The 269,195-nt window shown below is 34.8% G+C and overlaps 1 protein-coding gene across 1 annotated transcript; it reads left to right on the top strand.

Moving 5' to 3' along the window:
* Nucleotides 1-59,824: 59,824 nt before the first annotated feature.
* On the top strand, nucleotides 59,825-251,882 carry AGMO (alkylglycerol monooxygenase). Its single transcript, XM_042977212.1, has 13 exons — nucleotides 59,825-60,023; nucleotides 61,896-62,026; nucleotides 73,047-73,198; nucleotides 180,693-180,796; nucleotides 195,385-195,480; nucleotides 215,275-215,341; nucleotides 218,205-218,270; nucleotides 218,362-218,441; nucleotides 221,652-221,786; nucleotides 223,719-223,835; nucleotides 233,229-233,311; nucleotides 243,845-243,950; nucleotides 251,706-251,882. The coding sequence occupies exons 1-13, from the start codon at nucleotides 59,901-59,903 to the stop codon at nucleotides 251,880-251,882; spliced, it is 1,437 nt and encodes a 478-aa protein (XP_042833146.1). The 5' UTR covers nucleotides 59,825-59,900.
* The last annotated feature ends 17,313 nt before the right edge of the window (nucleotides 251,883-269,195 follow it).

Below are 269,195 nucleotides of genomic sequence, written 5' to 3'. Positions count from 1 at the left end.
GGAGAAAAGATAGTATTATTCACTGTTATGAGGTAAAGGGAACAGTCCTACATTTTGAAACTTACATATAATAGATATGAATCCAGTGATTGTTTCTACGTCAAAATATCCAGAGTTTTTGATATGAAAATCAGCTAAATATGCTAATCCAAATTCTTACGGACATTACCAATGTAAGAATATTTAGGATTATATTAATGTATTTTGTTTCATGCATGATTACACATACATTGGATACCTAAGTTTTACTGATAACTTTATAATACTGTTTTTTATTTGTTCTATATTGTAACATAAAATATTTGGAAATCTCCAGTAACTCCCTCTCCCCACTAATTAATTGAAAATAGAAATAGAGAAACGTCATCAGTAAAAATTTCCAAAACTTTATTTAATTTTATTTTCTTTAGAATGATGAGACTGACAAAATAGATTTGATTAATCTCAATTTACTTAGTCTAGCATGGTATGTATAAAGTACTGAAGAAATTTAAAAACTTAGACTGTTGGCATCAAATTTTTCCCTTTGTGTAATAAATGTAATCACCGCAGTTAGCAGTATTTCTGAATTAACTTTGGGGGGAAAAGACCATTCAGATTGACACTTTCCAGGCATGAAGCAAACACTCTTCTGTCAATCACTTGAGTCAATACAAAGTGTGTTTGTACTGATGACATCTACTTGGGTGGACTGACTTTCTTATTTTAAGATTTAAATTCAAAACATCTTGACAAATTGGAGAAGTGGGAAGATATAAATCGAATTGAGTTCAATAGGGACAAAGTGGAGATTAATTCATTTTGGCAGAAAAATAATTTCCAGAAATAAGAGGAAAAGACTCCTTAGGAGTAGCTAAAGAGAGAACTAAGGGTTGTGGCCAAATAGAAAGATACAAGAATTATACTTTCGTATGACAAATGAAGTAGGAAAAAGTGACTCTGAATATCTATGGCAGTTAGGAAATGTGAGGCATTTGTGTTGTGGACTCTTGGAGAGTTGAAAGCTATTCTAAAATGTGTGAAATTTGACTCCAGAAACCATGAAGAATCACCAGGCAGGACAGACCACTGGCTGACCGAAAGGGGGCATCATTTTATTCATAATAATTTAAATGATCACCAAATAAGATGCTGGAACATGTTAGCACAATGACAACATATGGACAAATAAGCAAGCAGTCTAGATTAATTTTAATTAAAACTTGCTATCTTTTCGGAGTATTTTTGTATGCTTCTATCTTAAAAGTTGTACATAGGTTTGCTGGATAATACCTCAACATCATTCTAGAATTAAAATCTTCTGAGGAAATTTAAGATATTCTTATGTATTATCAAGTTTAAATACCCCAGAAATAGCAAAATCTGAAAGAACTCTACTTGTTTTTATTCTACACTGGGATCCTGGCTTGCCAGGGTATGTTTTCCCATAATGCCCATTACATGTAATTCTGTCTCAGAACTTGTAGCTCTGTGGAAATTTATAATAGCATGAAAATACCTTTCTCTGAAAATAGTATAGAATCATGGTTAGAGCAATTTTTCCAGCAGGATTCAGAGAGATGAACACTACAAAATTTTTCCAAAAGCTGATCCACAAATTTTTAACTCATTATTGAATGACCCCAATTACCCCTTACTTCCCATATTTATCTAGGGTTGTCAGTCTATATTTTCCTTTTCAGAGACCTAAGACCTGAGTTTCCTTTCCTTTTTTTTTTTTTTTAAGAACTAAATGCTCTTAAAATAACCCCAACCACAGTTTTAATACACTCTTGAGTGATTACATAAAATAAATGTTGTAATTACTTGTAAAATTCAATAAAGGCTCTTCTTAGGATAATATGATGAGATTAAAGGGCAGACACAAAAATTAAATTATAAAAATAAAGATTTTATGTTTTTTTAAATTTTTAAATTTTTTAAAATTTACATCCAAGTTAGCATATAGTGCAACAATGATTTCAGGAATATATTCCAGTTATTCATCCCCTATGTATAATACCCAGTACTCATCCCAACAAGTGTCTACTTTAATGCCTCTTACCCATTTAACCCATCCCCCTCACACAACCCCTCTAGCAACCCTCTGTTTGCTCTCATATTTAAGAGTCTCTTCTGTTTTGTCCGCCTCCATGTTTTTCTATTATTTTTGCTTCCCTTTTCTTATGTTCATCTGTATTGTATCTTAAAGTCCTCATGTGAGTGAAGTCATATGTTATTTGTCTTTCTGTGACTAATTTCACTTAGCATAATACCCTCCAGTTCCATCCACATAGTTGCAAATGGCAAGATTTCATTCTTTTTGATTGCCGAGTAATACTCCATTGTATATATTTACCTCTTCTTTATCCATTCATCCGTTGATGGACATTTGAGCTCTTTTCATACTTTGACTATTGTCAATAGCACTACTATAAACATTGGGGTACATGTGTCCCTTCGAAACAGCACACCTGTATCCCTTGGATAAATACCTATACTGAAGTTGCTGGATCATAGGGTAGTTCTATTTTTAATTTTTTGAGGAACCTCCATACTGTTTTCCAGAGTGGCTACACTAGTTTGCATGCCCACCAGCAGTGCACAAGAGATCCTCTTTCTCCTCATCCTCGTGAACATCTGTTGTTGCCTGAGTTGTTAATGTTAGCCATTCTGATAGGTGTGAGGTGGTATCTCATTGTGGTTTGATTTGTATTTCCCTGATGATGAGTGATGTTGAGAATTTTCTCATGTGTCTGTTAGCCATTTGGATGTATGGTTTGGAGAAGTGTCTATTCATGTCTTTTGCCCATTTCTTCACTGGTCTATTTGCTTTTGGGGTGTTGAGTTTGATAAGTTCTTTCTAGGTTTTCAATACTAAACCTTTATCTGATAGGTCTTTGGAAATATCTTTTCCCATTCCATTGGTTGACTTTTAGGTTAGCTGATTATTTCCTTGGTTGTGCAGAAGAGTTTTATTTTGATGAGGTCCCAATAGTTAATTTTTGCTTTGGGTTCCCTTGCCTCTGGAGACTTGTTGAGTAAGAAGTTGCTACAGCCGAAGTCAAAGAGGTTTTTGCCTGCTTTCTCCTCTAGGATTTTCATGCCTTCCTATCTTACATTTAGGTCTTATATCCATTTTGAGTTTATTTTTGTGTGTGGTGTAAGAAAGTGGTCCAGGTTCATTCTTCTGCATGTTGCTGTCCAGTTTTCCCAGCACCACTTGCTGAAGAGATTGTCTTTATTCCATTTGGATAGTCTTTCCTGATTTGTCAAAGATTAGTTGGCCATATGTTTGTGGGTCCATTTCTGGGTTCTCCATTCTGTTCTATCGATCTGAGTGTCTGTTTTTGTGCCAGTACCATACTGTCTTGATGATTACAGCTTAGTAATTCATCTTGAAATCCACGATTGTGATGCCTCCAGCATTGGTTTTCTTTTTCAGGATTGCTTTGGCTATTTGGGGTATTTTCTGATTCCATACAAATTTTAGGATTGTTTGTTGTAGCTCTGTGAAGAATTCTGGTGTTATTTTGATAGGGAATGGGTTAAATATGTAGATTTATTTGGGTAGTGTTGACATTTTAAAAATATTTTTTTCTTCCAATCCAGGAGCATGGAATATTTTTTCCATTTTTTAATGTCTTCTTCCATTTCTTTCATAACCTTTCTATAATTTTCAGTGTATAGATTTTTCTCCTCTTTGGTTAGGTGTATTCCTAGGTTATTTTATGGTTTTTGGTGCAATCGTAAATGGGATCGATTCCTTGATTTCTCTTTCTGTTGCTTCATTATTGGTGTATAGGAATGAAACCGATCTCTGTGTATTGATTTTATATACTGCGACTTTGCTGAATTCATGAATCAGTTCTAGCAGCTCTTTGGTGGAATCTTTTGGGTTTTCTATATAAAGTATCATGTCATCTGCGAAGAATGAAAGTTTGACTTCCTTCCGGCTCATTTGGATGCTTTTTATTCCTTTGTGTTGTCTGATTGATGAGGCTAAGACTTCCAAAACTATTGAATAACAGTGGCGAGAGTGTACATCACTGTCATGTTTCTGACCTCAGGGGAAAGCTCTCAGTTTTTCACCATTGAGGATGATATTAGCGGTGGGTCTTTATATATGGCTTTTATGATCTTGAGGTATTAGCCTTCTATCCCTACTGTCTTGAGGGTGTTTATAAAGAAAGTATGCTGTATTTTTTTCAAATGCTTTCTCTGCATCTATTGAGAGGATCATGTGTTTTTTGTCCTTTCTTTTATTGATGTAATGTATCACATTGATTGTTTTTGTGGATATTGAACCAGCCCTGCATCCCAGGTATAAATTCCACTTGCTCGTGGTAAATAACTCTTTTTAGTGTTACTGGATCCAGTTGGCTAGTATCTTGTTGAGGATTTTTGCATCCACGTTCATCAGGGAAATCGGTCTGTAGTTCTCCTTTTTAGTTGGGTCTTTGGTTTTGGAATTGAGGTAATTCTGGCTTCATAGAATGGTTTGGAAGTTTTCCTTTCATTTCTACTTTTAAAAACAGCTTCAAAAGAATACGTGTTAACTCTTCTTTAAATGTTTGGTAGAATTCCCTTGGAAAGACATCTGGCTCTGGACTCTTGATTTTTGGGAGATTATTGATTACTAATTATATTTATTTACCAATTATGGGTCTGTTCAAATTTTCTATTTCTTCTTGTTTTGGTTTTAGTAGTTTATGTGTTTCTAGGAGTTTGTCCATTTCTTCCAGATTGCCCATTTCATTGGTGTATAATTGCTCATAATATTATTCTCTTATTACTGTGTATTTCTGCTGTGTTGGTTGTGATCGCTCCTCTTTCATTCTTGATTTTATTTACTTGGATCCTTCCCTTTTTCTTTTTGATCAAACTGGCTAGGGGTTTATCAATTTTGTTAATTCTTTCAAAGAACCAGCTCCTGGTTTTATTGATCTGTTGTACTGTTTTTTGTTTGTTTGTTTGTTTGTTTTGATTCAATTTCATTGATCTCTAATCTTTATTATTTCCTGTCCTCTGCTAGTTTTGGGTTTTATTTGCTTTACTTTTTAAAGCTCTTTAAGGTGTAAGGTTAGGGTGTGTATCTGAGACCTTTCTTCCTTCTTTAAGAAGGCCTGGATTGCTATATACTTCTCTCTTATGACTGCCTTTGCTGCATCCCAGAGCAGCAAAGTGGTGTTATCATTTTCATTGGCTTCCATGTACTTTTTAACTTCCTCTTTAACTTCTTGATTAGCCCATTCATTATTTAGTAGGATGTTCTTTAGTCTCCAAATATTTGTTATGTATCCATTTTTTTTCTTGTGGTTGATTTTGAGTTTCATAGCATTGTGGTCTGAAAATATGCACCATATGATCTCAATTTTTTTGTACTTGTTGGGGGCTGATTTGTATCCTAGTATGTGATCTATTCTGGAGAACGTTCCATGTGCACTATAGAAGAATGTGTATCCTGCTGCTTTAGGATGAAATGTTCTGAATATATCTGTTAAGTCCATCCGGTTCAGTGTGTCATTCAAAGCCATTTTTTCCTTGTTGATTTTCTGTTTAGATGATATTTCTGTTGCTGTAAGTGGGATGTTGAAATCCCCTACTGTTATGCTAATATTATCAATGAGTTTCTTTATGTTTATGATTAACTGACTTATATATTTGGGTGTTCTACATTTGGAGCATAAATGTTCACAATTGTTAGATTGTTTTGGTGAATAGACCCCTTAATTATGATATAATGCCCTTCTTCATTTCTTGCTACAGTCTTTATTTTAAAATCTAGATTATCCGATATAAGTATGGCTACTCTGGCTTTCTTTTGGCATCCATTAGCATAATAGATGGATCTTCATCCCCTTATTTACAACCTGAAGGTGTCTTTAGGTCTCAAATGGGTCTGTTGTAAAGAGCATATAGATGGATTTTGTTTTCTTTCCCATCTGTTACCCTATGTCTTGATTGGAGCATTTAGTCTATTGACATTTAGAGTGAGCGTTTCCAGTGAGTGCTGAAGGATATGAACTCATTGGCATTATATTGCCTATAGAGTTTCTGGTGGTATTCTCTGCTCCTTTCTAGTCTTTGTTGCTTTTAGTCTTTCTGGTTTTGTTTGTTTTTGTTTTTGTTTCTGTTTTTGTTTTCTCCCTTCAGAGAGTCCCCCTTAAAATTTCTTTCAGGGCTCATTTAGTGGTCATGAACTCCTTTAGTTTTTGTTTGTATGGGAAACTTTTTATCTCTCCTTTTATTTTGAATGACAGCCTTGCTGGATACAGAATTCTTGGCTGCATATTTTTCTGATTCAGCACATTGAATATATCCTGCTGCTCCTTTCTGGCCTGCCAAATTTCTGTGGATAGGTTTGCTGTGAACCTGATCTGTCTTCTCTTGTAGGTTAGGGACTTTTTTCTCTTGCTGCTTTCATGATTCTTTCCTTGCCTGAGTATTTTGTGAATATGACTATGATATGCCTTGTTGATGGTCGGTTTTTGTTGAATCTGATGGGCGTCCTCTGTGCTTCCTGGATTTTGATGTCTGTGTCTTTCCCCAGGTTAGGAAAGTTTCCCACCATGATTTGCTCACAAAATCCTTCTATCCCTCTTTCTCTCTCTTCATCTTCTGGGACCCATATGTTGATGTTATTCCTTTGTAATGATTCACTGAGTTCTCTAATTCTTATGTCATGCTCTTTTGACTTAGTCTACCTCTTTTAATTCTGCTATATTATTCTTCATAAGTTTGTCCTCTATATCACTGTTTTGCTGTTCTGCTTCATCCTTCTTTACTGCCATGGCATATATTTGAGATTGCAGCTCAGTTATAGCATTTTAATTTCATCATGACAAGGTTTTACTTCTTTTATCTCTGCAGAAAGGGATTCTATGCTATTTTCAACTCAAGCTAGTATTTTTAATATCATGATTCTAAATTCTGGTTCAGACATCTTGCTTCTATCTGTGTTGATTGAGTCCCTGGCTGTCACTTCTTCCTGTTCTTTCCTTTTGGGGTTAATTCCTTCATTTCATCATTTTGAAGGAAGAAAAGGAATAAAGTAAAAAACTAAATAAAATAAAAATTTAAAACAACACAAAAAATAAAATAAATGATGCTAGAACCTTGGTGTGTTTTGGTCTGGTTGTTGAAAGGAGCTTGACAGAATAGAGAAAAAAAGGAAAGAAAAGAAAAGGGAAAAAAGGACAAAAAAAAGGGAAACGTTTAAAAATTTGAAAAAAATGATTATGATAAGATAGAATAAAATGAAATGATGAAAGTAAAATAGAATTTTAAAATTAACAAAAAAGTAAAAAGTATAGTTAAAAATGAATAAAAATCTTTTTTTATAAAAACGGAAAATAAAAATAATTTTTTTCTCTTTCTGTATTCAAGAATAAGAAAAGAAAGAAAATCGAATAGATGGAGCAGCAAACAGTGAAATATGATTGAATTTATATCTAATTTCCCTTAGAAGTCAAACTATGAAGCACTTTATAGTCCATAAATTAATCAGGCAGAGAGACTTGTGTTCCTCAAGAGCAGGGCCCAGTTGGGCGGGGCTTAGTGTAATGTCTCTGTTCTCCACTAGATGGCGCTGCTTAGCTTACTGGGGTGGATCATGGCGAGTGTAGGTGTGTGCGTGTACGCATGGGACGGGTGAAAATGGCGTCAGCCAGTCTCTAGTATCAGAAGTTTGTGCTTTCACCCCGCGACCAGCAATCAAGCACCCCTCCTTTGTCTCCGGCTTCCATCCACTCTCCGCTTATACACTGTCAGTGACCAAGCCGTCAGGCTGCCCGGCAGCATCTCCTCCTGAGTTTTATCTCAGATGGGGCTGTGTTTCCCAATCCCTCACTTTTGAGGGACTGTGGCTTTGACCCGCTCAGACCCTCTGGGGGAGGGTCTCCCCAAGAAAAGGCCAGGTGCCCGCCTGCCTGCAGGTACATTTGTGAGACTGTGCTGCTGCGGATGCCCAGAGACTGCGCGCTGGTGTCAGCTCGCCCCAGAAAAAGTTTGCACAATCTTGTAGCAGCAGTTTTTCGGGGATTCTGGTAAATCGCAACACTTCTGGCACCAGGCTTCACCCTTAACATCCTTGTTCCAGCGCCAGCGAATGTAGCCATTCTCCGGGGTCCACCGGGACCTTTGCTGTGAGGAGGCCACATAGCCTCCCAGCAGGGTATCCACCTCTCCCCATGTGGCCCAAGGACCCCTCGGACCGCGCTCTCTGCTGAGGATTCGTCCTTCCCACCAGAGCACCACCAGGTATAGAGCTGTGAAGTTTCAGACTCTGTGCTCCCCTGCTTATAGTATCTTAACAGAATTTAAACCCTCTCCTTTCTCCCTTTTTTGTCCATTCCCTTGTGGCTGTTTCCACTCCTCTTTCTCTCCAGCTACTTTCGGTGGGGGGTGCTTTTCCCATACTCTTCCCTTCCCCCCCCCCCCCGCCCCCGCTTCCCCATCTCTGTCCTCTCTCCTCAGGTAAAAATAAAATAGCTCCCTGCCCCACACAGCTTCTCTCTCCTCCAGTTCATTTCTCTGTGCCGTGTACCTGCCAAGTTCTGTGGTTCATGTTGTGCAGATTGTTGTGTTAATCCTCAGATCAGTTTTCTAGGTGTGCAAAATGGTTTGGTAATGATCTGGCTGCATTTCAGGGAGGAGAACAGCATTTCCATGCTGTTCAGCCATCTTGGCCCCTCCCTTTATGTTTTTAATGCTACTGGTTTCCTAACCTTTAAAAAATTACTAGCATAATTGTAATGACAAATGCTAATTTTCTTCTTAGGGAAGTTTAGAGGAAACTATGTAACTAAAATAAAATCAGTAACAAGACAGTAGAGTATCAAGTTAGTGATTAGAAATATTTACTGTAATATGTTTTCACCTTGATTTCTAAATATACTTAGGCTGGTGATTTTTAAGAATATGTCATTTATTCCATAACCTATTTTCTAATAAAATGTCATTAAGATAAATCAGTTAAATATTGGAGTGAGTGATATTTAGATTACAATGCAGTGTTTAAACTATCAAACACAAATACTCAATTGGTATAGTTCTTTGAACCATTTGGGTGATACTGTAATTATATTTTCTTGGAACCTCCTTTTGTTTTGTTTTCAGCAAAATGCAATCTATTTATAAAAGTTTATGACTATTTAGAACTTAACATTTAGTTTGATATTCTAAACTTTTCGAATCTTAAGCACATTAGGAATCTGCAACATTGATCTGCAAAAAACTAAGAAAGGGTTTTAAGAGTGCGCTTTTTTGTTATGTTTTATATTCCCTACCTAAAGTTGAGCAGAATATTGAAGAACAGTCCTTCTCCATGGGTACTTCGTTTCTGCTTTCAGTTCTTGCAAAATAATGCTAGAGGTAGTAGACAAAGGAATAAAACAGCTCCAGAAAAAAATATTGCTATAGCAAACCCTGAAAACCTATAAAAAATGTGTTTTGGGACTTAAACATGGCTTTTCTTTAAGTGATTCTCTATTATCATATATTTTTTACAATATTCTTGACATTTAAAATGGTTAAATATTTTAAGGGTACATTTCAGAGGTAAAGGTGTTTTCTTTTGTATCTCATTTTTCTCCTTAATAGCTAGGTTTTATTCAAATCCAGCTTGAAACCAGAGTCAAGAAAACAATAAAGAAAAAAATTGTTTTTTAAAGCTTATTTATAAATTTTGAGGGACAGAGAGACATGTATGCACGTGCTTGAGCAGGGGAGGGCCAGAGAACTAATCCTAAGCAGGTTCCAGGTTTAGCACAGAGCCCCACATAGGGCCCCATATCACTACCATGAGATCATGACCTGAGCCAAAATCAAGAATCAGACACTAAACTGACTGAGACACCCAGACCCCCCACCAGCCACCCAAAATTTTTCATTGCATCATATTGTATTGAACCAACTCAGTAAATCCCCATTTAATGTTTGCTTTTATTAAGGATGGTTTCCAGAAAAAAATTCCAAAACCCAGTGTATTTGCAAATAGAAATTATTATCACATCCACTTCATATAAGATGTGATACAGTGATTTGAGTATATAGTAATATCAAGCTTGGGCTGTACTGTATATTTCTGCCATTTATGAACAAAATTAACTACTATAAAAATGTTTTTGATTCAAATGAAAAATCACATGGTTTAGGAATAATTTGGTTATCCTAAAGTTATTTAAACATATATTGTGTTTCTTCATATGTGTAAGTGATATTGATAGTTGAAAACATTAAATATTATTTTATTTTTTGTATTTACTACAAATGTTATTTTTTTAAATTTATTACAAATGTTAATTTTGAAAATCTATCACTACTTGTCCAGTTTTTTTGCTGCAATGTCACACTTACATTATACATTTAAAATCAAACTACTAATCCCTGTAAATTATTTGCATGGCTTTCTCTTTCTTTTTTTTTTTTTTTAATTTATTTTTGAGAGACAGAGAGAGACAGACAGACCATGAGCAGCGGAGGGGCAGAGCGAGAATGAGGCATAGAGTTCAAGCAGGCTCCAGACTCTGAGCCGTCAGCACAGAGCAAGATGCGGGGCTTGAACTCGCAAGCCAAGAGATCATGACTGAGCTGAAGTCGGATGCTTAACCTGACTGAGCTACCCAGGTGTCCCCATAAAAGCATTTTAAAAATGAGTCTGGTAAAGCTGCTCTTGGAGAATCTTTAAGAGAGGAAGCACTTGACAAGGACTGGCTGACATTTATGAGCCACACTTTCTGTATTTTCAACTATCATTTTATTTCTGCCAGCAGATTTTCAAGGTACTGTGGCAAAACCAGTAATGATTCTAATCATTTACACTCCATATTTGGATATTTATTTTGATCACCAATTACTGTTTTATTGCTGTTTCCTTGAAATTATATATATTTTAGAAGTGTGTTAGAGTATTACATGGAATTTTATTAGATTATATAGAAACTTTCCAGTAAGTCATTCTTTTAGAAATTTGAGTACACCTATCATTTTCTCTGTCATTCTTGCTAATCAATAATCCAATTATAAAATATATTTTTAAAGTGACTTTTAAAGAAGTTCAAATAATTTTGATTAACATGTTCAAAGTTAAAGAAAGTTCATCTGCAATTAAAAAAATAATAATTTCATGAACAAAGCCATATGAAACAGTGACTCTTTGTCAAACAGCATTTGACATTCTAGGTGGTTCCCTAGGCAGGGGCACAGAAGAATTGGTCTTGTATTGAAGCTACTTAAACCATGTGGGGAAACCTGACTCATGAAAACAGCTGTCCTTGTTTCCATTCTTCTGCTGTAATTCATTAATTAATTGATTAATCTGCTGGAATTGATTAATTAATTGATTAATTCTCCACACTGCAGCCAAAGTCATTCTTTTAAAATGCAAATCAGATTAATAAGTGGTTCATGGTGACTTTGCAAATGTAAAATTTCAACTGAAAGCTGTAGTCCATAATGAAACACTTGTAGACATTTTAAAAAAGTAAATCAGATCATGTCCCTCCTTTACACAAAACACTCCAGGGGCTGAGAATAAACACTAAAACCTTTACCTGGGCCTCGAGGTAGTCAGATCTGACCACAAATTGGTGACTCACTTGTCTGCCAGCACTTCCTCTGCATGGCCTCAGCTCCAATCAGTCTTACTTCCTGCCTACCCTTGTCTACCCTGAGTATTCTTTCATTTCAGTCTTGCATTCCCTAGTTCCTTGCCTGGAATACTTTTCCATCACGTATATCTTGAACTTATTCCCTCATCCCTTTTAAGTCTCTACTTCCTCCTAGACAATCCTTGATCTTCTTAAATAAAATAGCACCACTTGTCACATTCTACCCCTTTAAGTCATATTGTTTTTCCTGTTAGTTTTAGGTAAATATCTGTTTAGTTCCTCCCATTATTGATTTCAGCCTTCATGAGAGCAAGAACTTCGCTGTGTTCATTGCCATGTCTCTAGCATCTTAAACAGTCCCTAGAAGCTCCACCACCAGCCTATATCTTGGATTTTTATGAATTAGAAAAGGTCACTTCTGCCTCAAATTATTAGAATGCCAACACCTGGTGATGATAATGATCATTGTAAAACGACATAGTAATTATGATGTGAATGTCATCCCCTGGAGTTGTGCAATGCATGATTTGCACAATTATAAACACCGATTCTGCTCTTGACATGTTGTTGTAATCAATAAATATTTGTTGAATTAATGCATGAATGAAATGACATGATCTTTTCAAAGAAATACCTGTAAATCTAAATTAGTTGTAAAATGTAGCTCTGGAACATTTTTTTAATGGCCATTATATGGGTGTCACAAGATAAAAAAAATTTGGTTACAGCCTTTGAAATTGCACTAAAAATATATCAAGTTGGATGAGACTAAATAGAAAAGTTAAGGAGAATAGGCTTTAACAGATGTTCACTTATGGTTTGAGAGAAAAGGGAAATTTTTCCTTTTGCTCAGATGTCAGTCTTGAAATTCTCACAATTTTTGCAGACAGTTTGGCTGGTTTCCAAACATTCATCGTTGCTTGTCTGGTATGAGGAATGCCATCTGTGCAGTATGGAAGTCCTTTTTCAAGAGTGGATTGCTAATTATGCTCTGGGCAGGTGCTGTTAAAGTAAAATCAGGTGTCAAGCTTACCATGGTCTAAAATGACTACATTTTGCTGAAAAAAAAAAAAAAGGCATAATTATGTAAAATGGAATTTAAGCATGGCAGGTAAGCGTTCCATTTTGGGGGTGTTGCAAAGTTCAGATTGCACAGCAAAACTTTAAGATTTTCAAACTACTTCTATCAACAATGGAATAAAGCTTTACCTTAAGTCAGGGACATAGGCTACATCAAAGTTCTATATTTCCTACTAAAATATCTTCCCAATTGTATTTTCTTTTCTGAAACGTCCATGAAGGAAGAACAGTGAGATGAAAAATGTAACCACCAATTCCAAAGTACATAAATTAATTTTTGCAAAATTATGTTTAACTACTACTAAATGGAACCCGTTCTATTATCAGAGTAAATAGACCTCATTGGAGTTGTTTAGCTCCCTCCAGAGTCAAACGACCAATTTATTTCCTTTATATCTTTATATATATATATATCAATTCAAAGGAAGTATTGCAGGCCCTCATAGTTTTACCACTGATTTTTGATAACACTCATTTGATATGGTGCTAACTCATATAAAGCAAGATAGAAAAACTTCTCAATTTTTAAAGAGTATAGACATGTCTACTACAATAAAAAGTCTTCATTATCATTATAAGAATCTAGATTTGTTGTTGCTTATTGTGTGTGACCTACTGCTATTTGCAATATAATTAATACATTATATTGTTTAAGCCTTACAGCAGCTCTTTTAGAGTCCAGTATTGCCCTAGGCTACAGGTGAGATAATTTTGTTCAGTAAATGTAAGTGTCTTGTCTAAACTCACATGCCACTGACAGAACCGGGGCTCATAAGCAAGTCTTTTGCACCCTAAAGCCTGTGTTTTAACTATTTCAAAAACAGCCTCTTCCCAAAACAAGTATATTAGGTAGAAGGATTTCCTTTATTAGCACATCTAATCTCAAAAGAAATGCAATTAGCATAGTAAAATATCATAATTTACATACTGCTTGGTCTCAGTTAGTACTTCAGCCACAATAGTCAAGGCAAACGGAGCCACAAACAGGAAGTTTAAAACCTTCTTCTTCATGAATTTCATGGACCTGTTAAAGCCAAGGAACTAAATGCAAGAAGCTTATTCTTTTTTTTTTTTTTAATTTTTTTTTTTCAACTTTTTTTTTTTTTTTTTTGGGGGGGACAGAGAGAGACAGAGCATGAACGGGGAAGGGGCAGAGAGAGAGGGAGACACAGAATCGGAAACAGGCTCCAGGCTCCGAGCCATCAGCCCAGAGCCTGACGCGGGGCTCGAACTCACAGACCGCGAGATCGTGACCTGGCTGAAGTCGAACGCTTAACCGACTGCGCCACCCAGGCGCCCCTAAGAAGCTTATTCTTATAAATTATTCAGTTGCTCAGTTAACTTGTTTCTCATCCCACAGTGGATTAGAATTATCAAATCAGACGTGCCAAGCACAGGGCTATGCACAGAACTGGAAGCTTAAATATCAAAGGACAATATGAAAAAATAATAAAAAGTAATTTGGAGCTGTTAAAAGATACACTGAGGCATATTAAGAATTATAGGGATTTGTTTGAGCAAGAAGGGATTCAAATGGGGCATTGCCCAACTGGAAGTAGTTAGGAGCACTCCACTTACAGGAGCTAGGGGGAGACATTTTTATAGAGAAAAGAAGGAAACAAAGGAAGGAAATTATTGAGTAGTTACAGATTAAAGCCTAGTTGGCGCTTTGTGAATGGATGGATTTAGGATTTTGATTTTGCAAACCCGGAGGCATTTATGGATAGGCCTAGGTTTTTGTGTGCTTACTTATGCAGGCCACCATAGCATTAGAGCCCCATCAGTTTAATGGCCTCTAGATGTTTAATTAATTTAACATAGCTAATTGCCTTTGCATTAAAAAATCTGTATTATAGTATGATTTGGTTAAGAAGTGTTAAAAACAAGACTTAGGCCCCAAATGAAGTCACTTATGCTAAGCCCTCTGTCACCAAACTGAGACTTAATTACAGTTTCAGTTCTCTCAGAAATGAAATCTAAAACCAGTCAAGAAGGAATCGCCAGATGGGCCTAAGTTAGGTCATCTGCCTGATAGATCCCTGCCATCCCCTGAAGGAAAGTAATGTTGCAATAACCAACCTACTTTTCGTCCCCCTATCACTTTCTTGTTCCGGCTCCCTTCTGTCTATAAAAGTCTTTCTTTTTATATGGCTCCTCAGAGTTCTTTTCTATCTGCTTGATTGAATGTTGCCAAATTTGAGTTGAATTTGATCAAGTAAACTCTTAAGTTTTTTAATGTGCTCAGCTTATTTTTTAATAGCTCCACAGTCAGAGGAGGGAACCTAAGGAGACCCCCTCGGGCTTCTAGGAACGGTGAGCAGCTAGACACAGGTAGCTGTTGGGCCCCTTGAGCTTGATGCTTTTCTCTCAGCCTCAAGGTTGTGGGTAGGTCTCTCTCAGATCCTGCCTCTCCACATTTTGCATTATGTGCTTTCAGACTTCAAGTATTTCTTTTTTCTGGACTGGGTCCAGAAACTGGCCATAGTCAATCTGGGTTCCACTTAGAAACTGCCCCAGGTGTAGCGTCAAACTAAGTCCAACTTAAGCTGGAATTGAAGCTTTAGGTAAGTAAAATTTTGTTTTAAATTTTTGTTTTAACAAAGGTAATCTTGAATTAAGGTGTCCACAGCAGAGAACTTTTCACCTAGATATACTTATCCATTTATAAGGTACCCTTAGAGAAAAAGGGGTCTTAGCCAAGCACCCAGTATATAGAGTAGAGGGGAAATTGCTTTTCCTTCTCTACAGTTTTTAGTGACCAGGATGAGATCCACTGAGACACCCAACTTGCTCCAGAGCCTGCAGAGGGCATCCTGGGAAAACTGTAGAAGTCAGCAAACGATAAGAATTCTTGTCAAAGTCACTTCTCCCAAATCTCTGTCTATGGTGCCAGGTCAAGAGAGAAAGAAAATTTTACATTGCTCCTTTCAGACTGGCAGCTAAAAAAACCATTTGTAAGAATTAGATCTTTGAATTGTGGCTTGTGCATTTTGCTTTCGGGAAACACTTGGTTGTCAGTCCTTTCTCTGCCTTCTTGTTTGTCTCATTTGGTGTCCTAAGAACTTGACTTATCTTGCTGCCTGATTAGCACATGTGGACTTGTGTGTGTGTATGCAGATCACCCAACAGGGTAGTGGCACTCAAAATATAGCCAGAGAGGATTTTGGGTTGTACTCCATTTGTGGCTAGGGTCCTACTAGCTGCTGCCACCTGGGGAGCAATTGTCTAAGTCAGTCTGTCTTTCTTTCTTTCTTTCTTTCTTTCTTTCTTTCTTTCTTTCTTTCTTTCTTTCTTTCTTTTTTGTGGCTATCTTTGGGAATGGCTCTGGATATTGGAAGCATCATTTGCACCTCTTTGGGGATGCCTCTTGTGTCTGTCAAATTTTTCAATACTGACAGGAATATTAGTGTTTGTCTCAGCCGAAACCTGACAAAATATTTGGAAGAATTTTTTAATGTGGCTCTATGGTCCGAAGTTGGCCAAATTGGAGCTGATATTCAGAAAATGATAGAAACTTTTTTTTTTTCAGTTCTCCCCTAAACATCAATGAAACTATGCACACAGTGAAAAAAACAAAACATTTTGAAGCCTTTGTGGTAGGATTTACTAAAACAAAGACACAGAGTTCTAAATCCAGAATATAGGAGTCTTTTAATATCCATCTTAGTTGAAGGTCTTTTCCCTGAGATAAAAGCTTGCAGGTATTATGAAAGATCTGATTTTAGATGATAACAAAAGCCCTTCGTGGAGAAACTTGCATCCTTTCTCTATGCCTTTGAGGTGCCGTCTCCTCTAGGAAGCCAGAGCCATAAGATCTCTCTTTGTGTCCATCTGTGTGTTTATGTGCATATGTCTATGTATGTATGTAATAAACATGTGTTTTTTTTTCCTACCTCCGGATGGTATTGCCAAATGTAATTTGTAAAAATCTTTATTTCATTGGAATAAAGAAAGTAATTGAGAATACTCTTGGGGCGCCTTGGGTGGCTCAGTTGGTTAAGCATCCAACTTCAGCTCAGGTTTGTGATCCATGATCTCGCAGTTTGTGAGTTCGAGTCTGCATTGGGCTCTGTGCTGATAGCTCAGAACCTGAAGCCTGCTTCAGATTCTGTGTCTCCCTCTCTCTGTTCTTCCCTCACTCATCTTTCTCTCTCTCTCTCTCTCTGTCTCTCCCTCTCCCTCTTTCTCAAAAAATAAACATTAAAAAATTAAAAAAAATACTCTCAGAAGTGTAGAAACACTAAGCCAAATAGTTTTCAAGTTCACATGATCCAGGATTATCTTCAGTAAACAAATACTAGTTTAAGTTTGTTATTTTAATTAAAACAAGCATATTTTTAGAACCATCATTATTAAGAGACACTTGGATGGCTCAGTCAGTTGAGTGTCTCACTCTTGATTTTGGCTCAGGTCATGGTCTCACAGTTGTGAGATTGAGCCCTTAGGCTCTATATTGGGCATGGAGTCTGCCTAAGATTCTCTCTCTCTCTCTCTCTCTCTCTCTCTCTCTGTCCCTACTCTGCTGGTCTCTCTCTCTGTCTGTCTCTCTCTCTCAAAAAAAAGAACTATCAATATTAAACGTAATGCAGGCATACAACATTTATTCTCTTTAAGTTTTTTTTTTTTTAACGTTTATTTATTTTTGAGACAGAGAGAGACAAAGCTTGAATGGGGGAGGGGCAGAGAGAGAGGGAGACACAGAATCGGAAGCAGGCTCCAGGCTCTGAGCCATCAGCCCAGAGCCTGACGCGGGGCTCGAACTCACGGACCAGGAGATTGTGACCCAGGCTGAAGTCAGACGCTTAACCGACTGAGCCACCCAGGCGCCCCAATTCTCTTTAAGTTTATTGCAAGTCAAGTAAGCTCACCTTATCTCCCTTGCAGAATTTCTCAGCAAGAAAGGGAACTTAGGATAATGGTTAGTATTTAATATCTTCATAAAATTTTCATGTGTAATCTAAACATAGTGTTAAGAACAAGTAAGTTAAGTGGATATAATTAAGATAAAAGTTTATTAATGAGCCTTTTGATAATAATTATGTTTTATGGTATGTGTACTTAAAAATAGTTTCCAGAACTTTCTTGCTAACTTGAAACCTTGCAGTTATACTGAGATAAGTTAAATGATGAATATTCATTGAATATCTAGATCATTTCCAAAAAAGATAAAATGTTGAAACATTAATTACTGAATGCAGGTTTATACACTTTGGACTTCCTTTTACTAAGGAACTAAAGACACATGGGTCTCCTAATAAACCCATGTTTTGTGCCACATTGAAAAATTTACTATGAAGAAGGATATACTTCTAGAAATTATGAAATGTATTTATAAAATCCCCAGAATGTTAGCATACCAGACAATCCACAGTTGCTTACTTCTTAGTTTTCATTAGGAATTATGTTTCTAAGGGTTAAAATTCTAATCAGTATATATAAGTAAAGCTATTTAGAAATAATAAGTGTGAAAGGAAACAACTGTGAATAAAAAGTAGATAAGGAGAGGGGCTTCTGGGTGGCTCAGTCGGTTAAGCGGCCAACTTTGGCTCAGGTCATGATCTCGCGGTACGTGAGTTTGAGCCCCACGTCGGGCTCTGTGCTGACAGCTCACAGCCTGGAGCCTGTTTCCGATTCTGTGTCTCCCTCTCTCTGACCCTCCCCCATTCATGCTGTCTCTGTCTCAAAAATAAATAAACGTTAAAAAAAATTTAAAAAAAAGTAGATAAGGAGAATAAAATGACTGGTTCTTCCAGAAAGACAAAAAGGAAAAAAAAAATTAGGACAAAAACTGAATGGATATATAAAAAGTTATAGAAGGTTTGTGGAAAAGGAATCTTAGGAAAGAAAATTTATGTTTGGTCAAGCTGGCTAAGATTGGAATGGACTTATTTAAGGTTTTAAAAAATGAGTTTTAATATCAAAAGTATGCCAGTGTAATACTAGAATTTGGTTTTCTCTCAGTTAAAAGAACAACATTTTCTTAGATTATTGGCTGGCCCTTGATAAGAAATTGTAAACAAAGATTTTTCTTTATTTTTTAAATAATCTGGGCAGTAAAGGTTTTGTGTTTTATCAAAACAATTTACTATGTTTCCCATTGTTTTTTATCATGCTTTCAATTACTTAAAAAAAAAAGAAAAAAAGCCCAGTCTTTTCCATATTTAAAGAGCTAAGTTTCATTCACAACCATGTAATCTTCTGTATTTGTCTTTCACATCTCCTATTGTCATTTTGGTTAAATAGAAAGTTAAGTATTATTTCATAATATTTTCAAATACCTTTATATGTAATTTAAAAATTTAATAGCAAAATGAAACTGTTGTATAGATGTATATTTATAGTGAGTGATTCAGTAGCAAACAAACCATAATACATTTTAACTAACATCACCATTAAAATATGTAACTCAACAAATGTATGTAGGATAAAAAACATTGGATTTTACCAACATTCATTCATGAATGATTTCTTTTATGATAGCACAGGGCTATTTTCTTGTCTAGACTCTGTCATGTGATTGTCTAGAGACTCTAGTTTAATGACTTATTTTGTGTGTTCCTTGCCTTATAACTGAATATTTAAATCAATTTATATTATCTACTTTTGCTCACTGATAAATAATAGGTTTTTAAATTTTTTTTAGTTTCTTCTAGAAGTTTGGGTCAAATACAGTACCCCAGGTTCCTGCTTTTACAGGTTCAATTGATTCCGATTGCCAACAGATTTACCAAGGCTTCTGAGTGTATGATTTAGGAGCATTGCTGCTTGTGACGTTAGAGCAAGTTGTTGCAGGGACTACTTACAGTTATCCAAGCCTTTTAATGCTTTGGATAAGCCTTTAAAAAGGCTAATTCGATTTATAATTTAATTTATCATTCTTCTGTATCCAAGGAGGTAATACAGTGCCTGAAACCTGTGTCAAAGTTCTAAGCTTTTGTCTAGACCTACGTAGTTATAAAACAGTTTCCCCTAGGAGAGTGTTAATAGTTATTTTCCACATTTTTAGATGCCCTCCTCCTCCCCACATTTTTATCATCCACATCACATGACAGGAGACTGGAAAGAACATTTTCAAGAGAGACAGATTCAATCAGTCTCTACTGAAATCCTCACCCTTTGTCTGGGAACCCTGCCCAATCTCCTTATAAACATTTGGCAATTTGTGACATTTTACATATATGAAGAGAAGATTTCATGTCCCAGTAAATTTCAACACCATATATAATCTCTATCCTTATGTATCCAATAGAGGAAAAGAAAAAAAAAAATCTAAGAAAACAAGACCAGATCTGAGAGAAGGAAACGGAGCACTGTAGTATTGTAAGTGCAGAATGGCAGATGCTAAAGTATTGGCTAATCCCAGCACGGCTAGTATTACAGATTCCCCACGGTAATGAGGGACTCCGGGAGGCCTACGACGTAGAATGTAGCAAACCTTATGAATATATAGAATATAAAGGAATATAATCATGGACTCATTTGCTGTCAATAGCAAAAAATGTTATTTCTTCCTTTGCCTTTTATTAGACTTTTTTTAAAAATCTTTGTGTTTTGAATTCTCTTAAAGACCCTTAGGAATAAAGGACCTACATTATTATTCGATTTTATTTTTCATTTTGGTGACTCTTCCATTCAGAATTCATTTTGGCTAAAAATCTTTCTGCAGCAAGGCAGTGTATAAAAATCGAAATACAAATATGCCAGTTGAGTAGCATTTTCTCATTTTTAGGCTCAATAGTAAATTATGAAATTTTATGCACTTTCATCCTGGTATTCTATTCTGAAACAGTTCCCTGAACTTGATGTTGTGACTGCATCTAAACTTCACTCTGCCTCATCCTTGTGAAATCTGGATGGATGAAAAGGTGTGAGGTATGTTTTCCAAATGTCAATATCGGTGTATATATTCTCTGACCCAGAGAGTCTGGTGAGACTGAAGGAACCAGAATCTGCTGAAAATCATAAGACAGTTGTTAACAAATCCTTGATGTTGGAGCATTGAATGAAATTGGAGGGAAACAGGGAGATTGGCCCTGTTTACTTATCTTCCTAAGTATTTAAATTGCTCTATTTCAAAACTATCACTTTGAGTTCTAACCTTTGGGAGCACCTTTTTTTTTTCTAGGATATTACCATATTATATACCACTCAAATTTTTTCTTCCTGAAACAGGAAATAAGAGATGGAAATACAATTTTTTTTCATATGTATGGGAAACATGGCAAGAGAGGGAGAGGATTAGAATAAAGACAGATGATGAAAATTATTAAGATATACCTTGTAATTTTGCCTTAGTGGCTGAATAAGACCAATAAAAGTGTTTTATAAACACATAATTCCACCTGACATATTTTTAGTTTATTTAGCATAATTTCTTATTTTTCAATAGTGGCTTTCCACTAAAAATTCATAATATGCCTTACTCTGCCTTTAATACTAGGTTTCCTTTTCCTGGGGAAGTATTTGCTTTCCATTTCTCCTTCTATCTGGTGTTTATATGTCAGTTGCTACTACCTTACTATCAATGGGTTGCCTTTTGTTGTTGGTAGTAGCTCTTTTTCTAAAATGTCTATAAATCCAGTTCCTGAAAATTGTGTATGATGTTAAGTATTTTTAGTCCTTTCCGGAAAATACTCGTGCAGAAATTGCCAACTAAAATTGTATCTCTTTCACAAAGTGACATTTCACAACGTAGTCATATATAATTATGATGGCCCTATATTATGATTCTTTTATGTAATTCAAAATACAATCCAATGTACATTTCCCATTAATTGGTTTTATATAAGACACTTAAAAGATTAATTTTACCAATCTAGGATATACCAACATGGTTGTTTATGCTACCCGTCTCAAATGTCTCAATGAATTTTTGTAGGAAAATGATTTCCTCTTCTTTCTAATTAAATTGCCATATATAAGATATTAATGTATCAGGGTGGCTTTTCTGCAGCGGCACCAGACATTGGAGCATGCTCTACTGTTTCCGTGTGGTACATCCATATCTTTAAACCTTGGGTTATGCTTTTGCTCCCTTGCTAACATTTTACTCCTATATCACAGTGGGGTTTGTTTGTTTGTTTTTGTACCTTTCAGGAACACCTTCCTGGCAGAATTCATTCCTTCTTTTGCTTGACCTCCCTTTCCTATCAGTGTTTTGCTAGACTACGTCTGGTCTTGGTTGCGATTCTCACTCAGGGTCTGGTGATCTTCACGGGTTTTGTTCCTAATTAAGGAGCTAGCTTTCTGAAAGAAGGCCATGTGTATGGGCTAAAATCTAAGTAGGTAGGCTGAGATTTGGGAACAGTTGTTTTTGCTTGACTTCTACTCTTTTCACCACTTTTCTGAAAATGGATACATTTCAATTAGAAAAAAAAATTGGCTTTTCTACCAAAACCAAAGTGTAAACTTTTCCCCTTATGAAATGCCTTATAAACGCTGTTCTTATTCATTCTTCAGTGTATTCAACATAAACACTATTTTTAGATCTTTGCCATACTTTGTTTATTGCATTGAATGAAATAATATATTTATAAGGTATATGTTTGTATTAAATGTGAAAAATGAATGTTTTACTTTAGATAATCTGTTTCTAAGCGAATTAATTATTTTAGCCAATTGTTTGCTTCCTTATATGGTTCAGGACTGATTCATAAACCAGTTTTTCTCAGTGGAAAGAGCAAAAAGTACTTGGAAAGGGATTTTTATGTAAATATGCTGAGACAGAAAAAAGAGAAAATAACAGAACTTAGTGTGTTCAGATAAATATAAATTAGATAAAATCATACAAACAATTGAAAATATAAATTTTGGGTTATATTCAGTTTTCAAATATTGTTAAAACTTTGTGTAAGTGAGATAGAAATTTTAAAAAAGAATTGACTGTGAGTTTTATTAATACTGCTTCAAATGTGTAAAGTTATGCTTCCATTTCACTCTTAAAAATTTGTTTTTCCTTTAAGTACTTAGAAGAATTCATTACCAAACTGACTATTTGTGCATTTTAGACTTTCATGGGATAGCTGTTTCAGATGAACTTTAACAGGTGGCATTCACATCATGCATATTCAGGCTTCCCAGTGATGGCAAATGCAAAGAGTCAGGTCCAGACATATAAAAAATATTGTTTTCCTAGACACTTTTCCTGTAATAGGACACATCTCCACCTGGAACAAATCCACACATACTTCAAAGTGTAATAAATCCCATCCAAACTTATTAGCTCTTTCATTTCCTAGACTTACTTCTCCTGTGTTATGTCCTCCTCAAATTATACCACTGCATGTTATAATTCTTAGTCAAAATTGCCTCTTCCTTCTGACTCCTTCCCTACCTTCACACTCACATTGTTGGTAGATGATTCGGTTAACCCCACTGTAATCTTTGCTCTGCCATTCCACTTCTGCTACCTTATGTTTCTTCTTATTACCTTGACAGAGACATTCATTATTGTTAGACATCTGGGTGATTTTTGCTTCCTCCAGAAAGAATTCAAGTTTGTTTCTGGCCTTCTTTTAGGGTAGGAGCACATAACCTTAATCCAGTTAGGAATGAGATATTTGTAGCTGAGTTTATCCATTTGAGGCTGATCTATTTCTAATTCATCCCTATTGCAGGGTGTGAATCTCTGAGCCTCTCTTCATTATTGGAAACAGAACTCTGATTTCTTCCCCCATATTCCACACCTACTTTTAGCCTCTTCAGTTTATAGAGAGTTTGCTGAGCTTCTGATCCTGTCAGTTACTCATTCAGCTCATCTAGCCTTTGAGCTAATGCTTAGACTCAGCAAATGGTTTAATATTAAAGAACCAGTAAATACCAGAATTATTCATGTTCACTTTCCTCCTCCTAAGGACTGAGGCTGATCAAGTCCTACCTTTCTCACTCTCTAATGTCTTCAAACTTAAAAGAAAATTTTTAATGTAAGTGCACATAACATAGAATTTACTCTTTTTAAAGTGAACAATACAGGGTCATTTAGTACATTCATAAAATTGTGCAGCTACTCCTTCTACCTTGTTCCCAAATATTTTATAATCCCCACAGAAAATCCTATAACCATAAAGCAATTACTTTCCATTACTGCTCTCACCCTCCAGCTCCTGAAAACCATCACTTTTCTGTCTCTTTCAATTTACCTATTCTGGGTATTTCATATGAATGGAATCGTATAATATGCAAACTTTTGGTCTGGCTTCTTTCACTTAATATGTTTCCAAGAGTCATTTATGTTGTAGTATGTACTCATACTTCATTTTTTTGGCTGGATACTATTCCATTGTATGTATAGATCCATTTTGTTGATCTAGTCATCTATTGATAGACATTTGGGCTGTTTTGACCTTTTGGCTATTGCAAATAGTGTTGCTTTGAACATATATGTCCAAGTATTTGTTAAGTACCTGTTTTCAGTTCTTTGGGGTATATACATAGAAGTGGAATTGCTGGGTCATGTGGTAATTCTATGTTTAACTTTTTGAAGAATTATCAAGGTGTTTTTTACAGTAGCTTTACAATTTTACATCCTTACAGCAATACATGAGGATTCTGATTTCTCTACATCCTTGCTAATAGTTATTATATGCTGTTTTGTTTTTATTGTTTTTTTTTCAAATAGTAGCCATTCTAATGGGTGTGAAGTAATATCTCCCTCTGGTTTTGATTTGCATTTCTCTGATGACTAATTTTGTGCTACTTTTCATGTGATTCTTAGTCATTTGTGTATCTTATTTGGAGAAACAGCTCTTCAAGTCTTTGACCTCTTTAAATTGGGCAGTTTGACTTTTTGTTGTTGAGTTGTAAGAGTTCTTTGTGTATTCTGGATATTCTACACTTCTAGTATAATAGGATTTGCAAATATTTTATTACATTCTGTAAGTCACCTTTTCATTTCTTTGCAGTGTCCTTTGATGAATGAAAGTTTTCAATTTTGATAAAGTCCAATTTACCTCTTGTTTTTCTCCTTTGGTCATGCTTTTGGTGTCATATCTAAGAATCCACTGCCAAATTCAAGGTCATGAAGAAACAATCTTATGTTTTCCTCTAAGAGTCTTAAGGTTTTAGTTCATATGTTTAGGTTGTTAGTTCATTTTGAGTTATTTTTTAAATATGCTGTAAGGTAGGGATTCAACTATTCTTTTATATGTAGATATCTGGTTATTTCAACACAGTTTTTTTTTATAGTTTCAAAGTTTATTAAATTTCAGTTAGTTAACATATAATGTAATATTAGTTTCAGGAGTAGAATTTAATGATTCATCACTTACATCAGCACAGTTTTTGAAAAGACAGTTCTTTTCCTATTGAAAGATCTTGGCAGTCTTGTCAAAAATCATTCAGATACAGATGCATGGGTTTATTTCTGGACTCTCAATTATCTTCCATTGGTCTAGATTTCTAGCCTATGTCAGTACTACACTGTTTTGATTACTGTAGCTTTGTAGTAAGTGTTACTAATTGGAATATAGGTTCTCCAACTTTTCTCCTTGTTTTTCTCTATTGTTTTAGGTCTTCAGGGTCTTTGTAATTCCATATGAATTTAATATGAATAATGATATATTTGTAGACCACTTTGAGTAGTTTTGCAATCTTAATAATATTGTCTTCTAATTCATGAACATGGGATGTGTTACTCTATATTTCGGGTTTTTTTATTATTTTTTCAGAAATATCTTTTCAGAAATACAGTTTTCTCAAATAGAGTTGTTTTGAATAAACTTTATTACTTTAGAGCAGGTTTAAGGTCACCATAAAACTGAGAAGAAAGTACAAAGAGTTCCCATACAGGGCATGCCTCTCCCCCCTCACCCCACCTTAAAATCCCCACTATTAACATTGGCCACCATAGTGGTACATTTGTTACAATGGATGAGTTTAAATTGTCATATTATTACCATTTAAAGTCCATAACTTACATTAAGGCCCACTTTTGGTGGTGTACATTCTGTGGGTTTTGACAAATATATAATGATCTATATCCATTTTTATAGTATCATACAGAGTATTCTCACTGCCGCTGTGTTCTGCCCATTCGTCCCTTTTTCTCCCCAAATCCCTGGCAACTACTGATCTTTTTATTACCTCCATAGTTTTCTCCATTTTGCCTTTACCAGAATGTCACATAGTTGAAATCATACAGTTTGTAGCCTTTTAATACTGCCTTCTTTCACTTGGTAATATGTGTTTAAGTTTCTTCCATGTCTTTTCATGAATCACAATTGATTTACTTGTTCTCCTTTTAAAGGACATAGGACATAAATGTGATAGGCTGTTTTTTTTAAAAATTAAAACCTTCTGCTCTTCAAAAGACACTGTTAACAGAATGAAAATGCAAGCCAAAGATGGAGAGAAAATATTTGCAAAACACCTATCTGATGAAGGACTTGTATCCAAAATATACAAATAAATCATACAATTCAATAATAAGAAAACAAACAACTGAATTAAATATGGATAGAAGACCTGAACAGATACCTAACCAACAAGATATACAGATGACAAATAAGCATATGAAAAGATGCTCAACATAATTTGTCATTAGGAAATTGAAAATTGTGACAGTGAGATACTACTATCAGATATTGTATACACTTATTAGAATGACTAAAATCCAAAAACACTCACAATAAATGTTGACAAGAATACGGAGAAACAGGAATTGTCGCTTATTGCTTGTAAAATGCAAAATTATCAATAACCATTTTGAAAGGTTGTTTGTCAATTTCTTAAAAATCTTAACATAGCCTTACTGTATGACCCTGCAGTCATGCTCCTACATATTTATCCAATTGAGTTGAAAATTTATGTCTACACAAAAAGCTGCATATAAATGTTTATAGCAGCTTTATTCATAGTTGCTAAAACTTAGAAGTAACTATGGTGTTCTTCAATAGCTGAATGAATAAATAGTGGCTCATCCATATAGTATGTTATTCAGTGACAAAAAAAATTAGCTATCAAGACACACACAAAAAGAAATGGAGGAAACTTAAATTCATATTAGTAAGTGAAAGAAGCCTATCTAAAAAGACTATATACTGTAAGATTCCAACCATACTATATCCTCCAAAAGGCAAAACCATAGATGCAGCAAAATGATCAGGGGTTGCCACAAGAAGGGGGGAGGAAGGAGGGGTGCATCACTATAGTAAAAGAATGGGGTTTGTAGGGCTATGAAGCTATTTTCTATGATGCTGTAATTAATGGTGGATTTATAACATTACATGTTTTTAAAACTAGAGCTATAGAACACAAAGTGAATTTTAATATAAACTTTGGATATGTTAACTAAACATAAATGAATACTAAATAAAATAAAGCCAGATATAATTTCACATTAGTACTAATCAATATTCATAGAATTTTGTTTTCAATTATTTTGTGCATTTAATTAAGCCCTATTTCTAATCTAATATTTGTACCTTTCTCCTGTGTTTGTTTACCAATGTCCCACTAATCACCAATCTCATGCTCTATCTCAATTTTTATTTTCCTCTGACACTCTGTAACTGTAAATATAGTGCAGCAATTTGGGCACCATTATTTGCTTTAAATTATATGAAAGTGCTCTAGTTTTCCACTTATCTCTCCAATATATTCCCCATGGTCTCTGCTTGGTCCCTGCCCACATAAATGGAGCCCTGCCCTTATCTCATGCTCATTTTCTCTATCACAAAAGTCACTTTTGTGACTTTATTTGACAATTCTATGTAGTTGAATGTTCATCATTGTCTTATATTTAAATTACTGACTTGGATATTTGAAAACTTGCTATAAAATTCTTCCTATGTGATCTTTCACCTCAAAATTCAGCGTATTTAAAATTAACATTTAAAAATGATGAATTTGTCATCATTTTCCAAAATGGTTACCTTCTAATTCCACTGAAATGTGCTCTCATTGTTGTAAGAACTTGGGTTTGAATTGTTAGAGTAATTATTTCAAATTCCCTTTTTCCCCACAGCTAAACTCCCATTGTTTTAGCTCTTTTATCCATTTCTTTCATCTGATTCCCATCATCTCTACCAGGTTCTGACCACCTCATAACTGAGGCCATTGCTAAAGCCTGCTAATTGTCACTCTGCTTCTACCATTTATTCCTTCCAACCCATCTGTCAAATTCTGGTGAATTGATTATCTGTTAATACCATTTTCACACATCAGTTTTGCTTCAAAAACACAAAATTCATTTGTCATAGGCTGGCATTCATAGTCTTTTATAACTCAACACTTAGATACCTCTTCAGATTTAGCTCTCAGTACACAAATGCACCAGCCCCACACAGCAAAACAGAACTATTGATTTGTTCACAGAACTTGCCTATAGGAGTTTAAGGTACACATTCCCGTTTAATGTATTTTGTTCCCATTCTTACTTTCACCCAAATGTCAGCATCCCACTCATATCTTACCTTTTATCTGCTCACTTTTCTCAATTTCTATAGCTTTTATGATTTTACTCTTACATTTTACTGTGGATCATCTTTTTATGTCCTTTCCCCACAACACGATTGCAAGTTCTTGTCTGGGATGGTGGGGGTTTATTGTTCCCAGCCCAGATAATGGCTATAATTTATATCCTGGGGTTCAGTGTTTTCTACATTGAATGGTAAACTTGAAGCCAGAAAAAGTCAATAAGGGAAAATACCACGAAAGAGTTTTCTCTTCTGAAGGAAATGTGGAATGTTTTGACATTTGTTTATTCAAAAATGCTTATTGATATCTTACTCTTTGTAAGAACCAGGACTAAGTCTCAAGATACCGACAATGAAGAAAACACTTTGAAGCTTTTATTAATTAATATTCTAGGCATACTGCATTATGCATTTTCAATTTCCTGGGACCTATGCCTTAAAAAAAATATCAGGCATATGCTTTGTAAATATTTGCATGGTTGGGGGCCGGATCCTAGTACCTTAAAACAGAAAGAACATTCATTAGGGAAAAAAAAAATACTTAAACCAGAGCCATATGTGTCCTTCCCTTTGTGGCCATATTATGCCAAGGAGATAGGTCTTTAACTCTGTTTTATACATCAACACAAAGAAGTTTTTTCCAGGCAGACCACAGGCTATGCCAAATTGGCCACAGTGAAATCTAGAGAACAGGTCTTCCTATGTTACAAATTTATAAGCCATGAGGATAGAAGTCATCCAATTATCTCCATTTTCGGAGGTCATAATGTCAATATTTCTTTCTGCTTTTTCTAACTTATTTTGAAATAAGTTTGCACTTTTTGGTGATTAATGAATTATAATTATGATTAATGAATGATACTAAAAATAATGAATTATGTATAAATCATACTCCATTGTTTCAGTTCATCTGAAATTTCTTGGGATTTTTACATTTGCATCAACCAGAAACTGGTTATGCAACAGAGTACAGTACTTCTTTTCAGCAAGACTTAGAAAAAACATACCCTTTAGGTTTTTGTTGAAAATTAGAAATTTGTTAATTTTGGATTTTTTATATCACTACCTGCACCCTGGTAATTTAATAAAGATTGCAAAAGTTCAGAATGAATTCCTTCTAAATCCTCTAAATTCATTCTAAATTAAGGTTGATTGGCAACCTTAATAATTACATGGGATCATTAAATCCAAAGATGGTAATATCAGCCTCTGCTAATAATCACTAGAACCACAGTTATATCAAACATAACTACAGAAGTAGGGAGAAAAAGAAGAAAAAAAAACACATCAAAGAATAGACAGAACATACAGAAAATATATATCAATATGACAGACTTAAATCTATATGAGTAATTACAGTAATGTTCTCTGTAGCACACTTATCAGGAAGCATTTGTCAGCTCTAATGTAACAGCAAAGCCAAATAGCAGTGTATGCCTATAGTAAATACACTTAAAATATAAAGATGCAAATAAATTAAAAGTAAATGGGTAGAAAAAGATATCCAATGCTAGCATTAACCAAAAGAAATCTGGAATGGTTATATTAATATTAGGCAAAGTAGATTTCAGAGCCAAAATATCACTAACCACTTCTGAAGAAAGCGATCTCTTAATGGTAAAGAGTCTACATTAAGATGGCATAGAAATTCTAAATATTTATCACCTAATAATAGAGTGCCAACATACATGAAGGAAAAACTTAATCGAATTATAAGGAAGTAAAGAAATCCACAATTATAGTCATAAATTGCAATACCAGCCCTCTCAAAAATGAACATGTAGCAATCAGTAAGGATATAAAACTTAAATACTGTCAACTAATTTAGTTTAGCATTTATACAACATTTCATGAAAAACAGAATATACTTCTTTTAAATTTTTTCTAGTGCATAGGGAAACTTTAGATTGAAGATCTTTGGAGCTATAAAACAAGTCTCAATAAATGTAAAAGGTTTCAAGTCTTACAAAATGCATCCTTTGAATACAATGGAACTAAATTAGAAGTCAGTAATAGATCTCTAGAAAACACTCAAGTATTTGGAAAATAAATAACACACAACAACAACCATATATCAAAGAATAAATCATAAAAGTAATAAATATTTTAAACTAAATTAAAACAGAAACATGACATCAAAATTTATCTTTATTCTTAGACGATTTTTTCATACATATATATGGAATATCTGTGTCTACAAAATGCCTACTAGAACTAATCAGTGAGTTTAGCAAGGTTATGGGGTGCAAAACTAAGACTAATTGTATTTTTATATGCTAGCAACAGCATTTAGAAACAAAGTAAAAAAGGAATACCATTTATAATAGCATGAAAAATTATAACAAAATTTATGCAACAACTATATGCAAAAGGCTCTAATACACAGTGTGAAAAAAAGTCTAAATAAGTAGAACAATGTATCAAATTCATAGATCAGAAGGCAGAAGATTTTTATGATGGCAATCCTATCCAAATTGATAGGATCCATATAATATCAATTCAAATCTTTTTAGTTTTTTATAGAAATTGACATACAAATTCTAAAATTCATAATGAAATTCAAATAATCTAGCATAGTAAAGTACGTTTGAATAAGAAGAACAAAGTTTGAGAATTAATACTACCTGATTTCAATGCTTACTATAAGTCTACAATAATCAAGAAAATATGTTGTAAAATTAGAAAAGTACATTAGTGGAACAGAATACAGGATCAGAAATAGTTTCACACATCTATGGACAACTGGTGTTTAACAAAGAAGACTATGTTTTCACCACTGACAAGACTTTATTTTCTCTACTGCATTGTTTTTGCTTTAAGACAAGTATAGTCTTCACAGTATATCATGCTGCAACAATTGGTTATCCAAATACAAAAGAAAAATGAACTTTGATCCATACCTTGTATGATAAGCAGAAATAACTTAAAACATTTCATAAACCTAATGTAAAACCTAAAACTATAAAACTTGTAGAACATGGGAGAAAATATTTGTTTCCATGGGTTAGACAAAGATTTTAAGTAAGATTTTTCTAAATATAATACCAAAAGCACAACACCTAAAAATGTTGATAAGCTGGACTTCTATTTTTCAAGAGACACTATTAAGAGAATATAAAGACAAGACAAAGACTGGGATAAAATAAATTCAAATCACATTTTGATAAACTACTCATCTCAAAATATGTACTAAACTCTCAAAACTCAATAAAAAACAAAACAGGAACAGCTATACTAAAATAAAACAACTCAGTAGCAAGATGGACAAAAGATTTGAACAGACAACTCACCAAACAAGTTACACAGGTGGGAAATAAGCACATGAAACCATATTCAACATTAATATTCATCAAGAAAATGTGAAATAAGACCACAATGTGCTATCACTACACACCTATTTTAAAGGGCTAAAGTTAAGAAGACTGACTATATTAAATATTGCAAAAGATAGGGACTCATACTCTTGTACACTGTTGGTAGAGTTTTAACTTAGTACACTTTGGAAAACGTTTTGGCTGTGCTTAAAAAATGAAATACACACTTACCATATGATCCATACGTTCTGCTCCTAGGTATTTTCTCAGGAGAAATTGAAGATGTGTACGTGAATGTTCACGGGAATGTTCACAGCAGCTTTACTAGTTATAGTAAAAAACTGCAAAATACTCAATGTCCATCAACAGATGAATGTATTAACAAATTGTAGAATATCCACATAATGGATTTTTTCAACAATAAAAGTGGGTAAACTTGGTGCATGCAACAGGTTGGATGACTCACAAATGCAGAGTGAAAAAAGCCAAAAGGAAAGAATATAGTTCCTACTTTATTATTCCATTCAAAGAACATTTTAGATAATGCTTAAAATTATGTTGATCCACATTGCACTTTGAATGAGTCACTTGTCTATGCATGATTTTGTAATGACATGCATTAGTTAGTTATTGGAAAATATCTGTCACAGAATTACATTGTCAAGCTGATGGCCTATAAAAAATTTCTAAGATGATAATTTCCATTTGGAAGCTAGAATTACTGTTGAAGTAGCTGGCTTACTTAGTTCAGTTTCTTGAAAATGTTTCTAGGTACTAAAACTTGAATAACTATAATTTGACCACTATTCTTTTATGTCGAAAGATTTCCAGGAAAAAAATTGTAGTTAGGTTCACAAATCAATCATAAAAGTGATTTTTCGTGAGACATCCACTATATTTCATTATGCTACAGAGGTGTATTGTGAGCATTCCCATCTTGTCACATGGAATATTATAAAGATATGCACTCCAAGATTCAGATGAATAAAATTAACATTTTTAACTGCTTCATAAAGAACGTTTTCAGTGTAACTGTTTTTTTTTTCTTGTTGTTTTGCATTGCCACTTTATGCCGCTGAAGAATACAGTGACTCCTACCTAGTACAATTTATTTTATTTTATTTTTTTTTATTTTACACCCAAATTAGTTAGCATATAGTGCAACAATGATTTCAGTTAGCATATAGTGCAGTCAATGATTTATGAGTCTCTTCTGTCTCGTCCCCCTCCCTGTTTTTCTATTATTTTTGTTCCCTTCCATTATGTTCATCTGTTTTGTCTCTAAAAGTCTTCATATGAGTGAAGTTATATAGTATTTGTCTTTCTCTGACTAATTACACTTAGCATAATACCCTCCAGTTCCCTCCACGTAGTTTCAAAAGTCAAGATTTCATTCTTTTAGATTGCTGAGTAATACTACATTGTGTGTGTGTGTGTGCGTGCATGTGTTTGTGTGTGTATGTGTGTGTGTGTGTGTATTACATCTTCTTTATCCATTCACCCACTGATGGACATTGGGCTCTTTCCATACTTTGGCTAATGTTGATAGCACTGGTGTAAACATTGGGGTGCATGTGTCCCTTCAAAACACCTGTACAAAACAATACACCTGTATCCCTTGGATAAATACCTAGTAGTGAAATTGCTGGGTTGTAGGGTAGTTCCCTTTTTAGTTTTTTGAGGAAACTCCATACTGTTTTCCAGAGTGGCTGTGCCAGCTTGCATTCCCACCAACAATGCAAAAGAGATCCTCTTTCTCCACATCCTCGCCAACACCTGTTGTTGCCTGAATTGTTAATGTTAGCCATTCTGACAAGTGTGAGGTGGTATCTCATTGTAGTTTTGATTTGTATTTCCCTGATGATGAGTGATGTTGAGTGTTTTTTCATGTGTCAGTTGGCCATCTGGATGTCTTCTTTGGAGAAGTGTCTATTCATGTCTTTTGCCCATTTCTTCACTGGACTATTTGTTTTTTGGGTGTTGAGTTTGAGAAGTTCTTTTTAGATTTTGGATACTAACCATTTATCTAATATGTCATTTGCCAATATCTTCTCCCATTCTGTCGGTTGCCTTTTAGTTTTGCTGCTTGTTTCCTTTGCTGTGCAGAAGAGTTTTATTTTGATGAGGTCCCAGTAGTTCATTTTTACTTTTGTTTCCCTTGCCTCCTGAGATGTGTTGAGTAAGAAGTTGTTGTGGCCAAGATCAAAGAAGTTTTTGCCTGCTTTCTCCTTGGGGATTTTGATGGCTTCCTATCTTACATTGAGGTCTTTCATTCATTTTGAGTTTATTTTTGTGCATGGTGTAATAAAGTGGTCCAGGTTCATTCCTCTGCATGTCACTGTCCAGTTTTCCCAGCACCACTTGCTGAAGAGACTGTCCATATTCCATTGGATATTTTTTCCTGCTTTGTCAAAGATTAGTTGGCCATACCTTCATGGGTCCATTTCTGGGCTCTGTATTCTGTTTCATTGATCTGAGTGTCTGTTTTTGTGCCAGTACCATACTGTCTTGATTACAGCTCTGTAGTGTAGCTTGAAGTTCAGAATTGTGATGTCTCCTGCTTTGTGTTTTTTTTTTTTTTCAACATCGCTTTGGCTATTTGGGGTCTTTTCTGGTTCCATACAAATTTTAGGAATGTTTGTTGTAGCTCTGTGAAGAATGCTGGTGTTATTTTGTTAGGGGCTGCATTGAATATGTAGATTGCTTTGGGTATTATCGACATTTTAACAATATTTGTTCTTCCTATCCAGGAGCATGGAATCTTTTTCCATTTTTGTGTGTGTGTCTTTTTCAATTTCTTTCATAAGCTTTCTAAAGTTTTCAGTGTAAAGACTTTTCACCTCTTTGGTTAGATTTATTCCTAGGTATTTTATGATTTTTGTTGAAAGTGTAAATGGGATCGATTCCTTGATTTCTCTTTCTGTTGCTTCATTGTTGGTATATAGGAATGCAGCAGATTTCTGTGTGTTGATTTTATATGCTGCAAATTTCCTGAATTCATGAATCAGTTCTAGCAGTTTTTTGGTGGAATCTTTAGGGTTTTCCATATAGAGTATCATGTCATCTTCAAAGAGTGAAAGTTTGACCTCCTCCTGGCTGATTTGGATGCCTTTTATTTCTTTGTGTTGTGTGATTGCAGAAGCTAAGACTTCCAATACTATGTTGAATAACAGTGGTGAGAGTGGACATCCCTGTCTTGTTCCTGACCTTAGGGGGAAAGCTCTCAGTTTTTCCCCATTGAGGATGATATTAGCGTTGGGTCACTTGTATATGGCTTTTATGATCTCGAGGTATGATCCTTCTATCCCTACTTTCTTGAGGGTTTTTATCAAGAAAGGATGCTGTATTTTGTCAAATGCTTTCTCTGCATCTGTTGAGAGGATCATATGATTCTTGTCCTTTCTTTTATTGATGTGATGGATCACATTATTTTTTTTGTGGATATTGAACCAGCCCTGCATCCCACGTATAAATCCCACTTGGTTGTGGTGAATAATTTTTTAATGTATTGTTGGATCCAGTTGGCTAATATATCTTGTTGAGGATTTTTGCATCCATGTTCATCAGGGAAATTGGTCTATAGTTCTCCTTTTTAGTGTGGTCTCTGGTTTTGGAATCAAGGTAATGCTGGCTTCATAGAATGAGTTTGGACGTTTTCCTTCCATTTCTATTTTTTGGAACAGCTTCAAGAGAACAGATATTAATTCTTCCTTAAATTTTTGGTAGAATTCCCCTGGAAAGCCATCTGGCCCTTGACTCTTGGTTTTTTGGAGTTTTTTGATTACTAATTTGATTTCCTTACTGGTTATAGGTCTGTTAAAATTTTCTATTTCTTCCTGTTTCAGTTTAGGTAGTGTATATGTTTCTAGGACTTTGTCCATTTCTTCCAGACTGCCCATGTAATTGGCATATAATTGCTCATAATATTCTCTTATTATTGTTTTTATTTCTGCTGTGTTGGTTGTGATGTCTCCTCTTTCATTCTTGATTTTATTTATTTAGGTCCTTTCCTTTTTCTTTTTGATCAAACTGGCTAGGGGTTTATCAATTTTGTTAATTCTTTCAAAGAACCAGCTTCTGGTTTCATTGATCTGTTCTGTTTTTTTTTTTTTTTAATTTCAATAGCATTAATTTCTTCTCTAGTCTTTATTATTCCCTGTCTTCTGCTGGTTTTGGATTTTATTTTCTGTTCTTTTTCCATATCTTTAAGGGATAAGGTTAGGTTGTGTATCTGAGATATTTCTTTCTTTTTTAGGAAGGTCTGGATTGCTACATACATACTTTCCTCTCATGACTGCCTTTGCTGCAGTCTGCAGATTTTGGGTTGTGGTGTTATCATTTTCATTGGCTTCCATGTACTTTTTAATTTCCTCTTTAACTTCTTGATTAGCCCATTCATTCTTTAGTAGGATGTTCTTTAGTCTCCAAGTATTTGTTATCTTTCTAAATTTTTTCTTGTGGTTGATTTCAAGTTTCATAGCTTTGTGGTCTGAAAATATGCATGATATGATCTCGACCTTTTTGTACCTGTTGAGGGATGATTTGTGTCCCAGTATGTGGTCTATTCTGAAGAACGTTCCATGTGTACTGGAGAAAAATGTATATTCTGCTGCTTTAGGATGAAATGTTCTGAATGTATCTGTTAAGTCCATCTGGCCCAGGGTGTCATTCAAAGCCATAGTTCCCTTGTTGATTTTTTGATTAGATGATCTGTCCATTGCTATGAGTGGGGGGTTGAAGTCCCCCACTATTATGGTGTTACTATCAATGGGTTTCTTTATGTTTGTGATTAATTGATTTATATATTCGGGTGCTTTCACATTTGGCGCATAAATGTTTATAATTGTTGGGTCTTCTTGGCGGATAGACCCCTTGATTATGATATAATGCCCTTCTGCATCTCTGGATACAGTTTTTATTTTGAAGTCTAGATTGTCTGATATAAGCATGGTTACTCTGGCTTTCTTTTATTGACCATTAGCATGATAGATGGTTCTCCATCCCCTTACTTTCAATCTGAAGATGTCTTTAGGTCTAAAGTGGGTGTCTTGTAAACAGTATATATATGGATCTTGTTTTCTTATCCATTCTGTTACCCTATGTCTTTTGATTTGAGCATTGAGTCCATTGATGTTTAGAGTGAGTACTGAAAGATATGAATTTATTGCCATTATGTTGCTTGCAGAGTTGGAGTTTCTGGTGGTGTTCTCTGATCCTTTCTAATCTTTGTTCCTTTTGGTATGTATGTATGTATGTATGTATGTATTTTCATTTTTTTCTCCCCTCAGATAATCCCCCTTAAAATTTCTTATAGGGCTAGTTTAGTGGTCACAAACTCCTTTAAATTTTGTTTGTTTGGGAAGATTTTTATCTCTCCTTTTATTTTGAATGACAACCTTGCTGGATAAAAAATCATTGGCTGAATATTTTTCTGATTCAGCACATTGAATATATCTTGCCACTCATTTCTGGTCTGCCAAATTTCTGTGGATAGGTCTGCTGCAAACCTGATCTGTCCTCCCTAGTAGGTTAAGGACTTTTTTTCCCTTGCTGCTTTCATGATTCTCTCCTTGCTTGAGTATTTTGTGAATTTGACTATGATATGCCTTGTTGATGGTCAGTTTTTGTGAATCTAATGGGAGTTCTCTGTGCTTCCTGGATTTTGATGTCTGTATCTTTCCCCAGGTTAGGAGAGTTTTCCGCTATGATTTGATCACATAACTCTTCTGCCCCTATTTCTCTCTCTTCCTCTTCTGGGACCCCCTATGATTCTGATGTTGTTTCTTTTTAATGAGTCACTGATTTCTCTAATTCTTAAATCGTGCTCTTTTGCCTTAATTTCCCTCTTTTTTTCTGCTTCATTATTCTCCATAAATTTTTCCTTTATATCGTCGATTCTCTGTTCTGCCTCATCCATCTTTGCTGCCGCGGCATCCATTCGTGATTACAGCTCAGTTACAACATTTTTAATTTCATTCTGGCTATTTTTTACTTCTTTTATCTCCACAGAAAGGGATTCTAATCTATTTTCAACTCCAGCTAGTATTCTTATTATCGTGATTCTAAATTCTGATTCAGATATCTTCCTTGTATCTGTGTTGGTTAAGTCCCTGGCTGTGGTTTCTTCCTGCTCTTTCTTTTGGGGTGAATTCCTTCATTTCATCATTTTTAAAGGAGCAAAGGAATTAATGAGGTAGAAAAAATTAAAATTAAAAAAATTAAAATATAAAAAATTAAAATAAAAAACTACACACACACACACACACACACACACACACACAAAATCAAGTAAATGATGCTAGATCCTAGGTGTGTTTTGGTCTGGGTGCTGAAAGTGGCTTGATAGATTAGAGAAAAAAGGGGGAAAAAAGAAAAAAAGGAAATTGTTTGAAAATTTGAAAAAATGAATACACTAAAGCAGACTAAAATGAAATGATGGAAGTAAAATAGAATTTGAAAAAATTTACACAAAAGTAAAGTATATAGTAGAAAAAATTAAAGAAAAAATATGTTTTATAAAAATTAAAAATAAAATGAATTTTTTCTCTTTCTGTATTCAAGAAAAAGAAACAAAAAAGAGAAAAAAGAAAAAAAGGAAATAATCTGAAAATTTGAAAAAGTGAATACACTGAAGTAGACTAAAATAAAATGATGGAAGTAAAATAGAATTTGAAAAAAATTTACACAAAAGTAAAAAATATAGTAAAAAAATTAAAAATATTTTTAATAAAAATTGAAAATAAAAATGATTTTTTTCTCTTTCTGCTGAATTCTGTGGTTCAGATTGTGCAAATTGTTGTGTTAATCCTCAGAGCAGTTTTCTAGGTGTGTAGGATGGTTTAGTGTTGGCCTGGCTGTATTTCATGGATGGGAGACACACAAAAAACTTCCATGCTGTTCTGCCATCTTGGCTCCCTCTCAAGAAAGATATTTCTTACGTGAAGACAAGGCAAAGGGAATACTTTTTTATCCACAGGCGAGTCACCACAAGGAGGAAACTGGCTGCTCAACCGAAGTCCCGAGTGGGCACGTCCCTACCTAGCATAATTTTTGCCAGCAGTTTTACCCACCATTGTTTTGCACACAGTGAAAAAGACAAATCATGCCTCAGAGCTACTGTGATATAGTTCTGACTTTTCAGCTCCTGAAAAGGTCTTTAAGAATCACGAGGTTTTGCAGACCACATTTTGAAAAATGTTGAAAATGATTTCATAGACTAAAGATAGAAAAAAAAATTGAGGTCCTATAAAGACTTTGTTTTTTGTATAAGAAACAAACAAACAAAAAGAACAATTAAAAACACCTGGGAGGAAAAAAAAAGGAAAGGAGTAAATTATGTTCTAATATGAAGCAAACTAAAATGTGGAAAGATTTTAAACAGTTGAGAGAGTGTCACAACTGTTTGATATGTGTATGATACTGTATGCCAATAACATTTTTCTTTCGGAGTCCAAAGTTTCTGACATTGGAACATATGCAAAGGAAATATAATTCTTATATATTTTTTAGCCAGGAGTGAATAATACTTATATAGTTGTACAATTCAGATCTTGTTTATTTATTTCCAACCCTTAGAATAGACAAATCATGTGGTACTTGGTTGGGATTACAAACTCGATTCATGTTTTAACACTGTGTGAGAGAAGAGCTCACCAAGGACGGGATGTGTCGACAGAAGTACATTGGCAGGAAAGGTGGAGGCAAGATCAAGGCTGCTAAAAATTAAGAGGCAAGAGATACAATTGAACAAGGAACACAGATTTAAATAAATTACTTAAAGTTACAGTTGCAATGCAGTATAAGCCTACAAATGGTGGCATTTAAAGGAGAAGACTCTGAAGGAGTTTGATGGCATGAATAAACTAAATCTTCAGCTTTCAGGGGAGTTGATCAATAATTAACTGTTGAAACTGATAAATCAATATTAGAGTAGAATAGTCATGAAAGTAGCCTCTAACAGATTTAAAATTATACAGAGTAGAATTCTGTTTCTAGGAAAATTGGACTGAACTAAGGAGGAAGAATAATGCTTTTATTTTTTTAAATGTTTATTTTCTTTATTTTGAGAGAAGGAAAGAGAGAGAGGGAGGGGCAGAGAGAGAAAGGAGAGCGAGAACCCCAAGCAGGCTCCGCATTATCTCTGCAGAGCAGACATGGGGCTTGATTCCACAAACGGTGAGATCATGGCTTGAGCTGAAATCAAGAGTTGGACGCTTAACCAAATGAGCCACCCAGGCACCCCAGAATAATGCTTTTCAATATCATGTCATCTGTAGTGTTTTCTTCAAATAAAAGCATTGATTAAATAAATAATTATATAGATAATGTCTATGTTATACATTAATGTGTGCTTGATATGTAGTCATGTAAATTCTTTACATTTAAAATATATTTTTATGGTATAGAAATATAATTACAAAGTATATGATTATTAAATTAGTTAAAGTAAATAAGTAAATAAATACCTTACTTGTGGTTTAATTCCTATGGGTTGCTCATCCCTCACAATGAAACATGAAAGTTTGATCTTGAATTTATAGGCTTTGTTTATTCTCTATATTTTAATGCATAATACAGTATCTAGCATATGGTAGGTGCTCAGTAAGTACTGAGTAAGTGTATAGATGCCATGATATTGTGGTAGTCCCAAAGAATACTGTGTTTTGTACTTTAAATAATTTCATCTGATACAACTTAACTTTTCCTCACCTACTGTTCTAGGTAATTCTAGTGTAAAATAAGACTCTAGTCTGGTGGTAAGTCTGTAGAAGGATTAGAATTAGAGAAGAATTAGAAGGGAGTAAAACAATGTTTTTTGAGTTCCAATTCTTAGCCTCATGTATCATTTTCTTTAATCTTTACCACATCCATACGTATGAATTATGATAGCAAGACAAATTGCAGTTATCTTGCCTCCCCTGCTTGACCAGTGCTGGACAGATGGAAGAATCTCAATAAACAGTCATTGAAGAAATTCATTGGAAGTTAAAATTATGTTAGTGAGAAATAGAGGAAGCAAAGCATCAGAAAGGTTAAGCAACTTTTTTAGAGTTAACACTGGAACTAGTATATTGTTCGAAATGTTCATGTGGCCAAGCACGAAACCTGCGGATCCATGTTATGTCCTAGTCTGGCACTAGAAACAGACTGCCAACTCTGTGTGATAGTTCAATATTGTGGGTTTTGCTTTTTAAATTATCTAGTTTTATTTGCTTTCAAGGAAAAGACTTTGTGTCTGATCCTTAAATGATCGTTTAGCATGAGAATGACGATGTCAGTTCCACCAGTGATTAACAGGCTAATTCCTAGTAGCTACTTTCCTAGACTCCACTACAGTTTTATGGGTGGAAAGCTATTGGCATTGAGTACCTGATTTTCCCATAAAGAAACTTCCAGGAAATTGAGGTACAAGTGATAGTAGCTATTATATTTAACATTCTTACAATGTCTATGAATCTGACTGCCTAAATTTTATCATGTAGCATGTTAAGGAATGAGATTAAATTAAGCCTTGATTTATTATTGACTTAGAAGCTTTACCAAGCAACTGAGTTCAGTCATGATGTCCTAATCCAGACATATTCCATTTTCTGTTAAATATGTCCATGCCATTTTTTAAAAAAGTAAAACACAAAAACCAAGAGAAAAACCACACCTAACCTATGGATGCTGGCCAAAATGCAGCTTTTGATTTGGCATTCTCTGTACCAAGAGTCTGTGTTGTACTCAGTAACCAGACTAATAATAAATGTCACATAAATCCCTAAAAATAGACCACTGCCAGTTTTGATATAGTCTGCAAATGGTTGGAAAAACAATATTAGTCAGTCTTTCAAGGATGTTCTCTTTTTTGTTAGCTTGTTTTAATATTCCAAGATAATGTTAGATGATAGAAATAAATTGCATTGGCTCAGTTCTGAAAAGCATTTCAAACCCAATAAGTGGCTGCTGATTTCACATTGTTCTGTCTAGCTTCTTTCCGACTTATACTGTATGAGTTGTGTTTAGTTCAGGTCCAGTATTTAGAAAGTCAAACCAAAAGCATGTGGGTATTTTCTGGTTTGAAGTGTGTGTGGGTCAGGAATAACCTAGAGAAGAAAGAAAAAGTCCGCGTTTAAAGTAGGTTAAGTTGCTGATGCCACTCAAGTCTAATGGATCATTAAGTCTTATAGATATTTCAATAATTACCACCAAATAGAATGTAAAAGGTATTTAACTTTTTAAATGTTTATTTATTTTTGAGAGAGAGAGAGAGACAGACAGACAGACAGACAGACTCTGAGAGGGGGAGGAGCAGAGAGAGGAGACCCAGAATCTGAAGCAGGCTCCAGTCTCGAGCTGTCAGCACAGAGCCTGATGTCGGGCTGGAACTCACGAACCGCGAGATCATGAATTGAGCTGAGGTCAGATGCTAAACCGACTGAGCCACCCAGGCACCCCAAAAGTAAAAGGTATTTAACGTAAAGCATTCTGAAGTTAGTATGTAGGAAAATTTTGATTTTTTTTTTACTTTGCAACTTACATTTTAAAATATTCCTACTGTTTGAATCATACTTCATTATTTCATTGTTCACACCCTCCTCAGCTGTTCAGTAAACTACATTCTTCCTCCTCCTTGTTGCCCTTTTTTACATTTTTGCTAAGGCACAGAACATATCATAGCCCAAGGATGGGCTCACATGATTGTCATTAACACAAGTGCAGTCTTCTCAGAGTTAGACCCTTTATCTTTGTCATCTTTAATGCAGAATGATAGTCAAAAAAACCCAAGTTGTGTTTACCTTCAGCATAATTATCTTTGACTTTGGTTACTTTTCAAATTATAAATATGACCTTGAATAATTTAGGTATTTTTTCTGATAACCAATTCTCTCATTTGTAAAGTGGGATAATATATGTCTCATAAGATGAAGATTAAATAAAATAATACAGTATTAGTCAAACTTTAGTCATGTGAGTATCAGTTTTGAAAATTTTTTGTTAGATCAATTATTTATTAAATGTCATTAATGTCACTTAAAAATTAATATGATTTTTAAAGAAGAAACCTTATATTATAAATATAAATGAATACTCAGTAATATTTTCTATAATGAGTAATTTAAAAACTAATAACAAAAATAACTGTCATTAAATATTTAACATTTAACAAAAATAAGGGCTTAAATACAAATAGTAAAAATTTATTTATAAAATGCATGACTGAGAAAATTTCCTTAATGAGTAAAGGAAAACTATTAAAAATCAGTTGGCAATGAGCTTAGTGAACTCAGCCTTGGACTCAATATTACTTTCTGTAGGATGAATATGAGGTTCTTCATCTGTAAGAGATTTCACTGTTTTTTCACTCTTTGATATCATTTAGCATAGGAATACCAAATGACGGGCACCTGGGTGGTTCACTCTGTTTAGTATCTGACTCTTAGTTTCTGCTCAGGTCATGATCTCAGAATTAATGAGATCCCGAGTCAGTCTCTGTACTGACAGCCAGAACCTGCTTAGGATTCTCTCTCTCCCTCTCTCTCTGCCCGTCTGCCACTTATGCGCCTGCTCTGTCTCTTTCTCACTTGAAATAAATAAACAGGGGCGCCTGGGTGGCTTGGTCGGTTAAGCGTCAGACTTCGGCTCAGGTCATGATCTCACGGTCCGTGAGTTCGAGCCCCGCGTCGGGCTCTGTGCTGACCGCTCAGAGCCTGGAGCCTGTTTCAGATTCTGTGTCTCCTTCTCTCTCTGCCCCTCCCCTGTTCATGCTCTGTCTCTCTCTGTCTCAAAAATAAAGAAATGTTAAAAAAAATTGAAATAAATAAACAAACTTCAAAAGGAATACCAAACAATATGTATATGCAGCAGGCACAAATATTGTATCATGACTCAGGTTGTCATTTAAAATATTAATAGAGGTGGAGAGGCTTACTGTCGATGTAGGTGAGGCACAATGTTTATTCTTTTACCTCAAGATATGTTTCTTTATAAGAAAGACACCACCTATCTATTTGAAGACTTTCAGAAAGATTCAGTGTTTTAGAGGTAAAGTATTAAGTACCCAAATTGACAAATATGCTTTCTGAGAAGCAGGACATCTAAGAAAATTCAAAAATTTTTTCCAAGGAATATTACAAATAAATTTAAGAAAACGATACTTAAATAGACTGATAGTTTAAGCAAAGATGTCAAATCTTTCTTATCTTAAAAGAATATCAAAAAAGGCAGATTGAGGACAGAAAAAGACTAGTACAAATCATGTATTAATGAATTTTATCATTCTTTGTTGATGTGTAATTATATAGAGTGCCATATTACTTTCAGGTGTAAAATGATTTAACAATTCTTTACAATACTCAGAGCTAATCAAGGTAAGTGTACTAATCACCTTTATGTATTTCACCCATCCTGCCCCCTACCTCCCCTCTAGCAAACACTAGCTTTGTCTCTTTTTTTATTTGTTCATTTTTGTTTTTTGAATTATCCATATGAGTGAAATCGTTTGGTATTTGTCTTTCTCTGCCTGACTTTTTTTTAACGTTTATTTATTTTTGAGAGAGAGAGAAAGGGAGTGAGAGAGCAAGCACGTGTGAGCAGAGGAGGGGCAGAGAGAGAGGGGGACAGAGGATCCTAAGCAGGCTTTGTGTTGACAGCAGAAAGCCTGATGTGGGGCTTGAACCATGAACTGTGAGATCATGACCTAGGCCAAAGTCAGACTCTCAACCGACTGGGCCAGCAGGCACCCCTGTCTGACTTATTTCACTTAGCTTTATACCCTATAGGTCCAACCATGTTGCTGCACATTGCAAGATCTCATACTTTTTTAATGGCTGAGTAACATTCCATTGTGTATATATGCCACATCATCCTTATCCTTTCTTCTGTTGATGGACCCTTGGGTGCTTCCATATGTTGGATATTGTAAATAATGCTGCAATAAACATAGAAGTGCCCGTATCTTTTCAAATTAGTGCTTTCCTTTCTTTAGGTTAATACCCAGTAGTGAAAAGACTTAATCATATAGTAATTTTTAATTTTTAATGAATTTTTTGGAGGAACTCCATACTGTTTCCATAGTAGCTGTACCATTCAGCATTGGGTTGCATTCCCATCAGCAGTGGGTTCCCTTTTCTCCATATCCTTGGCAACACTTGTTATTTATTGTCTTTTATATTCTAGCTATTCTGACCAGTGTGAGGTGAAATCTCATTGTGGTTTTGATTTGCATTTCCCTGATGATGAGTAATGTTGAACATCTTTTCATGTGTCTGCTGGTCATTTGTATGTCTTCTTTGGAAAAATGTCTATTTAGATCCTCTGCCCATTTTAAATAGATTATTATTTTGGGGGGGTATGGAGTTGTTTATGTTTTTTACACATTTTGGATATTAACCACTTTCTGTATATATCATTTGCAATTATCTTCTTCCATTCAGTAGGATGCCTTATTTTGTTGATGATTTTCTTTCCTGTGCAAAAGCAGTTTAATTTTGCTTTTGTTTCCCTTGCTGAGGAAGGATATCTAGAAAAATGTTTCCACAGCTGATGTCAAAGAAAGTAGTGCCTATGTTTTCTTTTAGGAATTTTATGATTTCAGGTGTCATATTTAGGTCTTTAATCCCTTTTGAGTGTGTCTTTGATTATGGTGTAAGAAAGTGGTTCAGTTTCATTCTTTGTCAGGTAGTTATCCAAATTTCCCAACACCGTGTGTTGAAGAGACTTTTGCCCATTGTATAGTCTTGCCTCTTTTGTCATAGATTAACGATGTAATTGTAGGTTTATTTCTGGTCTCTATTCTGTTTCATTGATCTATGTGTCTATTTATGTGCCAGTACCATACTGTTTTGATTACTACATCTTTGTAGTATATCTTGGAATCTGGGCTTGAGATGCCTCCAGCTTTGTTCTTTTTTCTCAAGATTGCTTTGACTATTTGGGGACTTTGTAGTTCCATACAAATTTTAGGATTAGTTTTTCCAGTTCTGTGAAAAATGCTGTTGGTATTTTGGCAGAGACTGCATTAAATCTGTAGATTGCTTTGGGTAATCTAAACTTTTTAACAATATTTGTTTTTCCAACCCATGAGCATGGAATATCTTTGTATTTATTTGTGTTATCTTCAGTTTCTTTCTTCAGTGTTTTATAGTATTTGGGGTATAACTCCTTAGTTAAATTTATTCCTAGGTATTTTATTGTTTTTGGTGTGTTATAAATAGGAAGACTTTCTTAATTTCTCTTTCCGCTACTTCATTATTAGTATATACAAATGCATCTGATTTTTATGTATTATTTTTTTTATCCTGCAACTTTACTGAATTCATTTATCAGTTCTAGTAGTTTTTAGTAAGTCTTTAGAGTTATTAATGTATTAATTAATTAAAAAAAATAAAAAGTCCAGCATTGCTGTGTACCTTTAGGAGATTCTGCTGCATTTGGAACTAATTTGGAACCAGAACTTACCAGCTATGCTCCCTTTGCTGTTGGGCTGAGAGGCCTTTACCCTAATGCAGGAATCATCTAGGTTCCTAATCCACTCCCTGCTATGAATGCACAAAGTAGGACATTGCACAGTCCTAGAGATAAGAATGGATGCCAAAAATTATGTCATAGTATGATAATAAGATCTGTGAGGTTAGATAACCCCATGAAATGGTGTATTTCAAACATTCTCTCTCTCTCTCTCTCTCTCTCTCTCTCAATCTGTCATGAATGAAAAGCTGATATGCTAAACCCTTTAGTTGAAAATAGACATCTACCTGGCCAGTGTCAGGAGAAGAATCGACAAGACTTGAAGATTGAAGTGATGGGAGAGTGGGAGGGGTCGTGATATATCTAAACTCTATAGAAACATCTATACTCGAAAAAGTAGCAAGTTTCACAGAGGTAAGGACATAGGAAAGATTCACAGCTTTAATGATGGTGATAAGAGTAATGGGGCAGTAATAAACAACAATGAGCTCATTATTGACATGTCACATTCTAAATATGTATACAGTATTCAAGTGAGATATCTAAGAGTCAGTTTGTATTCAAAGAAGACAAGTCTAAGGAGGGAATATTAGAATATCCATGAAGAGTGACAGGGATCTAAGGCTACTAAGAGGCCATGGAAAGTATTTCAGGAAGAAGCAAAAATAAGCCTAAAAGTGCGGAGGCGCATTTGATATACTAATGGAAAAACCACAAGGAATACAATGAAAGAGGTGGAGGCATGCAGCAAGGTTGTTGCTGAGATAACCTCAAGCTAGTTCATGTTGTATACTCAAATCCAGGTAAGCTGCATGTGGGAATTTGTTGTGACTTTGTTCCAAAAGCAATGAAAGGGAATGTAAAATTTCAAAGTGAAAAATGATTGATATCATTAACATACTAAAAAGATTCTTCTAATTGTTGTGGAGGTGGTGTATTCAAAGTGTGTTGGAGACAAAGCATCCAGGGTAGAAGGTAATTATCGCCGTGCGGGAGAGTCATAAAGGAGGCTTGATGGATGAGAACAGTAGCAAAGGAAAGGAGTCAGATTTGGAGGTATGGTTTTCAATTTTTTTTTAGACTGCAATTTAAATTTAAACAAAAATAAAATTTCAGCTGGTACTACATGTGTGTCATTGAGTGGTATTTTTGTAACTGTAACAAAATTTCATGAAATTATACTTAATTATATAACTGGTAAGAAATGTTGACATTTGGAAATATTTTAATTATCTTTGAAATTATCTTTCAAAAATTCTATTTGTGACCCACTGTCTGATTTCACACCTCACAAGTAGATTGTGATACTACAGTGGTTTACTAGTAGAACCTACAGGAATTGATGTTAAACTGAATGTGCAAAGAAAGAAGTAGAAGCATCAAGGCAAACTCCCAGCTATAGGCTGTGGAGTGAAATTTGACAGAAACTACTGAATATTCCCTGGAAACCCAATGTGGCATTTGTGACATTTACCGTGTTATATAATGAACCTCTGGATTAGTGTATCTGTTTTAAATACAAACACATGTGCTGAGAACATGTATGTGCACGTATTTGCAAGGGTAGGTAATTTCCTTCCTCCGCAGGTACATTTCTAGGAGTTAAAGGCATAGACCATAAGGTAAGTGGATTTTTAAATGTTTAAAGAACCTGTCTGACAGCTTTCCGTCATGATTTGTATCACTTTCCATTCCCATCAGTAGTTAATGAGGGTCTCATTCCTTCCACATCCTCATACTCAATATCACCAGTTTGTTTTTAAGGTTGTCCATTCTAATAGATGTGTAGTGGTTTTAATTTGCATTTCCCTAGTGACTAATGACATTGATTATTTAGGTGCTGATTTGCCATCTGAATCATCTTTTGTGAAGTGTCTATTCAAATCTCTTTTTAAAGTAGGTTGCTTTTGAGTTTTCAGTTAATTGTTGATCCTGGATCCAAGTCTTTTGTTAAATATAAGGTTTGTAAAAAAAAATGTTCTCAGTCTGTGGTCATCTTTTCCTTTTCTTAACAGTGGCTTTTGAAGAATAGAAATTTTATTTTATTTATTTTAAGTGCTTATTTATTTTTGAGAGAGAGAGACAGAGAGAGAAAGAGAGACAGAGTGAGAGCAGGGGACAGGCAGAGAGAGAGGGAAACACAGAATCAGAAGCAGGCTCCAGGCTCTCAACTGTCAGCTCAGAGCCCAACGCAGGCTCCAACTTACAAACATCGAGATCATGACCTGAACTGAAGTCGGATGCTCGACTCACAGAGCCATCCAAGTGCCCCGAGGAGTAGAAATTTTAAATTTCAGTGTAGTTCTGAGGGAGTGGAGAAGGTATAGAAAGTATGTGGCTTTGGATATATTTGTGTGAGGTGTCTTGTCCTTTATTTTGAAAAATCTCTATCACTTAGGAGGTTTGTTGTTGTTTTTTTCCCCATGAATGAAAAAAAGCAGCAATCAGATCATGAGGCAAACAATTCATTCCTCTGAAGAGATCAGTTAATGTTCCAGTAGTGGCAGTAAAATTGAACAGGTATCTTTTGAATAATTCTGATTTCAACTGGGACACAAGGATTCTTTACTAGTTAAAGCAACATCACAGTGACTCATTATAGTTCAAACAAATTCTGGTAGTGTGGTGGAGTCATCTAGCTTTAAGGGCAAAGTTGTACATTCGAGTTACATCAGCAAGTTGGGACTGTCCTTTTCTAACAAGAATCTCCTCCCCAGAGGAAGAATCTTGAGCTTCCTGGAGAAGGAGGGCATGGGAGACTATACGGAAGCATGTGTAATCAACTGTTTTTTTCTAATGCCATAATAGACCTTTATTTGCTATACCTCAAACTGAGGATTCAGATATCCCCATTAGATATTTAAGGTACAAAACAGCAATGTCCTTATATAAAACACAGAATACGTTTAATCCCCTTCCACTAAGAAAAAGTCTGAAGTAAAAGTCAACTGTGATTCAAAAGTATTGATATCTGTTTATTTGGGGAGGTAAAGATTGAGATAAAAATTAAATACAATGAAAATGTATCTAATTTGGATTTGGATCTTGAATTGGCTCCTAAATATCTTTAGTTTTTTCCATTGGCATCACCAGTAGCCTGGTCCCAGTGGATACTAGCTCTTCTTAATTACACTATGTGCTTTTGTGAGGATAATAAAAATTTACAGGTGCCTCCTGAGATACGCCTGGCAAAATGAGGCATTATCTAACTAGAGAATTGCTCTTTTTAGTCATTAAATAATCTATTAACTTTTAAATAATCTATCAACTTTTCTTTACCTCATGACAAGAAGAAATTAAAACATCTTACACCAATACACTCAATACAGCTTAAATGAACAGAGTAAAATAGGTGATAAAAATTAAACAAAGAAAATACAGACAGGAATCAAGATGGATCCAGTGGTGAGTTTCGTATGCTGCCACTTGAGTCCTATACACTTGCTAGATTTATGCCATAAATTTGGCACTAAGCTTCATATTAAACCATCTGAAGTGGGAAACATGATTAGTTAGGTGATTCATGGCATCCATAAAATTAAATAGCACTAGTGCTGTTCAGGAGAAACACATTATTCTTGGTACTGAAACTAGGGAGAAATTCCTAACCACACGTCCTAGAGAATGATAAGACCTGGATTTATGTCCACGATGAATTGCTTCAACTCTGCTTCATAAAAGAAGGTTCACTGGCCCTTTCATCAGCAGGCAGCAGTGCCTATGATGGATATTTAAGTAAAGGACTTTGTCTGATCTGCTGGTGTTATTAGAAACACACTTTTGTCGATAGTGGAGAACATGAACTAATCTTGCCTTTTTATTTTCAAGCACATACAAGTCTTTCATAGTGACTGTTCTCTCAGATTATGTGCAGTAATCACCATTATCAGAGATAGGTGTCGCTTCTTTCCCTAAAAGAGAAACAGTCATACAGAGACCCTGATTTAGATAGCGATCCCCAAACCATGTACCATGTGATATACCTTCTATAAGATATTCGCAAGTGGGAGAATAACAGGAATTCTGCAGTAAATGATAATTGAGAAACTGCAAGTCAAGCAAATTAAAATAAATTTATTTGCTGCTGGACTTGTCAGAACCTTTAAAATATTTTATTACATACAAGATTAATCTCCAAGTGGCGTATGCATTATTTTGTATTTTCCAAAAGAAATTCTTCTCTTCGCGGAGAACCTCATGAGCTATTTCAAGAAATACTCTTGAGATCTTCCACATTCTTTTATTCTGCACTGTGCATTTGGGTTAATTCCAACACTGACTCAAAATCAATCCTGTAAAGGACGAGTTACATCCATTCTGACACTGATATGTGTACAGCACTTTGAGTTGCTCTTTTGGCACTGACTACTGTTAAAATAACAATGAGATGTATTAGCTTGATGGGATTTTTAAGAAATAACTTCTGAAATACTATTTGTTTTTTATGCTATGAACTCAAGTGTATGCCATAAATTTCTTTAAAGATCATGTTCTACCTGATCTTTGCCTTCTAAGTCGTGGAAAGGACTTTGGCCAAAAGTAATAAAATCTGATCTAAGAAAATAGAGAGATTGATTTAAGTTTCATATGGTGCCATTTTCTAATGAAAAGTATTAATACAAAGGATTTAAAGACTCTTAGAGACAATATTAAAATTTTGGCAACAAATAGCTATATTCTTTAAAACAATTGTCTTTGAAATATATAAGAATAAAAATAATGATCTTTGTGTTATGACAGTAATATTCTCCACAAACTATGCCACCATTTAGATCTGATGAAGAATATGCCACCATTTAGATTATGAAGAATAAAAATAAGCCTACATATACCAAGGGCTAGAAAGCCTGCAGAGTAACTGGAATTCTCATACTGGTTGGGATGCTAAATTAGTGCATACACTTTGGAAAACAGTTTGGCAGTTTCTTAAAATAGATGTTTTCTGTATATTGTATCTTAAAATTGGAATAGGCTAGACCATTTCAATTACTTCTATAATGAGATTATGCATAGTGACGTGAAAAGTATGTTTTATGTTTTATGTATTTGAACTACAAAAAATTTTGTCATGCAAAGAAAATCAAAATAACAAAAATGGTTTTCGAATTAAAATGAGTATTGTTTATGCATACAGACATGATTGAAGAGTCTATATATGGAAATCATTTTCATGTTTGGCCTGTAGCTATTCTATTCTTGTCAGCACTTCTTTCTATTCATAGATAATTCTCCTTACTTTGAGCCTTCAACTCCAGATTTATATATCCAACTGCTGGACCCATCTCCACATAGATGACTACAGACATCTCATATCATGTTTAAAGTGAAATTCCTCTTTTTGTTTGTTGTAATAAGTAACAACTCTTCTTCCGTTGGCTTAAACCAGACTTTTGAAACTGTGCATGTTTCCTCATCCAGTCTGTTAGTAAGCCTTTCAGATTTACCATCAAAATGTATGTTGAATGTTTTCACTTCTCACTACATCCACTGAAACCATCCTGGTCAAAGTCACCGACATGCAGCACCTGGACTGTGTCAGTCACTTCTGTACTGGCCTCTACTTGTCCCCTCCCCCTCTAAAAGCTATTCTTCACAAGGAAATCAGGCTGATGGCTTTAATCCCTATATCAGTTTATGGATGCTTCTGTTTAAAACTCTCCAGTGCTTTTTTGTGTACAGTAGGACACCATTAGCCTCAAATAATAATAACTGAAACACCAAACACATTCTGAGTTTAAACTTTGCTTATATCATGTTCTAATTGATGGATACCTCTCCAAGTAGTGATTCAGAGACCACACCATCTTCAATTTTTAGGCTTTGTCATTCATCATGAGGCTTCCAAATTGTAAAAAAGTGGACCTAAAGTTACACATAGAGTATGGACTCGTTTATGTAAAATAATGTCTCTGAAGAAGCCTTAAACATCGATGTACATTAAAATATTAATGAGGCATGGGGCACCTGGGTGACTCAGTGGCTAAACGTCCATCTCTTGGTTTCATCTCAGGTCATGATTTCATGGTTCATGAGATTAAGTGCCTTGTCGAGCTCCATGCTGAGCATGGATCCTGCTTGGGATTCTCTCTCTCTTCTCTCTCTCTCTGCTCCTGCCCCCACTCACTCATGTGCTCTCTCTATCAAAATAAATAAATAAATAAATAAATAAATAAATAAATAAATATTTTAGAAATATATATTAATTAGACACTAATCTGATAGGTGGGATTTTGATGACTTTTTTCCTTAAGTATGTTCAGCATTTTTCTTCATTTCTATAGTGAACATACATTGTTTTTATAATCTCAGAAAAATAAACTTTTAAAGATGGTAATGTTAAAGAAGTTTTCCAGTCTAATTCCCAGAAATTGTCTCAAGAGCTTAAAGAGAATGGTATATGGAGAAGTGTTATGGACTGAATTATGAGTCCCCCCAATTCATATATTAAAGCCCTGACCCCTGATATGACTGTTTGGTGATGTCCCTTTATAGAGATAACTAAGGTTAAATGCAGTCATAAGGGTAGGGTCCTAATCTGATATGACTGGTGTCCTTATAGGAAAAAGAGAAACAACAGGAATGCCTGCAAGGGTCGCTTTCTTGCATCCACCTTGAGATTCACCTTGATGTGTTATTCTTAACACTTAGTAGAAAGATGACTACAGTGAACAACTTCTCCAACACACTTTTTCAGAAGCAGAGTTTTATCCCTCTGCTGTATTGGATAAACCCTGTAATCTGCAGGTTGTCAGGACTGCTGGTGAGAAATGTGACAGGTTGTCAGGACTGGCCCACTCTAATTGGAGTCATTTTGGCCTTTAGGATCCATGACAGCTGAGGAGGATGGGATCATCTGGGGTGGAAGGGAGTATAGACTTTCTCACAAAACAGAAAACCCAGAGGCTGAGAAGTCTTTTTGTAAACAAATTCTCATTTTCCCCAATTGTCAAATAGTCTAAAATCACAAGGCAAATTTTCTGACTGGAAGCTCTCCATAATAGACCATCAATCCTCCCCAGCCTCAATAAATAGAAATTACAGAAAGAATATCTTAAATGGCCTTTTTGTATGACTAGAGTAGAGAAGGCCAAAGAGTGAGAACCAAGGTAAGCAAAGCTGGCCAAAAATACATCAGTTCCAAGCCACTAAAAAGTTTGCAGAGATGGGTGGAGACCACATTCACAGCCCCTCCTCCATGTCCTTAGGTTGAACCGATAAGATAAACCTAAACTCAGAAGTGCTACAAATACCTAAGGGTGTATTACAAAGGTTATCTACATCTTCTGAGGATGAGAGGAAGCATTAGAAGACCTGTATCCATTCAAGGTTAAATAGGGATGAGGGCAGGGAAGGAGATTGCCAAAAGTAGATGAAAGACTTCCTTTTGAGTATGATTCCCTAGGAAATTAAGGATAATTTTAGGCAGAACTGTTTTATGCACATAAAGAAGTTAAATAGGAAGTAAATTTGAAGAGAAGTGAGATTATATAAGAAATAGACACAACAAGGGAACTAAGAGAGTTAAGGAAAGAGTTTAAGAAAACAAATAATGTCATTGTAGATTTTAAAGTAGAAGCAGAAGGAAGAAAGAGGCAGTGAAAAAAAAAATGTCACAAGTATGGTTTGAGCAAATCAGAGAGCACTAGAAAACCAAAGATGAGGATGCCCAGAGATAATATATACATATGGAAGACAAATGGGATGTGATAAAGAGATAAATCACATTTTTGGAAAAGTATAAAAAATAAATGGAACAGAAATAGCAGTCAAAATAGCAAAAAATTTCCTTGAAGTAAAGGAAGACTTGAAATTTGAGGTGTAAGAGGTTTACTTCTTCAAGATATTCTTACACAAGAAGAAATAACACACCAGAATTATTTAACTTCAAGGGTACAAAAATATTCTACAAGCATCCAAGAGGCAGAAATGGGTAAGTTAAGGGGGAAAAAAAGTCACATTGAACTCAGACTTAACATTAGTCTGAAATGTTAAATGCTAAAAGAAAATGTAGAAATATATATATTCTCTCACACCCCTTCTTACAATGAGCATCCCATCAATTTTTTTAACTGATTTATAATTTCATAAACATTGAAACTAAGTACAATTTGCAGAAGAGACAACAACAAAGACTTTCTATAATTACTAAAGACGGTCATGTCTTGTGTTAGAAGTTTATTGCTTCTCATCTCCAAATTCACACTTCGTTGTCTGATTGTGAGAATGGATCTGAGTCTTTTAAATATTTTTTCATGCTAGCTGAGATGATGTTAAGCTCTGTCAGAAGCAGGCCCTGGACAGTCATTGTTGAAGGCGTAATGCTGTGGGCACATTAGGCAGACTGTGCAGGGTCTTAGCCCGAGGGTCAACTACTGAACATGGTCCTCTCAAGGACCTCCTCCAGCATGATTTCCCATGAGCTTCTCAGTCCAGCCCTGAGGGTGGTGGCTGCTCCTTACTTCTGCTACTCCTCTAGTTTTTAGAGTTCCCCAATTTTTATTAGGCACTGCTCATTACTCCAGTTCTCTTTTATAGCTGATAATTCTTTTTTATTTTCTTATCTGTTTATGTGAAGTATAATTAATATACAGTGTTATGTTAGTCAAAGGTGTATAATATAGTGATTCAGTAATTTTATACGTTACTTTGTGCTCATCACGAAAAATGTACTCTCAAGCCCCTTTATTTGTTTTATCTCACCAACCATCTCCCCTCTTACAACCACCAGCTTGTTCTCTGTATTAGAGTCTGTTTGTTTTGTCTTTTTCTTCTGTTTCTTTGGTTTTGTTTCTTAAATTCCACATATTAGTGAAATAATATGGTATTTGTCTTTGTCTGACTTACTTCACTTATCTTTATGCCCTCTTGGCACATCCATGCTGTTGCAAATGACAAGATCTCATTCTTTTTTATGTCTGAGTAGTGTTCCATTGTGTGTGTATACCATATCTTTATCCATTCATTTATGGATGGACATTTGGGTTGCTTCAATATTTTGGCTGTTGTAAATAGGGCTGCAGTAAACATAGGGGTGAATATATCTTTTCAAATTAGTTTTTTCATTTTCTTTGGGCAAATATCTAGTAGTAGAATTACCAGGTTATATGGTAACTCTATTTTTAATTTTTTGAGGACACTCCACACTGTTTTCCATAGTGACTGTGCCAATTTTCATTCCACCAAGAGTGTACAAGATTCCCTTTTTCACCACATCCTCAGCAACTCTTGTTATTTCTTATCTTTTTGATTTCAGCCATTCTGACAGGTGTGAGGTGGTATCTCATTAGGTTTTGACTTCCATTTTCCTGATGATTGGTGATATTGAGCATCTTTTCATGTGTCTGTTGGTGATCTATATGTCTTCCTTGGAAAAAATGTTCAAGTTCTCTGACCATTTTCAATGGAATTATTTGTATTTCTTGGTGTTGAATTGTACAAATATATAATATTAACCCCTTATCGTATATATAATTTCCAAGTATCATCTCCCATTTAGTAAGTCACCTTGTCATTTTGTTGATTTCCTTCACTCTGAAAAAGCTTTTTATTCTGAAGTAGTCCCAATAGTTTATTTTTGCTTCTGTTTCCCTTGCTTGAGGAGACATATCTAGAAAAGCATTTCTATTGTTAAAACTGACAATTATTAATATTAAATTTTCCCTGTTCACATTACTGTGATTTCTCTTTCCTAACTGGACAGTTATCAGTATCACTTAGAAGTTCCAAATCAGTTTTGTTTTTTTTTTAAATGTCTGTTCAATACAAAAAACTTCTGATGTCTTTTCGTTCAGATTTATTTGCAAATGAGAACACTAGTGGGGCCAGTTTTCATGTCTTGTATTCTCATGGGATGCTTATCCCTGGTACCAGGCTCTTCCTAAGCATTTCCCCTTTAATTAAGTAAAAGGAGGGACTGCCAGCAGGGCCCCATTGACTAAGAGGCTTTGGATAGAAACCTGACAGAAAAGCACCTAGAACTATTTCAGGTTTCCTTTTTCTGGTTCTAGTATAGAGTTCAACTATCTATTCTATACATCTTGTTTCCGATGATTTTGTATTTAGCCAAGGTGTTCTTCACATATATAAGTGAGAAAAAAATTACGTTAAGATATACAATTATATAACCTTCTGGAAAAAAGGAGAGGGAAAACTTTGCTACCTGTGTCAGTACAAAAAAAAAAAAAATCAAGAATGAAGAGGATGGGGTGCCTGGCTGGCTCAGTCGGTAGAGCATATTACTCTTGAACTTGGTTGGGGTTGTGGATTTGAGTCCCACATTGAGGGGACAGATTATGTAAAAATAAATCTTAAAAAAAAAATGGAGAGGATAAGAAATACAAGGATTGGTAGTTAGCACTGGCATCACTTAAATACAAAACTAGGTTTAAATGATTGTCGTGTGTATTGAGTATGATGTCAGTTCTTCCAAATCAATCCATGAATTTAATGAAGTTCCACATAAAATGCCAATAGAATTTTTTCAAGTTTAGTTTAAATAGATCCATTTGAATAAATAGTGAAAAATAGTTTAAAATTTTTGAAAAATAAAATTCACAAGTGAAAAGTTGTTCCACAAGTTACCAAAATTTATTACAATATGACAGTAATCAAGGCAACATGATACCAGTAGAGAATAGGCACATACATTGGGTGGAGAGCATGGAAACATTGCAGATATGTAGAATAGTGTGGAAGAACTGGAAAATCCTGTGAAAATTCTAGAAGAAGACATAGAAGGTTGTTTTTGTAGAGTTCTGGTGAGAAAAACATAAACAAGACTCAAAAGCAGAAGTAATAAAATAAAAATAAATAAATAACATAAAGTTACAATTACTGTATGACAACGTGTGTAACAAAGTTAAAATAAAAATAAAAACTGAGAGAACATTTGCCACATACATGAGCAAAACACAAATATATAGAGAATACAAATAGCCTATAAATAAATACAGAAAGATAATATAAAATCATGGGCAATATATATTTAAAAATAAATCACACATGAAGAAAAATAAATGACTAATAAATGTATTGCAAAGATTTTCAAAATCACTAGGGAAATGCAAATTAAAACAAGATGTCATTTTCCCCAATTGGGTTAAAACTATAAAAGATTGATAGTATCCGGTCGTAGCAAGAGTCAAACACAGTTTTGGAGGTGAATTTGGCAGCAACTATCAAAGCATAAATTTTACATACCCTTCGACAACATAATTCCACTGCTAGGAATCTATTTGACACAAAAATGTACACAAGTAGACAAGATATTTATACCATGATGTCCATTGATGCATTAAATTTATTAGCTAAAACTGGAACCCTGCATTTAACTGCACAGCAGTGGAGAAACAGTTAAGTAAGTTATGATGGTGTGCTCATCCTTGGTTGGCTTTTCCCTCAGATGCATTCCCTCCCCTTCTGCTTCCCTACTGTGTATCTCCAGGGACTAGGCCCTGCAGACTTCTTTTCCTAGGCTTTTCTTTTAACTGGTTCCCACTCACTGAGGCCAATGAAAAGTAGTGCTTGGAGTTTGGTTGGCTGGAAGGAGCCAGTAGCCAGCATACATTTTTCTAATTCCTCTTTGCTTTGGGTATTGTTTTTTGGGTTTGCTCCATGGTGGACCATCATATTAGGCCCATCGTGGTTCAAACCTCCCAAGGGTGACTGAGTCTCTGAGCAGTATCAACACACCCACCTTTTTTTTGTCCCTGTAGATTAGAGATGCTAGTGACTTCCTATTGATCTTAATCTCTAGATTGCTTCTGTGCTCCTATTTGACTTTTCACTTCTTCCGTCATTTCTGTAACTAATTCTTTGTATTCATGTTCTGCTATTTTAAATACTTAAAATAATATTGTATTTTTGTATTCCTGCTTGGAATATAGGCAAATACACACACATATATCTCTGCAGTCAGTAAAACAAAACAAAACAAAACAAAACAAAACAATACAAAACAATCCTGTCTAACCAGGTACGAGTGGAACAATGTTCCAGATAAGTTGTTGACTCCAGGAAGGAAAGCTGCTATCTCTTATGTTTAATATGGTCCATTACATAAAGTCAAACAATATGCATATGTTTGAACGCACTTACATCATGAAAATAATAATGGTGACTACAACTAAATTTTTGTAGGAAACCACAAATATGGCAAAATATCCACTGAAAGAAATTGTATTTATGAAGCTGAAGAGAAGTTATGTGTGTGTGTGTTGAGGGGAAGGAGTGGTGCTAATTTTTACTTGTTAAACAGTTGTGTTTGGAGTTTTTGCCCCATACTGCATTACATTTGTAATTTCAGCAATGTTCAAAGCAGGTAATAAAGTACTGCTTCGGATGATCAGTTTTATTAAACATGTATGTGTATTCATTTGTAATGGGATATATACATGTATTCATTTGTAATGGGACTGTCTGAAAGCAGTCACTTCTGCAGTATTTTTAAAGTACTAATTTGTTCCAACAGGGTATTGATACTATTAGGGAATAATTGGAACTGTTCATCCAAACCTATGCGTGATTTTGTCTGTGAGAAATGCCAGGCGAATATTAAATGTTGCACCCAACTGAACTGAAAGGCTTCAAAATACACAACACGCACACATATTCACACATCTTAAGCAACTACCATCATCTTCACTTCACCTCTACGTTATGAGCCACAGTACCCGTATCTGTTTTTATAACCTTCTGTCTCATTTCAGATAAGTCTCCTTCAATTCTCCACAATAACTCAAGTTCTGCCCCTTTCCGATGCCCACTTCCACAAACAAATGTCAGGTCTTTTTCAAGATGAAGTGCCATCAGGTCGTCTTCTTCTTCTTCTTCTTCTTCTTCTTCTTCTTCTTTTTCTTCTTCTCCTTATGGATCATTACAGAGTTTTTGAGTATTGCACCCTAATCCTATTTCTCTCATAAGCCTCATAGTTTTTATTGGACAACTTTGCATATTATACTGATATTTAGCAACATGTATATCACAAAACAGCAGAATTGACTATTCATACACCAAAAAGTTAATAGTGTCTCTGGGTATTAATTTATTTATTGTCTATCTGTAGTTCCCAATTTTTTCCTGAAACAATCATGCATTGATAATTTAATAAAATGTACATAATCATGTTTAAAAGATGAGTTGGTAGCTAATGAGTGATCACTGCCATTCTAGGTAAAGAGCTGAAGTTATTCAGGAAACATCCACTCATTCACTGGTGACCAATTGACAAGGTGTCCTTTCATCTCCCTGGAAGGCAAAACCAACTTATGCTCCTCCTGCAAAACACAGATAAGGTCTTGCAGCAACATCTTGTCAGCTTCCTCAGAGAGGCCCCATAAGAAGAATACAGATGTGATTAGCCAAGGTTCCATTAAATGTGGGAGATCATGTAATAAGCCAAATGTCCCTAAATAGGTTTGCAAACATTCAGAAGTTAACACCATACAAATCCAGAAGCGTATAGGCAATAGCCAGTGTGATATATTCAGTACTTATAGACTTTGAAACTTGGTCTTACTGAGATTACAACACACTGCCCTTTCAGGAAACAGGAATCCGTGGAGAGACAACAAACTGAATACCATGTGAATTAATACACAAAACAAAACAAAACAAAAAAAATTTTCTTTTGTGATTTGAATCTTGAATCACCACCTACTTTTTCAGCAGGAACCTGTTAGCACTTTTTTCTTCTCCTTTCTAAGCACTTGTCTTTGTTTTGTTTGTTTGTCTCCTTTTCATTTTTAAATGTTTAGTTACTCCACCTACAGTCAAACTCCTCTGTTTATCTTTGATTTGGGTCTGATTACTCCCCTTTCCCTCCCTCACATGTCCTGCACCCAGTGAACTCTGAACTCCTTCTTGATCTCTGTGTTTTCCTGTCTCCCTACACAGAATCTGCTGTTGGCTATGTTCTCCACGGAGCTTTGTTTCTAGCTGTTCTCTGACAAAGGGCTTGTTCTGTGCAGCACAGCTCGTCCTCTTTGTCCAGCCTCTGGCTTCAACCACTGAATCACAAATATTCTCCAGCTGGGAATCAAGCAAGGGCAGACATGAACCCAGAAGCCCAACAGGATGTTTCAGTTTCCCAGGGAGTTCGCATGATGTTTTACATGATGAAGCCCAATGAAACGTCATTCCAAACACTGGAAGAGGTACCCGATTATGTAAAACAGGTGAGACTATCTGGTAAGAGGCTACAGTAACTTTTTTCTTAATGAGAAGTAAGTTCAACACATCCTGGGGTTTTGTTCACTTTCATTCTTCAAATTGTTAAATTCTAAAAAAATAATTCAGTTTCATAAAGGCACGGAGCAAAATTAGAATTTCTACTTGAATGTAATACCTATAGCCAGTTTTTCCTATTAACCTCCTCTCCTCGGATATGTCACGGCAGAATATGATAAAACTTTATGAAGTTTTCCTGGACACAGTGGTGTTACAAATTTAGCTGTCAGAAGCTCAGAGCTCAGTGGTTATATGACATCAGTAAACTTTGTAACAATTTTGGTTTTAAAGGGCAAACCACCTCCCAGGAAACTATTTCCTCTTTAATTTGGTAGAGTAGTTCTGCAGAATGGATATAGAGCTGACTGAGTCCAACTCTGACTTCCTAAGTTTGAACTTGAACCAAGTTTTCTTTGAAATTCTGAAGTGTTCAGAGGCACTTTTTACTTCTGGTTCCTGGCTATGATTGGAAGTGGAAATATCCAGAATTAGAACTTGAATACCTAAGTTCCCCACCCTGTCAAAGTTGTTCCTATAACACTTACTAGTTCAGACCAGAAATAAGGGGAAAAAAATGACATCAGAGAATATGTTCTTGGGAGTTCAGTTTAGAAACTTCAGAATTCATGATCAGCTTCCAAGTGAGTGAAACCCATAACTTTTTCAGGATTTGATATTATTCCTTCTTTCTGAGTTTTTTAAGACGAAAAATGTGGTACTCACATCTTCATAAATCATTTTTTTTGTATTATAATACCAAGCTTAGTTTAATATTTGTTATCCATGGTAGAGCCTAAAAATACCTATTACAACACAAAAATATATTTGAATGAATAAAACTTGAATTGTATTTATTTTTTTAACGTTTATTTTTGAGACAGAGAGAGACAGAGCATGAACGGGGGAGGGGCAGAGAGAGAGGGGACACAGAATCGGAAGCAGGCTCCAGGCTCTGAGCCATCAGCCCAGAGCCCCACGCGGGACTCGAACTCACGGACCGCGAGATCGTGACCTGAGCCAAAGTCGGACGCTCAACCGACTGAGCCACCCAGGCACCCCTTGAATTGTATTTTAAATACACATTTTAGGGGCGCCTCTGTGGCTCAGTCGGTTGAACGTCCGACTTCAGCTCAGGTCCTGATCCCACTATCCATGAATTTGAGCCCCGCATCGGGCTCTGTGGTGACAGCTCAGAGCCTGGAACCTGCTTTGGATTCTCTGTCTCCTTCTCTCTCTGCACCTCCCCTGCTCCCATTGTGTTCGTCTCTCTCTCAAAAGTAAATAAACATTAAAAAATTTTAAAAATTAAAAATAAATACACATTTTAAATGATCAAATCCTCTCAAATACTCAAAAGAAAATTCTTTGTTCCTACAGTCTCAATTTTGTCATTCCTATAATTCTGATATAAAAAAAAACTAGCAATATGTGCATCCTAAGTAAAGCCTTTAAAAGAAGGCCCATCTTATAGATAATAGACTTCTGATTATTGTACTTATTTTAAAATGTATTTTTTTAGATCTAACTTGAAACCCATCCCTCCTAATCTTATTATTTTTTGGCAGAATTATCATGACTACATTGATGGTTATATTTCATTTACAAACTGGATGATAGATTTTGAGCACCTGTTTAGTATATGTCCGAAATAATCAGATTTCTTTGCCTATTGGGAGGAAATGATCCTCTAGCATAGGTTTATGCCTTCTCCTACGAGATGTCACTCTGGGCCTCCTACTTCTGGAATGACTAATCAGGAAATGTGGAAAAATTTCATACCGAGCACAATAGCATCTTTTTTTGTGCCATTTCCTTTCCAGGCAACTCCATTTTTCATTTCCTTAATGCTTCTTGAACTGGTTGTCAGCTGGATTCTCAAAGGGAAGGCACCAGGTCGTTTGGATGATGCATTAACATCAATATCAGCCGGCATTCTTTCTCGGCTTCCAAGGTGAGTTGGTTGGCCATATAGAGTGAATAAACTGAAATTCTCTAAATAAGATGGAAAAGGAACCCATTGTATGGGAGTTTGTCTGTTTTCACATATATCCCCAAAGAATTCAGTTACTGTCATTATTTAAATGTATTATATTTTGTTCACCGGAGATCTGTTTTTATATTCATTTTAAAAGATATTGTTCTAAATATTATTTATCTTGATTACTGAGGTTTTTTTTTGCCCCCCCCCCTTAAATTTTGTGCACAAAGTGTTTCACCTAGTCCCAGTCCTGAGTTATGGTCTAGTTCTCTACTGGAAAATTAATTTGCCTCTGGCAAGTTCACATGCTCTAGCAATCTGGGATATAGACACCCCCTACTAAAGGTTGCACAAAGCTTTGTATTACTACATGATCTCCTAAGTGGCCTCTGGTCCTGTTTCTAGTGCTACCTCATTTTCAGCCAAACATTTCCATGATGTGGATCTGGTGAAAATTCTTCATAGGTTCCATATTGCCTAAGGATAATGTCTGAATTTTTTTCCTGATCTATTGAAGCCTTTGTCCATCTATCCTTGCTTTTGCTTTCTTCATTCTCCTTCCCTCTTTCCAATATTTGTTCCTTCCATCCTTCATCATTTGCCATCGCCCAGATGTCACACATGCTTCCCTCTGCTTGGAAAGCCATTCATATGGCTAACTCTAATTCATTTCTTATGTCTAAACATAGACTTTTCTTGAAGAGTCACACTGTTCAGAAAATCTTCCCTTTCTTCCTAAGCCTGCTTTAGACACCACTTCACTATGGCCTCATGTGTCCTTGTGCTTACCCCAGATTAGAATTGTCACATGGTATTATGCTCACCTGTTTTCTTCCCAGCCCTTCCTGATAACTTGCATGCATCTTGAGAGCAAGAAGGATCTTTATTCATAATTTTAACTCCTCTGCCTGGAATGTTATCAGGTACATGCTAGATTTTTTTTTAGTTTAATATATTTTTTAAAGTTTATTAATTTATTTTGAGAGACAGAGAGAGAGTGATGTGTGCATGCAAGCAGGGAGGGGTAGAGAGAGGGGGGGAGGGTGAATCCCAAGCAGACTCTGCACTGTCAGTACAGAGCTAAACGCAGGACCTGCACTCACGAAACCCTGAGATCCTGACCAAGAGTTAGATGCTTAACAACTGAGCCACCTAGGTATCCCCCAAGGTGGATTTTTTAAAATGAAAATGCAAAGATATTCAAGAAAAGGTAGAATAATTTCATGTAATTGTAAAAATTGTTTAGATAACAATGAACCTAAAAGTAAAATTTCTTTCATAAGTGTTACTATGGAAAAGTAGGCTAATGGGTATAAAATAATCATCATTATCATAATCATCATAATAATGTCTGAAAAACTACTCTTATGTGTGCACGTTGTTGTCAGAGGAAAATATCTCAAGTTCTTTGTAGTTAATTCCCAGAATACGCTAAATAAGAGTTTACCATTATACATAATTTCCTCTATCTTCTGTCTCCCTTGAACAAAACTGAACAAGAAATACATTCAACATACTCAAAGGACATGTAGATTTGATTATTGAAAACAAGCCAGTTGTTTACTGTAGTTCATTCTGAAGAAGTTAAGTGTATGAGTTCATGGAAATGCAACAACTAATGAACTTTAAGAATAACTTGATAACTGAGAGGTACCCTGAAGGTACAATTGGGGATCACATATTTTGTTGAGTTGGAACGAATTTATTAAGAGCTCAGGGAGACATCAGGGAGCTGTATGAACGCGTCAGCATTAGTTTTACTTTTTCACATTTGGCTGTGGCCACAAGTGGAATTAGATTATTCTTTTATCATAACATGATAACCACTAGAAATATATACTGCATAAATCTGCTCAGCAACACTGAGGATTAGGGTATGGAATTTTAACAGGATACACAAGTATCATATATATATATGTATATATGATATAGATTTTTTATCTATAAAGGATGAGGGAGATGGGGAGGAGAGAGAGGCAGACAGGGAGAGAAAGAAAGAGAGAAGATGAGAGAGGGAGAGAACGGGAGAGAGAGAGTGAGAAGGACCAAAACAATGCAGTCCTTCCAGGATGGAACACACAGTTCTTTTCCTTCACATCCCACTCCCCACAGCACTCCTTAAGCTAACACTAGTTCTTTGCCCTGGTGCCCTTTGAAAGAAAGGTGAAATGCTGTGAACTTGAATGTGGAGCATATTTTTCCATAATTGTATTTTGAAAAGGAATGGCAAATTGGTTGTTGTTGTTGTTGTTCCTGTAGGTTTGAACAGCAATTCTAAATTATGAAATTGTGGATAATTTTGTAAGTTTTTCAAGGACTTTATTTTTCATAACTTTCTACTTACAACATTTCAGCAAAGCAGATTATTTGAAAAAGAAATGTAAAAATATTTTCATGTATTTTGTTCCTATTACACACACACACACACACACACACACACACACACACAAGCAGAGAAGAAAAGCTGATCCACAGGATCCACTCCACTCAATCCCCTTTCGGCAAAAGACAAGAAGGGGGATTTAACAGAAACTCTTAAAACAATATTTCAGCATCAAGGGGAATCCTCGTGCAAATCATTAACAGCTGAAGGTTAGATTAACACGGCATTGATTATATCCTCTCCAAGGGACTAATTTCATTTTCTACACCAGCAACAGGGGCTTGCCACATCCTTAAAATACCTTATTGTGAAAAAAATGGTAGTATGCCATTCGTTAATCTGCTTGTAGGTAATTACATGTTGGATAATAATTCCAAGTAGGCATGTGGCCTCTGACAAAAGGTTGTGGAAATCAAAGTGAAACCATGAACATGTTTTTCCACTTTGCCATTCATGTAATGGAAATGCTGTTTGCAGACTTTGAGGAAAAACAACGTTTGTTTGAGGATGTCAATTTCATTATTACATAAAATTCAAAGTATCTTGAAGGTAGTAGCATACTTAACATATTGATAGAAAAGATACATGCTGTGTCTTTCAAATATTTATGTAAGGGAAAATATTAATCATAGGCAAGATTATATCTTGTTTATAAGCCTGTCAGACAGACCATGATGTGCAATAAAAGTCCATCTGTCCTAAGAACCAGATTCTGGGCAGACCTGCATCTGTTTTGTTCTTCTGGAATCTAGTAGGCAGACTCTTCCTCATTAGAATCTAGTTCTGAAGTTATAGACAGATAATTTGTATTTATCATAATTAAATGCAGGGTAGCATATGTAGATAATCTGCCTTTCTATCAATGACTTGCATATGTGACTATAAAGATTAAACTTAACAAAATAATTACTAAATCTATTTTTAAAAAAAGCTATCTAAAACTTGTGAAATATCCTGCTACTGACCTAAATGCTAATGAGTGAAAAATAATCACATCTCTTTTTTTTTTTCCTGCTTATTTGAGCAGAACTCAATTTCCAATTCTTCATTAGAAAACCAGGACCTCAATTTGTTACTTCCTTCCAATGTTTCTGCTTCCATAAATTGCATCCTCCCCGGAGAAATTTTATTCCCGATATAAATATCTACAGTATGTTTGTTTTTAATGGGTTCATTTAGTTTGTTGAAACAGCAGATTATAAATCAAATTGCAATAGGTTGGAGGATAATTTAAGTAGGTAAATTTTCAAATAAGTTGGGGACACTCCACTTTTAATACATATGGGTCATTGCCAGTTTTTACTATGGAGCTAGCTCCACAATATTCAACCATACATATGCACAGTTTTACTGGCCATGACTGCCATGGAATTTTCCATTCCTGACAAGAAAGTTTCAATTCATTAAAAAAAAAAAAAAAATCATGAGGAGGAAATTAAACTTCTTTAAAATACTTTGACTCCTTGGGGTGGGATTGGAGAATAAAGGAAAATTGTGTACTGGGTTTTTATATTAGACTATAGTATCAGAAGCAATATTGCCTTTGGCGACATCAGACTTCTAACAAATAAGTGCCTGTCATTTTGGATAAGGACTTTAATAAGCATTTACTCATTACCCAGAATAAGAAATAAATGCATATATGTAATGTTAATAGTGCTATTTTGTTATTAATATTAATGTATCTTATCAACCTTGAAAATTATTAAAAAAAAACACTTTGGGTGAAGAAAATACATTTTTAAAATGTGTTGGTTTGTTAATTATATTTGCTAGAGAAAATGCCTCGTTTCCTCTTAACTTTTACCTCAAACTTTATGAACAGAATTTGCCTTTGTTATTAATTGTGGAACTTCAGAGACTGCTATTAGACTAACCTTCCCTAATGATGCAAGCAAGCTTCCTTTTACTTATTCAGTAGAGAAATTGAATTACTTCAAGTAGTTTACTTCTTGCAAAGTAAAGAATGTAGCAAATTTGCTTCTTCCAAATTTACTATACTGTGCTTATAAAAGTCTATGGTTTTGTTGTTGTAGAAAGAGATGAAATGACTGCTTCATAAATGTAATTTCACTTCAGAGTAAGAACTAGCAGTACAAATTTTATCTGTCTTTAGGAGGCAGAGGTTGTATTATGTATTCTGTTAATACTGAGCAAAAGTCAATGTTCCACTAGATGGAGCAAAAGGGGCAGTAGCTTTACAGATAGGGAAAGGTCCTGGCTTAGGTTTAAGAGATTTTGAAATAAATAAACAATAATTATTTTTGGAAAAAATATATATAGTCTAAATATATTTGTTTCTAACTTCCTGAAGCTTGTAAAGATATGTAGAATGATCTCACTCAAATGTTAGTTTATTTTCTGATTTACAAGACAAAATTACTAGAAACAAAAAATACCTTATTGATTTCTTTCAATTTTGCATTACCTGGCCAAATCAGACCTTACACACAGCTCTGATGGCAATAATGAACTAGTATAAATTGGCAGGTGTCTGTAAGGCCTGAGTACAAAATTTCACTTACTCTGAAACCCGTTTATGAAATTTTAAGTTTATAATAAGATCATTACATCAAATTTCATTTGCTTGAGCGATGATTAGAGCATGGGAGTATTTGAAAGTTAGATAATTTTAGGGTCCATTGATCCAAATTTTCGCATATCTTAAATTAGCTCTGAGATAGTGACGGGTGGACAACATGCTCAACATTACCTTTCTGCTTTTGATGATGGGTACTCTCGAATTGAGATCACTTTGAGAACTGCACAGCTTTGTAATTTGCAATCCTTAGTTAATATTAATTCCAATGTGTTGACTTTTTTTTAATCTCAATATTTTAAATTAATTTCATCCTTTAAAAAATTCAGGATCAGTCCTGGGATAGCAATTTCGTAACTTGCTGGATTTTACAGCAACTAAACATTGACAGGGCAAATTTCTAGTTTTAAGAGAAATGTTGCATAAACATTAACTTTCTTTTACTAAAGGCATACCTCGGATGCAAGAGAAAATAACTATTTGGGGAGAAATTGTGAAGAAAAAAGACTGAGAGGAAAGCCCCTGTAAATGCAGGTTGTTGATTAGAGGATTCTAATGCCTTCTTGTATTTAGACTATTTACTTCATCTTGCATTCAAACTTACTGAGTAAAAGGAATCTCCTATTTGGTTATGCAAAGCCCCTGTGGTACCCCCAGATTTCATCTCCACTTGATAAAGTAAGTTCACTACATTCATACATGTTACATATGTCTCTTCCCACAGGATGGAGTTTAGAGAGTTGCTTTGAATTCCACAGTGCAGAGTCATACGCTGGGGGTCAGGCCTGGGAGAGGACTGAGGAGTTGGGAAGAAAAAGAGGAAGGAGCTTTGGTTTATGATTCAAGGTCTGGTGGGAACATTTTTGAAAATGTAGGTGCTATTTCCTGCAATCAAGGGCTTTCCAGAGCTTGGTAATCATTTCCCAGCTGTATCCCTTTGCTGAATTGTTTTTAGTTGTGGGCACTCCATTGCTGTTTTTCCCCATCTATGATGGAAGAGGATCATATTCATCTTGCTGATAGAAAGCAGGGAATTTAACTCCCATAGCTTCTCCCCACTTTGCCTTTGCTTTGGGAAAGGTTTGGCTTCTTGCTAAAGTGTGAAAAAAAAAAAAAGTATTGACTGTAGAATGTCAGGCATATTTCAGCTCGATTTGTGTCAACCCTAATAAGTAAGTTGACAGAGTAATAAATTGGGTGTCTGCTCAAGACCTGGCACCTGTACAGGAAATAAAGAAGTATTTCAATTATAGGCAGGTTCTCTTTGTTTTGCAAGTGGAAGTTTTCCAGGGACCCTCTTTCTTGTATTGAAATTTTAGTATCTTCAAAGCCTATTTCAATTGTCTGTGGAACTGACTAGGGAGATAGCACCTTTAAAAAAAAAAAAAAAAAGAAGATTCTGGATAGATGGGACATTGATGAGGCAGGTAATTTTGATTGCCCTGTTCACCAGTGTGTCCTCCCAATCTCCTATTGTACCTGGCACCTAGTAGATTCTCAAATTTATTGAATGATTTGTTGAATCCTATCCTCCACCTTGATAAATATTGTGTATTAGTTTGTTATGATTTCAACATGGCTCAAGCAAAGTTGCTTTGATCTAAGGAATGAATTTCTTTACATTGAGGAAGCCTTGTCAGGACAATGCCATCATAATGTGCTACTAAATGCTTTTGATAGGAACATATGATGTAATGGATGTTTAAAGTTTAAAAAGCAAGACTTTGTGAGGACTTAAAGAAAATTGTTCAAGCTACTTGCAAATTGGCAAAGCTGCTCTTTGCTGACCTACATAGCTCACTTAAGACCCTGGGACAATACCTCCTGCCATGACAAGGCTGCTTCTTGCTGGCAGTGGTGAAAACAGTGTGGCAGCCCCATGAAAGAAATCATCTTGCCCACCAACACTCGTGCCTTTGCTCTGCCAGCATTGTGCTCTAGCAACAAGGGCCTTTCAACTTGTGCTGACAGCTACACATCAGCTCTTGGTGACTAAGCTAACTCTTCTGATAACCAACCCATAGAAATGCATACCTTCACTAAATCTGGGCTTCATTTCTTCCATCTCCCCTTTGCCTAAAACAAGAGTGTAATTAATCTACCATTGGTTTGGAGTTTTTATTTCTTTATCGGCTTATTAAGAGGCATGATCCTATATGCCACTGGCTTGTGAAATATTGTTATTATAAATTATAAATCCCACAGTAAACCTGCCTTAAATAAATGATTAGTCTCTGAGCATAATTTGCCATGAACAATGTAATAAATAACCTGGGTAACAAATTGGAAGACAAGTTTTATATATTGAGATTTTGGATTCCTCAGAGTTTCAGAACAGTGTGGGAGTCCCTGGCCCATGGCCTATTCTCTCATGATGGATGACAAACACTTGTATGTGACCATCCCAGAATGCTTGTCCCAGCTCTGTCTGCATATCTAGAAAAAGTCACTCTGGATTACCTTGTCATGTCTAGTAGTCTACACCTCTGCATAGGTTGGCCTTCTGGAGGACCCGACCAGGAAAAAGGCCCATGAAGGTCCTGCAAGTAGTCTCAGAGCTTTTCTGATTGGGATTCTGAAATATGCAAGACATGGCTGGGTGTGACAGGAGTTCTGCATAGGCAGTTCCCTTGGATCAAGAACTCACCCTCAGGGACAAAACTGCTCTTTCTAGCCATATAATTAATTGTTAGAGGAGGTTATTGGGAGGATGTTTCACTGGATGACTCTTGAGCTAGACTAAGGCAATCAGAGTCTCCTTACCATCTCCCTGTCCTTGGAATATATAATCTGCTACTATTGTCATACTAGCAGCTGTTTTAAGGATGAAACCTTTGAAGAATAAGGTGTTGAGACCATTTGGACTGAATACGTGACTGAACCCTGTTAAGACCTCTATAAGCTCTTAAATACTGAGAACAAACTGAGGGTTCATGGGGCATGGGGGAGAGGGGGAAGTGGGTGATGGGCATTGAGGAGGGCACTTGTTGGGATGAGCACTGGGAGTTGTATGGAAACCAATTTGACAATAAATTATATTAAAAAAGAAAGAGATGCAGGGGTGCCTGGGTGGCTCAATCAAGTAAGCGTCCGACTTTGGCTCAGGTCATGATCTCATGGTTAGTGAGTTCAAGCCCCGCATTGGGTTTTCTGCTGTCAGCACAGAGCCCGCTTCGGATCCTCCACACCCTGTCTCTGCCCACCCCCCTGCTCACACTCCCTTTCTTTCTCTCTCTCAAAAATAAACAAACATTAAAAAAAGAAAGAGCTCTATATAAACTTTTAAGATTTTAGCAGGCAGGAATAGAGATCTGCTGATATTGAGGCTGGCCAAAGCCTTCTATGTAAGTTTCTTGGCTTTTGAAAACTACCACCCACTGGGACATCTGGGTGGTTCAGTCTATTGCATGTCATGATCTCATGGTTCCTGAGTTCAAGCCCCACATCTGGCTCACGGTTATCAGCGCAGAGCCTTCTTGGAACCCTCTGTCCCCCTCTCTGTGCCCCTCCCCGGGTTCTTTGCTCTTTGAAAAAATAATTTTTTTTAAACTTAAAAAATAAAAAAAAGAAACCTACCACCCACCAATATAGGGTGATTTGCCACTTTTTTGATTTCTCCTAACTCTTCACATACAGGGGACAATTAAAGAACTAACAATAATCTCAAATTGAAAAAAATGGGTTTTAAGATCTGATAATGTATAGTCATTTCAAAAATGTAGGCTTTTGGGACATGTGGGTGGCTGAGTCCCTTAAGCGGCCAAATATTGATTTTGGCTCAGGTCATGATCTCTTGGTTGTGGGATCAAGCCCTATGTCAGGCTCTGAGCTGATAGCATGGATCCTGCTTGGGATTCTCTGTTTCCCATTCTCTGCCCCCCTCCCTCCCTCTCTTTAAAAAAAAAAAAAAGTTTGTAAAAAATGTAGGCATTTGACATTTCTTTTCATTATTTATATTAATGCTGTTGTGAAGTGACCTAATGTTCTATGTTACAGATTAACTAATAATTTGAAGTATTCAACAGGAGACAATTTTAAAGTTATTAAATCATAGTTATAATCCTATCATAATTAAAGTCAAAAGTAGATTAAACTTAAAGGCCCATATCTTCAAAAGACTCAGTTACATGCTAATTCATAGATGCTCACTGTGTAGAGGGAAATACTATTAAAATGGTGAATTTAATAATATACTAATTTGAGCTGCTTCTTCAGCTTTTATTTAAAATTAGAATGTTTAACAATTTCTTCATCTGTTTATAGTTTATAAGTGAATTTTTATTAGAGTGATCAATTCATTTTACATATTAATAATAAATATAAAAGAAAAAGTCACTTCAACCAAATTTATAGAAGTGATACAGGAAAGATTATCTTTAGTCTAAACTTAAATTTGATTACAGACAATTTCAAGAGAAAATGCTACACTTAATTAAATTGAAGTATATTATATATTTTTTGGAACGTTCTTGGTAAGAATTTATAGAAGCTTGGTAGCATAGGTGGCAAACCATATTCCAGTGTCTGGGTTTTTTAAAAAAAGTTGTTTCTTTTAACTAGATTTTTAAAAAAAATTTTAGTAGCTTTCCAGTTGACCTACCGTGTCATGTTAGTTTTAGTTGTGTAATATAGTGATTCTATAGTTTTATACATTATGCAGTACTCACCATGATGAATGCAGTTACTATCTGTTGTAAGCAAAGTTTTACAATATTATTGACTATATTCCCTATGCTGTAGCTTCATCCCTGCAAGTTATTTATTTTATAACTAGAAGTTTCACCCTTCCCCCTCCCACCCCCCCCCCCCCTGCTGCTGGCAACCACTAGTTTGTTTTCTGTATTTATTAATCCTTTTTTGTTTTTGTTTCTTTTTTTTTTATTTTGTTTTTTGGATTCCACATATAAATGGAATCATGTAGCATTTCTCTTTCTCTGTATAACTTATTTCATTAAGCATCATACCCTCTAGGTCCATCTGTGTTGGCATAAATGGCAAGATCTCAGATGACACTGTAATATCCTATTGTATGTATTTACCACGTCTCCTTTATCCTTTCATCTATTGATGGACACTTGGATTGTTTCCTTATCTCAGCTATTGAAAATAATGCTGTAATAAACAAAGGGGTACTTATATCTTTTCAGGTTAGTGTTTTCATTTTCTTTGGTAAGTACCTAGCAGTAGGTGTACTAGATCGTATGGCATTTCTATTTTCAATTTTTTGAGGAAACTCCATACTGTTTTTTACAGTGGCTGCACCAATTTATATTCTCACCAACAGTGCATGAGGGTTCACTTTCTCTGTATCCTCACCAATACCTGTTATCTCTTGTCTTTTTGATACTAGCTTTCTGACTGGTGTAATGTGACATCTCATGGTAGTATCTAAGTTTTTATACATTATTTCTAGGGAAAGATTATTCTCTTACATCTTTAGAGTTATAGTTTATATTACTACAAGAATTATTGAAATTCTTTGAGAATCCAATTTGTGATCCTAAGTATAACATCTAATAACATAAGAGTATGTGTATAAGTCTGTGTGCAAAAGAGAGAAGAAGGGAATTAAGAGAAATAGACAGTAGTTAGCCAGAAGCAACTTTGATCTAAGGCAGTAGGCATTTCTGCAGTCCCCTTTAAACTTTATACCTTTTAAACTTCCTTTAAAAAGCACCCTTCTTGTGCTCTTCATTAAGATTTGGAAATGACAGTCACAGAAAATAAGTTGTAGTTTTGTCATATTTATGTTGTATGGTTTCTATGAAAGTATTTTAAGAGACAAAAAAAAAAAAGAAGAAAAAAGGAATGGCATCCTAAATTCCATGAAATCGAGAGTGCAAATAGCTGGCATCCATGATAACTGTGAAACAAAAGGAAATATCTCATGGAACATTTTGATACGAAGGAAATTGAGCCTTTTAAAAGGTCTGATAGAACTGTGAGAAAAAAAGAAGAGAGAAAGACTTTTATTTTTATATATGAATACATTAATTTTTAAATGTTACCTAAAATGTTTTATAATTTTACATTTAAAAGTGGTATAATCATTGTAAATTTTATTTTTCCAGTTTGTTTTCCAGAAGCATCGAACTGACCACATACATTTATATCTGGGAGAACTACAGGCTCATCATTTTGCCTTGGGATTCTCCATGGACTTGGTATTTAACTTTCTTAGGAGTTGATTTTGGCTACTACTGGTTCCATCGCATGGCCCATGGTAAGTTGCAAATCAAGGTTTTATTGATAATTTAGGGATAATTTATGCTGAACTGTGTTGGGCACATAGCAGGTATACAATAAATATTGAATGAATGAATAAGTGAAAAACATGGTTTGTCTTAAAGTATATAAAGATTGATGATGAAAGTTTAGTTTGAGATTTAAATGGAAAAAATCTGAATTTTTTTTAAAAGGTGAAATTATTAGAGTTACATTTTTCACACCTCTTGTACCTAACTTGCAAAAAAACTGTTGAGAATGTGATGGCTGTAGCATTACTTTTTAATATACCACCTTACATTTTTCTTATTATGACATGCTTGGTAGAGTCTAGAGACTCTTACACACAGTATCAGACTTCATGTCACAATTATCAATGGTCATTCAGAAAAGCTCTGAAACAGCATGGAATCCTGGGTAATGTGTGCTGTCATACATAAGAGTGATTCAAGTTCTTGGCAGTAATTCCTCACTGCAAATGAAAATGCAATCATCTAGGCACTAACCATAATGCATTTCAGTATTACCACAGTTTTGTAAAATTTCTTATCTAATACAAAGCCCTCTTACCACACTGGCCCACTGAATTTGGTTTTTGGGATTACTGGCTGAACTTTCCAAACAATGTTTTGTTATGGAAAGGGAAATGGAAGGACAGGAAACAGTCTTAAACTCTGTAGGACTAAGTAGAGGTTGGAGAATGATTGTAGAGCTAAGGTGAGCAAATAGTCTTTAAGGAGGAAGAAGGCATGCAAACGTATTTCTGAAGGGAAATGGGGGAATGTGCTAATTTTGAAAACCTACTGAAGAGTAGAACTGAGGATTTCAGTGGGTGGTTGGGTTGAGTGTGTGGGGAGGAAGGAAGGAAGGGGAAGAAACCTGGAATAATAATAAAAATTAATTGGGGGATGGCAAGAAGAGGCCTGAGATCAGGGTGAATAACCAAGCAATGTGTGTAGGAGGATGGTGACCAAATATCCTTCCCAAGCAAGGATGAGGAAATAGGAGTGACATAGATTAGCATTATGTTTAAGGCACGAAATTTTAAATGCAGCATTATTTTTGTTAGGTACATTAACCATGCGTAAACAGTGAAACTATAAAGAATGTTAATTCATTAAAACAATTTGAAAGGAACAAATAAACTAGAAAAAATTATTTATTTTGTGTGTGATAACCTTTGTCTTTGAAAATAATATGTCAGTGCCTGACATCATTTCCTTGTGTATAAAGCAAGAGGATACTCCCAAATTGAACATGACTAGGAATAAAATATGGTCATGTAGTAATCTTTGTATTTTATTTCAAAATAGTAGTTTTCTCCCTAAAATAAACCCATTGGCAATCTTCCTCATTTTCTATGCAGCAAATGGGTAATGCAGAAAGCATTTATATTGTATTGTTTAATTTCAGGAGCCTTCTAATATCACACTGTCCTGTACAGATGTGTTTGTTTGGGAAATCTGCAAATTCGCTTAATCTTTAAAAGCCCATTATAACAGGAAGCAAAGAACCAACAAAATATTACCAAATATAAAACTTCTAAAAATATGTTGATGTTAAGTGCTCCAGTTAAGGAAGAGCAATAAAGTAAAATAATATATTAAATACACAGAATCGAGGCTGTGTAAAGTATGCTTCCCATTAGAAAATTTTGAACCAAATCCAGTGGAAGCAGGCATTAAAAAAAAAAATCTAAAAACCTTCTGGAAAAACACTCACCACCTTCAGGCTATGAAGTCTAATCATAAGTTCAAAGATCTTTGACTTGTGATGGAAAGCTCATAGGAAAAAAAAATAAATTAGTAGTTGAAAGTGTCAACCTTCAGTATGGTAGTCAAATTTTAAATTTTTGTGATAATAATGTAAAATATTAAATGGAATTTTAGAAATCTAGAAGTACACAGGAGTAAGAAAAACTTTTAATATCAAATTTCTTGAGACTCTTCGGTTACTGAACCAACGTTAGTTAATTAGTCAAGTTTATTTAACTGAGAAGTTTGAACAGTTCTAAAATCCTAATGTTGTCCTAAAATATAATAAGGAAAATACCCTCTTTTCCTACTTAATGTGTTACTTTCCTTTCACTACTTGCAGTTAAATAATAAAATAAAAACACATTCCACATTTGTTGATATGTTAAATGCTATGAGTTTTGAAGAAACAATATATACTTTTTGTTTTTACATATACTTAAATTATTTCTTTAGTAACCCAAATTGCTGCTAGGTTTTTTGCTGTCATTTTCTTGTTGTTATTTGTTTGGTTTGCATCCATGTAGAATTTTCTCACATTAAAGTTACGGAAGGAGTTTATTCTCAAAAACTTGATTTTGATCTCTATTCCTGTACAAAAGAACAGGAGGATATTTGAGTCTATTGTGTTATTTATATTTCATTCCCTTTTCCTCTGGGATCATTAGAAATTCATTGCTAATTATTGTCAACTTACAGAAAAACAAGAGTAACACAGTAATTTCTATAGAATGCCTTGACATCTTTTTTTTTTTTCCATGAAATTTATTGTCAAATTGGTTTCCATACAACACCCAGTGCTCATCCCAAAAGGTGCCCTCCTCAATACCCATCACCCACCCTCCCCTCCCTCCCACCCCCCATCAACCCTCAGTTTGTTCTCAGTTTTTAACAGTCTCTTATGCTTTGGCTCTCTCCCACTCTAACCTCTTTTTTTTTTTTTTTTCCTTCCCCTCCCCCATGGGTTTCTGTTACGTTTCTCAGGATCCACATAAGAGTGAAACCATATGGTATCTGTCTTTCTCTGTATGGCTTATTTCACTTAGCATCACACTCTCCAGTTCCATCCACGTTGCTACAAAAGGCCATATTTCATTCTTTCTCATTGCCATGTAGTATTCCATTGTGTATATAAACCACAATTTCTTTATCCATTCATCAGTTGATGGACATTTAGGCTCTTTCCATAATTTGGCTATTGTGGAGAGTGCTGCTATAAACATTGGGGTACAAGTGCCCCTATGGAATGCCTTGACATCTTAAGAAGGAAATGTAAAAAGACAAAATGAAATTCATCTCAAATTTAAAGTAGCTTCTGGCATGCTTAGTCTCCAATACAAAAGGATGCATTATTTTTTCCTTGAATTTCCTATGAGTTATGCTAAACATGTAAGAAATCGGGTGAAGATTTTTAAGGGAACATTAAAATCATTACAGTGTAAATGATTACTATTTAGTAAGAGTAAGAATGAGTGTTCCAGAGTGCTGGTAGTAGATTTTATCTCATCTTGGGTGATAGTTGCAAGAGTGTATGTGTTTGTAAGAAATATGTTGAGTTGTGTACTTAAAGTTTACATACATTATTCTTCAAAAAAAGTTAATGAGTAATGCCACCTATATGATTTGTTAGTGAATAGCTTGAAGTCAGAATGATACAAAAGGTAACCCAATTTAGAAAATAAGAACCAAGAAATTATCACTTGTAACTATAAGCATAAACATGTGACATTACACAGATTTTATCTGTATCAGTTTCCACAACCATGGATGGCGGAAAAACAAGAAACCAGTTATTAATTTTATTGCCCCTCTTCTCCAAATCCTTCTTTGGTATCGTTTGTGTTACCAGAGGTAGACCCTACAGATATTTGCAAGCTTACTTGGTATTAGACTTTGTCAGTTTAAAAGATTGGACGGATACTCCAGGGCCAGAATAGAAGGGGCTTTGCTTCCAGTTTTCAGAGTGCTCTTTTCCATGAGGTACTTAGCAGATGGGTGCCCAGGGAACCTGGTAGTAACCATGGTTTAGCTGTAGCCTATACCTTTTGGTAAGATCCTCTGTCTTCCAAAGGACCACATCAGAGGATTGCCTGTAACACACACCCTCTGGGGGCTGTGTGCTCTAGGAAGTTCCTCTGTTCCCACCAGAGCTCCTGAAGTAGCCATAGCTTCTCCAAAGATGTCTGACTCAGACTTGTTGGAGGATGGGAGGGGGTTTTCTAAATTCATACATGCCTGCATTTTTTACTCTCCCTCAGGTGCTTAGGCAATAGTTTTGTTCCCTAGTTGCTACTTCTGTACCACTGAACTACTCCTCGTTTACCATTTAGTAGCTAACTGCTTTTTTATTAGTTAATAGTTCTTTACATTAGTTTTTTCTTACTCAAATTACTGGTGTGTTTTTTCCTCCTGATTAGACTCTGACTGATAAAGCCAGCTTCCCTACATAGTATATAAGGTTGTAAATTGAAGCTTATCCTGACTCTACCTTTAATATTCTATGCTGTGGCACTGATTACACATTTAGGCTATAATACAGTTTAGTTCATTTCTGAAATAAAGAAGTTCATCTGTAAAATTGTTATAATAAGACTTTATACAATCCCCTCAAACTCCAACTCTTTTACTCAACAAGTAAATTAGTTCACTGTCTATTTATCTCTTTCTGTAGTTAAAAAGGGTGGGTGATCATGATTTTTGTGTAATTATTTAGTCATTCCTACAATTTTATTATGATTAAGTGGGCCTCTCTATATGACTTATTAAATTTCACTTGTTTTCATTCTTTTCTGACTTCTAACAGGGGTTGAATTTAGACCATTTTAATTTCCATCACTGTTTAAATAAAAATAAGCAAGTGTTCATTGCTTAGAAATTATTTTATTTTGTGGTAGTACCAAGTTTGTGGTCTCTATTGAAGAATAAGTGACCTCAATTTGGCTACATTTGTGTTTCTTTTTTTAAAAAGACCAGAATAGAGGTGGCAGGATAGCTCAGTCAGTTAAGCATCCAACTTTGATTCAGATCATGATCTCACGGTTCGTGAGTTCAAGCCCTGTATTGGGCTCTTTGCTGACAGGCTGGAGCCTGGAGCCTGCTTGGGATTCTGTGTCTCCCTCTATCTCTGCCCATTCCCCGCTTACACTCTGTCTCTCAAAAATGAATAAACATTAAAATTTTGTTTTAAATAATAAAAATAAAAATACCAGAATATACCTACTTTTGGTAGCTCTTTGCTGTATGTTTCACTATATTTTTTTAAAATTTTTTTATTTTTTAAAATTTACATCCAAATTAGTTAGCATATAGTGCAACAATGATTTCAGGAGTAGATTCCTTAGTGCCCCTTACCCATTTATCCCTTCCCCCCCCTCCCACAACCCCTCTAGTAACCTTCAGTTGGTTCTCCATATTTATGAGTCTCTTCTGTTTTGTCCCCCTCCCTGTTTTTCTATTAGTTTTGTTTCCCTTCCCTTATGTTCATCTGTTTTGTCTCTTAAAGTCCTCATATGAGTGAAGTCATATGATATTTGTCTTTCTGTGACTAATTTCACTTAGCATAATACCTTCCAGTTCCATCCACGTAGTTGCAAATGGCAAGATATCATTCTTTTTGATTGCCGAGTAATACTCCATTGTATGTATATATACCACATCTTCTTTATCCATTCATCCCTCGATGGACATTTGGGCTCTTTCCATTACTTTAGCTATTGTGGATAGTGCTGCTATAAACATGGGGGTGCATGTGTCCCTTCAAAACAGCACACCTGTATCCCATGGATAAATGCCTAGTAGTGCAATTGCTGGGTTGTAGGGTAGTTCCCTTTTTAGTTTTTTGAGAAACCTCCATACTGTTTTCCAGAGTGGCTGCACCAGCTTGCATTCCCACCAACAATGCAAAAGAGATCCTCTTTCTCTGCATCCTGTTGTTGCCTGAGTTGTTCATGTTAGCCATTCTGACAGGTGTGAGGTGATATCTCATTGTAGTTTTGATTTGTATTTCCCGGATGATGAGTGATGTTGAGCTTTTTTTCATGTGTCAGTTGGCTATCTGGATGTCTTCTTTGGAGAAGTGTCTATTCGTGTATTTTGCCCATTTCTTCTCTGGGTTATTTGTTTCTTGGGTGTTGAGTTTGATAAGTTCTTTTTAGATTTTGGATACTAATCCTTCATCTGATATTTTGTTTGCCAATATCTTCTCCCATTCTGTTTGTTGCCTTTTAGTTTTGCTGCTTGTTTCCTTTGCTGTGCAGAAGAGTTTTATTTTGATGAGGTCCCAATAGTTCATTTTTACTTTTGTTTCCCTTGCCTCCTGAGATGTGTTGAGTAAGAAGTTGCTGTGGCCAAGATCAAAGAGGTTTTTGCCTGTTTTCTCCTCGAGGATTTTGATGGCTTCCTGTCTTACACTGAGGTCTTTCATCCATTTTGAGTTTATTCTTGTGTATGGTGTAAGAAAGTGGTCCAGGTTCATTCTTTTGCATGTCGCTCTCCAGTTTTCCCAGCACCACTTGCTGAAGAGACTGTCTTTATTCCATTGGATATACTTTTCTGCTTTTTCAAAGATTAGTTGGCCATATGTTTGTGGGTCCATTTCTGGGTTTTCTATTCTGTTCCATTGATCCATTCTTGAGCCATATGTTTCACTATATTTTTATAATATACTGTGATTTTATTCTCATTGGATCAGTGAGGGTGAAGTCCAGCCTGTTTTTGCCTAAGTTGCAGCCCTTCCTCTCACCTCTTTCTGTCATTTCTTCCTTTCTCTCAATCCTTGGAGTAGTGATCATTCAGAACATCAGTGAAGGGAGTTTTGCCAGTTTCTCAGTATTACTTTCTACTAAAAAAACATGTCATCTGTATCAACCGTTTTCCTCTGAGTTCATTTTAATGACAGAAGCAACACTACGTCTGATGGTAAACACTTGTCCATAGGAGTACTTAAAATGAACTGAAAGATTACCATTATTGCCCCTCAGAAAAACCCATCTGAGGGAACTTTCCTCTTAGAAAGAGCTTATTTTTATCATGGGTAGTTGTGGTCATGCTCAAGGCTACAAGTTGAATTTCGTTTAGTGTAGTTAGATTCAAGATGTAGGTATTATATGAAAAGCACAACTGAAACAAATATTTGAGCCATCATCCAGGTGTTGAAAGTATGGATGCACTGAGATATCAAACAGGCAAATCATATGCTTGATGATAAAGGGTAAGAGTTTCAGGAATCTCCATCAGCCTATTTTTGAATGTTGATACTAAAGTGTGGAAATATTTCCAGGAAATATTTCCAGGAATAGTTGGGAGCATTTGAGGATGGCTCTGGTAATATTTTCCAGGGATTAAAAAAGCTGTGAAATGAGCAATCAAAATGAAACTGGAAGGCAAAGAAGGATTAAAGATTAATTTATGAGCCTTAGTCAGCTTGTGACTGCTTAAGACATGTGCCTTATTTTTCCTTTAGTGCTAGGACTTAGTACACTTGCCTGTCACATAACAGACAGAGCACTGGAATTTGTTTCAAGAAATCTAGTTGTATAACTATTTGTGCAACTATTTACCACACACATAACCTTAGGATTAACCTCTCTGAAATAGATTTTATTGGCATTATTAATCTCTAAGTTTTGTGGAGTTTGAATTAAAAATGCTTTAAAAGTGCATGAACCAAGTGAAAATGAATGAGTGAATTAATTAATTAATTAATATGCCAACACTAAGAACGCATGATGGAGGCTTATGTGAAGATTTAGGGGTGATTAAAATGGGCAGAAAAGAGACAAACTTAAGTTAGGGTAACCTTTAGGATTGAACTGAAATGATACTCCGTTTAATATGATGTGGGAAAAGCATATTTTTTCCCAAGTAATTTTGTTCAAAAGGAGAATTTGGAGAAGTCTTTTACCAAATGCATATGATACATTAGCAAACAAAACATTTGATCCCAGCCATTCTAGACCATAAGAAGCCAAATCAACTGCAATTCTATCCTCTTTCATTTATTAAACAATTGTAATTGTGACTGAATTTATTGTTACCATATGAAAATAGCACTATGAAAAAAATTATGAAGAGAAAAAACTAAGTGAAGATGTCTGGAAATATTATCAACTAACTTAGAGACTTTTTTTTACCATTATAAACTATTTGTACATTAATTTTTTCAATAAATATTTAATGATCACCTATTCTGTATTAACCCTATACCAGGTACCAGAGATAGTGTTGTTAATAACAGATCTGGTCACTGATTGTTCATTCTACTATGGATGATAGGTATTAATAATTACTTAATAATTATAATAGGTGAAGTACAATGATGATTATAGCACAAACACAGAAAATGACAAAAGAAATTGTCCTCGTTGTTACTTACTCTTAAATTTGCACATTTCTGAATGCACTGATCAATTTTTCTCAAAGCAGCGTGCATTAAAAAAATGAGATTCTGTTTAAAATGCATAATCCTCATGATGATGATAGTAATAGTATTAATAGCAATACCAATCATTAAAAGTCAACTATTATTGAAAGCCATTAGAGAATGTTTAAAAAGCATAGATTGTGGAATCAGGTTGCCTGAGTTCAATTCCTAGTATTTCCACTTATTAACTGAGATTTGGAGCAGGTTAATCTGTTCTAATTTCTTCATCTCTTAAATGTGAATAATACTATACACATGATAGGGTTTTTTTTTTATGTTTATTTAGTTTTGAGAGAAAGAGACAGAGCATAGGAGTGGAAGAGGGCAGAGAGAGGGAGACACAGAAACTGAAGCAGGCTCCAGGCTCTGAGCTGTCAGCAAAGAGCCTGATGCAGGCTCAAACTCATGAGCTGCAAGATCATGACCTGAGCCAAAGTGGGAAGCTTAATCAACTGAACCACCTAGGTGCTCCCATGATAGGATTTTATAAAGTTTAAATGGGGAAAATGACTTGTACATTGTTAATGTTAAGTGTTACTATTATTATTGATTAATCTTTATTACATTGCTAGGTACTTGACTAGGTGCTTTACATTATAAAGCAGCATATTATATTGTTCAATTCCCAGAACAGCCCTATGAAGTAGGCATTCAGTTGTTCATCAGATATTAGATGAGAACCTATATTCTAGTAATTTCTAGTTTCTAGGAATATAGTAGTGAACAAATAAATGCCACTGTCTTTATGAAGTTTGCATGTTAATAGGGAAGGAAATCCAGATGTAAAACATATGTAATACAATGCCAGGTAGTGAGGAGTGCTGTGGGATAGAGGGTGATGAATACAGGAATCAAGTAAGACATCTCTTGGGATTCATAGAGGTGATAGGTGGCATTTTAGTAGAAATTTAAATGAGCCGAAGAAGGCATCCTTGGGATATCTGAGGAAAGAGCTTTCTACACAAAAAACCTGTTAATGCAAAGTACCTAAGGAGGGAATCAGCTAGGCATACTTGAGGAATAGTAAGAAACCATCTGTGGAGAATACCGTTAGGGAACTGGAAGAAAGAGAATGAGGATGACAGGATTCTGGTCATACAGGATCCTCTAGACTGGCAATAATAAAACTGATAAATTAAACCTTAGCAACACTCCCCAGTTTACCCTGCAGCCTATTTATTATGGGTGTAACATGAAGCCAGGAAGATTTTTAGGAGAGGAGTGACATTTATTTATTATTTAACAAATACTCATTGAATACCTACTGTATGCTTTAACTTTTATTGGCATATATAGTACTCAAAATCCAAAACATTTTTATGAAAGTTACTAATATAATATCAGGATGTGATATGTGCAGTAAAATTAATAAAGCAGTTTTGGAAAAATAGAAAAGTACCAGATAGGTTTGGGCATCACAATTTTACATAGAATTCCCCAGAATATTTGTCTGATAATGTGACTTTTAAGCCCAGACCTAAGGCTTTTTAAGAGAATGAGTCATATGCTTCTGGGGAAAAGGAATACCAGGCAGAGAGGATATAGTAAGTTCAAAGGCTCTGAGACAGAGGATACATGGCACATTTGAGGAAATGCAAGGAGGATCATTCTGGCTGGAGCTACAAGGGGAAAGGATTAAAGTTGCACTAGATGAGGGGTATCATAAATGTGAGGCAGTTTGGGCATACCGTGCAAGAACTCAAACTATTATAAGAACGTTGACTTTAAAATAAAGACTGTAACAAGAGACAAAGGACACTGTATAATCATAAAGTAAAGAATCCAACAATTTAACAACTGTAAATATTTATGCACCCAACATGTGAAAGCACCCCAAAACATAAAGCATCTAATAACAAATGTAAAGGAAATAATCGATAGTAATATGATAATAATAGGGGACTTTAACACACCACTTACATAAGTGGATAGATTATCCAAACAGAAAATCAACAAGGAAACAGTGGCTTTGAATGACACATTAGACCAGATGGATCTAACAGATACAGTCAGGCCATTCCATCCTAAAACAGCAGAATACACATTCTTTTTAAGCATGCTTGGAACATTCTTCAGAATAGGTCACATGTTAGGCTACAAAACAAGTCTCAACAAGTTCAAAAAAATTGAAGTCATACCATAAATCTTTTCCAACCACAATGTTATGAAACTAGAAATCAACCACAAGAAAAAGTCTGGAAAAAACACAAATACATGAGGTTCAATAACATGCTACTAAACAATGAATGGATCAACCAAGAAATCAAAGAGCAAATAAAAAACTACATGGAGACAATTGAAAATGAAAACGCAATGGTGCAAAATCTTTTGCATGCAGCAGAGACTATTCTAAGAAGTTTACAGCAATACGGGCCTCCCTCAAGAAGCAAAAAATCCTCAGATAAACAACCTAACCTTACACCTAAAGGAGCTAGAAAAAGAACAAACAAAACTCAAATACAGTAGAAGGAAGGAAATAAATAATAAATGTTAGAACAGAAATAAACAAAATAGAAAACAAAACAAAAATACCCAGAACAATGGAACAGATCACTGGAACCAGGAACTCATTCTTTGAAAAGATCAACAAAATTGATAAACATTTAGCCGGACTCAAAGAGAGAGAGAGAGAGAGAGAGAGAGAGAGAGAGAGAGAGAGGAAACTCAAATAAACAAGACCAGAGATGAAGGAGAAAAAATAAAAACCAACCCCACAGAAATACAAAGGATTATAAGAGAATATTATGAAAAATTATATGCCAACAAGTTGGACAACCTAAAAGAAATAGATAAATTCCTAGAAACATATAAACTCCCAAAACTGAATAAGGAAGAAATTGAAAATTTGAACAAACCCATTAGCAGCAATAACATGGAATCAATAATCAAAAAACTCCCAAAAAACAAATATCCAGGACCAGATGGCTTCACAGGTGAATTAGACCAAACATATAAAGAAGAGTTAATACCTATTCTCCTCAAACTATTTCAAAAAATAGAAGAGGAAGGGAAGCTTCCAAATTCATACTGGGAGACCAGTATCGCCTTGATACAAAACTCAGATAAAGACAATACAAAAAAAGAGTACTACAGGCCAATATCTCTACTGAACATATGTGCAAAAATCCTCAACAAAATATTAGCAAACAAATCCACTAATATATTAAAATATCATTCACCATGACAAAGTGGGATTTATTCCTGGGATTGCAAGGTGGTTCTACATGCACAAATCAATGAACATGATATATCACATCAACAAGAGAAAGGATAAAAAACATGATCATTTCAATAGACTGAGAAAAAACATTTGATAAAGTACAACACCTATTCATGATAAAAGTCCTCAAAGTAGGTTTAGTCCCTCTAAACTAGGTTTAGAGGGAACGTATCTCAGCAGAATAAAGGCCATATATGAAAAATCTACAGCTAATAGCCTACCTAGTGGTGAAAAACTGATAGCTTTTCCTCTAAGGTTAGGAAAAAGACAAGGACATCCACTGTCACCACTTTTATTCAACATAGTACTAGAAGTCCTAGCCACAGCCATCAGACAAGAAAGAGAAATAAAAGGCATCCAAATTATATGGAAGAGGTAAACCTTTCACTAGTTTCAGATGACTTGATACTATATATAGAAAACCATAAAGACTCCACTAAAAAAAAAATAGAACTGATAAATGAATTTAGGGAAGTTGCAGGATACCAAATAAATATATGGAAATCCTTTTCATTTCTATACACTAATAATAAAGTGGCAGAAAGAAAAATTAAGAAAACAATCACATTAATAATTGTACCAAAAATAATTTAAAAACTAGGAGTAAATATAACCAAGGAGGTGAAAGACCTGGACTCTGATTTTTCTGCTTCAAGTAGTAAGAAAAACCAACAGAAAATTTCCTCACAACTCTAAAGGCTAGAAGTCTGAGTTCAAGAGGTAAGCAGGGTTGGTTTATTCTGAGGCCTCTCTTTTTGGTTTATAGGTGGCTATCTTGTGGACCCTGTGTTTTTGTATCATCTGCCCTTGGTAGGTGTTTGTGTACTAATCTCCTTTATAAAGATATCAGTCATACTGGGTGAGGACCCACCCTAATAATCTCCTTTGAACTTAATTACCTCTTTAAAAACTCTATCTTTGGGGCACCTGGGTGGCTTAGTACGTTAAGCTTTGGGATTCTGGATTTCAGCTCAGGTCATGGTCTCATGGTTGTGAGATCTAGCCCTGAGTTGGGCTCCATGTTGGGCGTGGGACCTGCTTAAGATTCTCTTTCTCCCTATTCCTCTGCCCTCCCCCTGCCCCCTCCTCCTCCCCCCCCCACCCCATCTCTCAAAATAACAAAAAACCCTAAGCTTCAAAAGTAGTCACATTCTGACGTACTGGGGTTAGGAGTTCAACATATAAATTTTGGGAGGACACAATTCAGTCCACTAATAATAAACTAGCTGAGTGAGAAAACAATAATGCTCTCATTTCATGAATATACAGAGAGCAGCTTCATTGGCTTGAGGAAGAGGCAGTGTTTACTCAGGGGAAAAAAGGACACATTTAGAGTTAAAGACACCTGATTCTAATCCACTTAATTTTCCTCGTTTGTGAAATGGGAATAATAATCTCTTCATTTTGATGTGGTGATCAAGCTTGAATAAACAATTAATTGTGATACATCATAGAGCCACACTACATACTAAAAATCTTACACTAATTTTGAAGATCGTATTTAAAGTACTCTAGATATTTTTACTGTTTTGCTAAAACTTTCTAAAATATTACAATATATTTTCCATGTTTTTAGAAATTATAAATTATGTACAGAAGTCAAAATAGTTTAAAATGTATGATTTTTGGAGTTTGATTAATTTCCTAAGTTATTTTTCTACTATTTGTTCAAAACCAAATGGGTTTCTCATTTTAACCTCACTTTGTAACAAAAGTTTTTGTTATGCAGTTTTTGGAATTTTTAATTTTTTTATTCTGAAGGTACAAAGAGAGAGACTGCTATAAGAATTGATGAAACATTCATATAAAAATTAATAATTTATCTTTCTTATTCCAAAACATTTGTAAGAAAAAAATATTGTAGGAAAAAGCACAGAGGAGCAAAAGATGGAAAATGAAATGTGCACCTAAACCCATCCCCCAGAGATAGCTTCTATAAGTACAGTGTAATGGAAGGGAACCTGGAATCGAATTGCCAGGGTTAAGACCCTAGTTTACCATTTTCTGCATAATATTGAACAAGTTATGCCTCCTCTTTGTTTTTCCTTATTTGAAGTATTCAAATAGCAAAAGCATAATCCACGTTAGATCATTATGAAGTATAAATGAATTATGATTGAGAAAACAGTACAGAGCCTGACACATAATAAGTAAAAAAGAAAAAGAAAAACATTAACTGTTATATTGTCTGGTCTCTTTGTTTATATAATGTATTATATGCAATCTAACAATATGAAAATTATTATGTTTTCCTTAAATGATAATTTATATACATTAGTTGTTAGAATAATTACCTTTGTCAAAATGCAGTATTAAATTTTCTTATCCTTATACAAACATTTTTTTCTCATTGTTACTTGGAGATAGCAATAGAACTTCATAAAGGATCTTGTAAAGATTTACTATACAGCTATATCATTGGGCATATGTACAAGTGTATTATATGATATAAACTACAGCTAGAGAGCTCTGATTATATGAAACATACCTTGTGGATTTCTATTTATTACATTTTAATGAAATTGTCTTTATGCTTAATAAGATACATACATAGGAAAAAAGAAGATCTTAGGTCTCAACACAGATATATAGACAAGGGAAAACACTGAAAGACTGTGTTTTAGGCATGCAATCATTTAAACAAGATATTAATGATCTTTTTAAAGATTTGTCAACTATAATAAATAAAATTAAAATGAGCTTTTCTTTTAAAATTGTTTCCTTTTTTTTAACGTTTATTTTTGACAGAGAGAGACAGAGCATGCATGGAGGAGGGGCAGAGAGAGAGGGAGACAGAGAAACTGAAGCAGGCTCCAGGCTCTGAGCTGTCAGCACAGAGCCTGACCCAGCGCTTGAACCCACAGACCACAAGTTCATGACCTGAGCCAAAGTTGGACACTTAACCGACTGAGCCACCCAGGCGCCCCTAAAATTGTTTCTTTATCTGTCACCTTGGATGGCTCAGTCGGTTAAGGGTCCAACTTCAGCTCAAGTCATGATCTCGCAGTTCACAAGTTTGAGCCCCGTGTCGGGCTCTGTGCTGACAGCTCAGAGCCTAGAGCCTGCTTCAGATTCTGTGTCTCCCTCTCTATCTGCCCCTCCCTGTTCATGCTCTGTCTTCCTCTTTCTCTCAAAAGATGAATAAACATTAAAAAATGTTTCTTTATCAATTAAAACTTGAATACATATAATTTGAATTTGTTTTTGGTAGGTCAGGCTTATCCACATTCCTTTTTCCTTCAAACTTCAGTTTTCTTATATTACACTTTTTGAAAAGAGTGAAATTTTTGGAAGAAACAAAATTCATTAGGACTTGTACATTTTGTCTACATTTTAAAGTTTCTTTTGTTGCTCTCTGAGCTTAAATATTGATTTGTCAATATGTTTTCCAACTTAGAGATTGCAATCTCTTTTCCAGCAACTAGAAAGTAAAATGTGAAAAAAAATCACTAAAACAGATTTGTTCTGTATTCTTTCACACTAGTAGGTAATTTGACCATCCTTTTTCTTAAATTTTGAGGGCTCATACTTCGTAGAATGCTTTACAAAATGTAATTTTGTGTCATAGGTATTTTTAAATCATGTGTATTTTTTTGTCTCTCCAAATTCACAAATCTTGATAATACAAAAAGACCCACAACTGTATATTTTCACAATAGGTTGTGCAGTATTATTATTTATTTATTTATTTATTTATTTATTTTTTAATATATGAAATTTATTGTCAAATTGGTTTCCATACAACACCCAGTGCTCATCCCAAAAGGTACCCTCCTCAATACCCATCACCCACCCTCCCCTCCCTCCCACCCCCCATCAACCCTCAGTTTGTTCTCAGTTTTTAAGTCTCTTATGCTTTGGCTCTCTCCCACTCTAACCTCTTTCTTTTTTTTTTTTCATTCCCCTCCCCCATGGGTTTCTGTTAAGTTTCTCAGGATCCACATAAGAGTGAAACCATATGGTATCTGTCTTTCTCTGTATGGCTTATTTCACTTAGCATCACACTCTCCAGTTCCATCCACGTTGCTACAAAAGGCCATATTTCATTCTTTCTCATTGCCACGTAGTATTCCATTGTGTATATAAACCACAATTTCTTTATCCATTCATCAGTTGATGGACATTTAGGCTCTTTCCATAATTTGGCTATTGTTGAGAGTGCTGCTATAAACATTGGGGTACAAGTGCCCCTATGCATCAGTACTCCTGTATCCCTTGGGTAAATTCCTAGCAGTGCTAGTGCTGGGTCATAGGGTAGGTCTATTTTTAATTTTCTGAGGAACCTCCACACTGCTTTCCAGAGCGGCTGCACCAATTTGCATTCCCACCAACAGTGCAAGAGGGTTCCCGTTTCTCCACATCCTCTCCAGCATCTATAGTCTCCTGATTTGTTCATTTTGGCCACTCTGACTGGCGTGAAGTGATATCTGAGTGTGGTTTTGATTTGTATTTCCCTGATAAGGAGCGACGTTGAACATCTTTTCATGTGCCTGTTGGCCATCCGGATGTCTTCTTTAGGGTGTCTATTCATGTTTTCTGCCCATTTCTTCACTGGGTTATTTGTTTTTCGGGTGTGGAGTTTGGTGAGCTCTTTATAGATTTTGGATACTAGCCCTTTGTCTGATATGTCATTTGCAAATATCTTTTCCCATTCCGTTGGTTGCCTTTTAGTTTTGTTGGTTGTTTCCTTTGCTGTGCAGAAGCTTTTTATCTTCATAAGGTCCCAGTAATTCACTTTTGCTTTTAATTCCCTTGCCTTTGGGGATGTGTCGAGTAAGAGATTGCTACGGCTGAGGTCAGAGAGGTCTTTTCCTGCTTTCTCCTCGAAGGTTTTGATGGTTTCCTGTCTCACATTCAGGTCCTTTATCCATTTTGAGCTTATTTTTGTGAATGGTGTGAGAAAGTGGTCTAGTTTCAACCTTCTGCATGTTGCTGTCCAGTTCTCCCAGCACCATTTGTTAAAGAGACTGTCTTTTTTCCATTGGATGTTCTTTCCTGCTTTGTCAAAGATGAGTTGGCCATACGTTTGTGGGTCTAGTTCTGGGGTTTCTATTCTATTCCATTGGTCTATGTGTCTGTTTTTTTGCCAATACCATGCTGTCTTGATGATGACAGCTTTGTAGTAGAGGCTAAAGTCTGGGATTGTGATGCCTCCTGCTTTGGTCTTCTTCTTCAAAATTACTTTGGCTATTCGGGGCCTTCTGTGGTTCCATATGAATTTTAGGATTGCTTGTTCTAGTTTCGAGAAGAATGCTGGTGCAATTTTGATTGGGATTGCATTGAATGTGTAGATAGCTTTGGGTAGTATTGACATTTTGACAGTATTTATTCTTCCAGTCCATGAGCAGGGAATGTCTTTCCATTTCTTTATATCTTCTTCAATTACCTTCATAAGCTTTCTATAGTTTTCAGCATACAGATCTTTTACATCTTTGGTTAGATTTATTCCTAGGTATTTTATGCTTCTTGGTGCAATTGTGAATGGGATCAGTTTCTTTATTTGTCTTTCTGTTGCTTCATTGTTAGTGTATAAGAATGCAACTGATTTCTGTACATTGATTTTGTATCCTGCAACTTTGCTGAATTCATGTATCAGTTCTAGCAGACTTTTGGTGGAGTCTATCGGATTTTCCATGTATAATATCATGTCATCTGCAAAAAGCGAAAGCTTGACTTCATCTTTGCCGATTTTGATGTCTCTGATTTCCTTTTGGTGTCTGATTGCTGATGCTAGAACTTCCAGCACTATGTTAAACAACAGCGGTGAGAGTGGGCATCCCTGTTGTGTTCCTGATCTCAGGGAAAAAGCTCTCAGTTTTTCCCCGTTGAGGATGATGTTAGCTGTGGGCTTTTCATAAATGGCTTTTATGATCTTTAAGTATGTTCCTTCTATCCCGACTTTCTCAAGGGTTTTTATTAAGAAAGGGTGCTGGATTTTGTCAAAGGCCTTTTCTGCATCGATTGACAGAATCATATGGTTCTTCTCTTTTTTTTTTGTTAATGTGATGTATCACGTTGATTGACTTGCGAATGTTGAACCAGCCCTGCATCCCAGGAATGAATTCCACTTGATCATGGTGAATAATTCTTTTTATATGCTGTTGAATTCTATTTGCTAGTATCTTATTGAGAATTTTTGCATCCATATTCATCAGGGATATTGGCCTGTAGTTCTCTTTTTTTACTTGGTCTCCGTCTGGTTTAGGAATCAAAGTAATACTGGCTTCATAGAATGAGTCTGGAAGTTTTCCTTCCCTTTCTATTTCTTGGAATAGCTTGAGAAGGATAGGTATTATCTCTGCTTTAAACGTCTGGTAGAACTCCCCTGGGAAGCTATCTGGTCCTGGACTCTTATTTGTTGGGAGATTTTTGATAACCGATTCAATTTCTTCGCTGGTTATGCGTCTGTTCAAGCTTTCTGTTTCCTTCTGATTGAGTTTTGGAAGCATGTGGGTGTTTAGGAATTTGTCCATTTCTTCCAGGTTGTCCAATTTGTTGGCATATAAGTTTTCATAGTATTCCCTGATAATTGTTTGTATCTCTGAGGGATTGGTTGTAATCATTCCATTTTCATTCATGATTTTATCTATTTGGGTCATCTCCCTTTTCTTTTTGAGAAGCCTGGCTAGAGGTTTGTCAATTTTGTTTATTTTTTCAAAAAACCAACTCTTGGTTTCGTTGATCTGCTCTACAGTTTTTTTTTAGATTCTATATTGTTTATTTCTCCTCTGATCTTTATGATTTCTCTTCTTCTGCTGGGTTTAGGCTGCCTTTGCTGTTCTGCTTCTATTTCCTTTAGGTGTGCTGTTAGATTTTGTATTTGGGATTTTTCTAGTTTCTTGAGATAGACCTGGATTGCAATGTATTTTCCTCTCAGGACTGCCTTTGCTGCATCCCAAAGCATTTGGATTGTTGTATTTTGATTTTCGTTTGTTTCCATATATTTTTAAATTTCTTCTCTAATTGCCTGGTTGACCCACTCATTCGTTAGTCGGGTGTTCTTTAACCTCCATGCTTTTGGAGGTTTTCCAGACTTTTTCCTGTGGTTGATTTCAAGCTTCATAGCATTGTGGTCTGAAAGTATGCATGGTATAATTTCAATTCTTGTAACCTTATGAAGGGCTGTTTTGTGACCCAGTATGTGATCTATCTTGGAGAATGTTCCATGTGCACTCGAGAAGAAAGTATATTCTGTTGCTTTGGGATGCAGAGTTCTAAATATATCTGTCAAGTCCATCTGATCCAATGTATCATTCAGGGCCCTTGTTTCTTTATTGACCGTGTGTCTAGATGATCTATCCATTTCTGTAAGTGGGGTGTTAAAGTCCCCTGCAATGACCACATTCTTATCAATAAGGTTGCTTATGTTTATGAGTAACTGTTTTATATATTTGGGGGCTCCGGTATTCGGCGCATATACATTTATAATTGTTAGCTCTTCCTGATGGATAGACCCTGTAATTCTTATATAATACCCTTCTTCATCTCTTGTTACAGCCTTTAATTTAAAGTCTAGTTTGTCTGATATAAGTATGGCTACTCCAGCTTTCTTTTGGCTTCCAGTAGCATGATAAATAGTTCTCCATCCCCTCACTCTCAATCTAAAGGTGTCCTCAGATCTAAAATGAGTCCCTTGTAGACAGCAAATAGATGGGTCTTGTTTTTTTATCCATTCTGATACCCTATGTCTTTTGGTTGGCGCATTTAATCCATTTACATTCAATGTTATTATAGAAAGATACAGGTTTAGAGTCATTGTGAAGTCTGTATGTTTTATGCTTGTAGTGATGTCTCTGGTACTTTGTCTCACAGGATCCCTCTTAGGATCTCTTGTAGGGCTGGTTTAGTGGTGACAAATTCCTTCAGTTTTTGTTTGTTTGGGAAGACCTTTATCTCTCCTTCTATTCTAAATGACAGACTTGCTGGATAAAGGATTCTCGGCTGCATATTTTTTCTGTTTAGCACACTGAAGATATCGTGCCAAGCCTTTCTGGCCTGCCAAGTTTCAAAAGAGAGATCAGCCACGAGTCTTATAGGTCTCCCTTTATATGTGAGGGCACGTTTATCCCTTGCTGCTTTCAGAATTTTCTCTTTATCCTTGTATTTTGCCAGTTTCACTATGATATGTTGTGCAGAAGATCGATTCAAGTTACGTCTGAAGGGAGTTCTCTGTGCCTCTTGGATTTCAATGCCTTTTTTCTTCCCCAGTTCAGGGAAGTTCTCAGCTATAATTTCTTCAAGTACCCCTTCAGCACCTTTCCCCCTCTCTTCCTCCTCTGGGATACCAATTATGCGTAGATTATTTCTTTTTAGTGTATCACTTAGTTCTCTAATTTTCCCCTCATACTCCTGGATTTTTTTATCTCTCTTTCTCTCAGCTTCCTCTTTTTCCATAACTTTATCTTCTAGTTCACCTATTCTCTCCTCTGCCTCTTCAATCCGAGCTGTCGTCGTTTCCATTTTGTTTTGCATTTCGTTTAAAGCGCTTTTCAGCTCCTCGTGACTGTTCCTTAGTCCCTTGATCTCTGTAGCAAGAGATTCTCTGCTGTCCTCTATACTGTTTTCAAGCCCAGCGATTAATTTTATGACTATTATTCTAAATTCACTTTCTGTTATATTATTTAAATCCTTTTTGATCAGTTCATTAGCTGTTGTTATTTCCTGGAGATTCTTCTGAGGGGAATTCTTCCGTTTGGTCATTTTGGATAGTCCCTGGAGTGGTGAGGACCTGCAGGGCACTTCCCCTGTGCTGTGGTGTATAACTGGAGTTGGTGGGCGGGGCCGCAGTCCGACCTGATGTCTGCCCCCAGCCCACTGCTGGGGCCACAGTCAGACTGGTGTGTGCCTTCTCTTCCCCTCTCCTAGGGGCGGGATTCACTGTGGGGTGGCGTGGCCAGTCTGGGCTACTTGCACAGTGCCAGGCTTGTGGTGCTGGGGATCTGGCGTATTAGCTGGGGTGGGTAGGCAAGGTGCACGGGGGCAGGAGGGGCAGGCTTAGCTCGCTTCTCCTTAGGTGATCTACTTCAGGAGGGGCCCTGTGGCAGCGGGAGGAAGTCAGATCCGCTGCCGGAGGTTTGGCTCCACAGAAGCACAGAGTTGGGTGTTTGCCTGGAGGAGCGAGCAAGTTCCCTGGCAGGAACTGGTTCCCTTTGGGATTTTGGCTGGGCGATGGGTGAGGGAGATGGTGCTGGCGAGCGCCTTTGTTCCCCACCAAACTGAGCTCTGTCATCCCGGGGCTCAGCAGGTCTCCCTCCCTTTGTCCTCCAGCCTTCCCGCTTTCTGAGCAGAGCTGTTAACTTATGACCTCCCAAACGCTAAGTCGCTCTTGCTGTCCGAAGACACTCCGTCCGGCCCCTGGGCTTTTGCCAGCCAGACTTGGGGGCTCTGCTTGGCCGGCAGGCTGCCCCTCCGCCCCGGCTCCCTCCCACCAGTCCATGTAGCGTGCACCGCCTCGCCGCCCTTCCTACCCTCTTCCGTGGGCCTCTCGTCTGCGCTTGGCTCCAGAGACTCTGTTCTGCTAATCCTCTGGCGGTTTTCTGGGTTATTTAGGCAGGTGTAGGTGGAATCTAAGTGATCAGCAGGACGTGTGGTGAGCCCAGTGTCCTCCTACGCCGCCATCTTCCCTCTCCTCAGTATTATTTTTTAAAACATGTTCATTGCTTGCTCTGTGCTTTGGAAGTATTTGAAGCATCAAAGAGGATACGTGCTCTAATGTGAAGTGCTTATACTGTGAGTGAAACAAATAGATGAGCCCCAGAAAAACACCAGCTATACAAGTGTCAGTTCAGTCAGTACTTATTTCATAAGTACTAGATTTCATTAGCAGTGATTTCTGTGTTTTTAGAAATATAGGAAGATATGTAATTATGCACAATTTTGATGGGCTGTACCACAGTGATAGTATTGCTTAGGGAAAAAAAACTGATTCTAAGTAAGGACATAGTGACCTGCACATAAAACATAAAGCTAAATGAATAGAAAGTAGAAAACAAAGAATGTAAATGAGTTTGAATAGAAAATATTTCAGTGGAGGCAGTCATATATAAATCATATCTATAGCCAAGATCTGTACTTAAAATTTTGCTAAAATGGAATATGGCATACAGCCTCACTGCGCCCCCTGCCTGCCACAACCTTGTGTCGGATTCAGTATACTTCTCTCTTTAAAAACAAAGGAATAGTGCAACTAATCATCTAAATAACACTAGATAATAATTAACTAGGCATATTAAGTTACCATAATAGCTTGGGTTTTTGACAAATATTAGTGGAAAACTGGGATATGAAAAGGAGATACATAATTTCCAATGTCAAGAAAAGAGATTGATTAATATTTTGAGAATGGAGGTAAATAAGAATATTTCAATGTAATGAAATACATAACCACAACATAACAGGAACTCAGTGGAGTAGCAGTAGATATTACTTGGATATTAACATTAATCACCATCTTTTCAGTGATCCTGAACACATACTTCACTGTATAACACATCAAAAATTTCAACAGGAAGAACTAGCAAATATCATTCTGAAGGGTTTTGTTAAAAGTTTGTGAGGGGCGCCTGGGTGGCTCAGTCGGTTAAGCGGCCGACTTCAGCTCAGGTCACGATCTCACGGTTCGTGAGTTCGAGCCCCCCGTCGGGCTCTGGGCTGATGGCTCAGAGCCTGGAGCCTGCTTCCGATGCTGTGTCTCCCTCTCTCTCTGCCCCTCCCCCATTCATGCTCTGTCTCTCTCTGTCTCAAAAATAAATAAACATTAAAAAAAACATCAAAAAAAAAAGTTTGTGGGTAAAGGATGAGTACTAAATGTTACTAAAATTTAAATGAAATGTAATTTGACTAAAATTTAAATGTAAGGAGGTTGTTTTATAGGTGACAAGAAGTCTTCTTGCCACTTCCTTTTTTTTTTTTTTTAAGTCTACTTTATTTTGAGAGAGAGAGTGAGAGAGAGCACAAGCTGGGGAGGGGCAGAGAGAGGGAGAGAGAGAATCCCAGCAGGCTCCAGGCTGTCAGTGCAGAGCCTAAAGCCAGGCTGGATCTCACGAACCATGACATCATGACCAGAGCTGAAATCAAGAGCTGGTTGTTTAACCAACCGAGCAACCTAGGAGCCCCTGCCATTTTCAAATCCTACAGGACTCCAGATTCTTCACTGGAATTAGATCTAGTAAAATATTTATGAACATACTGAGGCCAAAGAAGTACAACAACTTTTTGTCCTAGGAGGCAATGAAAACCTCTCATTTTATGAAATAATGTTAACAGTGAATAACATTTACTGAGTTCTCTCAGTGTTCCTCTTACATATTTTTATTTAATTAAAAAAAATAGGAGATGATTTTGATCACAACGCTTTCACTAAAGGGGAAACTAAAACAAAGAGTGTCCAGTTATCGGAGTTAATGTGTCAGAACATGAATATTTTGACCTGAGGCCATTGATCTCAGAGTCTGTGGGCTTTGTCATTTCTTTAGCCACTTAATAAAATTAAAATTTTTCATTAAATACAACATATACTAATATCAAAATATATCAAATCTACCTCTTTTAGATTGTGTTGACATATATAAGTCCTCAAATATATTGATAGGAAGGCAAATTTAAATTTTGTGACTTGGTTGTTGAGGTGTCAAAAATTTTACTGAAAATAAGGATTAAGCTGTATTAGGATAAGATAGAGCGGGGCTCGCCTTTTCTCTCCCCATGCAGTGTTATATTCATATTGCAGTCCTCCAGCCTAGACAGTGTTTGTGAGCTGATTGACTTATGCTATGATGCTTTTTGTCACTGTATATCAGAATCACCTTGGAAGCTTTAAAAAAATTAATACCTAGATTATAAACAGAACCTCTTACATCAGAATCTCTAGGAGTGGGGCCTGGGCTTAGTTGTACTTTTTGTTGTTGATGTTGTTTTCAGCCATCCAGTCATTTTATTTTTATTTTTATTTATTTATTTTTATTTTAGAGAGGGGGAGAGGGAGAGAGGGAGAGAGAGAGTATGCTCCTCTCAGCACGGAGAGTGTACTCCACGCTCAGCACGGAGCCCGGCAGGGGGCTAGATCCCATGACCCTGGGATCACAACCTGAGCCAAGATCAAGAGTCAGAGGCCCAACTGAATGAGACACCCAGGTACCCCAACTCAGTCATTTTAATGGGTAGCCCCAATTCTCATTGAAGATATGAGAGGGAACAGGAAACATGCTAGCCCTTGTGAAGATGAATTGACAATAATATGTATTTAAATATTACTAAATAGAATTGTATACATGTATAGTTGAATAATTACCATGTATGTTGAAATGTAATTCTACCCCCAGATACTTCACCATGAATCATCCATTATAAGAAAATTTTAAAAAATAACATTATTATCACTAAGAAATTAAACAATAAATCCATCACATTGTCTAATATTCAATCAGTTCATTTTTAATCCCCCAATTATGCCAGAATATTTTTAATGAAATTTTTATGAAATCAAATCAATATTTACCAAATAGTTTTAGTGTCTTTTTATGTGCCTTTTAAGTTGCAACTGTCACCCTATTTTTTAATGCCATTTATATCTGAATTGTCTAGGCCAGTTGTATTGTAAATTGATCTACATTCTAGATTTATCTATTTTCTCCCAGAATTGCTTACCTATACTGTCTGACCTCTCAGCTATCTGCAAATTGAATGTTATATTTAGACTCCAGATCAATTAGACTCAGGATAAATATTTTTGGCAAGAATAGATTAGGATCTGCATAAGGCAGGTGGCTACACCATTAAGTATGATAATGAAAGATTGTGTGCGCTTTTGCCAAAACCCTTAAAGGAACATTTTCCCCTTAATAAGAAATCCATATATAAATAAATTTATATATGTATATATTTATATGTAAATATCGATATAGAAATCTATAAATAAATCATATCTACATAAATAATAAAGAGATTTCTATATATATCACATATGTGTGCATTCCTGTGAAATAAACACACAACAAATTTCTAGAAAAAAAATTGCATATCCAAACTGATTCAGTAACATAAGGAAAATACAAATTTTCCTGTTGACCATTAAGAATTCATTCAGTTGTCAAAAATTAGCAGTTTTTGTATGTAATTTACAGTTAATCTATCTATACTTGGGCACAAGTCTGTTCTATCCTCACCAAATCTTTCATATTATGATTATAGCTTCCAGTTTTGAAAATTGCCAGAATTACTATTACTATTATGGGGGTTGCAAAATGATGATTTAAAAAATTGTCCTCTTTTTTTTGCAACCATTAGCTGGCAATTTTCTTGTCTTATATGTGGACAGACCTAGCATATATAGTACATATGATTTCATATCGATATCTCAAATTCAATTTTAATATTTTAGCATTTTGCTTTTAACTTTCATATTTGTATCAATATTCTTTTATACTGAAAATCTTGACTTGTAATAATACTAATGCGTTTACTTATTTGCTTTGTTGTATAGTAGACAGTAAATGTTTTATAATAAAAATATCAAACTAAAAATCCACCGGTAGAAGTTTAAGATTTGTTTTCAGTTTTGTTTTTTCTTTAAAGTATATTCTATTATGAATGTAATCAGAGACCTATTCAAAAATTACTTAAAATAATCATTTTCAATGGTTATGGTAACAATTTGGTATATAGTTAATTTTTTCCTTTTATGTTCAGTTGTTTATATTTACTTTTATTTTCATGGTTAGATACATAAAACAATTCAAAAGCATAAGACTGTACACTCAGAAATATTCCCATCCCTCTTACTTATTGAGATCACACTATATAGTTAACCATTTTTATAACTTGTCTTTATTCTTCCTGTGCGTTTTAGTAAAACGCCCATTCCCCACCCATCCCCCCCCATGCACATAAACATACACAAACATAAATAAACATTTAAAACATTTATAAGTACTTTAAAATATAAAATAATCAGGTACATGCATACAGTTATACAGTTATAGACATAATTAAGTATAACTCATACATAACAGTACACATACACACCATTAAATTTCTTAATCACAAATGTCACATGTATTTTATTGCTCTTTTGTTAATAGATGTATTAAATTCTTTTTTTTTAAATTTTTTTTAACGTTTATTTATTTTTGAGACAGAGAGACACAGAGCATGAACGAGGGAGGATCAGAGAGAGAGGGAGACACAGAATCTGAAACAGGCTCCAGGCTCTGAGCCATCAGCACAGAGCCTGACGCGGGGCTTGAACTCACGAACTGTGAGATCATGACCTGAGCCGAAGTCAGATGCTTAACCGACTGAGCCACCCAGGCGCCCCTAGATGTATTAAATTCTTGCACTGTGATTATAACATTTTAAATTATTCTTGTGATTCTGTCGATTGAGGCTGAGCGATTTGGTGTACACACATTCAGAATCATTATTTATCCGGGATGACTTGAAAATTTTAACATTATGAAGTATGAGATCCTTATCTTTTTGAAAGTACAGATATTCCTCTTTGGTGCTCAAGCTCCTTTTCTATATTCAAATTGTATTTACTTTGTCAAAAAAAAAAGACATTTGCTTAATAATTGTGTGGTGGCTATTTTTTCATATGAAGACTTTGTTCTTTATTCTATGGAAGCAAATGTTAATGGAGCAAATGCCTGTTATCCTCCCATGCTCCTTTCTCCAGAGCCAGAAGGAATTCAGACTGCTTATTTTTATACTTACTGGTATCTTGGGGAAAAAGGTAAAGAGGAGTTTATAAAACCTGGACAAAAGAAGGATGTAACTTTTTCAGTTCTCCCAAGGGCTGAATCTTGGCTGAAATAACTGACAGTTTTTGGACATACAGAAGGAAATGATGAGTTGGGCTAAATGTCCAGATGTGTGCTCAACAGATGTATAAAGTTACATTTGAAAAGGCAAGGAATGCAATACCTATATCTTTAGAGAGGAAGTTGTAAATAGTAAACATATAACTCAGCTATCAACTGTAGTCTGATTTTTAAAGATTTTCAGAGTAACAAATACTTTTTCATCTCTTTAAAGATTTATTTAGCAGTGCTTAAAAAAGTCCTTATATATATAAACTCAGTTTTAAAAGATCATAAATTGAATTAAAGCAAATGGAGACTTAGAATACAATTCTTGCTTTATCATCTTTAATATATGGTTGAAAATTTTTGATGAATTTATTTTTACCATAAAATGTAAATAAGCTTTTTAAAAAAATCTTTACTCATCTCTGCCTGGGAATTTCTTGTTACTTCTTAGTATTAAACATCTTTATAAACACCTTGCAAATATTCTATTGCTGCAGGCTAAGGAAGACTGTGGAAGAAAAATAGCACAATTACTCCATGTTATTTAAATCCCAAAACAGTGCCATTTTTTTGTGGTTTATTTCTCAATTCTCTTAAGAACCAAGATGAATAATGTCTTAAAATATCAAGCAAGAAAAGTGGAGTATTTTCTACATGAGAGAGCTATTGTAGCACTACACTGGAATGTTCCAGTATAGGGCAGATACTGCCCCCACTCAAATATTCATTCATATACATCAAAATATTCTTTTATGTTCTACATGGCTACCATGCCTTGCATGCTTTTTAGAAGCCAAAACATACATCCATGGGAATGACAAGAAAGCACATTCTAATTTGGGAATTTGAAAGGCCTCTGGGACTTAAAGTTGACACTTCTTTGGCTGAGCTCCAACATGCAACTTAACTGGGGAGAAGAAAGAAACCATTTGGGTTCTGTGTTTCCCTAGATCTCATGTAATTCTGGAGGAAAAAAAAATGATGTCCAAGGTAAAAGTATGATAACTTGCTCAGATAAAAAGATATTAATTCAAAATGAATTAAGTAGGCAATCTTTAATAATGAGAAAGTTGTTGGTGGAAATTCACTGAAGAGTTAGACTAGTTGGACCATTAGTTGGCTACCTTGCTGTAGTCTCAGGATCCTCAGCCTACAGAAGGTGACTCTTCATACTGGAAGAGAAACTCAACAGAATTTCCTCTTCATCCTTTGAAAATGCAGCCAAGGGAGGAGCTGCTTCTCTAGGGTTTAACCTCCTCCTATTACAGGCAGGTGGTGGGGCGATACAGTGAGGGGGAAACTGCGGAAAGAGTCCAACCCTGGATAAGATGTTCAGGCATCAGGGGATTCACTGACATCTCCTGTCTCACAGAACAGCCCCCCAATCTAACAAATATATTGCTTCTCTTAGTTGTGTTTGAGTGCAGAGATGACAGTGACAGAGTGAGCAAGCTGCTAAAAAGTTGATCTACTTCTGAAAAAAGTGTCTACATTTCAATCAATACCTCCAAAGGCCATAAGGTAGAGGTGGTTAATTTAGTTATCCTTGTAAATTATACCACTACAACTGTTTTTCTTCCATCACTGACATCAAGTAGCTATGCATGTGGCGGGTTTTATTGGTCAAGATACAAAAGCATTTTCATGTATTCATAAGCTTTTTTAAGACATTCACTTAGTTTCTTTCCTAATCTTTAGATACCTTTAATTTTCAGATAGGCAGTTTCATCAAGAGGATAAGATGAGAGATTTTAAAGTCAGATGGACCTGATTTCAAATTCTGACTCAATCATCTATTAATTATTGTGACCTTGTACAAATTACTTAATTTCTCTGAGTCTCAATTTCTTATTTTTTTAAAAAAATTTTTTAAATAAATAAAAAAAATTAATGTTTATTTTTGAGAGAGAGAGACAGAGTGTGAGCGAGGAGGGGCAGATAGAAAGGGAGACAGAAACCGAAGCAGACTCCGGGCTCTGAGCTGTCAGACAGAGCCAGACACAGGGCTCAAACCCACGGACTGTGAAATCGTGACCTGAGCTGAAGTCGATGCTTAATCGAATGAGCCACCCAGGTGCCCCTCAATGTATTAATTTTTAAAATAAACATTAATAGTACGTACCTCTCAAAGTGTTGTGAGGTTAAATGAAATAATTACGTATTTAATGGCTGACACATAGTACATACCATAGCTGTGATCATTGCTTTAATTATTATTACTTATACAGAGAAGCAGAATGTGGTGACCATTTCAGGAATTCCAGAATTCCACACTATAAAAATTAGTGCTCATTGATTAAGATTCTTTGTCTCACTGACACCATACAGGTTCAGAATTTTTTTCAACAGAGTACTCTAAATGACCACTTCTAAGGCTAGAACTTATATTCTATCACTTTATAACAATTCAAGAAGATGAAAGAAGGGCTCTGGTCTTACTCATCTTTGAAATGGCAACATCAAGTACTAATTGGTATATTCTATATGTTTGCAAGTACTTTGTGAGTTGGTATTCTATACGAGTACTGATAATTATACTACTTTGCATTTCTGTTTTGTCTTTGTTTAAAGATTAAAATAATACTTTTCCCTTACATCTATTAGTCTTGAATTGTTGGGTTTAAGATATCATGTAAATCAAATAATACATAAGTATTTTAAAAGTAATTTAAGAAATGGTATTTTCATTACAATAAAAATAATTAAATATATTTTTACTTCTGAATAATTAGTCCAGAGAAGCAGGGCATGTATATTTAATGAGTCACAAGTTTATGAGTTCCATTTTGGGCATGTTAAAGTTAAGATACCTATTACACCCTCAAGTGGAAATGTCAGGGAGGAGATTTTATAGAAGATTGACATTCAGGGAAGAGGCCAGGCTGGAGATACAGATGAGCACATCTTTAGCATATTGATGGTATTTAAAACTATGAGAGACATTGAGATGCAAAGGAATGAGTCTTGAGAAAGAACAATCTCTAAAAGCTGAGTCTTGTAGTGGTCTTTTTTTTTTTTTTTTAATTTGAAGATTCTAGAAGGAAGCAGCAAAGTATACTAGAAAAGCAACAGACAATTCATGTTGTGTGGGGGTCCTAAAAGAAAGTGAAGAAAGTTTCTCAAGGAAAAACTCATGATGAACTCTGCCAAATACTACTGAGAGATTCCTGCATTAGAAAGAGTAGGCCAGGTGACTGGGATAAACGTTCCTTCCGAGGGCAGCTAAAACTTCTGGATGAGTATACAAGCTGTCTTAATGTTTTCAAAGAGATGTCCAAATAGTGAAGGATCACTACACCAAATCTTGAAGACAGTGAGGACACAAAATTAAGGTAGCATCCCAATCCACTTTTATTGTGTGGGCATCTGGTAATCCTGAAGAAAGTGAGAAAATGAGTGATGATTTTGGTTATCTTTGGGACCAAGAGGGTAGAAGTTAAGCTCAGACCTCAAAAAGTCAGGGTCAAACCGATACAAACCAACTTTGTCGTTCACACACCACCAGAATGTGGGGAAATTGTCTTGATTCAGGGAAATAGAAGAAATAAAGAAATGTGAAAATAAAATTAATCCCTAAGAGTTTATAAATCACACACTAGCTCAAAGAGATAATTATAGCCAAAATGTGCATGGCCAAGTTTGTCCAAGACATTTTAAGTAAATATAGTTTAAAGCAGTAATCTAGTCACCTGACAATTAATGCCTCTGGAAAAATAGTGATGCTTGTCTATGCCTCAATTATGTTTTCAACAGCAATGACCAGCACACATCCAAGAAAATCAGACACACAAAGAAATAGTAATTATATTTAACAACTAGCAAAAACAACAGACAAATGAGACTTCATTACAGAGATTTTGGACATCTGTAGTATCATACACAGATTTTAGCAATTATGCTTAATATATTTAAAGAAATAAAAGAAAATCTTGCAAATAAATACACATATTAGGAATATAATTTTAAGTTGCATTGAAAATTTGCAAAATAATAATTTGCAGAAATGAAAAATAGAAAAGTTGAAATTAAAAACTGAGTACTTAGATTTGATAGCAGATTGCATAAAGCAGCAGAGAAAATTACTCAATAGTAGATCAAAAGAAACTACACAGAATGAAGGCTAGGGGGAAGAAAAGGATGAAAATTAATGAAGAAAGGATAGATAACCCAGAACAGAGCAAAGGAGTGAAGTTTCATGTATGTTGAAGAATACTATTTCTTCAAGACTCTTTAGTGCCTGGAGCGAATCTTAGCATTACTCCCAAATTTTCTGAACAAATGAAAGCATTATTGAAGTAGAAAAAGCCTTAGAAAATATTGTCTGAGGACATTGGCCTATAAACCACTGACCCAGTATAATCTTATTAAATGGATAGACAAACTTCTAGTTTACATATTTCTCAGGTGAAAAATAGCAAACATTATCATAAGTAATTTATAATGAGAGAGACTGATGCCTCTTTTATTTTATTTTATTTTTTTCTTTTTTTTAAATTTGATTTTTAACATACAGTGCAAGACTGGTTTCAGTAGTAGAATTCAGTGATTCATCACTTACATACAATACCCAGTGATCATCACAGCAAGTGCGCTCTTCATTACGCAACAGCCATCTAGCCCATCTCCCACCCATCTCCCTCCATCAGCCTTCAGTTTGTTGTTTATTGTTAAGAGTCTCTTGTGGTTTGTTTCCCACTCTTCTCTTTCCCCTCTTCCCATTTGCTCATTTGATTTTTTTTTAATGTTTGTTTATTTTTGAGAGAGAGGCAGAGCATGAGAGGGGGAGGGTCAGAAAGAGAGGGAGACACAGAATCCAAAGGAGGCTCCATGATCTGAGCTGTCAGAACACAGCCCAATGTGGGACTCAAATTCATGGGCCACAATATCATGACCTGAGCAGAAGTCGGAAGCTTAACCAACTGAGCCACCCAGGCGCGCCTCTGGTTTTCTTTCTTAAATTCCACATGTGAATGAAATAATATGGTATTTGTCTTTCTCTGACTGATTCATTTCATTTATCATAATACATTCTAGCTCCATCCACATTGTTGCAAATGGCAAGATTTCATTCTTTTTGATGGCTGAGAAATATTCCATTGGATGGATGGATGGATGGATGGATAGATGATACATACATACATACATACATACATACATACCACCTCTTCTTTATCCATTCATCAGTCAGGGGACATTTGGGCTCTTTCCATAATTTGTCTGTTGTTGATAATGCTGCTATACACATTACAGTGCATGTACCTCTTCAAATCTGTATTTTTGTATTCTTTGGGTAAATACCTAATAGTGCAATTGCTGGATCATAGGATAGTTCTTAGTTTTTTGAGGAACCTCCATACTGTTCTTCAGAGTGGCTGCACCAGTTTGTATTCTCACCCACAGTGCAAGAGGGTTCCCCTTTCTTCACATCCTTGCCAATACCTGTTGTTTCTTGTGTTGTTGATTTTAGCCATTCTGACAGGTGTGAGGCACCTGTGGTTTTGATTTGGATTCCCTAGTGATGAGTGATGTTGAGCATCTTTTCATATGTCTGTTAGCCATTTGGATGTCTTCTTTGGAAAGGTGTCTGTTCATGTCTTCTGCCCATTTCTTCACTGGATTATTTGGTTTTTGGGTGTTGAGTTTGATAAGTTCTTTGTACATTTTGGATACTAACCCTTTATCTGATGTCATTTGCAAATATTTTCCCCCATTCTGTGTGCTGCCTTTTAGTTTTGTTGACTATTTTCTTTGGCTAATTTTATTTTAGAAGATAGCATAAGAGTATTTCAAAGAGCATTAACTGCTGTGTTTTTTCATGTGCAACATTCTGATAGATGACACAAACTACAACAGAATAAGTTCCATTTAACTTATTTAACCTATTTTATATGTTCAATTCCTTTTCTTAATCAGCAGTATCTATTTGCCCTTAAGTAAATTACTTATTCTTTCAAATCCCCCTTTTCCTTATCCAAAAATCAGAAATGATAAAACTGTCTCCTTTTACCTTATTAGATAATCCTGAGGCTCAACAAATGAGGTGATTAATGTCAGACTGTCAAGGGCTGTGCGATTATAAGTACTGGTTCCATGCAGAACTGAAACTCTTTCATAAGAAAGGTTGTTATGTCAATTTTTAGCATTATAGATTAAGTTTCCTTTTGTTATTCCTCTCTGCTCTTAAAAGAAGCTGATGTATCTGGGAAGTACATATTGAGACATATATTTATGTTAAATTTTCAAGCATTATTTACATGACATAAGGAAATAGAAATATGCCAAAAATGTGATCAATTTTTGTTTGCTCTTCCATTACAAAAACAAACATTACTGTACTAAGTCAAGTCTAGTATGGGAGGGGGCTGAGAAGTGTAAAGAATCTACTATTGCATGAGATGTTCACTGGCTGTCTTGTGTTGGCCTTCTTGGTGGTGGGCTTTCCTTGGCCTTTGTATCTCTTCCCTTGGGGACAGGGTTGCATTCAGTCTTGTTTCCCTATTCTTTATCTCTTCATCCAGTTTTAGTTCCCTATGTATGTTAACACTCACTTCCTAATGGGATGTGTTAGCAGGACAAAAGAGGATTTTTACTGCAAGAAGCAGCTGCCTTAAATGCATTTCAATAGTTACACCATTTTTTAAAAATAAAAATAGATAAATAAATAACTACTATAATATCTTCCAAAGAGGAGGTTACTCTACCTCATCTACAGATGGCAGCTTGGATTCTTGATTCATTATAGCTGAATGTAAATTAGTGCTTTTACTGCTTCCCAGATAATGCAAGAAACACAGAATACTTCCATTAAGCCTTCTCCTATCTTTTTTCACTTTTGTCAGGTGTTTTAATTCTACGTGTATCAATGCAATAAGACAATTAGTATTATTTTAAATAGTTTTCATATAGATTTACTCACTTTTTACCTTCCCCAAGGATTTTCTTTCCTTCCTGCATTATTGTGTGCTCATCTGGGTTAAGTCTCTTTCAGTGAAACTTTTCACACAGACCTGTAGGTAATGAATTCTTCTAACTTTTATTTGTTTGAAAATGTCTTTATTTCCATTTAATTTTATTATGAATTTTTAAGAATGATAAAAATAAGCATCTAGGACCCACCCTCCACCCCAACGACCATCACCTACAACTGACTGACCCTGTCCCTTTCATACCCACAAAATTAGTGTGAAGCAAGACCCAGGCATTGTATCATTGCATTCATTTGATCTGCTAATAATTTAGTATAATATCTAAAGAACATGCTTTCCCCCCCCCCCTTTTTTTTTTATATTTCCCGGGCCAATGCCACATATAAAAAATGGTTTAAAAGAATTGGTTAATATCACAGGCTATCTCTTCAGTCTTCAAACTTCACATCTTCTTATAAATGTGATAACATTTTTGTAGCTTAGTTTTTCATAAAGACGCAATGAAGTTCTTACCTTGCAGAAGTTACTTTGTTAAATCTCATTTAACTGTAAGCTCCACTTCTTATCTCTCTTTTTCTTTTCTTTCTTTCTTTCTTTTTTTTTTCCTTGCAATTTATTTGTCGAAGGCATTGGGCTTCTCTTTCCCACATATATGCCTGTCTGCGTTGGCTGATTGCATCCCAGTGGTATAGATTACCATATTCCTTTGTCTTTGTAATTCCTGTGAATTATTGGTAGAATCTAAAGGCTGGATAAGATTCAAGTTTGGTTTTAGGAACAAGATCGTTTTATAAGTGGTATTGTTTTCCATTGTCAGGAGGAGCATACTGTTGTGTTTTTTTTCTCTTTTCTTGTGTGAGGTTAGCACTGATAATCATGCAATCAGTCCTTATATCAATGTTTCCCCATTCATTAAGGTTTTCTGAAGTTCTTCAGTAGATTCCTCTGGGAACAATATTTCTTGACTTTTTGCATGCTGATAACAGTGTGTCCTTGGCTTTCATACTTGGAAATCACATAATATCCTGGGCTCACATTTTCTTTCTTTGAGTGTCTTAAATATGTTTTTCCTTTCCTTTTTCTTTGTTTTTTTTTCTTTAAATAAGACATCATTTTAATAAACTGAACAGAAACTTGATTTCCTTTCCTTTCCTTTGACCTGGTCAAATCTCTGGTATGTGAGACCATGGTCCTTTTACTCATTTTATGGGAAATTAGTTTTCCTTAAATTTAGGTGGAAGGGGTTGCTACAATAGCTGTCTCAACTTCATAGCACTCTCTCTTTCTTTTTATTAAATGTTAGTATATGCTTATTATATGTTATGTTTTTATATAATATATTAACATTACATATTACATATAATTATATATGATATGTGTATATATTATATAATTTTGTACTTTCTGAGATGTCCTGGCTTTATTTTCTTCTCCCACTTTTATCTGAATTTTTCATTTCCTATGCTCTTACAGCAGTTTCCTATATCTACAAAGGTATTGGAGATAATATGCAGAGGAAGGAAGGGCACCTGGGTGGCTCAGTTGGTTAAGCGTCCAACTTCAGCTCAGGTCATGAACTTGCGGTTTCTGAGTTTGACACCTGTGTCGGGCTTTGTGCTGACAGCTCAGAGCCTAGAGCCTGCTTCAGATTCTGTACCTCCCTCTTTCTCTGTTCCTCTCCTACTCCTGTTCTTTTTCTCTCTCAAAAATAAAAAGATTTTCAAAAAATTAAAAAATACGCAGATGAAGGAAACTATTTCAGGTATGATATTCGTACTAAATATCACTTGAGAAACTTCTCTTTAGTTTTTTATTTGTTCCACAAACAAAGATTCAGGAGCAGATAGTTAATTAAGTTTCAGAACAAACACAGGAGGAAACACACCACCTGGTATTATCTGTAATCCCCTAGCAACTCTCGGGGGATAACGCATATGTTTTTCAGTCGTGTGGCCACTGGGGACAGTAGTGTCATAAACACATGACCACAGAACGCCAGTGCAAGACTGGTTACCAGCACAGACTCTAGAAAATGACTTCTGGCATTAGAATTCCAGCTCTGTCACTTAGAATCTACACTTGGGCAAGTTTCTGAACCTCTTCATGACTCCGTTCCCTCATTTGTACAAAGAAAGTAACAGTAATTACCTGTATCACTTATATGAAGCTCCTGGCACCTAGTAAATGTTCAAGTACTAAAACTTCACTCATTTCTTCTTTAGAGGTTTTGAGGTAAATTCAAGTCATTGAACTCAAAACGGTTTTACAAGTAAATTTATTAATTTGACTTTTTAATTTAAGAAAAATCAGATAAACCTCAGTTAAAAATGAAAATGAATATTCCTTCTAGGCAGTTTAGATCTTTACAAGATTAAAATTGTGTTTTCCTGTTCTTTTCTAAATTTGCCATAGTGGTAGTCTAGACTTTGGCAACTTGCCAAGTATGTAGGTGGATACTTCATTTTAAAATGCTGAATTTTGTATCATGCTGAAGTTATTAAGCTTTAAAAAGTCATCAGACAGCTCATCTGATAGTCATTTTTATTTTACTTTTCTATTTTAAAAACAGAAATAAAGAGTCTATTTGGAGTTCTTAGACTCTCTTTGTTATTATCTAACCAAGAAATATATTTCCAAAAATTATGAAGAGATGGGAATGATGCAAAATATTTTAAAGTTACAACTTCATGGGGATTTAACATTAGTTAATTTTTACAGAAGTAGCTATATTCTATTTATACGAACTCCTCCTCATCCCCAGGAACAAAAATTCAAGACCTCTTACAACTCTGTAGCACAAGTAGCTGCCTGATTCCTGTTTTTGTTTATTTTAGTACCATAAGAAGCTAATTTGAAGGAAGAATTACATGGTCCTGGGGTTGATTCAGGCGATATAGAAATAACATCTGCCCACTTGGGTGAAATGGCAGAGAGTAGTTTTAGCTATAGCCTTGGGTAAGCACAGATACCTACAAATTCTGCTAAATTGTTGATTGCATTTCAATCAGACAAAACACATGTTAGCTTTATATTATCTTATATGAATGCCAGGTCTGTATCTTCCTCTAGCTTGATTGCGTGGCCTATTCTCTCCACTGCTCATAAATCCTAATGACCTTGAGAAGAACAAAAAGAAAAGTAAACAGCCCTTTCTCCAGTTATTTTAAATAACACTTACTCTCTGAGCATAATGAAGGATTCTATTCACTGTTATCTTCATTATGACATGACACACTGTAGCAGTTTAGCAGCAGGGGGTTTGATGTGAAGCATGGATAACCAACAGATACAGCTCTGTGCCCATTGGGGATCATACTTGGGGAACCGAATTAGTGTCTTATATAATAATCTTGAAATTAGAATTGGCATTATAAAATTGAGGACTTGGAACACACAATAATCCTAGAAAAGCCACTTCAGAGAAGAAGGAACGCTTACTAATGCTAAACACTCAGTAATTTTTTTAATAGATGAATACTGAACTGAGTATTTTGCATTTTTTAAGGTAATTTTGAAAATGCTTGTATCTCCAGTTCCAGGTTGGGGACTTTTTTCTGGGACCTATGACAGGATGTTTTCTCTTAGCCTTTTTTTTTTTTTCCATTTTAACTAAAAAAGGAAAATCTTTCTTGCCAGATTTTTTTCACCCTAAGTAATAAAATTGTATCTAAGAATGTAGTTGTTAGAAAGTACTGTTATCTATTTAAAACTTACGGAAACACTTAATTTTTAAGGCAACATTAACTAGGGTTGAATTATGGAGCGATTCTTCCGGAAGTTCATGTCAGAGGAATGTTATTGCCAAATAAATCCACTATGATCAGTTGAGCGACAGTGAATAGGAAAAGCACTTAAAATAATTGGACACTCAGGGGTACCTTTCCAAAGTCTGTTGTGACATGTTAGCTGTGTCACTCCCATTAAAATCAGTGGGGGTTTTGAGGTTGAAATTCATCTTTACAGATTAAAGCCTTCCTTCTTACACGTGGCACTGTAGAAACCATCAGAAAAGCCCAGGGTAGAACATATCATATGTTTCTTGGAAAGTAGTAATACTAATTTTTCCCTCTCGCATTCATCATTATAAACTTTCTAAATTTTAATGCATTCAACTGATTATGGAAGGAGAAGATATGATATTTACATTAGAATTTAAGCATTAAAAGCATCATTTTTACAGTTTATGTGCTGGGTCAGAAAATAACTATTGCCTTTTAAAATGTTTTCTTATATTCCTCCCAGAAACTTATCCTTTTTAGATCCCCACTCCCTCTGCTGGTATTCAGATAGATGCCTAAATTTCTTCTAGAAAGAAAAGACGGCTTTTACACAAACTGTGTAAATTGCCTCTATGATTGCTTTGGGGGAGGAAAACAGAAGGAAAGCATGATTTTTCAGACTACAAAGAGCCAGTCTCCCTTTGTAATGTGGGAAATAAAAGTATGCTTATTTTATTTATTAATAAGGAAAATGTAATTAGTTTTTAAAAAGTTTTTTGACATGGGGACAAGAAATGTGATTCATCTGCTATCGCTGATTTTAGAGAAATTTTTGTGATGTTGTCAGACTGCTAATCACTGTTTACATTTCTTGCTTGCCCTGATTCATGTATAAATCAAAAACGTTTTCTTCTAATTGCAAGTCTATTTCACTGATATTCAGATACAACATTTGAGTGACATAATTCTTGAAAAATATATTAACTATTAAATCTGTAAATATTAGATAGAATAAATGAGTCTGGCTTCAAATCCCTGCTCTGTCACTTAACAATTATGTGCTAAGGGTAATTTAACTTCTTTTATCTTACTTTCTTCATCTGTAAAGTCATGATGATAAAACTTCCTTTCAAGGTCATATGAGCAGTAAATGACCCAGTGGATGTCAAGCACCAGCAATTTGTTTGTCAATGGTCTCCTTCCCAGATTAACAAATACACCTTCCAACCTGCCTCAAAGAACTGAATGAAAAAGTAATTGAGAAAATAAATGAGTGACTCAGAAGTAGGAGGTCATTGTGCCTGTGATTTGTCTGGGTTTCTGAATCAGTGCCTCAATTCCAAAAGTAACAGCAGCAATGGTGGGTATAAGACACTGGTGTGGATAGGAAAAGGAAGGCCTGTGAGGCAAGTTACTCTTGTTATCATCATTTTATGTCCCTACGTTTAAGCCTCTATTACCAGCACAGAGTCAGAAATCTAACACATGGTAGAATTTCAATTTGAACACATATCTTCAGGCGTCAAATTTAGTGTTCTTTTTTTCTATCGCGCTTACCTTGTCCTGCCCAGTAGTGACTAAATGAAAAAAGAAAATGATGTCCTCTGTTTCTCCCAATATATTAGCTTGATTTGCTGTCCACATTTTTGTTTCTACCTGCCTAACATCGACTTATCTGGACCATTGTTTTTCATCTTACTTGCCAAACCAAAGTCTTCCTTTCTGCAGTTCATCATTTATTCGTTAGAATAATTTGCCATGGCATTTCCTAGGGTGGCCCTTACAGAATCCAGGAGAAGAGATGAGAGGGAACTTTATGAGGAGGCAACACAGGATGTAAATGTTAGCCAGACCCTTGAAACCATCAGTGACTCTCTGGAGAACTGACCCTGTGAGCTGAGGACCACTGCTTTGATAATTTTAAGAGGTCCATTGTTTATTATAAATTGTCTTTCTCTCCAGGGTGACAGCAGAAGTATATATAATTATAAATTGCTTCCCAGCATCCTGCTTCTGGCATTCACCCATGCTGCCAGAATGTGAGTCGGGGTTGAGGGTGGGTAGTAGTGAAAGAATGTTTAGAGATGAAGGAGGAGGGGTAAGGGCTGGATACAGACTCTTCTAGTCTGAAACTGTGCAAAAGATCAGGGAATGTTGGCGAGGTGAGAAAAAATAAACTTGGTCATCTAACACAGAATGTCAATTCTAAAACACTTAAGAGATCATTTGGTTTAAAAATCCTCATTTGGCAGTTGAGAAAATGAATGCCCAGAGAAGATAAGTAGATTAATCTGTCACCCAAATTCTGATAAATGCTTAGATTTGCGAACTTCACAAACTTGAAATATCCTACTGCCTCTGATTTGTTCTTTCTTCCCATTTTATACTTGCTGGGTAGTGTTCACAAAATTTATTTTAAATGCAAAGTTTAATTACAATAGTAACCAAATATAGGTTTAATTAACCCTCCCCCACCCCCCAACCCCCTTACAGGGAAAGAAAGCTTTCTGAAACCAGTTAGGTTCTTCTGTAGTTCATTTTGATGTATTCCCTTGAGATTATTTACTCTTGGATTATTGCATTTTAACAGACTCCACTTTTCACAGAGTTTTCCTGTCTTTTCTTCTCTTATGCTTTCTACTTTGTCCAATTACACTCACCCTCCTACCAAACACAGAATTACTGTCTTAAGTCTATTCTTGATTTTAAAAACTCAGATGTTACCAATACCTTCTCCCCATGCCAATAAGTCTGCCACTAAATGCTCACAGGACTGAGTGTCACTGTGTGTGTCATGATTTCATCTCACATCTTGCTCTGTGGGATACAGTAATGGAGTTCTTGTTTATTAATTTAATTAGACCTAAAATCCATCATTAACATAACTGAGTTATTAGTCACAGAATTTCATTATTATTATTAATTTTATTTTATGGAAAATTTGATATATATGCAAAAATGGAAGGATACTATAATAAATACCATTACCAATAAACTCATTCCCAAGTTTCAAAATTACCAACATTCTGCCATTGTTACCTCACCCATCATAAGCACATGCTTTTTGCCTGAAATATTGTGAAACCAATCTGAAACATTGTATTTCAACTGTGAATATTTATTTGCAATTGCAACACTTTTATTTTAACATAATGACAATGCTGTCATCGCATGACAATTTATAATAATTCCTTCATAGCATCTAGTGAACACTTTGGTTTTTAACAGTTGATTGTTTGAATTAGAATCTAAACAAGGTCAAATAGTAGATTTGCATCAGATGTCTTATAATCTTCTAAAATCCATCTAACAATCCCCTCTTTTTCTTTTCACTTATCTGTTGAAAAGACTGTTATCTGTTAATCTGAAGACTTGCCCATATTTAATTCTCTTAATGACATTTAACTTTTATTTTCCATCACTGTAATATTTCATAAGGCCATGATTAGATCTAGAGAATTGATTAGGTTCAGGTTCGGCAGAGTGAGAAGGAAAAAGATATTTCCAAGGTAGTGCTATATGCGCTTACATTAACATATCATGTCTGGTATCACGTAGACACATCTATTATGAAGGTCCATCCCAACTGTCTATCTAGTGATTATAGCACCTAGTGACAGATCTTTCTTAATTCATGATCTTATCCACGGTGAAAAATGGCAATTTTCCAAGTATATTCTTTCTCCTGCATTTAATATTTATAAAGAAAAATCTCCCCTCACTGTATATTCAATTAGTTAATCAGCTACTTAGTTAGTTCAGGAAAGGCAGGGTAAAGGCTTGTTTCATTTCTGTTAATTTTCAAAATAATGCATTGATATCTTAGCAAAGATGATCTATGAGTATATTGTGCTTTTGGAATATCATAATAAGATCTTGGCTTTATGAGTTTTCAAAAATGTATTTGCTGTGTTAAATCGTCTAGCTTCATCATTTGTTTTCATATTTGAATATCCCTATGACCTTTTGATGTGAGCTTATTAGTCTGGCAACCTTTTTGTTTTTAGGCAAGATAAGCTGTCCTAGTTTCATCATGTACATTTTCTAACCCAAACCTGGAATTAGGTATTAGCTATTTCTTTAAAAAGTTCTGATTAATTTTAGGAAATGGTATATAGGTATCATACACAGTCCAGGTGCTAGGATATTCATTGCTAGAAGAGTGTCATTGCTTAGGGACCATTTTAGTGGACAGAACTATGAAATACTTTTTTCTTTAAAAAAAGAAATATGGGGAATGGTAAAAAGTTTATGGGATTACCTTGTCCTATACTTTCCATTTTCTATGAGTTTGGTATATTATTAAAATAAAAAGTAACACACATATACAAATATATAAACTTATACTTGCAAATAAAAATAAATGTAGCATTTTTACTTCTTGGATTATGTTTTTTAAAATATGTTTTATTTATAATGAAAATTTTGATTCTTAATGACATTAAAGTAATTACTTACCTACTATATTCTCTGTAGAAACAAAGTAATTTAATCTTTAGCAGTTTTAAACTACTTTGTGGCTCTTTTTTGTCCTTTGGATATGTCCTACTGGGAATAGACTCTAAAAATATTTTGTTTAGAATAACTAGAAATAAGGCTTTTTTGATATTCCATTCACAGGAAATTCAGTTCATTATTGTTAATTATTTTCAATTTCTAAGCTTTGTTTTTTTAAATTTTCAACATGTTTCTTACTTAGATAAAACATTTGCATCTAAAATCAAAACTATAAGGCATATATTCTGAGGGAATTTGCGTGCATACACCCCATGTTTACCTTCTCCATGTACCTAAGCATTTTTATTGATTCTTATTTCAAAAGTCAGTTGCTCCTTTTTGGGAAAAATTGTGCATGTGTGTATACACACAATATATATATGTGCACATGTAATCATAATCTCTTCCCTTTTTCTTCATAAAAATTGTGTACAATAGATATAATTTTGTAAAGTTTTTCATTTAATAGTGTATCGTGGAGATCAGTTTGAAGAAGCTTATGGAGATTTGATTTGTTCAATTATAGTTGCATAATACATTGTGGTGTGTATCATGGTTTATTCAGGCAGTTCACTATTGTTGGACATTTGGATTATCTCAGTCTTTGGCAACAATAAATAGCCTTGTCCATATATTCTTTGTTATTTTTTGGCAGTATATATCTAAGATAGTTTTTTTAAAGGGACCACAAAGGGAAAAAGAATATGTGTGTTTGATGGTTATTGCAAAATTCCATTACAGTGTCGTTGATTCATTCTGTATACTCATCTGCCTCGTCTGAGAACACCAGTTCTCCACAGCTTCTCCAAAAAGAGTGCATTGTCAAACTTCTAAATATTAGTCCATCTGGTAGGTGGAAATAGTATTTAAGTGTAATTTTAATGGCATAGAAACCTATTTGGAGCAGCTCTTGTTGATAGAATAAGCAATTCTGTATACTGTGACTTTTTTTTTTTTTAAGCACATGTACTTGCCAGCCTTCACTTTATGTTTGCAACACAGAGGACACAGGACACACATAAAGGGAGATCCTGGAGTAAACTCTGTTATAGAAAAGAGCTGCAGTGGAATAGAAGCCTCGTTTACATTGTTTTCAAACTTACCACTAGATTAGAAAAAAGGGTCCAACTGTGTTACACTGAAGTTTTTATTGATCACTTCCTAAGTGATCACTGAATAATAATCCTTTTTGAGAAGATCTAAGAACCATGACTTAAAGCTTTTGTGTTACTCATATTTATGCACAAGAATAGGACAATGTTTGTGACTCTGTGTACTGTCATGTTTTGTACTCTAAACACTTCATGAGTCATATAACTTCATATCTTCTTTGAGGATGATGTGACTTTTTTATCAACCAGATTTTTTATTTAGTTATCAAATAAAACTTTACCATTTAGATAACTGTGGCAAAAGAGTTTGAAATTTATAAACAGTGCTGGGAAAATATACAGTAGATGTCTTCAAAAAGTACATTTCTCACTGTTTCTCATTTATATTCCAAAAACACAATGAAATAAGAACCAGACACCCTTTACATGTTTGTACCCCTGATTAAATTAGACACTTGTGGTAAATCAAAATGTATTTTCTAAGTGAAGGAATAGGAAGCCAAATTGTTATTTGGGCTGGAAGTCTTCTAGAGGAAAAAATATAAGCACATTGTTTTGATTTGGTCAATGCATCAGTAAGTTTAATTTTCCAATTGACTGGAGAGATGCTGTAATACCTTATACAAACATGATTTGTAACCTTCTAACCTCTTTTATTCTGAGCACACAAAATTAAACTATTTTTCATCTGTAACAAACTGCAGAAACATAAGCATGGAAAAGTCATTCTTTGCTTCCTCTATGTATACAAGTGACTTAAACAATATAAATAAGCAGAATAATGTCTCCAAAAATAGGCATTCATCAGTTTTCTGATGCAAAAATTAGTTACACTCAAAACCATTGAATACCCTTTTTTGTTAATATACAAAGTAAATTATCACTATTACATTTTTCCACCAGAGAAAAACTTGTGCAAGGAAGAAGTTATAACAACTTATTTTTTGACTGCTAAGAAATCTTAGCTATTTTTTTTAAATGACCTTTTCTGGACAGTATATATATATATATACATATATATATATATATATATGTATATATACACATATATATAGATATATATATGTATACATATATATATACATACACACACATGTATTTGTAACAGTAGGAAAAATTAACATTTAGATGGCCAAATTAATAGTCTCTATAAGCTTTTAATATATTATGTTTAATTAGCATGATCTAATTCACTGAGGGTAACCAAGTACGTTTTCTACCTAGACTAAGTGTGTGTGGTGGAGGGGAAAACAGCATACATAGTATAACTCGAAGCATCTTCTTACCACCAAGTATTTCTCCTACCAAATATGATATGGTATCCAGAAAAAAAATTGTTTTGAAACGTGTTCCCTTTGATTAAGGCACTGGTCTTTAAATATACTATTTATCAAAATCTCTTTGTAAAGTTTCTAAAGATGGCTGCTCATGTGCCACCAGTTCCCTCTGTAAGAATCTCCTAGAGATGGATCCAAAACCTAAGAATATTTTTTTGTTTGTCTTAAATGCTGACTCTGATAGACTTTAAATTTGGGGTAGCACTTAGTTAAGTAACTATAATCTTTATATTCCTCTGTTAAATTGAATTTGCCCCATGGTTGGAAGCAGAATATATTGGGATTCACAAGTAAGATGAGTCACAAGACAGTGTTATTATGACTGGGGCAAAGATGTTTTTATTGCAATTCTTCTGGCTTCTCTGTATTATTATAAGTGTTCTGTGTCTTCATGATTTCTCTCCATTATCAAGACGTGGTTTTAAAAAGAATCTAATAGTTGTGAGCTTTAGAGTTATTATAACTCAATGTGTGTGTGTGCTCCCACTATTTGGAATTGCCAAAGGAATGGATGTCTAATGGTTAAATAAGGATACATTTTCTGAGGCTTTCCTTTCATGAGATATGAGGCCTTATTTCACTTGTCAAAACCAGTTCAGAGATTCTTTACATCTTGGTAATATTTATACCTGCATTTATAGAGTCCTTTAATATTTTAAATGAACTTACTTAACTCTGTTTTTATTTGATGTTAAAAACAAATCCATGTAAAATAGAATAGTTGTACAAACAAAGACTCAAAGATGTAAAGAGAGTTGGAAGACAATACAAACAAGCAGTTACAGTTTGAGGCTTTGAAGTCTGACAGGTCATGGTTCAAATCTTGCTATGTCATGCAACCATGAGCAAGATACTTAACTTTTCTGATTCACCTTTTCTCATCCCTAAAATAGGAATAATAGGGTTGTGGTGAGGAATAAATGTGTTAAAATTATTTTACTAAACAACTCTGTACTCAATAAACAGGGGCTATTTGCCAAATAAGCAGGATTACTAAGGTTCTCTGACATAGAGTTTGTTATCCTTTCCTCTTGAGTACAGGTTAGATACTTTCTCTCAGGTTCATTCCAGATATTACAGCTAGCAAAGAGCTGGGCAAAAATGGAATATAACAGAGATAAGGTTTGAGAGTAGAGAAATAGATAGGTTTATGGCTAGGGACATTATGCAGGACAGAAGGCCTTAAAGAAATCCTAGTGAGGTTTGGGGTAACTGGGAACATGATAAAAGAGAGTGACTGTAAATAATGAATATTACACAAAGGCCAAGGTAACTGAAATGTGTCTTGCTAAGTTCATTGAATTCTCAAGCTACTACTGATTTTGAAGTGGGATTAAAAAAATATTTAACAAATATTTTATTAAGCATATTTTCAGTCAACTGAAAAAATTGAAAGAATTTCAGTGAACATCCACATAACCTTTCAGCCACCACCTAGTTCCTACAATTGACTTCGTGTTACAATTTGCTTGATCACATATCCACCCATTTGTTCATCCTTCTCACTGCAATTGCATTAGGCATAATACCAGCATTTTCACTGGTTTCTTGAGCCTCTATTCCTGCAAGGCAACAGGAAGATTGAGTAGGGTGACATCAGACCTAACAGTGGGTTCCATTATAGGACAAACTCCTTGATCTTAGGACACCCATGTCTTTTTTTTCTAATTAATTAATTAATTGATTAATTAATTTTTATATTTATCTTGAGAGAGAGAGAGCATGAGCAGGATAGGGACAGAGAGACAAGGGAGTGAGAAAATCCCAAGCAGGCTCCACATGGATAGCTAGCGCAGAGTCCAATGCGGGGCTCGAACTCACGAACCATGAGATCATGGCCTGAGCCAAAACCAAAAGCCAGAGACTCTACCAACTGAGCCACCCAGGTGCCCCACACCCATGTCTTTTATAAAAGACAGTAAACATTCTTTTCCTTTGCTCTTAAGAGAATCTCTATCTGAAACATGTTAATTTGTCATTTTGTTGACTTTGACTCTCAATATGTCCTATAAGGCTGATGTGCAAAGCCAATCATTTCTCCAGTGGTAGCACTGAGGAAATGCTGATCAGGCATATCTCAGTTTTTCTTTGTCAAATGTTTTTCTCACTGCCCATGTTATTACCCTCTTGAGATAGCAGTATGATCACATGGGAGCTGAAGTCCTTCCACTCACCCTTAGGATGAGTGTAATGATATTTGCATTGTTGCCTGGGCTGTGCAAGACAATATCTAATAGTATTGATTCTTCAGTGCGTTTTTAGTGCATTGTGGATATCATGGACTGAATGTTGTTGCTCCGCCCCAAATTTATATGCTGAAACTCTAAGACCTAATGTGATAGTATTTTGAGGTGGAACCTTTGGGAGGTAATTAGATTTATATTAAGTCTCAAGGGTAGGGAACTTATCATGGGATTAAAGTCTGTAAGAGGTAGAGAGGGACCCTTCTCTTTCTCCTCCTCCATGTACATGCACCCAGGAAAAACCATGTGAGCACAAAGTGAGAAGAAAGCTGTCTACAAGCAAGGAAGAAGGTCTTCATGAATCTCTGAATCTGCCAGGACCTTGATCTTGGACTTCCCAGCCTCTGGGATTATGAGAAATAAATCTCTCTTGTTTAAGATGCCCAGTCTATGGTACTTTCTTATAGCATCCCAAGCCGACTAGATGCATTTAAAAGTAGAAGCATGGGAAGCTATGAGCTATAGGAAGTTCAAATCAAAACCATTTTCCCCCTCAGTGGCTGTTGTGAGGCCTACAAAAATCCACTCTTCCATTTAAAGAGAAATGCTGTAAGATCTTGTTTGCTAAGACATCTTGGGCTTCAAATAATTCTAAGCAAACAAAATTTTGATGACATAAGGCCAAAGTTATCAGAAACATATGGGCTACGTTATCTCTAAAATACGTTAGAGCGTAAACATGAAGGAGAAGGGGTAGTACTTGGAAGAGTGCCAAATCCTATTGGTACTGCCAAACCTAAGTAAGTCTGAGAAGAAGAGGGGCATTTGCAAATCTAGGTGGGTAACCAGAACCTTCTGAGTCCTGGAATTTAAGGTGATAGTCTTAAAAGTCTCAAGCACAGGCCCCCTGTTCATCCAACTTGCCAATATTGGTTAATAGACTTGTAAGAATGACTGTATCAGTAGGACAGTGTTTTCAGGACACTATTTGATCTGGCTAGTTGTGGCTGTAAGTCTATGCCTGTATAAAACGCAGCTCTTAAGATCTTTTACGTAATACTTAAGAGGATATTCCTGGATTAGGCTTTTTCTATAAACGAGCTACTCATTTATCTTAATTATCAAGAGTAATGAGGAAAAAGGCAGCCTTTTCTCTGCTCAAACCCTGAACCACAGCGAGTGGTTTCTTGGTCATGGCCCTTGGTCCAGGAGCATGTCTGCTAGGTGGACTGTGAACAGCTTCCTTGGGCACTGGTGCAAACGTTCACTACAGCTGTCTCAGCCGACACAAGATAATTAGTATAAACACACTACAACATCATTTCATGTATTTATACTATAATTGCACATTTTAATTTCAGTCATTAAACATATTTAGAGTGCATTGATTTTAAAATGAAGTAATTACTTTAATTGTACGGCATGAATGTAATCAACCATTAATGCACTAGATCTAGTACTAAATTCAGTTTTAGTACATGCTTCAGACTGTGAATAGCTGTGCTCAAATATCTTGAACTTATGTTTTAATTTTGATACACTTCTATTTTCAAATAAAACCTAGTTGAGGAGTACCTCCTGAAAACCCTATCCTCCTTGTCTTAAGTTATCAGGAAATATCTACTTAGTCTCCATTATGCGTGATATACTGGGCCAGATTCTGAAGGTATATAGTGCTGTGGGACTTATTCATTGAACTTAAGAGCTTTAGTGCAGTGTTGAAGAGGAAATAAGAAATATACATTACAAATTAATATCTGAAAAATCACGTCCTGATCTTGATCATTGTACTGGGATTATGTAAGTAAATATTTCCTTAGGAAATACACAGGAAAGGATTTAGGAATAAAGGCACCTGAGGCCTCCAAGTTACTAACAAATGGTCAAAAAATATTCTCTAATGTGTGTGTGTGTGTGTGTGTGTGTGTGTATAGAAGAGAGAGAGAGAAAAAGGGAATAATAAAAAAAAATGGGACAAAATGCAAAAAATATGGTGAATTTGGATAAGATTTATATGGGAGTTCCATGTACTTTGTCTGCATTTTTAAGGAAGCTTGAAGTTACATAGAACCAAAAGTAAATAAAACTCTGATATAAACCTGTATTAGAACAATTCAGCAATATCTTAAGCTAGATCCTTCAGATGTTTATACAAGAAATCTAAAACAAAATTTTCACTCTTAAGCATCTATCTTAGGAAGGGGCGCCTGGGTGGCTCAGTGGGTTAAGCATCTGACTCTTGATCTCAGCTCAGGTCATGATCTCACAGTTCGTGAGATGGAGCCCCACGTCATGCTCTGCATTGACAGTGCTGAGCCTCCTTGAGATTCTCTCTTTACCATCCCCTGCTTGTGCATGCACACTCTCGCTCTAAATAAATAAATAAATAAATAAATAATATATATTTTTAAAAAGAATCTGTCCTAGAAAAATAATTGGAAAATTATTTATTGCAGCATTGCCTATAATAGCAAGCACTTCTAAAACATCCTAAATAACTCATAATAAGTGATGGGGCACCTGGGTGGCTAAATCGGTTAAATGACCAACTTCAGCTCAGGTCATAATCTTATGGATTGTGGGTTTGAGGCCCACATCAGGCTCTGTGCTGACAGCTCAGAGCCTGGAGCCTGCTGCAGATTCTGTGTCTCCTTCTCTCTCTTCCCCTCCTCTGCTCGTGCTCTCCCTCTCTCTCTCAAAAATAAATAAACGTTAACAAAAAATTTTTTAAAAGAAAAGAAAGTGATGAGGTCAAAAATTTCAAACTTAAAAAGACATAGCAAACTAAAATTTAAGATATAGAAAGTAAAGGTGCTGGCAAAACAAAACCAAAACAAAACCAAAGCAAGAACAGAAGGAAAACTTACAAAAGGACCAGGACAAAGGCAAGTTGTGGCAGCAATCTCTTCTTCTTACCTCCTTTCCTCCCTCCCTTTCTTTCTCCCTCCCTCCCTCCCTTCCTTCCTTCACCTATGAATTCAACATGAATTTATTGCATGCCTACTAAGTCCCAAGCACTTTATAAGTATTGGGCAAATAATGATGAAGTAAGTATAGAAAATCCCTGCCTTTAGTGAACTTATGGTTTAGTTAAAAACAATAAGGACAACAACAAAAGGAGAAGGTTATGAAGATTGTTTAATTTTATAAAACTTTGAATATGAAAGAATATAAAGAATCCCAGAAGTATTCATGTTTAAACAAATTCAGGCAGGATGGGGGACTAAAAATGAAGGACTGTTCTTCAATGCAACTTCATGTGTATTGAAGTTTTACCATGTGAATATATTCTGTTTTTGTAAAAAGAAAAAAAATAATTTTGCTTTTCATAAGTCCAACATCTACTACTTTATGGAAGAATAAGAAATAATGTAATCAAGTCAAGATAACCTCTGTTCTTCATTTTGTGAAGGTATTTCCCTTCCTTAATAAAGGAATCTGAAGAAGTCATTTACTGAGACATTTAGACATTTATTCTAGAACAGAAATTCTCAAACTTTCTTGGCTTATGATGCTTAGTGTCTCAGTGCTTTCTCATAACATCCCTAGGCTAGGAGAAATATCCATCAGTTCTGTTTATTAGGCAGTTCGGTCAAGTCAACTTAAAAGTATTTATGTCCTAACAGCTTAGTATCTATTTGAAAAAATAAGACATATAAATTGAAAACATTTATTTCATTCTTAAACAACCACAATTACTTCCTAATGGGCTATTGTGCGGGTTGCGCACTGCACAGTTGCTCAAATCTGGAAATCAGATTGTATACCAGTACTCTCATTTCTTCTCCTGCATTGAATTAACCATGGTGTTTTATGAAACCCCCACTTCACAAGGACAGGATGTCAGAGAAATAAACGTAGAGCTTTGTAATGTTGGAATTAGGAACGCTGAGCTAGTAATTTGTGTAGTATTAGACATCAGGTATAGCTGCGAAGGACACTGGGGATACCTAAAGACACAATTTGGGAACCGAAAATTCTAGATTTTGTTTCTGGCTTCCACCAAACTTCTGTGGAAAATCCAGTCATTTCCATCACTAGCAAGTGAATTCAGTCATAGTAATAGTGGTGACAGGTAGGCAGTAGAGTAATGGTAGTCGTAATATTGAGCCTCGGAAGGACCTGCTATATGATTTGCAGTAAGTTGCATTTATCTGCATTTAGTAGCCCAGCAGAAGGACCTGGCAGGGACTAGAGTGTAAAACAAGGACTACACTTCTTTGACAGTCGGGTTCTGGCTGTATATTAAGCAAGTCACTTCAGTTCACAGTTTCAGTTTCCTTGAAACGAAAAACACATCTTGCTCCATTTGCAATCTTAGAATGAAAACAAATAAGATGTCATATTTGAAATCACTTAAAAACACAGGAAATGCTCCATAAGTATATTTTAATACTGCCATCACTGTTGCTATTGCCACTTTGTAAAGTCTTGGTGGGATGAAGCCTTTAGTCCAGAATTGTGCTGCCAGTATTTCTAGCTTTGGTCTAACCAGAGTAAATAGTGTGAAGCCAGGACAGTGTCTCTCCTTCTCCCAAGTAGTTGAAAGGTAATGGACTTCAGTCTCTCCTATTTTAGGATTTAGAAAATGGCTAGTTAGTCCTGTGTGAAGGTCTATATATTGTCTATTTACTACAAATATATAAAAAATAATTACCCTGAGAAAAGTCTTTTGTCTGCATCTTATAGATTTCCTTTGGTATGTCCTGTGAGCCTCAAAAATACAGAAGTGTAAATTTTGTATGAACTAATCAATGCCACATCTTTAAAATGTGTTATATGATAATCTATTTTGTTTTTGGGATATCATCCTGGGCATTGCCGTATGTAGCCTTAGGACATGGTACTTTAGTTTTTGTTACCAGTATGATGAGGTGACTTAAATGTGTTCATATTGTTAAAGTTTTTGGAACATTCTATGTAGTGTTTACTTTGTAGTATGGCACACAATAAGTACTATATTTAAGTGTTTAATAAATATAAAGATAGAATAAATACCAGTATGAGATTAATTCAGCAATTTGTGTTAAGATCATCATGGGGTCAACACTGTTCCTAAGCACTGCTTATCTCCTACTTCCCTCTATAGTTTTATATATATATATATATATATATATATATATATACACACACACACACATATATATATACAAAAATATATATACATATATGTATACACACAAATATATATACACATACATATGTATGTATATACAAATATATATATACATATGTATGTGTGTATATATATATATATATGTACAAATGACTTTGAATAATTATTGCTTGCTCACATGTTTGTTCCCCACTAAACCACAGGTGCTGGTTGGTAGGGATGTTTTATCCATCATCCCTGTATTTTCATACAGGCATCAAACATACAGGCATTGTTTGACATATCTTTGTTGATTAATGGACTGAGAAATTAATAAAGCGGCAAATAAATGCAATACCCCCTAATTATAAGATTGAGCAGATTAGAATCCTCAGAATTATAGATGATAAACCATTAGGACTCTCTTCTATGCCTTCACCTAACAAAATCCTAATGGTAAATGATATTCTTACCAAAATATTGATTCTTGAGCTAGGCTATATTGATGACCAATTTCACCTGTATAGCTGGTTACTTAATGACCTCAAGCATTTTATAATATTCAATTTTTAAATTATAAGACTTTTTTAAAACACGGGTTTCTGATGAGCTCAAGGTTTATGGTAGACAATAGGTATTCTGTATTTCCCCCTGTAACTTATTTTGTATGTGAAATGGTGAGTTATTTTTTTTTTATTTTCTTGTATTGATTTCCTTCTTCACTTGATTTAAATTCCTTATGGCCTCTGCATTTAGAATTGTCTATTACTAAAATGTTCCTTGCAGATTGTTCAGTTTATGGTGCACAATATTACTTTCTCATTGGTAATTGCACTGCAGATTATTATATGAAAAAAGATCCATTCTTTTCTTGAGGCATAAAACCAAGTTCCTGTCTGTATTGCGGATGTTAAAAATCCCAAGACACCTAAGGAAGAAGAGTGGGAGTATTAACTCTAGAAAAAAAACCTTTGGCCAAATACCCATGAAAAGCCTCTCTCATCACAGCACAGGGGACTAAGATTGTTAAGAATGATCTTTATGAGAGAACTACTTTATGCAATTACAATAAAATATTGAGCATTTCTTTGGATTTTATGCACATTCCTTTCCAAAAGGAAATCCCAAAACATTTTGTAAAACCTTACAAATTTATATGACCAGAAAATAAAATTAATGATTTAAATAAATTATCAAAATTTCAGGAACAATAATTTAGTTCATTCATAAAATATCCTAAAGTCTAAATTGGTAAAAGGAGAATAAAATTATGTAATGTTTACAACTCAGGAGTCTGTTTTTATATCAATCTGATATTTTTAAATAGCTTTGGGAAGACTCCTAAAAGCAGAACAAATATTACATTTTAATAACTTATAGATAGGTGTTCTCAAATTAGACCTTTTTTCAATTCAGAGTTTTGTAGTATTTTAATTGATCTCCATTGTGTTTTGGAGTTATTTACTCATGATTCTGTTGGAATATGTTTACCTTTGTTGCAAATTATTCTCCTTAAAATTCACTATCTTAACCTCAAAATGCAAACCCTATCAACCTTTTGAAGTGTACAGACACATTGACCGATTCGTTACCTTAGATGACATCAGGTTGACAGACCACAGGAGTCTGGGCTACTGTGCCCAGTAGAATTGATGACGGTGCTCATTGCAACTAGGGGCTTTGAGTGTGCACTCGTTGTTAAGATAAACACAAAATGTTAGTGCCAAGAGAATTGGCCCAACAGAGCTGTAGATGGATGTTATTATTTTTATGAAGAAGGCCTCTGGTGATAAAACAGGGTTGACCTTGTTAGTGGGAGCTCCATAAATCTTTCCTGGCTGAAGGTTTCTGGCCGTGCAGGTTGGAGGGTGGACAAAAGAATCAAAAGATCCAGGATGTACTGAACATGTGAGGATTGCCTATGGGACTTTGCAATAATACAACAATAGCCAAGACTGCAAGGCACAGCCTCAGTTCCTGCTTGCTTTCAACTGCTTCTAATAACAGTTTTAATTTGAGAGTCGTCTTTTTCTACAGCATTAAAGAAAATTCTTAAAGTTATACCAATTTTTATCATTATTTAGGGTTTTCTTTAACCAATAAAAGTTTCCTCATGATTTTACAAATCTTGTAATAAATATTGATTACTTTATTGTTATGGCCATTATGAAAGTAATGTTTTTCAGTTATTTATGTTGAATATGTTCAAGGGCCTCTCCTACTCAAAAACAATCATTAAAAATTAGAGACCACACTTTTTATAGCAGAGTTCACAATTTCACAATGTGAGGACATAATACATAGTATGTAATTTGTTGGAATCTTTTTATTAGTTATTACAAATTAAAAGAAGGATAAATTGTTTATGTTTCATTTTCCAAACTATTCTATTTGAATAGAAATCTTTATCTTTAATAAAACCACTCAACACGTAGTTTATCAAATATTGTCATTTTTTCTATTGATTTTTTTAAATAACAAGTTATTAGTGCAAATTATATTTCTATTGTTTACATATAGTATAAAGGTGACAATAGAATGTTTCTGTTTATCTATTGTTGGGCACAATTAGGTCAAAGATATTGTCTTTCTGGTAGTTCTAAACTGTCTTGCGAGAATTTATGATTCTTTAAATGATCTTTAAATATGTACTAAGTACCTACTAATTGTTCAACACTATTAGGCGCTTTGTGACTTAAATGAAATATGTGATATGAAACTTAATGATTTTCTACGGTTAGATCAAAGCCCAATATTTTCCCATGATTTGCCACATAGATGATAAAACAAGGTCTATGTTATATGACCAGTGCTAATGTCAAGAATTGGCCTATTTAAAATTTATTGAGTCTGATTGCTTCAAGTCATTTTCAAATATTACCATGAAGATAGAGAGTATGACACAGGTCAACTGTCCCCTAATATGTTTCCCTGGAAAAGCAAAACAAAACAAAGCAAAATTCTTCTTTTGCAATATGGTTTCTGGCTCTCAGTACACATTGTAATGATCAAAGCGTCAAAACTATTTTTTTTTAAATAATTTCCCTGGGAAACTACAATTCCAAAGCACATTTTTAATAACCAAAGCTAAAGAGATTCACTAGGAATATAATATTCAAAAACTACATTCTGTTTTTTGTTAAGCTAAAGATCAGGTTGAATAGCTTTTGAAAAGTTTGGGAAAATATGTTGCACATTTCAATAAACTTAATGGCTTTTATACCTTGCTCTCTGCTTCTGGGCCAGTAATAAAAGATGCCATTTCCTTTCCTTTTTAGAAACAGAGCTTCATTCTAAATAGATGTAGGGAAAAATTATACATGCATCACTGAAGAGAGAAACTACGGAAGACTTAACTCTGAATTCTTGTTTACTTTTTTTAAGATTTTTAATTTGTTAGGTCATTCCCAGAAGCTGAAGTACCATTTCCTGTGTCTGTTCTAATCATATTGTAGGTGAAAATATAATTTAGTTGTTACTGACATTCCAAGAATTTCTAAATGTTTTCAAATATTTTTAAGGGCTCTAAATATTGCTTTCGAAAGCCATGCCCTTTTACCTACCTTTTGCTCAAAATGTCTGACATCATTTGTCAAAAGAGCATGAATGTAAAATAAAAATGTGTTTATGAAACATGTTTAAATAAAATAGTGAATTTTCTAATTGGTTTTCATAGTTTTCAGGGCAAGAATGGACTCGTATTTAGGAAGTTAGCAATTTAAATATATTTTAATTTTTAATTTTAAAAATTTTTTAATGTTTATTTATATTTGAGAGAGAGAGAGAGATAATGTGCGAGCAGGGGAGGGGCAGAGAGAGAGAGACAGAGACAGAATCTGAAGCAGCCTCCAGGCTCTGAGCTGTCAACACAGAGCCTGACGTGGGGCTTCAGCTCAGGAGCAGTGAGATCATGACCTCGGCCGAAGTCGGGATCCTTAACCGACTGAGCCACCCAAGGGCCCCCATATTTTTGAAAATAATCATCTAAGTAAATTGAGAGCATGCTGTATAAACAGAATTGTGGTCCAGTTGATCAGATACCAAAATTATTATGAAAGCAAAATTATAACCTTCATCTTTATCAATTGAAGTATGTTATTTAATTTTATCTAATATATTCACTTATCCCCTAAATTAAATTTGCTAGCACAAAAGAATATAACATGCTTCAGTCACTAAGCTTATGACTCTATCTGGCTTTTAACCTGCTTATCTGTGTATCCATTCCATGACTAGTCTCTAACTCCTATTATAATTTACATTTTCAGTCTCTAACTCCTATTATACTTTACATTTTCAGTCATTCTGTTTTGTTCCACACTTCTATTTTTCCATTTTAATTATTTCTTACATTTTATTTTGAACTTTTCTTAAAACCAGGTTGAAGCCTAAAGTACAGCTTTTACTTAAAATCTTTGTAAAAAAATTTTCATCCACCATTATTTTTTTTAATTTTAATTTTAATTTTTTTAACGTTTATTTATTTTTGAGGCAGAGAGAGACAGAGCATGAATGAGGGAGGGTCAGAGCGAGAGGGAGACAAAGAATCTGAAACAGGCTCCAGGCTCTGAGCAGTCAGCACAGAGCCCGACGCGGGGCTCGAACTCACAGACCGCGAGATCGTGACCTGAGCCGAAGTCAGACGCTTAACTGACTGAGCCACCCAGGCGCCCCATCCACCATTATTTTAAATATAATAAGTTAGAGTCAATTTTGGAATAAGTAATTCCATGTCTGTGTCATTAATTATTTTTCTTCATCTATTTAAAGGTTGAATGGGATTTGATAGGTCTTTTGTAGAGGATGGGAGGGATAGGGGAGGTGCCACCTTTTGTTGGTGGTTCTTGTTTTTGTCTCATTTGCATATTTTTTGTGAAACATAAACAAGTTACTTACAGCAAAATAATTTTGCCCATTTTCCCCCAGTGAGTAAGAAGCTTCCCTATAAAGAACATATTTAGTCAAAATAATCATAATTTTTTGAAATAAAATACAAAGAAATATTATTACATTTTTTCAGAAATCCTAAGTGAACATTGTTAGTTTTATTTGCCATGATAATAAAATCACTATTGCAGTGCAGGGTGTATTGTGACTGGGGTCCTATAATTTAACTTAAGTTTCCTTAAATTATTTGCAGTACTATTTCTTTTCAACTACCACAGTTTGTCAGTCTGTCTATATTTAGCTTTTCCTTTTTACAAAACTTGTTTTTTCTCTTTATGTATTAGGATGGTTTACAAAAGATCAGGAATCATTTTAACATTTTGTTCTGACAAGCAAAATCTCCATTTGTTCATGTTTACTAGGTGTTGTCACTTTCTCAGGCTTGTTTATTTCAATTCATTAGAAAGTATTTTTCACAAGACCAAGGTCATAGGGTTGAGCTTCACAGAGGCCACATCACTTCCTAGAAACAATATTCTGCCTCCTGAATCCAAATTATACCCCAGGCTTTATGGAGATTTTGTGTTGATGTGGTCCTAGAGACCACTGAGCTTAGGTACCATAAGCTAGATACCAAACAGCACTCTTGCACCCCATGTCTGCTTGCAAACATCTAATAGTAATCCCTCTGTACACATGAAGGGCACTTTTTGCTTTCTACAAATGACTTAGCAAGAATCCAGTACGTGGTTTGTATTGTATAGTAGAAAAAGCAGTTGATTGCAATCGTCTCTTCTGAATGTAAATCCAGAACTGCCCCTGACAAGCATTCCTCAGCCCCCAAAACACAGAAATTGTACAAATGTAGTCAAATGGAATAGAACTTCACTTAATAAGACTACCAAAAAAATGTCTCTGTAACTAAATTATTAGCCTTAGCATATTTCAGACCCAAGAGCCCCAGATAAGTCTATGTATAAAAAAGAAACTGATACAGAGGAATAAAGCACATTTCCTTGAGAAGATAACCTTGTTTGTAAGCAAAGAATTACTCCTCCTTGATTATAATAGTGAGAAGAGGTAATTCAGTCCTGGTAATGATCACAAGGGCACCGTGTGAAGAGGGTGAAGCCTGTAATCCGTCATCTACGTTTTCTTCCAAGGCTGCCATCAATCTCCATCAGGCCCCAACTTCTTGCATACCCCCCACCAAATTGGGAGAAATGTCTCTGTTATGCTTTAAGAAATGAGTTACAATGTGCATTTGTTAATACTGAACAGAGTTCCCTGACCACCAAAGTCCACACCACCCCGGAGACCTCAGCTGAACATGGGAAAATTGATGAAGACTGCTCATGGGCTCATGACCACAGATACAAGTAATCTGGGGTTCTTGGTTTTGTTTCTATATTCTGAGCCAACACTTTGACTATTACTCTTCTCTCTCTTTTTTTTTAAACAACTTTTCTCTCATTTTCTCATACTTAAATACAAAACATCTTTTATATCGCTATTTTTCATGCTTCTCAGGCTTATCTTACTTTATCTTATATCCGCAGCTCACTTGATTTGACTTGCCAATTTTTACAACTTCTTATTCACCCTGTGTATATTTCATTCAGGTGTAAATCTAGCTGAGCTGAAATCATAAGACCTTTTAAATAGGTCAGTCTTCAATAACATTTTTAAGTATGTGATATTATTTCTTTTCTCCAGCTCTGAGAAATCTCATTTTTTTTTACAATGGACACTGCCCTATCATTTTCCTTGTTTATAATTTCATTTTCATGATTTGGTAGAACAGAAATGCTAACCCCAACATAGAGATGAGAAATGTCTCTGCTTTTTCTAGTATATGAAAGTGTTTAAATTTGTCACTCTTTCTTTCTCACTGGTTGGAAGTAGTCATCCAAGAAAACATCCGGGAGTAGATATTTAGTTTAGGACAGTTTCTCATTTAATTTATTTAGGAAATAAACCCTATACAAATTTTCTAATTATTGTTTACTTTTTTGTAATTTTTTTATAGGTACTTACCTGATTTACCTAAATTTTCAAATATTTTGGCATGAAATTATTTATAATGTCATTCTATTAAGTTTTTTAAAGTCTGTTGGATTTATAATGATATCTATATTTTATTTCCTATATAGGCAATGCATGCCTTCCTTATATTTTTCTTGATCAGTCTTACTGGTGGTATATCAGCGTTTTTGGTTCTTTCAAAGAAACATCTTTTACTTTAGTTGAGTGTCTCTCTTGTACATCTGTTTTCTGTTTCTTTTATTTTTGCTCTTTTATTATTTCCTTCATTATCTTTCCTTTGGATTTAGTTTTATTTTCTAACTTTTTAATATTCATATTTATATAATTTATTTTCCAAACTTCTTTTTTAGTATGTGTACTAAGACTATAAACTACCCTCAAAGCACAGCTTTATATGCATCCCACAATTTGTGATATATCATGTTTTCATTATCATTTAATTTGTTGTGATTTCTTCTTGCATCACTGTGTTATTTACAAATGTATCACTTCATTTCCAAACATGTAGGAATTTTCTAGTTATATTTTTCTTACTGATTGCTAGCTTAATTGCATTATGTTCACAGAACATATTCTGAAGTATTTCAATATATTGAAATTTATTAAACTTGATTATGGTCCAGCACTTAGCCCAAAAATTATGACAGAAACATTTGCCAAAAATTGTATTCTGTAAACCACACAATGAACAAATTTGACCTAATTTATACATCCTTATTAGCTTTTTTAATCTACTTATCAGCCATTGAGAAGTATCTTAGGCTTCCTAAGAATGTGGATTTATCTATTTATCCTTTAGTTCTATCATATTCTTTTTGCTTAAAACTTTTGAAGGTATGTTATTAGGTATATATAATTAATACTCTTATAGTTTTCTTTCAGATTGATATGTTTTTCATTAAGAAATATTCCTCTTCATTGTTAGAGATGTTTTGTGCCTTTCTAGAATGAAACTGTCTAGCTCTTCTTCACGTTAAACTATGATGTTTTTGGCAGAGATTCAAGGACTGGGTGGTAACTCCCAACACTTATGTCACTCTCCAAGTGTTCCCAAAGTCCTTTCCTAATGACAAGATTCCACTGCACTTTTCCAGAGCCCATTATTAGGAACTGGGGATAGGATTCATGCAATAAAATGTTTTTTATTAAGAATCATTATCTCTTACATTTTTCTATTTTGTTGTCTTTTATATGTCACCATTTCCCTTTAAAGCAGTGAGGAGAGACTGCTGTAATTTAGAAATAATATTTTTGACCCCACAGTCCTATAATTATGTGGTAATAAATACTAGTTCTATAGCTCTTTCATTTCATTTTCACACCTAAAAACCTATAGCTGTGAGTGTTTCTTACTCATTACTCAGTCCTCATGGCCAACACACACTTAATTCTCACTTATTTTAACCTTAGGTGGTGCTTCAACCAATCATCATCACTTTCCTGTGGCAATAACAGGCGACTTTCCAGAAATTTTCTGTATATAATAGCAAAGACAGACAACTGTGAACCATAAATCCAAACTATAAAATTTTCTTATGAGATGGGAGGAATGGGAGGGCAGATAAAGAAAAATCCATCCCAGAATGTCTTACACTTTGATGCTAAAGATGTCAGCTAATTTTGATAAGTGTTTGAATTAGTATGGAACCAGAAGGAGAATTCCAGCCAAAATTAGGGCAATTTAGAAACTAATCTAATCTTACCCTGCCTGTGATATGCTGTTACTGATTTTCCTCTTAGTGGTAGGAAATGCTACAAGTCCTTTTTCCATGAAGTTATATGATTTTATCCTTATCTATCTTGCTTTTAGTACTCTCCCTTCCTCTGCCCTACCATGGCATCAACTACATGCTGGGGGCTGCTCAACCCCCATTTCTACTCCATCCTCTATTTTAAACTTTAGGAAATTAGAGTCAAACTGACACAAAACATCGTTACCTTTCTCATAGAACTTCAAACTGAAGTTGAGAGGTATGTTAGGTTTCCTATAAAATGGGGATTTATCTATTTATCCCACATGACTGAAGCCCCCATACTTTAATGTGGAAAACTGAGTAATCCTTTAATACATGCACCCACAATTTATAATCACTTTCTAATTACTATTTGAGACTAATATTTCTATCTCAGAAATAACTAGTGACTCAAATCCTTCTGTGTCTGTGTTATTTCGGACTCACCATCTTCCCAAATTATGGCAACTGTTTGATTTGGTCACCCTGCTATCTCCCCTTGTCTTACTCATTTACCTCAACACACTAGAGTAATTTTCCAAAATAAACTCGTTCATGTCGCCTTTTTGCTAAAAATCATCTACAGACTCTTGGTTGTCAGTATATAGTTTAAAATCCTTACCAAGGACATATTCCTTATAATCTGACTGCACTTTACAGTACCAGCCCTATTTCTAAATCTCTCATTGCCAATTATACCATATATATATATATATATATGCACACACATATGTATGTATGTATATATTTTATATATATATATATATATATATATATATATATATATATATTATATATATATATTTTTTTCCCAACCATCTATTTATATGCTTGACTCCCTTACAGGGGGGAAACACCCTGGGTAGGCCTTCAGTATAGATGGAATGCAGGATTGCATGATGCATGAGAAGGAAATTCAATGTTTATTTACAGGATTCTTACTAAATTATGTTTGCAAGTGTTAACCCAAACCACCACAGCTTCTTATTTTCATCCTATGGAAGATGCTGGGAAAAAAAAAAAAAAAAGATCATACTCTCTTTCAAATTTAAAGCGTCTGAATTAGGGCAATATTTAAATCACCTGAAACTGTAGTTATGGGATACAGTGGAAAAACGTTGGATCAGGAGTCTGGAGATCTTAGTTCCACTATGAAATTCAGGAAAGTCACCTCATTTCTCAGTGACTAATTCCTTTCAGGTCTTATTTCTTGGGTCTTGTCAACTGTAGAATTCTTTGGACATAGACTGATCTTCACATCACCTATGTTTGTGTTAGATTCATTGTATCTTTCTGCACTCTCATTGGCTTCTTCCCTTTTTGGGCTCAGCCTCATCTTACTTTTGTTACTGTAAACTCTGCTATCACAAACATAAAAGGGCTTCTTATTTTGAGATGGCCCCTCTTTTTCATACTAATGACATATTGTTTTAATGTCTATCATTTCTGCACAGTAAATAATTAAGTGAAATCTTGCATCTTTTCTTTGTGCAGATTTTTATATTGATTCTAATGAAAATGATGCATGAACAATTATGTGTCTAGCTTCGTCAGCCTCAAAGCTGTATCACTCGCAGGTGCAATGTTTATTAGCTCATTTGTCTGACATAACACGATATAAAGTTACTGTGCAAGATTACGTTTCCAGTACCTATCCCAGATGATGAATGGCATGATAGATTAGGGTTCTAGGGCACCAAATTTAGGATAAAGCTGGTTATCTGGAGTGTATTTTTTTCATAAACCAAATCATTAACTTGAAGATAAAAGACACAGTCTTGATGAAGTCAAAATAATTGCTTAAGATCTGATCTGAGGTGATCTGAACAGCCTTTACTTTAATGTAAATAACAGACTCTCTGGCTGGCCCTGGAGTGAGAACAGGAACACGATCAGTGATGACAATACATGACATGGCTGGTGTCTGAGGTTCCCATCATTATGTGTGGTGTCCTGTTCAGTTCAGCAAATTCCACAGGATTTTGCACCCCATTGACTGTACTAGTGACAAGATCTGATATCTGTCAGCAGACAGGAAAGTCACAACCGTGTTGTGTGCATGTGCTGCATTCACTCTCCTGGTTTTTGTAAAGTATTGGCTGGTTTGCTTCAGTGATCGCTTTACAGTCTGACCCACAGTGAGATTGGGAAGGAAAAGCAGTTAAACATGTCTCCTATATTTCCAGTATATTTTCAGTGATACTTGAGAGATATGGTCCTTCTTTTCCAAGAATCATCCTTGGAGATTACCAAATCATATCTTCTCATTTTGTGGACAAGGGAATTAAAGGCTGGTGGAATTAAATGACATGCTCAAGGTTATTTGTCAAATTAGGGAATGTGTTAGGTACATGAATTCAACTTTTCCTTATTCCTGGTCAAGGAATTTCCCACTCTTCCATGCTTATTTTCCAATTCAGACTGGAGCTATATTATATCGTTAAGTATGACTAAACCATTGGTGCAAACAGACTTTATTTTTCTGTACCCAAGAACGGATGGTAGCTGGTCAAATATAGAGCATTTCTCTGGAGACTATATGTCTCTTTAATATGCACTGGGGAAAGGCACAAAGGTTCACCTTCTCATATTTTGGATTTCCTGCAAATAAGAAAAGTGTTTGGTTGCAGGGTGACTGAAAATAAAACAAATGTCCAGCATAGAAGTCTTTCTGAAATTTGGCTATAAGAACCACCAAGCATTATATGATTATTTATTTTTCTCTTATGTCTTAATTTACATTCTCATAATGATTCTCAAGTATTATAATGGAACAACAGCATCAAAACTCCTATTGGTGATATTGGGGAATCAGATTTAGTGTTCTGAGCTGAGTCTGACTTGTATTCAGGTTTTACACTACAGCTGTCAGGGAAGGAGGTCTCAGCAGTCTGTGGTTTTATGCTCTAGCATAAGCCTCTCTAACTCTGCACACAATTGAAAATGTTTAGGTCATGAAGCACCTTTCAATAAAGTTTGGAACATTTGCTCTACATGGACGAGTCCATACACTCAGACAGTAAAGTTTTCCTGGCTTATTCATAAAGTATTATTATCTCTATAATATGCAGCTAAACAGCAACAAGAAATAGACAAGTGTATTTTAGGACTGAATCATGCCTTAGAAGTGTAGAGAATCTCCTTTTCTCTGCTGGCCTTCTTGCCCTAACCTGAGGGCAGCAACATCAATTAGAACTGTTTTAACAGTTTAAAGGTATGTAGATGAATAATTTCAAACTTTGAAGTGTTACACAGAAATTTTAGAGAAACAAAGCTTTAGGTCATCATCTATAAAAACATGTCTTTACATTCCATTCATGATAATTCCTACCTTTCACCACAGTTACGAGCACAGGCTTCAGGTTAAAATTCTGATTAAATAAATGTATATTATTTTTAAAAAGATAGTGACAGTGGAAGAATGGGTAAACAATGTAAAACAATTACTTTAAAATCTGTAACTGTAGGCATAGTTGCCTTTTCACTCTTTAGACTTTTGACTTAAAAATAGAAAATTGACTGAATCATTCTATTGCTTTCCTGTATGAGAAAGCCTATCTCATAGCAATGATTCTGCAGAGATACAACATTAGAAACAAATGGAAGCATTACTTTTGAGTGTGTGGAGTATCAGGACGATACTTTCGTTTGTGAGAATGAATCAATTTGGAGTGCCAAATTTGTTACCAAATTTGGAATCAAAAAAGATAAAGAACTTATTTTTTACTGGCTCACTGAGCATTGGGGAATGGTTTGTACTTGGTGTTTTAGATATAAGCTACATAAAAATATTAGGTAGCCCACCCACAAGAATTGCCTTATTTTTTTTCTTTCAAAGTTTGTAAACTAAACAAACAAACAAACAAAAACCTTTTTTTTATTCTTCTGGAAAATATATAATATTTTCATGTTTCCCTGCCCCATGCTCTCATTCTTTTACATTCATTGTATGCTGCTTTCCTAAACATAGTTGCACCTGGAAACATGGTAGGTTTATACAAGACCCAGTGAATGTATATGTGACAGTTATTTGATGAAGACATATCCATTGTCTATGGGGCAAATTCTATAATCCAATTCAGTTACCTGTTTCACTGGTATCCAGTTACTGAAATTAAGATAAACTTTCTTATTTATATACTGCTAGATGTTGTCTTTTTTCTTTAGTGCTTTATTTCAAAGTTTCATTCTTTCCTTCAATCTGAGGGTATCAATTTTGTTTAGCACATTTAGCAGTTTTGAGAACTTGTCTTTTTTTTTTTTTAATAAAAAGGCATTTTCTGGAATGAATGTTTATTGACAGAATAATGATTTTCCTGCTCAGTGAAAAATAAAATCACTCCCAGATTATTAGGGTGGGAGGGTGTCCTCTGTGTAGGTATCCCTTCAGGTAAGAAGTAGATCATAGGCGTTAAGTGGTAGTCTCTAGACTCTGAATGTAGGAGTTCAAATTCCAGCTCAACCGGTAAGGTACTTTAACTGTCCCTACTTCCATTCCCTCATCCATAATATTGAGTCGGTGACTATAAAGTTAGCTTTGAAAAGCTATTTTAAGAATTAAATTCCATGACATGTAAAGTACTTCAAAGGGTACAAATTCCACCCATTTTGTTTTATACGTGTTTCACAATATTTGGAGATGTGTTTCAAATGTTTTAAAGTCCAACAGACACAACTTTATCAGCAACTTTCAAAGCTTGATAAAAGGAAAAAGGGTTCTTTGGCTATTTCACACTTTACCTAGTCTTGGAGACAGAAAGACCTCTTCACAAAAGAGAAAGAAGGGGGCATCTGGGTGGCTCAGTCAGTTAAGCGTCCGACTTCAGCTCAGGTCATGAGCTTGTTTTTCATGGGTTCGAGCCCTGCATCGGGGTCTGTGCTGACAGCTTGGAGCCTGGAACCTGCGTCAGATTCCAGGTCTCCTTCTCTCTCTGCCCCTTCCCCACGTGTGCTCTCTCTCTCAAAAATAAATAAACTTCAAAAAAAATTTAAAAAAAAAAGAGAGAGAAAAGAAGGATAAAACCACCACTGCTACAAATCCAGGTTTGTATGTTTCCCAATTGTGAAGAGACTATAATTTGAAGTAGAGAGCTATAGAGATAATAACTGACTTTATACCCAGGGGAAGATGAAGGCAAGACAGCAGTGTCCCTTATCCATGTCTTGATCCCCTTAGAATTTCTTGTCAAGTAAACACACGTTGGTGTATAAAGAAGCGTTCCATGGAAAGAATATCTTCAGGGACCGAATTTTTCATGGATGTTGTAGTTTACTACTTTCAGTAAAATGTCAAGAATGATATAATCCATATGTGGATTAATGTAACCTCACAAAAATCTTTGAAATCCGAGATGCTGTTTTGGAAAACTGTTACCTTGGTTTCCACAATTCTTTCTTCCTATCATCTGCTTATTCAAACAGCAATTATTTTTGATAGTTGAGGTCATCCTTCATTCCTTAAGGATAAAGGCAAACCCAAAGTGAAATTAGATTTCTACTTCAAAATGTATTACCACTTTGCACGTACTTGTATCAATAAACTTCTACTTCACGTGACACTCTTTTGTTTACTCGCCCAAAAGTTTTGCATGAGTCCAGTTTGAATCACAGTCAATTTTTCACTTACCTTGGTTATTAAACACTAGTTCATCGCTAATGCTCTATTATGTGATGATGATTTGGAAGCATTTCTTCCGCAGTGTTTGAAAATTTAGGCACCCATGAAAAATGCAACCATTTTAATTACTACTCATTTAAGTCCTCTTTAAATTCTGCTCCTTGAATCATTTTACTTTTTATGTTTTTACCCCTTACTTGTGTCTAGCTGAGTTATATTAGAAATTCTAAATAAGGTAGAAAGGCATTATTAGATTTACATTTAATAAATCTAAATTCTTTCTTGGTCAGTGTAGTATAATTGTAGATTTACAGATTCTCGATATTTTACATTGAAGGAAATTGGGTTTGGCTACGTTAATGAAATACCTAACAAACGGAAAGAGTTCACTGTGAAGCTGTAAAGATAGGTTGGTAGATTTCCTGTTGCTTAGTCTCCTATTCATGTTTATTCTAAATGTACGGTCACACGTGACTTTTAGGTCTACCCTTAATCATATTGAGTGTGCCTAATTATTTTATGAAAGAATTCATTCATAAAAAGATGAAATATTTTGATTTGACAATATATTTTTACAGCGTGAAAACATTCATGTTTTTTGACATATGCGAAGGCAAGGCCGATATCACCATGACAAAGTCCCTTTAAATGTGTCAAGAAATATAGTCACATTTGAATTATTAAAGCATCAAACAAATACATTTTTCAGAATAAAAATATTTTTAATACAATCCTGACATCGGGTTCTCACTGTGATTTTACAACAGGACTGTGTGACCTTTCTCAAGTCAGCACTATATTTTACTTTGTTGTGTATAAAATTGAATGATTGGGGCACCTGCATGGCTCAGCTGGTTGAGCATCCAACTCTTGATTTCAGCTCATATCTCATAGTTCATCAGATCAAGCCCTGCGTTGGGGATAACAGCACAGAACCTATTTGGGATTCTCTCTCTCCCTCTCTCTCTGCGTCTCCCCTGCTTGCTCTCTCTCTCTCTCTCTCTCCCAAAAATAAATAAATAAACATTTTTTTAAAAAATAAAATAAGGGGTGCTTGGATGGTTCAGTCAGTTAAGCATCCAACTTCGGCTAAGGTCATGATCTTGTGGTTCATGTGTTTGAGCCCTATCAGAGCCTGCTGGTATCTGTCTTCCTCTCTCTGTCCCTCCCCCCACCCCCGACCTGTCTCACTCTCTCTAAAAAATAAATAAACGTTAAAAAATAATAAAATAAATAAAATAAAGTTGAGGGTTTAGACTGGGTGACATCTAACATTTCTTTCATTTCTAAAATATTATGATTTTAGACTGTTTCAGTGTGTTAGAAAGGACCACCCATATTTAGTTCTGTATGTTCATTTCACAGAGGGAAAATGGGTTACAATAATTTGCTAATTGCATACATCTGAATTTAGGCACAGATCCTTCCTGTTAGGAAACACATTTCCATTCAGCTTTTTGAAAATGTTTTTGGGTTTTGGGACGTATACTAAATTATTCTTCATAATGAATTAATGAGAAAGTTGACCATAGTATGAGATTTTTTGACACTATGATCATTGTTGACATTAATGTGTTTTCTCTGAGCCAGAACTTCACCCCAAAAGGCTGACGATGGCTTACAGCACTGACTAGCAGTGTTAGGGTATTTGAGATTTACTTAAGTTTAGAGATTTGAGTGGTCATAATCCTTAACCTCAAAGAGCTGAAAATCTTGTGCAAGCTGCTAAAATTCAATCCATCTTTCAAAAACTTTTCATCAAAACTTGTAGACTCCAGCATTTTGAATAACTAGATCGCTCAGAATTAGGCTCTTATTTATTGTTAGAATTCTTCGTACTACAAAATTACTTGTTTTTATATTCTAGCCTCTGGGCAGCCAAGTCACCCTGCTAATCAGTCTATACTTCCAGAACTTCCAAAAGTGCAAACTGAACTGCTTCTTTTCCTCCTCAGAGATTTGCTGTCCCATTTGTTTTTAGGCTTTTTGAAAGAAAAAAAAAAATCTTGGCTTTACATAAGAGCTGCGCCTTGTGAAAGTTTTGGAAATTTTAAATTGCAGTCAAGATCCCCACTTGCAGGTGAAACATTATCTGGTCATCTTGTCATTAGTGCTGACAGTTTTGGCTGAGGTTGAAGTTAAGAAAAATGCTGGAATGAACCTGGAAATAGTCATATGTTCCTCATCCATCACCTCATTAATCACAAAGTTAACATTGTCTCTGAAACAATGCTGCTTTATTGTGGGGTAATCCTCATTTATACTTAGAGCTACTAAACAATATTCAAAAGTCCAGATTCTTCTCCATGCCCTGCCAAGTATGGCAGAGAAATGACAATCATGACATTATTCATTGATAATTAAAGCAGAAAGACGGATCCTGGACAATGATCTCATTCTTATAGTTATACAGAATGGAATATGCTCGTAAGAGGTTCCATGTAGACCCATAAATATTATTTTGCCTTTTATTTTTTTTTACTATTTGCATCACGGTTTATTGCTAGCTATACAGTGAAGTCAGAAAATATTAAATTTAAAGCTCTGTACTTTCAGTGTATTATCTCTGTTTACTAATGGCCATGACATTTAATATCTCATGTCTAGCTTGCAAAGTTGTGAGATCATACCAGTGTGTGATATCAATACAAAGAATTATGAAGGAAATGGAGAAATGATAATGATGACAATTGGGTACAATTCTGATTTATGTGCACACTATTCTAGAGGTATAAATAAACCACTTAGGGAAATGTGTTCATCATAATGTGTTGGAGTTGCAATATATCATTAAATCCAGAGAGAAAATTTATCTCCATGAGTACTTAATTTTTACTCACAGGCAGCCAGTTGTCCCAGAGGGCCCTAGTTATTTTTTTAAATATATAATTTAGGTCTAAGATTATGGATATATTTAATTATTCATAAAAAGTATACATGACATACTATAGAGAAAAAAGAAATGTGTTGTTATACATTCACTCCCCACAAAGAAATATTTGTATCTATGGACATTTTAAAAAAGGGTGTGAAATTTGGCTCGTTTTTTTCAAGCTCTTTAAGCATATGAGAGTAAATGTTTATATTCCTGTAGTTTGCTGTCCTTGAGAATTAAAAAAAAGAAAACAATTATGAAAAAAAAATAGCAAAGTCTTTAAGTGACCTAAGATCATATACAGTTTAATTTTGGAATTACTTGGGTTTGAGAAGAAAAGCTCCACTTAGATCACATGAGACTATTCTGGACTTTTTCCATCTTTAATTTACTATGACTTTACATTGAGATTCAATTTGTGAAAGTCAATCTATTAAGATTCTAATTATTGATACCCATATTTGTAAAATTTTAGAAATAGGTTGAATCTACTATTTCCTTTTGTTTAAAAAAATAAGAAACACATGTAATAAGTAAAATGAAAAAAAATGTTGAAAAAAATGAACTTGTAATACTGTAATATGACTATGTTGACTATACAATACAAAGAATTGTAGACTATTAATGTTGTCTTCCCCTCAATTTCAATTTTCTTTCTATTTACTGTTCAGAGATGTTCCATATAGGTTCTGTTTCCAAAGCTCTACAAGAACTCTTCTTATGAACATTAAATGTAATCCCCTAACAATTAAATAAATTAGCATATTTCCAGACCTTATTTTATTTTACCTTTTTACATGTTATTCCATCTTTCTTGAATGTCTGCCTTCTATTTCATGATACCTCTTCTGATTCTCTACATCTTCACCATCCTTTCTCGGTCATTCACCCATTCCTCTTTTTTAGTTTAGACCTTAACTATGGTTTCCACTAGGTGTTTGTGGAAAACCAATAAATCAGTTATTCCCAAATGAGATCATCTGTTCTTTTGGTTTTCTCTAGATACCCTTTCAAGTATGGTGGACATGGCAGTCGTCCAGATCCTCACCTGACCTTTCTCTTCTAAAATCCAGGTTTCTATTTCCAACTGTATCTACTAGGTATTTCTTCCTGGATACCCCCTGGTTTGTTCAAAATTAACCTGTGTTAAGATGAAATTCTATCCCATCCTGGCTCTCCTCATGTGTTCTGTAATTCCTTTAATGATACCACTCTCTCAAAGCTATCTCGTAAGCATCTAATAATGAGCATTGACTCTTTTCACTAATTCCCTTTCACATTCATCCAGTCACAAAATCCTGTCAATTTACTACTATGATGATCTTGAGTTTCCCCATTCCTTTTCATTCCTACTGCCCTATTCAGAGTCCATTTCTTGCCATAAACATGAGGAGCTCAGTTCAAGGGTACATAATCAGTAAGTGTCTCAGAAGGTGACCAAACTCCTGTGAGTCTCTGACTCTTAATTATTTAGTCAGATAATGAATAGTGTAATCCATTCATTTATTTTGTTAAAATTAGTTTTGTGTTGCTGTTGTCTTTACATATGCCTTTACTTGATTAATAATTGAGTTAGACATTATAGATAAAATTTTAACTGTCCTCAGCTATCATAAATGAAGATAATGTGATATCAATTTATTATTTTACCATAAGTTTAATCTCCCTAGTTTTTTACAAGAAAATTTAACTACACGTTCATATATGAGATTTTCAAACCAGTCTTCATATAGATACAGCCAAAATCATAAGATATTAAAGTAGCTAATTAAAGGGGACTCGTAAAAGTTCTCATTGAGATGCAATGGAGAATAAAGTTGAAAGAAAACGTAATTTTGCACAACTATAGCCCTGTTACTGCCAAGAGTACTTTCCAGAAACACAGAGAAGTTCCAGAGCTTTTGTGAGACTTGGGTCTAGGTCATCATGATTTTATGTTGTGGTAATTTATCAAAACAATCGAGTTATTATTCCTCATATTGTTACATGCAAAGAAAACCTGTAAGTTCCTACTTGAAAAGTTTAAGTATGTTCTGTATTTACATTTACATAAATTGAGAAGAAAAAGAAAGCAGAAAGCAGCCTGTAATGCAAATGGAATTCTTAATTTATTCAGGTATTGTGATATTTTATTGATTTAAAATTTGATATTGGATATATCAACAAAGCAGCATTTTAGTGATTTTTTTTCCTCAATTCACAGTAAAAGTACTGAGATATTAGAAAAAAAAATTGTATATTAAAACCACTCACCTCTATCCATTTAACACAATCCACAAACCTGTATAAGCTTCAGGTAATATTTGACAAGCAAATCAAATATCTCCTGTCGATAAGAATTCACATAAATAGTTACACATATACATATATTATTTATATAAGATGTATATAATTATATCTACATATGTAGTATGTAAATATATATAGGTATATGCTCAAAGATAATATGAGTTTACCCTTCTGAGAAACTTTCTTATCAAGTGTAGAATAAAATAACACACACATATATAAATTATACATATATATAATTTGTATACATAAACACAAATCAAATATTGAATGCATATGTATAAATGTTATGTGTGTTTAATATGTATGTCATGCATGTACACATTATTATACAATTGACAACACTACACATTTTCCCTACAGTGAAATTGTTAGGCTATATAGGAAATTTCAAAAATGAATAAGTTTGCCTTTGAATATTCATAAAAATAATTCTTACATGGAAAATACATCCTTGGAGTGATCATTTTGATACTGATGTCTGTCATCATTCAGGGCAACAATAAAAATAAAAATAGAAGTATCCTTGTATAGCATCACCACTGACAAGAATATTTACAAAGGGTTTAACAGTTAACAGTATTTTTACCATCACCATTTTGGATTAATGACTCTAGCCAGTACTTAAGTTCAGATTCTTCTTGATGAGTTAACCCTAAAGTATATGAGAATTTAATGAATTGCCCACTTTGTTCAGTCAGGAAGCGGGAGGAGAGCTGTTGTGAGCAGATCTGTTAGAACATCTTGTTAAGTGAGGCAGAGAAAGAATTACAAGTGAGAAACAGTCTAGTAGATCTGCTGAGGTCAAAGGAGAAGCTGAGTTTGTGTGGGAGGTGATGGGGCTCTGCAGGGGTCAGAGGTGGGACACATCCTTTACCTAGCATCTCAGGGTCATACTGTAGCGAACGATGAACATTTTCCTAGAATAGGGACACATAAAATCTCCTAAAAAATTAAATATCTTTATCTTCAATTATGTTTTCTTAAAATTATAAAATTATGAATAAGACTTAGTGAATTCAAATATAGATTTATTTAACAAATCCCACACTGTCTCAGAAATAATATCCAAAACTACAGATACCTGTCATTTAATATGGTGCAAATACCTTGTGTAAAATTCTGGATTCTCTATTTGCCTGGAAGAGCCATTACAGACACAGTGTTGGGGTGTAAATATTTTCAGGAATCCTGCTATTATTAAATTTCCATGCACTGTTGTGAAGTTTTATTCCTTTTGTATATATGTAAAATGTTTTTTTTTTTAATTCTGTTTTTTGTTGTTTTGTTTTGTCTGCTTGGAAAGGGAAGAGCACTTACAGTGCCTTCAATTAAATCAAGTTTATTTAAGAAACACCTATGGTCAAACAAGTAAAAATACTGTAACTATTTATATCATCAGGACAGATGCTGTAGCTGCCATGAATTAAGCCTAATGTGTCTGGCCAAGTTTGTCTCCAACACAATTCCCATGCTTTTAGGCCTTTAACATTCCCTAAATGTACCTTTTGCTGCTCACTGTGTTCCACATGTCCACATGAAATTGTGGAGCCATAGTAAATCCAATCCATCTATTAGGCAAGTAGGAATACAACATTTCATTGTTGTCTGGATCATGCTTTCCATGTAAAATCCCCCGAGAGACTATTACATTGAATAGGATTTATATTCATCCACCTTTTGTTATATGTTTTTTTTTTTTTTTAGTAGGACTATAAACTGTATTGTCCATATTTGAAAATATAACAGTATTTAAGAATCAACAGATCTGGAGTGCCTGGGTGGCTCAGTGAGTTGAGCATCCGACTTCAGCTCAGGTCACGATCTCACGGTTTGTGGGTTCCAGCCCCACATTGGACTCTGTGCTGACAGCTCAAAGCCTGGAGCCTCCTTCAGATTCTGTGTCTCCCTCTCTCTCTGCTCCTCCCCCCACTCTCGCTCTGTCTCTCTCTCTCTCAAAAATAAATAGACTTTAAAAATATTTTAAATTAGAAAAAAAAAAGAATCAACAGATTCATGCCATTAAATACAATTGTATACCTCTACTTTGTACATATCTTGCCAGATCATTAATGATCATTGTCTTCCTTTCCGTTTCCTAGTTAATTTTATCTACCACTATTTACATATTAAAGACAGATTAGTCCATTTCGCAGATTAAAAATTGCATCACAGAGAGTTCAGTAGCAGAGCAGGAATTTAAAGTCAAGCAGTTTAGTTGTAAAGTCTGCATTCTTAAATTATTCTATAGCCTCTCTATTTTTACTACTTTGGGTAATTTCCTTAAACTCTCTCAGTCTTTCTTCATCTATAAAATGGGACTACGTGGGGACACCTGGCTGGTTCAATCAGTTAAGTGTTCGACTTCGGCTCTGGGCATGATCTCGTGGTTCATGAGTTTGAGCCCCGTGTCAGGCTCTGTGCTTACAACTCAGAGCCTGGAGCCTGCTTCACATACTGTGTGTCCCTCTCTCTTTGCCCCTCCCCTACTCATGCTCCCTCTCTCTGTCTCTGTCTCTGTCTCTGTCTCTCTCACTCAAAAATAATAAAAGAAAATTAAAAATAAGAAAAGAAGAGAAAGGAAAGGAAAAGAAAAGAAAAGCGAGAAAGAAAATGGGACTACTCCTGATACCTAGTTCAGAGACTTGTGATGATTGGATGTTATAATAGCTGTAATATGCTTAGAGCAGTACTTGCCTTGAGTGTTAACTATTGTTTTTTCCATATGATTTTCCCTTCTGACCTTTTATTTCTTCAGAAGCACTATGCCTTTGCCCTAATCAGAACTTTGCATGTAAGGTGGAGCTCTCCCCAACCCCCCACCCCCAGCCCCGCCATCTCCAATCAGTCTATGTACTGATAATGTCAGTTCAAAGGTAGCTTTCTCAGGGGACCTTTGCTGACCCTCACACTAGGTGAGCACTCCTATCCCTCTGCCTTGGCTCCATAGGAAATAGAGCCTGAGGCAAAAACATATGCTTTTTCACTTTGGCTGGACATTTTCCCAGGAAGTACAATCCTAGGGAAGTGGGAGTGAGGAAAATGAAAGCCAGGCATTAAAGAAAGAGATAGTAAATGCTAAGGAGTACATTGCTCAGCTGGCCCCAGTTTCTTGACAAGCTAATTGCTCCTTCCCCCACTGCAACTTCCAAGAGCTCTGATAAGCTCCCTGAGCTGTCCATCAGGGTTAGGAAGGGAAAAGAATTTATTCTGCTGGCTCTTGTTTCCCATTAGTCAAAGGTGCTCCACGAGGCTTCAACTCCTCCACACTTTCGTGCGCATGTCTGGATGCCAAGTGGATCTGCCACGGCTGTTGCTTTAAAGGCAACATCAAATTCACATGGTGGAAGATCAGAGGTATTTTGCAAAACCTGGAGGTAAGACACAGTTCATCCATGCCCTTGAGTCACATGACAACTGAAACGGCCACCAGCGCTGTCCCTGATTGTGTTAGGGCCCTATAGGTGTTTGGCAGTAGCCGCGGTTTGGCCTCAGGAATTCGGGAAGAGCACAGATAGGATATCACAGAATATAAAGAAAGCCCTGTGTGGAAACTGAGTGAGGAGGTACAAAATTCAAGCCACTATGCCCTATTGTCCACTTTTATAAATTCATGTCTCTGAATTTACAGTGTTTATCATAGTTTAAAATTGCGTATTTATTTAGGAGATTATTTACATTAATTATTGTCTCCTCCAATAAACTGAAAGAGTCCTTAAGAGTAAGAACGTTGCAAAAGTTTCAGATTACCTAGATTTGAATCCTGACCCCACTAATTACTAAATCTGTGTTTTTGGGCAAATCACTTCACTTCTTTGTGCCCCATTTCTGCACTTGTACATCAGGATAAAGATGGAAGTGCTACAAATATTAAAAGAGACAAGATCAATAACTGTTGGCTCTTGTCATAACCATCATCATTATCATTGCACCTGCAGTAATTAGCACAGTGCCTACAGAATAGGGTCTGGAATAATAGAGCATGAGATCAGAGAGGACTGACATGCAGTCTTTTCCACTCCCTGTTGTACCTCCAACTCATAAAGGAAAATTATAGCCAGACTGGGTGTTTCTGTATGTTCAGTTTCATTAGGTAAATGAGAGAATAAATGCCAATGAGTCTGTTCCATTTGTGTTCTTGCAAGTGTATCTTATACTGACTTAGAGGTTTTACGGTAGTCCAGAGTAATTTTTACAACAAACCATTAATTTTTCATTATAGTTGTTTTGCTTGCACTCTAGGATACATCCTTAAGTAAAAAAGATAAAACAATATTGGCAGCATAGATTAGCTCCCAAATATGTGAGACTGAGTAGTTCCTGTGCTAAAAATGAATGCTTTGGAGCAAATTATAAAGATTAGTGTTACTAAGTCCCCTCTTTGAATTAAAAAGATGGAAAACTTTTGTCTGTCTTGAATAGATACTTAGACAAATTGAAGTGTGGTATTTTCCAACATTAATTTATGCCTCAATAACATCAAATTACTGCTATTTAATCTAGTACTAAGCCATGTAGTTAAGTTTTTTAGATAAACCATTGTGCCCTTTATTGATTATGACTTTTCCACGAGCATTTAAATCATGGTGAGAGGCTTACATTTCACACATAGATTCTTTTCTGTCATGCTGTTGAGCACTTCATCACCAAATGATGGGTACTCACAAAAAAAGGCCCCTGACTGAATCAAATTGAATATTGCCAAGAACCTGACAAAGGATCCAGTCCAAAAAGATAGTGTAACTACAGGTCTTGGAAATGGTTTTTGATAGTGCCATTTTTTAGCTGGGAAATCTTTGCACGTTTATTTTATTCTTTGAAACGCAACTTACTCTTCTGTAAAATAAGGTCACCGCCATTAATCCCGTGGTGATATTTTGACTTTTAAATGAAATAAAATATTTTACCCACGTGACATCAGATCCAACATACCAACCTCTAATTAATATGAGAATATTTATGTCCTTATTCTGATTTAATATCCAAAGCAGAGTTTTTTTGTTTGTTTCTGTAAAGCAGTGGTGAAAACAGAAGGGAAAGACACCTCAAGAACAGGGAGCAGTATAGGTTAGGTTCGTCCTAGTGGGCCCATGCCTAGTAGATTTGGCTCACGAAGGCCTGTACTCAACCCATCAAAATGAGAGATTTGAAGTGAATGGATTAAAAAAGATATCGTACAAATACACAATGGAATACTATTCAGCCATGAGAATGGAAGATATCCTCCAGTTTATGACAACATGGTTGGACCTTGAGAAAATTAAGGTAAGCAAAATAAAACAAAGAAAGACAAGTACTGTCTGATATCACTGATAGGTAGAATCCAAACAAGTTCAACCTGTAAAATAGAGAAAGAAATGATGGTTACCAGGGGATGGAGATTGGTGAGGGGAGTAAGAGTGATAATAGACTTGTAATAAGGGTAGAAACTTGTAATGAGAAGTAAATAAGCCACAGAGATCTAATGCACAGTATAATGAATAAGGAAATTAATATTGTATTATAATTATGTAATGGATAAATATTGCTACATTAACAATGGTATTACAATATGTAAACATCAAAGAAGCATGCTGTACACTTTAACTTATACAAAGTTACCTGTTAAATTTATTCCCCAAGAAACTCAAAAGTTAAGACAGTTTTTCACAATACAACAAAAGGCAATGTTTCCTGAGCTACTTTATCTAATTATATATAAAAAAAGACATGACGTGGGGTACCTGGGTGGCTCAATCAGTTAGGCGTCTGACTTTGGCCCAGGTCAGGATCTCAAGGTTAGTGAGTTTGAGCCCTGTGTTGGGCTCTGTGCTGACAGCTCAGAACTCGAAGCCTGCTTTGGATTCTGTGTCTCCCTCTCTCTCTGCCCCTCCCTAGCTTATGCTTGCTCTCTCTCTCTCTCTCTCCCTCTCTCTCTCTGTCAGAAATAAATAAACTTAAAAAAAAAATAAAAAGACATGACGATGTGGATTCAGTGATGTGGAAAACAGTCCTTTGACTTCTGGTCTGTGCTTGAAATTTGCAACAAACATAGGGCACTACTTCTTGCCAAAGTTGCCTCATTTTATGATAGTGATTACAAAATGTTGAGTTGTTTTTTTTTGTTGTTTTTTTGTTTTGTTTTGTTTTTGTTTTTCCTATTTAGGTGCTTTTGTCCTAGGGATCAACAAGTTCCATAGTTAATTCTTTTAGGTTAGTCTTTAGTATTTGTTCTTTTGTAATCATACGTGATGACTCTCTTTTTTATTATTATTCTTTTCAAATTTATTTATTTTAAGAGAGAGAGAGAGAGAGAGGGAAAGAGAGAGGGAGGGACAGAGAGAGAATCCCAAACAGGCTCTGTACTGTCAATGCAGAGCCTGACTTCGGGCATGAGATCATGACCTGAGCCAAAATAAAGAATTGGATGCTTAATTGCCAGAGCCACCCAGGCATCCCATTTGGTGATTCTTTTTCAAGAAAAAAGTCTGTGATTATAAATACGACTCAATGCACAATACTTACAATTAGTCTCTTGTCTACAATCAGTACCACCGTCTGATAAAGATACAATCAATACCACCATCTGAGACCACCATGAATCTCACTTTCATTTTCTAGGTCCATTTCTCTGAATGATTTTATATTTGAAGACATTCACCTTACATTAATCAACACTTTTTGAGACTTTGTTGGCCAGTATATTTCATGGGTTGTTGAGGAAGTACAGTAATAGAGAAACTACCAGAGGAATTAAGTAATTCACAAACATTGGTATGACTTACCTGCTTAAAAAAATTTTACAAGGATTTTTTTTTAATTTCCTGAAGTACCATGTCACATGCAGCACATTAGATATTAATTTGGCCTAAAAGGATTAGCCGAAGTCTATATTTTAAGCTGTAGAATTATTTTAATATTTAAAAGACCATCAGTGGCCAAGTTCATAATTTATTTATGGCAAGTGACCAAGTAGGTCTGGCTAAGATTACATGTTTTTATGGAGGGAGGAGCAGAAAGCCTCTGGTAAACTCCAGTTTCCATTCCAGTTCAGTCACAACAATGTACAAATATGAACTCTAATGGGTCTACGTTTATCTCAGTTTTGCTTGAAGAACCTATGAAAAAGGCCTTCAGTAAGTGACTAGGATTGTATCTTTTCTTCTTCAAGAAACAAGCAGAAAGGTTAAGGAATCCCCTTTGCTATTATTGGAGCATATTTTTGAAAGAAATTGGTCAACAGTTTTCTCATGGCTCATTATGCCAAATTGTGCTCTAAAATTCAGTCAGCTCTGCTGAAATACTCTGTGGATGATTTTTTAATCTTGCATCAAAGAGTTCATCCAGACTTAGAACTAAATACATGCAAATGCAACTTCAAGGCATTTCTTCCATTGTTACAGCCACAATTATTTGAAATGGTCATACTGTTCCTATACCTGAACATTCAAAGTATGGTTTCTCCATTACTTTAACATTTCTGTATCCTTTAGACAAATGCAATTATTCTTGTTTTCCCCAATGTTTCTTTAGTTTGTGTCTTAACTGCTCAGTTTTTTTCTTCTCATCTAGAATATCTTCCTTCCCTCTCTTCTTGAACCTATTATGTATTCAAGAAATGCTTATTAATGCTTGTTTTCAAAATAAATAGAGTTAAAATAAAATTATAGAATCCTAAGGACAACCCAATTTATTATTATTATTATTGTGTGTGTGTGTGTATGTGTGTGTTGCCAGTAGGAGTAGTGTAGAAGGTAGGTAGTGGAGAGACAGCTCTGTTCTTTGCCTTCAAGCAAGTATAAGTGAGGTGAATACAGTTCAATTTACTGGACTACATTAGGAAAAAGAGATAAGTAAATATAAAGTAGGAGTGTGTCATTTGCTAGTAGTGAACAAATTTCTTCTATGTTCTCATTGCTTCTAAGATGCCTCCTATTTGGGTCATGTCCATTCCTTCTACTTAGAAAAAAAAAGAGTGCCCCTACTTGCAATCTAGTCTTTTGTACTTATTCTCTTTGTATATTTTAAACAGTCCCTGTATACTGTTAAATAATTTCATCCCTAACAGGCACACCAAAATTGTATCCGGCAATTCAGAAGTAAAGGACAATGCAATGTTCTTCCTTTTTATATCTTATTCCAATTATCTAACTCATAGTAGTCTGACACTCCAGATGTTTACATCCAGTTAATTTCTTTCACATCCTGTAGTAAAACTCTGTGAAAGTGGACCTTTTCAGGGAATCTGACAGCCTATCATCCTGCAATTTATGCCTGCTGCATTCTACCCTCTAGGAAATTTGGCTCAGTGAGTGTTAGAAGATGCCTTTGGAGGAGATAGAATTAAGTACAGTTTGTAAAGTAATTCATTTTTTTTCTTTTCTCCCTATTTTGCATGTACTCCTTTATAAATCACTATCATTCTGTTACATTGATTGGATATGTAAAATGTTCATATAGATCGCTTTGGCCAATCACATGATACAGCTTAATTTCTCCTTGTACCTGTGATAGAGTTCTAGAATGAGAAATGTATAGTATTTAGCAGTTAGGGAACCACAAAGTAAGATAATGTTGGTAAAAATCTATAGTTCCTGTATGGTCATGCAATTCACGTAACTGTGATTTAGCTATGCCTGTTAATTTTTATGTTTAGTGTCCAGTAGTCAATACATACCATTCTGCTAAAAGAAGTAGGGTTTTGTTTAAGTTATCGCTTTGTATATTTTAGCACTTAATCGGGTATTTTAATTTGTAGAACTTTCCCAATGATAGTGTACCATAGAAAGAAAAACATCTATGACATTAATAGGATTGATTTTCCAGCAGACTAATAATCTTGAAGGTTTACCTTTGATGGAACAATTGTATAAAACATTTGTTTCATTTTTACAGTCTTGAAACCTCCCATCTTTTTCAGAACATCAAATAAATTAGAAAAGAATAATTTCATTTGACAAAAATTTTATAATACATCAATGTCGACTAATATTTATTGAGTTTACGTAGCTCAATAAATAGTGAAAAGAATAATTTAGGGTACTGGGAATATGTGCAATGAAATTAGCTTTCTGATATTCTCTAAAACTTACCTTACTTAGAAATTCTATGTTGATGTCGGTGATAAAATTGATCTACGGTATCATACATATTTTGTGTCTTGTTTTTGCATTAGAAAACTTTTTACCTTTTCCAAGTAGGATTCTTTTGAGTCCAACTTAATATCACTCAGCCTTAAGTTTGTGGACCTGTGGTCATTTGCAGAACTATTGAGAATTATTTGAAACATTTGTGGTGCATAAATAAGGGAAAGGTCTTATTTCATTTTTTTCAATGTTTGTAATATTTGTCTATCATGACATTGAATCTCTAGTCCTTTTGCCAAATATAACCGCAAAACAATATTCTTATTTTCCTGGGAGTACTGGGAATTTGTACCACACTTCTTCAAGTAAATACATGTGTAAATATCTGAGTTTCTCAGCCCCCCAAAGACTCTGGTTTTCCTTTCTTGGCAAAGGAAGTGAATTCTAAGATCCTGAATCATTTACTGAGTATGCTTTCCTTCTCTTATCCCAGAAGTCTGATCAACAAAGTGCCAAAAGACATGCTCATTCTAGAGAGACCAGCAGCCCAGGTCTCTCTGCAGGATGATTTGATGAATGTTAATGAAAACCCCTACCGCTCAGATATAGACAAGTTAGAGCTCCAGTAAAATAGGCCCTCCGTGGCTATCCTAATATCGAAGTAAATCACCACGTCCTATAGCTTTTTACTGAAGCTCATTGTGCTTGACCTTGAGTATAACCCATTATGGTTGTTATTACTATCTAGAGGTGGTAAAGATGAAGTTGTAACACTGAGAGGAAATATGAGTAATGCTGTTCCTCTACAACCTTTATTTAACACGTATTCCAAGAACACAGGAAGTGGCAATCAAGATATTTTTTTTTTTTAATTTTTTTTTCCAACTTTTTTTTTTTTTTTTTTTTTTTTTTTTTTGGGGACAGAGAGAGACAGAGCATGAACGGGGGAGGGGCAGAGAGAGAGGGAGACACAGAATTGGAAACAGGCTCCGAGCCATCAGCCCAGAGCCTGACGCGGGGCTCGAACTCACGGACCGCGAGATCGTGACCTGGCTGAAGTCGGACGCTTAACCGACTGCGCCACCCAGGCGCCCCTAGATATTTTTTTAAAAATGGGGTTAAAATGGGATATTTATTGTTACCTTCAGATAAAAAGTTTTGAAGAAACCCTATGATGATCTCAAAAGTATATACCACTGTAATAATGAGACTGTAAATGGGGTAGCAGAAAATTCCAATTACTTCGAAGCAATGACTTTTTCTTTGATGGCCTATGCTTTAGCTGGACATATCCCCTGATCTCTGGGTACTTAAACAACCTTCATTTCCATTGTTCAATAATAGGCCTTGTAGAGCAGGGACCACCCCTATCTTCTTCAACACTCGTTGTATAACACAATAGGCCTACAATATTACACACCAATATATCACAATCTATATTTAATTGTAATGTCAATTACCTTAACTTTCTCACTCAGTTTAATTTCCAGTTCAGAAATTATAGTTTCTTTTTATTCCCTATTTTATCTAAAATATTTTCTTATAGAACTTGTTTTTGTTCCAAATTTCTCCAGTTTCCTGGAGAAAAGTTCCTAGTTATGTATGTTTGTTACTTTTTCACTAATACCTTATTTTTAAATCGTGTCAATGTGAGTTGAAAATCTTATGTTTAAATTGGCATAAAGCCTAGGTCAATATTTAATTTCTTAGAACTTACTAAATAATTCATTAAAATTGAAAGTCTTTTTTTAAAGCTATTTACATCATAAACATTAATTAATATAGTAAGTATAATTGAACACAATCTAATTTAAATAAGATAACAAATTTTCCACAATCATTGTGACTGTACTTTTCAGAGGCTCTTCATAAAGAAAACTGGAGAAAGTGTGGTTGTAGCTATTGTCTATGAAAAAAATTAAAAACAGGGACTGGCATCTAAGGCTGACAAAGTTTCATTAAAGGAAATAGTGAAATTGGATAAATAGTTACTTTAAAACCTTATATAATACTTTTGCTCACTGTTGTATCCCCAAGGCTACAAAGTACCTGAAAATCTTGCTATGCTCACAGTGAGCACTTAGTAGGTATTTATTTGTGAACAAATAAACAAAAAAACAAATAAACAAATAAACAAACAAATAAATGAGTTAAATAATGAGTGAAAATTCTTAACAAATGCTAATCACTAATCACAGTTTCAAATTCAATATTGGCCATGCCGTAGAGATCACCCTATCCATCTGATAGACTCTGGAATGACAGAAGAGGCCGCCTTGCTTTTTAACAGTAATTGTTACAGGCTGCCATGTCAAGGAGATTGACATATAGGCATCTTTACTCTTCTTACTGATATTTTTCTGATCTAAGCTGAGGAAAATTATACATTTTTTAAAAATATAACTTTGTTTAGAACCATTATAAAATCTATGAACACAAGTTACTAATTTCATGCCTGGGGAGTATGATTTTTTTTTTTTTTTAATGACTGACAGTCACATTTTTTTAAAAAAAAAGCAAGATGAAACCTAAATTTTACCCATCCCTTAAAAGTTGAAAAAGGATTATTTTAGGATTCAGAAGAGTTCATTCCGGGACCTTTTATGATATCTATGCCTCCCTGGGGAGAGGGCAGGAAATGAGAGCATTCCTTACATGACCACTCTTCCCTTCCTCTCAGTATCCTGAGGCCATGCACAGGGCCTCTGACATCTGAGAACTCCCTCGAACCCCTCCCCACAAGCACCTTTTCTCAGTGCATCACGTATACTGTTTTTACACAAATGAACTCATTCAACTAAATTTATAGATTTATTCATTGAAATATGAAAACAAATAGTTCTCAGTCAGAACAACCAATTGGATAATTTTATTTGTATTAGCTTAACTAAGTCAATCAAATTGGCAAAATCAGTGTGTGCGTAAGATATGGCTTAGATTGCTAGAACTGATATTATATGTTTTTGTTTTTGTTTTAAGAAACATTAAATTTTAATGGTGTAGCTTTAAAACAGGACATTTATACTTCAGCAGTATTGCAAATTATCATATATCATTACAGGAATTCTTTATGTATTAGATTGAACTATGTGAAATTGCTGATATTCACCTGCTTATGACCTGAAAAAAAAAAGTAATTTTGTCTGCTTCAATCTGGCATATGATGCAAAATAACTCCCTAATGTGGGCTGATGTTTCATAAAATCTGGAGTTATGTTAAGTGAATTTAAAAAAGGAAGAGCATGTCACAAAGGTGGTAGAGGGGAGTGTCCTCTTTGGATTTGAAAGCAGAAGTTCACGGTTCCACATTTGGCTCTATTATTTAGTGGTCGTGTAGTCTCAGGCAATTCACTAATCCCTTTTGGTCTTCAATTTTCTTTTAGATAAAGCAGAGATATTAATAACACCCTCAACAGTTGTTGCAAGGATTAAAGGAGGTGACGTATGTGAAAGTACTTTGCAAACCATAGAGAACCATAAAATCCAAGATAATATTCAGACTTCTGTTTAATACTGTCTAGCAAAAGTAAGATGAATAATGAGAAAAGCAAGAAAACTCTTCGCTTGTATAATAACTGATTCCTTTTATAAAATGAAAAAAAGTAAAATATTATGCTTATTGCTTTGTAAGACAGACATCCCATGTGCATTTTTAAGCTATGATGTCTGCCAATAAAATTCCCAGGCTAGGCCATTCCTTTCCTATGAAGGCAAGTCACACCAATCCCAAGCTTCATGCAAACTGTCAGTACCATCTAAAAATACTTCTGCATATTATGAATTAATGCTTCCCACTTTGACATTACAGTATCATTTTTATATACCCTCTCAGTGCTTTTCTCCAAGCATGATTTTATTAATGCTCATTTTGGTACAAGACAAAAAAATCTTTACAAATATTTGCTCTTGTTTTTCTTTGGAACTGAGAGAGGAGACTGCTGGCTATTAAAGGAGGGACAGGATGTCTTTTTTGGGCTGTAGTTGTATTTGGCTTGATCCACTGAAGGAGAGACGGTGCTCTTAGGTGCCAATATTTGGTTAAGAGCTAACAGCAGAAAAATAGCTACTTTGGTAATTCAAGTGACGCTTCCTTGTAGGCAAGTGAGAGAGTTAGCAGTCCTGTGAACTAAATAACTGTTCTTTCTTTCTTTTCCTACTTCTGAATAGTTTTTATGTTAATTTAACCCAATTATATACTACATAATTAAATAACAACTTTGAGTGTCATGGGGGGTTGGATTTTCAACATTTGTACGTCTGTGCTAAAAAGTAAAACAGCAAAATTATGTTTTCTATTTCAGCTCTAGAGCTAGGTTCAAGTGCATAGGTGGCAGGAATAATTTATTCTTCATATTTGTGTATTCTGCATTAAATGTAACTGTCATGCTTGCCACTTGGAGTCCAAATATTAAGGATACTTGCCAAATCATATATCCATGGTAAACTTGTCCACTATAGTTCTTTTTCTGACACATTCAAAAGAATTGATAGTAATCCCAATAAACATTAATTACACAGTATGTTTGTGCAAACCGTGCCATGGTAAATATTAAACTTATAACAGAATTTCTTAGAATGTGTTTCACAGAATAAATATTCTACTTTTTACAATTCTGCTTCTTGGAATTTTGTAGCAACGTTGTCAAATTGTGAAGTCAGTTTAGGGAACTCAAGTTTAAACTAAGTTAAGTGTGTTTATTCACTCTGAACCTTTGTTATCTTAATAAGCATCATGTATCTCTATGGGGAATATACATTTCTTAAAATTATCTGACCACTGAATGGCTGGTAGATTTCAGAAAACACTGCTTTTGAAGCATAATATGCAGAAGGAATCAATATTTCAAATTCTTTGTTGGAAAAATTGATAGTGAAATAAAAATCCCAAAACTTTCATTGTAACATTCAAATTCATTTTTTTTTAATTTTTAAAAAATGTTTATTTTTGAGAGAGAGAGTCAAAGCATGAGCGGCAGAGAGGCAGAGAGAGAGGGAGACGTAGAATCCGAAGCAGGCTCCAGGCTCCAGGCTCCGAGCCATCAGCATAGAGCCCGACACGGGCCCGAACCCACGAACCGCGAGATCATGACCTGAGCTGAAGTCGGACGCTCAACCGACTGAGCCACCCAGGTGCCCCCAAGTTCATTTTTAAAATGACTGAATATTGTTTTATAGCATTAAGCATTATTAAAAGATCATAGATTACCAGTGTCAGTTTATAGTACAAAAACATAGATACTTACTTCCACTTCAATAGGACTGCTTGACCAATTGCATTCATCTCTGCTTCTTCAAGAAGCCTCAAAAAAATTATAGTAACACGACAAAGAAAGCTATAAGCCCTAAGAATATTGAGCAATAAGTGGGATGTACTGCAACAAACTTTGAAAGCTGAAATTTGATGGGCAAGAATTAAACAAAATAGCTGAACCAAGATGGATGAAAGTCAAGTTACAAAGTATGGAGCCAAGAACAAAGATAATCTGTACTGGAGAACCCTAGAAAGTGCCAAGAATTAGAGACAGTAAGAGCATCAGAAGAGGGTGTATAGTTGGAGTTGAAAGCTACAGGATCAGTTGAAATTCTGTATAAGCATTTTGTGATCCCCAGAACTCCAGAAGACCTGGGAAAATTCCATTCCCTTATTCAGGAAAAGACAGCTTACTTTCTGAGTGCAATGAACTGGAAGGTTCTTAGACATGGGAATAGCGGGTGGAGCTGGAGGCAAGAAAGTAACTGAACACAGGAAAACAGAGGTTATCTTTCCCCACTGGATTCAATATTTCTGGAGTATTCTTCTAACCTCCAGGCCAACAATAAAAGGATTTCTCCCTGGCCTATAGATATTTAAAGTGTGAGAGAAGGATAGAGGTCAAATTAAAAAGCAAAACAGCAATAGCAACAAAAGAAAATTAGGGAAACAGAGACATGCAAGGAGCAGAAAAAAAAGGTTTTAAATCCTATCATGATTAATGGCTTTAGAGAAGGAAGAGTAGATATTGCATTTATTCAACAAAAATAGAAATACACAAGAACAAAGTGTATAAAAGAAATACACAAGAACAAAGTGAATTCTTACAAATTAAATACATGAAAACAAGATACTCAAATATGGGTTGAAACAGAAACTTGAGAAAATTTTCTTTTTTTTTTTTAATTTTTTTAACGTTTATTTATTTTTGAGACAGGGAGAGACAGAGCATGCACGGGGGAGGGTCAGAGAGAAAGGGAGACACAGAATCTGAAACAGGCTCCAGGCTCTGAGCTGTGAGCACAGAACCTGATGCCGGGCTCCAACTCACAGACCACGAGATCATGACCTGAGTCAGATGCTTAACCGACTGAGCCACCCAGGCGCTCCGAGAAAATTTTCCAAAGCATAGAATAAAAAGCAAACAAACAAACTATAAATAAGGTTAAAAAATGGGGTGCCTGGGTGGCTCAGTCGGTTAAGAATCCGACTTCAGCTCAGGTCACGATCTCGCGGTCTGTGAGTTCAAGCCCTGCGTCAGGCTCTGGGCTGATGGCCGGGAGCCTGGAGCCTGCTTCCGATTCTGTGTCTCCCTCTCTCTCTGACCCTCCCCCGTTCATGCTCTGTCTCTCTCTGTCTCAAAAATAAATAAACTTAAAAATAAATAAATAAATAAATAAATAAATAAATAAATAAGGTTAAAAAAATAGAGGATTAGTCCAGAAGGTCTGAAGTGTAATCAACTTTCTTTCAAGGCTTTATTTTTATAGAGAAGTTTTAGGTTCACAAGAAAATTAAGACAAAGGGACAGAGACTTCCCTTATTCTGTGGGTTTGGACGACTGTATAATGACACTTATCCATCATTATAATATCATGCAAAGTATTTTTCATTGCCCTAGAAATCCTCTGAGCTCCACCTATTTATTCCTCTCCCTACTCCAATCCATGGCCACCACTGATCCTTTTACTTTAAATAATTTTTCCTTTTCCCAAAAGTCATATAATTGAAATTATAACTAATGTAGGCTTTTCAGCCTACATTCACTTATTAATTGGCTTATTAATAAGCCAATTATTAATAATTCACTTATTAAGTGGCTTATTCACTTATTAATATGCATTTAAGCTTGCTTCATATATTTTCATGGCTTCACCACTCATCTTGTATTGCTCAATAATAATATTCCATTCTCTGGCTACACTACAGTGTACCCATTTACCTATCGAATGACATTTTGGTTGCTTTCAAAGTTTTATAATTATGAATCCATCTGCTGTGAGCATCCATGTGCAAAATTTTGTGTGGATATGTTTTCATTTGTTTTGGGTAAATACCAATGAATGCAATTACTGGATCATATGGTAAGAGTATGTTTAGCTTTGTAAGAAACTACTCAACTGTCTTGTAAGTGGCTGTACAATTTTGTATTCCCATCAGCAATAATGAAATTTCCTGGTTTTCCACATCCTCACCAGCATTTGGAGTTGGCAATGTTCTGGATTTTGGCCATTCTACTGGGTGTGTGGTGGTATCTCACTGTTGTTTGAATTTGCATTTCCCTGATGACATGTAATGTGGAGTATCTTCTCATGTGCTTATTTGCCATTTGAATATGTTCTCGGATGAGGTGTCCTTTAAGATCTTGGGCCCATTGTTTTCTTATTGCTGAGTGTTAAGAGGTTTTTGTTTTTGTTTTTGTTTTTGTTTTTATTTTGTTTTTTTTGTATATTTTGGACAACTGTCATTTATCACATGTGTGTTTTGTAAACATTTTCTCCCAGTGTGATTCGTCTTGTCATCCTCTTAACATTGAGCAAAGTTTTTTTAATTTTAATGAAGTGCAGCCTATCCATTTTTTCGTGGATCATGCCTTTGGTGTTGTATCTAAAAAGTCATTGCAATACCCAAAGTTATCTAGATTTTCTCCTATTTTATTTTTTTAGGAGTTTTATATTTTGTATTTTACATTTAAGTCTGTGATGCATTTTGAATTAATTTTTGTGAAGAATTGTAAGGTTTGAGTCTAGATTCTTTTTTTTTTTTTTCCATGTAGATGTCCTGTTTCCCAGCGCTATTGCTTGAAGAAAACGATATTTGCTTCACTGTATTACCTTTGCTCCTTTGTCATAGGACAAAGTTCTCTATATTTATGTGAGCCCATTTCTGGGATATTTCATTGCATTCATCTAATTGTCTCTTTCACCAATACCACACTGTTTCAAGTACTATAGTTTGTAGTAAGTCTTGAAGTCGGGTAGGGCCAGTTTTCAAATAGTGACTTTTAATATTGTGTTGGCTGTTCTGAGTCCTTTGCTTCTGCATAAAAACTTTAGAATTTGTCAAAATCCATAAAATAACTTGCTGGGATTTTGGTTGTTATTGCATTGATTCTATAGATTCAGTTGAGGAAAAACTGACCTCTTGACAATACCGAGTCTTCCTATCCATGAACATGTACTGTCTCTCCATTTAGTTAGTTATTATTTGATTTTGTTAGGTAGAGTTATTAAGCATTCTTCACAGAAGTTTTGTACATAAAGATTTATACCTAAGTATTTCACTTGGGGGGATACTAATGTAAATGGTATTGTGTTTTTAATTTCAAATTTTACTTGTTAATTGCTGGTATATCTGAAAATGATTTATTTTTGTATGTTGACCTTGTATCCTACAACCTTGCTATAATCTTTTATTAGTTCCGGGACCTTTTTTTGTCATTTCAGTGGAATTTTCCTGTAGACAATTTTGTCATCTGTAAACAAAGACAGTTAGATATCTTCCTTCTCTATCTGTACAAATTTTATTTCCTTTTCTTTTCTTAATGTTTCAGGTAGAACTTCCATTACAATATTGAAAAGGAGTTATAAGAGGAGACATTCTTGCCTTATTCCTGGTCTTAGTGGGAAAGCTTCAGGTTTTTCACCATTAAGTATGATCTTAGCTATAGGTTCTTTGAAGATAGTCTTCACTAAGCTAAGGAAGATTTCCTCTATTCCTAGGTTACTGAGAATTTTTACAATGAAGGAGTACTGGATTTTGATAAATGCTTTGTCTGCATCTATAGATCTGATTTTTCTTTTTAACCTATTAATATGATGAGTTATATTATTTTTTGAATGTTGAATCTTGTATACCTGGGGTAAATCGTACTTGGTTGTGGTGTATAGTTCCTTTTATACTTTGTTGGATTCAATTTGTTGGTATTTTGTTAAGAATTTTGCATGGGTGTTCATGAAAAATATCAGTCTGTAGTTTTCTTATAATATCTGTGGGTGTTTTGGTTAGCCAACTGTTTTTTCTCTCTAAAAAAAAAAAAGAACAAAGAAAGTGGAAATAAGGTTCTTATCAAATGTATAAATAAAATGTTTGAGACTGAAAGGATGGAACTTTCCAAATTTAGCATGCTCCAACCAAGTAAATGAAAACAATTCCCATGTTCAAACATGTTATCATGAATTTTGGAATATTTGGGAAAAAAATAGACTAACATCTTCTAGAAAGGTGAAAATAATAAGTTCAGATATCCAAAAGTGATGGAATAATAAAGGCATGAGATTTTTCACTAGCAACTAGATTCTAGTTGCCCATGTTTCAATGCAATCAAAATTCTGAATGGAATTTATTCCCAGTCTGAAATCATATATCTAAGAAAACCAGAAATCAAGCATGTAAATAAAATAAAAATATATTCATATGTGCCTAATATCAAACCTTACCTTCTGTAGACCAGAGGATTTATTTATTAAGAAAAAAAGTTAAGGAAGTAGGAAGAAATGGTATTTAGGAAACAGGAAATCCTATGATAGAGACATTAAAGAAAATCCTCAATTGATGGTAAAAGGCCAACTCTAGGACAACTGTGGGGCCAACCTGAGAAGAGAGAAGCCAAAGTCCCCACAAACTTTTTCCAAAAATAAAAAGAAAAGAAAACTTTCTTAGAATACTCATTATATTTGAAAGTATTACTAAAGAAACTTTCATCAGCAGACTTTGGAAATAAATCATTGATATGTAAGAAAAAAACCATGTAAACAAAATGGAAGAAGAAAATTTCATAATATGCTGCATCACTCAGCAGCATATAACATTTTCAAAGTCACAAAATGAACACATTTAAATTTAACAAAAAAAAAGATGATATCTCTTTTGGGAAGAAGTGAAAAGAAGTTTGTGAGGTGTGTGTGTGTGTGTGTGTGTATAAGTGCCAGCGTAAAGAGCTAAATTTATGTCTATTGTAGCAGGCAGTCAGTAGTTAATGTCTCAAATTTTTAAAAAATATTAATGTAAGAATGTTATTTAAGGGACGCCTGGGTGTTTCAGTTGGTTAAGCATTTGACTTCAGTTCAGGTCATGATCTCATAGTTCATGGGTTCGAGCCCCGCGTCAGGCTCTGTTCTGACAGTTCAGAGACTGGAGCCTGCTTCGGATTCTGTATCTTCCTCTCTCTCTGCCCCACCCCTGCACACACACTGTCTCTCTCTCTCTCTCAAAAATAAGTAAACGGTAAAAAAATTAAAAGGATGTTATTTAAAAATGTAGAGGTAAATACCAAAGGAAACAGTTCAAGCAGTTGAAAATGGTTACCTATGGGAATTAAGAATCAGAAAAGGGAAAGATGGCTCATGCATTGATGTTCTTCTTTATATGCATACTGGAATGTATAACTTTTAAAACTATAGAACACATAGTACTTTGGTGAATATTTAAAAATACATAAGCCATGAATATTCATAGCAATAGAGGAATCAAAGCTCTCAAACTGAGGGTAATTATTTATATAATTAGGGTAAATATATACAAAAAGCAAAGCATTATAGGACTGTTGAAAATGTTTGAGGATAATGGAAAAGTTTATCATCTAATATTTTGTATAATTATAAACTAATCAGACACTAAAAAAGACTGGAAGGATACACACTAAGATGTTAACAATGACCATGTCTGAGTAGAGGGAGTACAGAGGCCAGTATTTTTTTTTCCATTTACTCTTCTATTTTTCCAGTTTACTGAAATAAACATATATTTACTTTTGTGATGAGAAAAGTATTATTTTGCTGTGTACCTAATACAACAGTCTACTTGTGTCATCGCCTTTAAGTTCTTTCAGTATACTGTTGTGTATAATCCCTGTTTTGAGGAAGGTCTCAAATATAATCCCTATCTTTTGAGGAAGATCTCTCTGCAATATAGGTAGTGGAAGTGAGATGAGAAGCCAGGTCTGTGTGACCCAAACCATTTGGCAGACTCTTCCATGGTCACTACTGCCAGAAACTTCCTGTAGCGACCTGCCTGCAGCTCTTCCTTCCACAAGCTTGAGCTCTAGCCTACAGGAGTGCTTTTTGTTTTCCAGATACTCTATCCACATTTAAGTCTTTCCACCTTTGCTTGTTTTCAGTTGCCTGAAATGCCCTTTTTACTGGGAGACATCCTTCAAGACTTAGTTTGATTTTTCCCTACCCTACAAAAGAATCTCTAATTGCTTCCTCATCTCTCTTCATATTCCAACCATTTGTGGAAGCAGCCCTTAGTTCCAGCCTGCCTCACATTGTATTCTGTTAGGCTGTGTCTGCTTTCTCCACACTATGAATGTTTAAACACAGGAGTCATTCATCTTTTGATCCACACTATTTAGCACATAGTTTAGTTTTGTTTCACTTTTAAGTGGAATGGTGTATAACTAGCCCATTCATAAAATTTTCTTCTCTCACCTTCCACCATCCTCTCTCCCAGTGCACTTTTTGTTTTAAGTTATTACGATGTAATTTCTATACCCTTTAATATAAAATTTACCCTTTCAGGGGTGCCTGGGCAGCTCAGTCAGTTGAGGGTCTGACTTTTTTTTTTTTAAGTTTATTTTTGAGACACACACAGAGAGAGAGCATGAGCAGGGGAGGGGCAAAGAGAGAGGGAGATACAGAATCCAAAGCAGGCTCCAAGTTCTGTCAGCACAGATCCCGATGAGTTGGAACCCATGAACCACAAGATCGTGACCTGCACCGAAGCTGGTCAATTAAGCAACTGAGACACCCAAACGCCCTTAGTGTCCAACTTGAATTTTGGGTTGGGTCATGGTTCTCATCAGGGTCGTGGGATCAAACTCCATTGAGCTCCGTGCTGTGCGTGGAGCCTGCTTGAGATTCTCTCTCTGTCTCTCTCTCTCTCTCTCTCTTTTTCTCTCTCTCTTTCTCTCTCTCTCTCCCTCTCTCTCTCCCTCTCGCTCTCCCTCCCTTCCTCCCTCCCTCCCTCCGCCCCTCTCCCCTTCTCATGCTCTCTCTCTCTCAAAAAATTAAAAAATAAAATAAAATTTTATTTCAAAGTGTATAATTTAATGGTTTTTGGCATATTCTCAAGATTATGTAACTATCACCACTAATTCCAGAACATTTTCATCACCCTAAAAGAAATCTCATATACATTAGCAATGACTCCCCATTCCCCTTCCCTTCAGACCCTGGAAACCACCAATCTACCTTGTTTCTATGGGGTTGCATATTTTGGGCATTTCATGTAAACAGTATCTTTTGTGTCTTTCACTTAGCATGATGTTTTTAGGTTCTTCTACAGTGTAGTATGTGTCAATAATTGATTTCTTTCATGGCTCAGTAATATTTCATTGTATGGATACACAAAATTTTACTTACTTGTTTATTAGCTGGTAGATATTTGGGTTATTTCCACGTTTTAGATATATGTAAACACATATTATCCATTCTCTTGAGTATATACCTAGGAGTGGCATTTCAGAGGCATGAGGTACTCTTTATTTAACTTTTTGAAGAATTGTAAACTGTTTTCCAAAACAGCTGCACCATTTTATATTTCTGCCAGTACTGTATATGTGCTAATCTCTACACATCCTCATTCACATTTGTTATTGTCCATTTTTTTATTATAAAAATCTTAGTAGACGAAAAATGGCATCTTATTAATGTTTTGATTGGCATTTCACTGATGACTGATGACGTTGAGCATCTTTCCATATGCTTATTGGTCATCTGTGTATCTTCTTTAAAGAAGTGTTTCTTTAGGGACACCTGGGTGGCTCAGTTGGTTAAGCATACAACTCTTGGTTTCAGCTCAGGTCATGATTTCACAGTTTTGTGGGTTCGAGCCCCACACTGGGCTCTGCACTGACAGAGTGGAGCCTGCTTGAGATTCTTTCTCACTCCCTTTCTCTCTGCCCCTCCCCCACTTGCACTGTTTCTGTCTCTCTCAAAATAAATAAATAAAAAGAATGTCTATTTAAACATTTGCCTATATTTAAATCAGATAATTTATCTTTTATTGTTATGAGTTCTTTGTACATTCTAGATGCAAAGGCTTTGTCAGATAAAATTTGAAAACATTTCCCTTCATTCTATCTTCATTCTAGACAATGAAACATTGTCTTTATTTTGTTAATAGTATCCTTTACTGCACAAAAATTTTTAATTTTAATTATGGGCAATATATCTGTTATTTCTGTTTGCTTAGACTATGGTATCATATCTAAGAGACTAATCCAAGGTCACAGAGAAATAACAGCTATGTTTTCTTTCAAGAGTCTTATAGTTTTAGCTTTTACATTTAAGTCTTTGATCCGTTTAGATTTATTTTTAGTGTAGAATGAACACAGTGCTTTGTAAATAGAAGGTGCACAGAAAATGTTTCTTGAAACAAATTGAATTGAGAATGAGATGATTAGAATGTTGCCTTCTAAAAGAATTTTATTCTACTGGGTAAGTATTGAGCTAGTATTGTCCGGGCAGAGAGGTAAAAGATAAATATTAAAAAATGTCATGCACATCATGTATGACATGTGGGAAAGACACAGACATGTAATTCTGGAGACTTGAGATTATAGTTGATTTATTGAGAGTGTAATTATAATACACAAACAATGGTGAAACATGTGGCTCACTGTGAATGGTTACACCTTAATAAGAGAAGATTGTTTGTACCAGTCATCTAATTTTATTTGTACTATTAGTCAAGTTGCTTTGTGCCCTGGGGCAAGTTACTCCTTCTTTCTCAATCTCACTGTGAAAATTTGATAATGCCCAGGGATTACATATATTGTAGTGAGAAGAACGAAGAAACAAGTGTGAATCCTAGGTGACATAGAAATATGTCATATTGGTACTCCAAAGAAAGCACATAAGGAGAAGGTACACAAGAAATAAGAATACCCTAGAACTATCATCCAGGTGAGATAAGGGGCTGGAGGACCAGAATATGTAGTAACTGGGAGAAGAAAAGAAGACGATATTAAGAACAAGTTTTATGCAAATTATGTAATACATATCAAATGCAAAGGGTCATAATTTGATTTTTGTTTTTGATACATTAAAAATAAGCAATGAGGTCCATGTACACAATTAAGTAGGATATTAACCTTTAACTGATAGTGAAAATTAGGAATCAAGGTATGAATTCTTAGATAATAACATTATAATAACCCTGTAACATTTAATACATGGTTACTATCAAGTTACATTTCTCTCTCTCTCTTTCCTTTCTTTCCTTCCTTCTTCTTCTCTCATCTTTCTCTTTCTTTCTTTCTTTCTTTCTGTCTTTCTGTCTTTCTGTCTTTCTGTCTTTCTTTCTGTCTGTCTTTCTCCTTTTTCCTTTGTTCAGATTTTCAATTTCTTAAAGCAATATCCATTTTACTGGGTAATGCTATAGGAGCCAATGTTTGTCCCATACCAAATAGGAGCCAGCCTATTCCTAGGCTTGAGAGTATTTGTGCAACTGAATGGGAAGTCCTCCTGATACAATGCCCTTCTACAAACATTTGCCAAAATGCCCTTGTCCCTCTAATGAAGAAAATGAATCCAAAAGAAATGAACTAATATATAAATACATATTCATATATATTTCAAATTTCATATATATATGAAATGCAATTACTTATGTTTATACTACAACTCAAGGCACTTAAAATCTTGTGCCTTTTGCATTATTAGAAAAATCCTCGTTTCCTCATTCTGATTAGTGTTACTATGTCCACAAATCCTCTTTGAAAGTGAAAACAGTACTTTATAATCATCTCTAAGAACATAGCACCAAAAGGTCAGTGGTTACTGTAGGAGAAAAAGTCCCTAGGAAGTCCTTGGGAGAAAAGGAAGGAAGAAAGGAAGGAAAGAATAAAGGAAGAAAGGAAAGAAGGAAGGAAGGAAAGAAAGAAGGAATTTTTTGAAACAGGAATATTTAAATTATCTGTGTTGTTTCATGTAGCCAATGTTAGTTTAATTCTTTGAAATTTGATACTTCATATGACTTGCATTTCTCTATTAACCAGAATATGTAAGTATCCAGAACTCCTCGTCACCTATTTAGAAAGATTATTTTAATTACTCTTACCTTTTTAAAATACAGGAAATAAATTATAAACATTGTCTTCTTTGAAATTTATAGTTTCCATTACAGTGAAAATAATTTTATGTCATATCAGGCTTCTTTTCCATTAAAGATTATGTATAACTCTCTACAGAATTTCTTGGTTTCTTTCCCCATTGAAGAGACTACAGAAACCCTGCTAAATTTATAGATAAAAAGAGATGAGGGGTTTGACTGAAACATCTTCTGCTGAAAATTTTATTTCGTTTTAGTAAAATATGGTGCTAGACAATTTTCCTAACATATTTAGCTTCATTTCTCACTGAAAGGAAACATTGTAATTGAACAACATAACAATTAACATTATTCAAGTTTTTTTTTCCTTTATTTCACTTCTAATTTTATTTATGCCTCTTCCAAAGTATTGCATAAAAGTGTTTATTTAATTTTTCTTGTCAGTATTCCATGTTTTGATTCCTAAGTATATATTTCAAATAAAAGTAAGAAATTTGCCAATTGGGTTGGTTCTATTAAAGGAGAGGCTATCAGCAACAGGCCTTTTAGTAAAACCAAAGGAAGTAATATACATTCATGTGCATTTTATTGCTAAGAGCACATTTTATTGCTAAAAAGGTACAGAGGCCAAGGGCTTAATGCACTGATAATAATATCAGACACTGTATTTGCTTGTGTGTGTGTGTGTGTGTATGTGTGTGTGATTGTGAATAGAATAGCCAAGATTAATAATCTCGTTTATGTAAATATTCACTCTGAAATCCACAGAAAGACTTTTTTCTTTCTTTTTTTAAAAAACGCATTTAAATAAATATTTTTGGTGAAATTTTTATGACAGTAACACAAGTACTTTGAGGAAAAATTAATATTTTCAGTAAATTTAATTAGTTGAAGTAGAAATTTAGTGTTCAGTTGACACACTAGAGAATATTTGTGATATTTTACTAAAACTTCCGGAAGCCTTTTGAGAAAAATTAAGCTTCCTGATTATGTAAATTAACTTGGAAAAAGAGTTGAGCCGAAATTTATTTACATGCCTGTGTCTTAGAACCATTTGTTGTAAAATTTGGGGAAAGGAACTTTTAATTTGTGATGAAGTGTTAAGTGGTCCTTTTTTATTCAAAACAAGAGATATTTGAATTCCATTTTCCTTCCTTAAATGGAACATTATTAAATTGTTTGTATTTTGTAAGCTTCACTTTGATCAATAGTAATAGTTCCTAAAAATGCACATAAAATGCATTTTTAAACCAATAGAACATAACTTCTAAATGAAGTACTATTTTAAACTATGTCCTGCATCATCTTTTTTTGAAACCAACTAGTACTTTGTAAAAGTAAAAAATATATATTAATAAGGCTAATCTCAATGTCCCTGTTTTGAATTTTTTTTAAATAAAGGCATCCTGTAACAATTATTTTGCATTGTTTATATGTTTTGTTTTGTTTAGAAAAGGTACTCTCTTAATATACTAGATACCATCTTTCTAGGAAATTAATATCTTCACATTGAGAGTGTCAAACCTAGCCTCTTCTGAAGAGTTAACCTGACTAACCTGGCCCCAGCTACATTCTTTCCCTGATCTCCATTACGAGCAGTATTTACACAACTAATCTGGTACTTGTGGTTTCTTATTTTCCATTTACTTTTCTTTTTTTTTAAAACGTTTATTTATTTTTGAGACAGAGAGAGACAAAGCATGAACGGGGGAGGGTCAGAGAGAGGGAGACACAGAATCTGAAACAGGCTCCAGGCTCTGAGCTGTCAGCACAGAGCCCGAGGCGGGGCTCGAATTCACGGACCGTGAGCTCATGACCTGAGCCGAAGTCGGCCGCTTAACCGACTGAACCACCCAGGCGCCCCCATTTACTTTTCTTCATATGAATGTCTTCATCTTCTTTTTATGTGTAAAAAACAGTCTTTACTATTTTTTATTTATTAAAATTTTTTTTTCATGTTTATTTGAGAGAGAGAGAGAGAGAGAGAGAATGAGAGAAGGCCAGGGGTAGAGAGAGAGGGAGACACAGAATCCTAAGCAGTCTCCAGGCTCTGAGTTGTCAGCACAGAACCCAACTTGAGGCTTGGGCTCACAAACCACGAGATCATGACCTCAGCTGATGTCAGATGCTTAACTGACTGAGCCACCCAGGTGCCCCAAGAACTCACTCTTTAAAGCAGGCACTATGCATTAGTCACCTGGCTGTTCCATCTCATGCAGAGCTGTGAGCACTTAACAATTTCAGACTTCAGGGAAGAGTGTGGGCTTTGGGACCAGATAGGTTTGGATTTCGATTCTGGCTCTGCCACTTTATAATTATGATCTGGAAAAACTTTTTCCTCAATTTCCTCTTCTTTAAGATAGCAAGAAAATAAGAGTTACCTCACTATTAAGATTAGCAAAGACAATCTCAAAATCATGCCTAGCCCTCTAAACAGTTTTGTTCTTCAATTTATGTTATCTTTTATTCTCCTATTTTCACCTCTCTTCACAACTGCTGGCAAGAGTCTCTTTTTTTTTTTTTTTTTTTTTGTCTTCTCCTGACTCCCCCACTCCTTTTTTTTAATGGTTGCTTTTTTCGTGTCCCTAATTCAAAAGCTATATGAGAGACCTGGTAGAATTTTACTTACATTTGAAAAGTCTTGGCACTGAAGTAGGCAAAAACAAAAGCAAAAAACAAAAACACAACTTCAACTTATTTTAGAAATCACTCATGGTTGTTAGGATCAGTTTGAGATCTTATGCTTCATGGATTTACTTGCAAAATACTGAATGTTTATTTCATGGAATAGTTTGAAGAATTAGGTAATTTTTTGAAAGCATGGATATAAGAAGACCAAGGTAGTGGGTCAAATCAACATGTGGTTACTTGGTTTCACTGGATTTGGTGGCTTTGACACTATTTGTAACCTAAAGCAGTCAAATGAGTAACTTATTTATCCCAATCAGAATCCAACTCCATCTATAAAAAAAGAAAAACTCACATTCTATTCCTCCTTGATATTGTGAATGTAGCCACGTTGTTTTTCATGAAAAGCAATACCATAACTCGCTCATATTGATGGGAACATTGGAAACTCTAAATGACTTTGCCATGATCATATAGCTTTTGAATGTCTTGCTTCCACAATATCATGTGTTCCCCCACTAAGGAGCTCACTGTTTCTTTAACACCTGTTTTATGTCATTTTATATAAATTCCTTTCATTTTACTTACATTGCGAAGGGTTCCCTCCTATTGCTCCACTCTCCAGGGGTGGAGGTATAGCTGGAACATGTTATACTGTGGAAATTACTTCTAGAAAAGCACACTGACAATTGTTATTATTAACACAATTGATCACTAAGTTCTTATGTCTCAAAAGAGAGACATTGCTAACCAGACATTGCTAACCAGACCCAGATTCTACTAGGCTATCATAAGGGTGATATTTTGGTGAAAATTTTAATGATAGCAGAAATTTTGTAACTCTTTCAGCATTGGTTAGGTAAACAGCATTAGAACCTGTCAGCTAATTGATCCATTTATCTTCCTTAGTCCCACCATTTGGTGCCTCAGCCTCCAACCACTAAGTTTTGAGCATTGTGGGAAAGGTTTCATTGGCATCACTTATTGCCGTTAAAGCACTTCCCTTCTGAATGTTGGCTGCCAAAGTATGTGGTATCCTGTGGAGCAAGAGGATGAGGACATAGATTGCAGTGAGGCTGAACAGTTTGCACTTCCTAGCAGTGACACCAGACATCAATCTTTCCTAAAGACAGCCGAGAACACATGAATATAAGAACTCTTTAAAAAGAACAAGTGAGGCATTATCCAACCAAAAAAAAAAAAATGCCACCAAAGCATTTTCTTAGTAAGTTTCTCAAGGACGAAAATGTATTAAAATTACTTAAATTGTCATGTTGATTGTTTCAAGAAACAAATAAAAATCTATCTCTATAAGGTAGATATTTATGAGGCTGGAATTACTGATGCTATAGTGTTTGAGAATCATTTAATTGCATCTCAGAGTATGTGCTGTATGTTTTACATGTGCACATCAGCTGGCCTTGCAAAAGAATACTAATTTGGTCACAACTAATCTGTTTCACATGGTCTACAGCATCAGACGTGACATCATTATAAGAAATCACGTTATGCAACTCTGCAATGCTAGCAGAATGTGGTGGGTTTTTTTGTTGTTGTTTTGTTTTGTTTGTTTTTGGTCATTCGACAAGATTTTAGACATGTTGACCACAAGAAAAAGAAAATTATTAGGAGAGATGTGTTAAAATCATTGTTTTGACCTACACTAATTTGTTGTGTTATCTACTAATAAATGTGTGGTTGCTCAAATTCACATTGCACTGCAAAGCTCAGGGATCAAGGCAAGTTATTGTGGACTCCTAAGTGTTAGACTGTACTGAGAAATGGCTAATAGGAACCTTGGACTTTGATAATATGTTGCTTCATGTCTTTTAAACTTTAATCAACTTAAGCGATCTTCATTGCATGCGTAGTAACTTTACAAATAATAGTTTCTGATACAAATGACATTATAAAATATTTCTAACAACTTGTTTTTGAAATTATATTTAAGTAGAATGCTACTGCAAGAGGAAAGCATTTTTTTTCCAATAAAAAATATGGTTATTTGTATTTGACCATTAGGATTAAGACCGGTTCACAGTACAACCTCAAATATTTGGAACAACAGAAAAGAGTGAGAAAGAGGATGCATGAAAGCCTTATGTATTTTGACAATTTTTTTGTTTTTGTTTTCTATATGGGAATTTAAAAATGATCAGGGAGTTTTGTGTAGATATATTAGTTATTTGTCTTTGTTTTTATTTTTTGAGATTCTTAAAAGAAAATATGACAAAGTGATATGTCATGTTTGTATTCTCCCAACCTCAAAAGTGTATCAAAAATACATATCTCCAGGTAAAGATTAATTTTGTGATGAGGTAGGTTTAATTAAGAGCAAGTGGGATAGCTCTAGAGGTAGGTTTAATTAAGAGCAAGTGGGATAGCTCTAGTAGGGACATTCTGCAAATGGTTACGAAAACTAAACACAGCACTCCAGGATAGGCTCCAAGTTTGATATTCTAACTTCAGGACCAGAGGGGCTGCAATAGGTCATATGATAATATTTAATATATTTTGAAGAATTAGAGGAGAATGTTCTTCAGTATGAAAGCTATCTTATTACTCTAGAATTTGACTATGTCAAGTACAGTTTTTGAGTTTTTTCATGCCCTCTTCCCTATAATTTTTCTAAAACGTCAAATCTTTGAAGAAAGAATATCTTAAATTCTATTATTTGACTTCACAAATAATCATGTTCCTCTATGTTACTTTTGTCATTCAACATTTTTCTTCATATTTTCTCATTTTTTTAATGTTCCCATTACTAATAAAACCAACTCTTGGGCCTGTTTGCTGCAGTGTATTAGAAGAAAATATCACAAGCTTCAGTGAGGTCATTTTTAAAAATTTACTTTTATAGGGGTGGATGGGTGGCTCAGTTTGTTAAGTGTCTGACTTTGGCTCAGGTCATGATCTCAGGGTTTGAGTTCGAGCCCCACATCGGCCTCTGTGCTGACAGCTCAGAGCCTGGAGCCTGCTTTGGATTCTGTGTCTCCCTCTCTCTCTGCCTCTCCTCCACTTGTGCCCTCTCTCTTTCTCTCTCAAAAATAAATAAAATGTACAAAAAATTATTTTTACAGAAATACTGGTTTTTGTCCTGATTATATGCTAAGCCTTGCGTAACTATCGAAAGAGAGGTCAGAGGATACAAAAAAGCACTGAGGTTGCTTCTGTTTTGAGGTCTTCCCAGTCTATTCTCTCCTGCCTGGGGACTGAGAAGACATGATGCGATTTAGAAGGAAAGGACAACAGAAGACAGAAAGCAAGACAATTAAATAGATTCAAGGCATAATATGTATGGAATTTCCCCTAAGGAATTCAGACCTAGAAGTCAACAGACACCTATAGACTGAAGTATTTGGGAACCATCATTTTTTTGGATAAGCATTTATTGAAGTCATTGCAGGTCATGGCACACCATGAAAAACAAGAAGCAAGGAGCAAAGAAAAATAAATTAGTCCCTTTAAATAGGTGAGAAAAGGGGAAGAGGTTAGGAAAATGCACCTGGCCTGAAAAATGAGGAGAACTGGGAGCAAGGGAAAGGGAAAGCCAGAGGGAGAGGTTTTCAAGATAGATTCAGTGGACAAATGTTTTAGAAAGTTCAAATAGAATGACACCTAAAAGAAGTCTTTAGCTTTGACAATAAAGAGGCCAGTAATGATTTTGGAGAGAATTAAGTGCCATTAAGAATGAGCTTAAGAATGAATAGGAGTTAAGAAAGTAAATAAATTTCTCTTTTAAGATGTTTAAGGTGAAAAAAAAATTAAAGGAACGGAAGGTCAATGGATCATGTTTTACAAAGTGGAGTGTTTGGTTATGATTGAAATTAAAGAGAAGGAATAGTGTAAAGAGAAATTAAAAAAAACATTGCTTTTACTAATGAGAAAGTTGAACAAATAAAATAGTGTGACATGGTTATTGATTATTCAAATGAGCCAGTTTTTAATAAACACAGGTTTAATCAAGAAAAATATATTGATGTCTACCATGCAAAGACACGATGAGGCACTATAGAAAATACAAAGACAAGTTAATCTCCTTAATTAAGAAGCCTATAAAACAGAGGGAGATGCAAAATAGTAGAGTATTCGTAATGCTGGAGGCCTAGGAATAATAAACATTATATAATAATTGTGACTGGGAGGGTTAGAAAATGACATATGCAGTGATCCTTGAAAGATGAAGAATATTTTGATGGGTCACACAAGGACAGGGGACCATGAAAGTGCTGAGGGTATTCAATCCCAGAGAATAGAGGGTATGCAACAAAGAGAAAGAGGAAGGTGCATAATTTTTTAGTGTAATATTCCTGTATCATAAACTGTTACTCTTCGGATTTTACCTCAATCATTTAAAATATGTTAAAGCCACTCTTAGCTTGTTGGCTGTACAAAGCAGGTTGTGGGCTGGATTTGGTCCATGACCAAATAAATTCTAATGGATTTTTTTTTTTACTTCATACTAAAAAGTTGTATCTTCTCTTTTGCTCTTTTCAAATTTTAAAAGCATATAAACATATAATTGGAGAACTCTCATTCTAAAATTCTACAAGATAGAATTAAAAGCTTCCATTTGAATATCATGTTTTAAAAATCTATTAAAATTGTGATTCCAAGAGAGGTTAGAATTGGAAAAGGTCAGTGTTTTATAGTGTTAGATTTCTTGTCAAAGGCAAGAGGGTTATTCTCTCCATCCACAGGTGAGAAGACACTTCAGTAGACTTACTTAGATATATTTTAGATATGTAAAATAGACTCTTTTGCTTATAGACACAAATGTCTCATCATTCTGAAAACTTTCTCCGAAGTAACCCCATTCTTTGTTATATATGCTAAAAATATATTTTAATAAAACTCTCAGGTATCTAAATTGGGTTTCATCAAAATTGAAACTTATGTTCTTAAGACACTTAGAAATGAAAAGTCAAGCCATAGCAGAGGAGAAAATGTTTGCAAATCACATATCTAAAAAGGACTTGTATAATGAATATATAAGATTTCTGAAAACTCAATAATAAGACTACAACTCCATTAAAATGGGGGCACAAATTTTGATTAGATAGTTCAAAGAACATGTATAGATGGCAAATAACCACATGGAGAGATAATCATAGTCATTAGCTATTATGGCAATGGAAAGTAAAACTTCAATGTGATACAATTATACAAGTCTTAGAATGCTATGAAACAATGGAGTACTACGTGGCAATGAGAAAGAATGAAATATAGCCCTTTGTAGCAACGTGGATGGAACTGGAGAGTGTGATGCTAAGTGAAATAAGCCATACAGAGAAAGACAGATACCATATGGTTTCACTCTTATGTGGATCCTGAGAAACTTAACAGAAACCCATAGGGGAGGGGAAGGAAAAAAAAAAAGAGGTTAGAGTGGGAGAGAGCCAAAGCCTAAGAGACTCTTAAAAACTGAGAACAAACTGAGGGTTGATGGGGGGTGGGAGGGAGGGGAGGGTGGGTGATGGGTATTGAGGAGGGCACCTTTTGGGATGAGCACTGGGTGTTGTATGGAAACCAATTTGACAATAAATTTCATATATTGAAAAAAAAGAAACAAATAAATTAAAAACAAAATTAATAATGCCAAGGGTTGCTAGACATGTAGAGAAAATGTAACTCTCATACACTGCTGGTGGTAGTACAAGAAAATAAATGCACAGCCACTGGAAAATGGTTTGATTGTTTCTTTACAACCTAAATGTAAATATACTATACAGCTCAGTAATCTCACTCCTGAGTATTTGCCCAAGTGAAATGAAACTTAGGTTCTGAGAAAAAAACTATATTAGAATGTTTATGGATGCTTTGCAATTGCCCCAAACTGGAAGCAACTAAAATGTTCTTCAACTAGTGAATGAATAAAAACAAAACAAAAATTTTGATTCAACCATTAAAATGGAATACTACTCGGCAAAAAAAAGGAAAAACAAAGTACAGATAAAATGGAGAAGTCTGTAATGCATTATGCTTAGTAAAAGAAACCAGACTCAAAAGGCTAAATACTATGTAATTTATTTATATGAAATTCTCAAAAAGCAAAACTATAGTAAAGCATTCAAATCAATGGAAATGAAAGACTGGGAGAATGAGGCCTAGGGGATTGACCACTATATTATCCACTTGTTTGTAACACATTAGTGGCTTAGCTCACAGTCTCTGTGGGTCTGGAATCTGGGCACAGTTTATTAGTTGAGTGCTTCTGGCTCAAGGTCTTTCACGAGGTTGTAGTTAAGCAGTTAAACTGTCTGCTAGCTGCAATGTTACATGAAGGATCAGCTGGGGGAAGATCTGCTTCCAAATTTACTTACATGGTCGTTGGCAGGATTCAATTCCTTGTGGAGTTTGAGCTGAGGTGCTTAGTTCCTCACTGGTTAGCTTGGGGCCTCTCCTGATTCCCTACCATATGTGCTTTTCAAAAAGGCAGTTCACAACATGGTGACTGACTTTCCTTAGAGAATTTGAGAATATAAGAGCACTCGAGATGTAAGCCTCTGTCTTTTTACAACCTAATATCACAATTGACATCCCATCACCTTTGCCAAAATTATATTCATTAGAAGGGAATTATTAAATCCAGCCCACACTCAATGGGAGGGATTATACAAGGGATGAACATCCACAAGGGCAAGGATCACTGGGGGCTCTCTGAGAGGCTACCTCCCATAGACAGCCTTCTAGATCCCAGTGATTCATTTTTTTCCTGAATTCAAAACACCCTCACCTTCCCCAAGGTCCCAAGAGTTTCATCCCATTACGTTATCAGTTCACAGTTCAGAATATCATCATCTGATCAGGGAGCCATGTTCGAGTTTACTTGCCACAAGCACAAAGTGCAATGAGGAATTTTTTGGGTTGGTCAGAACTGTCCTGTATCTTGATTGCGATTACACAGCTGTATTTGCTTGGTAAAAACTCATATTACCGAGTACTAAAAGGGATGGATTTCACCATATGTAAGCTATACTTCAATTAAAAAAAAATGTTAACAAACTCAAGAATATAACATACACATAAACACACATATTGCATTAGATTTTGGCTAAATCAAATGATTGGTCAATGTATTAATAAAATATATTTATACAAGTCTATATTTTAATACTGGAAAGTAACATAATGTTTCTAGCTATATTATTGAAAAGCCATAACAACATCCTGTATGCTTGTATAATCAGTAATTCGCTAATAGGAAAAGAAAATTGTTATGGACTATAACTTATAATTACGTTAGTTCATTGATAGAAAGAAGTTTATTCTTAAAATATCATCTTTCCTCTTTAATATTTGTTTTTATTCCTTAGAACAGATAATTCATCAATTCACATATTAGTGAAAATGAACATATTTGAAAGTGTACTATTAATCTGTTATTTTGCTTATAAAAGAACTACTGAAATAATTTTCTATAAAACGCATTTTTATAACCACTTTCTAAATGATTTACTTCAAGTAAGGTGCATATAAACTGTGGGAAAAAATCTTATATTTTTTTCTTGTTTTTCCTAGTTCTGAAAAGTGACAGAGGTAAGGCAGTAGGATCCAGTTACTGTACCCTGTTTATACAGCTGTACTTCATTGAACGAAGTCTTGTGTTACACACAGTTTGTGATAGGAAGTAAATGCTTTTAAAACAACCAAAGAGATAGGTCTTTAACCTCCACCTTTGTGGATTCTTTGTTCCACCATTTAGCTTCTGTGGAAGTTATAGGAAATAGTTTAAATATATCCTATTACTCTCTAATTGGGCCTCATCTGATTAGCTCATCCCCTTCTGAATTCATAACATGCATGCATTATGATGAGTTTTTAAAGTAAATCCCAACAAGTCCAACAAAATGGACAATGATTTTTTTGTAACAAAGCTTTTAAGTAATAGGTTCCAAAATGTTTAATAATGGTTATGTTCTAAAGAGAAAATGGTGTTTGGATTATTTTAGAGCCTAACTCTACAAGGAGTTTTAAAAGGCTTAGTAGATTCATCAAGTTTATTACCTCTTGATAATATTTCACACAACATTTGAAGATATCAAGTGCCACAGGATTCTTTGTAAATCTCTTATTTGAAGTGTATAACTAGTCAATAAGCAAGAGATTAAGATTCTAGGTTATTTCAAGGATTATGCTTGGGAAGTTTGGGGTCATTATGATGAAATAGTTTTCATTTGCATAAGAGCAATTTCCTTAATTGGTTGGATAGACATACAAGGTAATTACTAGGAATGATTAAAATGTCAACCAATCAGGGGTGCCTGGGTGGCTCAGTCACTTAAGCATCAGGGTCTTGACTTAGGCTCAGGTCAAAATTTTAGGATTCATGGATTTGAGGCCTGCATTGGGCTCTGCACTAACATCACGGAGTTTGTTTGGGATTCTCTCTCTCTCTCTCTCTCTCTCTCTCTCTCTCTCTCTCCCTCTACCCCCACTCATGTGCTCTGTTGCTCTCTCTCAAAATAAGTAAATACACTTAAAAAATGTCAACCAATCAGGACCTAAGTTACACATAAACTTACGGTTTATGAAAATACTTGCCCCCCCTGAAAGTATATAACTTTAATAGTAATGACTTCTGATGGAGAATTGTATTCATAATTCTGTTCATAATCTTTCCATTTTCAGAGAGTTAAGTCCTTCTTAAATCTGAGCTGTCATTTATTTACCAAAAATTCTTTTGCAATTTTGTTTGGTAACTCTATATAGATTGTCCAGAGATTTTTCATTTCCTAAATGAGTAGCAGAGAAGTCCACCCAGATTGGTGAGGGAGGGATATATATATATATATAAAATCTTCTAACAAATTATTCCGCCACATGCAAGGTATTTTAACTTCTAGTATAGGGCTACTGTAAACATCCATACCCAATATTTCCATTTTTAGTCTGTTTGGTCCCCATGTGTGCAAGACTAAAGGATTTAATTTCTAATATATACTGGCATGGATACAGTGATCATATCACATGGTTAATTTTGTCTCCTATACCTCCTATCTCCTATATTTGTAGCAAAGAACTTAATTATAGTTAGTTTAGCTAAGAACATACTTTCTTTTAACTGAATAGACTATAATGTGGTATCTGTAATTTTGATAGGAAATAAAAAATATGCACAGAGTGAAAAATGTGGGATTGTTCTATTCTGTCTACTAAGGAGGTCACTAGAGTGACATATTGTTGTAGAAAAAAAACAAGGAACTATCCGTTTGGGATGTAAATGAATTGCAAGGCTGTATGTGAACAGTCTGCATAATACTTGATGAAAATATACAACTTACATTTAATTTTTTATTATAAGGATGAAACAGCAATTATGTGTGGAAATTTTAAAAATGATAGTGTAAGATACTGGATATTTGTAAGGTATTGGAAAAGATATATGTTAACTAATATATTTCTATAAATAAAAATGAATTGTTAGATCTTAGGACAAAATATTACTCTGCTCTGCCTTTTATTCCAATAGACAGATTTTGAGACATTTAAAAAGCCATCAGGAAGAAATTTTATTTACTATTTAATTCCAAAATTTATACCAGTTTCTCCCATTACATTATTCTTCTTTAATTATAAGTATATTATCACATACTGAAAAATCATCACTATCCATTGACTGCATTGTTACAACACTGACGGTCAGCTTTTATGATTTGTCATATTATAATAATACATTAGCAAGTATAAATTTTGGAAGTCATTTCAGCTTGCTGGAGGCATTTCATTATTTCACATACACTATCCATACTTATTGGCTATGTTTCAGTTTTCTTATTTGTTTGTAATTTGTACCCTCACTGTTTCCAAGAGTCATTTGAAGCAGCTTATTTTAATTATAATTATATTGGCTAGGTTTTTCAGAGATGTTCCAGATTTTTCTTCCTCACTTAACAAGAGCAGCATACATAACTGAAAATGTAAGTTGCTTTGTTCTTATTCTCATGGCTCATTTCAAATTATGTGTTTTGCAGAGGTTAATATTATGTGGGCTGGACACCAAACCCACCACAGTTCTGAAGACTACAACTTATCCACAGCACTGAGGCAATCTGTTTTCCAAATATATACTTCCTGGGTAAGTTGTATAAAATTGAATACATATAATAATATAATACATTTTTAATTTTTTAATTAAAAAAAAATTTTTAGTGTTTATTTTTGAGACAGAGCGAGAGACAGAGTGCAAGTGTGGGAGGGGCAAACGGAGAGAGACAGACACAGAATCTTATGCAGGCTCCAGGCTATGAGCTGTCAGCACAAAGCCTGACATGGGGCTCGAACTATGAACCATGAGATCATGACCTGAGCTGAAGTCAGATGCTCAACCGACTGAGCCACTCAGCCACCCCATAATACATTTTTTAAAGTCTCAATTGTTTCCATTTCTTCCAAGTAATCTAAAATAAAGTGTTTTATTAATGCTTTTGTCTCCTTTCATAAGGCAAGATACATATGAAGCAAGTGGTATTTTACAATGGTAGTCTTTTATTTGATAAAACAAAACAAAGCAAAACAATAACAACAACAACAAAAACACAATTTCACCTTGAGGTATACAGCAAGGTGGGAGATTAGCTGTCTACTTTTTTTATTTACTATAACTAATGACAGTGATGTATAGGAAATGTATCTTAATTCATATATATGCAAAGATTTCACGAGAAACTTTTTTTAAGTTTATTTATTTAGTTTGAGAGAGAGAGACAGTGAGAGTGAGCAGGAGAGGGGCAGAGAGAGAGGAAAAGAGAGAATCCCAATCAGGCTTCACACTGTCAGCATGGAGCCTGACCCAGGGCTCAATCCCATGAACCATGAATCATGATCTGAGCTGAAATCAAGAGTCAGCTGCCTAACTAACTGAGCCACTGAGGCACCCCAAGATTTCATTAGAAACTTTTAAAAGCAGTTTTAAAAAATTCAGTTCCCATTTCTCCATGCCCAAGTGAAATCTATGTAAATTCTTTGTTTTTTGTATACATATTAGAGCAGTTAATATGATGCTCAATAAAAATTTTGGCTCTAAAATATTTTTACACAAGGAAATGAGCAGACTAATGAAAACCAGAAATAGCCTCTATTTTGAAGTTTCTTCTGATTCCCTGGCATACTTGACCCACTTGGTAATAGCCCTTATCTGTGATTGTCACTCTTTATGTCTCCATAGCTATCCAAATGACTGCTGCTAAGAGGCATACTGACATAAATAAAAGGTCAGAGTTAGCAACACACCTGTCTGGCTCAGTCGGTAGAGCGTCTGACTCTTGATTTCAAGGTCTTGAGTTCGAGCACTCATTGGGTATAGATACTACTTTAAAAAAAGGAGAGGAGCGCCTGGGTGGCCCAGTCCATTAAGTGTCGGACTTCAGCTCAGGTCATGATCTCAGGGTTCGTGGGTTGGAGCCCCACATCGGGCTCTGTGCTGACAGCTAGTAACCTAGAGCCTGGTTCAGATTCTGTGCCTCCCTCTCCTTGCTCCTTGCCCGCTCACATTCTGACACCGTCTCTCTCAAAAATAAATAAACATTAAAAAATTTTTAAAAAAGGAGAAAGTGTTATCACTCTGTAAGTGCATTCATCAATAAGCTATTTATTAACTATAACTTATAATGTTACAGCACTTGTATGGTTCTTTATAGTTTGCAAGGCACTTTTACATACCATTTATTGAATACTTTCTGTGTTCCTGACAAACTTCTAAGATTTCTTTATGCATTAACTTTTTGATCTTCATGGCAACTTTATGAGACAGGTACTAATATAATGCTCATTTTAAAATGACACTGAGTCCATAGTTCAGTTATAAAACTAGTAAAAGGGAGTGTTGAATTTGAACTCATTCAGCTGAGTTCAGTTCAACTGGATGCAGGGTCCCTGATCTTATCCTCCACACCAAATACTCTTTTATTTGCCTCTATATTGTTTTTCACTTATATTACTATGCTAGATCAAGTGTTACTATTATCAGGGAACCAAAGATCAGTGAGGTTAATTACACAGCTAGTACGTGACAAAGTCCCATATTTGAAACCAGATGCTTCATAAAAATATATATACTGGCCTGTGTTTTAATCCAAACAGCAGCATAGGCAAAACAAATCTATAAGTCACTGATGGTACAAATACATTTGCTGAAAGAGATATTAAAAGAAATCCAGGTCCCACCCCCTACATCACACATCTGTGTTACTGTGTGTATTAATTTCCTAGGGCTGTCATGATACAGTCTCACAAGCTTAGTAGCTTCGAACATCAGAAACCTGTTGTGTCATAGTTTTAGAAGCCAGAAGTCTGAAATCAAGGTGTTGGCAGGGCCATGGTCCCTTCCCTGAAGACTCTAAGGAAGGATATGTTCTACTACTGTCTCTGAATTTTTTAGGTTCTGATAGTTCCTTGACATTTGGGGGCATAAGGCTAGTCTTCATATGGGGGTCTCCCTGTCTATATCGAGATTTCTCCTTTTCTTTTTATATAAGGACAAAAGTCATATTGGATTAAGCCCCACCTACTCCATTATGAGCACATCTTAACTAATTATATCTGTAAGGGCTGTATTTACAAATAAGATCACATTCTAAAGTAGGGGATAGGATTTCAACCCATGAATTTTGTGGGGGACACAATTCAATATATAACATGCTTTAACCAACATAGGTGGAAAAGAAAGAGCATATATCTTTTCCATATCCTTACAGTTTGTGCTGAAACTCTGAATGATTCATTGTGAAAGAAATTATGACCTATGTCACAGTTGGATAGCTCAAGACTGGTCTAGGGCTCCAGTGAATAAAAGGAACAGGCCTCTGATGGAGGCGAGGGATACTGACTATCCTCCCTTCTTAAGAAATAGCTTCATAATGCAAACGTTTATTATCCTGTACATAGGCTAAACATAGCCTATACATAAACATATTGGCCTATATATAGGCTAAACATGTCCCTGATTAAAACAATGATCTCAAAAATCTTTATTCTCTCTTGAGTTATGTATTTCCCTTTGCATAAAGATAAGTCAAGCCTCCAGTGTTTACATTTGGGGGGATAAAGCCTCCAAGAAAAGATGTAGCTGTATTTGAAGTTGGTCCAGGAAATTAATGCAGTGTGTAAATTGATTATCTGAAGAATTATCAAAGGAGAGTTTTTATCAGAGCACCATAGATTTCAGAACTAGAGGAGATCTGGGAGACAATATATTTAAATCATCTATTTTAAAAGCTACAAAATGAATCTCAGAGGAGCCCACTACCTCATACAGTATTGAACATTGCTGGTTGGAATCTGAATCCGACATTTGGCTCCAAGTTTATGGTAATCTTTACCCTAGTTTCATTTGCGACATTCCCCTTATTAAGTCAATGCATTCAAAGCTACAGATTAGTGAAAGCCTAAGTAAAATACAGGTTCACACCTATTTATTGCCAGTATAAATCCCTTTTACAACCTCATATCATCTTGCCAAGGACACAAAATATGCTGAGGGGGGAAATGAGCATTGGGAATGCATCAGAAGCTGCTAACTTAGGGGAGGGGAGCAAGCTGGAAGATTTGCCACGTGGGAAATGAAAGGCAGAGATTGTGAATCAGATTGGAGTTTTGTCTAGCGTTTGTAGGTCTGTTAGAAGATAGCATAGATGATTTAAGGGTCTGTGATGGTCAACGATGTGTAGGAGGTCTTTCTAGACATTAAAATCAAAGAATACCACTAGTTGGGTTTTTTTTTTCATTTTCTTTGAGTCTTGTAACATTCTTCTCATTAGTGCTGCTGCATACAGCAGGTAACTTGGTAGTTACTAAGGTAACAACATATTTTAGAACAAGTAATAAATGTCTTTGAAGAGAAAATTAATTTGTGAAACGTAAAGCATAGTTATTCTTAGAGTGCTTTTCGTTTACATTACTACAAAAGTTAGGGTAGCACTCCTGTCATTTAAAATAGTTAAAGATGAGAATTCAACTTTCAAGAATTTCTAGCTGTACTTTTTGCACTTTTTTAAAAGCCATTTTTAACCTCAGATTTACCATTGCTCATCCAAAAGGAACTGCAATGGATAGAGACCATTTTAAGGGAACCTTATTTACTACACACCGAAATACGTGATTTTGCCTGCTACTTCCATCTCTTACTACGTATCCTAATTGATACAATGGCTTAAACATGATAGTCTCTTCAAATAATAAAATGTGTTTAGATCCATGGATATTATTTTACATACAACAGTGTCAAGAAAAGCACTTCATTTTCTTCCATCTTTATTTGGATAAAATACCTGAATGCTACAGTTTATATTCAAAACATAGCTAGAAAAGTGCTAGAAAAATTAAATGGGTTATGCCAAAGGGTTATAGGAACCAACTTGAAGGAACACCTCATGGCCAAAATCTGGAACAACTTGAACAGTAAAATATGTAATGGAGTATAGAGTTAGAATCCAAAGTATAAAATAAATATCTTTGAAATCAGCCCATACTGATATAGATAAATGATGGAATAACTAGATAAATGGGGACAAATATATGGGAGACACGTTCCTTTAAAGAATTCCAAAAGAATCACAGATGATATACATAGATACATCTACCCCCCCAACCCCTGCCTCTAGGAAATGGTGCTTAATGTCTCCCTTACCCAGACCTTTTGAGTTCAGACTGTACGGAGGACTTCGTGTACAATGAATAGAGAATTAATAATGGACAGCTGGGATGTAATGGGACAGATGGTAGCTACACTTGTGATGAGCATAGCATAATGTATAAACTTGTTGAATGACTCTGCTGTATACTTGAAACTAAGGTGACATTGTGTGTCAGGTATATTCAAACAAACAACAAACAAACAAAAAGTAAAAACACCAAAACAAAAACAAAAAATAAAAGAGAGAGAGAGAAAGAGACAAAGGGTGAAGTACGGGTGGGAGGTAACTTTAAAATGGAGACACCTGGCAAACAAAATCTCAGATAAAGTTAATTTTGTCGGTGATATCTTGTTGATAGCATGTACCCTTTGATAAGATGTGATAATAATGGCCTATTGAATGGCCCTTCATCCCTTTGGTGTTTGTCACCAAAACCCATAGCCGAAGAGTAATCATGAGAAAAGACCATTGTTGAACCCACATTGAAGGACATTCTACAACATACCTAACCAGTACTCCTCAAAAGTGTAAAATGAGACACTGGGGACATTTGAGAAACTGTCACAGGTCAGAAGAGAATATAAGATATTAATACTTTGTAATATTGCCTCCTGGACAAGATATTAAGTCAGAAAAAAAAAAGTAGAAAAAACTTAGTAAAATCTAAGCAAGATGTACAGTTTAGTGGAATTTAATTAATATTGTACCAATTTGTTTCTTAGTTGTGGCCACGCAGCTCAGTAATGTGTTAATGAGGGAGGCTTGGTGGAGAGTATGTAACAACTCTCTGTGCTATTTTTGCAACTCTTGTACAATATAAAACTATTGGGGCGCCTGGGTGGCTCAGTCGGTTAAGCGTCCGACTTCAGCTCAGGTCACGATCTCGCAGTCCGCGAGTTCGAGCCCCGCGTCGGGCTTTGGGCTGATAGCTCAGAGCCTGGAGCTTGCTTCCGATTCTGTGTCTCCCTCTCTCTCTGCCCCTCCCCCGTTCATGCTGTGTCTCTCTCTGTCTCAAAAATAAATAAACGTTAAAAAATTAAAAAAAAAAAGATAAAACTATTATGGAATAGTTTATTAAAAATATAATTATATGTATGTACCTATGTTCTCATAGAGCCACTGTGGATCATATAACAACTCTTAAAAACCAAAAACCAACCAACCAAACAAAACCCCCTAGAACTAGCAGCAATAGCCATTGATTCCTGGGACCCCTAGAGCATCATAAAGAGCAATGATTCAGCCAATACTATCTTAAATTGGTTCTAAGGTAATTCTTTATTTTTTAATTCTTAATCCCTCAACACATCACCCATTCTTAGCTTTCCAGAATGCCAGCTCTGAACAAGCTAAATTGCTCTCTAGGTTTGAGAAAGGAATTTCACAGACTCCTACCACATGCAGATGGAGTCAAAACCTGGTCCCACTTCTGTCTCCAATCTCATCTTCCACAATCGCTTATTGTCACCTCATCTTCAATGAACAATTAATTTTCAGTTCTCTAAATATACCATGTCGTAGTGTCTTGATATGTCATTGCACATGCAGTTATGTCTCTCGGGAAAATTTTTGCCCCTTTACCCCTGATTCCTTCATCCTTCGGGACTCAGTTCACTCCTTTCTTAGATCCTTTCTAACTTTGCCTAGGTTGCTGTTTTTTGTTTTGTTTTGTTTTGTTTTGTTTTGTCCATAAAACCCTTGCATATCTCTATTATAGCACTTATTATTTGCATTACTGCCTTTCATGCCGGTCTGTAAACTTTAAAAGGTATTTTTTACTGCTATATACCTACTATCTCTAAAGTGCCTGTTGCAGTCAGTGCATAATAAATGTATACTATGTGAATGAAGAAAATTAAAAAAAAAGTTTTATGGATGTCAAAATACATGTGTCAGAGGAACTATTTTGCTACATTAACTAGAGTAAGTCAAATGAGTGAAATAATTTAAGTATTTAAAAGATCACCAAAAATTATAGATAGGGAGATTAACTTATTTACTTTTTTGAATAAAATATATTTTGACATATTTGTTTCATATATGAAACTAGAGCATGGGAAAGGCTAACATCTGCGTTTAATGAGTTTAATATTTCTCTTAAAAGCATAGTCAATAAGGGATAAATGCATTTAGTTTAAATGACTAGGTTGAGTAATTTATTTTTAACTCTGTAGTATCTCTCAATCATTTAAATTGTTTTAATTTTTAGGTTAGTGTTATAATCAATATAATAAGAATTTATAAAATATAGCTTATTAGAAATCTAAAAAGAGGTAAATTTTATCCACCATCAGAGGAAATAAATATAGTTATAATATCCATTTATGAAAACTTTTCTTCCACAAGTTAGGGAATCTGTAAATATATGGTGATATTATTTTTGAGCACAATAATTTAAAAATACATATTGTTTACATCTAAGAAACACTAGGGGACAATTTACCAGAAATAAGGAATTCTGAGTCCCAGTCTTAACTCCATTATTAACTAGCTTTGCCACTCGGAACGAACTGATTAATGTTTGCATTTCAGTGATCTTGTACATGACGTAGGGTAATTAAGCGGTGCCTGGGTGGCTCAGTGGTTGAGCTTCCAACTTCAACTCAGGTCATGATCTCACAGTTCGTGAGTTTGAGCCCCACAGTGAGTTCATTGCTGACAGCTTAGAGCCTGGAGACTGCTTCAGATTCTGTGTCTGTTTCTCTCTCTGCCCCTCCCCACCCTCATACTCTCTCTCTCTCTCTCTCTCTCTCTCTCAAAAATAAATAAACATTAAAAAATATTTAGACATGGGGTAATTAATATTTGCTCTGCTTCCTATATTGTTATTTTGAAGATTACCTTAAATGATGAGTGTGGAAATTCTCTGAACTATAGCAGTATGATTCACATATATAATATTGTTTTTATATTACATATAAGACTACAGAGGAACTGTTAGTGAAATCTCAAATCTTTTATTACATCGTACTTTCTGCCAAACTTCATAAACAAAGGCTATTTTTCAATATGTGAGAGCTGGAATTATATAAAGACAAATGTGAAGAAATAAAGACACAAGAAACTAACAACTTTGATGTAATGCAGTCAAATACACACGGGATAAAATTCTCATAACTCATATGTCACAGATGGAAAGCATACCTTGAACCCCCCATGCAGTAAAGAAACAAAACATGTCTCAGGACTTTGCCTCAGAACTCCAAGGCATTTCTCCCCACACTCAACCACCATTCAAAGACAGCATATAAGACAAAGTTCATGTCCACATATTCAATAAATTAAGCCCTTTGCTCTCTGTGTCTTGACCAGTTTGAGAGTCTTGATTTTAGCATGCATCGGGAAAAGGGAATTATTCTGTAGTTTACCAAAGTCATTTTAAAATTTGGTAAAGATAAAATTATTATCTGATACTTGATGTTTCATTTTACATAAATTTGATAGTCATTTTAGGGTTTAGCATGGATAAGTAAGAAGACTCATGGTGGAAAGCTCTACAAAAGGCAGCATTATCTCATTGTTACTTTAAAAAAATATAAAATTGGCCAAACTATTCAACTTCCTCTACATGGTATAATTGTTCTTATTTTGAGATGTGCATCCACTCTTTTTTTGTTTCTTTTGTTTTGTTTTTCTTTTCCATATACACTCTTGAGTGGCAGAGCTGGTCATGGTGGCAAAGTTTGAGCATATGAAGAGACATAAGTAAGACATGAGCTCTGTCCTTAAGGTGCTTGCTTTCCTTGGTGGGATTTCAGTAAGGCAATAGCCATTATAAATACAAATTGTTAAGGTTTTAAAGAGAAGTGTCTGCTTTAAGAACCATGGTGGGTCAAGGGGAGCATCACTGAAGAAATGCCTGAGCTCAGTCTGGAAGAAGAATAAAATTTTTCCACGAATGAGGTTGTAAATGGAATATAATATAGAAGGAGCACATCACTGAAAACACAAAATTATGAAAAAAGTATAATAAACCTAGGGAATTGCAAGTAAAATGCATGGTATATGTATTAGTTTCCCAGAGCTGACTTAACAAAGTAGCAAAGACTGGGTGGCTTAGAAATCTATCGGGTCATACTTGCGAAGGCTCAAAACCTGAGGTCAAGGTACTATAGGGTTGATTACTTCTGAAGGCTGTGAGGAAGAATCTGTACCATGCTTTCCTTCTCACTTTAGGGTGGTTTGCTGGTGATTTTTGGTGTTCCTTGGCAGGAAGATGAATCACATTGATCTCTGCCTTCATATTCACCTTGCGTTCTTCCTGTGTGCATGCCTGTCTCTGTGTCCATATTTCCTCCTAAGAAGGAAACCTGCCATAGTAGATTAGAACCCACCCTAGTTACCTCATTTTACCTTGATTACCTCCGTAAAGAAACTATTTCCAAATAAGGTCACATTCTGATATACTGGGGGATAAAGTCTCACATATCTTTTGGGGGAACACGATTCAACCCATAAAGTTTGAGTATGGCTGAAATATAGGATGTATAAGAAGGTGGAATGGGGAAAGGCAAAAGGGGTAAAAGGATAGTGATGGAAACAGAAAGATGGGCCTAGATTATTTAAAATAGGACTTCCTATGTAGAAACACAAGTGCTTATTCCATACATACAATTTAAATGGATGTGTCTTAGGAAAGAGATCAGTGTTCTCTATCTGCAACCAGAAGATTTGATTCTATATCATAACTAATCCCAGATTTTGGGAATGTGGGACAAGTGTACTTGATTATTCAATCTTTAGTTCATCAACTATGAAGGAAAATTTTTTCTCTAAAGTAGCATTATAAAAATCAATGACAACTATAGACGTACAGATACTAATAAAGTTAAACTACTTTATTTTTTTTGTTGTTGTTGTTAATTCATTTTTGAGAGACAGAGACAGAGTGCAAGCAGGGGAGGGCAGAGAGCAGAATCTGAAGCAGGCTCCAGGCTCTGAGCTGTCAGCAGAGCCTGACATGGGGCTCGAACCCACGAACCATGAGATCATTACCTGAGCCGAAGTCAGATGCTCAACTGACTGAGCCACCCAGGCGATCCAAACTACTTTATTAAAATAAGATAGACATGAATCCTGGAGCTCAATTTCTTTTTTTCCATTTCTTTCAAAGTAATTATACACTTAACTTTAACCGTTTGATTTAGCAGCTTACTTGTGGACAGCTCTCCGCTCTTGACCCTTGCTTTTTCTTGCAGTTTTTCATGCCTCACGACTTTATTTCCAACTTCATCCAACCTGAAATGCGTAATTTCTTTGACTCTGGAAAACAGTCTGCCTCCTTCTGTTGCTTCTGTCCTGAAATCCCCAAGCTGTGTTTGAATCCGGTTGCCCACGTACTTCATTCCCACACCCAGCTTGCTGAGCTCCTGTGGGCGCCCTGTAGCACCAGCTGGCAGCTCGTTGCCCTCCACGTATGGCTTCCAGACAGAGCTGAGCTATCAGTTGAGTGCTGCTCACCAAGCACCAAACATGAGCCTCCTCCTTACCTGGAAGAAGACCTTCCAGAACTCTTCAGTCTCCTCAAGGTCTCTTTTCCACTGATGCCCCTTGCTTTCAGCCAGTGACCATATTTAAAACTTCACAGAGAATGTGAGTTTTTCTGTTTTTCCCTCACTCTACTTTCTTTTAGATATACTTGTTAAGATTTGTGAATTCACAAGTGCACACACTTTCTTGTCTCTAGGTTTATAGAAAATGTTCACCTGTTTTGAACAGGTCTTATTCTCAGATTGGTGACATCGCTCCTGTCTGAGTTCCTGTCCTGGACTTTGTCTGACCAACTACTTTTGGCATGTGTCCCTCTTCCTCTCAACTGACTCCTTCTGAGTATACCAAAAATATATTCATATCTCTCACACTAAAAAAATAAATAAAATCTTCTCGCTCATCCATGTTCTACTGAAAGAATATCCCCACCTCTCTCCTTCTTTGTTTTCTGAAAAAGAGAAGTAAATAATCCCTACCTCTATTTCATCTACTCCTTTGAATCATTTTTAAACTTATTGAGGTCTGGATTTCAAGCCTACTTCTCCACTGTCCAATCCAGTGTCATTTTTCAATTCAGATGATATTTGCAGAACATATTTGCTTACTCAGTAGCTTCCTTGGGATATATCTCAAAGACTCCAACACAGCATTCCCTAAGTTGAACTTTATAAACCTCTTTTTCCTCCTGTCTGCTGTCTTGGTGAGCAGTTATCACACACAAGCCACACACAAGCCACAAATCTGGAGGTCTTCTGATACTCCTTTGTCCCTCTCATCTATGTTTAAATAGTTACCAAAGCCTTAGATTTCTTGTATGCCCTTTAATCCCCATGGCTACTGTTGTGGTTAAATGTGGGTGACTTTCCATTGGGCCAGTGAACTAGATTTCAAAATTATTTTTATATTTCTCACAAGCTTAAAAAAAATGTAACTGCTCTCTCACGATCTAGGATAAGTCTAGTCTCCTTGGAATGGAATTAAAAGCCTCGCCTCCTGGTTTTGACTAACATCTAATTATCATTTGTTTTTACTTTCATTTGGCTGTGATGGTGAGAGAGATTGACCAGAGACTCTCTGAAGAAAGCCATAGATTGTTTCTTCAGAAAATTACATTTGCCCCCATGCACACAAGCTCATGTTTTGTTGTAGTGATATTAAAGGGGTTCACAGACTCCCTTAGATCTGTCAGTGAACCCCATTGTCCAATCCAGTCTCTGGACACACTCTGCAACACTTTCAGCAAGGCAGAGATACTTACAGTTCCCCTTAGTGTCCTACTTCATGGTACCCTTCACACAATCCCAGGCTGCTCTGTTCACGTGATGAGCAGAATAAAACCCACTCATTTTCCATCCAGTAACCAAAGGTCAACTGTAGGACTATCCTCATTCTTTCCACACACACATAAGTATGGATTATTTTTCTCCTTTAAGAACCTGTTGTATATGACTTCCACTAAAATGTAATAAAGTAACCCAGGGTAGACAATCAAATTTAAAGCTAAAGAGACTTGGAATCAGAATGACATGGTGAGCGCATGGCAGAAATGGATTTCTTTGGTAAATGGTATAATGTTCCCTGACCCAGGTACTGAGAGTTTAACTTTGAGGAAGGAGAAATTTCTTCTCCTAAATTAGTATCATTTCAGGCTTTACGATGGAACTGACACTTAAGTTGGTTTTAAAAACTACAGAGGATTTGGGAATGTGAAGATGTGAGGTACAGAAGATGAGGGAGGGGTTTCAGACCTGGACATTTGCTAGGCTGCTTTCATTTTAGAAATTAGAACGAAATTAACTTTCATGTGGTTCATGAGACTTACTCCCTGTCCTGTATTTTTCTTCCTTCCTTCCTTCCCCTCTCTCTCTTTCTTTTCTTTTCTTTTCTTTTCTTTTCTTTTCTTTTCTTTTCTTTCTTTCTTTCTTTCTTTCTTTCTTTCTTTCTTTCTTTCTTTCTTTCTTTCTTTCTTTTGGTTGTTAATGTTTATTTTTGAGAGAGAGAGAGAGTGAGCAGGGGAGGGGCAGAGGAGGGGCAGAATCCAAAACAAGCTGCAGGCTCTGAGCTGTCAGCCCAGAGCCTGCCTGAAGTGAGGCTTGAACCCATACACTGTGAGATCATGACCTGAGCCAAAGTCACGCATGCTCAACCAACTTAGCCACCCAGGTGCCCTAATGTATTTATATTTCTTATTAGAAGTTTCCTTTTTTGGAATTCATGCTGAACTCATTTTTCCAGTTTTCTGATAATTATATATACTGATTTGTAAGATTTGAGACCTTGGTTCATCAAATGTGTTTTTAGGAAATCTAATCCTGTGGGAAATTCCTTAAGAAAGCATTCAATGGGGCAACCTGGGTGGCTCAGTCAGTGGTTAAGCGTCCCACTCTTGATTTCAGCTTAGGTCGTGATCTCACATTTCTTGACATGGAGCCTCCATTGTGCTCTGTGCTGACAGTGTGAAGCCTGATTGGGATTCTCTGTCTCTCTCCACCTTTCTCTCCTCTTTCCTCTCTCTCTCTCTCCTCTTTCCTCTCTCTCTCCTCTTTCCTCTCTCTCTCCTCTTTCCTCTCCCTCTCTCTCTCTCTCCTCTCTCTCTCAATAAATAAATAAGAGAAGTATTTAATGAGCTAACACACTTGTGATTCACATTAGCATGGTAAAGGCTCCGAGAAGTCCTGTGGTAAACAAATTTAACTTGTTTAACTCAGCACTTCACAACTTATTTGATCCTAGAATCCCTTTTTCCACAGCAGCTGTTATCTCAAAGGACTATTTATTCACACTGTGGGGAATTATAATGACTATAAATATTCACCTGGTATGCACTCTCTTTCTGAATAAAACTATTTATTAAACATCCAACCTAAGTTGTTTTACATTTTTGTTCACAACTCCAAGATTCCAAAATAGTCCTTAACCTAAAATACGTAAATCATAGGGGCGCTTGGATGGCTCAGTCGGTTAAGCATCTGACTTCAGCTCAGGTCATGATCTCGCAGTCTGTGAGTTTGGCACCTGGGGTGGGCGGGCTCTGTGCTGACAGCTGAGTCTGGAGCCTGCTTGGGATTCTGTGTGTCCCTCTCTCTGCCCCTCCCCCACTCACACCTCTCTCTCTCTCTCTCTCTCTCTCTCTCTCTCTCAAAAGTAAATAAACATTATTTTTAAAAAAAGAATACTTAAATCATGCATTATATATGTGTTTCAAAAATTTTTTATTAACCTACTGTAAGAGATCTATTTGAATATATTTTTAATAAGTCAAAAAAGAGTATCATAAATCTTTTGAAACCCAAAGGATGGTTAAGTTTCAAATGGTTTTCTCCTTCACCATTTGAATGAGAAAATTAAAGTATAAAGAGGTTTAAGAACTATGTGAACATCACAGAGAGATTCTGCAGTAGATCCAAGACTTAAAATGGATGTCTTAAAAAAGAGCCCAATATTCTTTTGTTGCTCACCAATCCAATCCATCTTTAATAATACATTTATAAATAATAAAAATGATCCTGGTTGTGATGACCGTTGAGATTTTTCATGACTTAAGGTTCAAAACAAAACTGGGAATGGTTTTTGTAAATGTCCAGTTTTAAATTCACAATCAAACTAAACACAGTTGAAATGATATTGGCCTAATTGAGAACAAAAGTTTTAACAGAAATAAAATTGTAATAATCAGAAGAAATGTTTTTAAAATAGCTAGTTGTCTGGAAATATTAACTCGAGAAAATCCGGAATGTAAAGTGAAAGTACGATTCTTTTTATTCTTATTTGTTTGTTTAGCATGTCATTTAATTAAATGTTTTTTTTTTTTTTACAACATGAAATCACTCTTGGAGATCAAAGTCATTAGCAGAACACAGCAGACTGTGCCTATTAGTTGATTCTAACCAGTTCTGCGGTTTAAGCATAAGTTGTTTTCCTAAGGCAAAGGCATTTCCGTCTGTTAGGAAATACGGACCTTTAAAATTTATTTCCACTATGGCATCATATCATAGCTTCTTCCTTAGTCACTTAAAAAAATTTAGGACATATCGTGCTCTCAATCAACTACATAAAACCATATTTGAAAGAGAAAACTTCTTATATGAAGTTACCTTTTCAAAATAGAATTTCATTTCATTACTCAGCATGCTGGGCCATAATACAGTTTGGGAGCCATCAATGCATAAAGGCACAGGATACTTTTTTTTTTCCAACTAAAGTGAGTATCTCTGTGTATAAGAAAAACCTCTTTACTCCCAGGAAACACATCCAACCTTTTCAAGATTAAGGAAATAACACACCATGTATGCTATTTTAATTAGTATTAAATACGGACTAAAAGTCTGGTGAACTTAGCTTCTACCTGTCTGTAACTTTATCACCTTGTGGAAAATTAATGTTGCAAAGTCAAATGTGGCAATAAAATATATAGAATAAGGCATATTTGCTAAAGAATAAGATGTATTCATGAAGTTTATACTCATAACATTCAATCATTAGTAAAAGTATATTTCATGTTGAGAAATAAGATGTGCAAATTTTTAAATTTTTAATTTTTCAGATATTCTACTCTCCCTTGGCCCTCTTCATACCGCCTTCAGTATATGCTGTTCATCTTCAATTCAATCTTCTCTACCAATTTTGGATCCACACAGAGGTGACTTTTTTTTCTTTTTTGTTTTTAAAGTTCTATACCTAAATAGTTAGCCTGAAGCAATGTCCTGGAAATCCACTAGCAGCTGATTTATTGTGTAAGAAAAATCTTTGTCTGCCTTCTTTAAGGAGAAACATCTGTTCATTTTTATTCCTTTTATATTGAATATATATTGCAAAGTTTATAAGAAGCAATGAGGCCAGTTGGTCTCAATTAAATAAAACAATTTTTGAACTATTAAGTACCAAAACATTCTAATACTATATTCAATACAGTATCTTCCTGTATTACAGTTTATTAAACATTGTTTACCCAAAGATGTTGAAATTCATTTCAACTTAAATATATAAATTTATATATATATATAATTTTTATATATTTATAAATATATGCATATATGTAATTTATCTATTGAATGTAACTGTTATTTAAAATATTTATTTTATAATATGATTTATTATATAATAATAAAAATATTTAACTATTTAAAATATATAATATTGATACATTTTTACTTACATATTTATACTTACACACATACATATCAGTTAGTAGGGGCTCTGAAAAAAGTTTAACTCTTAAAGAAATTATGAAAACTCTTTTGATTGGAAATCCTGCTTTATTTTAGAGTTTAGGATTTATTTAGAGAATGTTTAGTACGTTTAGCTTTTTCTCCCCCCAGAAAAGTAGCATATATAATTTCTTGGATTGTCTGTGGTATCTCAAATTGTCAGATTTGAATTTTTGCAGATAGATCATTAAGCAACTGATTGTTTTATGAGCTATTGTACTCTGCTGGTTGTCAAATACCAGAAATCAGAGACCTAGAAAAATTTTTGCTTATGTACATGAGAACCTTTTCAAGCATTTGGTATTTGTTGGGTGTGTTTTGAAGTTCCATAGGAAACACATTGACAGGTGTTGCAGATGGTTGAACAATACAGCAAATAACAGCTGCATTAGATACCAAAGCTTGATACACAAAGTACATTATTTCATTAATCTGCAGTATTCATGCTACTGATTTACTTGGAGTAAAGAGACTGTTATTATGCCTTTGGACATATGTGACATTATTTGAAGATCTGTGGTGAAATAGCATTGCATTTTATGGCAGTTGACATACATCAAATAGTCAAATACTACAACTGTCTGAAAGAGTTGTTGAGGCCAATTCTGACTGTAGAGGTCAAAGACCAAATTTGTTTAAATCAGTAAAGGAAAGCTTTCTGATGATTTACATGGAGGGGTTAAAGGAGAATTACATTTTTATAGCAGCTCTGCTCCAGGTCAAGCCACGTATTGGGTCAGGTATTAGTTTGTGAATACAGAACACTGGTGCCTAAGTAACTTCCGCCTTTTCCTGTGTTCCTCTGAGAGGTCTATGAGCTTGAGTTCCATCTCAGTATGTAAAGAGGCAGTGGTGGAAAGCCACTGGTGAAACATTTCTTTTACACTCAGAGCCTCCAGGTGGCTTCATTTCTAAACTCAAAAGCAATGCATTACAACTTTTCACTTGTGTTATACTTCAAAGTTTTGAAAGTAGTATACAATGCATAATTTCTACAGTTGAGCTGCACAGACAACAAGAACACATTTTCTGAAATTAAGGTTTGGGTCTTGAAATTTTAAATTATATTATTAGGTGTGAAAACATTTATAAGATTTCTTACAGCTGTGCATTTAATTCCATTTATTATTATAGACAGCATACTACCATTTATTTAAATAACAGAATCATACAGGAAGTAGAGCCAAGAGATTTGTAACAGTGGCTGTTTCTGGACAGAGGGGCAAGTGAAATGGAGAACTGGAGTGGGGAGAAGACTTAACTTAAAAAAATTAAATGCTTGCCCTAGTTTTTGGAAGTTCAATACACAGAAACAATAGTCCATTCACATAAGCAATACAGAAGCCATAGTTGACGTGACACTGGTGGCCAAAAAGCCCTGAACATTCCTGAATGGAGGTTTGATTCATTCAGTTGTTTCACTGCTACGGACATCCATAAAATCAGTTTTCACTCGGAGGGAGATTTGGTCTTAAAAAGATACTGATTTTTTAAAAGTGAGGACAGATTCATTCACTTCAAGCAATTAGGTTAGGATAAGAGAAAGTAAAAAACAACAACAACAAAAAACAAAACAAAAGACTGACAACATGCTTTTGAAATATTGTATATGAGAGAATAAAAAGATCATAAAACAAAATGAGGAGTTTATGATGAAATTTTCTGTTTAATTTTGGATTACTCTGATGGAGAGACAATATTGTTTATCCCCTTCCTCTTTTCTGAGAGTTATAAAACCTTCTGCTACAAACTGTACTCTCTTGTTTAATTTTTGCCTACATTTTTGTTTATTGTTCCTTCATCCAAAGTGTCCGAAGTACATAGTCAGTTATATTCTTTTCCTCTGAGTTTACTCAGGGCAAGTAGAAAAACTTATTATTTAATGTATGTTTTAAAGTGAATAACTGTGGAATGTTATAATTTTTTGAGGTTTTAGATGATATTTGAATATTAGATGATCTACACAGTATAATAGCAGTAGTAACATTATCCATTACCTTATCATTATTTATTATGTTTACTTATTATCATTGTTCATGTACACATCAGTTGGTCCTTGGGCAAAGAAATATAAAAGAGAAATAATTCTTTGGCATTAAATATTTGAACCCATACGACTCAAGGATTTTTATCGTGCTTAACTGAAGCCCTTAAATGGAATATGATGCAGTTACAAATAAAATGAGCAATCTTTTTATGGACTAATATGGACAGATGTCCAGAAAACAGAGGCACATACCAAAGGATATTATTTTTATTAAAAAAGGGAAAACAACTATGTGTTTTATATGTTCACATATGCATAAAATGTCTGTTGAAGTATACATGAGTAATCAACTCTTTTCCTAGAGGAGAGATATTTGGGATGGCTAGGAGATAAGGATTAGAATGAAATACAAGCATTAATTTTACTCATTCTAATGTGGGCAGAGAACTTTCTTTTTGTGATACTATTTCCCTAATAACAACGATGTTGTGTGGCATTCCATGTATTTGATGGACTTTGATGAATTTGCTTTAATGAAATGCCTGTTCAAGCCTTTGTTTTTATTATTACTTTTAAGTTTATTTATTTGAGAGAGGAAGAGCTGGGGCGGGGCAGAGAGAGGGAGAGAGAGAATCCTAAGCAGGCTCCGCACTGCCGGCATGGAACCCTATGAGGGGCTCAAACTCATGAACCATGTGATCATGACCTTAGCTGACATCTAGAGTCAGATGCTTAACTGACTCAGCCACTCAGCCACCTCTCAGGCCTTTATTTTTTCTTGAGTTGTTTGCCTAAGTGACTTGGAATTCTTTATAGATTCTGGGTATAAAGCAATGTCAGATACATGTATTTCAATTGTATTTCCTCAGTTTGTAGCATGCTTTTTCATTTTCTTACGAATTCTTTTGAAAAATATTGAAGCTTTAATTTGAAAAGATTAATTTATTTTTTTTAATGGTGAGTTCAGGTGTTTTTTTGTCTACTTTTTGTATTTTCTCTAAGAAGTCTTTGATTATCATAAACTTTCAAAGAAATTATCCTAAGGTTTCTTTTGGAATCTTTTGAGTTTTAATTTTATTTTTGGACCTTTCATATACTTGAATAAACTTTACAATGTGGTATTTTGGGGGGTGCCTGGGTGACTCAGTCAGTTAAGTGTCTGACTTTAGCTTAGGTCATGATCTCCTGGTCTGTGAATTTAAGCCCTTTGTCAGGCTTTGTGCTGACAGCTTAGGATTCTGTGTGTCCCTCTCTCTCTGCCCTTCCCCTACTCATGCTCTCTCTCTCTCTCTCTCTCTCTCAAAAATAAATAAACATTAAAAATTTTTTTCTAAAAGAATATGGTATTTGGTAGGGGTATGTTATTTTATAAATACCCACTTAATATACCACCCTTTAGATACTTTCATTTAGCCATTGGACTACCTAAGTCCTTTGTAGAAAAGAAAATTGACCATATATAGTTAGCTTTAATTTTAGACTTCTATTCTCTTCTATGGATTTGTTTCCTCTTATACCAATCCTTCACATTATTGGGTATTATAGCTTTATAGGAAGTATTGTTTGCACAATTGTAAAACAATGTTTAAAAATTCTCCACGATTTTTTAATGGACAATTATGTAGTTTTTGAGTAGATAGTTTTATGTCTTTATTTCCTTTATTTACGTCATATACTCTGTATCTTTTTTTTTTTTTTGCCTCTTTTAGAGTTCACAGGTAGTATATTTTATGTCACATTTTGAAAAAAATAAATGACTATTATTTCCTTAAACATTATATCTATACCTTTCTCTCTCTCCTCTCTTGGGACTCAAAATACCTACATATTTATTACATTACTTGATATTGATTCATATCAGCACTGCTTTGTAATTTTTAAAATTTCACTTTCTTATTAAGATTGGTTCATTTCTCAAACTGAGGGTTGATGGGGGGTGGGAGGGAGGGCAGGGTGGGAGGGAGGGCAGGGTGGGTGATGGGTATTGAGGAGGGCACCTTTTGGGATGAGCACTGGGTGTTGTATGGAAACCAATTTGACAGTAAATTTCATATATTAAAAAATAAAAAAATAAAAATTAAAAAAAAATAAAATTTTCAAAAAAAAATAAAAAAAAAAAATAAAAAAAAAATAAAAAAGATTGGTTCATTTCTATTAATTTGTCTTCAGGTTTAATTACCTTTTTACCTGCTCCCTCTAATGTACTTTTAAGCCCATTCAGTGGATTTCTCACATCAGATATTATGCTTTAGGTTTTAGAATTTCCATTTATATTTATAAATAGTTTTTCTTTCTCTGCTGAAATTATGTTATTCATTATGACTGTATTTTCCTTTAAGTATTAATTATAATTATAATTTTAAAATTCTTATCTGCTAATTCCAACATCCAAGTCATGTGCAAGTCTACTTCAATTGACTGTTATTTTTCTTGTTATGGATCACATCTGCCTTCTTTGTATGTCTAGTATATTATTATTGTTGTTACATGCCAATCTCCATGGCACATTTGTTGTAGCGATGTTCGATTCTGATATATTCCTCTGACCTTTTCTTATTTTTATTGTAGGAGGCAGGGAAATAAAATTAACTAATTATCCTGTGTTTTTGGAGGTTTTGATTTCCACTTGATAGGACATGGGTCTTTTAGTATGGTCTTTAGTTATGAGGCATATTCTTTATCCTTGGTGGCCTTTAATCTTAGGGCAAGAACTATCTTTGTGTGTGTGTGTGTGTGTGTGTGTGTGTGTGTGTGTGTAATTAATGAAATGCCCAAGGTGTTTTCTTTTTTTTTTTTTAATTTTTTTTTAACGTTTATTTATTTTTGAGACAGAGAGAGACAGAGCATGAACAGGGGAGCGGCAGAGAGAGAGGGAGACACAGAATCTGAAACAGGCTCCAGGCTCTGAGCAGTCAGCACAGAGCCTGACGCGGGGCCTGAACTCACAGACTGCGAGATCATGACCTGAGCCGAAGTTGGACGCTTAACTGACTGAGCCACCCAGGCGCCCCCCAAGGTGTTTTCAAAGCCACATTAACTTAGTAGGATTTGCTTTCTACATTTTCTCTTACCAGCATGAGGCAGCAGTCTAAATCATTGTCAGCAATTTTCTAGCTTTTTACCTTCCTGGCTTTTCAGCAAGTTCCTTAGAGCCTCTTCCTATGCATGAATATTTGCATGAATATTATAAGAATCAGCCAAGAGTCTTAATTCAAGAGTCAGGAGACTTGTGTGCCAGTATTGTGGCTTCTCCCTCTCTAGGTCCTTTCTTTATTGGAGAGAAACCTTTGGGTTTTCAGTCACTCTTGTGGTCTCAAATTTTGATTTCTGATCCTAGCTGGGTGAGACTGGTACTTTCTCTTTCAGCATCTCCCATTCCCACCCCCTTCTCCTTGCAGTCAGAACATGCCTTAGGGCAGTTATGTATTAGAATCCTACTAAGCCAACTATATTCACTAAGCAGAAATGCTGCCATCAGAGATTTGGTTGGTAAGGTATGAGGAAAACAAGTTCTTCTCATTGGCAACACTATACTCATATAACTGTCCCAATCAGACTTTTTTTTCCTCACACATATATATATATATGAATGACACACTTATGAGAATAAGCATCAATAGAAATTAGAATATAGGCGAACTCCAAGAATGCAATGTGAAAAATTAGAAAGCTTAAGAGATATGTAGTGGAATTATGAAGCAACGTAACTGAAGAGACAATAGGAATCAGAAGTTTGCAGAAGCCTGGAGATACAGAGAAGAATAGGAAAATGGAACTTTATAGCAGCAAAAAACTGGTAGCAGCATGAGGAGAGAGATTTAGAAGATCTGACTTCTTTATACAACTAATAGAGTGGTTTATTTATTGCCCTTTTGTATCCCACATTATGATTTTTCATGGAAGTCTAGCAGTATTTATCTGTTCTTCAAAATCTTACGGAATTTACCCAAGAGCCAGTGTTGTGTAAAATGTAGTTTTATTCTAAGTCGGTATATCTGTTTTATCCTATCATTTTAGTAAATCACTGAGGAAGAATAAAATGTATACTATTTATAACATGAATTTTAAGTCCTGGTTATAGAGAAACATGCTTAGTTTATCTCAAGTTTCCGTAGCTGTTATTTTGCCTGCTGAGTAGGCAGGAAACGTGTTGGAATTATTTAACTAGACGACAAAGCTTTTTCATTAACAAATTACTATTTATTTTGCATAAAGATGACACTTGGGAAGATATTATTGAATATTTTACACACTATAATTATTAAAACTTAAACGTGAAAATTATAACACAAAGTTATTCATCCTAAGTGCTTTTCTTAAAACATAATAAATGTAGGGGTACCTGGCTGGCTCAGTCCATAGAACATGCGATTCTTGATCTCAGGTTCGTGAGTTCAAGCCCCATGTTGAGCATAGAGCTTACCTAAAAAAATATAAAAAATTAAAAGTAAGTATTTGCATAATGTAAACTGTGCTTTCCTTTTGAGGCCTCAGGGGTTAGAGTCCCTTAGTTAAGTCCTAACTTCATTCATTACTATTACTATGACCTTGGACAGTTTACTTTACCTTCCTGTGCCTCAGTTCCCTCATATGTAAAATTAAGATAACAATGCACAGTATTGTGAGTGTTAAAAAAAAAAGATAATTCATGTTCTAATAAATCAATTAGATGTTTGTAGTACTATTAACGTTGTTATCTTTTGTGCATTCTAGGTACCTATTTTATTGTATGTCACTCACTAATCATTCCTAGCCATCATCATGATTATTCATGCACATTTTATAACATAATTTTGATGCAGCCCATATTTTGGTTAGTATGAATTATTAATATAAACTAATGCAGTTGGATTTTAGATTTAAGGAAATAATGCCAAAAAATTAGTGTAGAAAAATATGTATCTTTATGAGTTTGAGTTTCTGATGATGAAATGTATTATTCAGGTTTTTTGTTATCTTCTGTTTTTTTTCTAATTCAGAAACTAATCAACGTGCAAAATCATGAAATTAGCCGAATTTAATGTATCTTTTTAAATATTTCAATTATTATATCCCACAGACATTCATTGAGTACCATTTGTATTCCTCATCTTCCATGTAATAACAAGGACAAAAAAGAATTAAAGACTGGGACAATGAGATACAATATTCTGGATGAAGGAAAAGTAGCTTTAAAAATATTTTTTATATGAATGAATTTTAGAAGAATAAACAGGTATAGTCATCCCAAGCCAAGAAATTCTCAGTTACTGATATTTGTCATTGGTCTGATGTGTCCCAAGGAAAAACTTGATGAGATAAAATTTTGGTTTGACTTTTTTATTTATTTCATTTGGTATATCATATGCTTATCCAGCACTCACTTTTTCAAAAAGTATTTCAAACATTTTAACAAATATTATTTCATTAAATGTTTATAACAAGTCTATGGAATAAGTAATACTATTTCCTCAAACTAAGCATGCTAAGTAACTTGTCCTGAGTCACAGGATTAGTAAGTGTCAAAGCTGGGCTTTGTACCAAGTAGTCAGGCTCCAGATTCCTTGTTCTCATCTATTTCTGATCTTAACGTCATAATATAATAGCCACCATGTATTAAACATCCAATATAGGCCACGCAAAAAGTTTCATTTAATTTTCATAAAATAGTTTGAATCACTAAAGGTCAATTCAATTTTTATAGCTTGTAAAGAATGAATATAAGTTCAAATAAATTCAGTTAATGGGGCTTTATATTAAGGGGACATGTGGAAGTACATGCAGCAGGAAACTATCCCAAATTTAATGGACAATTTTAGAAAACTGAAATTTTTATACTTGCCAACTTTGTGAGCAAACATTATCCTTTTAAAAGCTAAGAATATTGGTATTCTACAGTTTATATAAGGCAACACAGCTGGCTTCAGAGCTTACTTATGTTTTGGCCATTACTTCCTCCTCAAACGATATATTTATTTGGTTCTTTGTCAGTGTACCATGATGGATGGCAACAGGTTTTACAAATAATTCTTATGGCACAGTGAAATAAGATGAAGTTGCTGGTTAGTCAAGACAGAACTCAGTTGTAATCTTTCCTGGACCAAATTAATCTATCCTCAGAGGCTAGTACTACTGAAAAACCTTTGGTGATGTTCAGTTGCTTGATGAGCCAAGTCTAAATTGCTTTCATTTTATGTTTCTCATGCACTGCCTTCCAAATAGATTTCCTGGTGTACATCTCATTGCTTTCCATTCTGTGCAATTCATTCAAACTAGACTATTTTCCATTTTCTAAATGAATCTGATATAGTACCATTCCTGTTTCTCTCCTTTCATATTTTCTAGATGTTGCTATTCTATACATTCTTTAAGGCCCAAATCAAATTCCTTCTTCATAAACTGTCCCCTCTTTTAAGATCAAGCACCTATGTAGCTCAGACCATGTGTCAGTCACTATGCTAAGTATTTCATAAGATTTAATCATCATGTAATTCTACTGTCCCCATTCAAAGAGAGGGAATTGAAGTTTTAGAGGTTAAATAACTTGCCTAGTGTTGTAACTAGTTAGTAGTAGATATGTGATTCAAAGCCTGGTAAACAATTTTCTCCCTTCCTCCTCTGAAATCTGGTATCACTGATTTTATATTTCTTAGAGATGACCCAGATTACCTGAAACAATCCTAATATGTGCTCCTTTTTCTGGTACAGTTTTTAATAGCTCTTTCTTTTACTCTCTTAAAATATGTATTATACACTTGTTTTCCTCCTAAGCAGCTCTTTGGTCTCTCTTAATCTTTCCATTCTGTTATCTCACATTAGCTTATGTCCCTCCCATCAATTACATAGACGGTTATGATAGACTTTTATGGTGATGATTTTAGAACCCTATTAACAAATGAATTGATATTATTAACTAGATATTTTGCAATATATATGGTATTGGAGAAGAGAGGAGAAAAAAGTACTCATAGTAAAGATCAGAGAGGACTGATTTTGTTCCTTCACATTCATGTGTTGTAACTGTAATCCCCAATGTAATGATATTTGGATAGGGGGCTTTTAGGAGGTAATCAATCAGGTCATGAGAATGGAATCCTCATGATGAGATTAGTACCCTTGTAAGAAGAGACATGAGAGAGAGGATACAGTAAAAAGATAGCTCTTACCAAACACTGAATCTTCTGGCACCTTGATCTTGGACTTCCTAAACTTCATCACTGTGAGAAGTAAATGTTTGTTTTTGAAGCCACCCAGTCTATTGTATTTAGTTATAGTATCCTGAACTAAGACAGGATGTACTAATTTAAAAAAATAATAATAATCCTGAAGGGACAAGAAGAGCTTATTCTTAGAAGGAAAGTATGCACATGAAAACAGGGCAAATGAACTTAAGACAGATACTTATAGCTTCTATCTACTGACTGAAAATCCATTCTACATTTAACTTTAAAAGATTAATACTTACAAATATTTTTTAACAGACCAAAATGGATGAAGGGTAATAGTTAGGAAATCTGTCATATGAGATTGTAAACTCTGCAGTGCAGATTTATAAGTTTTATTGATGGAAGTATCTAGTACTTAGATAATTCCAGGTACATGGTCAGTAACATTTTTTTTTAACATAATGTTACTACTATTGATAATAATGTGGTTCTTTTTCCCTGAGAATCCAAACTGGTAAATATAAAATTGTGTTACACTAGAGTGAAGTTTCATATGGTTATGCTTATGAATGTTTCCAATTTCCCCTCTGTCAATTTAATTGGTCTTGTTAAAAAAAGAAAGTCACTTGCAATCCACCTCTTTTTGAAGGAACACTTTCAGTAGCTAGTTGCATTTATTTTTTTCCAAGGAAAAGTCAAATGTGTTATTTAACATGTAAGATGAGATGAATTCAAATAAAATGCTGACTTGTCTAGCTCCTGTCCTCTTGTCTGAGGAATAATACAATCATAAATGACAAGAATCAGCCTTCAAGATAATTTATTATAAATGCAGTCCTTTAAAACTGCTGTTTATTGTATAAACATAGCCTACTCTCATTCTTCTTAACACTAAGCTTTTAACTCTTTAACCCTATGGTATAGATTCATCAGAAATTTACTCCCTATGAAGCTTTTTATGATCCCAACAGTCCTGATTCCTCCAGATTGTTTTATTTCGAAACTATAAATATTGTTTTTTCACTCCTTAGTGTGGAAATTCAGCTACCTCCATATTACATGCTTACTGAAGTAGAAAGCTGCCTAATCAGATAGGAAAACATTTGGCTGTGAATAAATCAGCATTTGTCAAGGATTTCAAAGTGTGAAACTAGGCAGACAAGCACACATCCTAAGAGCTCTGCTTTCTCTTGCTTCCCTGTAGAGAAATCAGAGGTTAATATGGCCGCCACCACCATCTGTCTAAATACTTGAGTGTGTTGTCTTGAATTAACATAGCAGAACTAGTGGGGGAGGTAATTAAGATTTTATTTTTACATTTCATCACCAGATGCTCTACAATATAAATTTATCCATAAATGTTCAGATTGATTAAGTTTTTAACAAGGAGAATAATGAGTGTTTAAAAATCAACTAAGAGCAAAAAGTAAAATTATTTTGACATGGTAACTTATAGTTCATGTAGTTCATGGATTTTATTCTTTCCTAAAACTTTCAGTGAGGAATTATAAAATTTCTTGATAGCAAAAATCATATTCCTATATATATTCAAACACTAAAATGACATTGTTACTCATTGTACCTTTAAGTTAAAAAATAGTTAAATTACTGGCACTCAGTCGTAATTTCCATTCTTCTACCCTATGATCTCTCAAAGGATCTTAACACAAAACTTTGCATAAAATAAGTACTGAATAAATACCTATTAAATAAATGTACCTCACATAGGTTATTTTGATTTTTGTATAGTCAATTGAAGAAGCTTATGAACAAGTAAAAACTCTCTACAGCATTTTCCAGAAGCAAACAATCAATGGGATTTTTGGCAACGCTTCACAGTAGGAACTATATAAAAGCATATGTTTTTACTAAAGGTAATTTTTAGCTTCCAACCTAGAAAAGGAACTCAATTTGCTTCTTATTAGGTAATCTTGTGCCCATTATAAATTCAAATTGATTAGAAGTTCAAATATTTTTACTGTGCAATGGTAATTGGGAAGGAAAAAAATGAATGATTTTTCTCATCCTTCTCAAAATTATACAGAATTTTTGAAAAAGAAAACTTTCTATAAAACCTTTTCCTCCCGGGCCGCCTGGGTGGCTTAGTCGGTTAACCGTCAAACTTTGGCTCAGGTCATGATCTCACAGTTCTTGAGTTTGAGCCCCACATAGGGCTCTGTGCTGACAGCTCAGAGCCTGGAGCCTGCTTTGGATTCTGTCTCTCTGTCTCTCTGTCTCTCTGTCTCTCTGTCTCTCTCTCTCTCTCTCTCTCTGCTGTCTCCCACTCGTACTCTCTCTCAAAAATAAATAAACATTAAAAAATTTTTTTAAGGAAAAAAAACAAAACCTTTTCTTCTGAAATAGTTCTACCTTTCCATTGAAGAGTCCCCTGGACTATAAATAAGCTTCCTGGAGGAAGTGCCTGTGCATCAGTTCATTTATTTTTACTTCTAAAACCTAGTAAGGTCCATAGAAATTCAATAAATCTTTGCAGAATGAATGGACTGGCTGACAAGGTTCTACTTGGTTGGCTTATTATGTGACTATCTCGTAATAAGAAACTTTGAAAAAGGTTTATACATACAGATTTTAATAATCTGAAACATTATTTCTAATGCTAATACAAAATCTTTATTGGTAATTTGGTACTTAAGATACTTGTTGATTGGCATTCAAATATATATTTAATATATATGATAAACATTTAATAAAGATAAATTTATGTGTATGCATTAATATATTTGTCCATCAGGTTTTCTTTCTATAAATGGGGCTATAGTACTAGAATATATAATTGAAAGGTCATAGAAATATTTATAACCACTTACTTTTCACAAAGATATGCAAGAGCCTATAGTTATTGTGAAGATCTTTCCAAATAAAAGATTTTTCAAATTTTTTATTCCTAAATGTACATGCAGACATGCTTAGTTGATACATAGATAAAAGAAGGAAGAAAAAAATAAAGGAAGGAAGGAGGGATAGAGGGAGGAAGAGAGGGAGCAAGGAAGGAAAATTGCCATGAAATAAACAACTAATCATGATATAATTATTAGTCTATTTAATTTTAGTGTCTGTTTGCATTGAACGTTGTGACTAATTTACTTGAAATTTTGCCATTTTCAGATTGCATGTCAAGTATATCATTCTTAGTTAAATATAATATGACAATGATTTGTACATCAGATAATAAAGGTATTTGGAACTGGCTTAGTATTTCCCTTAAATACTGACTTCAGTGAAATACAGAAGGCCACAGTGGAATAGGTCTATGAAGCATTAGTCATGTATGATGGTCTAAAGAAGACTAGTTAGAGTCAATGGTGTCACTCTAACCTCTGCTCATCTGAATACAGGCATTTTCCTACTATGAATATTTCATTTCACTTCACCCACAACCCAGTCGCTCCTCAGCATCTATCATATTGTTAGCACATTCACTGTTAATGAGGATTCTGTAAAACATATGCTTCCTAGGACATATTTTCCCTATTATGGTTTTTCCCTCTCAGACAGGAAGCCTGAATATTTGTAAGCATGTCTTATTTGGAAATAAATTTATAATTAACTATAGGCTCATGGTTTCTTTCTGAAAAGTAAGTGGTTATAAATATTCCATTAGCCTTTCAATAATATATCCCAGTATTTTTAGTATCCATTAGCATATAGAAAAACTGTAAGTTGGAAATATAATATGACATTTCCAGTAGTATGCTAAAATTTGACAAAAGAGTAGAATTGAGAGGTTTCTTTTTAAAATGGATTTAGAAAGTCTCTTCTCCAACATTAATAGAGTGAGGTGAGAAGAGGCAATTTTCCACACAATACATAAAGTGAAAATTATTTTGTTTTGAATTAACTGAATTTTTGTTTAAAGCAAGTCTTGCCCTCCACCTTGTGCAATAGTTAATCATTTCTGCACTCTTAATTGAACTACAAAAACCTAACCAGTCACTGTTCCCCTATCAGAACAATCAGTGAAAATACCTAAGAAATGTATAGAATAGAATACGTTAATTTTATAAGAAATAATTTCAGACAGGACATTAATTTAGAACATTTACTTTGATGCTTTACAGAGTTCAACTCTAAGTGATTTATCAATTTCATTTGGAAAGACCTACAGATGTATGTTTTTCAGGGGATGTAAGGTAATCAAAAAACTCCTGAGAGCTATAATGTGGAAGGAATTAATTGCAACCAGTTCATAGCAGGCATTTAATTATTTGATTTACCACATGTAGTCACTTTATCAATTTCTAAAGCAATATTATTCCCACTGGTAACTTAGATACAATGGAAGTTTCATTAACCTTTAGGCCTCTGAGTTATTCAACTCACTCAAAATGTGACTGCAGGGCAAGTGGGGAGGAAGGTCGTAAGAACTCTAAAAAGACATTTCAGAATCATTTGGTGATATGGGAATTAAATTTTCTATCTCTGGGTCCTTTCAACTGAAACTGAAGCCCTCACAAACCTGTACTGAGAGAACATAAAAATAATTCAAGAAATTCACCTGCCAATGATCACCGGAATTCAACTCTCCCATTATCCGTTCTCTGATTGTATATGTTTTTAGTTTTTGTTTGTTTGTTGTTATTACTAGTTTTTGGCCCTTTCATTTTAGCTATTTATCTTAATTTTCCAATTCACTAGATCAAAGATCTGTTTGGACTCGCTCTCCGGGCTTTAATCGCCAAGGGCACTCCAGACTCAGTTTGGTCTCTAGAGATTGGGAATTCGCTAATGCACCCTTCCCTCGTTTCCAAACTGGAAGACAAAAATTATACAATGCTTCCCTCCTGAATAACAAAAAGACTGAGGTGCAGCAAGACATGTATACCTATGAAGCAGAAGGGATTATCAACCTTTGGGGCAGATCATTCTTATTTTGGAGTACTGTCCTGTGCATTGTAGGATGTTTAGCAGCACTAAAATCCACTAATCACTAAATTACAGTAGCACTTCCTCCATTTGTGACAGCCCAAAGTATCTCCAAACATTGCCAAATGTTCCCCGGAAGCACAATCATCCCCATTTGAGAACCACTGATATAAAGGTGAAAGGGCATGGAGGGCAGTGAGGGGGATTTATCAATATAATCTTGTTCGGCTGTCACTATATGCAAGGCAGTGTTGCATGTGCTGTGAGAAGCAAAGAGGCTTGAGTTAGAGTTTCTGTCCTCAATGAACTTTCAATATTGTATAAGAAGTGAACATGAATAACTAGATATCAGAACAGCATGACATAAAAATTAGTGATGCCTCAATATGTATTCAGAGAAAGACAAAGAAAATTCTCATTGGAAAAATCAAGAAGAATGTTTCAAAATCTAGGTGTGTCTTAAAGGAAGATCAGGATTCCAGCAGGTTGAGATAGGAGGTTAAGGTCTTTTAGGCGGAAGAAAGAGAACATTGGAAATGGGTCTTGATGAAGAGTTTAAACAGCTTTGAATTCCACATCTTTTGGGCTTCATTTGGTTCATTGTAAGAGGCCTTTCATTTGAATTCATTTTATTTTTGATGAGGGGAAATGACTTAATGAAAAGATGACGGTGTCTTATGGCTCCTATTCTCCTGATTTTATATTTAACTCTGTTTCCCCACCCCTGCCATAAACTGTGGGGAGAAAAATGAATATGTGACCAGTCTAGCAAATGACCTAGAGCTCTTCTGCTGGATAAAATTTCACTGATAGAATTGAAGTAGCTTATTATTATAAAATTGTTTTATTTATTATTGGTTCATTTATAATAACTTATTATTGTACAAGTAAAAACAGCCCAAGAAATGAGTTTTTTGGGAAATAATTATTTCAAGAAATAGGCAGAAAAAATGTTTAAGTCACTGTTTCCGAAGTTTGGATGAGAAATTAGTATCCAAGTTTTATTAATATGGAAACTAAAAACACTATAAATAAGGGTGAAGGAAATAATCTAAAGACCTTTGTTGGCAACATGGGCTCATAACCTCCTAGGACTCATCTATCCCTCTGAGTATATGATGAAAATAACAATTTCCTCCCAGAAAAAAATACCCACTGGCACATATTCATAAAATTTGGTATAATACTTAGGGTGTTCCTGACCTTCTGAAGCCCATCGATGGCCTTTCTAGGTATCCATGCTTCTCAGGTTATAAAATTCTGAAAGAAAACGACAAGGATACAAGACTTAGATCATTGTTTTGGAAATCTAAGAAACACCAGAAATGCCTAAAATCCCATGAGGGGACAGTTTAGAATCTGAAGTGTCGGGTTCTTTATAAATACCTGGATTTCTTTTGGCTGAAATGAGGGAAAAAAGCATTTAGTTATTTTCCATGACACTTCTAAAAGTTTAAATTGCTTTTATTTGATGGAACTATTTCTGTATCTCTTAAAAGCAATTTGATAGAAAACAGAAAATCCCTGAGTTGAAATGAAGAAGACTTTAGCACTTCTTCCAAGCTGTTTGACTTGGACTGATAATTAAAATTTTCCAAATGTCAATTTTTTTTTAAATAACAGACTATTGGACTATATTGTTTTTAAGTCTTCTATGTTAGAAAATTCCATCATTTAAATTAACTCATCTAAATATTAAAAAGCAAGACAAAAAATAACTACCTAAAAATGAGAATAGTTGCAATTATTTCCACAGTAACATATTTTCAGGAAGTGGTTCAAAGCTAGATGTCGTTGAATTGCTAAATGACTGAATTTGCAAAAGTGGGCGATAATTAAGTCGTTATGCTCAAACCTTATTAATTATTGATGACTTCTCCATGACTGAGTCAGAAGCGTTTTCTACAAGAGAGGTTCTAACTGGGCTGTCTGAATGATGAATCATCTCCCACCCGAGGTGGTCTTCCTCAGCTCCAAGGTACTCATAGGCACTACCAGGAAATTTGACTGTGGTTGCCTGTGTTGTACTTGGCTTTTAACTTAAAAAAAAAAAGTGGGCGGGGGGGACTTTCAATATTGATATCACCATGCTTTAGCCTGCAGGAGCAAAAGATTTTCTTTGAGGAAAAGTGCTTGACATTAAAAAAATAATGCACTCAGCCAAGACTCCAGCCATCTGAATGCACTCACCATTTGTGTGGCTTTAAATCTGGCTGCACACACGCCAAGACCAAGGATCAGAAATGCATCTGGGTAGCAGAAGCTGGTCACCATAGTCTCCTCCACCCCCTTTTGTTGTCTCTTTTTGTAACATATGTTAGGCACCAAAGAGACAAACAAGGATAAAATGGTTTTCTCCTTTCCCATCTGGTATTCTGCCAGAGATACAAAGCTTGAACTGAGCATCAGATTTCAATGTTCTGACTGCTGAGAAACCCCACTTTCTTGTTCTCTATCCATCACCATCCTTCTTCTTAACAAATATTTTTCCACCAAGTACAAAGCAATGGAGTCCAGTAAAATACAGGGTTATTTCTACTTACTCCCTTCCCAATCCCTGGCTGTTAGTACTGTATTTGTGGGATAATATCTTTTGTGACTGATTTGATAGGAATGTAGTCTGATATCCTTATACATATTATACATATTCACAGTATTTTGAACTCCTGGAATTAAAAAAAATACCGATAGTTCTTTGCGTATAAATGAATTCTGTTCTGAGTTATCCAAAAATTCTGTTGTTTCGGGTTCATAATATATTTTTCAGGGAAATAACTTTAAAAATGGTGATAAAACACCACGCTAGAAGAGAACGAATGAACAAAAGAAAGAAAGAAAGAAAGAAAGAAAGAAAGAAAGAAAGAAAGAAAGGAGAGAAAGAAAAGGAAAGGAGAAGGAAAAGGAAAGGAAAAGAGAAAGAGAGAGAAAGAAAAGAAAGAAGGAGGGAGGGTGGTTAAATCAATATAGGACATGAAATATTACACATCCTTTGCATGTAAACATTTCTGTCTGTTGCATAATGAAAACTGACAATCCCTTAGAAGCCTGGCAACAGGATGGAAATCAAGGGCTGCTGCGTTCAGATGTGTATACAATGGGTTTAGTAAGGAGATGATGGTGGCACCTGCCCTATGGAGAGATGCAGCACTGTCATGTGGCAACATTGCTGCAGCTTTTACCTCAAGAGTATAGGACCCCACAAGCTGCGGACAGTGTGGCTACTGCAGCTGTTCACATTTGCACAGCAACTTTAAACTGGGTGTTTTAGTGTCAGAGATTGCCCCAAAGTCATTAAACCCTGCTATATAAAGAGTTGCAATCTAGAAATCTGTTTGGGACTTTAGAGATCTATTAATACTTCCAACTGGGTAACTGAACATTACTTTGTATTACTAGAGTAGTATTTCTTTTATTTAGAATTTTATCTTAATTTTTTCAAACATTTAGATGAGTAGAACAATAGAGTGCATTATGTATATCCATCACTTCAATCAAAAAAATCATTATGATTTTGATTCATTTTCATTAGTTATCCTTCTTTTTCTTTTTTCATTGCCAAACATCTTTCAACAAAACTTAGATCTCATGTCATGTATACTTCAGTTATACAACTCTAAAAAAACAGTTACTTCCCCCTACACAAAACTCCATTATAATTTTCAATAAAAGCAGTATTATTTACTATGTAATACCCTCTATATAATCATTTTCTTATCCCGCATTGCCTATAAAATGTCTTTTATGTTTGGTTTGTTCAAATTGGTATTCTCACAAGATCATCATACTACATCTAGTATGTTGTTACGTATCTTAAATATCTTTTTATCTTAAGCAGTCGCATCTCTCTATTTTTTCCTCGTACCACTGACTCGTTGCCAATTCAAGTATCATCATTGTCAGTGAATGTTTTTCCCCTAAGCATCATCTAACTTACCTCTTTTTCCTCATATATCCTATAAATGGAAAGTAACTCTAGTGGTGAGTAATTTCTTAAAATATAACAATGTATTGATTTTGTCATTAGTAGGCTCTAAACAAATTGACCTAGGTCATAATTCAAGTAAACATTCTAGTATCTGCCATAATTGATGGAAGAATAATGTAATCAAAATTAAAAGAGTTCCCAATATTGCTTCCAGTTAATGTAGCATATCAAATGTCTTATATGACCTGCTCTTTTTTATGACACCTACCTCGTTCCTACACTCCTTGGAATCTGCAGACCCTGGAATGGGGATTCTCACTGGGAAATTTTGAGAGATAACATTAAAGAGTTATAGACCACATTCTGAAGGGTCCTTAATTGAGAAAAAAATACCCCTTTATATATTTGACTTAAAATGTTTTTTAATCTTTATTTATTTTTGAGAGAGAGACAGAGAGACAGAATGTGAGCAGAGAGGGACAGAGAGAGAGAGAGACACAGAATCTGAAACAGGCTCCAGGCTCTGAGCTGTTAGCACAGAGCTCTACACAGGGCTTCAACTCACAAACTGTAAGATCATGACCCAGGCTGAAGTCAGACACTTAACTGACTGAAAAGCTCCACTACATTTGTCTTTTAATTGTGCCTGTAAATTGGACTTAAAGATGGTACATCTACAGGTAAAAGACCATTAAGGATTCTATTTGAATAAGCAGAATCGCCCTAATGCAGTAGGTAACATGGCTGATTATTGGGTGAACCAACTCTCAACTAACCGCAAAGCAAATGTAATATGACGTCTTCCCTTCTTTAGTGATGCGCTGTTACCATTAATCAACAAAGACATAGTTGAAGGGTGAAGAGCATGAAATGACAGGAGACGTGAGAGAAGTGTGCCTTGACAGTGTTGGTATATAAACACCGTACTGTTTGTAACCCTCAGAATGTTATTATGTGGATATGTTTAATATTTCCATTTGAAAGATGAGGAAACTGAATATAAAAAGCTTAAGTTGTTTTCCCAAGATCACATAGCAATAAACGGAGGCTCCTGGAGCTGAATTTAGGCAGCATCACTCTTAACCTTTTACTGTACTGCCTCCCAGAATAGAGTTAGGAGATTACTGTTATTTTCATAGGAACCCCAGGAAGCAGAGAAACTTCTTCTGATTCTGAAGTCAACCTTGAAACTTGAAATGTCTCTTGACCCACATGGAAATTTAATGTGAATATACGTACACATTTATCGATAACTGTGTATAAATATTGCTTTTGTTTTAAACAGATCATTAATAACCTTGGTCCTTTGGAACTGATTCTTAATACTCCTAGCCATCATCGGGTTCATCATGGTAAGGAAATTTGACCTTTTTTCTCCTTATTCATTTCTTTAAAAATACTATTATTTTGTACCTTTTCATCACAGTTATTCAACATAGTCACCATTCAGTGTATAAATAGGTATCATGTCTTCCATTGTACATGGACAAGCCTCTTTTCCAAAGCAATGATTGGAGGGGAAAAAAATCTTGTTTGGATTTTCCTTTTTGTCTAGATCTCCTTAGTTGTAGTGGAAAACAACTTAACCAGCTGAGGGGATACACACTTTCTATGTTGAAGGTACCACCTGACCCAATGTTGAGGGTCATTCCTATATACAACCAGAAAGTCTCTGGTCTTGAAAATTGTTGCGATTTCAGGAAAGCCTAATAGGCAGAAATTCACTTTTTGCCTAAATTCTGTGAACTGCATTAGCATGACAGAGAAAAAAAATCCCATGTGACTAGTGCTTAAGGTTTAAAGATACCAGCATAAGACATAATAGAATTGTTTACATGTGTGCACCAAAAGACCTGTATAAGAATGTGCATAGCAGCATTTTACGTAATGGAAAAAATAGAGATAAAATTCAAATGCTTATTGCAGTAGAACAGATAAATTTGTAGACTTTTCATATAATGGGGAATTACATACCAAAAAAAACATGTCCAAACTGTTGCAACTTGTGATGGCCTGAATACATCTTACATACATAGTGCTGAGAAAAGGAAGACAGTAATAAAATAATAAATACTATTGTTCTGTTTTCATAAGTTTGCAGGCATCACAGGCAGCGCTGGAACACTGCAGACCTGCCTTCCCAAGGGGTGGGTTCCTTTCTGCCTGGCAGGGAGAAGAGCAGAAACACAAGTGCCATCATTTCCCTTCAAAAGGAAAAGAAGTGGGTGGGGTCAGGCTGCACATGCTCAGTTTCCTCTTCCAAACTCCACATACATTCCTGGTCCCAAGGAGAATTGTTAGCGAGAAGCTGGAGAGACTCAGGGTGTTATACTCTTGGGGCTCCCTTCACAGTAAAGGAAACATAAGGAGTGGAGAAGAATAAATCCATACTGAAGAAGAAATAGTTGCTAGTGTTCTCTGTTTAGCTTTGGAGCACATTCCCACTCCTGTTGTTTTATGTTCGCATCTCTTACCCTCAGTGTTATTATTATTTTTTTTAATGTTTCTTTATTTTTGAGAAAGACAGCTTGAGTAGGGGAGGAGGAGAGAGACGGGGAGACACAGAATCCAAACCAGGCTTCAGGCTTTGTCAGCAAGAGCCCTATGTGGGGCTCCAACCCAGGAACTGCAAGATCATGACCTGAGCCGAAGTTGGTCACTTAACCAGCTGAGCCACCGAGGCACCTCTTACCCTCAGCATTATTAATGTTTTGGGCCAGATAGTTCTTCACTTGGAGGTGGGAGGTTAGGAATGGGGCTACCCTTTGTATTGTAGGATTTTGGTTTCTGCATACTAAGTGCAGATAATATCCCCTCCCAGTTGTGACTCTCAACAAATTCTCCAGACATTTCCACATGTCCCCTGAGAAGCAAGATGTTCTCTCCTCCAACTAAGAACCACTGTTTAGCCCATATATAGCAATGGGTTGTGCGTTTGTGTAGCCAGACCCACACTACTTTTGGACTGGAGAGGTTGTCCTGTGTGTCTTCACTTTCAAACATATATTAACGTGTATAGAAGGCATACAAAGAAATGACACATGAGGACAGTTGAATTTGTTGGAGCAGTGGCTTGATAGGTTAATATTTTTCCTTTAATTTATACTTATGTGAATACAGGGGTACATATTTAAGCATTTTTTATTATTAAAGAAACAATGCCCAACTATTTCATTTTAAATTATAATTTGAATACTTTGGAAGAAAAATATATATGTTTGAGTTAATAGTTAATAAAAATAATTAAGGGTAATTTAATTTTCACTTATGTCTTTCATGATTAAAATAAATAGTAAAGTCTCAGTCTAAGTAGAAATTTTTTTTTCCTGGAAAAGATTCAGAGAGAAGAGGTAGAGATAGCAACTCATTTCAAAATTTAAAAAAATCAACCAAATGCGAATACACATATATTATTTATCTTATTCCCTATTGCCTTTTTCTGGGCCATTTAATTTTTAATTATTACTCTTTGATAGTCTTTTTAAAAAAATTTTAATGATTATTTTTAAGAGAGAGAGAGACTATGCATGCGGGAGTGGGGAGGGAGCAGAGAGAGAGGGAGACACAGAATATGAAGCAGGTTCCAGGCTCTGAGCTGTCAGCACAGAGCCTGATGCAGGGCTTGAACTCATGAACAGTTTAATGATGACCTTAGCTGAAGTTGGGAGCTTAACTGACTGAGCCACCAGACACACTACTCTTTGATAGTAAAAAGTAAAATTTTAAAAAGTAAAATTACTCAGAATTATGCCAGATTTCTAAACAACTGGAAAATTAAGGGCAAAAACATTTTTTAAAAAATTATGGGATTGAGGACCGCATCCTACTTGGCACTGGGTATGGAGCCTGCTCGAGATTCTCTCTCTCCCTCTCCCCTGCCCCTCCCCTGTATGCACACACACATTGTTTCTTTCTCTCTTTTTCTCTCTCTCTCTCACTCTCTGAAAAAGAAATCTGGGGAAATTCCAAATATATGTAGTTTTAAGGAATTCTCTGGTCATTTTGGTAAAATTAACTCAATAGGAAAAAAATAAAATAAAAGCAATTTACTTAGCAAATAATCTGATGTTGTCAGTGAAAAGAGATTCTTAGGAAAATCATTTTATTGCATAAGTCTTAATTTTGTGAATGGGTTCTAAAATACAATAAGATGTTTCAAAAGTATAACTTCATTTTTCAAAACCTTTTTTTTTCTTTTAATATTGTGTGTCATAGGCAGAAACCGTTATTGCATTGACAAAAATTATGCTGGCGTTCTTATTATATGGGATAGAATTTTTGGTAAGTAAAATATATGTGAACATAAAAATATTAACTTACCTCCTAAGCTCATAGAAAGTCAAAGATCATATCCTTAATGTTTATCTTCCAGGGACATTCGAGGCAGAAAATGAAAAAGTTGTATATGGTCTAACACATCCCATTAATACATTTGAACCATTCATGGTGCAGGTAATGTAATTGATTTTATTATTTCTGAATTGGTTATATCCTTTCACAAATTTTATAGCTAAAATAAAGATCAGTTGTTGAAAAGTGAAAGTACCTCACACTATCCTGAAAAGAATTTTTTTTTTTAACTATAAAAGAAGCCAGAAGTAACTCTGACACTCAAGCAAAATCTTGAATTAACTTGGGCAAAATGTGTTTGAAAACAACTCATTTTAAGAACTTTTAAATATACCTACTACAGAGAATTTTTTTCAAAAATAGCCCTTCAAGCAAACATATTCTTTCTCAGAATAGACCTGAAATATATTCATGGATTCAGAAGGAACAGTAGTAAATGCATTATAAAGGCTGATACCACAGTAAGAAAAATATTTGCTTCAAGGCCGCATGACTCTGGTTAGAAATTCAACATGAGGCCTTTGCCCTATTCTACTTGGACCTAAATGTCAGGAGCTATTACGAGTTGGTTAGGTCTGCACATTACCTCACCTGCTAAGACTTGTAGCCCCAGACCAGTTTTCTGTTAGACATGTGGTATTGGTTGTTCACTGATCTCAATGGCTGGCACTAGAGAAATGAGGAATGTCTGTGAAGCTCCGATCCGTCAGCAACAGAGCACCACAAACACTCCTGGGGTTAGGGACTAGCAAATGAGAAAAAAATAAGAATGCTTGAGAAGCTGAAGAGGTCAGGCAGTGACAGCTCTGTACATAGAACCAGGATTATAGCATTCGGGAAGGGCAGTAATTACAGGTTCCCGTCAGGTCTGCTCTCTGATCCTATTTCTTAAAAGTTTTTAAGGAAGTTAAAATAACAAAATAAATGGACATTTCTTGAGCTTTTACTATGTACAGGATATTGCTAGCAGCTCAGCGTGCATATTTAATGAAACTCTTACTCAAACCTTATGACATAGAGATACTTTTTAATCCTCGTTTTTTAGTGGGTGAGGCTGAATTTCCCAGGATTTAAATAATTGAACCAGCCATACACAGCTTGTCAGATTCAGACATAACCAAGGAGTGTTGCAGGCCAAGCCCAAGACTTGCTTAACTCAATTTAACTTTTACACTGTACTGCCTCTTCATAGAAAAGGCCGTCACAGATTGCCTCCACTTTTCAAATGAATGGTGTTTTTATCAAGTGAGAAAAGCTGATTATTCATTTTCTTCCTTCTCAACTATAGGCCAGCTCTGTCTCTCTGTCTTTCCCTCTCTCTGTGTTGGGCATTCCTAAAGTTATATCCCTCAGGAGAATATTAGCAAATATTTCAGAGTACTTTCTTAATAAACTTTATAGAATTGAAATTAATTTAAAAGTAATACATTGAGAACTACCTTTTCAGTTGGTATAGTCTTATCTCTGTAGTAAGGACATTAAAAGCTTGGTCTTTGTCCTCTGGAAAGGAGCCTTTGAAACTTCATGTGCATATGAATCATGCAAGAATCTTACTAAATTTAGCCCAGATTCTGTTCACTGGCTCTGAGTTGTGTCCAAGATTCTGTATATCTAACAAGCTCTCAGGAGCTGCAGAACCTGTTGTTTCCTTCTGATCCTTAAGTAGCAAGGATATGGGAGCATACACTCCTGATGAGGGCAAGGGGATCATCGCTGAGACAGATGAGAGGCTGAAAACCGCACAACACTAGCAGCACAAGGAGTTAGATGACAGGATTTGGGGGAAACAAAAATCAGATGATTAGACTTTTTATGAGCTGATGCTGAATCTGTGTCAGGTTCAGTTCCCCAGGCCTCTGTCCTCATATAAAAACTTCCTTATCAAAACTGTGTACAAGACTTAGGCTTCTAGACTCTCACATTGTCAAAAATGTCATATTGCCAACGTTGAGTGAAATAGGAGTTCTTGAACCTACAAAAACGTATACTTACTTTCGCTGGTATTCCTTTATATTCAGCTAAATTTCTCACCTTTCCCTCAGACATATCAAAAGCAACAGAGGATGACCTCCACTGGGTGGAGAGGGATTTGTCCCCCCTGTATATTGGGTATAGGACATTCACTTTGCTCTCATTTGGAGTCCAGGACTTTAAGGGCATTGGAAGGCAAATAAGTGGGAAAGTACTCCTTATTTTAAAAAGTCACCGTGTATTTCTCATGGCTATGTCTACAATGAGACCAATGAAATGTTGTCAGTTTTCAAAATAACAGATAAGTATATTAATATATGTTATAATTCCTAAGCACAGTAAGTTTTGTATTATTATTATTATTATTATTATTAAGCCCCAGTGTAAATTTCCATCTGGAATTTCTATTCGCTTTAAAATCTGCCCCACTAAACACTACATTGTTCATTAATTGCTTCATTACTTATTGTAATGTTTCAAGAAATTTTAAAACCAGTTTTATAATCCTAGCAGTTTAAATTTTTTAACAGACAGTGAAAATGCCAATGAGACCACAAATTCCCATAGAGCCAAAACTTCTTTGTACATTAATTTTTTACTTCACTTCTAATAGAACTCATTTCTAGCATCTGTAGCTGATGTACAACCTCTAGGACTATTTTTAACCTATGATGCATTATTATCACATGTATGGAATATATGTCTAATTACCCTAATTGCTGATATTTACTGAGTACTTCTCATGCGTGAGCATACTTTTAAGTACTGCACATGTCAAATGTGTTATTTAAAGAATGTGGATTCCTGCTAAAAGATGCAGAAATGGCTTTGAATATGTTTCCTTAAATATGATATGATTGTCTATAACTCAATACAGCAAATAAAGGGCTATTTTTAATATTTGTGTGTTTCTGTGTTCAACTTTAATATCCATTTAGCAAGACTCTAGAAAGAATATCATTAGATGCGGATGTAGAGTTCACAAGGTGCTGGTTAATTCCATTGGAAGTAAAGCTGTTAACTCATTTTTTTTCCTATTGTGCTGTTTTCTAAATAATTGTCCTCTTCTTTAACTTCAAAATTATAATTTTGTGGCACTTCAGAAATGTTGACAAGAACACACTTAAAGGACACAGAATGAATAGAATGAATTACAATTTGGAATGCAACTGCACATTAATCGACATTAACCACATTACACATAACCTGTATATTACAGAAAAAAATATACAAATGTCATTGAACAGTAAATAAAGAAAATAAAATGTATGATTAGTTGTACTTAATATTTTTGTTATGAGTTTTTCCTTTTTTAAATAAGCTCTATGTTTGTTCTTCTAGTGCCACCATTTAGTTTACATATGGACTACATTCTGGGCCACACCTGGATTCTTCAATAAGTTTTCTGTCCTATTTAAAGGACCAGGATGGAGTCCAGGTAAACCAAGACTTGGACTAAGTGAAGAAATCCCAGAGGTAAATAGAGTTCATGTTGGTGATGGTAAAGATTAGTATCATATCGTCAGGTCGACAGCCAGCCTGTATGTATGTCGACTTCATGAAGATCTGAAAAAAAAGATGTTCCCTTCGGCAGATACAGCCCTGTGGTGCATAACTTACTGAGTAGGTACCACCTAGGGGCGGATAAGAGGAGGGCCTTCTCCCAGGATGACACTGCCTCTTACTGGGGAGCCTGGTTCGGAGGCAGGGCAGCAGAGGCTAGGTTTCAGATCCACTCAAACCTACAGCAAAGAAGCTTTATGTAGTGCGAAAACTACACAAACGTATGTTACTGGGTCACAGAATCCTAAAACATTAGAGATGGAGCCTTAAAGATGCTTCAGTCTAGCTTTCATTTTGTTCATGAAAGAATGAAAAGATGGTCAACACCACTAATCATCAGGGAAATGCAAATCAAAACCACAATGAGATATCACCTTACTCTTGTTAGAGTGGCTAAAATCAAAAAGACAAGAAATAACAAGTCCTGGTGAAGATGTGGAGAAAAAGAATCCCCGTATCCTGTTGGTGGGAATTTAAATTGGCACAGCCAATGAATGAAGGGGAGTAGGAGGTACAGACTTACAGTTATGGGATGAATAAGTCACAGGAATAAAAGTCACAGCATAAAGAATATAGTCAATGATATTGTAATAACAGTATACCAGGATAGATGGTAGCTATACTTGTAGCAAACATAGCATAATGTATGAATTTGTCACATCACTAAGTTGTATACCTGAAACTAATGTCACATTGTGTGTCAACTATACTGAAATTAAAAAAAATAAATAAATAAAGTCTCTAGAATGGAAGGTCAAAAGCCACACCAAGATGATGTGGTTATTAGATTAGATCGTAACCTTATTCATTCTGAGGTACAGCAGTAGCATTAAATTCAGAAATCACATTAAAACCCAAAAATAAGTGAGGTGGAGATTTAAAACCCTGGAAACCAAATGAAAAATTCAATTTCAATCTGGAATTCTTATAGAGATGAAAAAAAGGATTTTCTTTTCAACCTTTCAGGATATATATTGTAGTTCCTTATTAAAATAACTGTCATTAATAGTAACCTGAAAGCAACAGAAAGGGTAAGCTATTGTTGGTTTCAAAGATAATTGTAAGTATAAAATTAGCCAATATTATAAGGAAATATCTTTTTTTTAATTTTAATATTGTTATTTTTTAAAACTCTTGATCCAAATGAGGATGTTTTTTCATCCAGTTATGGAAGCTGCTTTGCTGAAATTTCCCAGATATTTTTAGTTATGTTCAAAATCAGTTATGTAACAATGAGCTAATCTGATATAGATGAAAATAATTTGCTTTATTTTAGCTCTAAAAAGTTTAGTTTGCTGTGATCTATTTATTATTTTTTCTATTTTTCAATAGATAATCCAAAGTGAATACTCTGAAGTCATATTTATGCCTAAATTTGCATTATAAAAGTAGAGTTGTGGTATTTTTTGGAAACTCCATAATTTAGGAAAGTTGTTTCCAATAATGTAATATTTCCCTTTCAGGCATGATTATCTCCACTACTAAAAATCACCTTCCATTTTTTTCTTTTTCTTTACTTTCATGTATAATTCTAGACATATTTCTGTATTCATATTTTTATGTTCATTTTAGTTGTATTTGTCATCAGTACATGTTGCTGAATCAATTATTATACCAGTTTGTTATAAAGTAGACTAAATCATAATCATGATGCTTCTGAAATGAAAAACAAGTTTCTGAACTTTTATGTTTTTCTATCAAAATGAAAAAGAATGTGAGTAATTTTGGGAAAAAAAAGTAGCAAAGCTTTTCCTTTCTTTTACACATCTCCTCTTTACTTGGTGTGAATGTCAATGAGTAGAATAAGCCAGGGAGCAAAATAAAGCTTCTTTCTTGTCTTCCTAGGTCACCGGGAAAGAAGTTCCCTTTTCATCATCGGTGTCTCATCTATTGAAGATATATGCAGTTGTACAGTTTGCTTTGATGCTAGCATTTTATGAAGAGACCTTTGCAGATAAAGCTGTAAGTAAAACTTTGTGAGAATATTATCTGTCACTTTATCTGAAAATGAAAATTAACTCCCCATTTTATAGTTGTGCTCTATTCTTTTCTGTAATTTCTACTTTAATGTTGGCACTATCACCTGTTTAAACAGGTAAATTATTTTTTTCTAGACTATTAAGTATAAATTAGTTATACCCAAAATGTTCTTGTGTAGACTGTCTATCAAATTATATGCTATTGATATTGACTTGGCTTTGGGGAGGCAGAATAAAAAGTCTTCCTTGAGAATTTTTAACCACAAACCAACTCTCATTCAGATATGGGTCTGGGATTTATACTAACCATCAATTTATAAACCTAAACTAAGAGTTTAATTTAAAGTGTTCTCAGATTTGGTCTCATGTGTCTAAAAGACCCATGTTCAAAGCATGCTTGGAGCAATCCCCTTAAACCCAAGTGTCAGAGTATTCCCACAAAGTTCCAATGATTATGAACTCAGTTAAAAAGCACAGGAACATTCTGGGAGAAAGCAAGCCATCATGACAAAGCATTAGCAGAAACAACAAACAACAGACCCAAACTCTCAAAAACAACAGATGTTAGAAATTGAAGGAGAATATAAATTTAGTAAATTTAGTATGTTTGAAGATACAGAAGATGAAATTAAAAAGAAATTAAAATTATGAAAATGTAAAAAGCAAGACTATCAAAATGATAAGGCACATTTAATAATCACATTAAACTTCTAAACACAAAGATGTGATAACAGATATGAGAAAGTCAATGATCTATTTAAGAATTTAAAGCCAAATCAAGAGAAAGTTAGTGTATTAATAGAGTCATCCGTTATTTAAAAAAAAACACACATTATATAGTGATAAAAGACAATGAGATAAAAATAAAACATGACAAGTTATCTTCATACATAAAGAATAGTGTGGAAAAGTCCAAAAAAGATGCAAAAATCCAGAAAAAAACTTTAAATGAATATAAATTGGATCAGTAGACCATGAATTCAAGAAAAATAAATTACTTTTTTTCAAAGAACAAATTTGTGCTATTTACAGATATCAGTTTTTAAAATGCTATATGTAATAGAAATTATCAAATAATATATGTGGAAAAAATGGGTACACTAGAGGGTTATTTTTAATAATTTAATATAAAACCCTACAGAATCATTCTTAATAATCACATACCATTTTATTATTCCTAGTATAGTAATGCCACTGGAACAATTACAAATACTCCATACATCTTCTACAGTGAATTTCAAGAAAGAAGTCTACTTGAAGTAGGTTATTGAGTGTGTTAGGTGGGACTCACTGGTTGTATGTGACAGATGCTCAACCCAGGGTAAATTTATTAACTCTTATAACGGAAGAGTTCGGACTCTTTCTTCTTCAGGCAGTGCTGATGCAATGAGTCAAATAATGTTACCAGGAACTTTCTCGTTTTCTTTGTAGCTGTGCTTTTCTCAGTGCAGATTCTCCTACAGACTCAGCCTTCATGGTGACAAGATAGCTACCAGCAGCTCTAGCTTTAAATGCCACCAAACAAAGAACTGCAGAAATTAAGGACACAAGTTGGAGTCTGATGTTATGGTTTGGTTCATCTGCTTGTCCCTGAACCAGTCAGTGTTATCATTCCATTAATGGGAGAACAGGGTCTACTCCACAGGATCCTCATGGTCAGTGAAGAAGAAAGAATGGCTTGAAAGAAAATTTACTAGATGATAGTATATAGGAAACAGGAAATAAAATTGAGTAGACAAAAGTAACAAATGTTAGATATCTATAAATCCTTCTCACTGATAAATATAACTATATGATTTAAAATGGTTTTCAAAAAAATGTGCTTTAAACACTTATAAAATACATGATAATATATAAACTTTCTTGCAGGATACCTTCACTTAAATTGTCTATGGCATGAGTGTCTTTTAGATATCTGCTGCTCTGAGAAACAGAATATCCAATTAAATATGTCTTAAATATAACTGGAAATTTAGAGGCAAGTGTTCCTGGGATTTGTTAGTTCATCAGTTCAAACATGTAGAGCTTCCAAAAAGTCTTCTCTATAATTCGCTTGACTTTCATCATCATAAGATAATTACAGAAACTTCAGGCATCCTGTATTCACAGGCAGCAAGTTCACTTCTTCTAGAACATCTTGTAAATTTCATTTTATTGAGGAAGGAGGAAAAAAAGCCCCAGAATATTTCCCAGCAAATATTCTTTCATGTCTCATTATTTAAGACTAATTCACATGTCCACACTGAACCAATAACTAATACCAGCTCATGAATTAACCATGAATGAATTATACCAAGCATAATTTATTCCCTGGGGATAAAGCACTCACTTTCCCCTTGAGCACATTACTTCCTTATATCTGCACAAAATCAGCATAGTATTAGAACAGAAGAAATGGCAGATATTTTCTGGCTGAGCATCCAATAGTGTGTGTCTGGGTATTCTGCTAATAAAATAGATTTACCAAAAGTAATTATAGCCATTACTAGATTATATATTAAGGAAGGCCCATTTTACCTTTTATCATTATTGAAAGAATTTACTAATTAGTATTATTCATACATGTTTGTGTTTTTTTGCATTTAAAATTAATAACCAAACATTGTTACAAGTAGTGACAATAGATAAGTTCATATGTACTCTCTGTACAAAAACAATGACTTTTAAAAACCTACAGGAAAATATTTAATAGACTTTACTGATTATAACAAAAAAAACAATGAATTCTAGTTTCTATTTTGTTATCTTAGTTTTTTTACCTAAATAATTACTGAAATATGTATGTATTCATAGAGTTTTCCATGGTTGAATGAAACCAGAAGAAAAGCTACATCATCCACATCTAAATATCTAACTCTTGATGTATGTATCACTGTCGAGCATAGTTTGTGTTAATCGAACTTTTTTTAGTTGCACTAAACAAAATCCCAAAATAAATTATACCAATTCATAGAAACACAATTAGGAATTTACCCATTTTGAGGGCACATGAGTGGCTCAGTCGGTTAAGGTCTGACTTCGCCTCAGGTCATGATCTTGAGGTTCTTGGGTTCAGGCTCTGTGCTATCAGCTCGGAGCCTGGAGCCTGCTTCAGAATTTTTGTCTCCCTCTCTCTCTCTGTCCCTCCCTCACTTGCACTCTATCTCTCTCTCTGTCTCTGAAAAATAAGTAAACATTGAAAACAATTAAAAAATAAATTTATCCATTTTGATTTTTAAATAGAAACTCTTAAATTCACCAAGAGATTTCAGGGTATATGCATGAGTGAGTACTTCCTGGGCAGAAATGAGGCTAGCCCCGGTGTATATTAAAAGATGCAACTTATAGCAAGGCATCACAAGATTTTTCTGCTGCCATAAAAAACAGAAACTCGTATAGATATATTGACAAAGAGAAATGCCAAGTGTTGAAATCCTTTTCAGACTGAAATTAGAGTTGGAAATAGCTTCATTCCTGACACAAATTAATTTTGAAAGGTGTATTTGCTTGTTTCCCACACATGTTTTTCTTTGCTAAAAACATGCTGTGCAACTAGGAAAAAAAGGTTGCTTATTTGCAAGATTCTGTAGTGCCATTCTCGTCTCAGGGATGTTTAAAAGCATATGAAGACATTAACATCCAACAGCAATATTTTTTTTCCAGATTCACTGTAGCCAATAATCACATAGAAAAGTTGTGGCTGACTTGTAATTGGGGGCCCTGCTGTGGTCCCACAACCTTTTCTGTTTATGCATATACCAGAGTAGATAAATACTTACTTGTTTTATGTGTGCAAGTTCTGTATAAATAACTTTGGGAGTCAAAAAAGCAATTTGATGGCCACCACAAAGGTGTAAAAGGCACATTCCTTTCTTGCTGAAACTTGAAATGCATACATTTAAATATATAGTGTTTAGTTTAGTGATATGACCCACAGACTTCTCTGTTGATTTTGGTTTAGTAATGCTTGGGAAATCAATTCCTTAGCTGCCAGGGTCCAGTTCATGGGGTGATATCATGAATACACGTTTGAAATGAAAATATGGACACACTAGCATGTTTCCAAAGTAAAACTGTAAAAGCAATGCTATCCTTTCAAATAATAGACACACTCAAAAGAATTTGAATATTTAACAGTCTTATAATAGAATGTGTAATAAAGTTACTGCATATAGGTTTTAACAGATTATTTGATGATATATTTCAAGTTAATGAGGCATCTGAGAATATCCAATATAAATTTGGAAACAGATTTTTATAGTTTTGAATTCCCCTGTATGCTGTATTCTGTAAAATATTATGGGGACTACAGTTTTGTAACTAAAGTTTTCATGTTGACATATTTTAAGAGACTCTTTGAATAAAGTCGATATATTTAATTGTACTCTTGTATTACAGTGTCACTTGCACAAATTAGATCTAGCTTAGGTCTTACATGAAATCTCTCCGGTCAGTATCCAGTGTCTAATTTCTTCTTCCAGTGCAGTCCACTGAGATTTAATTTAATTTCCTAAAGTTTTTAGGTGGTAACTGAAGTAATGTGAAAAAAAGAAATGTGAGCCAAAATGAGCATCAGTTATAACTGAAAGCTATGAAATAATGTAATATGTGTGTATTAAAGGAAGGATATTTTAAAAAACTACCTGTCTGATGAACATAAGCTTCAGGAACTTAGAAAAGTGCTCATTGTGAGTTCCAATGAAAAATATAATTTTTGTACACTAAATTAAATTATAATTAAGTGAGAAATCACACATTAAAAACATAATTTACATTAAATAATGCAATATTAACTATGAAATTGAACATATCTTCATGTTATTAGTATTGTCCCAAAATTTGATCACTATCAGGTAGCTCCTTTAATACTAATAATAAATCCAATCATAAGCTTCTTATAATTTGAATTAAGATTCTAGTTTTATTTATGAAAAATGCGTAAAAATTAGACATTTTAACTCAACTTTGGAAACTCAAAGTCTAAATACACAATTCTGAGGAGTCATATTTTCTTAATAAAATAAATCCTCATGAAAAGAAAAATTGTCTTTCTGAGACTATCCTTTAACATTTCCTGTTTTCTTTTGTGTTTTGGGGAATAACTGAAAGAAATATAGCTTATATTTCCATTTATTTCTTAGTGAAAAAAATAATAAGAGTTTTCTATCACAAGTATAGCAAAAGTTGGTGTACAGATTTCAGTGAGATCTTGAAGCAAACACTGATAATTTAGAGTAGTTTCAATGATCCCCCAAATAGTTTTACTGAACAACTAAGAAAGATATCGTGTCAAAATAGATCTCTTCCAGCAACTGTTGTGTGACCTTTCATTCTGAGGTTGTTCACCCTGGGATTAATGATTAACCAATATTCAGTCAAGACCCTTCTGTCTTCTCTACCCAGTGCCCAGTGAGGTTATCCAGCCTGGCCATGAACTATTGCCAGTCCTTAGTAAGCTGTAATATTACAAGCCCTACTAATCCTTCTCTCACCTCCATGGTTTTCTCCCATGCATGGTCTGGTATACTGGACTCGACTAGCACTTTCTGTGGATTTCTACAGCTTCTGGAAGGTGGAGCCCACAGTCACAGATTGGGTGAGGCAGACTAGCAGTTGTGCCAGCAAACCCAGTCTGCTGCCTTCACATCACAAGTCACAAAGGTTTAAGTATTAGGCGATTCTGACCTCATTATAACAACGTTTAGGAAGAGAAGCATTTTGAATCAAAATAATTACTTTAGTGGTTCTTCTCAGACACCTTTTAGACAAACTCCTAAAAGCGTACTACCTTGTTAGAATCACAAAATCCAGACATCTTCATTTTGAATACTTTGAAAAAAAATCATAGAAAATATTATCAAAGCATTTTTGACGAAACAACAGTTTTAAAAAAGAGTTTGTTTACATAGAGGCATAGGAGTATTTTATGACACAGCGTATGGAGCTGATACCTCCCTCTGTGAGATTTGTCAGGTGGGGAAGTATGAAAGGTAGTTATGTTGATCAACAGTGTTTTTCCATGTAATGTTAACAGGGTGATATCCCCAGTCAAGAAGCAAAAAGCTTTCTTTTTTATATTTGTGAGCAGAGGAAGGATTCCCACAGCTCATTGATTATGCAGTTTGAATCAAACATGTAATTCTACTAGAATTCCTATGTAATTAATGCTGCTTCTGAGGTGTTTTCTTGTTTTTGTTTTGTTTTGTTTTTTCCTTAAAAGTAAGTTGCACAGAAGTAGAGTTTTTCAGGCATACAGATTTGTACAGTGATTGCTGCACTAGGAAACTTCAATGGAAATAAGGGCAACTGAACTGCTGACTTGAAAGATAACTTTTAAAAAGGAAAAATAATTCCTTGCTTGATAAAACTTTCATAGTTATGGTCTTCTTCGTATGTTTTTGTGTTTGTGTGTGTGATAAAAACTTATAATGCGTTCAAAGGTTAATTTAGAATAATTCCATCTTAGCATTTTAGGACAGCAATATTTTACATAAAAGATTTACCAGTAGTGGAATGTATGAAATGAGATTTAACCCAATGAAAAATAAAGTTTTATTTGTTATAAAAAACTAACAGTCTTTAAGTCATTTCACATATTGTTTAAAACACAGGAGTCTAACTGTTTATGGTCAAAACCTATCCATCCTATTTTATGTGGTTTTTTTTTTTTCCCTTTTTGCTCTAGTATAGCTGGCCTATGATCATATAATCAGGGATTAAAGCAGTATGTTTTCTAGGGTAGAGATTTTGTCCATCTTGATCACTTTCTTAAACTCATACCTACTATGATGGCTAGCACACGTGCAATAAACATTTATGAAATGAATATGTAGAAATTAGATATAACTAATTGATTATATGCCTTAATTAGCTTATCAAATGATGCTCTATGGAAAACCTTAGAAGTTAAATAAAGAAGTGGACTCTTGTCTTTAGGACAATTCTGTTCTTTAAGGAATGAAATAAATACTAAAGGATTTAATATTTAACGTATTTAACACTTCGAAACACTTAATATATGATATTAAATTATTAATGTTAATTTATGAAATACCAAATTTTAACTCATTTAATATAATTTAATTTTAAGAAACTAAAACACTGATAGGAAATTATATATTTAATGTTATAAAGTGTTAAAGTATTGACTAAACCAATTGATAATTTAAGAAATTATTAATATCAAAGGCATGGACATTAAAACAAAAATATAATAAAATTTTCATTCATTTGGTCAGTCATTCAAGAAAAATATTTGAGTACTGACTATGTGCCAGGAAATGTTCTAGATGCTTGAGATACAACAGTGAATAACAAAACATAACCTCTAATGGAGCTTATATTCTAGTGGGGTGGGACAGACAACAAAAACAAAAGAATGGACAAACCTACAATTGTATAGAAATGATAAGTGTATAAATGAATAATTGTACAAAAGTGTTGTATGGGGAACAATATAACGAATAAAGTTATAGATGATTATGACAAAGTGCTATTTTATATATGACAGACAAGGATGTCCATTTGAATAGTACCTCAGTGAAATGAAGGAATGAATCCTAAGGATCCCTGGGGGAAGTTGTTCCAATAGAAGCAACAGTAAATAAAACAGACTTGAGTGGGGAGGATGCTTGCCATGTTGAAAGAAGAACAAAATTTGTGATATGAAAGGCAGAGAGATTACTAGGGGACAATGTGGTAAGGGGATATGTTATATATGGGCCAGAGTAAGGACTTTTGAGTTTTATTCTAAGTAGAAATTGAAGCTCTTGGAGCATTTAGAACATATCCCTTAAACAGCCATTAATCTACTTAAACAGACCTAGTTACTTCTACCACCCTGAAAATAATTTCCTGGCACTTTTGCTGCATTGTCCCAAAGCAGTCATTGCTGAATTCCACATATCCAAATAGCACTCTATAGCTCTCCACTAAAACATTCTGGTGTCCACTGAGCTTTCCCTCTTATATCTGATACCTACCTAGTCCCAATACTCCAAAACAAATCGATATTTTTTATTCATATTTTTGATTACTCATCAATACTCGTCTAGGAAACTATTGCTTTGGAAGCTTTTAAATCCCTTTCAATTCCGGGTACCATCCAAGCATACGATACTAAATAGAGAGGTGTTGTAAGTTGGCTGTGAGGTCAGGCTTGATGTATAAGGCAGTGTGGAGAGGGGGTATTGGACGTGAACAGTGTTTGTGATTGATGGCTTTTGCTTACTGTTTAAAACTGTGGACAGATGCAGTTTTTGTAGGTATATATATTAGTTAATAAATGAGTTGAAATTACCTCTAGGTATTTCATGAAAAAGCAGAGAAAGAGTGTTTGCATGTTTTGATAACTCTATTAGCCACTTTGCTGTGTCACACTTCTGGTGTTCTCATTAAGATGCAACATAAACACCATCAGTGAGTAGGGGAATCATTCAAGGGGTGCGCATCCGACTTGTTGCTTTTACATATCCACTCTCACATGAAAACAGTATTCATCTGACCCTAAATCTTAGCTCTGCAACCTCTCTGCCCCTGACTGTTTAGGTTTGTTGCTCATATTTATTCCACCATTGTCATACTTTGAGGTCAGGGAAATGTATTTTGAATTTCAGAGGTGTCATTTATTTCTATGTGATGATGGAAAAGTTACCTTATTCTTATATGAAGCAGATATAATGATACCTTATCTGTAAGGTTGTTGGGACTAAAGAAAAGAATTGAAATATATGAAACATATAACATAGAAGCTATAAAATAGTAGATGCTCAATAAACATTATTATTAAATTTTGACATGTAAACAAAATGCATAATTCATTTATAATTATGATTAAAATGTTTTATTACAATAATTGAAAAGATAACCCTTGGCATGTACATAGGAAATCTGTAGATTTCATCAAATATGAATATATATTTGTGCAATATGTTTCATTTATGTGTTGGCACGCATAAACACGTTCTGCTTTAAATATTTTCTGTATTAAAAACAGTGTTGGGTTTGAAACCACAAAGAATTTGTGATAATAAAAATAACTATTGGACTGTGCTATTTATTCATAAAAATGTAAGTGATTTCTCCATATGTGGGGCACAGGTGTTTCAAAGAATTATGACAGTCATACCTTTAAAGGAGAATTTTTAGAAAGAATATTTTAAACAAAATAGTTCTGTGGAAGTGTCCACTTGATTCTCCCAAGCGTTCAGCAAGATAATTAAATGACATTAAGGAAACCAAAATGTCTGCTGCATAATTAGCCTTTTTGAAAAATGCCAGTGACAAATGGTGTAATATAAAATAAAATTTGAGGCTGGTTTTCTTGACAGCTTTAAGTTCTAATGTTCTTTTTGATAACTCTCCTAAAGAATCTTTGGTCTCTGTATTTTCTTGACAGGCACTATCACAAGTTACCCTCCTTCTGAGGGTTTGCTTCATTATTCTGACATTGACCTCCATTGGATTTCTGCTGGATCAAAGGTAAGAAGTGAGATTCTTTCCTTTTGTGTAGTTTATAATGCTGTCTTAAAAATATATGTGAAACTTCAATATTTATCAAACATTTGTTATTAAAAAATAAAGTTGAAACTATAATTTCACAGTATGTTGTTAAACAGTGTAGTTTATCCAATTTTTAAAATCAAGAATGCATTTACAATCTAAGCCTTTTAAATGAGATTTAGGTTTTTTAAGGTTATTAAAGAAAACTTATAAGTGTAATGAGTAATTTGGCAAAACATAGACCATAACTCTGAGTAATTAATAAAATATGAAACATATTGGGTACTTTTCCTTTGCCATTGAACAGTTCACATATATGCCAGAATGTGTGTGCTATGTACTTAAAGTGTATGTCCTTTCCCTCACACAGCATATTTAAAGAATCTTGCTTTAAATACTACCCTAGTGAGAAAATGCATTCACTTGCACAATTTTAAAATGCATTTATGGTAAGAAGTATGTAGAAAAATACCTATTCATTATTACTTAGAATTTATCAAATATTAATACTAACACTAATACCTATTTTTATGCACTTAATATGTGCCATGGAATATGTTATTAATTCTTACAACAATGCCCTGAGATAAGAATTACTATAAAGCCCATTTTATAGGCTAAGAAAGTCAGACAGACAGATAGTAAGAGATAGAACACAGTAGAAACCCAAGCAATGTGACTCCCAAATTCACGTATTCTACAGTTTACATATACTGTAATTTGGTGAAAAACTGCAAAACAAAACAAAACAAAACAAACTCAGTCATTCTTGAGATCTTATCTTTGTTGTAGTGTAATTGTTTAAGTAGGTAACCAATACCATTACTTTCAGGAAATTGTAAAAATAAAAGTCCAGGAAACACATGCTTAATTTATATTAAATATTATGTTACTTTCCCAAGGAATGCTTAATTGGTGTTCTGGAATAACAGCAGATTCTGGAGTTTTATCAATCACCAAATCATCAAGATCAAAATGAACATACTGGTTAATGGGATGGTTTAGAACATGCACATATAAACACTTGTGTTTATAATTTATTTTTGGGGGGCTCTCTATCCCTACTTTTCTAGACTAGAAGTAAAGTACCTACAGAGCCATGAACTAATAAAATGGAAAAATAGGTCACAGTTCCCTCTGAAATAATTAACCCAGATCCGAAGAATCAGGATCTCACATTTTAAAGATTATAATTCTATTGGTTGCATATACTTATGAGAGGTAGCAATAAGCTAATACCAATAGTATAGTTTCTTGTTTTGTTTTGTTTTGTTTTGTTTTGTTTTGTTTTGTTTTGTTTTGTTTTGTTTTAGAGAGAGTATGTGTTGGGGAGAGGGACACAGGGAGAGAGAGAAAATCTTAAGCAGGATCCATACTCAGTCTGGAGCCTGATATGGGGCTTGATCCCATGACCCTGGGATCATGACCTGTGCTGAAACCAAGAGTCAAACACTTAACCAGCTGAGCCACACAAGCACTCCAAGAAAAGAGACTTTAAATCAAGACTGTAACAGGAAACAAGGAAGGGCAGCATATAATAATAAAGGAGACAATAAAGAGGACAATTGAACAATAAGATGTAACAAATGTAAATATTTATGGACCCAACAGGAGAACATTCAAATACATAAAACAAGGGTGCCTGGGTGATTCAGTTGTTTAAGCATCTGACTTTTGACTTTGGCTCAGTCATGATCTTACAGTTCATGGGGTTGAGCCCCGCATTGGATCCTGTGCAGACAATGCAGAGCCTGCTTGGGATTCTTTCTCTTTCCCTCTCTCTCTCCCCTCCTCCACTCATGCTCTCTCTCTCTCTCTCTCTCTCTCTCTCTCTCTCAAAATAAATAAGCTTTTTAAAAAATTACAAAAAATAGTTAATAAAGGAATTAGTTGCTAATAATACAATAATAGTAGGGAATGTTAATACCCCATTTACATCAATAGATCATATAAATGGAAAATCAACAAGGAAACAATGGCTTTGAATGACACACTGGGACAGATAGATTTTACAAATGTATTCAGAACATTCCATCTTAAAAGAACAGAATACAGGGGCGCCTGGGTGGCGCAGTCGGTTAAGCGTCCGACTTCAGCCAGGTCACAATCTCGCAGTCTGTGAGTTTGAGCCCCGCGTCAGGCTCTGGGCTGATGGCTCGGAGCCTGGAGCCTGTTTCCGATTCTGTGTCTCCCTCTCTCTCTGCCCCTCCCCCATTCATGCTCTGTCTCTGTCCCAAAAATAAATAAAAAACGTTGAAAAAAAAAAAAAGAACAGAATACACATCCTTTTCAAGTGCGCATGGAGCACTTTCCGGAATAGATCATATATTAGGCTACAAAACAAGCAACAATAAATTGAAAAAAATTGAACTCATACTATGTACCCATTCTGACCACAATGGTATGGAACTAGAAGTCAACCACAAGAAAAAATCTGCAAAAAACACAAATACATGGAGGTGAAATAATATGCTATAAACAATGAATAGGTAAAGAAATAAAAGAAGAAATCAAAAAGTGCATAGATGGCACAAAAACAGACACTCAGATCATTGGAACAGAATAGAGAACCCAGAAATGGACCCACAAATGTATGGCCAACTAATCTTTGACAAAGAAAGAATGAATATCCAATGGAATAAAGACAGTCTCTTCAGCAAGTGGTGCTGGGAAAACTTGACAGTGACATGCAGAAGAATGAACCTAGACCACTTTCTTACACCATACACAAAAATAAACTCAAAATGGATGAAAGACCTCAATGTAAGACAGGAAGCCATCAAAATTCTCGAGGAGAAAGCAGGCAAAAACCTCTTTGAACTTGGCCACAGCAACTTCTTACTCAACACATCTCTAGCGGCAAGGGAAACAAAAGCAAAAATGAACTACTGGGACCTCATTAAAATAAAAAGCTTCTGCACAGTGAAGGAAACAATCAGCAAAACTAAAAGGCAATCGACAGAATGGGAAAAGATATTGGCAAACGACATATCAGATTAAGGGTTAGTATCCAAAATCTATAAGGAACATATCAAACTCCACACCCAAAAAACAATCCAGTTGAAGACATGGGCAAACGACATGAATAGACACTTCTCCAAAGAAGACATCCAGATGGCCAACTGACACATGAAAAAATGCTCAACATCACTCATCATCAGGGAAATACAAATCAAAACCACAATGAGATACCACCTCACACATGTCAGAATAGCTAACATTAACAACTCAGGCAAAAGCAGGTGTTGGCGAGGTTGCTGAGAAAGAGAATCTCTATTGCATTGCTGGTGGGAATGTAAGCTGGTGCAGCCACTGTGGAAAACACTATGGAGGTTCCTCAAAAAATTAAAAATAGAATTACCCTACGACCCAGCAATTGCACTGCTAGGTATTTATCCAAGGGATACAGGTATGCTGTTTCAAAGAGACACATGCACCCCAGTGTTTATAGCAGCACTATCAACAATAGCCAAAGTATGGAAAGAGCCCAAGTGTCCAGTGTCCATAGATGGATGAATGGATAAAGAAGATGGGATGGATATATATAGGATATATATATACACACACACACACACACACACACACACACACACACACACACATACACACACACACAATGGAGTATTACTAGGCAATCAAAAAGAATGAAATCTTGCCATTTGCAACTGCGTGGATGGAACGAGAGGTATTGTGCTAAGCGAAATTAGTCAGAGAAAGACAAACACCATATGACTTCACTCATATGAGGACTTTAAGACACAGAACAGATTAACATAAGGGAAGGGAAGCAAAAATAACATAAAAACAGGGAGGGGGACAAAACATAAGAGACTTTTAAATTGGGAGAACAAACAGAGGGTTACTGGAGGGGTTGGGGGAGGGGGGAGGGGCTAAATGGGCAAGGGGCATTAAGGAATCTACTCCTGAAATCATTGTTGCACTATATGCTAACTAACTTGGATGTAAATTTAAAAAATAAAATTAAAAAAATTAAAAAAATAACAAAGGAATGAAAAAAGTAAATGGAAAGAAATAAATATCAAAACTCAATGGTTCAAAACCTTTGGGATGCAGCAAAAGTAGTTCTTAGAGGGAAATTACAGCAATACAGGTTTACCTAAGGAAGCAAGAAAAATCTTAACTAAACAACTTAACCTTGTACCTGAAGGAGTTAGGAAAACAACTATAAACACACCTAAAACCAGCCGAAGGAAGAAAATAATAAAGATTAGGGCTAAAATAAATAATACAGAAACTTAAAATCAATAGAACAGATCATTGAAGCCAGGTGCTGGTTCTTTGAAAAACCAATAAAATTGATAAACCTCTAGCCAGATTTATCAAGAAAAAAGAAAGGACTCAAATAAAATCACAAATGGGAGAGGAGAAATAACAACAATACCACAGAAATACAAACAATTATGAAAGAATATTATGAAAAAGTATATGCCAACAAATTGACCAACCAAAAGGAAGTAAATAAATTCCTAGAAACATATAACTTCCTGAAACTGAATGAGGAAGAAATAGAAAATTTGAACAAACTAATAACCAGCAAAGAAATCAAATCAATAATAAAAAAAATTCCAACAAACAAAAGTTCAGGTCTAAGCTTCCCAGGGAATTCTACCAATCATTTAAAGAACTAATCCCTATTCTTTTCAAACTATTCCAAAAAAAAAAAAAAAAAAAAAAAAAAAGGAAGAGGAAGGAAAGCTTCCAATTCATTCTATGAGGCCAGTAGTATTTTGATAGCAAAACCAGATAAATACTCCACCAAAAAAGAGAACTACAGGCCAATATCTCTGGTGAATAAAGATTCAAAAATATTCAAGAAAATACTGGAAACAGAATCCAACAATACATTAAAAAAATGTTCACCACGATGAACTGAGATTTATTCCTGGATTGCAAGGGTGGTTTAGTATTCACAAATCAATCAACATGACATATCATCTCAGTAAGAGAAAGGATAAGAACATATGATCATTTCAATAAATTCAGAAAAAGCATTTGACAAAGTACAGCATCCATTCATGATAAAAACCCTCACAGGTGCCTGGGTGGCTCAGCTGGTTAAGTGTCTGACTCTTGGTTTCAGCTCAGAGCATGATCTCATGGTTCATGCTGACAGTGCAGAGCTTGCTTGGGATTCTCTCTCTCTCCCTCTCTCTTTGTCCCTCCTGCATACGTTCTCTCTCTCACTCAAAATAAAGAAATAGACTTTAAAAAAAGTGTCGTAAAGTGATAAAAATAGAGGGAACATACCTCAACATCATTAAGGCAACCTACAAAAGACCTGCAGCTCATATAATCTTCAATGGGGAAAAACTAGGAGCTTTCCTTCTAAGGTCGGAAACAAGACAAGGATGTTCACCCTCACCACTTGTATTCAATATAGTACTGGAAGTCCATAGCAATCAGACACAAAAAGGTATAAAATGCACCCACATTAGTAACGAAGAAGTAAAACTTCCAGTATTTGCAGATGACCTAATACTCCATATAGAAAACCTGAAAGACTCCAACAAAAAACTGCTAGAACTGATAAATTCAGTAAAGTCACAGAATACAAAATCTATGTATAGAAATCTGTTGCATTTTTATACACCAATAATGAAGCAGCAGAGAGAGAAATTAAGAAAACATTCCCGTTTATAATTACAGCAACAATAATAAGGTACCTAGTAATAAACCTAATCGAAGAGGTGACACAGACCTGTATTCTGAAAACTGTATGCTGATGAAATAAATTGAAAATGACACAAAGAAATGGAAAGATATTTTAGGTTCATGCTTTGGAAGAACAAATATTATTAAAATGTCTATATTACCTAAAGCAATCTACACATTCATTGCAATCCCTATAAAAATACCAGTAACTCTTTTTTTATAGAACTAGAACAAACAATTCTAAAATTTATATGGAACCACAAAAGGCCTTGAGTAACCAAAGCAATTTTGAAAAACAAAGCTAGAGGCATCACAGCTCTGGACTTCAAGTTATATTACAAAGCTGTAGTGATCAAAGCAGTATGGTACTGGCACAAAAATAGACACATAGATCAATAGAACAGAATAGGAAACCCAAAAATAAACCTATAATTATATGGTCAATTGATCTTCAACAAAGCAGGAAAGAATATTCATTGGGAAAAACTCATCTGTTCTATAGATGGTGTTGGAAAAACTGGTCAGCCGCATGCAAAAGAATGAAACATACACCATACACCAAATAAATTCAAAATGGATTAAAGCAATCTATCAATTGATGAATGGGTAAAGAAGATATGATATGTATTACATATATGTAATGACATATATTATATATGTAATAATACATATTCCATATGATGATATATTATATATAATGATATATTTTATATGCATATAATGGAATATTATTTAGCCACAAAAAAGAGTGAAGTCTTACTATTTGCAATGACATGGATGGAGCTAGAGAATATAATGCCAAGAGAAATAAGTCAGTCAGAGAAAGACAAATACCATATGATTTCACTCATATGTGGAATTTAAGAAACAAAACAAATGAGCAAAGGGAAAAAAAGAAAGAGGGAGAGAGACAAACCAAGAAACAGACTCTTAACTATAGAGAACAAACTGATGGTTTCCTGAGAGGAGTGGAAAGTGGGGATGGGTGAAATAGGTTCTGCGGGTTAAAGAGTGCACTTGTGATGAGCACTGGGTGATGTATGGAAGTGTTGAATCACTCTATGGTACCCATGAAACTAATATAACACTGCACGTTAACTAACTGAAATTAAAATAAAAACTTAAAAAATGAGTAAAATATCTCTATAGAACATTGTAAAACTATTGAAATATTATGAAAAATAATTTAAATAAATGGAGAGATAACAATATTCAAAGATTGGAATGCTCAGTCTTATAAACATTACAATTCTCACCAAATTGACTTACATATTTAATACAGTTGGAATTAAAATTCTAAAAAGGCTTTTTCTGGAATTGGGTAGGCATTTCTAAGACATACGTATATGGGAATGAAAAGGACCTGTAATAGTCAACACAGTCTTGAGATTTAACAAAATGGCAATAGTTGCACTACTGGCTATCAAGATTTATTATAAAGCTACAGTAATTAGACATGCTTTATTGGCACAAAGATTAAAACAGAGAACCTAGGAAATATCTATATATATATATACATACATACTTGATTTGTGACAAAGGTGTCCCTGCAGAGCTATGGGAAAAGGCTGTCTTTTCAATAAATGGTCTTGGAAACATTGGATTTCCACATAGGAATAAGAAAAATAAACTTGACAAATATTTCACACCATAAAAAGTTAATCCTGGGGCCAGGGGATTGTAGATTTACAAGTGAATGGAAAACCAATATTCCAGAAAATAGCGTAGTAATGTATCTCTATAACCTTAAAGTAGGTAAAAATGTTAAATGGTACACAAAAATCCCTATTCCTAAAGATAAAATTGATTACTTAGACTATAATAACATTAAGAAAGTCAGTTCTTCAATAATTAACCCTCATTAAGATAGTAAAAAATAAAATCTTCAAATCAGAGATGCTGTTTGCAAATTTTATGAGTAGAAAACACCTTTTATCCCACATGACTATCATTAAAAGTATTGACAGTCCCTACTGATGAAGGGCTCACACACTGAGGGGAGAGTTTATATTGTGATAACTAACTTGAAATACTGAAGATTTTACTAAATTTCAACATATAAACAATATTACCTGGAAGTCTAAAGGCACGGAAAAGAATGTTCAGACAGCATTTTTCATAATAAACAAGTGTAGCTGACAGTCCTGATGTCCTTTACAAGGCAGATCGATGCATGAATATCAGTATATTCATGCAATGAACAGTATACAAGAGTGAAAAGCATGACCTGCTGCTATATGCAACGTCAAAGATGTATCTCATTAACACTAAGTGAAAGATGCTAGATACACACAGTGCATACAATACAATCCCATTTATTAAAAGTAAAAAGAAACACCTATACAGGAACTTTTAAAAATTTATGCTAATGTGGTAAAAATATAAATTTAAAACAGAGCAAAGAGAATATGATTATCATAAAAGGGTACTGATTCTTTCTGAGATAGAGGGAAGGTAGAAGTACTGAGGAGGTAAGAGTTCTCTTTGGGGGTGCTGATATTGAGTGGTGGTTACAAGGTTCTTGATTTGTTAAAAATTATCAAATTGCACATTTCTGTTTTATATATTTCTTTATATGTAGATTTCTTCTCACAATATAAAAGATTAAAAAGCAAATAATAGAATATAATTAATAGAAATTAATTGTGTTTTACAATAGAAATTTTATGGACTACCTTGGTGGCTCAGTCGGTTGAACATCCAACTCTTGATTTCAGTCAGGTCATGATCTCATGGTTGTGGGACCAGCCCCGAGTCAGGATCTGCACTGGCAGTGCAGAGCCTGCTTGGGATTCTCTCTCTCTTTCTCTCTATTCCTCCCCTGCTTGTGCCTTCTCTCTCTCTTTCTCAAAGTAAATAAATGAACTTTAAAAAAGTAAATAAGATAAAATAGAAATTTCCTTTTCTTTCCCTTGGAACCTACCCAGATACCAATTTTAAAAAATAGCTTATACCAATTATATAGCATTATTTTACAAGGAGAAAAATTTTAATTTGATTTTATATCTTATTCACAAAAAGATAAGTCACATTACTTGAATACAAAAAATCAAAAATTGTTACCCTGTTTTAACTGAGTTTAAAAACTTGAAAAAATGTTATCTTCTTTTGTATAAAAATTTGTATTCCGTTTTACAGAAACAGTCATAATTAATAGATGCAGAACAGAGGTGCCTGGGTGGCTCAGTAAGTTAAGAGTCCAACTTCGGCTCATGTCATGATCTCATGGTTCATGAGTTTGAGACCCACATTGGGCTCTGTGCTGACACCTCATAGCCTAGAGCCTGCTTTGGATTCTGTGTCTCCCTCTCTCTCTGCCCCTCCCCTGCTCACACTCTCTCTCCCTCTCTCTCTCTCTTTCTCAAAAATAAATAAACATTAAAAAAATTAAAAATAGATGCAGAAGAAATATTTAAGTTAAATATACTACTTTATATTTTCTTCACTTTTTTTCTTTATAACATTATAATCTAAATTAACTAAACAATATGTCTGTATTATGAGATTAATTCAAGAATATTTTAGTCAAAAAATTCACTTGTCATAACAATACTATTTACCTGTTACAAAAAATATTTATCCAACAAATGAATATCATAAGAAGCTTATTTTATGCTAATAAAAAAAGCTGTTCATTCCAATCATTACAAGATAATTTGTAAACACCTGTGCTTGATATTTGATGCTGTTTCAAATACATAAACATGCTTAGTTCACTTATTTTAGAGTTTGAATTTTAAGAATACCATGCATACAAAAAATGAACATCACAAAATAGATAACAAAGGACTATAATTGTGCTACCTATCATATTAGGCATAATTATACATTATCCGTTTTCCCAATATTTCAGAAATTGACAGTTCATTATTTTAGAAGAGTTAAAATCTTCCTTACAAGTCATTTTTTTCTCTTTTTTAAAATATTTTTTTTATTTTGAGAGAGAGAGGGGGGTGGGCTGAGGAACAGAGAGAGAGGGAAAGAATCCCAAGCAGGCTCCATGCTGTCAGGTCAGAGGCCGACATGCGGCTCCATCTCACAAATTGTGAGATCATGACCTGAACCGAAACCAAGAGTTGGAAGCCTAACCCACTGAGCCACCTAAGCACCCCTGCAAGTCATTTTTAAAACGAATGAAGTAAAAAATGAATGAATGAATGAATGAATGCATGAATGAATAAATAAATAAATAAATAAATAAATAAATAAATAGATAGATAGATAAATAAATAAATAAAATGAAGTATGGGGCGCCTGGGTGGCTCAGTCGGTTAAGCGGCCGACTTCTGCTCAGGTCATGATCTAACGGTCCGTGAGTTCGAGCCCCGCGTCGGGCTCTGTGCTGACAGCTCAGAGCCTGGAGCCTGCTTCAGATTCTGTGTCTCCCTCTCTCTCTAACCCTCTCCTGCTTGTGCAGTCTCTCTCTCTCTCAATAATAAATAATCGACATTATTTAAAAAAAAATAAAAATGAAATGAAATGAATGAAGTATAAAAGTATTTAGTGAGTGGCAGGAGTCTCATTTACTTTGGATCCTAGAAATTTAGTTCTTTGATATTTTATTTATTAATTGAGTGTATGCTTCATCCTAACTCATCAGTGCTCAAACTAAGCAATAGATTGATTAGGAGCTGATTTTCTTTAAAAAGAAAATGCATTTTATTTCTTAGTGTGATGGCTGTTTTCAAACAACTTCAGAGGCACATGCTCCTTAAATACATTGACATACCGTGTATTTCTTGAAAATTAGAAAAAAATGTGCTTCGTCATATGAATTATAACATGTAAACCTACAAAGAACATATTAAAGCTAATACATGTCAATGATATTTATTTCAGACCTAAGGCAGCTGTACTGGAAACTTTCCGTTGCTTGGTGTTCTTAATGTTGTGTAGATTTGGTCATCTGAAGCCTTTCACTCCTTCTTTGTCATTTGCTTTTGAGGTAAGACATATTTTTTTAGGTGGCTTAGCACAATTATACAGCTATCATATGTTTAATCTTTTCATTCAACAATGTTTTGTCTATTTATCTTGTGACTAGTACTTATGGGAAACATTTACCTATTCATTTACTTACCATACCATATTAATTGTGTCACCTGGAGCTAGTTAATATTGTGGAGTTTCATTTTTCTGGTGTTTAAATATGTAGTGATATCATTAACCTCATAGACTTCTTGGACAAATTATATTACGTGATGTTTATGAGGAAAAATTCAGTCACATAGTTGGCTTTCAACAAGGAAACAAATAATTTTTTAAAAAGTTTTTGGCAGAGATCCTGCCATTTGAGATTTTTTCTTCTTAGGTTTTTAAGGTGATTAAAACATCTTATCAATTGCCCACAAAAGATAATGATTCTATAGAAATAAAATCACTGATGTCACTGAGATTTTTCTACAACTGAAAAATTTAAGTTATAATTTAACCTTCTGTGATGATTAAAACTTCTCTTCCAAGAACTTCCAAAAGCTTTTGGGTATATATTTATTGTTTCAGATCTTAGATGCGTGTTAACAAAATCTTTATTCTTATCACTAAAGAGTTAATGCACATAACTTTATTATTTTAAATTAAGGTTTATATTGTTTAACTTTGGTGCTGATCAGCCTGCCAACATGCCCAGCATATGTAACCTTATTTAAGCATGAAACATAAATGCAAATATTCTCCCAGTATTGATGGAAAAACTAAAACAGGCAGTTTTATAAATTAGTAATGACCGTAAATTGGAACAAGCTCTTTGGAAAACAATTTGGCACCACCACAGAAGGCATATGAATATAAAAATGAGGAAGGGGAAATTTATATATACATATATACATATACATATATATCTGTATGTATATGTATATGTATATATGTGCATATATATAAGTTTATATATACACTTTATAAAAGTTTATATATATAAGTTTATATATACACTTTATATGTTTATATATATATAAGTTTATATATATATACATACACATACGTATATACATATATATACATATATACACGTGTATATATGTATACATATATATGTGTATATATACACATATATATGTATACATATATGTATATATGTATATATACATATATGTATATATGTGTATATATGTACATATATACACATATATACATACATGTACATATACATATATGTACATATACATGTACATATACATATATGTATATATACATATGTGTATATATACATATATACACATATACACATATATACATATATGTACACATACATATATGTACATATACATGTACATATACATATATGTATATATACATATATGTATATATATGTGTATATATACATATATACACATATATATGTATACATATATACACGTGTATATATGTATATATATGTAAGTTTATATATATATAATGTAAATATATGTAAATATATCTGGAAAGATAAGAACTTACTGTATGGTTGCCTGTGGGAGGGTGAATTATATGACTAGGATTAAGAAATGTGAGGAAGATTTTCCATTAAGTTCATATTCTTTACTACCTTTAAAATTTCTGCACCGCCTGAATATATTTTCTACTTTAAAAGTCATGCAAATTTAAAAAATGAAACATAAAATCTTAGTATCAGGATACTAGATATCATCTAATTGAATAAATTGTGCATCTAAATAGGCACTAAATAAAGTTTATGTATTATGTACTTTTCTTGAGAATACAACTTCAAGCAAAATGATGAAGCTTAAATTACACTTATTCAATGAAATTTGGAAATATACATGCCAAAAATATGTATATATTTTCACACTCTGCATGAGGACAGATATTATAGGTATGAAAGAAATCAGTACCATTTAGTGAATCTACTCTTGGGTATATTGTAGTAGTTTATCTTAAATGCTCCAGAAACAAATAGAAAATGTGGGTTCTTTAAGGCAGCCATGGTATAAACAAGTGGAATATATGCTTGGAGAACCACACTGCATTTGAGGTTCTTTGATGATGGGATAGTGGAGGACAGTGTGGTGTGTCCAACTTTTGAATATGATGAATTTTAGTGGTGAGATGCTGTCCATTTATTTATTTATGTTAAGTCAGTAGGTAAAAGTGAGTGGTTAAGATTTGAGCTTTTAAGCCACATTGACTGAATTTGATTTCTAACCCAGGAAATTACTACTGTGTCCTTGGACAGTTATTTATCAACTTAAATATTCTTAGACTTACTTTCCTTATCTATAAATGGATAAGTAATAATACATTTCTAATAGGATTTTGAGGATTAAATGAAAATCTGTATAAGAGATTTGGCATAGTAGTTAACATACAGTACAAGCTTAATATATATTATATCCTATTATTATTATCACTTTTATGAAATTGAAGATCCCTTGGAATAATTCTTTGGTTTGCCTCAGGATCCAAAAGTCAAGTTTGGGAACAATTGGCATGGTGGATATAGAGGAGCAGTAATGTGGAATCTAAAAGTCATGATTATGAATTTTTAGTTCTGACTCTATGACATTGGACTCTGTTCTTCAGGTTGTTTACTTGCCAAATGAGAGTTAACATACACTGAGATTTTACTATGTTCTAAATGCCCTACTCCTATTACTTCATTTAATCTATATATCAGTGTGACTCATGATCTGGTTACTATTATTATTTGTATAATGAAAAAATTTTGAGCTACAGAGAGGTTGGAAACTAGTTTGAATTAATATAATTAAGCATTGAACAAGTCAGGATACAAACTCAGACAGTCTGACATTGTAGCTCTTAATTATCTAGCAACATTTCCTTCCATGTAATGATAGCAATACTTATTCACCTCAAGGAATTTAGATAAAAGATATTTTTACAATGAAGCAAAAGTACTTTGAGAAATGTGAAGACCAAAATAAAAGGTCTTACTAATTTGACTACAAAAATGTTTTGAAAAGACTAATGGTTTCAATACTTTACCTCTGAATTATCTGTGATTTAAAAGTAAAATGAAGAGGAGGGAAGACATAATGGCAAAATGTTTCAGTCTATTCACCTACTCTTTACAGAACCCATTCCTGCCCATCTAGGTACACATGTACACTCTTCAAGAGTAAACATTGACTGTGATATGCCTATTAAACATTTCTTTAAAATGGTGTACTAATACTATTTCTTAGGGTTTGTGGATAAATTCAATGACACAAAGGGTACCACATAGCAAGTCCTTGATACAATTTAGTTATTATCATTGTTCATATTAATATGATTATTCTATAATTATCATTTAAAATATTAGTACTGCTATTATTATTAAGGTATTATCATCATTTTTATTATTAATGATTGAATTTCCATGGTTAACACTGAATAAGTCTTCTCTGACTGGAGGTCAATAACTATATGGTAAAGACTGGGCAAGTATTTTATGATCCGCATTTCACTTGTGAAGCAGCCTTTTCTTCCACGTTTTCTAAAGTTAAAAAAAAAAGACGAGTTATCAATTCTTTTACTTTTTAATTTAAATTCAAAATTTAAAAAACTAGTTACCAGCTCTTACATTCTTAATAATTTTTTTAAGTTTATTTCACTTATTTTGAGAGAGAGAAAGAGAGCACAGCAGGGGCAGAGAGAGAGGGGAGAGAGAGAATCCCAAGCAGTCTCTGCGTGGTCAGCGAGGAGCCTGATGTGGGACTTGAGTTCCTGAACTGTAAAATCATGATCTGAGCCAAAATCAAGAGTTGGTCGCTTAATCAGCCGAGCCACCCAGGCACCCCAGTTTTTATATTCTTAATTATGAATTTCAAATTTGTGTTTTCCTCACATTTCTTAGAACTTTACATGAATTTTTACCATTTATCATAGTATTAATAAAACTATTCTTTGCCCACATAAGGAGTTTAGAAGCCTAATAAATGGCCTGAGTGACTCCATTCAATAGGAATCAGGGGTTACTGACTTGCAGTGATTATACTATGGGGACACAATGTTCTCATCATTTTTCTTTGAAGCTATCTTTAGAATCAGTGTCATTGAAGCAATTAATCCCTTCTTTTATAAATTAATGTTGCATTTATTGGCAACATCAACTTGTAGCCCTGTGACTCTTCTCTTTATCTAGAAGGCTGGTTGGAGGCTTTCTGTTATACTGCTTCATTAAGTAAGTCAAATGCCATAGATTTGCATGATAACAATCCTTCCACACTAAGCAAACACGCTGCTGGCTATACTTACAACTTTAATCACATACACACAAGGACACACAGAATGGAAAATTGAACCTTATGTTATTTTGTACTTAGGTTATAAAACAGTGCTTAGGTAGTTATAATTCTGAGCAGAAGTACAAAGTAGAATTTAAATTTGATCTTGTGACCTGTTTGTGGAAGATTTACTCCCTTTAGCTTTTTTTTTTTTTTTTAATTTGAATTTTAGTTAACCAACATACAGTGTGTTATTGGTTTCAGGAGTAGAATTGAATAATTTATCACTTACATACAACATCCAGTGCTTGTCACAACAAGGGGGGCTTGTCATTAAGGGCCCTTCTTAACACCCATCATGGATCTAGACCATCTCCCACCCACCTCCCTCCATCAACCCATAGTTTGTTCTCTATCATTAAGAATCTATTATGCTTTATTTTTCTCTCTCCTCTTCCTCACCCCTTCCCATATATTCATCTGTTTTGTTTCTTAAATTCCACATATGAGTGAAATCAAATGATATTTGTCTTTCTCTGACTTACTTATCTCGCTTAGAATAATACATTCTCACTCCACCTGCATTGTTGCAAATGGCAAGATTTCATTCTTTTTGATGGCTGACCAATATTCCATTTTATGTGTATACCACATCTTCTTTATCCACTCATCAGTCGATGGACATTTGAGCTCTCTCCATAGTTTGGCTATTGTTGATAATGCTGCTATACACGTTGGAGTGCATGCACCTTTGAATCTGTAGAATCTGTAGTTTTGTATCCTTTGGATAAATACCTAATAGTGCAATTGCTGGATAACAGGGTAGAAGACATGAATAGACACTTTTCCAAAGAAGACATCCAGGTGGCCAACAGATACATGAATAATGTTCAACCTCACCCATCATCAGGGAAACACAAATGAAAACTATGATGAAATAACACCACACACTTGTCAGAATGGCTAAAATTAACAATACAAGAAACAACAGGTGTTGGCAATGATGAAGAGAAAAGGGGAACCCTCTTGCACTGTTGGTGGGAATGAAAACTGGTGCGGCCACTCTGGAGAACAGTATGGGGGTTCATCGAAAAACTAAAATGAGAATGATCCTACTATTCTCTTTAGCTTCTATCTGCAAGAATATGAAGTAAGGGAGGGGTGCTGTGGCTATTTATAAATATAACTAACTGCTGTACAAATGCATAGTGGTTTATTTAGTGTGTGCAGTGGTTAGTCCATATCCTTGTACATTTCTTTAGCTAGGTTGGTTAATATTTTGAGCACCAACTCATATGCTTTTTTTTTTAACTTTTTCATTCACAGGAAATCTGACAGAAAACATTATTTTATTCATGCATTTCTCACTAACATACAGCACACACATTTTTTTTCTAGTAGCCAAGTGTAATTTGTTCTAATATATGCCTGTGAATTTGTGGTTGTTTAATTGTCTTCCATCAGTAGCTTTAAAAATGTATAAACTTGATGAGCCTTTAAAAGGAAGATTGCAAAGTCAAAGATGAGTAGCTATTTTTAGTAAGTGTATAGGTCTATAAGATAATAGCAAATGCTGTTTACAGATATTTTGATCCTATGTGTATTTTGTTTCATATAACTTCTTACTTAATTGAAGAGATAGTTAAGGTACTAGAAGAAGCATTGGCTTTGAAGTCAAATAACCTAAGTGTCATTCCCAGCTCTGCCAAATGGTTATGCGGCCTTCAGGAACTTTTCTAGAACAACCACATCTTAGCTCTCTTAGCTTAGCTCCCTCAGCAAAAAGGAGAATAAACATCCTATGGGGATTGTTTTGGTATTCAAGGAGTAAAGGCAATAGAGTCAATAGAATCTAGCATAATACTTGGTATTTAAGTAATGAATCTTATCAATAATAATTGTATACATGTGTATTATACACATGCATTCATACACAAACTACACACACAAATTTAAAATAATGTTTTTAAAACAAGATCATTACAAAAAATGAAAAAAAATAAACCTGAGAATATCTGGTTATTATTGGCCAAATAATTTGAGTTGATTCCAAAAGAACGTGCAATGACTTTGTTAAATTTTTTTTTAATCTTTATTTTTGAGAGAAAGAGAGAGACAGGGTGAGAGCAAGGCAGGAGCAGAGAGAGAGGGAGACACAGAATCTGAAGCAGGCTCCAGACTCTGAGCTGTCATCACAGAGCTCGATGCAGGGCTTGAACTCACGAACCGTGAGACCATCACCTGAGCCAGAGTCCCACACTTAACCAACTGAGCCACCAAGGCGCCCCAAACTTTGAATTAAGACTTTGGAAAAAACGTAAAATCTAATTTCCAGTTTTTAGTTTAAATCATTAAAATAGAAACACATCACTGCTGCTTGGTAAACCAATTTGTATCTGCTGAAGATGTGTGCAAGAGCTGGGTAGAATTTGGACAAGTAGGGAGGAAGATGGAGGGAATGTACCTTGACTAAAGGGAGAGTACAGTGAAAAGTCTGGAAGCAGGGGAGACCATGGACTGTTTAAGTGATGAGAGGAGCCTAGAAACAACAGCCCAACGTGTGGATCCTGATAGGAGGTAAAAAAAAAATGCCCACAGAAGATAGAACCAGCTTGCCTAATGCTTTAAATGGCAGGCAGAAACGTTTATTCAACACTTACTGAACACCTGCCCCAGTAAAAACAGAGCAAAAGCCCTGTCTTTGTGGAGATTAGATTTTAATCAGTGTATTAATTTTTGATTGCTGTGTAACAAATTACCACAAATTTAGTGGCTTAAAACAACACACATTTATTATCTAATAGTTCCCATGGGTCAGGAGGTCAGGAGTAGTTTTGCTCAGAACTCTGCTCAGCGTCTCAAGAGACTGCATCTAAGGTAAGTATTGGCCAGATTGTGTTCTCATCTGGAGGCTCAACTACGGAAAAATCCACTTTCAAACTCATTCACGTTGTTGACAGAACTCATTTCCTTGCAGCTGTATGACTTAGGGCGCCAGCTTTTTGCTGGCTTTTGACTGGAGACTGCCCTCAGGTCCCAGAGGCTGCCTGTACGTCCATGCCACATGGGCTTCCTCAACATGGCTGTGTACTTCATAAGCCAGCAAGGAGGAACTTGTTTCAGGAAGAGCTCAACTCCTCTTTTAAGAGCTTTCAGCTGGTCAACCTAGGCTCCTCCAGGATAATCTTATGTTTTATCAAATGAAAAACAACTGATTTAGGACCTTAATTACATCTGCCATATCTTCATCTATGCCACATTCTGTTGACTAGAAGCAAGTCAGAGGCTTCTCCTACACTCCAGGGGAGGGGATTGTACAGGCTGACAGGTCATACACAGCCAGGGTAGGGACTATGGGCCTCCCTAGTTTCTGTCTGCGATAGTTGAGGAGGGTGCAGACAGTAACTCAGACAAACATTCATATACATATACACATATATTTATATTCATGTATATGGTTTATTAGATAATGCTAAGTACTATGGTGAAAAATTAGAGATGGAGAAGGCAAAATTTTTCTAAAACATGGCACCTAGCAAAAGCTGGTGGCATTTCAGTTAAGACCTGATATGAGGGCAAAAGCCATGTGGATTCCTGGGGAAGAGCAGATAAAGGCAACATCAAGTGCAAAGATGCTGAGGCGGGATGTACCTAGCATGTTCTTAGAATACTGCACATGTTTCGAATTGAATAAGCAAGAAGGAAAGTGGTAGAAGATGTGGTCAGAGCAGTAGCAGAGGTCAGACCACATAGCTCCTTTTGGTCTTGTTATTATCCATTTTACTCCAGCTGAAATGATTCCACCCAGAGAGTTTGAGCACAGGAAGTGTATCAGCTGACTTACATTTTAAGATCACTTTGATGGCTCAGTTGAAGACAAATGAAAGGGGGTAGCAAGAGGACTAAGGATAGCAGTTAGGATGCTATTGTAAACATGCAAGTGAGAGAAGCTGGCATCCCAAAGAAGGTGAGAAGTGGTCAGATTCAGGAAGGAATTTTAAAGTAGAAAAGGTAAGTTTTGCTGACAGGTCAAATGAGAAGAATGGGAAAACAACAACAACAAAAAACGAAAGACTCCAGTGGTTTTGGTGTGAGGAAATAAAAGAATGGACTTACGCATGAACTGACATGGGAAGAATCTGGTAGGAAAAGCCGGAAATGGGGATAGATCACCGGGTTCAGTTTTATTTGATAGGATTATGTTTATTGATTTCATAGTTATCTTCTTGCTGGTAGAGTTATTAATCTGTTCTGCACAAACACACAATTCAAAGCAGAGAAAGTAGATGGTAAGAAAATGTAATGCCTGAAGTTTCAAAACCTCCCACAAAAGACCACCAGAATCATAAGTCAAAGCCAAGCGGCAAGGGTCGTTTATTGCAGGTTCGAACCTGGTCCTCTGCGCACTCGTCGCCGGTGACGCAAGAGGCCACGATCAGGGTTGGTATAGCGTTTTTATAGACAGAGACAAATAGCACAGGGGAGGTTTCAAATTATGAGGGGCCTGATTAGTTGATTTTAAAGTAAGGACATTTGTTGTTCTCTGATTGGGCGTCCTTTGTCTGTCCTTTGGCGGGAAGGCTTTGTCCCTTACTTGTGGCGGGAGGAAGAAAGGGGGAAGGGGGTAGGTGAGGAATGTGCTAAGCAAGCAGGTTTACAGAAGCGAGAAACGCCGGTTAGTTTATGTACAATCACTCATTCCATTACATATCAGACTACATTTAGGAAGTTTTACAGCCCATTCTACTACACAGCGGGTTACAATCAGGAAAGGTCTCACAATGCTCATAGCAAACAGCAAGCAAAACAGACTTCTCAGCAATTGTATTTCTTATCAAAGATCCATAATAAGCAGAAAAGAGAACCTAGCTTAAACTAAGGCAGGGCTGTCATTTGGATTCAAAGCTGTTCCTTTCAGAAAATACACCCACCGTTTATTACTGGTTATGTTTATGTGTTGTGACTTGATCTTTTTTTCTTTGTGATTAATGCATTCCTTCGTGAACATATATTATTTTTAATCCTATATCATGAAGTCTTTTTGTTCTTTAAGCCAAGATTACCTGTTCAGAGCTTTGTAATAGAAACTGAGAAAAAAAATATGTAAGAGATAGGTCTGGACAACCAGAGAGGGGTCAAAGCTTCAGTTAAAGACACTTGAATGCTGTTGGCAGTGACAGGGAGCAGCACACCATGGATGGGAGAGATTCTTCCCCCAGCTGTGCTGTCAGAGTCCAGGGGCTTCTATTTATTTGAGGTGTCACTGTAAAGTAATGGAACTGATGTCATGAAACCATGAGGTTTTAAAAGTTAAAACTATTTTTTTAGAGCAATTGAAGTTTTCCAGCAAAACTGAGGGGAAGAAAGAGATTTCCCATATTCCTCCTGCCCCTACACATGGATAGCCTCTTCCATTACCAACATCCTCTACCAGAGTGGTGCATTTGTTATCATCAATGAACCTAGGTTGACACATCATAGTCACCCAAAGTCCATAATTTACCTTATGGTTTTCTACTGGTGTTGAAAATTTATGGTGTGGACACATGTATAGTAACAAATATCTATTATTATGGTATCATACCGGGTATTTCCACTGTCCTAAAACTCCTCTGTGCTCTGCTTGTTATCTGTGTGCTCCTTAGTCCCTAACATCCACTCATCTTTTTACTGTGTTCATAGTTCTGCCTTTTCAGAAAATCATATAGTTGGAATCAGATAGTATGAAATATTTTCAGATTGTCTTCTTTTACTTAGTAGTATGCATTTAAGCTTTCTCCATGTCTTTTTATGGATGCACAGCCCTTTTATTTTGTTTTTTGTGCATACCAGTTTATTTTTTTCCATTTTTTTGTGTATACCAGTTTATTCATTAACCTATGTAAGGAAATTTTGGTTGCTTTTGGCAATTATGAATAGCAATGCTATAAACACTCCTGTATAGGTTTTTGTGTAGTCATAAATTTCAGTTCATCTGGGCAAATATGAAGGAGCACAATTGCAGGATCATATGATAAGAGTATGTTTAGTTTTGTAAGAAATCCTCAAACCGTCTTCCAAAATGGCCATACCCTTTTGCATCCCTGAATGAGATTTCCTTTTGCTTCCTATCCTCACCAGCATTTGGTGTTGGCAGTGTTCCAGATTTTGGCCATTCTAATAGGTGTGTAGTGATACATCATTGTTTTCATTTGCATTTCCCTGTTGACAGATGATGTGGAGAATCTTTTCCTAGGATTATTTTCCATTTGCATATGCTCTTTGGTGAGGTGTCTGTTAAGATCTTTGGCCCATTTGAAAAAATTGGGTAGGTTTCTTATTGTTGAGTTTTAAGAGTTCTTTGTGTATTATGGATAATAGTCCCTCATATGTGTTTTTAGGAAATCTCTTCTGTTAGTCTGTGGCTTGTCTTGTCGTTCTTTTGACACCATCTTTTGCAAAGTGGAAGTTTTTAATTTAAAAAATTCAACTTATAAATTATTTCTTTGGATTGTGTCTTTGGTGTTATGTACAAAAACGCTCCACTATTCCCAAGATCATCTATGTTTTCTCCTATATTATCTTCTAGGAATTTTATACTTCTGCATTTTTTAATTTAAATCTGTGATTTTTTTAGTAAATTTTGAGTATTTTTTTAATGAAGTGTGTAATGTCTGTCTAGATTCATTTGTGTGTGTGTGTGTGTGTGTGTGTGTCCATTTCTTTCAGCACCATTTGTTGAAAAGACTCTGCTCCACTGCATTGTACTTGCTCCCTTGTCAAAGATCAGTTGACTATATGTATGTGCATCAATTTCCTGGCTGTTTATTCTGTTCCATTGATATAACTGCCTCTTCCTTCACCAATACCACACTGCCTTGATCAACGTTGCTTTACAGTAAGTCTTGAAGTCAGGTAGTATCAGTCCACCAGCATTTTCCTTCTCCTTCAAAATTGTGTTGGCTATTCTGGGTCTTCTGCCTCTTCATGTAAACTAGAATAAGTATGTTGATATCACAAAATAATTTGCTGGGATTTTGATGTTGATTGCATTGAATCTAGTTGGAAGAACTGACATCTTGACAGTATTGATATCTTAACATGTTGACAGTATGGATTCATATCCATGAATAGGGAGTATCTATCCATTTATTTAGTTTTTTATTTCATTCTTGCAGTTTTATAACTTTCCTCATATAGATCTTGTACATACAGTATTTTGTTAGATTTATTACCTGAGTAATTATTATTATTATTATTATTATTATTATTTAGTTGTAATATGAATGGCATTGCACTTTTAAATTTCAAGTTCCATTCATTCCTGGTATGTAGGAGAATGATAGACTTTTTATATTAATGCTGTATACTGTAAACTTGCCCTAATCACTTATTAGTTCTAAGAGTGTTTTGTTGATCCTTTCCAATTTTCTGCATAGATAATCATGTCATCTGCCTAGCTTAGCAAGAAAGGAACAGAACTAGGAGTTTAGTTGCTGATTTTTTGTTTATAGATTTATTACTAAAATAATCAGAAAGCTTCAGTTAAACTACATCCATATATAAGCTTTTTGGTTATGTCATCATTTATTTAAATTTTTACCAATAAATATCATAGGTAATTTTAGTTTTAAAATGCTGCAGTTAGTATTCTAAGTGGTTTGTAAATATTATTTCCTTAAATACAACAACTTTATACTGAAAATGCTACTTTAAGTCACATTTAACAGATGAGGAAATTGAGACATTAAGAAGACAAGTAAGTTGCCCAAGGCCATGATCCTGTATATAAGAGAGACAGGATTCAAACCCATCTGGAACTCAACCTGCAAACTGCAAGACAATGACCTGAGCAGAAGTCAAGAGTCAGATGCTTAACTGACTGAACCACCCAGGCACACCTCACTGTTGGCATTCTTTAGGGCCTGGATCCTGCTTTCTTCTCTATCCACCCTTACTCATTTCTACTTCTTTGGACACTAGGGATGTTGTGTTGATGTTGACTCCCACATTTTCATGCCTGGACCAGACCTCTAACCTCATCTGTAGACTCACAATTCTATTACCTATTTAAGATCTTCTCTTGAATGGCATAGGCACATCATACAATTGCATGTGTGAAAGTGAGCTCTTCATGCCTTTTCCTACATGTTTTTCCATCTCAGTAGATCTACATCTGAATAAATAGGTGCCATAGACACGTTTGCTCATTTCATAAATCCAGGAGTCATTCTTGTTTTAACCCTCTCTTTTGCTACCCACCTACACTCAGCAATTTCTGTTGCTTCTACACTAAGATACTAATTCAACTTCATCCCCCTTGTCACAATCCTAATTGAAAGTGCTAGCTTATCTTGTTAGGTCTACTACAGTGCACTCCTAAATATTCATCACTTTATTCTTGATACTTTCCAATATATTTTATATGTATAACACCATGATCAAATTTAATTTAAACTGCTAAATAGGTTTAAATGCACGTAGAATAAAATCTAAACCGTTTCCCATAACCTCCAAGGCCCTAAGTGAAGCATTCATAGACATACTCACTTCCCATAGCTGGCTTATTCCTCAATCTGGGAAGTCAAGCTATTAAAAAGAATATATGGATAAATAAAATTATGGCTGTAATATACAGCAGCTTACTTTATTTCTGATAGAGTCATTTGAAAGATTGTGTAACCTTTTTCATTAGGATTAGGAACTTCTTGGAAAGAACCTACTTCTGTAGAAAAGAAAAAAAAACAACTAATGATATATCTGCAAGTCACTTTGATTCATCTCAATATTTTTCTTTAATTATCTCATCTTTTAAAATTTAAATACATTCATTGTAAATGGAAAAATTTTCACAATAGTAATAGAAAACCATAAAATTAAAAATACCCAGAAAGAGAAATACCCAATTTTTTATTTATTTTTTATTTTGTTTAATGTTTATTTTTGAGAGAGAGAGAGACAGAGCATGAGTGGGGGAGGGTCAGAGAGAGAAGGAGACACAGAATCTGAAGCAGGCTCCAGGCTCTGGGCTATGGGCATAGAGCCCAACATGGGGCTGGAACTCACAAACTGCGAGATCATGACCTGAGCCAAAGTCAGATGCTAAACTGATCGAGCCACCCGGGCACTGACATACCCAATTTAAAAGGTCATAAATTTTGGAAATAAAAATACTAGTAAAAATAATAAGCTTAATTCACAAAAGTCATATCTGAAAACTAAATCCTGATAAAAATGCCATTAAATGTGATTATTCAGCAATATGGGAATATTTGGCTTAATGCTCTTGTCAAAATCATGTCTGATATTCATGTTTCCATCCCAACTCCTGTTTTATTTTAAGTGTCATATTAAGTGTCATATTGAAGTGTAAGGTCAAAACAAACAAGTGAAATTAAGGTAAATAAATAACCTGAAAACTCACAGAGAGGTACTCTTTTGTCTCATAGTCACTGATTGTGGGTCCTAGAGATCAACCTTAGGGACACATTCAGTGTCAGAGGACACATAGACTTGAGCCATTCAGGAGCTGGGAATAGTGTGCATTCTTTTCAAAGCACCAAAAGGCCCTGCTAAGTGATGGGAGCAATGCTTTAGATTGGAGGGACCTTGGGTAGGGACTCAGTTTGGAGTGCAGAAAATCCCACTTGCATCCAAAGAGAATATCTTTGGACGGATCCTTAGCAACCTTCTCCAGGGTTCGAACTGAAATCATATCAAGTACCACCATTAGAATGTATCTTGACCTTTAGGAAGCATCCTCCTTGTTGTTGAACTCTGGAATCTAATTTGTCATGCCTTCTTTTTAGTTACCTTTTCAATATTATTATCTTGCCTGGACAGATCTTTTGGGGAAAAAAAAAAAAGGAAAAACATTAACCAAGTTTGACTGTTTGCCACCTGAGGCATTTTCTGTATAGAATTGGAAGCCAATACTCAGCCAGCAACAAGAGTAAGACTTTTCAACATTTATTATTTATTCAGTAAATGTTAAAGAAACACTGGTAGCACCTGTTACATAGCTGTTACTCACCAAAATGGAGGAGAGCAAATTGCTGGAATTTTAACCTTACATAGAATGCTGAATTAAATATGTTTTGACTTCAGATGACAAAGCATGTATAATCAGATGCCCCTTGCTACCTAAATATTTGGTCAGAATACTTGAATCAGAAAGTGAAGGAAGGTTTAGAATCCAAGTCATGGATTCTTCTTCCTGTTTTTGATAAAATTCAGCTTTCCTTGGTGTTTATCTTTGGTGCATAACCAACCAACACAAAATTAATGGCTTACTTATTATTTCTCACCAATATATGTCAACTCCACTGTTTCTTTATCCTGGGCTCACTTATTGGGCTATATGTTTAGGGGAGGAGGCAGCTGGATTGGACAGTCACATGGGTCACCTGAAGACACTCAGTTTGGGCTGGCAATAGCACCTTTATTTTCCTTCCACACAAGCTTACAGTCTCCAGTGGGCCAGACCAGGTCCTTACATGGCAATTTCAGGAACGTGAAATTGCATGACCTTTTGAAGCCAAGGCTCTGGAACTCAAAATAAGTCACTCTACCACATTCCATCGGTCACAGCATTGGACCCGTCTAGCCAATGTTCAAAGGTAGAGAAATAGACTCCATCTCTTGATTGAAGAACAGTCAAGTCAATTGTAAAAGGGCACATGTGAACTTATGGCCATTATTCAACCTACCACATATGGGTTTTATATGACTTAAATTCATGGTGACTAGTATATCACAGAGTGTAAACATATTCGTCTGAGGTCATCTCAGATGATTCATTTCGGTTTTATTTCCGGTCACATTATGAATGCAAAGAACAGACTGCACCCATTTTTTTCATGAAATATGTGGTAACTGTCATAAACATATTTATGGATTAAAGGGGAAAATCACACACACACACACGCGCGCACACACATACACACACACACACACACATACTGACCTATGAATATTCATGATATACAGCATTTTTGACTTACCTATTTTAAAATTATTCAGACGTCAAATATTTTTATCAACTGTACATAGTTTGTGTTTATGGGCAGTAGTTACATCAGTTTTAAATAATACTTCATATCAACTCATAATTATTTTTCTATTTTCTAGCATTTCTTATAATTATAGAAAATAGTTTTAAAAGATAATGAAATTAAAACCACTCAATTAAAACTCAATATTACAATGTCACTGAAGTATTATTAATACTGTATGATTCTCCCCCTATTTCACACTCCACAGGCAAAACTCTTATGTTATACTTAGTTCTTATCATTTCCATGTGTTTTCTAAACAAACCCTATTTTTTTCATGTATTTCTAAATTTATCACCAAGCAGTATTTGATTTAGTCTTATAAAATGAGTGCAATAAAATGGTATCATCCTGTATATCATTTCCTGCTACTTCCTTTAATTTACTGAATGTTTTGTTTCTAAAATGTATCCTTTTTTTGCATATAGTTGTAATTCCTTCACTTTTATTGCTATAAAGTATTTCATTGTACAACTATATTAAAATACCCATTCTCTAGTGTTTGTTCCTAGCTTTTATTTTTACAATGCTATACTGAAAACTCATACAGGCATCTTCTAGTGCACATGGCATTTACGGTGTTTCTCTGGGTTACACAGTAGGTGTAGATGGCTGGATTACAGGAAATGGGCATGATTACATTAAGAGAATGTCAAGTTTTCCAATGTGGTTATAAAATTCACCACTACCAACATATACACTCCCTTACCAAAGTCAGCATTATCTTAACTCTTGTTCTTCTGTGGATTAAGTATCTCATTGTATTTCTAATTATCATTTTCCTGTTTTCCACTAAAGTGAATCATTACTTCATCTTTATTGGCCATTTGTGTTTCTTTTCCTGTAATATGTCTTGTCATGTCATTTACCCATTTTTCTATTTTGTTATTTTCTTCTCCCACTCTTTAGAAATTCTATACGTGAAGATACCAGTCCTTTTTCATTTATATTTGTAAAATGGATATTCTCCCAGTTTGTAGTTTGTGTCATTGTCCCAAATTGAACACAAGTGGATTTCATTTCATAGAGTAATGGCAAATAATAGTATATGACTTCCACATACGAAGATGGTACTACTAAATAATTTGTTATTAGCAATTCAGAAAAGCGTAAACATTTTTCTATAGATGTATCTATATCTACTATCTTCTATAGATATATCTAGCTCTAATTCCTCCTAGAACCATCATTATATATGTACATAACTCCTGAACAGGGCTATGAATCAAGGCTATACTTATGTAGAAATATAAAGCTAACATAAAATTTGAAGATTCATTCCACAATCATGGCTTCTTTAGCAAGGTTATGGACTACATCAATTTTAAATACATAGAGCAGGATTTCCCCTATCCTTTTGTAGGGAAGAATATTCAAATTTAAGAGTTATCCAAAATCTGTACAGTATAGCAAAACTTCTAAAATGCATTGAAATTCTCCTATATACATGATTCCATCTTACTGAGAATATATTTTTATATGACATAAGAGATTTTTATTTTGAGCAAAACCAATGCAAAATTCATGGTATAGCATAAAAGACACAAATACTAGAAATTTTTAGCAAATTCCTGTTGAGATTTTGTCATGTGTTCATGTAATAAAGCTTTGTCACTTTTTTCCTTCACCTTAAACTCAACAATTCTCATTGCCGCTTTTAAAATATTTTCATTCTTTCACTCTCCCTGGCATCCTTGTAAGTATTCTTAGTATCTAAAGATATTTTTTCAGGGGTTATCATCACATAAAATTAACAAATGTTTACTCTGTTCCAAGTTCTGTGCAAAGAGCTTTATGTGTGTAATCTGATTCATAATCGCACATATCTTCTATTTCATACCATGTACTATCCTATAAGACAGGAAAATAACTAATGTATTAGGTGAAGAGCACGCTAAGTAACAGGTGAAAATAACCTCTTTGAGGTGATTTATACATGGCCCTTTAAAAAAAATACTGTCCACTTCCCATTACTCTTCTAAAAATAACTTTCTCTTGCTATGAGCAACACAGTATGTAGTAGCCAAAATGAAGCAATATTAGAATATAGTACTGCTTTTTTGTTTTAATATAGTATCTGTATTAAATACTATTTTAATACAGCATATATATATACATACATGTACATATATGTATGTATATATATAATACATTTTATTGTATTATATGTATGTGTATATATATGTATATGTATTATGTATTATATATAATACATTATATTGTATAATGTATTATATATAATACAATTCCTGAAATGTATTGTCTCTTCTTTAGGATTTTAAAATATTGAATCTACATAGAAGAAACTGTTAATCTATGATAGTTTCTTATGTATCATCTTTTCCTATTAAAATGGTTAAAATTATGAGACATAGCTATATCTTATATTTGTACCCATCCATCTCTTTTCCTGTGTCCTTATTTGAAAAGCCCTTGCATGGACATCCACTAAGTGAAATTGCTTTAGCAAATACTTTAGATTGAAGGACATATTCACCATCAGGAGCTGTTTTCTGCATTTTAATATTATATGTATTTTATATATTTTATATAAATAAATAAAATTTATTATATAAATATATAAATATACAAAATTTTATTTTATAAACTTATTTTATTTTATAATAAAAATTATTTATTTTATTAAAATTATGTATATAATAAAATTTATTATATATTTTATATAAATATATAATAAAATTTATTATATATTTTATATAAATATATAAAATTGTATATATTTCTGATTAGTCTATCCTGAAATCATCAAAACAGGTGTTTCAAGGAGAATTTTACATTGAAAATACTAAGTTTTTAAAAAATATTTTAAATAAATACATTTCTGGCAGTTTAGTTTTTGCTTTTTGTTCTTTGTCTTTTTTTGTTTGTTTGGCTCTTCTTGTTTGAAAACCGGAAGTGATTCTTTGCCAAGAGTAGTTCAGCTAGAAGACCAAGCAGGTTGAACATGTTAGTTTAACATTGCGAATTTTGTAATTTTCAGTGAGATCTAAAATGGATACAATCTTTATTGATTATATTGTTTGTATAAAAATAGAAATTTAGGAATATTAGAAATCCAGCTCTTTGCATGGCCCATTTCTGACCACTGAACCAGTTTCCATCCTGTCCACTCATATCGCTCTGCATTTTTCACGGATGTCCTCTCAGACTTTATTTGTGGGTGTAATCTACCAGGGCCAGCATGGTGAATTACGAGCAGCAGCTTAAGGTAAACATCATTTACTCCTAAGAAATTGTTTCCACATCACCTCGGTATTCTGCTTGGCATTAAAAAAAAAAAAGAAACTCTGCCCCTTTTTATAATCACCTGTCCTACATTTGAAATAACAAAGAGCCTCGCATTTTGCCTGCTGTAGTCTGAGTGTGCCACGCGTTGTGCTATGATTTATGACCTGAGCATCCGACACTCTCCATGCACTAACAAGATGGCCCGCTGCGTTTGAAATATATCCCCCAAATGAAAGCAAACACAGCCTTGTGATATAAAGCCTTGTCAGCACGCAAGGAATTAAACACGTGCAATTTATAATTTTTAGACTTTGTTTTTGCGTTGCCTTTAGGAATGGCTAAAATAGGTTAAGATCCATGGGTGGACAGGATTTCACATACTAGACGAGAGCTCTAAGGGGAATCCTGACCTTGAGAAAAAGGCGCAGGGATATTTGGCAGAACGTCAAGGTGGTTTCCACTAGGACATGACAGGGACTCATTATGGGCTTGCTGTTGCCTGTAAGCTGGTTTCACTACCATCAACTACGAGGCCAGAATGCCTGGTTCCAGATGCTCTTGCCAATTGACCGTAAAATTGCTATGCATTTCTGGCCAAGCCTGAGATTTTAAAAGCTCCCCTCCTCCTCCCCTCAACACCCTAACCCCCAATTCCCTCTAAAAAGCTGCTCATTATTCTTCCTTTGCCCCCTGATCTCAGCAAAAGAAATACTTCTGGAATCAATTAGAAATGTCTGCCCTTGATGAGGTTTGCACGTGAGTTTGGAGTTGTGAGGCTTTGATAGTGTCAGCCCACAGCTGCAGTTTCAGGTGGTAAAATCTAAGAAGGAATTTTCCAGGGTTTATTTACCATCATAAAAAGTTTTAAAAATAGGAAAGACATGTTGGGAGACCCTCTTAGATGCCTTTGAACATGAGGTTAAATTTGGATTATATATTTATTTTATCCACAGTGATAGATATTTTATCCACACTGGAGAGCTCTGATTGGGAGAATTGCACCATTGCCTTAATAGATTGTGTCAAATGGTTATAAATACTGGAAATAGGGTCTCCATATCAGAGGTTAATGGTAAAAAAGCATCTGTTATTTTTTCTGTCATATTCATTTCCTGACAAGTAATGATAGTGAAGATTAATAGGAATCAGAGCCATCTTCTGAAAATAATGTGAATTAATATTGTGTAATATGTTTTCCTACTCTTTCTCTCTAGCTTTATATGTGTATAAGATTTTAATCACAAATTACAATAAGAATATATTTTTTTCTTTTTAAATATAGCTGTCTGGTAAGCTGTTATTAATGTTTATTTGATAATATGCCATAAATTTCTTTTTATGTTTATGTGTCCTATTAAAATACAGTTGTATTGTAGCATAGAAATGACATGATTTTCCTGAAGCCACCTTGAAAAGTATAGTAACAACCCAGGTATTCAAATTATCACCTGGCACTTTGAAGCACATGGCCTTTTCTTTCCTTGAATATGTCATATGCTTCCTGGAAGTCTGCTTTTGTTTCTCCTGCTGATTCGGAAGCAGGCAGAGACAATTTCAAGGAATATTTTTATCGTTAAAATATTCACTCCAGCTCTCAAGAAATATTATCAAATTTGTTTTTCCCCAGAGGGTGACCATTAAATATAGAATTTTATTTCCCAGAAATACCTCTTACTTATGTAATCATTGTTCCTTCCCCTTAAAGTGTTGTCATTTCTACTTATATGGTGGTGGTGGAAAGGTATGAAGAGAGAATTTTGTGTCTCTCTGGTAGTATCTGCATATTTAAAGGAAACACAGATAAGTTCAAATTTCCATTTTTATTAGAGCTCTTTCTACATGTGCAGACATTTACCCATTAATCAGTATGGGTTCTAGATTGAAATTTATTAGGTAGCAAAACTAAGTGAATAGATTACTGTATTATCAATGTGCCTAAAATATACTACAATTTATTTTATGCATGGAATAACTCTAAGTAGGCTGACAATTTTCATTACTTTGAATATCTGATGTCTCATGCATGCTTCATGTGATAAAGGTTAAAAAGACATATTTTGCCTGCTAGTTTCTTTAGTAAAGTAGCATACCAGCAACTAGGCCAAAAACAATGCTGAACAATTTTTAATTGCCATCTTTAAAATATAATGCCTCATTTATATTTCTCCATGCCCTTCATATGCTCTGCATGTCTTTGGTGAGCCAAACGTCCTTTTGTTGAGTAAAACAAAAAAAAAAAAGTATGTGCAGTCTTTAACAAAATTCTGGAAGTTACTTCCCTGTGATCAAATTTTTATAGAAAGGACAAGTTGATTAATTTTAATTTGTTCATTCCTTTTCACTGACATGAACCATCCTGTGTGCCAGCTTTTCCTAAATATGTTCAGATCTAAGAGAAAAATCCAACTGCTTGGTATTAAATGCGTTGACAGTTGAAACATTCTCTCCAGGGAAGCAGCAGCAATGTACACTTTCTGACTCTCAAATATGAGGCTTCCTTGTAGATATCAAGTGAGACTACACGTTCAAGGATTTGCACATACAATCTCAGAGAAGCAACTAGCTGGTAGAGAATTACTGCCTGACATCCTCAGGTGTCACTCCTAAGTCTATGTGTAAGTCATATCATCTTCTCTACATGCTGTCATAATGGATCCAGAGAAGTTGGCTGATGCAGATTAAAAGTGAATATGGATTTTTCCATACAGTTTTGGCTGTCTTTTGTATTATTTTTACCAAAATTCAATACTTACAAGGATTTTGATCTAGTATGTAGCACAAGAACGTAGTATCTCTTAAATTGTGTTTGTGGTACAAAGACAGTGACTTGGCCTAACTTTGTACAAGTACTTAAATTATTGTGATGAGTTGGAGAAAAAAATGTACACAGATTCCAGACACATGGCTGTTACGAATTAACATGAGGGAAGTCACTTGGTTCTCAGTTTCACCATCTGTTATGTCAAGGGAATTAAGTAGATTTCTAAAGTTACTTCACTGTGTAAGATTTCATACTAGTTGTGTGATTAAAAAACAACATTAGATAGTTGGTATTGTTTTATAGTCATAATTAATTTACTAAGAAGAGCGGATGTCAAAGGATCTTTGAGAAATTAAGAGTTAAATCTATAAGATGTTTTAGTGCACAGTATATGAGAACATAAAAGATGGGAATGGGACAGTAGACATCCTCATTGTGTTTTGTGGGACTTCAACTGAACCCCCATGTAATCACCACCATGCCCTTTTCAACCTACAAAATCACTCCAAACAAACTCCAAAGTAGATTAAAAAACAAACAAACAAACAAAAAACAGTTTACTTGCTGTGAATCCATGTTCCATACAAGCTTCCTTACTGGTAAAGAGGAAGATCACAGGGCTTCCAGGCCAGTGACAGAGTCAGATCATCAGAGTGGAGCCTGGAACAAATCTGTGACTTGGAAAGCATTAGACATTGAAATACTAATGCCAGTACCTTTGATGTGAGTGATAGAAAGCTTGAAGAATGCTAAAAATCCTTGTGCCAAAAACTGATAGTAGCTCTGAATAGGAGGTGTTAGCAGCCTTCAGCAAGATTAAGTTATTGTCAATGTGTCTAGAGGAAAAGCAACCAGAGACATATATATCTTTCAGTTTGTTCTCATAAAGTGTTAATTATAAATCCACTGTGGAAGGGTATCACAGAAATAAGACTTAGTGTGAGACACATTAGTGATTTACAGTAAGCATGTGGAAGCATTTCATCAAAATGCATTAGGCAGATAATTTAGAGAAACTTTAAGGTTTGCTCTTCCATTTTGTTACTGACACTAAAAATTATTTTGCTGCTTGCTAAATAATCTTCAGATGATTTCTGAAGGCCTGGGTAAATTTGCATGCGCTTTCCACTTACTTTCTTCTTTTTTTTAATGTTTATTTATGTTTGAGAGAGAGAAAGAGAACAGAGCATGAGCAGGGGAGGGGCAGAAAGAGAGGGAGACACAGAATCCGAAGCAGGCTCCAGGCTCCGAGCTGTCAGCACAGAGCTTGATGTGGGGCTCGAGCTCAGGAACTGTGAGATCATGACCTGAGCCGAAGTGGGATGCTCAACCAACTGAACCACGCAGGCGCCCCTCCATTTACTTTCAATTCAACCCTACCCCAACTAAAATGGTGGACTTATTTCCAACTGTAGTGGTACTGTTAGCTCTGGCTTATTCCATTATTCCGGAGGAAAACCTTCAAGTGAAAAGCAGGGAGATGCTGACTCATATTTAACTCAAGTAATAATGGCCCTAAAATAGTAGATTCTCTGTACAAGTGCACAAGTGTTACAAAGCAGCAACTGGAAGGAAATCTAGTCAAGCCTGTAGTGGAATAACATATGTGTGAATACTTGTTCCCAAATAACCATAGAATGTATTCCAGTGCAATTAATTTTATGTAGAATTTTGAAATTCTTGTTACTCTCTTCATAAAACCTTCTGTCATCTGATCCTCATTTTTTTTTGTTCTGACAGTGGCAGTTTTATCGATCATTCAGTGGAATTTCACTTGCTTTTTTCCTGGCCAAAATCATTCCAAGTAGCATGTATTTAACCTTAATAGTATATAAGTGTGTGTTGATGATGGGAATTCTGTCAAAAGACAAAGCGTAGATGAATGAGCTTAGGTATCCTTCATAAATGAGGTTGTGTCACTGGATGTTTGCTGAAAAATTAGATTTTGAAATGGTTACTTATTCTCTTTGGATTATAGGGAAAGGGGAATTCTATTTACTCCCACTTGTGATCAAACATTAGCACAGAATATTCTATTGTTATATAATAGCATATATCATATAATGTGGTTAATATTATATAATAGAATATGTAAACATATATATAATAAAAATTATTATGAAAACATCATGATGAAGATCAAAGGTATCCTGGAATAACAAAAGTCACAAAGAGCAATAGTTAACCTTGGGAAATACTATTGAGAGCAAGAACTATGAGTGAATGAACTTTACTTTTTAAGACTAAAGACAGGAGAAGTTATAAGGAGTCACTTTTTATATAGAGATAGACCTAATATCCCACCAATATTCTCCCTCGTGTATCACAGTGGTGTCAATAAAGGACTTTATTTATTTTAGGTGCCTACCAGGCAGGAAACTCAGGGTTCATAAGCTAAATCCAACCCTTGGATTAGATTTAGTTTGTCCTGCACAGAGGTATTTGTTTTTAATTTAAGATTTGATAGGTTACAAAGATTTTTAAATCAGGAGACTTTAAGGACCTGGATTGATGGTGTCTCTTGAAAAATTCGAAGATTTGGCCATCCTGAGCCTGCATTCCCTTAGGACATCAATGAATTGGAGACGAGGAAGAGATTGAGTCCATGAAGGGTCATCTAGGCGGGATTTAGATTCTTTATGTTCATAGATATTGAGTGGGATAGGCAAATAGAAGTTACAGATAGCATGCAAGTCCCTATAACTTTGTATCATAGAAGAAAACGACTAGAATTCCTATTATTAAAGAAGGATGTTTAAGCTTTGAATGAAAATAACTAACGGGAAAAACTGCTGTCGTTGGCTTCCATCATTTGAGCCATTTTAGAATTGGAATCTCATCATCATTTGCACTGCATCTAAAAGATTAAATGACTTGTCCAGAGTTACATGGTTACAGAAGAATCAGGGCCTGGATCTAGGTCTTTTAATATTCACATATATGTGGTTGTATGTGCATAAAATTTGTCAGGAAGTATGGACATACACATGCACACACGCAAAAACAGTACCATTGGAATCTTCTGGGGAGAAGATTTGCATGGCAGGAGCACAGATGTGAAAAGGAGCTTTTCATAGAATCTTTTAAAGTGATTTAAAGTTTTAAAGTGTTATTCATGTGAATGTACTAGCTATGTTTTTAGAAGTACCTGTATTGACACTCCGAAGAGTATTTTTTTCTGTAAGTGTATAAGAAAAAAGTATAATGCATAAAAGTGTGTAAATTTAGATAAAGTTACTTGAAAATGCACTTTTAATTTAAACAAGTGGATCTAATTAAAAAAATAAGGTGCAGTTCAGTTCAGACAACTTTGTTTTTTTGCTTACGATCAACACTAAAATAACTATTTTCCAAAGCCATATGCTGCATATGGTCAACTCATTTTTCTGAGTTTAACCCTTGAATAACTTTACAAATTAGCATCTTGGCTAAAATCAAATTGTTGAATTTTTCTGAATATAACTTTGTAAAATTATTTTTTATTTTATTTTTATAACTGTGATTAAAAGAAATGAGGAGGCTTGAAATATAAGGAAGGTTAACAATACAATATTTCTCATATTATTTAGGTGTTAAGCAAGATTGAGTAATTAAATTTTCCCCATAACTGTCAAATAAAAATTGCCTGATGAAGGAAGATTAACAAATGTCATGTTTTAGCGTTGAATACTCAGCCCAGAATGCTTGAAACACTTTGTAAGGTTTAAATGTTGGAAATAGGTGTTACGAAAAAATGAATATACAAAACCTAAGTTATTTACTAAATAAAGTACTTGAGACCTAGACCAAATAATGCTGTTGCCTCTTTCCCTATGGAATTTGAGTGATTACATCTGTCATGGCAAAAGTGGTTTGGTTTATCTTAATGTAGAGTCTATGTAATGCTTATATTACATTGTTTACATTGCTGATTGAAAGCTAATATACAGTATATGCAGTTTGAGATGTCTGTTTCCAGTTTGAAATGTACAGTTTTTATATGG

The sequence above is a fragment of the Panthera tigris genome, chromosome A2, assembly GCF_018350195.1.
Source record: "Panthera tigris isolate Pti1 chromosome A2, P.tigris_Pti1_mat1.1, whole genome shotgun sequence".
NCBI lineage: Eukaryota > Metazoa > Chordata > Mammalia > Carnivora > Felidae > Panthera > Panthera tigris.
This window is presented reverse-complemented; position numbering and strand designations above follow the sequence as displayed.

Coding starts and splice junctions, on each gene's coding strand:
- AGMO (XM_042977212.1), top strand. CDS start 59,901: ATGAACCCAGAAGCCCAACAGGATGTTTCAGTTTCCCAGGGAGTTCGC. Junction 62,027..73,046: donor ATTCTTTCTCGGCTTCCAAG/GTGAGTTGGTTG, acceptor TTATTTTTCCAG/TTTGTTTTCCAGAAGCATCG. Junction 233,312..243,844: donor GGATTTCTGCTGGATCAAAG/GTAAGAAGTGAG, acceptor TATTTATTTCAG/ACCTAAGGCAGCTGTACTGG.